Source organism: Pempheris klunzingeri, chromosome 16, assembly GCF_042242105.1.
Source record: "Pempheris klunzingeri isolate RE-2024b chromosome 16, fPemKlu1.hap1, whole genome shotgun sequence".
Lineage (NCBI taxonomy): Eukaryota > Metazoa > Chordata > Actinopteri > Acropomatiformes > Pempheridae > Pempheris > Pempheris klunzingeri.
Genome location: NC_092027.1, coordinates 6,610,297 through 6,898,654, shown reverse-complemented (window position 1 = coordinate 6,898,654; position 288,358 = coordinate 6,610,297). Strand labels below are relative to the sequence as shown.

At 41.4% G+C, this 288,358-nt stretch overlaps 10 protein-coding genes and 1 long non-coding RNA gene across 13 annotated transcripts; 4 read left to right on the top strand and 7 right to left on the bottom strand.

The window, feature by feature from the left end:
• Positions 1–37,705: 37,705 nt before the first annotated feature.
• sdc2 (syndecan 2) lies at positions 37,706–79,594 on the bottom strand. The gene is made up of 5 exons (XM_070847003.1): positions 79,121–79,594; positions 46,110–46,224; positions 45,218–45,390; positions 43,216–43,345; positions 37,706–40,321 (listed from the first exon to the last, which is right to left on the bottom strand). The coding sequence occupies exons 1-5, from the start codon at positions 79,178–79,180 to the stop codon at positions 40,158–40,160; spliced, it is 642 nt and encodes a 213-aa protein (XP_070703104.1). The 5' UTR covers positions 79,181–79,594; the 3' UTR covers positions 37,706–40,157.
• A 3,493-nt stretch (positions 79,595–83,087) lies between these two features.
• On the bottom strand, positions 83,088–87,919 carry LOC139216028 (protein phosphatase 1 regulatory subunit 36). Its single transcript, XM_070847076.1, has 7 exons — positions 87,910–87,919; positions 87,704–87,802; positions 87,292–87,432; positions 86,585–86,627; positions 85,637–85,866; positions 84,109–84,309; positions 83,088–83,629 (listed from the first exon to the last, which is right to left on the bottom strand). The coding sequence occupies exons 2-7, from the start codon at positions 87,706–87,708 to the stop codon at positions 83,359–83,361; spliced, it is 891 nt and encodes a 296-aa protein (XP_070703177.1). The 5' UTR covers positions 87,709–87,802; positions 87,910–87,919; the 3' UTR covers positions 83,088–83,358.
• A 1,991-nt stretch (positions 87,920–89,910) lies between these two features.
• LOC139215607 (probable thiopurine S-methyltransferase) lies at positions 89,911–94,441 on the bottom strand. Its single transcript, XM_070846615.1, has 9 exons — positions 94,232–94,441; positions 93,276–93,401; positions 92,869–92,961; positions 92,594–92,726; positions 91,097–91,149; positions 90,931–91,005; positions 90,595–90,680; positions 90,430–90,474; positions 89,911–90,238 (listed from the first exon to the last, which is right to left on the bottom strand). Exons 2-9 carry the CDS (start codon positions 93,371–93,373, stop codon positions 90,120–90,122), a joined length of 702 nt encoding a protein of 233 aa, XP_070702716.1. The 5' UTR covers positions 93,374–93,401; positions 94,232–94,441; the 3' UTR covers positions 89,911–90,119.
• A 1,916-nt stretch (positions 94,442–96,357) lies between these two features.
• Positions 96,358–172,218, top strand: ext1c (exostoses (multiple) 1c). 2 transcript variants are annotated; one of them, XM_070846093.1, is made up of 12 exons: positions 96,358–96,503; positions 106,429–107,822; positions 159,687–159,780; positions 162,859–162,966; positions 165,134–165,253; positions 167,255–167,387; positions 167,836–167,954; positions 168,203–168,298; positions 168,727–168,813; positions 168,908–169,068; positions 171,193–171,364; positions 171,466–172,218. In XM_070846093.1, the coding sequence occupies exons 2-12, from the start codon at positions 106,876–106,878 to the stop codon at positions 171,649–171,651; spliced, it is 2,223 nt and encodes a 740-aa protein (XP_070702194.1). In that variant the 5' UTR covers positions 96,358–96,503; positions 106,429–106,875; the 3' UTR covers positions 171,652–172,218. The 2 variants fall into 2 exon arrangements, with proteins under 2 accessions (XP_070702194.1, XP_070702196.1); XM_070846095.1 differs by lacking the exon at positions 96,358–96,503 and adding an exon at positions 97,459–97,553.
• A 787-nt stretch (positions 172,219–173,005) lies between these two features.
• On the bottom strand, positions 173,006–177,410 carry LOC139216001 (mediator of RNA polymerase II transcription subunit 30). Its single transcript, XM_070847050.1, has 5 exons — positions 177,247–177,410; positions 176,639–176,875; positions 175,009–175,167; positions 174,696–174,785; positions 173,006–173,931 (listed from the first exon to the last, which is right to left on the bottom strand). The coding sequence occupies exons 2-5, from the start codon at positions 176,861–176,863 to the stop codon at positions 173,836–173,838; spliced, it is 570 nt and encodes a 189-aa protein (XP_070703151.1). The 5' UTR covers positions 176,864–176,875; positions 177,247–177,410; the 3' UTR covers positions 173,006–173,835.
• LOC139216002 (uncharacterized) lies at positions 176,806–185,153 on the top strand. Its single transcript, XR_011585533.1, has 4 exons — positions 176,806–176,970; positions 179,173–179,219; positions 179,372–179,455; positions 184,032–185,153. It is a non-coding gene; the product is annotated as an uncharacterized lncRNA (long non-coding RNA).
• Positions 185,154–189,273: 4,120 nt separating this feature from the next.
• On the top strand, positions 189,274–190,943 carry LOC139215609 (uncharacterized). The gene is made up of 2 exons (XM_070846618.1): positions 189,274–189,547; positions 190,020–190,943. The coding sequence occupies exons 1-2, from the start codon at positions 189,494–189,496 to the stop codon at positions 190,896–190,898; spliced, it is 933 nt and encodes a 310-aa protein (XP_070702719.1). The 5' UTR covers positions 189,274–189,493; the 3' UTR covers positions 190,899–190,943.
• Positions 190,944–192,152: 1,209 nt separating this feature from the next.
• On the bottom strand, positions 192,153–196,562 carry anxa14 (annexin A14). The gene is made up of 13 exons (XM_070846576.1): positions 196,494–196,562; positions 196,148–196,187; positions 195,448–195,544; positions 195,190–195,278; positions 194,441–194,554; positions 194,216–194,306; positions 194,042–194,121; positions 193,847–193,885; positions 193,405–193,495; positions 193,218–193,313; positions 193,073–193,128; positions 192,532–192,639; positions 192,153–192,323 (listed from the first exon to the last, which is right to left on the bottom strand). The coding sequence occupies exons 2-13, from the start codon at positions 196,172–196,174 to the stop codon at positions 192,264–192,266; spliced, it is 948 nt and encodes a 315-aa protein (XP_070702677.1). The 5' UTR covers positions 196,175–196,187; positions 196,494–196,562; the 3' UTR covers positions 192,153–192,263.
• Positions 196,563–198,149: 1,587 nt separating this feature from the next.
• Positions 198,150–240,864, bottom strand: crybg2 (crystallin beta-gamma domain containing 2). The gene is made up of 24 exons (XM_070846847.1): positions 240,665–240,864; positions 234,711–234,816; positions 230,354–230,509; positions 225,630–229,651; positions 217,326–218,466; positions 216,229–217,011; positions 209,954–210,001; positions 208,243–208,361; positions 206,517–206,742; positions 205,593–205,732; positions 205,341–205,467; positions 205,193–205,228; positions 204,933–205,072; positions 204,595–204,721; positions 203,714–203,871; positions 203,500–203,626; positions 203,383–203,415; positions 202,522–202,634; positions 202,160–202,289; positions 201,941–202,080; positions 200,752–200,875; positions 199,934–200,092; positions 199,616–199,775; positions 198,150–199,172 (listed from the first exon to the last, which is right to left on the bottom strand). Exons 1-24 carry the CDS (start codon positions 240,862–240,864, stop codon positions 199,084–199,086), a joined length of 8,604 nt encoding a protein of 2,867 aa, XP_070702948.1. The 3' UTR covers positions 198,150–199,083.
• A 7,844-nt stretch (positions 240,865–248,708) lies between these two features.
• prdm1b (PR domain containing 1b, with ZNF domain) lies at positions 248,709–259,075 on the bottom strand. 2 transcript variants are annotated; one of them, XM_070846931.1, is made up of 6 exons: positions 258,905–259,075; positions 255,008–255,127; positions 253,257–253,497; positions 250,744–251,672; positions 250,476–250,604; positions 248,709–249,982 (listed from the first exon to the last, which is right to left on the bottom strand). In XM_070846931.1, exons 1-6 carry the CDS (start codon positions 259,073–259,075, stop codon positions 249,416–249,418), a joined length of 2,157 nt encoding a protein of 718 aa, XP_070703032.1. In that variant the 3' UTR covers positions 248,709–249,415. The 2 variants fall into 2 exon arrangements, with proteins under 2 accessions (XP_070703032.1, XP_070703033.1); XM_070846932.1 differs by lacking the exons at positions 255,008–255,127; positions 258,905–259,075 and adding an exon at positions 253,821–253,913.
• A 12,851-nt stretch (positions 259,076–271,926) lies between these two features.
• Positions 271,927–283,118, top strand: LOC139215943 (prolyl endopeptidase-like). Its single transcript, XM_070846981.1, has 15 exons — positions 271,927–272,074; positions 274,787–274,861; positions 274,963–275,096; positions 275,182–275,312; positions 275,411–275,620; positions 275,749–275,870; positions 276,214–276,319; positions 277,175–277,366; positions 279,092–279,289; positions 279,778–279,881; positions 280,249–280,385; positions 280,591–280,685; positions 280,835–280,966; positions 281,679–281,835; positions 282,557–283,118. Exons 1-15 carry the CDS (start codon positions 272,033–272,035, stop codon positions 282,849–282,851), a joined length of 2,130 nt encoding a protein of 709 aa, XP_070703082.1. The 5' UTR covers positions 271,927–272,032; the 3' UTR covers positions 282,852–283,118.
• The last annotated feature ends 5,240 nt before the right edge of the window (positions 283,119–288,358 follow it).

Here is a 288,358-nt window from a genome sequence, read left to right as displayed (position 1 = left end):
ACGCCAACCATGTCCAGTATGTATCTTTCTTATGTATCATTTTCAGTTAATATCCCAGAAATCAACACACTGAACTGTTTTATACAAGCAGGAAATGATGAAATACTTGGCCGTCAGTCAAACCTTAGAAGTCAGCTGCCAGTTATCACTCACGAAAAGATAAAATGTTTTTTCAGCTTTGATCATCTGCTCTATTTCCTCTGAGCATTGCATTGTGGGGGGATAATGTACATCAACAGCACACAGCATAAAGAATCTCTGCGTGCACACTGTTTTGAGCATCCTGAATTTTGTCACTTTTCCAGTGGGAAATCAATACAGAATCAAAAGCTGCTTACTATTACTATGTAGTATTGTTTTATGCGCCATTATTATCATCACCATCATATTAACAGCGACCATGTTATTCTTGGTAATCCTCAAAACACATTCATTTTCAGAAGGACTATTTCTTCTGTAGAAAATAGTTAGAAGTAATTTAGGTGGAACAACCCTTTAAATTGACCTGTGTACATACTGTACTAACAAATACACAGACATATGCAGTACATGCGCATTCATACATGTGTGTGGTATTTATTGTACTGCAAAGATATAATCTCAGACATGCAGACATGCAAGTGGAAGCAGAGTCTCCAGTCTTTGCTTACAAAGGCATATTTCTGTAAACCTTGCACAAAAATGATAATGAATTACCTTTCTATCATTGAACAGCACGATACAGTTTCCCTGTAAAATAATGTAAAGCATGCGTGGCCGTTGTGCTCGTAAATGTAGCTTCATGCTCTTGTTTACATAGTTTTAGCTTTGGGATGATAGTAGGCTGCTACACTGTGTACCCACCTGCTGTATGAATTCTATAGCAGAATACTTTGCAGTACCGCTGTGTACAAGCGTTTCTATAGAGATACGCATGCAGCCGTGAGTAATTATCCATTGGAGGAATTATATATGGCCTTAAATGATGTGTGTGTGTGTGTGTGTGTGCAAGCTGTCTCTAGGTACATTCTCTTCAGCTAGAGGTCCCTTGCAGTCTCATTAAATGTGGTCTCTGGCAGGGAGTGTAGTGCTGCACATTCTCAGGGTGTGGTGGTGCTGGCTTATATTTCACATTTCAGCGTGTGTGTGTGTGCATGCGAACATGTGTATATGTGTGTGTGTGCCTGTGTATGTGCATGTGTTTGACTTCTTATTAGCTGTAAATGCCATTCTGCGCTCTGATTGATCCCATAACTGTCCGCTAGTTGGCCTTCCACCAAACACATAGTCTGGTTTTAATAACCTGAACATACACGACCCAGTTTTTTAAACTGCCTGCTTAAGCCTACATGTCCTGCAACGTGTGTGTGTCTTTATGTGTTGCACCACAGGCCTTTAAATAAAAATATACAGCGCACTGTAAAGGAAGTCTGGACTTTAATGTAAAGCAATGCAGCCACTGAAACAAAGAAAGTGGAAAGGCAGCCGAGGTAATTTGAGTCTTGAATCCTGGTGCAATGTTGGCATGGAGGTAATTCTTGAATACAATCCTCTTCCTGCTTGTGCTCCTCTATCCTAATGCTTTCTTCTTGCATTATTTTCCCACTTGTGTCTGTTGAAAACGTTTCCCTTTGTGTTCCCTTCACTTTGCGTGCCATTTCTTTTCACCGCTCCCTCCCTCCATCCTGGCTCCTTTCTTCATCTCATCTTTCCCTGGCTGGTTCACCTCAGTAGAAGTTCATATTTTTCGTATGTCGGTGTGGAGACTGCCACTCTGGCGCTACTTGTTGGGAGCATCTGACAGAATAGAGCCACAGCCGTGGGTGTCAAAGACCTGTGATGTCTGAAGCAGCAGTATAAAGAGTATAAAGCTCTCAGAGAGCAAGAAACTGTTTGGCCTGTGACAGTGACACACTCAGACACACATACACTGTTTAGATAGGACAAAGTGACAATGCTCTTCCTTCTATAGCAGAAATTTTCTGACAATGCTTGGCTGTGAGAAAGTGAAACTCACTTCTTTCGGCTCTGCGCGTCTGCAGAAACTTTGCTGCCACTTTTTCAGGCTCATTAAAGAAGCCGAAAGAAGCTCCATGACTGTTTTTAAGATAAGTGATATAACAGGTAGGGTTTGGCTGTGATTCAGAAGTACTGAACCTCCCTTCTTAAGTACCATTGAGCAAGATGTTGGATCCGTGCCAGCTCCCTGCGCTGCATCCTTTTTTACTCCCTTACTATAAAGTACCACATATTACAAGCATTATGTTACTTTTTGGAAGAGAATACACTTAACATCAACCAATTAAAATCACTGTTCCAAAGCACAAGTCAGAACATGTTACCATACCAGAACATCGAACCAATTACATAACCCCTTTCAAGAGGAAAAATGCTAAATTTAACAAGATGTGTCTTTTAATAAAAGTCTATGTGTGTCTTGCCAAATACCCCATTCATTAAATCTGAACACATTCACCATGATTCTAGCACATGCATAACCGAGATGCCCATATATAGCAGGACATTGCATTGTATGGTGCAGTGATTCTCAACCTCGTAATGAAGCGATGCCCATCTGGAACCCATTGTTATTTGTTTTATATGTCGACAGGTTAAGATCAGGACAACCAGAGTAAGTGTTTTCCCTTTATCCAGTAATCTACAAACTACAGTCCCTAAAAGGATCATGAAATTGAATCAAACCAGAAATTGTTGATTAGTGGACTTAATAAACTGGCAGCTAAATATATGTGTGCATGAGTATAACACTTTTGTGTGTTCCTCTCAGCCCCCACTATCTATGCGCACGTGTGGTGTTATGACATTTAGACAGATAAAGTCTCTGTATGTGGCGGGAGGTGCAACCCAGGTGAGATGAGAGCTGCAGACAAGGTCAGTGTAAGCAACCGGTGAGCAGCTGTGGCAGAAAGCTAACATGACTACGAAGGCGAGGCAGTGATGTGGTGAGGCACCAGCCTGAGTGGCATCACAGCAACCGGGCATACGCACACATATAATTGAACAGTCTAACCCTCACAACCACACGTACGTACTTGCATACCTACTTACGTGCATACTTACACACACACACACACACACACGTACCAGGTGTGCACTTGACACATGGTGTTAATGGCGTGCAGGCATGACTAATACACAGAGCCTTACTGGTGAGAATAGGGGTAAGCCTGGGCATATGGAGATCATCACTCACACCTAGAGAGCAAGCGATAGCGGTGGGAGAAGATCTATGGTTTTCAATGAGGGCCGGGGCTCTGGCCTCTCAGTTCCAGAGCACATTACAGGCAATCACTTACCCCAAATAAGCACACCAAGAGCTGATTAAAGGAGAGAGGTTGAAAGAAAAAACACAGATGGATGCCTGAGAGCGAGAGAGAGAGTTAAACTACATGAATCATTGTGAGGATTGCGGGGAGACAAGCATCACACCTTCGTTATTGGCTGCTCACTGATCTGATCCAGGAATCGAAAATGAAGCCGGTAGCGTCTGATGGGAGCAGAGAGGTGTCGTCCCAATTTATTTGACAGCGCCTCTGAGGCTGAGTCACCGGTATTTTAAACTCGCCTTTTATCTTCAGATCCGTCCTTTCCACAAAGGGGCCCCGTCGCTCAGCGACCCCCCAGAATAAGATAAGCAAGGAAGATCAGAGTCAGATGCGCAGAAGAGAGGATGAAAGGATTAAAGAGAGGAAGAGGAGGGGAAGTGTTGGATCTACCTTTATGAGAAAGGTGCTGTCATTACAAGACGACCCCTGCTAGGAATATTCAGGGTGAAGCAGCTCTCACACAGCAGGGCTGTACAGGTCTGGCTTTGAAGGCATGAGATATAACACATTTTAACAAGCACTCCACATGCAAGACCATTTTTGTATGCTCATGCAGACATTTTCGCCTATGAATTAAGCTCATATGTAAATATTTAGCTTTTGATAAAATGCTTCGGGCGACATATATACGAGGCACGGATGGATTATTGCAGAGGTCTACCAAAGCTTTGGAGTCGCCCTGGCTTGGTAACCAGGACAAACCAGGATCCTGTGCAAATATACACTTATGCACGTACCAGGCGATTTCATCAGGGGCGATTTTCATGGGCGACAATTGTTTCAGAATTTAGCACATCTACTGAGGGCACTTTTAACCACCATTGATGCCATGAAGGCAGCATTTTTATTGCCAGGTACTGTTGGAAGGAGTAAGGGCGCATAGTACTTCTTTTTTGGCAGGAAAGCTCTGGCAGGGCTCTGTGGGACGCTGGGTTGAAGCACTTGTGTGGTCAGAGAAAAAACGCTGCTTTGTTTTGGTTCTATTACAACATATCACCAGTTTGACCACCTATCTAACATTGCTTTTTCGCTATGGGCACCAAACGAATGTTGCTGCTGTCACTGCTCGGTCTTACAGTCCTAGAGTGATGATATACGGTGAATATCAGCGCCTCCTTAGCTCAGTGTCCGGCTGATTAGCAGATTGCTCCCACAATGGGCTTTTCTGTCTCTGTTGTGAGAGTTTCTGTCTGACATGTCATAAAGCTCCAGATAGACAGACACGGCCAGAGCAAGCTCTTCCTCCATTTTCTTGGTAACCGGGGTGACAAGTCACACCACCTAATATGTGATTGGTTGCCTGAAAAGGCACTGGTGATGGAACCAGCACCTTTCTGAAAATAAAAAGTGCAACACTTTTTGTCTGGGCAGCTGCAAGTGGTCTTATATCCGCTCTCCTCATTAGGAATAATTGAAAAAAGACTCTGAAGCTATGTGGACACAGGCTACCTGGATGTCTTTAGAAAAGACTGACTTTCTCTTCATCATAACAGCTAACAGTTACCATACTGACAGGTTCTGTCAGAAAGAGCCGAGCTTGCCCATGACTCATAGGCTATCAACAGCCTTGACAACACAGATGACACATGATGCATTGTTTATGTTTTTATATTGGGTTAGGTAATAATAAGGGGGACAGTCATAAAAGTCTATGTAAACACTGAAAACAAGTATAGTATTATAATTATTATTCTAATTGTGATGAAAACTGTGACTATTTGGTAGTGAATATTGAAAACAGGGACATTTTGAGTGTTTTATAGATATTTTTCAGGACTCCGGACACCCAGCTTGAAATACGGACATTCCCAGACAAACCAGGATGTCTGGTCATCTTATGCCAAGCCCAAGCTGCCAGAGAGGCTCTGATCAACAGCCTCTTTTAGCCTTTGAAGTTACTTTTATAAGCATTTATTTTTGGACAGTCACAGGTCTCAGTCCAAACTAGGAATATCACAATATCACACTAGCAGTGTGGCTTTGTGGATTGCAGCCTGTCTGTCCACCACTTTGGTCCAGTCTGAAATATCTCAACTAGTATTGGATTGATTACCATTAAATTCTGGTCAGACATTCCTTGTCCTCAGAGGATGACGCCTCCTGATTTTGGTGATACCCTGACTTTACTTGAAGGGCCACCATGTGGTTGACATTTGTGGTTTTTAGTAAAATATCTTTACGACTGGTAGATGGATTACTAAATACCTTGGAACAGATATCTATGGTTTCATTCATTCATAGTTATCTCAACAAAGTTTGTACAAACATTTACTTCCCATACGATGAATCACAATGATTTTGGTATGCCACCATGATCCTGAAATGTCTTTACTGCTAGTGAACGAATTGCAATGAAGTTTATGTCATTGACGTTCATGTGCACCCTTGACTTTTCATTTAATACATAAGAACATGCAAAGCCACTGAAAATAATGTGTGAGGGTGAAGTTCTGTGCCAAGGGGTCAAAATAAACCAGAACTATAAGCCAGAACTGCAAAAAGTTCAAAATGGCGTATGTCCTTCACGACCAAGAATACAGTTGCCAAATCTGCCGACTTGAGGCTTGTTTTTCTGTATATTGGCTTACAAATATTGGTTGGCCAATGCCAGGGACTAAGCGGGCGAAATGTGGAAAGATATATCACAGAGTGGGAGAAAGAGAGTGCATAAAAAGACTGGGTTTGATCCACAAGTGATGGACGTTTCAAAGGCAGTGTGCAGATCCTGTAAGTGTGATATACATGCACATCATGCAGATCTTGTTCAACTGTTCAACATGCCGGCAACGACGAGCATCAAAGAAATGCTGCACCGAGAAAAATGTACTTGTTTGTTTCTCTCGCAAGACTGGTCAAGAGCAGAGCATATTTCTACTGCAGCATCCAACATCACATGCCTCTTTACCTTAACTGGTCGAGGCTCTGGGACCAGTCTAAGAACATCTGTCCATCTGGCTGCACAAACCTGTTTCTGCCAACACAACTTGTGGTTTTCACTAAAGCAGCTGTCAGAGGATCCACATCATATCTGACCACACACCATTTTCTAATCAGTCTCTGCTGAATGTCTGCACTGGACTGAGCTGTGGAAGGTGTGCTTGAGGATGCAGTCTCAGTGTAACCCGTTCCCTCCATGTCTGCTGTTTGGAGACTAAAACGTCTGCAAAGATGGGGCTCTGAGCAAAAGCAGCTTAAACCTCGCCAAGAAATCTCTCCTGTACTTGCAAGTACAAGCTAAAGGAGCATGGTGTATTCCAATTACACATCTAGAGATGAAAACCTAAAATAAAAGTGTTTTACACTCGTCAAACCAACTTTGCATAACAAAGCTAATGTGGGTGTGGTGAAAAGCGGCAGAGGCATGTCTCTCGTTTTGCAAACTTGCTGTATGAAACTGTCACCTCAGGATGGTCCACTCTAAACTGCTGGTGTAGTGCTCTCGTTGATTCAACCAGGAAACACTCATGGATTCTTTTCTGCTCTTTTCCTGTTGTTATCCTACTCCAGAATATCATATTTTCCTCCACATTCTCACTCATTTAGTTACATTGAATTTTTGCGGCCCATGTCACATTTAACCCTAATCAGTTTAGGTGAGAACTCAAGCTCCTTTTTAGGAACGCTTCCCAACCACAACTTTGGCAATCACTTGTGTGCATATTTTGATAGATCTCTTTTATCTTTAAAAAAAAAAAAAAAAGTTGTCTTCTGACACAGCAGAGTTCTTCATAAACCCTTTGTTCTTTGCCTCACATGGATGAATGAGAGTGAATTGAACATCTCCCCTTTCTTAAGTCGCATCTTTTCCTGTGTTTCTCAACCATCCTTAGGGCATCTTCAAGCTTTGCATCAGTTGCATAAAGATCTCGGCAGACCTTTGCCTTTGTTTTCCCTCCCTCTTCTTCTTCTTCTTCTTCGTGTACAGTTTTTAAGTGGAGGCAGGTGGTGTGTTTCAGGTGGCTCAGTGGAGCTGGAGTTGTCAGGTGAGACATATTCTGGGTCAACTACAACGTTGTCAGGTGACTGTGATGATGTTGTTCCAGCCATACAACTCTCTACTGCAGCTATTCTTTTCAACTGTCTGCTTCTGTTCTGTTCAGACGTTTGCCATCATCTTCTAATTTTTCTTTGCTCTCCCTCTGACAATTCTGACACAGATTTCATAACAGCTTGTTCCTCTTTTTTCAGATAACTTTCTGCGTCTTTTCTGAGGAGCTGCTTGTATTTACATGGACTTGATTCAATCCTTTCTCTGTATGCTTTTGATCTCTCTGCTGTGGTTTTGCCGTCTTACAGAGCAAGAGAAATATCTACTCTGCTATGGTAGTTGACCAACAGTTTACTGTACTGTTTGCACTGTTTCGAACAGACTGTAAGTGCATTTGTTCGAAACATGATTTAGTGTACACAGTGCACATCGTTATTCCTCGTGTGTGACGCAAAATGACGTTTAGTGCTGTTTAAACAGAGGACAAAAAGATATATTTCGTGTCATAAACAAGATTTTAATTTACACTGTAAACCTGAGGTTGTCATGGGAGCAGCATAACAGGCTCTGAGACGACAGCACTCCTAATAGGAAACATCATTCTTCAACCCCATGTTCAAGGGTATGGCCTTTGTTAGCCAGTTGGGCCTAATGGAGTAATTGCCTTGCACTGATTCTTTCTGCAGTTGACGAGTGAATTGACTGAAAAAACAGCTATATTTAAGCCTACCTGCACAAAACAACCATGTTGTTAGGAGTTATGATCAAATGTTCCATCCTCCTGTGAGTGTAGAGTTTGAAATAAAAAAAAAAAAAAGGTTGTGCACTAAGAGCTGCCGACTCCATCATTTGGTGTGAAGCTTTATTGAGACATCAATTGAACTTATCACAATAAACAGAAATCAGCAGCTTGTTTATGCATTTCCCTCAGCCTCGCACCTAATAAAGAATGTGAAGGTGTTGCATTGTTGCACTGTATGTCTATATCTGCCTAATTTCCTCCCTCTTATGCGAGGATGATGAAAGTGGCACACCTCTTTTTAATTATGTGCCGGGTGATAAGCAGGTTTAAAAAAAAAAAAAAAAAAAAAAAGGTTTGTTTGTCACAGTACACCCACATCCATGCAATATACTGTATGCACATAAATAGATACACGAATGCCTGTCTTACATGTCCATCTACTGCCAGCCTGTCATTCTGGTAGAAACGACATGTAGATGGTTGCTGTAAATCTCTGGAGTGGATCTCCAGGATGATCATTTAAATGCTTATTATGATTAAACAAAAACAAAAAAATTATCATTTGAATGCAAATTTAATTAATCAATATATCCATGCTTTTTGACATACTTTCAGCCACATCCCGTGTCCTTTATCACCAGGTTAAATTTTCATACCTCAGTTATCACTCGATGTAAGTGAAATTTCGGCCATATGTATCTGTTCCTCCTCCTTCCTCCTCTGTGTGAACTTCCACAGCCTGCATCCACTGAAACGCCCTTCAGGATTAAGTGGTTGTTAACCTATTGGCAGGATTATCTATAGGATTATGTCTGTTTCCCTGCTGCATTAATTTCAAATGTTTAATAAGTCAAACATAGTGGAGCGTGTTTCAAGCGAGTTTGTGATCTATACAAAACATCCAAGGAATTAAGTCTAATTTCCAGTTGGCGGCGGGCGGTCTAATAGTTATATCTATTTCTACAGGTTTATCACTGCAAACAGAGAGGGGTGATGGGATAGTGGAGTGGATTAATGTGCTCATTATGGGGAGGATTCGGTTTATTACCATTTTGACGATGATACATGTAATCCAGCAGTCTGGTAATGAAGCTACAACCTCCGTGATTGGCTGTTTTTAATTGCTGTGACAGAACAGAGCAAGTACAATGGTCATGTCCTAAAGCTTGGTGCTGTGTGACAGTCCACATCCATCTGCATCTAAAAACATTTAGCTAGGAATTCAATGTGTGTAATGCTGACAAACAGACGGCAATTAATGGGATTACTTGCTGAAATTTGTGTTACTTTGTTTCACTTGATTTAACCCATGAAGTTACATAATACTGGGAATACTGTCATGGCATGTATTTATTGGTGATAAATACATGCCTCTAAATGTCCTATAGGTGTATGTATTGTGTATTCTGATAGCCCTGAGATAAACCAGCAACTTGTCCACACTAAACCCAGCATCATACCCAGTGTGGGCTGGGTATGACCTCATTGACTCTCCACAGGATAAATGTGTATAGAAAAAAGAATTAATAGTTATAGATTAATGTGAATTTCCATTTTAGTGAAATGGCCTTAGCGTTTTTGTGTCTGTGTTTGGCAGGGTGTGATACCTCTTTACTTCACAGTGTTACCCTTTTAGAAAGCATCAAACCTACCACAAAATCTACCAGGCTTTTATGTTGATATGCCTTGGGTGTTAGCAAATAGTTGCCAATTAGCAGACACATTACAACATTGGCATTCATTTGGTGTCATGTTTCTGTCCACCTGATGAATATTAAGTACTCCTGTTGCTGTTTTTTGGTTTCTGTTTTTGGTACCAACTCTTGAGAGCAGCTAAGTGCTGCACCATGTACCGACTAGTTGCCAACTTTGTCTATCTTTTGTTTGCTGTTTTAAAGTGGGTTTTAGAGCTTTTTTTTTGCAGAAAACAGCTGCCTATTGAGGCCAAAGAACACCATGAAACAGAGGAGAGGTGACAGAAAATAAAAACACTGAGCTGAAAGACACTATAAAGCTCTTTATTGATTACAGCAGGTTTAATGACAATTTTCTCTTATGAGTAAAAAAAAATGGTGAAAAGATAGTCAAGCTACTAAAAAAAAATAAAAAATGCACAGTATCACTTTTATGATGTCCAATCATTTTTTTGTGACTGTTATATTATAAAGCATAATCATCTAAGAAATAAAGACATTACACATTATATTGGCCACACAAAAACTGTGAAGGCATAAAAAAGGAAATGAATGACTGCATTATTGAAGAGAAAGTGCTGCAGCAGCATGTCACATCTGGAAATGCCCTCATGCTGCAGGTTAACAGTGGGGTGATAACGGGGGCGACTGTGGTGAAGGGGAGAGCAGGCAGTGCTTTATCAAGGGTGGTGGGGGAACTGCTGCGGCAATACAGAGGTTGTAATGACATGTGGAGGACAGAGGAAGCAGGAGGAGAAAATGTACTGTAGGAGCATGAAGGCGGAGGAGGAGGAGGTGGTGAGGGAGTGTGTTGAGATAACAGCAGTGATGGTGGTACTCTGGGAGCAGGAGAAGAGTTTATCAGAGCCACTGAATGTCCTCCATTGTTGAGGACCCAGCCTGCTGGCCTCCACGCAGATGTGCTTCAGAGGACGGAGTTGGATAGGGGAGGAATTTGACGATGTGCAATGCTATCTCTCTATCTCCACCCGCAGCTGCTACCAACCGACGTCCCTCCTCCTGCCTTCACTCTCCCTGAGCCTGTGAGTCCATTTGAAGTGTCACTCATTTGACATAGTAAGAACAAAGCACACACAAACATGCAAAGTAAGCACATGGGTGCTCAGAGAGGCTAGGATTTGTATTTTAATATGTATTTCGTACAAGCCGTCTTTGTTAAGTTGTTTATAAGTCATTAATATCATCACATTTCAGTCAGGTTATGAAAAATCTCTCTGACTGGATGTAGGGTAATAATGCAATTATAAATATTGTCATTTCATATTAAACAGCCATCAGTTCTGAAGTTATAAATGCTAGTTGGTCATAAATAAAGGCCATTAAGTGTGTAGTTGTAAATGCTAAGAGGTTGTTAACAAATGGATTATGGTTCAGATAAGTAGTCAAACTGATTTTTTTGATAACCTGATCACCCATAAATAAGTGTTAGTAGGTTATTTAATAAGTTACAAAGTATAAACCCTGTTTAAAGTATGTCCTATTAATAAGAAGCACTGCTTTTTTCATTTGTACTTTTTAGATAACATATGAAGGTGTGTGTAAAAGTAAAAGTCATTGTTCTTCAAGTCACTTATCATGGTAAACAGGTATAACAGCACAATCACAATGCCTGGCTTCTCAATGGCATCATTAAAGGTGTAGTTTTGGAGTTAATGAAAGGTCACAGATATCAGCTAGCAGGCAAGAAAGCCATAAGCATAAAGACGTCAGCCTGTTCCTTTTGAACAAAAACATTTTAAGATGCAAGACAACAAATGTAGAATCGAATTACAGAGGAGTTAACATCTCAGTACAAATGCTTCTAACTGCTGCTTATTCCTCGTGTCGACCCTCATAATGACAAAGAAATTGCTTTGGTTTAGGCTACTGTGCTACTGTACTGTGAAAATACACGGCTATGCTACGACAGTGGGCTCCAGTCGAATCAGTTCATGCTTGCTTATTTTGTGTCTCCTGGGTTTGATTTTTTTCTGACACCACCTGGTAGAAAATGATAGTGTTTGATAGCCACCTGTCATCATACCTCTGATTTTGGACACTCTTGCCAGCACATGAACACACCGTAAGTCAGCAGACATTTCAAAACCCATGTATCAGGACTGATACAAATATGTGGGTGTAAATTAGATAATAACATTGAAACTATTAAGGCAACGTTGAGGATTCGCCACCGGATAAACACAGTAAGCCTCAAATGGAACAAAAGAAAACTCCCACTCTCTAAAACTGACAGTCTCAACCTCTGACTTCCTGTACCTCGTGCGCTGTTGACCTGTTTGGAAGAGGATATAACAAATCTCACTGAAAACCACCTGCCAGCTGAGCCCCTGTCCTATAATAAGTAACTCATTTTGTCCAGTTGCTATGGACACAGATGGTGCAGAACTAGACTGGGGCAGCGGTAATAGACAGAGGAGGTTGGTGGGAATGTGACTCTGTGTGTGAGGATAAAGGGCAGTTACTGTGACAATGCTGTCATTGCTCTGATAATAGGCTGGCTGACAGGTAACAAACAGCAAACACACAAACAGAATGTCAGCTGCAGGGAAGATGCATTGAAAAGGTGAAGCAGAAAAAATAATTTTCCAGCACCATCATTTGAATGTGCTTAAAACTTTATTCAGCAAGTACAGAAAATGAACAGAAACTTAACTTTGAGGCTTGACAGTTTGAAAAGGAGCAAAGGGAAAGAAAAGGAAAGAGAAGATACCACAAAAGAGCAAATTACAGTCTCGTACAACCTGGTTTTGGCTATCATACTTATTGGTGAAAATTAGCTTTTACTAATCAAGTTTTTTGAACAAACCTCAAGGTTCTTATTTGAAAAAGAACCCAAAAGAAATAAGTGATTATCCAAATTATCAACTGTAAATATCCATCGCAGTTTACACACTGACCTCCCTGTTCAACTTTGACCTTTGACCTAATACTTACCATTTTTCTTTATGTATAATCTCATGTAGATTAAATGGAGACTTTTATTTTGAAGGGCACATTGTAACACTTCCCAGTTTTCTGTAAGTGCAGGTCATTTACTTTTACGGGGGTTTCTGTAAGGAAGAAGTGTTTTAAGTGGAAATGGAGATGTTTTCTTTTGCAAACTGTATGTGCTGCACTTTCACTACGTTTACCATTTCTTTTATAGCCTTGTAACAGTCCAGGAAGTCCTTTTTATTATTATGAACAAGTTGGGTGATGGTCTCTTTTGGTTTTGCATACAAATAAACTGGTTCAGATAATCTGCTTGAACTGTTTGATTTGATTTGTTTACAACCTGTCTGATCATCTGCATGTTTTGTGCCTTGTAAGACATTGTTATAAGGGTTGTTGCCATGTTAGCAAATTTTAGCAGCTACTTTGGTGGGTATAATGTTCAAAATCTACAAAATTAGCACCCAAGTAGCAACCAATTTGTCTTGTAATACTATGTCTTGTATTTTGGTCCCTGTCACCCATGCTATCTACTGTCTTTAATTATCACAGGCTAACTCCGTGTGGCAACCCCTTAGAAATAATCAGTTTGGTGCCTATGCTTTGCGCCACGGGGAATCAATATAATGAACGAATGGCACCAAATGTCTCCATGCAGGGAGATTTCATCATGCTGTAACATCTTTTGCATGCATACTAATGATTGCTGATGATTTGCATTGCAAGTTGTGTGTATTTTTATTGTATTATGTCAATAGCTTTTACTTACAGTTTCTACTGTGTTTATTGTCTTAATCTGTGGGACAATAGAAGTCTATTTTAAGCTTTATGTTCACTCACTCTGCACAGGATACAGTGTGGTTACAGCTGTAGAGGAACTACAGTATCATGAGCATCCTGCTCACTGTACCTGATCATAGTTATAAAACTGGATGAAATGCTTGAAACTGAGCATTGCAGAACAATCTAGGTATCACATGGTGTAATACTGAAGGGATGATAGCCCTGAATCTCCTCTCTATTATTAGATATGAAGTGCTGCTGAGGGGATTGGGAGAGATGAACAATGCGAGAGTGTTGTTGTTAAGTATCAACCATCTTGAACAAAGAAAAAAAAAAAAGAGTACATACTGTGCATGCCGTGGCTACATGGTTTTCATTTTTCATTTTGTTTTCTCCTATGTTTTTACAGTTTGCTGCTTGTGCTTCAAATGGGTTAATTGTTCCCAAACTATCCACTGTCATTTAAATGTAAAGCAGAAAGCGTTGGTTTTTCCTTGGTCCTGTGAGTCTGTCACATGGTGAGCACAGTTGTTCCGTTTACACCCTGTGGCCTCCACGGAGGATTAGCTGTACAATAGCAGACCCTGTGTTACACACACACACACACACAGGAATACACATGACATACATGACACAGGCATATCCTATAATGAGAGAAAAGGACAGATGAAGTGTTGCCACCTGTTAAAGATTATTTCCAATCACAGCCTCACTCTCCCATCAGCCCTTCTTCATTCTTCACATGGAGAAAACAACTATTACGAAGCAGCGACAAGTTACTATCAGAACTTAATGAATTACTAGTTACTTTCATTTGAAAGTTAGTTATGGGGTACACTGACACTGACTGTCATTTAACAGCTCATTGTGGGAAATGTGGTGTACAAAGGTCCGTTTGCCGTGAGTCCTTGTGATTAAGGTCTTCTCTGAGTCAGGTTGTTTGGGAATGCAACTCTAGTAAACTCCGTCTAATCGGCCCCAGACCGATATAAAGAGTTATATAAAGAGTATAAAAGGTGTAGTCCACAGAATTCAACTTGGCGTGTTAGGATCGTCCGCTCGCTGTGGGAGGATCACTGTTACTATGTCACCTTGAGCTGTGGCTAAGTCACTGTTACTGAGTCACGGTTGTTAATGTACTAAGTCACCTTGAGCTGTGACACTTTCCTAGACTGCTAACGCTTCTCCTGTAATGTCACCTCTGACCTCCTGACTGCACAACTACTACTGAACTAACCACACAAGCATGTATGCAGTGACACGCAGGACATACGCTGACAATTGGATAACATCACCAGCTGTCCTGTCGCTTTCACCTTCACAGCTGCTAAGCCCGTGTGTGTACATTACACCAGGCTAAGCTATGTCAAGTATTGTGCTTATGTCTGCGTGTGCGCATGAACATATACTCACAACCACGTGTGTGTATTATGCCAGGGGCACATGTTTTTTAGCCTTGTTGCCACAGCTTTCCAAAGCAGATTTAGCAGACTCCTGCGGTCAGGGGAGGCATGTGAGAGATCGTTTGCAGTGTGGACACAGATGCATGCTGACCACACACACTGACAGTTAAAAAGGGAAGAAATTGAGGAAGATATGGAACAAAGAGAGGAGAGGAGAGGAGCAGATTGGGTGCTGGAGCAGAGGGGAAAGGGGCTCGCTAAGCCACGCCGCTCAGCTCTTTAAGGGATGTGGAAATGAATATGAGTCTGCCACGTAATCAGCTTATCCTGGGACCTTGCTCGGTGCCTCGCTTACGCAACGCTCACACCATCTGAGAGCCTTTCATTTAGTTTTCATTTAGCGGGCTGAGAGACTGATATACCACATCCACTGGCTGGCTCACCACAGCTGGGCTCAGCCACATACATCCTGCTCTAATCACGCCTGCTGCTGTATAACTGTGCGTGTGGGTGGAATTGAGCCAGGCAGGGGGGTTATAAGAGGTTGTGTGCGTGTGTGTGAATTTTTCACTCATTGTTCATCTGCATATAGTGTTGTAGATGCTGCATGTGCGCTGGATCAACTCCATCCTGCTGCTTACACCAAGTACATCTTTCTATCTTCTTGTAAAGACTGAAATGCTACATGTTCCTTTGACTCTTTCAATGCATCACTGACTCTGTTTAAATAAGTAACGAATAGGTCATGTTCCCGATGTATCTGCCTCTGCATTAATGCATATTTTACCTTAAACAATGGAATCTTCTACACCAACCTTTGAGTACACAGAAAGTTGATCACAAGCATAAAAAATAATATGTTTATTATACACAGCAGCTGTCCCATTTTCCCAACATTTCAAAATTTCCCAAAATGGTTTTATGATGTATAACTGAAAATCACAGGACATTATGATTGTGGATTCAGCATTTTGTTGCACCGTGATAGGAACTGATTAATACTGACTAATAGTAGTGACTACACACCCACTTCATTTTGACAGCAGCATGGGTAAAGGCTATCCTCTCAGGATTCAACTTATTCTTGGCTCCAGCTGCCTTTTCCACTTTATTTTTTAATGAATTTAACATTGCAGATACACGGTTTGCTCCTTAACCAACTGAGCAACCAGCTGCTTTTATGTAACTACTTAAAAACCCATCTTTTCCAGGAGTCCAGATGAGCTTTTTTTTTTTCTTTTCTATATTTTACAAAAAAACTGCTTTGCAAAGCTTTGCCAATGCCGTCATTTCTATGGCAAACAGCAGAAGTAAATATGCACAGTTACAGTACAGCAGAGCAAACCCACATGTCTGCTAACAGTAAAAAGAAATTAAATTTGGAAGAAAATGCACAACATTTCTAATTATCTCATGCAGAAATGTGCGTGCTAGGCCTCTATGATAATGAAGTAAAACCAAAGCTGTGTCTGCAAAGCGCTGGCCTTAAAACTTGAATGAGAAAGCCACTTTTGTGTTAAATGCTGGAATGGATAGGCAGTATGCTGACAGGGGGGAAAAAGTACCTCTAACCTGTATTTAGCCAGTTAAAATGTCTGAGTACACATGCTTCTTCTTAGCAATTTCAAGCGTCATCCTTCAAGACAAGCATCGTTCAACCACTGTGTTCTGGACGGGAGCAAGTCGTGGTTAGTGTTTTGCTTGGTAGCATTAAATAATTATAATAATAATGATAATAACTTGGATTTATATAGCTCCTTTCAAGAAACCCAAGCAAGCTTTACATAGAGCATACATTAAAGTATGACTGTATTTTTTTTGAAGGAGGTAACAACACAGTTTTTCTCTCCCAAATGAAAAGTTGAATTGAGGAGCAACAAAATGCATCATTGCTTATTAAAATGTGCTCAAAGGTTTTGCTGCTACAGTAATCGTTGGTCTGGTGTGACCACTGGCATATGAAGGCTACTGTTAGCAACCTTTAGACAGATGTTGCTGTGAAACTGACTATATTTAGACCAAATATATCAGTTTGCTGACCTGATGACAATCGTCTACTTGTGCTGCTGTTAAAGAACATTTTAGCATTGAGCATTATCCCTTAATGTTCACTAATGTTCACAGTCTCACTTTAAATATTGGCAACAAAGATGAACTGGCCAGTTCTTTTTTATCAGTGTATTGCGATCCTGTCCCCTACAAATTAAATTCATGTAGTACTACATAAAAAACAAAATAAAAGCATACATTGACTGTTGTTAGAGACACTTTCTATACTTTGCTTCTAGTCATTCCACACCTATTGGCGGACAAAGCAAGCGACAGTTCATTTAATCACTTCAGTAATTTCTATATTCATGTTCACAACAACTTTACTGCCAATAACAATTGGTTGAAATACTTTTTTTTTGGTAATTGTGAATTTCACAGTTTTTATTAATGAATGGATTAACTGTCTGTGGGCGCTCCGATAAAAAGGTGAGCTGTGGGCTCTCACTGCATTTTGTAGTCTAACCTTGTTTTTTGGCTTTGGCTTTGAACTTTTTAATCACTTTCCACAGACAGTGATGACGTTCAGACCTGCATCCTCTTTCAAATCACGTGTCTCTAACAGCTGTGTTAGGCCAAACTCTTGCATGAAAACTCCACTCATTCCAGGGGTGCATTCTAGGAGCTATTTTGGGCCGTGTATGATGGAGTTAATGTTTCTTGGTGCACCCACTTTCCCTCAACCCACATCATCTAATTCTACTTAAAGCTACATTTGGAGACGTTTACTAGAATGACTGATGAGTTCCAAGAGACTTGGGTGTAAACCCGCTGCATTCAACTAAGCGAGGCATAACTATAACCATCTCACTAAGCTCCCTCCTCAGAATACAACAAGTATGTTATGTAGCTGCACTATATTGTGGTCTATTAGAGCTGCTGTCGGCAGTGATTTTGGTCTCCAGTTAGTCTACAGTATGATGCTCTTCCTCTTAGGTAATTGTTAAGAACAAGTGCAGAACTGTGGAGCGTTTGCTCTTTGATTCTGAGGAACTGAAACCAAAACTTGACATTCAGTACTGTAGTATTTAGTTGTACAGTACAGCACAATATTTTGTGCTGCAGTAGCAAGTTCTAATGCAATGAAGAGCAAACTTATTGGCCGAAAACACTCAAATGGACCCATAACTCATTGGCAATAAGGTTAAAAGGACTCAAAGTGCCTCTCTCCTTTGGTAGGGAAGACAAGAACTTAGACAGAAATTCTTACACTACTGGAAAATCAGCAGAAGTTAGTAGACAATGGATATTATGGATAAGGCTGAATAGAGAGGAATTACATTTTAGGGACACCCAGCGCTGTTAACTGTAAAGTACAAAATGACCCCACAGATTTGATTTGACCGATGTCAGAATTCATTAGTCTTGTTTATTTCTGTTTGATCCAAAGTGTGATCACATCCGGCCTCATTAGAAAGCGTCTCTGTGTGACATAACACATGTCATGAATCTGCTGCCCAAGCCCTGTCTGTCACACAGCAGTGATTAAAAAATGTTGCGAGTCCTCAGAGATCTGTGTGTGTGTGTGTGTGTGTGTGTGTGTAAAACCAGCTGTACTTTATGCAGAAGTATACAGCTAGATCACATAAACTGGTGTGCAGTGTGACACCTCTTCTACCACAAACCATTATCACGGTTCTCTTCCAGTAAATGCAGCTATAGCATTTGTCAGAGGAGGTTTTTTTTGCATGTATATAGCTTCCAGCAGATAGTAATCTCACTATGTATGCACGAAGTGCTGACGCAAAACATAGATGAAAGAGGATTAATTTGAATGGAATCTCCCTTTTAAACTAGATACAGAAACCCAGACTCATCCTCTATCCTCTGTTCCACACAAGTGTGTCTGAAGCACACCCTCATGGTATGTTGATTGGGCGTAATTCAAAACCTGAGAGCTTTATTAGGGTCTGTTGGGTGTGCAGCCTAGACAAGGAGTGTTTCAAGTGATGGCGCACCCACGTCTCTTGTCTAGAGGAGAAACAAAGAAGCCTTTCTGCTCCCTGAGCAGTTTTCCCCACTCTGGTAACAATAGAACCACGCTCCTCGTCTGCGTGCGGGTATATATGAGGCTTGACTCTCAGCAGTGAGCCTCAGACAGTTGGTTGAAATGCATGCAGCACTCTGGATTTGAATAAGTAGAGAGCAGGTTCGTCTACCAAAGAAGCAACAAGATAACAAAGGTTGCAGAAGTCAAATTATTCACACTTATATATATGTAGCCCTGTTCTCTTTGGTTTGTTATGAAAAGCAGCATCAAGCGAGCAATATGATCCTGAAGTTTAAAGTGCGTTCTTGTTGCTGTTCTAACACCAGGGATCTCATTGAAATCAAACAGGTTGAAGGTTGTGTTTGTTTTAGAGATCAAAGTACCTGTGATTTTTCTACTCACAGGAGAAGTGAGGGGTAAGAAATATGCAGATTTTTTTTTTCCATTTTGCTTATCCCTAAAAATTACCCATCTTATTGGGCAGAAAATGTTTTGATCCTTGCGATTTTTTGAGGGAAATCAAACCCAGTTTTTGAGCAAAAGCCACTCAGTATGTTTACATCCAGTAATTACCTGTCTATATATTGTAGCAGTTATGACAGTGTAGTTCTAACTTTTAAGTTTTAATTATCTTTCTTTTTTAAAAAGTGAAAAAAATCATTGCAGTAAGATTATTTCAACATTTGAACAATACTTAAATAATAAAAATTAATAAAAATTCGAAATCCCAGTAAAAATATTGTTTAGAGAATGTATTATTGTGACTTCTACTCATCAGTTATTACCCTACACACCTTTCTAAATACAGATAAGGAAAGATCTGTACAAAGCTTTCCAATACAAATCAAGAATTAAACAAGTTGAAGAAATGAGTGATATTAACCAGAAAAAAGAGAATCAGACAAATTACAGAATCCAGCAGGACTTTAAGATCCAAACAGAAAAAAATTACCTGATTTAGATATTTGCAGTGTGGTACAATGGAAATAACAAAACAATAAAAAAAAAACCATTATTTTACTTTTTTTTTTACCTAAATTGACACCTATCTAGAGATTGTTTGTAAGTTGGACGAGACAAAGGCGGGCAAAAGAGGCAGAGCAAGGCCGTAAGAATGAGATGAATATTAATTCATCAAAAACCATGGAGAGGCAGAGAGAGCGGACAGATGAAGGTAAAGAGGGCTGAAAATAAAAAGAGAATAAAATGAAACCAAAAGAAGCTAATTTTAGTACAAACCCCACTATGTTCTCTGACCACCATTTACCTGTCTCTGAACTTCTGCTTGCCATGTTGAATCTAAATGGGTGAGCGGCCTCCCATTTCATAACACTGTGTAAAAGCCTAATTTGGTGCTAATAGGCCACTGTCTGTTTTTATAAGCAGTTGCATGCAACCACTAGAACTTTACAAGGGAGTGGTTTTCTCTAAGTGCCTTTGCAAGAAATGCAATTTTCTCTAAGAAGGGTATAGTTAGATGGGTGTGAGGGCGGTGGGAGCGAGGGGTGGTGGTGGGGGGGTTGACTTGGTGCTATTCAGCGGAGGCTCTGGGTGGAGTCAAGGCCCAAACATAACCACTTTAGCAATTCTGGACTAAAAACAAACTGTAATCTGTGACTAGGCTCAAACATAACATTTGGGAGCATAAACAGAAAAGCGGTGCTCAGAATAGTCATTGTGTGAAGTGACTTCAGCACTACGGCACCATGGGATTCTTCATTTCAGATACATCACTGGAAAACATTGTAGATGTAGCTGGTCCTGTGTGTTACTGCAGAGCACAGAAAGGCTAACAAAGCAAACAGTGACTCAAAAAATTCATCCCTCTTACTTAAACTTTCAATAATAGATTTGTTTGGCCATGGGGCGCAGCAGAAACAAACTACAGAGTAATATTGGCATTCGTTGAGAGTCATCTTGTTGTTCACCTGGCAAAAGTCCAATCTTCTCGCTTCTTCTAGCTGTTTTGTCCTCAGCCAGCTCCTGAGGTACTTAGCTGGCTCTTAAGCAGCGAAATGCTCCACTGTGTTCACCAGCAAGTCTCCAACTGTTTGGTGCTCGACAGTTAACGTACGGCGGGTTTTCCACGGCTGCCTTCTGTGGGCAGAAACAGAAACAGGGCTATGAGAGCGAGAGAGCAAAGCAAAGAGTGAAGCTGTGGGCTGGAAAACCAAAACAGTGAGCCGAAAGATGCTACAAGGGGTGATAGTCAGGTGATACTTATCTGTGGGTTTGTCACCACCAGTGGCACCTTTTGCATTACACTTACATCATTCATCCATTATAAAAGTAAGAAAATATTGATTTTAGCTGCTTTGAAATAAATAAGCAAAGAGCATTGTGTGATGTTGTATGCAGCGTTTCTTGCTTGTCCTTTGGGAGATTTCATAATAGAGTAGCATTGTTGCTGGGGAAGAAACAATCACCAAATTATTAATCACACGGCTGTGATAACATACCAGTAGCTCCTATAACCCTGACAGCTCAAGCAGCAGGGTATCATAACCAACAGAGATGTTTTTTATGTAAAGGCTCAAATTGTCCAGGGACTGCAGATGGAAATTAGCTAGTAGCTAAATCTCATACAATGCATCTCTTCATGGATTTGTGTAATAACTAAATTAAACAGATACATAACACAATGCATCTTTCCTTACCTGTCTGTGGTGGGATTCCTCAGACATTATGAGCTGCTAAAAAATAGCTGTGTGAAGCTGTGTTTTAACTGCTTAGAGGACAATCCATGAATCCTGGATTTGTTTGTCTTTTAGAATCCCAATATAGATTCATGTGGTGAGTACTAGACTCAGTTTTTTCTGCCCTGATCTTACAACTGAGATAGAGAATGAATGGAGGGGAATGCAGGGGAAGAGACAAAGAGGGAGGCAGAGCATTAGAAGATTATCTCATGTTCCTGTGAAATGAAAAAAAATATATATTCATTTTTTCACAGAAGTAGAGGAATAAAAGATTATTCACATTCAAACACCCACTCTTTCCCACATTACAAATGTGATTTACAGTCAGACGTTACCACTGGCTTGGGGTAATAAGAGAACTGGGGAGCTCAGAAATGCATTATCATAAATAGAGGAGCGCTCAGAACCTGAAAACACAGAAAAGTGCCATTAAAGAGCGTGTGAACTCTGTGACATATCAGAATAACTAGCAATAGAGAAGCGAGGAGTGCATTCAACTCTCATTACTTTTCTTTACGAAATGTGTCATTGCGTGCAACAACTGCTGCTCATCAAAGTAATTGTTAGGAAAAACGGAGACAAATACTCCGAAGAGAAGAGAAATGTGCAGAGCCCATCTTCGGCTCTCTGGATTATCAGCAGTCTCACTCTTGCGCAAGAGGTGAGCGTATTTATTTTTCATGATGTTTTGGAGGTGAAAAGTGCATCGCAAAGCAATAAGTCAAAACAGCAGTGCCTGTGCCCGTGAGCGTGCATGGCATGTGTGGATTTGTGTGTGCGTCTCCTCGGATGATGCTGCTCAGCTCCCTCCTTTGCTTCAATAAGTCACTTTTTTCCTCCTTATCTCTGGAATCGGCCCTCATGAATCTCATGAATTAAGCTTAAGAGGTGTTTCACCCCATTTAGCTTAATTTACGATCGCTAAAAACTGTGATTCGAACGCTAAAGATTATACAGTTGAAAACATTTTTCACAGTCTGCACCTTGAATAACTTCACCGTTACGTTTTGGGCCAATTCTGGATGACTTGCTTATTTCCAGTGGTGTGCATTGAATTTGCAACAAATCTGGCTTCTTCTCTGTAGCAAAGGTGACCGAGGCTCATGGGTATTGTAGTATTCAGACCAGTCCACTGTGTCAAACTGATTTCTGATTTCTTAGAATTATTCTTAGAAGTTGAAGAGGTCTAAGTATAAACATATAGGACTGTTATGTTGTCCACTTGAGTCCCAAGTTTCCATGTCAACTAACACTGCAGATGCCATTAAAAGAAGATTTTGAATGGTTATATAGAATAGGGACAACAATTGTGGAACCAGTGGCCTCTCCCAACTCTATTTGGCAGCAGCTAAATCGGTCAATGTTTGCTTTCTTAAACTTCCTTCCACCCAGTAACATTTATCATAAATTCAGCAAGCTGAAAAGCTAAAAGACACGTCTTCTGTTTGGACATGAGAGGTTCCCTGACCCTCCTCTTACACTAATCATCAATCTCTCAGTGCAACATAAAGCCCCTGACATTCAGACCCAGCTGCGAACTCTTTATCTGGCACACAAAAGAGTGTTTCCCAGCTTGGATGTCAAATGTAGCACCTGCCTTTTTTTCAGTCTCTGTGTGAAGCTCCAAACAAGAACCACCTCTCTATCTTCATTATTAATCCTCTTCTTTTTCTCAACCAGACATCCATTCGCCGTAAAATGTGACTGCATGGCTTCCCTTTGTTTTACAGGTCTTCACATGTCTGGAGTGTGTGCATGTGTGTGTGTGTGTGTGTGAGGCAGGTAATTGTGTTGTTCGTCCTGAAAGTCTCCTCCTTGACGTTTGACTCCAGTGTGGTCCATAGTTCTGGTGACAGGTACATTAGCGCCCACATACTGGCTCCACGGTGGGAAACTAAAGAAGGAACAGTTCAATCATTTGGCCCTTTGTGTGGAGCCTTTGGAGAAATTGTGTTTCCCAAGTTGTCTTACTTTTGTAGATTTCTCCTGTAAATCGTCCATTTCTCTGATGAATCTCCAGTCAAAATCAAAGAAGAAAGTTTGTTTGTCGCCACAAAGAAATATGATTTGTAGTGAAAATGTATACAACCAGACATTGACAGATTCGCTGTAACTTCTGTGGTGCACCACAGACTTGAGTATGTCGTACTGTAAAGCATACCAACATTCATTCAAAGCAATTTTTCACCAAGGCCAAATATTGTTGGTTATGTGCCATTAGAGACAGTCTCTGTGCCCTCACAGTAAATAATGTTTTTATTCCACTTGGAAAGTAAGCTAGTATGCTGTGCAAACTTGTTTCAACTGATTGAAGCAAGAACTGATTACTGCATCCCAAAAAAGGAGCCCCATTGAAAAGCTTTTTCATGCTTTGCATTTTAACGTCTGGAGTGACTGAATAACAGGTAGGACCTCACAACAGCCAACATCCAAGCTGGTAAAGTGTCTGTGTGGCAGTTGGAATCAAAGTGATATGAGAAACTATTTTTATTGCCTTCCCACACTAATGAAATTACTAGTACTGACAAGATCATCCATTATCCATATCACTTATCCTTAAGGGTCATGGGGGGGCTGGAGCCAATCCCAGCTGACACAGTGGTTGCCAGTCAGTCACAGGGCCGACACATAGAGAGAGACAACCATTCACGCCTACGGGCACTTTAAAGTCACCGATTAACCTAATGCATTAACCTGCGTGTCTTTGGACTGAGAACCCACTCAAACACGGGGAGAACATGTGGAGAACATCCACAGCTGGCAGATAGGTTAGAACGTGGAACCCTCTTGCCGTGAGTCAGCGGTATTAAGCACCACACTGCCGTGCTGCGCCTGACAAGATCAGTACAAAAAGAAAATGTGTAAAAAAACCCAGTATATTATCATATAAATCCCTTATTTAATATCCCTCCTCTCGCTCTAAAGGATTGGAAATCTACAAAACCAAGCCACTAAATATTTTAAAGTATTTTAAAGCACCCAGAGTTAAAATCTCATTGGCAGATATCTTCATGCCAACTCCAATATGGACACATACCGAACAGCTCACTTTATAAATACATCATTCAAAATGGATACCGCCTAAAAATATGACTCAGTGAATCATTTATGGGTTAACAATCAAAGTTGCAGCACAGCAGGACTCAAAACCTCAGACAGCTGCCTCGGTGAGCAGCTGATAGGGAAGTTAAAAGCATATAAAGAAAAGCATTACAGAAATCTAATTTTTACTGCCTGTCTTGTTGCAATTTAGGTTGTTACTGACCTGAGATCTGAGACATTTGAAGTACTGTTGACACAAATCATTGCTAAAATAACACCTCACATTGATGCCATTTTATGTAATATAACAAGTTCTCAAGTAGAAAGAACTTTGATAGTTCTATGTATTTTCTCTGTAGAAACAAACAGATTTTTTATTGGTTTGATTTAAAAGTAAAATATGTGCAAAATTCCATGTCAAATATCAGGCTTTACGTTAAGTCTCCAGACCTGGAGCGTTTGCGATTAAGACATCCTTCAAACATCTCCTTCCCAGTAAAACACAAGCGTGCGAAGGGTTACTGAACTCTTTGCAAAAGGGAAATTGAGCAAGGGAGGGGAGAAAAGGGCGAGGGCAGCACGCTCAAGCAGGCAGAAGCAGAGAGGTGAGCGTGAACCATAGCGCTGCGCTAATGTTTTCTTTCAACCCATTAATCTCTCACTGGCCACGCCGCAAAAACAGGGCCTGGATGAGAAGGGGGCTGTAATCACACAGACTAAGCTTGCCAGTGGCTGACTGACCGTCCCCGGCCTCCTGTCCGCTCCATGAAATCCAGAGTTAAATTCACGCATGCCAGCCTCGGCCCCGACAAACACAACAGCACATGACTGCATGTCAAATGCTGTCAAGATATAATTAAAGTCATATTCTAAACTAATGGCATGTGGCAGGACTGTGGGTTTCTTTTGAAGTTGTGATGTGAAATATGTCTGAGTTTGAATGTGCTCTGAGGTGTTTTCTTGTAAACAAACAAATGTTCATATTAAGTGTCTCGTTTACTCAAGTGCTGTACTTAGGCACAGTTTTGAGGTACTTTACTTTAATATTTCCATTTGATGCTGCTTTATTCTACATTTCAGAGGGAAATGTATTCTTTACTTAACTAACAACTATAGTTACTACTTACGTTTAAGATGAACATAAACTACAAAGCATGTGGTCAGTTTGTATGATATGATGCATAGTTATAGATTCATCAGCTTAACAGTACAGTATATAAAGTAGGTGAAATTTGACTTCCCACTCTTCCCACTGCAGAAGAGTGACTGCAGAATGACATATACACTACGTGGTCAAATGTATGTGGACATACGAATAAAAATTTTGTGAACCATAGGCATTAAATATACTGTTACTTTCCACTATTCTAGGAGAGCTTTCCATGCTTAGAAAACTGTTACTTTATGGACACGGCCGTATTTACGTGTTGAAACAGGAAAAAACGTTCCCCAAATTGTTGCCACAAGCTTACAAAGACACAGTTGGCTAAAATATAATTGCTTGTTGTGGCATTAAAACCCTTTAATTAAAGCCACGTGACTGAAAGAAAAATGAAATTAAAATGAAAAACAGTGTCTGACAAAAAGTATGAGGACAGGGCTTTGCTAATACTATTGGCCATAAAATTTGTGCTACTTGTATATAGTCCTTGTAGTACATGGGCTGAAACATGCCACACCTCTAGAATGGTCCTCCAAATGGCTGCTATACTCATCACATAATAATAAAAATTTACATCACAATCAAAAAGTATTGCAATCTGAAGTTAACTTCCTCTCGGTTCACATGCAAAGCATGTGCAGCATAGCATATCTTCCTTTTGATAGCACATGGCCTTAATAGAATGCTTCAGGCAGGAGTCTTGGTCTGTATATGGCAACAGCCCACCACAGTGGAGTATAGATTAATTAGTTGGGGGAGGGATAAATGGAGAGCCACTGCAAAGGAGAAAGAAAGCGAGGAGGATGACCTGCAGGAAGAAGAGGAGGAAGAGGAAGCGCGTAGGAGGGTTGGATTGATGGGTGGACAGCAGCGAAATCGCCCACGGAGCCACTTTGTTGAGATAACAGAGTAGTATCAGTGCCGCAGGACGATGGGAGGGGAATCACTATCTCTTCCTAAATGCTGGGGGCATGCATGTGCATTTCAGAATGTCTGTCTTTTGATACATATTGATACGTGCACCTAGGCAACCATGGTGAAACACACATGCAAGCACCACCGATACCACACACACACTCATTCCCTCTCTCCATGCATTCCCCCATCCTGCAGTCATGGGCTTCAAAGTCCTGAAGCTAACGGGATGGGACCAGCACGGTTAGTTAAGTAGAGACATGATCCATGTCCTGATCACAGAGGAGGACAGGAGGTGAAGGGGGTTAGTGGACGGGGAGGCGAGGGGGTTGGTGGTAAAAGGAACCAGTTGCGGGAGAGAGGAGAAAGAGGAGGTGAAGATCTCGCATTGGAATTGACTGAGACAAAAGGAAAGGAAATCAAGAGGGAGAGATGGAAAACGGGAAGGGAGAGGGAACGACGGCGTGTCTTCGGAGAGGTGCTGGTCCCTTTTGAAGAGGACACGGGTGCTGCTCAATCACAGCAAACTTCAAAGCCTCCTTCATTAAAGCCTTGCCCAGAGGTGGGAGCCCTCCCTCCCTTCGCTTCCCTCCAACCTCATCCTCCTCATCCTTCTTTTCTTCACTGTCTGTCTCACTCACTCTCTCTTTCTCCCCTGCCTCCACTCAGCCATTAAAAACAGCAGGTAGAGAAACGAGTGAAAGAGAAGAAGAGCGAGGGGGAGACAAAAGGACACAAAGGGAGAAAGATCAGCCATGCAGGCAACAGAAAGCCTCGTCTGTTGAGTCGAATGGGCAATGTCTTTTCTTAGAATCTATTTTCTTTTGTTGTTGCTCAAGCTCAATCAGCGATGTTGTCTTGCTCTTCTTCTTTACGGCTTGAATGCTTGAGTCAGAGCTGGATGAAAAGGTGTGCACTGGCTTGAGTGAAGAATCAGAATAGAAACAGAGGGGAATGCATCACGGCCTTTGAAGCCCGCCGTGGCAGGGTGATGTGTCACATAACTTATCAGCTGTCACTTGAAAACGCCGTGTTCCCGAAAAAGTCAGTGACGGCAATTAACACTTGTGAAATTTATGAATGCCTTTAATGCAGAACCTCATCCTGAATAGTATTGCATTTAATGTTAATAACCATCATTAAAAGTCTGACTCCTGTTTATCAATATTGATTTAATTAGATTTTTGCATACATGACCAATTTGAAATGCTAACATGACAAGTGTTTGCCACTGCTGATATGTCCGATCGCCGCATTCAGACATGGAGCACATCAGGCCCAATCAGTGTCACGATGAAGTATACAACATGTTGAGGTGGGAGCAGCTCAGCTGATCATTAGCAGGATGAAGACTACATGTGAAAAGAGAAAAGACACTTCAGGCTACAGATAGGGAATCAAAGAAAAAAGAAAGTGTAATTTTGCTCTGATTGGACATGCTAGCGTGGACATCTGTCAGGTGGAATAACAAAAAAAAAAAGTTTTTGCAGACAGATACCCTGTCTGTCACAAAAGATGAAAATGCATCAGTAACCATGACGGAAGCAGTGACAGAAATGAAAAAGCACAGACAAAATCTAATGAGAGAACGATGTAGCTGAATTTGCCAGGAGCCAATTTTTGCATCAGTACTTGAGTGTTTGCTCAGGCTGTCATATCAGTAGGATTTGGGGTGTACGACTCAAGTGCTTGTTGTCAGCTCCACTCAGAGGGACATTAATGCTGCCATCAAAGCTGTTGTCAACTTATATTATTGATGATTCACGTAAGAATTTTGATTCAAATACATTATCAACGTGTGCCAGGAAGGCATGGAAGTTGTTTTATGTTACAATATTTTGTAAATATTTGACCGTCATTCTATCTGCTTATTCTATTGCTGAGCAGTGTATCATTGCTGCTACAGCAGCTACCTCCACTTCACCAGCTATTAGCGTTCAGATTTCTGTAGTTTTAACGGTATAAATAAAGTCAACAATCTATGCATTAAATACTGACTGAACAGGCCCATGCAGGAGCAGATACTTATATATGACTATCCTATATTATTATGCATTCTAAGTGTAACTTCAGCCCCATTTCTGAGTGTAACCCACAGCATAATTGTGAAAAATGCTAAAAAAAAAGGGGCAAGGCGCTGAGGGAGCAAGGGGCACGGCTGTGTGAGGCAGGAGCTGCTCAGTGATATGGTCCTCTGGCTAGAGAAAAATGGAGAGCGATACAGAACCGTGAGGCACGTATGCCACAGAGGCTCTTTTGAGGTGGAGGACTTATCCCCTCCAGCATTCCTTGAAGCGTACATAAATGTGGTGGAGGACCGAGCCGTATCATTTTGCCGTTTCAATCGAGCCGCTGGCTTCAGCCCCAGTAATGGTTGAAGCCAGAGCTCTCAGCTCTCTCACTCTGGAGACGGAGCTCGGCTCTCTGCTGTCTCTCTCTCTCCTTCTCTCTCTCTCTCTCTCTCTCTCTCTCTCTCAACTGGTTGACTCTATCACATCATTGGCCTTGCAAGGTTTGAGCTGATGTGTAATAGTAGATGATGTGATGAGCCATTTTCAACCCATGAAATGCAGATTTTGATATATTTAGTAAGAAATGTCAATTTTCACACTCACATTGATGTGCTTCATTACAGTAAAGTCATATTTGTAATATATTTCCATATTTTGATGCTGGCACTGTGGGACTTGGAGATAAATCAGCAGGCTAGCATGCTCACGCTGACGATGTTAGCATGCTCGTGGTTAGCACAGTGTTGACCGTGTTCATCATTTTAGTTTAGCAGTAGTTCAGTTTCATTAGCTGTGCAGGTATTTAGCCATTAACCGAAGTACTAGGCAAATTGAGAATTTGACCTGATGATAACATTTAGATGAGACGCCAAGGCATCACCAAAGTTTTTCCAATGTATTCCAAGGGGGGATAGAATATTTGGCATATTTTAGTCAAAACCTTAAATGTGATTATGGCAGCGCTAGACAAAAAATCAAGGGAATGCCAATTCATCCTCTAGCCAAAAACGAAATTTCATGGCAGTGAACTATAGAGAAGGATCAGTGGTGAACTGAAGGTGTTTCATCCCCACTAAAGACCACTTCCTGTGCTGGCTGATGGAGAAAAAGATCATGTGTTGTGAAGCAAACGGCTCCACTTCCACAGACTGACCTAAGCCAAAATCTGTCCGATTACGCCACCATGCAGCCGCCACTTCTCTGGTGGTCGTTTCTATCTGAACATGACATCAGGAGTCATGATTTGATTACCTGAGAAATAAAAGGCCTTTGGAGAGCGTAGCATCGCTGAGGCCCAGCAGCTCCACAAGTTCTCTGCAGCTTTTAACCACAGGGAGGGCTGGACAGATCATTATCAGTCAGGGGGAGCCCTGGCTGTTAATGATCTGTCCAGTCTGTCCTCACCAAAAACATCCTTGCCTCACAAAAGTGGCTTGCGGTGTCAGACACACATCAGTGCATCCATTACCATCAGATTAATGTGATAGGACTACTCCTGAGCCCAGCTGCCACCAACTGCTGTCGTCAGGGCTGTTTCTTCACACTACGACAAGTAAGTGATTTACATAGTAATTTAAGCATTAGCAAATATTTAGTCTGGCTACAACACTGGCGTACATCATCCCCAGATATTCTCCATCCTGATTTGACTTCAAAGACACGTCCCCTTCCTTGCCCCCTGGTTTTAACATCGTGGAAAGATGATTTATTTGGAGATATGAGGCTTTCATCATACAGCGCTACAATGATTATGAGAACAAAGGCAGCAGTGCAAAGCCAGGTCTTCAAAAAGGTCTGCTGGAGTTCAGCGGCTGAAAAGTATCCTCTTCCTATGATGAATATATAATCAAACAATAAAAAAGTTGCAGCAGATGGTTACTTTATTGAACGGTCTCATTGAAATGTATACAATGATGACGTTAATCACGCACCCTTTAACTTTTCCTATTCAGCCTTGATGTTTATGGGAGCAGTTTGGATGTGTGTGAAATCGTTCACTCTTCACTGTACTGCTAGTATTTTATGACGCCGAATACTCAGCGTAGGGAAAAGTGAAGGAGTGCAGATGCAGTCTTTGTTACAGGGCCCTAACACTACTAAAAACCATAATTCAAACCATCACCAAAATAAGTGTTTCTGTCCCAGAAAACGGAGCGTTCCCATGGGCTCTGAGCACAAATCCATATGACTTTTCCTCCCTGTAGCGTCAGATCTAATTAGTATATAATGGTTATAAACGCTCCCATCACAGGCACTCTAATCAAAAACAAAACTTCCATTTTCTCTCAATGGACCTCCAATGAGCGGGCCGCATCTAAATGAAATGATGGTAATATCATGTTGCAGGCTATATCCAGGGAAAATGACACGGCTAGCAGTGAGCAGTGTGTGTGTGTGTGTGTGTGTGTGTTTCCATATGAGGGTGCTAGGGGAATGAAATGATTTCAAAATCCTATCAAGAGGAAGCAAGGTGGTACATTGGCATTCATTATCAGACAGCGTTTAATCACGAAACCCGTTGATTAAGTGGTAAAGTGAGAAGCTTGTAATTTCTCTAAATTGAGTTTGTCGTGTGTGTGTGGGAGGTTGTATTAGCCATTTCTATTTTTTTTTTAACGTATTATTTCACCCACAATTCTATACTTTTATAGCAATCACCTTTTGTTCCTGGTTGCTTCTGAGACCATGCTAGCAGTCTGATGGTTGGTCCAGCATGAAGCATCTCAACAACTATTAGATTAATTGCCATGTTATTTGGTACAGACATTCTTGATACCCAAAAAAATCCCACTGACACTGGTGAACCCTCCACTTTTCATCTAGCACGTCCCGCATGTCAATATTTTCACTTATCCAACGACAGATTCAAATATCTATTGGCACAAAATGTGTGCAGCCATTAATGGTAACCTACGTTTTCCTCAAGCACACATTCATGCCCCCTAAAGAACACTTAATAAGTTTGGTGATCCCTAAACCCTTCAGCCAAGAGCCATCATCAGCTGAGAGATGTACTTTATCCATTCTCACCGGTCAGTGCTGTGCTTTGTGTTTGGTGCTGATTAGCAATGGTAGCATGCTTACATGCAAAACTGAAATGGTCAATACTATAAACATCATATTTGCTAAACATCAACACAACAGTTTTGTCGCTGTGAGCATGTCAGCATACTGACATTAGCAAGTAGCTCAAAGTGCTGTGGTGCCTAAATAAATGATTGGTCTTGTTATTTTGTCAAGAAGACACTGAAAAAATTAACAAGTGCAAAAATGTGACACTTAAAATTTTTTGAGATTTAGTATGTCCTCATGTGTAAATAGTGAGTTTTTGGTAAATAGTGAGTGAGCTGGGAGTTTTCCCTCATTTAACAACTGTCTAGTTACACATCTGACTGTATAACTATAAATCATGTCAAAAAGCTGGGACAGCTGGAGCAGGATGTTTAGATTTTATTGGCTCACACTTTGTGTCAGTGTTGAAAATGATACTTTGTTTGAATAACTAAGTGAAAAATGTTTTGTCAGAGGTTGGGAGCGGTTGTCCTTTGGGATGAAACATACTATGATGCTCTCACATAAACTAGATTATGTGTTTATTATGGCTGTACTTATTCTCATGGCATTCTTATGCAAATAGGTTGCTAGCTCAGCCTTGTGGAAGACTCCGGTCATGTGCAAGGAGTGCACTTGAAGAGTGTGTGCAGATCTTGAATAAACTAAATATGAGGTTATTGCTATAAATGAGTGCAATCATGAAATGTGTGTGTCATTGGTGAGAGCAGATTTGTTTTTATTGAACACATTCAAAAAGAGGGCGTGAGATGGATCTTGTGAAGTCAGAACACCATTGTGTTCCTTCAATCCTTCATCCAACTATCCTTTACTAATCCTTTAGTGGTTAAATTACACTGACTCACATGAAAGTGGACTAAAAATTGGATGAAACTGAATCAAGAGGTAATTCTGATCTTTGAAAAGTGTGCTTATTAAACCATATTGAAGCTGTCTGTGTTCTTTTACAAAGAAGGAGAAAAATCTATTATTAGTTGCCTGTATTGTGTCAATAACAGACAAAAAGTCTTCACCACCTATGCAATATGTTTTCATAAATAAAATAAGACTCATGTTTCAGAGAGGGAGGTGTTTTAATCACAGTTGTTTTACGGCTTTTGCTTGATATTTTCATCATGATGAGCGTTTGCTTTTCCGGACTGAGTGCTGGAAAACCTCTTTTCTCATTACCAGAACGTGAATGAATTGCTTTTTGTTCGAAACAAACTCAACAAACAACTTATAATAGCAGCCAGGCACACTCCTAACCTGAACCAACACTGTTTATACTTTCAGCCAAGGAATTAAAATTGTTCAAATTCCCTGGTGGATCATCCCAACTAAGCAAAAATGGTGCATGATTAGTTTATGCTTCCCTGCCTGATGTAAAAAGCATCATTAAGCTTTAAAACCCCAAGACCCAAATTACCTTTTTTATCCATGACTCAGAGCTTTTAAAAAATGGAATGATAATAACATAAATGGAGATTAAGCCCACACAAAATTGATACAATTCAACACATTTCTTAACAACATTTAGACACGATTTGCATCCTAAGCATCTTTGAGCACTAAGACCTCTGATCCTGAAGTACTCAGCTGAGCTCACCTGCCTCAGAAGGGTGAATTACATTAGCTCTGGGACTGCTTTGCTTTCAGGAAAGTTTAGGAAATACTGTTCATGCTGCTATCTGTTCTCTCCCCTTTGACCAGCCAAACCTTAAATCCAGTCGGGCAAAAAAGCAGTTAGTTTGACTCAGGCGGGCCAAAGCCAAGTGTCTATACAGCACAGACAACCAAGTATGAATTAGATTAATAGAATAGATAACCACTATTGTTTTGTCCCACTACTGCCAATGTTTTCCCATCCCAAGCAGATTCCTTCACTTACTTCTAATCTTGTTCCATGCTAAATAGGCAGTGTATACTTTCCATCTTGTGTAAAGATCCATATTTACTCACAGGTTTGGAAATATTAACATGATGACTGGACCTCTCTAATCTGTTCCAATCAAATTCGATTTGTGGAAACTGACCTATCTACTGAAAGTGTTTTGGACCGTGATCAGTTCAGACACTGTGCCAAAATGGCTACACCATATAAAATAACTATCAGATAATGATACAATTTCCTCTTGACCCCATCAGGCTGCGGAGGTTTGGTTTTCTCCACTGCTTCTGGTTCCAGTGACACAATTGTATTTGCACTCCTGCGTCTATATTGTGTCAGTTTATGTTTTTAACATAAGCCAGCATTCATGTGAATTTGTGCTAAAAAGCTAACATTGGTTTTTAGCCATGCTAGCAACATGAGCTCAAACTAAAAACACATTCTTGATTTCAAAGCAGCACCTTTATTGGGTTTTACATTTTCCTCCCCACCATGACACTCAGATTCATGTAACTTACTGTGCCTCATTCAGGAACCTAAAAGTTATGGATTTATTGTTTGTAATTTTAGGTTCTTCCCAGCCTGATGTCTGTTTCGATACCTTTGGATACCTCCAGTTCCAGTTTAATGTACTTCATTTACTGCAGTGAGAGTCAGAACAATGGCTTTGTTTGAAGCTGTGAAGCACTGTGCAGAAGTGTCAGCAGCTGGTAGAGTTGCGGCTGAGGCTTGTGGCAACGGCGACTACAACCAGTGCCAGGCAAGAATATAGACTTGAGCCTCATCATACTATAATTATCACAGCTTTATTTGCTTGGGCTTGTGCATTGGCCTGATGCAATGCAGTGTTGTGTCTGCTTGCTGTGCTGCTGTACTCTGTGTTTGGGTCAGTGAAGTGCTACGTGTCCACCCTAGTCGGGCCCAGGCTTAGTCTCCAGCCATGAGCTCTTATGAGGCCTGACAGCCTGTTTACCTTGGACGCCATTTCCTTGACGTTTCTGCATGGTTTGGCGCTGACTACCAGTTGATGGCTGAAAGCTTTATTGAATTAGCTCTGCAACTAAAAAGGCAGAGAACGAAAAAAGGGACAAAGGAAAAGATAGAAAATGGGCAAAAGAGTGAAAGGTGGCAAAAAAAAAGGTTAGAAAGCAGTCTAAAAGCCATCCACCTTTATCTTTGACTAAGTGTGGTTTACATTCATGCTCTCTCTCCTGACATAAACACATACCGACCCCTTACATTAACCTAAACAAAACACAAACGGCATATAAATCTTGGTTGCACTTTGACACAAACTGGTGACTAAAAGGGCAAACACGTGCAACATAGCTGCACAAAGTGCAACAGACAGATTGGGAAATGTTGGTTACTGCATCAGCTTCAATATAAATGGCTTCTCCTATTGGTTCCCCCACTGCACCACCCCCCTGAATGGGTCCTATCCTGGTGGGATGTCTTGTACAAGCTGCCTCTGGGCAAATATCACATACCTTATTAGAACATACTGACCCGATTCCTTAGAAAAGAGTAGAAAGAGGAGTATTCACTTAAAACAACATATCAGGAACCAAAGGTGGCTTTGTCCTGTCCCCAATGATCCTCCTTCCCTCAGGTTAGATACAAGAGGAGACTAAATGCATGCACGTGGATACAGTCAGTTTGACACACTAACACACTCATGCGGACACACACACACTTTTGGAATATGCACTGATGCATGCACGTCCAGTTCCTCTCCTCTTTTCTCATCTTCATCACAGAACATCACAAGGTGGTTAATGCACACATGACCGTCTTTGAGGGCTTTTTTTCGAGCGTGAATGATTTTGGCGATGAAGCAGCCTGTAAAGTCGTAAGTCAGTGAGAATCCAATTTTTAAAAAAAGAGCAGATACTCTGTAAATGTTACCTTTTCTTAACAAGCAACGGTGTAATTCTTGACGGGGATTAACGCCCTGACTTCATCAGCGCATTAGCATACAAGCCCTGATACGTTTTGTGTGATAACTCTGAATAAGTAAACCTGTTAATGCGAATAAACTTTTTGTCAGAGCTTCATGTCAGCCTTTGTCGTTCCACTGTCACCACTGAAGATGGGCAATCCTGTGTGAGATTAATCCCCACCGTTACTCTAATCTCCCTCTGTAACAGGGTGAGATTAGGGCACTAAAATGATACGGTGGAGCACATTACCACATAAAGATTACTCATCTGCACATTGATAATCCCCTTTGACTTAAAGTAACGTTAAGAGAGCAAATGTGCTCAAGTGAGTGAGTGTCAAAGGCAGACCTACATTTTAAATGTTCTTTGTTCTATTTATAGCCCTTTTTACCCTTTTTGAGGGCAGCTTTGCTGTGGGGTATTTTTGGCTTTAGGGTAACTGTAGTAAGAAAGGCTTACCTTTGACTAATTAGCCAAATGAGCACTTTGTTGGAGACTTTTTTTTGGGTAGTTAATGAGCCATGAAACAAGGCGTCTGCTCTCAACTTTTTAGACAAAAACAGTTGGTAATTGATCCCAGGAGGAATCTTTGCTCAAATGTAATTTTAATAAAATAGAAAATACGAACTTCAAGCCATAAACTCTTCATAATTATAACAGAAAAGCATGACTGACACACTGATTGACTGTTTTTCGTTCTGTTGTCAAGTATTTTGAAGGAAAAGTTCAATGTTTTAGGAACTACGCTCATTCACTTTGTTGCAGATATTTAGATAACAAGAATGATACCGCTCTCATCTCTGTCAGTTAATAATGGAGCTGGAGTCAGGATGCAATTAGCTTAGTTTAGCATACAGCCTGGAAGCAGCAGGGGGGGGGGGGCAGCCAGCTGTTTAAAAAATCTTCCTAGCAGTATCGCTAAGCTTAATTAACAGACTGTATCTTGTTTGTCTGACCTGTACACAAACAGGAGAGAACAAATGAAGTTGTTAATGAGGCAAGGTATCTGCTCTCAACATTTTACTAGAACCAAAACACCCGCTAATAGGTCCCACGAATCTTTTGTCAAAGGTATTCATATAAAAACCAGAAAATGTATAAATAAAGGCAAAGAACATCACTAAACCACGACAGAACGGCAAGACAGATACTGTGTGTTAGACCTATTGAGAAATCTGCTTATGTGCTTATTAGTTTCGATGTGAAGGTTGATACCTCTCTCATGCATGTCTGTTAATAAGTGGATCTGGTTTAGCCAGGCCATAGCTTAGCAACAGGGAAACAGCTTGATGCCTACTTGCACCTCTAAATCTCACAGCAACTTTTGTTAAATTAATGTCTCGATCAAACAAACTGCTCTTTGGACAGAGCCAAGCTAGCTGTTTCACAGTGTTTCCAGCCTTTATGCTAAGATAAGATAATCCTGGCTTCAGCTATCCTTAAGACGAGAGTGATTAACACGATCTTCTCATCCCTCAGCAAGAAAGTGGATGTGCATATTCTCCAAAATGCTGCACTGTTCTTTCAAGTAGTAAGGGTCAAACAATCACATACATGCTTGAAGGGTAAATGTTCTCTGATTCACATCAGTGTAAAACTAGAGAGATTCATTTTTGCTCCCAATAATTCTTTTCAAATCAGATCTATCTGTTGATTTATCATTTAGTAGTTATTTCACTGTAAGAAAATTGTGGGAAAAAAAGCTTATCACAATTTCTCAGAGACCATCGTGACATCTTAAATATGTTTGTTTGTCTGACCAAATCCAACCATATTTAATTTACAACAAACTCTGTGAACCCTCGCATTTGAGAAGCTGCAAGGAATCCATTATGTAAAGTGTATAAACTAATTTTCACCTGTATCCTTAAAGTCACACTGAGGGTTTTCATTCAGCTGTTAACACCATAACACTTGATGAGAGATCCACAACTGGAATCACACCAATATTGCATCCATATCACTCCCGATATTCCATTGATAAAAAATTTTACACAATCTACATATTAGGGAGGAAAAAAAAACAAGTGTGGTTTTAAAACAAGATGGCAGAAGCAGTTGGATATTAGGCCACAATGTTTATTCAGTAGTGTTGTTTCAACTTATAGGTACAATACTGTCAGCTTTTGTAAGACTAAAAAAAAGTTACCATTACAGTCATCCATGCTCACAGAATGCCAGTCAAGTCGTTTACACCCCTCCTTTGTGTACACACCTGCCACATGCTCACCTTGAGCAAGTACATTTCCAAATGGTAGGCACTTTGAAGGTTTAAAACATTTGTGAATATACATTTATATATATTTATATATCTTTTCATATACTAATAAGCAATTGGACTCAGAGGTCAGGTCTCTAATAGAAAGAGAAAAAAACTAAAAGAGAAAAGAAAAAGAGAATGAGGAAACAACATGATGTGGCCATGGTGGAGGGGGTGGGTATGAGAGGATGGGAGGAGTAGAAATACTGTGAGTCTTTGGGTTTTTCAGTATAGTTCAGTACTTTAAGTCCTATGACGAGAACGGACAACAGAGAAGGGGGAGGAGAGGATAGAAGTGTACAACCAAAGGATCACAGACGGACCGAAAGAAGAGAAGGACACGAGGGATGGAGAGGTAGAGGGGTGAACAGCTTCATGTGGGTGGCGTTAGGAGTTTAGACGATGTGACAGCATCTACTGTATCTACTTCACATTGCTGTACAGCTGAAAAAGGCAACTTCACAAACCTGCCAGACAAGACGTGTCTCTTCAGAGCAAGTTAATGTAGATGTAATGTGAAAAAGAAAAGGAGAAGACAATAACCTGTTGTTGTCATGTGATCGTAACCTGTGTTTTCATTCGATGGAGCTACGTGGCTATTTTGCAAAAGCCATTTTTTAGCCTGACCTCATTTGGGGATGCAAAATGGCATCAAAACAAAACCCTTTGTAGGTTTTAAACCTGGTAAACAACCTCCTTTCTCAACAGAAGCTCTTTTTTTCTTGTTAAATGCCTGCGCTGACCACTAAAAATACATGAATAGCCCTCAACGTGAGTGTCTTGTCAAAGACTATTCAGACATAACACTGTAGTCTTATACTTTCTGTGCAGCCTTATTTAATAATCCCTCTAAGAGAAACTTGGTTTTCTAGAGGTGTGGGGGGGGGGGGTCTGGTGTTGTCTGCCGCAAAGGTATGTGCTCTGCATGTGGGGGATTCAGCCGTGGCCTGGTGTGTTTGCGTCCAAGTAGTAGCAGGCCTTCAGTGAGCAGATCTTTGGGCCTAAAGCATCAACACTGGGGTACGGACAATAACACCAGGCCGCCCGGGTGGCTTCATACAGCTGAAAAAGAGAGTGAGTGGGGGTGGGGGTTGACAACTCAACTGGCCGTGCTCCAATCTGATTAAAAAGAAGGTGGGAGTGAGGGAGGTTAGGGTAAACAGAGGGAGGGGGAGGAGATGTAAGGGTGAAAGGGTGCTAAGCAGAGTTTGGGTGCAGTCAGTAAACTCGAGGGACACATCAGGGAGGGAGGTGGCTATGGGCCAAAAACACCACAAGCCACGGAGGAGAAAACTTCACCCTAAAACACTCTACGTACACGCAACGCTGCACAACACCAGTGGGAAGCAAAAGCTGTGAATGTGCAATGTGAACGAGAATGCATTTAAATAGAAAGGAAGTTTAGCGAGACACAAAACAGAAGCGAGGTTTGTGATTTCTCTCGAGCCCTGACGCTTAATTTTTATCTTTTAAAGATCTGGTATGTCAATAAAACGCTGTTGAAATGAAAAAAACAAAACCAAAAAAAAAGGCTACATTGAGAAGAGAACAAACAAATAAACACGACATAATGAAACGCTCACGTTTGACTAAAAAAAATGATGTGAGAGCAAATAATAAACATTGTAACCTGAAGGGAGAACATTTACATTGACCGTTAACAGCGTTAATATGAAGACCAAAGAGCTTCATTAAAACTACAAAGGCATTTTTTTTTTTAACATCAGAGAAAAGATAAATTAATGTTATACACCTTTAGAGATCAACATCAGACATGCTAGGACAAAATAAAAAGAAAAAAAAAGAAAGTAGGATTGATACAGAATAATTATATTCAATTATTTCCACTTTTAAATTGTTTTTTCTTTACAAATAACATACTGCTACAGTTAAAAGTAGTCAGCGACTAAAAACAGCTCCTTTGACAGAAGACAGATGCGATTCGTTTCCTCGCCTTTACAGATCCTGTTTTCATTTTTTTTTTCAGCCTTTTCAAATAATACACAAAATGCTTAAATACACTGAGATTTGCCATAAAATGAGAAATGCTTGTTTTTCATTAAAAAAAGAAGAAAGAAAAGGTCTTAATTACAATACTCTATGCAAAAGCTTTCCTTTATGCTATTTTTCCTTAATCAAGTTGAAAACATTTTGTTGTTTCTTGTTGTTTTTGAACAGGTTTGCTGTTGTCATGGACTGTTTTCTTCACAGTCACTTGCAATTTGTTGTCGTTCTGATGACGTGAGGACTAGGTTTTATGCATAAAACTCCTTGGTTGGCGCCTTCTGATAGGCTGCGCCGGAGGGTTTCCTCTCTCCCAGGTCATAGCTGCCCTCGTCCTTCTTCCTCATGCGGTAGACGAGGAGGAGGATGAGGAAGATGGCAAACAGGAAGCCGATCACGCCACCTGCAATAACAGCTGAGAGAGGCAGAGAAAGAAAGGGCAGGTAACTATCAATGCTCAGAAAGTCAAATCAAGGCCTACTGTGTGCCATAATGGACATGAACTGAGCCTCCTCCTTTTAGTTGTAGTTCAATAGTTTCTTCTATCCTGTGCAATCAATTACAACACAGTTAATTTCGGTAACCGGATCTGTTGCAACAAATTTTAGCACTAATGCAATTCCCCATTTCCCAAATTATCAAAATGAAGGGTTGAGGGTATGTGTGGCGAAACCAGCGCAATTGCTTCATGTCAGTGGGAAAACCCTTAATTTGTCTCCAGAGATACGAAGTCAATCATTTTCTTTGGGTTCATTTCAGCTCGTGTAATGTGTGTCCTGGTGGTGAGTTTAAAGTTAGTGTTCCATGTAGGGGATATTAAGCCTCTGATCCTTGACTGGTACACGGAGCCGTGTTGTCCCAAGAGTGGCCGATTCGACACAGTCTGTATCCCAATCAGTGACTGCTGACTTGGGGCTTGAGAGGAAGAAGCTGATGGTATTGGCTCCATTGCTTAACAGTCAGGCAAATGAATCCAATGGGGACAAACAAACAACAATCAGTTCAGCATGGCTTGAACTAAATCCTATTTCTGTTCCTGAACTTGAAGATAAATGTCATTGCTAGACTGAAACATTGACGGCGACTCGGACAAACACCTGGCTGAAAGGTCTTTGAGTTCGTCTACTTGGATGATTAGAAAAAAATGAGGTGGGTTTTAGGAATGGAATCATTTTTGTAGCTATCTTTTGTTACAAACTCTACAAATAAAGTCTAAGTTAGCATTGTAATGTAATAATGTCAGTTATATTCTTATCTAACATACGTTTCACCACTGCAACAGTATTTTTGGTGCCGCTTGTTATTTGTAGCTGATGCAACAGTCCAAAGTGAACTGATTGATTTGTTGTGTAAGACGTTGGAACTTTGGCCATTCACTATTTGATAAATAAAATAAAACCTAAATAAAAATCTACCTTCTAGCACCTCATTTATTATTAAATAGCAAATGAACACATTATACTTTGTTCGATCTGTGAAAGCATAAAAAATAACTGTGGCACAGTGACTATTTTTTTTACGCTAAGCTAAATTTAGCTCCTCCTTCATATTTAATATACAAACGTGAGAGTGGTATCGATCTCCTCATCTAATTATCAGTTAGAAAGTGAATTACTGTGAACTGCCTACATCAAAAAAAAGTGTGGGCTAGCCAAAGCCTGAAGAGGCCTACCAGGTTGTATGCATTTTAGGAGGCCATGTTTTCATATTTTGTGGCATATTTTGCCACCTAACACCACACCATCTGTCTTCCATGTTCTTTTGTTGGTGTTTGAGTGCTACATATTGCATCAAATGCGTTATCGAGCACACAGTAATGCACAGACCCTAGCCTTGATTCAGGATTATATGCTACATGTGATGGTTCTGCATGAATGTCTCCAGGAACTTGGACTTCTTAGTGAGACGGAGGCAGAAATATTGACGGTTGAACTTTTTAAAAAGGACACATATTAAACCAATAGGCTAAAAGTGGTGTAACATCAAGGGAATTCTGAATAAAATCCGCCCGGGGTTTATTAAAAAACCAACCAACCCCCTCCAGCTTTGACCCCGACTCTCCTCACTAATGCTCCTAACTCGCCACATGGGCTTATTTCACTCTCCCTCACAATTATGCCTGTATGAGGTTCTTTATAGCTTTCTAATCTGTTTAGGGTCTCTCCTGGTGCTACAATCTGCCCTCTGCTCCACTTTAGGTTTCCACATGTTGACTGGCCCCATGGGAAAAGATCCTGGCAAACACCCAGCCGCTGAGCTCCATGACGCAGTAATGCAATGGAGAGTGAATACAGGAAAATTAGATTAGAGGCAATTATTTTTATAGAAGTCATACGGGAGATGAAGAGTAATGCTTATAATCTAGACTAGGGGTAAAGAGAATGAGGTAGAGAGGGCAAGGTGGGAGATGAGTGGACATGATGCATAGCATATATATATGTATTTTTTTTCTTTTTCTTTTTTAGGCCTTATCCAAAGGCCTTTTTTTTCTATCACAGTCCAAGAACAATATGAAAAAGATGATATGAGTCGAGCTCTCATTTAACTGAGGCTGTCCCGATTTGTCCTTGTTGATTTTGTTTCTACATATTGCCAACACCAGATGGATATCACAACAAAGTAAAAGTACAGTGCCAATCAATGTTTGCCTCAGACACGCAGGGAAAGAGGCATGGCATCAGAGCCCACAGTGATTTTTGTGTCCGATAATTTCCTTTCCGCCCTCTTTCATTTATTCAAAGCGAGCGACACACACTTGAAACACCCACAATGCTGTGAACTCTACACGGTTCCACCGAGGGATGCAGATGGAGTTTATTAAAAGTAATTATTTTGAGGAAAGGTTCAGGCGGGACACATTAGGGAAAATATGTCTGAGATTTTCAAGACTTAACTGTTTACCAGAAATATGCTGACATATTGTAATGTATGAGAATTTGAGAAACATTAGACTCACATTAAATTAGAGGTGCAGGTAGGCAGATTTTGTTACTTGTATTTATGCAAACCTAAGCTACCAGGCTGCTGGTGGTAGCTCCATGAGTGCCATACAGACAGAGTGGTATCAGTCCTGTCATCTAACTAACTATTTCTTTAAGATCTCCCTCATCGTATCTGCATTCAGCTTAACAGAAAACTCATCTGTGATGCAAAAGCTGCTGTATCATCCCACCAATGTCGAAAAAAACCCCCAAAAAACTCATTTAGAACACAAACCTGGGACATATTAATAGCACATATATGTTTTCAATGTGTATTTAAGTAATTTTCCAAAATGGTTTGATGGCTGTGGCTTGTAATGACACATACCTGCCAACACCTCTGTCCTCTGGAAGAGGTTTTCAGTGCGGACCTCAATGGCCTCCTGGGGTGAGCCGGGAGCGCTAGTCGTACTAGTCATCTGATTCCTCTGCAGGTCCTCTGTAACTGGCACTGGTGCCTGCGTGAGGAGAAGAAAGACAGGAAGGGGGAAGAGGCAAGAGAGGGGGAAGAGGAGAGATTAGGGTTTCTTTACTGACGGCTGACTTTCACTTACTGTCCTCCAGTATGCCTCGTCTGTGCGTTTGTCGTACTTGGGTTCATTTGGGCAACATGGCTTAATCCCCGGGAAAGTCATGAATGTTAATATTTGAGAAATAACTTGACATTTTGGTAATTATGCTTGGCTGCTTTATCATTAAGAGTTGAATGAGAAGATTGATACCACTCATATGTGTCTGTTTAGTTAATAGGAAATTAAAAATTAAATTATCTTAGCTTGACTAGGCTAGATGTTTCCAATCCTTATGCTAAGCTAAGCTAAGTGGCCTCTGGCTCTAGCGACATATTCATAGACATGTGATGGGTATCGATCTTCTCATCGAACTCTTGGCAAGAAAGAAAATGAGTGTATTCCCAAAAAAAGTTTAACTATTGCTTTAAGGGAAAAGTGAGGATTTTACTGGTCCACTTGGCAAGAAGGTCTAGTCAATGGAGAAGAGAGGGGACCAAAATGGAACCTGGCCAGTGAAACTTGTAAAGACAGGCCAGAAAAGAAAATGGAACAAATCCAGATTGCCCAAAGAGATTAGTGCAAGACTCAAGAAAAGTAGACACTGAAAACAGAGCCACTGACCCAATGGTTTTTCAGGGAGTTTAGGAAAAGAAGTATTTGGAATGGACCCGCGTATCCCATGCTTTTTCCAATAACACTAGAGAAGGGTGCAAAGGAACAAAATGGAACTGAGCCAGTGCATTTGGCTGAGAGAGTTGTGACAGAGGCAAGAGAGAAAAAAAAACGGAACAGGGCCAGGTAGGCTTGGTTTATGGGGTTGAGACCTTGAAGACTAATCCCAAACAGATGCAGTATCCAGTACAGTACAGTAAGAGTGCAACACAGAAGTGAGATCTAGGATGGTTCCAGAATATGTGATTATGTTCGAGAGAGATGTAATCCTCTATGATTTGCAATGGAGCAAAAACACTGAGAATTGACGTGAGCACTTGATCTTTATCCTGAAAGCAACCTCATGGCTCCTGGTATTACAGGGGATTTGACGACATACTGGTTCAGCTAAAGACATACCGAGGTGCTGCGTGGCTCTCTGTGGAGTCAGGATCGTTACGAATGAGCCAACATGATGATAAATGACTTGAACTTGCATACTGTCATAATATGATGATAATATGATACCTGGTCACACTAAAGCAAATGGCAGAGAATGCTTATAGATGTTCTATCTATATGGATACCTGAATCATTTCATATACTTGATACTGATTGTGCACCATATGCTCTATGTGGAGAATAAATACATCAGGGCATTTTGTCTTAGCTTAGCACAAAGACTGAAAACAGGGGGAAGTAGCTAGCCTGGCTCTGTCTAAAATTATAAAAATCTACCTTCTAGCACCTCATTTATTATTAAATAGCAAATGAACACATTATACTTTGTTCGATCTGTGAAAGCATAAAAAATAATTGTGGCACAGTGACTATTTTTTTATGCTAAGCTAAGTTTAGCTCCTCCTTCATATTTAATATACAAACGTGAGAGTGGTATCGATCTCCTCATCTAATTATCAGTTAGAAAGTGAATTACTGTGTTTCCCAAAAAGTTCAAGATAAATATGGATAGAATAAAACCCTTGAGATGCCCTATCTCTTTTTCAAAGGGGTCCTAACATACAATACAAACAAACATGGAAATTAAGAAAAATCATTGTAGTTCTTTTTTTTTTTTTTAGGAATTTCTTACAAAAGCCTGAGCAATATCACTCAAATATCAATATCTGTATCAGCCTCAAACATCGGTTGGGCTATCCTTCTTACCTCTGTTCTGAGTGGTTTCCTGGGTGTGCTGTCCCTGGCCTTTTCTCTGACCGTGGCTGTCTCCACCCTGGGTGTGAAGTCTTTGGTGGAGTCCTGGGTGGGTTCTGCTGCATTGGGCTCGATATAAACCACACTGATCGTCACTGTTTCTTCCACCACTTCTTCAGCTCCACCTGGGAGAAAAGAGGGTGACAGGTAAATAATGTCTTCCCATTAAAGAGCAAAATGTGTATAAAACGCTCGAAATATTTGCTCTGTAAAATACAGGCATGCATGTTATCAATATTTTATGCCCACAGTCATAGTTTGTCTTACTTAACTTCACACTCTATGTTTAATTGCAATGTATTATTTAGAGTTTGAATCTCCTATAGAATACAGAATGTCAGAGCAGAGTAATAGGGCACGTATACAGTATTGGAAGGTCTATTGATCAAAGTCCTGTCTCCTATCACCTAGCGTGACCTTCCCTCACTGCATTTATACAACTCTCTCACAAAGAAGAGTTACTTTTGACAAAGGAATGAGCACTGTAAAGCAGAGCAGAAGAGCTAATAAAAAAGACGTGAAATAAAAGATGGGAAATTTGCACACTTGCCCACGGCGGACCGGTTGACAAGGCAATCTCAATTTAAAATCGAGTGAGAGAAAGAGAGAGGCAGTGGAAGAAAGGATGGGAAAGAGAGAGAGAGAAAGAGAGAGAGGGAGAAAGTGATGGCACAACGTTAGTCTGCCAGTGAAAGACGGAAAAACTTTGTGTTCATAAAACTTACCTGCAGCAGACTTGAAAATTAATGCCATCACGCCTCTGGGTAATTGCTTGCTGAGCATGAAAATGTGTGTGTGTCTTTACCAAAGTCCACGAGCATATGTGTGTGTTAATGTGTCTTACCTGAGCCAGACCCTGAGTTAAAGTCATCATCGTCTTCAGGGTAGTAGCCTCCTGAGCCTGTGTCATCCAGGTACAAGTCATCAGCCTGAGAGGAAGTCTTGGCTGCTTCTGCTATCTGCAAAACAACAAGATAAAAAAAAAGAGGTGTTGGGGTCTCATGTCGGTTTTATTAGACACTGCGATTTATAAAAGGCCCATGTGAAAGTTTTCATTCTGCACCACTTCACAGCAACAAAGACCCGACTGCCTCCACACCACACATTCACTGTTACAACGCTCTGCCATCAACAGCTAAATATGAATTCAGAAAGCAGTGGCTACATTTTTATACTAGCCTTTAAATCATTAAGAACAACCTCTTTGCTTTGAGATCAACACTGCAGCTGGTTATTATTTCTTTAATAATCCTACTGGGTAGTAATTCAGAGCTAATATCATTAGTACATTTTAAAGAGCACCAATCTTTGCTACAATTGTCATTCTGAAACATCTATGCGCAATAAAGACTAAGTAAGTGCAATAAAGTCTAAATAACAATCAGTCTCTTGTGTCTGCTATAAAGGACACAGTCCACAGTGCAGACACATGTGCAGCTAACTGTTTGCCTGAGAGACGGCTGGTGTCAGCACATCATCCTGTGTCGTCCTGAGCCGTGCAAGCTTCCTTTCAAACGAGGCGAAGAGTCGGCAGACAATCATGTTCTCTATAATTTAGCATGTTAGCACAAAAGTACAGGTGAGGCTGAAAGGAATCAGTTTTGCAGGTATTTGATCATTTAATTTTTGACTTTGATGACAAGTTAAGGGACCACCAAGGTTATTACAGTTAATCAGGAAGATGGACATGTATGGCTGTACAAAATGACATGGCAATCCATCTGATAGATATTTCACTTGATAATATTTCATCCTTATGGTGGCACTGCAGGAAAAGTCAGCGGATCAATGAGGACTTATCCTCTGAGGACCAAGAACGGCTGTATGAAATGTCATGGCATCCTCATTTTAAGACTTAAAATGAAGCACAGCCACACAGGTGACTGGCCAATCAGACGACACAGCCCCTCCCATAGCATCGTTGTCAAGACAACAAGCCTGAGTGGTGGGAATGTTTGTGCTCCGGCTTAATGGAGTGATTGGCTGAAAGGACCTCAGTTTAACAGTGCCCGTTTGTTTAAAAAGCCCCCGCTCACATGCCGTGTGAGATGAGATTTTAACGAGAAATAAGATAAGAAAATTGAGCCTTTGCTATAAATGGCTTACGGAGCTGGATGGGTGTTGGACACTTCAATATTACAGCTGTTATTATGACTGTGTGTGTGTGTGTATGTGTGTGTGGTACACCAAACTGTTTAAGTGTTGTATTGAGTGTGTGTGACTGGAATAGCTATAAACGCATCCATGGCAACATCCATTCAACTACTATTCACCAATCTGTGGTCAGCTGTACTGCCCCTTCTTACTGATAGCCCTGCTTTAGAAAAAAAAAAAAAAAAACAGTACAAAAGAGAGATCCCACAATATATCATCCCTCTGTGTGTGTGTGTGTGTGTGTGTGTGTCTATTGCATCCATTAGGCTGGCTGCTACAGTTCCAGGTCTGCTCTGAGGGTGTTCTACTGATAAACCCAAGGCTGAATGAAGTTGAAGTAGAGGAAATAATCAATTGACTTGTCAGGAAATAAGTGTTTTTGTTAACAGCGAAAGAATAGGCATGCTGTGACAAAGCTAAGAAAATGGGAAAGGAGAAATTATCTCAATCCCTCACTAACAATTGTTTTAGACATTCTTTGTGTAGACAAAGGGCTGCAACTAATGGTTGTATTCATTTTGAAGAAGTCTATAAATTCATTTTTTTTCATTCGATAGTCTGTAAATAATGTGAACAGTTTTATGTAGGTTCTAGAATATGTATAATATATTTCCATGGTATGTTTTATGTGTCTTGTGCACAAATGTGTGTATTTTGTGTTTTCACCAGCTGCAATTTCCCCTTGGACCATTGGCCAAAAAGCTGTGTAGAAAAATCCCATCACAATTTCCCAGACATCATGGTAAATTGTTTGTTTTGTCCGTGAACATTTGAGACGCTAAACAAGCAATTTTTTTTTGGCAATTTCACCTGATAAATGACTTGACAATGATGAACTGATTATCCAAATTGTTGCAGATTCATTTTCTTTTCAATTAATCAGTGAACCCAAAAACAATCATTTTAGCGCTAAAGAGCGAAGAGCTGAGAAAATCTTCTTATTTCAGTTACATCATTTCTAATTACACCCAGTTTTCTAATGGGCGTGTTGAGGAGTGCTTTCAAGTCATTGTTTATGCATGTGTGTGTTTGCATGGAGTCGTGAAAGAGACTAGCACTCTCCATAACAAAGAAGCAGGGAGTACACACAGAGACAAAAAAAAAAAAAAGAAAGACAGAAGCGAGATGAAACAGGACAATACGGATCTCCATCTCTCCTCTCTCAACTGGCTCTGACTTCTGGAAGAAAGGCCTTTCACCGCTGAGCCGCCTGATCAAAGAGAGAATTTGTTCAAAGCAACTTTATCTTAACCTTTCTGTCCCTCCTCTCCTCCAAACACAACCCCCCCCCCTCTACGGCAACAGCCTGGCAAACCGATTCATCGGCCCATGCGGCCCACGGGTCTTTATGCATTGGTGATATGAGCACAATGGAAGGCCACAGATCAAATGGTGACAAAGGGCTCTAATGAGATAGAGGCCACAAACACATGCATGCTTGGGTAGACATGTTTTACAAATGTATGCGAGCATTCATTGATTATACATACACGCACATTAGAGCGAGCAATTGAGCATAAAACATGTCACCGTGTGAAGAAATGCATGAAGAGAGTATTAACAATGACTTTAACTCCCATTCGGCTTATTAAACATCGGTTTGAGAGACATTGTAATTGTATAACTTACTGTTAACTGAATAAGTTAAGTGTGTGTAAGATGCATACTGATGCATAAGCAGGTAGCTAATTGTAGTTTTATTTTTTCTTTATTCAACTAGGGAGCCGTTAATACATTATCACAATCTAAGGACTGCAACGAACCATTAATTTCATTATTCTTTAACATGTGATTATTTTCTCAACCACTCTATTAATCATTTGGTGTATGGAATGTTTGATAATAGTTTTTTTCAATCTGTGGCATATTTAGCAGCTAGCCTGGTTGTGTCATAAAGGCAACTAGATCCACCTACCAGCACCTCTAGAGCTCACTTTTCGGTCTTTGTGCTAAGCTAAGCCAACTAGGTCCTTCTATTTACCATAAGCACGACAGCGGCATCAATCTCCTCATCTCACTCTATGCAAGAAAGCGAAAATGTTTAACTTTTCCTTTAACAAAGACGATGAGGCCAACTCCAACCCAGAGCTACGCTACCAGATGAGCACTGAGGTACACGCATGTACAGAGACCCGGTTTATTTCAGACTTGCCAGTACACCAGTGCTCCGACTCCTCTGTAATCTTCACGTTTCGACAGTTCGAACAAAGCGTTTGGATTAGAGAGGTTCAAGCCGCGCTGCAACACCAAATCAGTGAAAATCTGAGAGGAGGAAATGGTCTGTTTGACCTCGATAAACCTCACCAACTTTATCTGACACACAGGGAAACTAACAGGCATGTGTGCTCGCTAGTGTACACAGTATAAACTTGATAAGGCTGACTTTCTCTATCACTAACATGCACACGCGTGTGCACAGTCACAGCAGCCCTGATAAACTTTGCTCTCTTTATCAATCCTGTGACATTTACAGGTAGTCTTTGCTTTCAGCCTTTATCACAGACTCTGAGCTGAACCAGACATCAATTCACCGACAAGTGCAGCAGAGTGGACGCTGAAAGCTAGCTGACAAATGTGGCCTTGTAGAAGTTTATAACGCTGCTCTGGTCTAAGAAGACATTAAAAACCTCCTGCGGTGTTACTTGTAGAATAGATTCAACTCATAAAATCAAACTTTATTAGTGACACAAGCAAACAGATTCACTGGTGGAACCATCAAAACCACACTGCACAGCTGTAGTGGCTCGCAAGACTTGATACTTAAACCTGCATCAAATACATGTTTTTCTGGGAATAACATGCATTACAGAAGCACTCAGTCAAATTCTGTCACCATAAATGAGGCTGAACTTTCCGCTACTCCTGCTTTGACGTGTCAGCTCCAGCTCTTCACCTTGCAGTAGGCTAAAATAAAACCAGTGCTCCAGAAAGAAGAGGCCTTGGAGCAGAGGGAGGCAAACAGCAATGCTCCTGAGTAACCGTGTGCTCAGCACAGTATACAAGCACAAAGGCACACATTCTCCAAGCAACATGTCGCCTTTGTGCGCAGCAACACAGATAGAAATAAGAAAGACGGCTGAGGGTTACACGTAGAGAGAGCACGTATAGAAATCTACGTCATACACACTCACAATCAAACACTTGTGTGCTCTCTTCATCACACGCACAGAACGTCTTTACTCCACTTGGTTTTTGTAGCAGTTTCAGAAAATCATGTTTAATCCAGCTGTACGTTTTCCACAATGTAATGCAGCGTCATCTGTAAAGGCGCTGCTTTGGCCAAACTGGTAGATCCCTTTGTAATAATTAACCTCGCAATCGTCACAACAAAACACAGAGTCATTATCCCCGCGATGACTTTCCATAGTTATAAAATCATATATCTTCATGTTGGTGTCTGATCAACATTCACCCTAAGTGATCTAAGATAAAATAACACAATCTTCCTGTTACAAATGAAAAATAACTCAACATTCACTTCACTCATGAAATTCAGTGGTTTTGCCGTTAAAGCCGTTATTTGCTCTAGTATGACCAGTAGTAACTTATGGCAGTTACTTCTGTTTAACTGATATAACAAAGTCATTTCTCTGACTTTCTTGTGCCACTGTTATGGTGTGTGTTAGCATTCACTATAATTCTGTAATTGTGTCTTGTGGCCACAGATGCAGCTGTTCAGCAAAAGTCACATAGACTTCATACAAAAACAGTTTTGATTGAAACTGCTTCGATTTAACCGACTACATTTTTTTTTTTTTTTACCCCCTTCATCACCAAAACATATTCCAGAGACCAAACCTTGTTTTTCCTGGCTCTTGGATTTATAAATTTGTATTCTAGTTACAGCCAGCTTTGGCAAGTTCTTGTTGGAACTATGCGGCTCTTTTTATCATTAGGGCGAATAACTGGTAAAACCTTCTCATGCAAAGTCACACTCAAGGACACACGGGTATGTGCGCAAACACCCGGAGACACACAAAGACAGCCTCATTTGGACACCTTAACAAGCAAATCCTACATAGTCGGACTAAAAGAGAAAGAGTTGGGACGGACACGGAGAGAGCCAACAAGAATGAGGGTGAGCTGCCATAACGAGCTAGTAGCAAGCAATACATGCCCTCTATTAGCTGTGAGAGGAGCCGCTGATACCGGCATCTCTGCCTGCTAATGAACTAATAAGCCAGCAGGAGGGCAGATTCCACACGGTAGGGTGTCTGTCTGTCTGTCTGTCTGTCTGTCTGTGTCTCCCTGTCACACTCCGCCTGGTTGACCTGTAGACCCGGAGAAGATGTGAAGAGCTGCAGACCAAGATTGGGCAAAACAGAGATGACAGAGAAGATGCAGAGGAGGAGGGATTGAGGAAGAGGAGGGTAGGAGATAAAAGAGAGAGTGGGGGTGGGCAAAAAGCAGGAGAGGAAGAGAAAAGAGAGAGGGAAGGAGGATGAAATAACCCACTGCTGCAGACAATCCTGTAGCCTGGAGGTTGCTCTGCTAAAAGCCTGTTGAAAATCACCATGTCCATGCCTAGTGGGGCTTGAAAGGCACTGAGTCTGTATGTTCTTACAGTATTTGTGTATCAGTGTAATATTTGCATCTCTCCCTACTTTCTATAAGACATGTACAGAGGAAAATGGAGTCATCTGAACTAACCCTGGGCTTCTGACTTCCTACTGTTGACATACCGCTCTCACTTCTAACTCCACAAATATTAGCTCAACTCCAAGTCAGGCCCGGGGAAATAGTGTTCCTCAAAGGAATGCAGACACACACACACACACACACACACACACTTGAACATCTGCATGTCCATGAACGCACCCATGGGATACACATAGAGCATGTGCCAACACAGGCACTCACAAACCCATATCCAGCACTCACATCTCAGAGGCGTGAGATGAATACACAGACACACATCATAACGCCGACTTCAGAGAGAAGGAAAGGGGGGAAAACAAGTGCATGAGGGCCGGCAGACAGACAGCGTCTCAGATCCTCCTTCATTGGTCTGCTGCTGCCTCGGGTTCTTAACAATTTCCTTAAGTCTACCTCAGAAGTGCGAGGAGCTTGGAAAGAAGCACAATAGGGGGGAAAAAAATCCTTCTCTGCTTTCCAAGCACAGTGTATAAAAGGCAGTGTGCTTCACAACAGTCGCTCTCTATGTTTAAGAGGAATGTTTACAGTGAATACGCACATTAGCCATATCACTTGCAAGCATGCCCTCCCTCTTTTCTTATATTTAATTAAAGCTCATAAATTCGCAGCGCTGGAATGGTAGCACTGCTGGAACAAATCGAATTATTCATAAAACAGTAAATCAAAAACAATTGTTATACATGATTCATCATTTGACTCATTTATCAAGCAGAAATGCCAAACATTCTCTGGTTCCACTTCCTTAAAGGGATAGGTCAACATTTTGGGAAATGTGCTCATTCACCTTCATTGAGAGTATCCTATCAGCATATCCTATCAGCACTTCTAAAGGTCATTTATGAACACGATATATCTCGCTTAAGTGAGGTGTAAAAGTGACAAGTTGCAGTTTTGCGGAAGGTTATGTGCCCGACTATTTTTTTGCCCCCTGCTCTCATTATTTATGCTACACTAAGCAAACACCTCTCTCTTCTAATTAAATGTGCAGCTTTTGCTATTTCATATCACTGTAAATTTAATACATTTTGGTTTTGGACTGTTTATCAGAGAAAACAAGTAATTTGAGGATGCTATTTGAACACATTTTTTTTTTTTTTTACTGATAATCAACACGAAAGGCGGTTTTTGGTGGCACACTAGAGGCTGTCTTTGCCTTTCCATTTGCTCAGGTGTATTCGCTTCATCAAGGTATCAAGGTTCTGGATTGCATATACTGTGATTACCCTGTGGAGTGTATCGTCTGCTTTGTTCTGTCCTGTGAAAGAAATCACTTCTTAGCATCACAACCCGGCAAACAAACATCTGCATCTCTGGGAGTGGGATACTCAATAGTGTGTGAAGGGGAGGGTGTGTGTGTGTGACGGAGAGAGAGGAAGTGAGAGAAAGAGCCTGATAATCCCTAATTAACAAAGTAAAAGGCTGCAGATTGGCCTGCTAGCTTTCACTTTATCAGTTCTATTTGGATTTGTTTCACTCTGCTGTCGAGAAACTCAAACTCCATCCACCAGCTAAATGCCTGCTTCCTCCCGCTGTCTCTTTCGTGACCTGGTCTTTATCACTGCACCACAGACAGGACACTAAAAAACAGCGGAAAAAAGGAGGGGATAAGGCCTGAGAGGAGCAGCGGGGGTGTCCTCCTAGTCCACCACCACAAGAAGAACAAAGAGCAGCATAGTGTGGCCAGTTAATGCACTGATCATATACGTTTATCATTACCACCAGTTTTGAATATTTTGCACCTCGGGAGTCTTGGTTTACTCCTCACTGTCTGTTTTTGTTTACACAGGCTTGTCAGACAGCTAGATATTTTCCAGTTGTTGATCTGTTGCGATGATGATTCAGTTTCATGCCCATCCAAGCTGTAGAAGTGCTCCAACTGTGTGTCACAAAACATTGCCTTTGAGAAAAATGAATGGAACCAAAAATAGTAAATCTTGTTCATTTAAAAAAAATAAATAAAAAAAAATATCAGCGTTGCAGTTGGAGGACTTTCAAGGCTATGCAGAAACTGTGTCATTTATTATCAACACGTTAAATTTCAGAGCCCGAATTCATCATTTTGCTCCCAATTGCATTGACAAAGTGTTCTGCACCAGTTCTGATTGTGTACCCCTGTCTGGCTTCTTCAGCATAGCTACACACCGACGGAGGCTCATTAGAATGCCATTTAGAGCAATCTGCCATCTCAAACTGACAAAAACACATTATCTCAGAAACAAAGTTGAAATAATTAAAATTGATGGGCATAATGCAAACATATGGTGCCATTAAATTATACTGCAGACTCCTGGGTTTTTATGTTGAAGATATCATTCAAATGTGATTTTAAAGTGATGAAAAAGAACTCCCTCACACTTTGCAACTCTACTGTGACAGGGAGGAGGAGGGAAGGGGAACATAAGAGGCGCGAGAGGAGTGACAGAGTCAGGAGAGGTTGATGGCTATACAGGGGGACAAATTGGCTTCCCTGAATTCATTCACCATTGGCCATTGACACGGCAGACAGCTGCTGCCTTCATGGAAGAAGTATGAATAACAGCTGGATCTGCAATGGTGTTGTTATTAGAGACAGGAAAAGAACAGGACAGGAGGAACTGGAGATACCTAAACATTAAATTTGTCCCACCAACACCAGCTGATAACTGAACTAACTGCCAGCAAGACAGGCAGCATAAAGGTCTCTGTGAGTCATGTGTGGGTGGTGAGCATTGTTTGGAAAATGTAAATAGGAAGAAGAAGAAGTAACAGCCACCTACAGGACTGTAAGAGAGGATGTCCAAACTGTAACTCTAACAAGCCAAAAAGGTTAGTGTGTGTGTGTGTGCGTGTGTGTGTGTGTGTGTGTGTGTGTGTGTATGTCTGCCTTTGTGCTCTTTGAACCCACTCTAACTTTTATTGCCCTCCCAGGGATCATAATAAGGAACTAATTGATAGTCTTTGAGCCGCGGGCTGAGGAGAGGGGGAGTTCCTGCAGGAAGTCAACACAAATCAAACTCTCTCTGAGCCCTTAAGGTCTGGAGCTACTCCAGCTGAGTTGTGGTGGGTTATAGTCATTGTGTGTGTGTGTGTGTGTGTGTGTGTGTGTGTGTGTGTGTGTGTGTGTGTGTGTGTGTGTGTGTGTGTGTGTGTGTGTGTGTGTGTGTGTGTGTGTGTAGGTGGGTGGGAGAGAAACAGAGGCAGAGAGCAGAGAGAGGAAATGTGAAAGAGAGTGCAACCGAGACAAAAGGAAAGCAACACTCCGGAGTTGACATCTACCATCTACTTCTCTGGATGTCACCTCCTCACTTAACCAACGAGCTTCCGCTTTTGGCCCGACAAGTCAAGAAAGTTCAAATAATGCATTCCAGCTAAATAAGAAGCGAGACATGTCAATATCCCACCCATCTTAGATGTAAATGTATACATAGCTTGCAGTTTTTCCTCTCCGGTTTGTATGAAAAGTTAAATGAACCACAGATTTACAAAAACTAAATCTACGAGAACATATCACAGAGTCAACACAGAGCACGACAGCTTTACATTCATTTGTGACAAGATGAGACACATTCACGTCAGAGGTTCAACACTGTACAGTATCCTATGGAAACTTCATTCCACCCCACAAGACTCTTTGCTTTTTCTCATTTTCCCCCTGCTCCTAAAGGATTAGATCATGTTCCCTCGGTAGGTGAAAGGCCCCCCTTCAAACAACCTGAGCACAAGCTGCGCATGTGGGTGCACTCGGCTCAGATTCATATCGTCTCCTATTCCAAAACAAACGGCCGTCTGACACAGAGAGGCATACGCCGCATTCCACAGGGCTCAAGCCCCTCCATAAGGTGGTTGGGCCGGAGCAGGAGGGGTTTCCAGCACAGGCTTCCAGGGGTTTCTGCGCCATACTCTGCTGCGTGCAGCTTATGGCCTTCGTGAAACTGGACGCTGGACCGTTAGAGATGTGCACGATTAAGAAACACAAGTGATATACTGTGTTCATCTTACTGTCAACAAATCCCACGAAAAGACCACAGCAGGTAATTGATCCCGCTAACTTGTAGCTACTATGCAGCCAAATCCTGATATAGCTTCCTCCTTCCTCTGCACCACAGAGCTCTATTGTTGACCAAAGACCATTACAAACACATCAATGAACACACAGTTCCACTGAACGACAAGTTCCCTCATTATAATATACATGGGCTCTGTAGTTTATTTTGAGTCGATCCCACATACACCATCCTGCTGCTGTAAATACTCACATGCACACCAAATGTGTGTTTATCCGCAGCTGAAAACAGCCCCCCCCCCCCCCCCCCCCCCCCCCCCATAAAACACTCTTTATTCCTGTTTGAGCAGTGTTTGCTAAAAAGTACAGTACACAGCTGTTCAGGAACAGTTTTTTTTTTTATATAAGCATATATTTTTGACCTGTTATTAAGGGATTACTTCCTGAGTACAAATTAATGGACTTGCTGCAGAGAGCTACAGGCAAAGGCAAATCAGAGCGTATTGAAAGGTACATTTTTGATTTAGTTAGAAAAATGTCACAAACAGATCAGTGTATTCATTTGGCTAAACTGTTCCCAAACACTTGCTCTGTGCAGTTAAGGCATCCATTAGAAACAACAATGTAAGCTTCCTGTAAGCTTCCATTTACTTCCTCTCAAATGCAAGTAGCCTTAGTTTGGTCTGCCAACTCCTGAGGAAGTTGGGTCTGTTGATTTGCTAAATCTTCAGCAGCTACTAAATCACTTGAGCTCCCTACTGTTTTGCACTAAGCAGGTGGCATATGGTCAGCTTGCGTACTGGAACCTGTAGTTTTACATCCAGTCGGCCACAGCTGTCGTAAATGCAAATGACCTTAAATTGCTATCAAATGTTTCTCGTAATCCATTAGATTACGTGTAAAAATGGGAACCACAACAACTTTTCAACTTTCCAAATATCAAGATAGCTCTGCACACGTGACTTTTGTGATCTTTGCCAACTCAGGACAAGATGCTGGCAAAATCTTCACATGGGCTGAAAATGCAGGTGACAAGTTACCTTTTCATTGCTCTGGCGTTGCCCTGCCCCCTGCTATTAAAAGGATGACACCAGCCCTTTATGGGTGCATTAGCATGACTTAATGTCCCCATGAAGACTAAGTAAAAGGTCTTAGACTGCAGGACAATCAAATGCAACAGACCTTGTTGGACATGGCGGCTGACTGGCTCAGGCCTGTTACTGCTGAGCAAATGTACCTTCATCTTTCTGAAATAGATGACAGATCAGCTACCTCTGCACTTCACAATGAGAACATTTTCTGCCCACAGAGAGACCATCAAAAACCAAATCTTCCCATGCATCTCTAGTTGTATATTCCGCTAACTCGTACCATGTAAACAGTGCCTTAACATGCTGCTTTTGAACTAGCGCCACATGTGCCTCTGTTTTTTTTTTCCTTCACACAGACAAGCGAGACACAACGTGGAGCAGCTATGATTTCCTTTCTTGCAATATTGCTTCCCATCAGGAAGAAAGTCAATTTCATGGTTTCCAAGAAAAACAGACACATGCTGGCAGACCACTGATAGGCAAGAGGGAACGATGGTGCCCACCTCACTCTACGGCATCCTACGTGTCCAGTTGTATTTAGAGGCTAATGTGCATCACAATGGAATATGCACGCATATAAAGTAAACAAAAAAAACTGTGCAGCTTTGTGTTTATGCTTCACTGTGTGTATGCGAGAGTAAGACTATGGATTTTCTCATATGCTGCAACACATTACAGCTGATTTACTTCATCTCAGACCACTAAATATTTCACTACTCTAATTAAAGGCTGTCTGATTCTGTCAAGTGGCTCTCTCGAGGTGCTGATCAGACTTAATGTAAAGTTAATGTAAACCTTCTCACTGTGAAATTTCTCCCTCGGCGCTGCCAGAGCTCATAAAGAGCGGGAACAATGTGGAGCTCATGTGGCTTCAATGTGGCCCTATTTAGAGAATACCTCAGTGTTGTGGTATCCAGCTTCATGGACCGTAACTGACTTTCTTTCTGCCTTCTGCACAAGAAGGAGCTCTGCAGATTCCCAGGCCTAGCCAGCTCTGCTGCTCCCTGCGCCGAATCCCACCCTCTTCTCCTCCTCCCTCTTGTACGCCTCCCTGCTTGCCTGTCCACCGGTTGGGAATTGGGGAAATTCCTCAGCTCCGTTAAACAGCTTCTGATACGCACGGGAAAGCCTAGATTCTTTGTCAGCTGTGAAACTCTAGACACTGGGAAATGGGCTTCACCTTCCAGTCATCTCTGGTGCTGAGGAGGGGGGAAACAGACAGATTTGCTGCAGCACGACAGCTTTCTTCCCTCCAGACAGGAGGGAAATATGAAGCTTAGGAGAAAAGCTGAGCAATGTAGAGAGAAGCAAGCGCCATACGAGAGATTTAAGTGTGTTATATAAAACAGGTTTCATATTCTGTATCTCAAAGACTCCAATAACCCGAAAGCACTAAGGCGCAGCATGGGAACAATCTAGAGTTTCTCCATTTAGCTGGAAGTGATAGCACGGCCCATATCATGAATACCACATATCAGAGGCTCAAACCACTAGTGGGGACTCAAAATGGAGCTGAGCCATGTACACAGAAACGTGAGACAGCGCTTGTTTAACAAGACGTGATAAATGGAAAGATGCTTTATAAGCAGATCAACCTCCCAGTGGAGGTAGAGAAGATCCCTTCCCAGCCCCAAACTGACCAAACACTGGTTGGATCTTAAACGTGTCTACCTCTGTTACAATCTCTCTGTATATAGTTTGGCGATGAGCAGGTATTGCACAGTGGACTTGTAGAGCTTTTTCACTGAAAACAGCTGACTGCTGCAGCCACAAACGGCGCCACGAGAGCAGTGAGACTGAACCACAACAGTAAAGTTGTGGGTTGGACAGCTGAACGGTGAGCTGAAAGTCAGTATAAAGCTCCATAAAGCTGAGAGGAGCTGCACATTCAGGTGATATTTCTCTGTAGGCTCATCGAAAAGATCCACCCCTTTCACATTCCACACTGTCAGTTTATATATTAAAAACAGAAATGTCTGTAATTGCCGCTTTCACAGGTTTTATCTTTTTCAACCTCTTATTTTGGAATATTCATGCCTAAAAATGCCCATCACGTATACCCAGAGCCCAAGGCGACACCTTCACATGTCTTGCTGGTTCGAAGTCTAAAACCCAAAGATACATCAGAAAAATCAGCAATCAGCTGATCAAGAAAATCAGCAAATACTTGCAAAGTAACTGAAACACATCAAATTAGCTGCAGATTATTTCTCTGTCTCATCTATCATTTCAGATCTAATTCCAATCACTTTGACATAACACAAATAAAAGCTTAATCAGTTTTTGTGTCATCAACTTATTAATTATCTAAAAAAATAGTTTGGGCTCTGACATAAACTCTATGTGATAACAACAAATACGGGTACCCATTTGAGTTTAGTAACAAGGACGTTTGGGGCCCGTTGGAAGCTGTGTTTGTATCACCGTCATTCTTCAAAGCAACTCGCAGACTGAGGGATGAAGCAGAGCAAGCTAACCACAAAAAGAGAGGACGTTCGAAAAGCCCCAGGAAAAGGTGATTACAGCCGGCACAAACAGAAACACATAAACACACTCCGAGACAGAATTTTCATAGACACCACCAGCGTTTTCCTTTAATTAATACCCACCTCTGGCCTCTATTTCTCTCTCTCTCTCTCTCTCTCTCTCTCTCTCACATCCCACCCAATCGTGGCTGAAAATGACTACGCCTGCAGTGCCCACTTAACCTGTGGAGAACATTAGCATTGTGACAAAAGCCTATTCTCTCAAAAAGGTCTCAGTGATCCTCCTCCATTCACTCAATCTCAATATAACATGAAACTAATCAGGCATCTGGCCCTCGATCGGTGCAGCTCTCGTCCTCAAAACCTTTACCTGCATCACATTAATGCTCACTTAGCTTGACGTTTAGCCCACAGGTGCACACTATGCGAGACCCGAGCCTTTCGTCTATGCAAGGGCAGGAAATTAATGGTTATGCTGCAAACTTAGGAGGTTTTCTCCAAGGAGCAGCAGTGTGTATTAGAGAAGGGAGAATAGAGCCTGTATAACATCCTGTACAAGAGTTCTCTTCTTTCAGGCCTGCTATGTAATGCTCGTCTCAGAGGGCAAGAATATGTGCATATACACCCACTTCTATTAAACTGTGTGACTCTCTCTAACTCTCTCTGCGCCAACAGGCTTGTTGCTCCCTTGATGCAGGCGTACGGCTTTTGGTTGAGTAGCATGTGGCCCAAAACTGAAGCTCTGCTGTGTTCAGCTGCTGTCGGCAGCCGACAGACAGACTCTCCTGGTTTAAAAGCTGGGAAGGAGGAATACTTATAGAGGGTGCCAAGACCATCTGTAAGGGAGTGCAGGAGAGAAAACAGGTCTCTCTTTATCTAATGTCCTTGGACCTGCCTGCTAAGAAGACAGGGGGTGGATGGATGGAAAATTCTTTCTACAATTATTTGTAGAAGCTTAACATCAAGCCTACAGTGCAGTTCACTGTACATACAGTTGGGTTATCATTTACGACATTTATTAAGCAAATGCCAAACATTTGCTGGATCCATCCTCTCAAGAGTGAAGATTCGCAGCTGTTCTCAAATTTTCAATTTTGGCGTGTTGGTGAGACAAAAGTAGGGATTTAAAGATATGCTGTAGGAAATGATGATGGACATTTTATTGACTAAACAAGTAGTCAGTTAATCAAAAAATGATCAACGGACTAACCAATAATGAAAATAATAATGAGTTTCAGATGTCATTCATATTGGTGGATTAGCTTAGCAAAGGTTGAGAGTATTCTAATAACTCCTCTCCTATTTGGCTTTGATAAACACACCCTACAACAAGTGTTAGGATGCAGAAAAAGCAGGAGCATCATTCATTGTGATTGTGCTTGGATGAAAAAAGCCATCTCAACCACAAAAACCGTGATGTCTTTGAGCAAAGTTGACGAGTAAATGTGCATCCCCCTACAGTCACTTTGACCCACATATACAAACACTGCAGACACTGTGGGAGATAAATAGAAAAATAAATAAATAAATAGTCTAAAAGTTCTCATACAAATTCCAGTCCATATCAAATTTCACGCTTAGTCTTAAAAACAAATATCCAGGCCTAAACAGAGACTGTAGGTCTCAGACATACTGGTAAATAATCATAAATAGCCAATGAAATGTGTGTTAAAAAATGAAAAAAAATGAAGCAGCGCCTTCATTACTGCAAGATCTGTGACACTTCCCGAAGTCTCCACTTATAGAAGCGAGACGCTCGTGTCCTCAGACACCCACCAGTGTCACCGGCGCGTCTGCACTTCTTGGCATTTGACTTTGATATCCGACCACTTCCTCTTCGTTTCTGGAAATGTTCGGCTCTCCGAGCTGGAAGCATTAACTACTACTGCTGTAACACGCTGCCGAAATGATCCTTTTAATGGTGAAACCAGAACCATGAAGACCAAATATAATGCAGCCTGCCTCCACCTCTGAAAACAACTGTCTTTATTTTACACTCTCTCTTTTTTAAATTAGTGGCCTCCATATAATATTTACAACGGGGGTTTTATTAACCATATCTAGTTTACTGTGGGGAGGTAAAGAGGCTAGAAACCAGGCTCCGCTGCATGTGACAAATTTGATGTTCAGTGTTATTAATATGTGCACAAGATGCTATTATAAATCAGGATATCACATGGTTTGACAGTTGAATGGAATTATATTTCATTAGCGTGAGGAAACACAATCCTAAATAAATGTAGCCACCATTATTCAACAACAGCAAGGACTTCAAAAGCTTCACGGGGCTCCCAGCTGAGATCTATCATGCTGTTTGTTATATAAACCTCTGCTGTGAATACATACACCTGTGCCACAGGCAAACACACATTTTTCAGTACAGTGCCTTGGATACATAAACACACACACACACCTCAGATATGCATATGTTCGGCCACATGTTTGTGAACATACAGACTATAGTATGTGTTGCTTTGACCTGTGTAATGACTTGTCTTTTTACATTGTGCATAGTTATGGTCCACTCCCTTTCTCACACTAACATACACACACACACACACAGTTCCTCCATCAGGTCGTCAGTGTGTCAGTCAGTGCTCTGGAAAGGGATGAATGCACTCTTTCAAGCCGCAGCAGGCCTGCGATATCAACCATTCCTGCACTAACACAGGTGCTGCTGCTGCTGGCCGAGCCAATTGAAATGAATATTTCTGTGCACATGTAAATGTGGCAGATACATGAGTGTGTGTGTGTGTGTGTGAGGTCATCTATCTAGTCTACGCATTATATACACAAACATTGATAGTATAGAAGTATCATAATAACCCAACCTGAGAGACGTATGGGGTCGGTGAGAGGCCCGTGTTCTGCACTGCTGACTGCACTTTGTCTAAAAAGCACACACATTACTGGAATGTGTTTTGTTTGAACCCTATCACTATAATTAGGCTTCGTGCATGAGTGTGTATTTGTTCCATGATGTCTGTGCATGCTTTGTAGTTCCACTCTTTGTTCTCGAGCGGAGCAGTTGTTCAAGTATTGCCAAATGCTGGTCATGTAAATTACATGCTGAAGACTGCATACACCAAATGGCTTTGGCGTTCAATCTGATGAGAGCAGCTACACTGTGGGACTTCAGACTTTCTGTCCTTGTATTAGCTGCTCTACCTCTGTAGCACACATACTGTAATGTCGAACATAAAGGTAGACTGCTAAGTGTTTTAAACTCAGTGCCCTTAGTCTTTGAAATAATGGCACGCACATAGTTTCTGGCTCAAGAGGAGGTCAATGTCATTAATCACTGATCATGTGCTCCAGACTAAGAGCTAAGCTAATCAACTCCTCTTATAACAATCAAGACGCAGGGTCAATTCACTTTCAGCTCAGTCAAATGAGAGTGTAAATTAAAAACGATTCGATCCATATGAGAGGCCAATTAGCCAATCACTTGTCAGGAAACTGAATGTGCAGAGAAGTGGGTTTTTTTTTTCAAATTCAATAACAAAGATTAGATGGAATAAAAACTCTTTTTTGAGTAGATGGATTGTCAGCGGTTTCTGCTCTTATTGGCTCTGCCAGCTACACAATCCTCTAGTGCTTCGTGTCACAAAACACGTCTCTCACACCTCACACAGTCTGGTTTTCTCTGCCACTTTGTCATTGCAAGGGCATGGTTTCCATCAGCTCTGCCTTTTAAAAGCGTGTGTGTTTCGCCGGTGTTATAAAAATCCCCAGGGCGAGGTGTGTGTGATCGTGTGTTTAGCATCTGAGCATGCATGCGTCTGTGCTCGCATACCGTGTGTCATGTACACACAAGAAAGTGTGTGTGCGCATATGTTTGCTTGATGGATGATCTACGTTACCGGTTTTAAATTTAATATACTGCATCTTTTTTTTCAGCATTTTCATGTCTCTTGATCTGCGTATGTGTCTCTAACCAATCTGTTGCCAAAAAAAGAAAAAGAAAAAGAAAAAGCTTGAGCTTTTCATTGCCAGATCATTAACACCACAACATGAAAGCTTTCTCGAGAACTGTAGGGGTCAAAGTTTGCCCCATGTCTTCCTCACCACATAAAACACCGCAGATACAGAGGATGGATTGGAGAAGGAGGAGGAGGGACTGTGGCCCTGAGAGCTCAATGCATTGTACCCGCCAAAGCAGATAAGACAGAAACGTGCCGCTAGTCTCACAGAAGACAACAGAAATGAGGTACCAGGGGACACTAAAAAGCGAAGGTTGTGTTTTCTCACATTGCATGTGAGTTAAATTTGTTCTAGTTTTGCTTATTTCAGTAAAAAACTTGCCTAATGCAATTTAGATGACACCAATGTGTGGCTGGGTTATAAATACGTAAATAGAACGGTGGGAATTCGGTTAACCAACTTTAACAATCAAATACGCCATATTTCCATGCCTGTTAACCCACATGGTCATGTATGCACTTATCAGTGAGCCGAGAAAAAAATGATCATATGCCACATTCCGCCATCCAGGGCGCCAATCTCTCACTGCTGCCAGCTCTGACAAATAGGCCTTTATCACCTGAGATGAAAGCCAGAGGGGAGAGAGAGCGAGAAGCAGATGGGGCAGAGGCATGCGAGGAGGGGGGGGAGAGGGAGGAGAGCAATTTTGCCGCTTTGTTGGCTGATCTGGTTCAATCCTTGTGGTGCAGCGATTCAATTCCCATCCAAGCCTTTTCCTTAAGAGGATTTGGACTCAAGGGAGTCGGCAGGCCACAGGACTACAGTGAGGGGAGGAACCCGTGATGGGAGTGATGGAGGAGAGAGGCATGGGTGAAGGAAGAAAGAAAGAGGAGGATTGGAAAAATGCAAAAAAAAAAAATAAAATAAAAAAGCAACATCTATTGACCAGGGTGGTAAAGAAAGAAAGCAAAGGTCAAGGATAAATTCTGCTCTCAGTAAAGATATTATCACTTGTGTTGGCTATTAAAAGACAGGAGGGAAGCAAAGTTGGTGAGAAAGGTTAATGGACGGAGTGACAGACATTATAATGGTCAGACAGAAGAGATGGGACATGTGAGAGTAGCAGTTTAAGGAGCTGATAAACAGAAGGAACAGAGGGCATAGGGAGGATGAGATGATGGGAGCGGAGCGGCAGGTGGTGATCTCTGATCCCATTAACCAGGGCTAATCCTGACCAGCAGTGAGCGTGTTTGCATGCGGTGGTGTACATGTGAGTGTGCGTGCTTTTGTTGTTGGCGTGACATTCGGCAAAGCATCAGGTCTGTCAGTCAACCTGTAGCCACAACTGAGGAAAGATTGAGGTCAAATAACTAACTAAATAAATAAAAAACGAAATGTGCTAAATAGCACATGTGCAGGAAGCACTGCTGTAAATTCAATTTAGTCTTTGCTATACTGTGAATCTTGCCAAAAATTTGACTATCATGTTTGTACAGCATACATTTTTCTTATGTTTTAACAAGCGATTTCTTCTGTCATTTCTTGCTGCTTTCTTCTCTCGTGTCTGCCTGCTCTCCATCTCACCCTCACTCACAAAGCAACAGACTTCTGACGGCTCGCTGCTTGTCAGATGAAAGAGTGCATGTCTCAGCTTGCATCCACAAAATAAGAAAACTCAGGACTAAACTTTTTCTGAGTTTGAGAAAACAGCAGGTACAGTGTGACTGGGTGTGTCTGGCTCTCAGAGAGTGAGAGTTGGCCGTCACCAACAGTACAGTATGCACTGGGTATATTAATAGTCAGCTAGCCAGTATGTCTGGGGCACAATGTGTTTATGTAACAAAATGTACAGACTGGTTCACAAGACTGGTGAAATTAGAGTTGTTGCATACATATGCTCATATGAACAATAATTACAGTCTGAATCAGTGAATTCTAGATTAAGTTATATAATTCCTGTTATACTGTGATCACAGTAAAGCGCAAGTGACACTTGCCGATTCAGTAACACAGGTAAAAACAATGTGATATCATCGTTTATCCAATTTTTCTGTTTTGTAGCTGACTTTATATACGTAAGCACCAGGCCATCGCAGGTTAAATGTCACCAGACACCAACTGAGTGTTTATAGAAAACAGAGGTCACAGCTGAAAAGTAAAAAAAAAAACGCCATTGGAAGACAGTCTGTGGGTATTATGGATGTGGACAGCAGCAGAAGTATTCATTGTTTCCACATCCAATAGCAGGTGCTGCTGTAGATGGCACTTTGTCTTGGAATACTGAAAGTAAGCTACAGGAAGATTTTTTCAGAAAGACAGATGACTGAACAGCTGAGTAAGAGTTAGTGGAACAGTGGAACAGAGGCTGGTCCAGACGTGACGGGTCTCTGGCCGTCTTTGCAATGAGACCCAAATTAAATGTAACTCCTAGATTAGCTAAGCACCAAAAAGTTAAAGATATGTGTGTATTATTGCTCCAGTGATCAAATGAAAATTCCTGCAATCAGTGCATTGCCAGTTTTTTTTTTTTATCTTCAGGCCCAAATCCGGTCTGGGCCACCATGTCACATGATGATGTCAGATGACTACAGCTGCAGATGCAGATGTGCAGTAATCTTCTTTCATTCAAAACAAACCCCTGACAACTAAAATAGTGTCACATTATCACAAATACTAAAAAAAAAACAAATTTGTTTTCTGTGAATTGCCATTATTAAGCTAGCTTTTGCTAACTTTTAGTTTACACAGCAGACAACTGATTATGAACTCTTCATTTATTCTTTGTTGGAAGCTCGACAGAGGTGTCGAGGTGAAGAAAACAGGCTTGTAGTAATGTCTTGACACATGCTAGAAGTGCTGCAAAACCCAAAATAGCTTGGATATCCTTCAGGGTATCCTTTTCAGCCTTTAGAAAGTTAGCGAGGCCATATAATGGCAGGCCAGCACTCTGCATGAAGGATGGGCAAGTTGAAAAATCACGACAAATAGAAGTGCAGCTCTTGGTGAGCTTAGTGGGCAGAATGCACCGTCAGTAGGTCCAACGTGGGCTAGGCATGACTCATGTAATTGCACATTAATGATACTGTCTAATTGTGGGTGCATGAGCTAAGCTGAACGCCAGACTGTGTAGTGTAGCATCCACAGCCACACACGATTATATAATTGCTTGTCTCCATCAATACAAAACCTTCAAACTAAAATTACCTTTAAATTCCTTTCAATGAAATGTTTTCTTGGCAGTATTAGCAGACTATATGTTTGATTCCTGCACAAAATTTTAAGTAGCGCAAGACCCACCAAAGTAAAACGTATGAGCCAAATACCGAGGATAATGTGCACACACACATTCACGTGTTGAAAATGTTCAATTGGATGAATGGCTGTTGAAAATCAATAGACAGACGCACAGACAAACAGACTCCTTCTGTTCAAGTTAAAAGTGTGTATGCCCTGATGTGCCACTTTGAAGATGAACTTCAGATTTCAGGCATAGAATGAAAAATATGAAGCCACAGACCACTTTTCCACTGTAACCTGTGCGGATTACCAGTCTTGAAAAGTCACCTGAGGTTCAGATGGCAGATGCTGAGGATTAACCTGCTGTGGCTGGAGAGTAATTCAGACCTCTTAGCAGTGTCGAACTTGGCGTGCATATGCCAGAATACTCAGTGCAACACAAGGTCAGTTCATTTAATGGTGTCAATACCAGTTGAACGTGCTTGCGAGTTACAGTGGGAGCAGGCGAGGCTTGGAAGCAAAGCTGAAATGATTAGATGATTAGTCCAACAGAAGCATTTTGACAACTGCTTCAGTCATTTTCCAAGAAAATGTAAATGTAAATTGAATCTTTTTTATCATAAAAAAGTAGCAATCTGAAGAAATGAATCAGAAATCAGGGATTGTGGTTTATACTGGTGTTGGTGAACAAAGGTTCAACTGCACATCCTGCAGCAATCTAAGCAAAACTGTAGCACTTCCTTTGGTTCATAAATCTGACATTTCACCAGCGTTTAAGAACAAATGTGATTTTGTTTGGAGAATACAGGATGCCTTGGGGATCAAACACCAATCACACACAGAGGAAGTCGTTATAATGTGCATCTGTGTGCGTCTCTGGGTATGAATTATGTTAGACAGAAACACCACAGCTCTGTCCGCTCAGTTCCTGTGCTTGTTGAAACAAAGTGCTCCACAACAAAAAGAAAAATGCTTCCATGTTATACACATGGAGGCCAGCTGCTCGATGCTGGGTGCATTCTTCCCTTATCAACCAAACAACAGAGAGCCCACAAGTAAACTCAAAAATAGGAGTAAACAGCTCACATCATTCTGGGCGATATCCTTTTGAGAGCATTACCTGCTGCACTTCAGCTTTGATTAACAACTTGTCTGCTCTGTATATTTTGTTATATTACAGTAAGACCACATTCGCCCACTTTTAAGGATGAGGTGTACGTCCCTGATGTTGCAGCGAATCCATTTCGTCTTGGTTTCTTCGGGATATTTTGTGTGGCTTAAAAAAAAAATCCCCTGGCCTCTGGCTCATATTTGGAAATTATGGGATGAAATTCTCATTCATGCTTCATCCTATGTAAATAATTGAATTCTGGCAACCAAAATAGGCCCAATAGTCGAACCACAGCTAAGCTGCATTTTCAATTTTTAATGACTTTGCGGAGGAATAAGCTGGGACTTTATAAGAGTGCCAATTTATCAAGACACACTTTCAGCTGAGAGAACACACAGTTAGCCCAATCTCTCACATCCTTTGGATGCAGGACAGAGATCAGTAACAAAACTCCTGCAGCTAAAAATGGCTCTTAATGTGTCTGCCAAACCTCTGCTCCCTTACTCACTACATAGCCTTTCCCAATTCTTCCCCTGTGCTGTAATTCTGCAAGAATGTGTGGTTTCAGAGGACTGCAGTCTGGATTTCCTGAAAGGTCCAGAAACAACACAAGATACTGGCCGACTGGCGCTCCACCCTGTGCTCCAGGTTTTACTTTACCACCTCCTTGCTAACAGGCTGAGGTTGCTGGGGTCTCCAGAGAGGCATCGTGAGCGTTGTGTAAGACATCAAAAGACAAGCTCAGAGACAGCATTCCTACAGCTCTTATGGGAATAGGATTAATGGTATGTACATTCAAAAACTTAAAGTAAAAACAGACAGAGATGTGCTGTGAAAGCTGGGGGGCAGAGGTTGCGGTGGTGCATCTCAAACTAAAGAGAAGCCACCATCAAAAACCCACCAGGCAGCACATAGTGTGCCATAAAACCTCCTGTGGTCACCAAGTCACACATAGTGAAGTGCGACCTCACTAAACAAAAGCAGAGGCTGCGACAGTAAGCTATCATCTTCAAAAAGGCATCTTCAATCCACTCTTTAAAGCCGTGTGACGCAGTGAATGTGTAGGCAGCGCCGTCTGCCACACACAGATGTGACACGGTCAGCACAGTTCATGAGATACACATTGTAAAAGCAGCATTGCTCCTCACTGATTATAATTAAGGTGCCTCTAAAGTAGAAGGGAGCTGAAGTAAGTAAGAAAATTCAGCACTTTGGTTATTGCTCTCATTATATGACAAAAGTAGTCATTATGGCTTATCAAGCTTTTTCACATCGACAAGGACACTACAGCGACCAGAACATTCAGAACTTTAGTATTCCAGCAATTCATTATTCCGCTTCCAAAATGTTGGTAGGACCCATAAGACAACGATTTAAACAAGAACGGTCGATTTGAAGCACCTGAGACCAATCATGCAACTAAATAGAATTATTTTGTTAGACTTTTCCTGCCTGATAAACACCAGTTTCTCTTTTTCCATGCCCACTAGTTTATAACGCAGCCTCTCAAAGCCCAAGCTGAGATATTTTCTCAGACGTGACGAAGCTCCTCCAGAGCCTCAGCAGACATTATACAAGCGTTTTCACAGGCTGAGTAGTTCTCCCCGTGACTAATAAAGTGATTGTGATGTGAAAAATCACTGGAATTCCCCTTTAAATTTTTCTGTGACAGAAACTTCACTACAGAAACACATGAAATGATTCCAATCAGTGATTTAATGTTTCAATCATTTCTCAAGCAATAATGCCAGACATTACCAAGTTCCAGCCGCTCAGTCGGGAGACTTTGCTCTCTTCGCTTTACTTTGTTCATCTTGTGGGACAAGTCATTTCTGTGGTAACTGATTTAGGGTTTTGGACTGTAAGTTGGACAGTTTAGTTGGATTAAGATGTCGCCTTGAGCTTTAGGTATTTTTCACTAACTGAGGAAATAATGCATGATGAAAATAATCATTTGCGGCTGCACTAATATTGATGCTACTTTACCACCAACACTGGGGAAATTAATTTTCTTGTAAACAACCAAAAGTCTACATTCACATTCATTCAGGTCTAACAGAGCTGTTGAAAGGATTTCCTACCTCACAAAACATTTAGAAAGCCAATTTAGAAAAAAAAAAATCAATTATGAGTTGTTTACAATTCCATTTATTTTTAGCAGCTGGCAGCTGTCTTCTTCCCTGCCTTTGTTGGTGCATTGCTGCGCTTCTTCGCACATTAACGCCAACTGTTGCTCAGTGAAATAACGTGGAGCTAGCAGCACGACCGTGCATTGCTCCATGGCACTACTGGTGGTTAAAAACTCCACAGTGTACCTATAACTTTGGCTGACTTCAACAAAGACACTGAGCTAATGAAGACAAATGAAGAAAAATTAAGAAACACTTAAATGGGTTAATTGAGCACAGCTGGATGTACGAGGCCATCGCTTTAGTCAGCCAAAATGTTGTGAAGCTATGAGACTTAAAGCTGCTTTAAGCTTCTGAAGATCCCTCATTCTCTATACATACACTATTCAATTATTTGTGGTGAACCTGGAAAGCTGTACAGAAACTGTGATGGAAAGCCAGGAGGCTCCAGCATCTGCTGGATGCCCGGACAGCGAGTATATCCAGCTGAATCTGGAGGGTCGCGGTCATGCAGCCATTCCACTCACCCACCCAGTCACTTGATTAAACAAATAATCATCATCAAAGTAATCGAGCTTTGCACCCTGCCTGCCTGCTTTCATTACACCATGAAAACCGGTTTAAGCATAGAATTGAAACCATACAGATTATAAGTGAAGCTGTGACCTTGGCTGATGTCACTGTCAAATGGGCTTATTTTTTGGGGGGTGGAAGTAAGACAGAAAGAGCCAGAGAGAAAGGGTGAAAGCAAGAGTCAGACCAAGATAGGGAAATCCTAAGAGAGAGAGTGTCAGTGAGGACAGTGTAAAAGCTGCTTTATGTCCTCAAATTTTGGCAACTGTTTTATTTGACGCTAATAACGCGTTTTGGGAATATTCCATTTCAAGTGTCTAAATCTCAACCTAAATCTCACCGTAAAGCCTGCAACCTAAACACACACAAAAATAGGCTTCCAGTAAAGGGGTCAAAGGGTCAACCGTGTACCTGACTGTGGACATGACACATTAAGACTGGCAGCCTCTGTTTGTTTAGAGACCTCTCCCTGAAATTTTCCACCCATCAAGAGGGCTGTGTGGTCGCGCCCGAAAGCAGAGCGCCGGCAATGAGCGTGTCAGCGGTATTTGCATTTAAAATCAAAATGGATTCCATCTGACACGGTTTCTCTGGTCTAAAGCCTCTCTGGGCTGAATAATAAACCCAATCCCTCGGCGTAATGGAGGAGTGACTGCTAGGGCGCTGAATGCAGCACGGTGCTCCTCTGAAAGGGTTTACAGTCGGTGTTGAGATCACAGATGGCTGTTAACAGAATGCATTAGTAAAGATTAACTCGCCTGGTAGAATCGCCACATTAGTGCCTTTGATCATGTTAACAACCACAGCAGAGAGACGGTATGTGGTATGACCTCGGGCTGCACTGTTAATTGTGTGTGGCAAATTTACTTTCAGAAAATGAATTTTGTTTTTTTCAGAATATTGGCAAAACATACAATATAGAACATCCACCAAAGTGGTCAAGATGTTGAAAAGATGCCAACCCTGCAGGCAAGTCACTTTATTCTTATAGGAATATGATAAAATTCACAAAGATGTGCTGCTTTTGTTCATCTCATGTGATAATAAACTGAATGCTTTGGGGTTTTAGACTGTTGGTCAGGCAAACAAAACATTTAAAGATGCTCATTTTGGGAAACTTTGATGTTTTTGACATTTTTTGGTCCAAAACAACCAATTCAATGACCCCGATATTTCCCTTCATCTAACCCTGATGGTGCAGCATTGAAGTCATTATTTAACACAATACATACAATCTACATTGATAAGCATGCTGCATATGAAGCAAAATGAATGCACCATAAGTGAGTTCACCACACTGAGGGGTTTTGCTGCTAGAGCCTAACATGGTCTGGTATGACCACTAGCTCATGGTAGCTTATGCAAGCTAATGTGATCCGACTGTATGATTTTAGAGCATGAAAGTTCACCTTTTATATACAAAAAGGATTCATGCATATACAAATAATGTTTTTCAGATTACAGATCATAAATTAGTTTCAGGCTCAGTGTGAAAAGGCCTTCAGTGTGATCCTCAACGGCACATAGTATAAAGTATATTCTTCTTAATTTTGTGCCCAGCAATGTGCATTTGTATATTTGCCCCCTTTTTCACCACCGTTAGCTCATTCAGTCTTGCAGGGTGAGTCACTGTCTGGACTGGTTTGATGATGTGGTCACAGTTCAGACTTTCAAACATCGAATGTCTGCCACAACAGTACACAAGAACATCTGGACACAGATCTAGGGTCTTGACATCCCGGTTCCTCCCAATCAAAATAAGGAACTGAAGCAAACCAAAGCAAAGTCAGCACTCGCCATAAACTAGGATTAAAAACTAAACTAGGATATGAAAACACTCCTGAAGACTCAAATGTTTGTTTTTGCCAGAAATATGGAGTGTTTGAGACGGATGCACATTTTTTCTAAGCATGGAAAAACTGGCTTATTATTAAATTACAGGTTATGTGCTCATAAGGAAATTATTTAAAGCTGGGAGCATTCGGGAGCCCATTCAGACTACCCACGTGGAGACACTGCAGGAAACACTTCTACTTCCTGTTTCTTTGTGATCCATTTTAATGACAAACACATCTTAATAATGCATATTCAGAACTGCTCAACTGGAGCTTTTAAAGTCACTGCTTTTCACTAAAAAAAAAAACGAGACGGGTTCACACACCAGCATGCATTTAGACGAAGAAGTGCTATGTGGGGAGTTCACTAATGAATTCTCCTCAGCAGCTCATCAGCTTCCCCAAATATCATCTGGAGTCTCAAAGTTCTCTCATGAAAACAACTCTAGACTAGATTAAGTGACTGCATGCAGTATAATTTGCGGTTGGTGATACACCCTGCACAGAAAGCGTGATTTACACGCTTTAGCTCATTCGGTGCTGTTTTGACTCGAGATGTGGGAAATAACGGGAACACCAGACATTAGAAGGACGTTTTTCTGCTTGGAGGAACGCCAGTGCAGATATCAATTTGGCGCCTTTTAGAGACGATAAAGAGCACTCGTAAATATGAGTGAGCACAGATGTGTTAAATGTGCCGTGCCATTTTCCACAGCAATCTTGGGAGTTAGATGGAAAAACCTAGCTGACGTCATGGCTTCAAATATCTGCTGGTTTTTTTTGGGTAGTATACAGATGGAACACATTTGGCCCCGAGATCATTGTCTATTCAGCAGAACAAAGTCGACCAGGACGGTTTTCATGAGCAGCGTTTAATTTCATGGGCAGCGTTTAATTTCACTTCATCCTTTAACAAGCCTTTAAAAAAAAACCTGAGCTGACCACAATCTACGCAATGATGTCTAATATCGTTTTTTTAAAAGAAAATGAGTGATAAGCCAAGATGTCTGTCATCAGAGTTTCAGCTCTGCAGTAAATGCACAAATTTTCTGGTGATTTTTACGTTCTTTGACGTCTCTGGACAGTGTAATCACATGTAAAAAGACAAAATTTCAAAATCCCAACTTGAGCTCTCTGAAATGATGATGTGCTTTTTTAACTGTATTTTTTGACAATATGAATAAAACCATTAGTTTTAGCTCTACTTAACAGAACATGACTGACGAAGGAAAGAAATCCAGATTGTTCACACTCGTGAATTCCTCCAGTGGCATCTTTATAATTAAAAGTGATGCGTGCGTAAATTAGAGCTACTTTTTCCATCAGTGTGGACACTTTTGTATATTTTGCTCATTATACAATAAAAAGAATCCAAATAATATTCATTTTCAGCTCTCTCATCACACTCATACTGGCATTAGTGTATCCTCACAATTGCCAAATAGCAAAAGCGACAGCAAAGCAGACTCTTCACAGTAACTAAAGAATGAACAGTATGGGCCTAAAACTGTGTTACCAGCAGACCAGTCCAGTACCTACATACCAAATACCATTAGCAGCACTCCATTTACCACATGGGTTTGTCTCTGTCATCTCACCCCCTGCTGAGTTAGACACTTTTCACACCTCACACAGTAAGGCTCCAGACAGGTCCTGTCTGGCTTGGTGAAGCCTGAACACCATAAGGGAGGTAGGGTTCACACTATTCCCCCACTCCTTTGCCTTCATCTCCCTCTTCTTTTCCTCTTACTGACTAAACCTGGAAGGCAGCAGGCAGTAAAAAAAAAAAAAAAGAGAAAGAAAGGAAGAAAACAGACGTCCTGACACAGGGTTTTCCCCATTTTTCTTTGTCACAACCACAATCCCCTCCACTGCAGTCCTGCCAGGGAAGTTTCCATTTGCTAAGCTAATTAAATGAAAGGGAGAAATAGAAAGAGAGCGAGGAAAGAGGAAGAGTAATGTTCCAGGTCTACTATATCTAAATATTTTCATCCAGATTGCCACAAGCACATGCAGAGGCTTTTGTTGTCCACAGTTGCAGCTTCTGAAAGTGTGTAAGCTAAAAGGTGGCTGAAGCCCAACATAAACCGGTGCTGCTGTCGCCGGATTTTGCTGTGGCCACATCTCCCTAATGTGTTTTCTCTATGCCTTGGTGGCTGGGATGACGGTATTTTAAACGTGTTGCTATAAACTTGTGCACACGCAAACACACACACACACACACGGGGACATAAAAAAAGATACAGATGCACAAAACCAGCACACACAAACTCATGCACAGTCAACAGAGTTTGACTATTTGTGAGTCTTTACTAGTATGCACAAGCCCCTGCCAAAGTAAGAGCCTCTTCCAACTCGTCAACAAGAGAGAGGAGGAGGTGGAGGAGGAGGAGGAGGAGAGGGGAAAGCAGTGCCTTTCAAACACACATACGTCCTGCAGATGTTAGCAAATTCAATGCAAGCACTCACATCTTAAAGGGAAGGGAACGGAAAAAAAAAGGGGGGGGGGGGGGTGTATTCTGTGTGAAAAAAAAAAAAAAAATTTAAATATATCCTTTCCCTTCATTCCTTCCAGCTGCCTGAGAAGGAAATATAATGCCACTGTTCTCAGCCTAATCCAAGACACTGTGGTAAGGACAGGCAGCATCTTGACCATGCTGGCAGGGAGATGTGGCAAAAGGGGGGGGGGGGGGGGGGGGCAATGTAGAGACAGAAAAACAACACAGGGGAAGCAAGAGACCATGTGTGAGAATGTGTGTTTATCTACTTGTGTGTGTGTGTGTGTGTGTGTGTGTGTGCGTGCGTGCCTGCATGGTGACAAAACAGGAGTTCATGCGTGGACACAGATGGATTCAGGGGGAAAATGGGGGTGGTGGTGGTGGTGGAGGTTGCTGTTGTGCTTTCAGTGGTCCAGCAGCCCCTGCCTCCTGCCTTCTGTAGAGTCCATTAGTGATTGCATAATGCCTGGCAGACAGGGGCTGAGTGAATGCACCCCCTGAAGGGTCGGACACCAGCGAAGAGGTAGGCTGCTCCGCAAGAAACTCGATGTTCCCATGTGTGTCAGTGGCGGATTTATTAGAAAAACAAAAACAAAGTAGTGGCTTTTTTCCTTTTCCTTTTCTTTTTCTTCTTTTAAACAGTCTGACAAAACAGAAGCAGTTGCATGCAGGGGAGCTCCTCGTGTCTTCAGTCTGAGGAATTCTAGGTTAATGCAAAATAAAAGAGCATCATTAAATATACAGCAGGAGAAGCTGCAGTCACAGCACAGCATCTGGTCTCTGCTCATGTGGTGGGCTATTACATCCTTTCATTTCTTTGCTCTCCGCTCTGTCAGTACCCTCGTATCCCTTAACTTTTATTACATTCTTTATTTGGACACATTCATCCTCGCCGCCCTTCTACTTTTACATTCCCTCCTCTGGTGAATGATGAACAAGTGGATAAATATTTTGTCCACCAACTGCAGACAGGCGTTTTTACTTATTCATCACAAAGCACATTGGAAATGAAGTGCGGTAGAGATGAAGCATATTGCTTTTATCACTGAAGAATGAGGAAGAAAATTTCCAACGTACACACGTCATTCAGGCGGTGAAAGCTTTGTGCTGCGGAACAAAACGAGTGAAGCGTTGCGTTCAGTTCAGTAGCCTTGGAGTGGGTATCAGGAGGATTTGAAAAGAAATTAACATACTTTTAGGATTCAAATAACGTTCATATCAATCTACGCAAAAGGAAATAGTAGTGTTGGTGTTCTCGGTGCGTCTGGGGATGAATGATGTGTGCAGATGTGTTTGACTGTGTGTTTTTATTTGTCTGGAAAAATGCCCGAGACAGCCTTCTGTTGAGAGGAAGGTCAGCTTTTGCGTCTGCACTGTTCATTTCCTTACCAGCAAATCAGCACGCACAATCAGCACTCAAGCCAGAAAAAGAAACTTGAATACCACTGTGGGACTTCAATGATACACCCCTCACAATACGCACAGCCTGCACCTTTTCCTTTCCCTCGAAAAAACCATCAAAGGCTTCGATTTTAAGTCTTGCATTTGGTGACTTGGCCTTTTCACCTTTGAAATAATATAGGGGATTTTCTCAGGCTTTGTGCGTCTTTTCTTTTTGTCTGTTTCTTGACTGACTGATGTTAGTTTATCACAGCGGTCCGACCTCACTTGCCTTTTTTACAAAAAAAAGACGTTCCCCTCTCTCTTCCGCCACACTCCAGCTTTCCTTGACCTGTCCTTGGAAGCCTGGCTCGTACCAGATCCAGCCCTCCTCTGACGTGATTCTTCCGAGTCCAGCATCAGAGTGCGAGACAGCACTCAGACCCCCCAGCCCCAGTAAATCACAGATGTAAAAGGAGGTGAACAACACCCACGCTTCCCACCAAAACATGACACAAATTACAGACCACAACATCTGGTGAGTGCCGTGCACCGAAACACAGCGGGGCGGGCTGAGGACACACAGCCTGGCTTAGCCTGGCCAAACTCCTCCACCTCGTCCACAAAGGTTCTCGGAGACTGAGGAGTGGAAAATGTCACAACAACTGTCTGAGAGAGGAGTTGCAGGAGATGGGAGGCCGCTACAGTTCCATAATTCACTCTGTTGATCTCATCCAATGAGAGAAGACCAACCTGGCGCGCCGCTGAGCTTTTTCCTTGAAGCTTCAACATGTGTACGGACCTCACATGCTGCATCGCTGTCAAAACACTTACAAGCTTAACTGTGAGCTTGTAAGCAGGCAAGCCAACCAAAACAGCAAGAGACATGAATGGTTTCTAGACAAAAACACAGCTATTATATATGACCGTATGTTTTTTTGGTTCAGTGATGGAATAATTAGTTTTTCAAAGGCAGGAGCGGTGAGTTCTACCGTACCCCTGTGATGTGATGGGGTAATTAAAGCACAGACAGATGTGCCTAAAGCAGGTTATCAAGCACTTGTCAACACCAGTGCAAATATTGAGAATCAATGTCACGTGTCAAGTTCCAGTGAGGCCTTCAGGGGACACAGATAAAGGGGAGGCAGATATTGATCAGGTTAAAGTGTGTGTGTGTGTGTGTGTGTGTGTAGGATTTGTCTGTGTAAAGTCATGTAGATGATGATGGTCGAGCATGCTGAGTTTTTTTTTAAAGATCGTGGGATACTATACTCTAAGTAAACAGACAAATATCATATAGCCTACTGTCCAATTAAGTATTGTAATAAATGCTACTGTGGTGAAGCTTTTAACTGTTGTGGAAACAGTGTCATAAAGTGCTTTTAAGAGTTTTGAAGCTGTAATTTGTGGTGGTGTTTGTATTGTACTCTTACATGTCCAATTGTACGGTCACTCTGTGTATACTTGGCAGTTATATACACGATCAAATTAAAGTCCAGCGAAGAGCCTGGCTGCTGAGTACAGACACATGGCCCTGGCGTGAAGAAAAGTAATAGATACCATGTAAAAAAAAAAATGTAGTCTGAGGGTGACCTCATGCAAAACAATGAGTCATTAAAACAACAGTGTCTGAATCAGCTAATTGGACGAGCGGCTGTAACAGAGGAGGAGGAGGCACTGCGCCAAGCGACAAGTCACAACCCACAGAGAAACAACAGGAGGGGACAATAATGACAGGGGCTGCACATGAAAGTGCCAAAATCTGTCACTCCTACAACCCGGCCAATTTGCAGCGTGATGCACACTCAGTTGGGAGGCAGGACGCCGACTTGAACCTGAAACTGAATCGAGGAAGCAGCAGCAGCAGCAGCAACACACGGGTTTAAACCCAGGCTGTGACTGATAATAATAAAAAAAGTCGAAGAGTCGAGAATGAAAGTTAGGATATTGCTCTGGTGTGCCCTATTTATTTAAATGTCACAGCCACTCAATGATTGCCACCAAAAGGAGGAAAACAAAGATTTATCTGTCTGGTAAGCTGGAAGGCTCCAATAATGATGACATTTACTCAATAATGCATCAATTTCAGTGAGAATGGACCTGCACAGCTGTCATAGGGGCCAACATCACAACAGATCACTGCAGTACAGCTGAAACACTCTTCTAGAGGCGCTCTCTGGTCCCTGATAGTCAGCATGGTGGCCATATCTTTCACTTTAGCTGTCATGCAGTCTGGAACATGCCCATTTAGACGTGATGTTTCTAAAGCTGGTTGTGCAATTACTCCATAGCTCTGATATAGATACTGAAGCAGCAAAACAGGTATGTTGCATTCATTCTAATCCACTGAGAAACTGAAGCTGAGCACTTGAGGTTCAGCAGTGAGTGAAGCACATTGACATCTGCAGGCTCCGTTTGAGCTCGTCGTGCATATTTCAGTATCTTATATGATAAGAATAAAGACATTTGTTGTAGTTTCGCGCAAAGTGGCAGCAATAGGCCTGCCTGCTTTTGGCTGTCATGCAGAGATTCAATGGGCTTCTTGGTTTAAACCTTTCTTGTTGTTTGGTCCGTCGTGTTAAAGCAGTGTTTTGCATTAAATGAAAACACACACACACACACACACATATACAAATGCGCACACATGGAAACCAGCAAATCGCTCCGAGGATTTTCTCTGACAAACTGCGAGAAAACAAACAGAAAGAAGGAGAGAAAGCAGCGTCTGGTCCGTGCGTGGACCCAAGTTTCTCACCCACGGCGATCATCCCGATTCAAGTTTGCTTTCCAGAAACTTACCCTCTCCCCGGAGAGACAGACGGTGAGCCCGAGGGTCAGTATTATCCAAACGTTCCTCATTATTCCTCTGTGTGAATTAAAGGCGCGTTGTTGCGAGCGAAAAGTCAGATCTTCCCCCTCTGCTTCTTCTTTCTCCCTCTGTCCTTGCACCCTTCGCTCCAACTCCTGCCGCTTCTCTCTCTCTCAGGAGTGGGATCCCACCGGATACGTGTTGCGTTTTGGTTATTCCTCCCCCTCTCTCTCTCTCACTCTCTCTCTCTCTCTCTCTCTCTAGCTCTCTCTGTGTGTGTGTGTGTGTGTGTGTGTGTTCGGCAACTTCTATTTTTCTTCTTTTTCTCTCTCTCCTCTCTCCCCCCTTGTGTGTAAATCTGTGTAAAATGCGCACAAATACGCGCGGTGCAGATTGTGGAGTCCTCCCGTTGCGCCTTGCGTCAGCGGTGAGATCCACGCACGAGTCGGCCGGCTCGCTCGCGCTCCTCTCTCTCCCTCAGCTCTCCCTTGAAATAACGAGGACAAAGTGTTAAGCACGAGCACGACTGACGCTCCCCGCGGGGCTCAGTGCGTGCGCTCCTTTCGGCCATGTCACCGCGAGACGGAGAGAGAACTTGGGAACCAAGTAGCCAAAAAGGAAACTGATAATAACGCAACAATCAAAACCAACAGTTATGTTGACGCCTTGTAGAGGTTACTATTGATTATTGTGTGTTTTCTGCTGGGGAGGTGGGATGACAGACTGAGCCTGAGAGAGAAAAAAAACAAAAAAAAAACCTCCCAGCTAATTGAGCCATTTATCTCCACGTCTAGATGATGATCATTAAATGCGCCTTAATGAGAATTCCGTGATTTCATCCAAATTACAGTCAAGTCTCGTGTTTATTATGCAGCAGTGATATTATGAACACGTCTGATTAGCCGGTCATTACTGCTGGAGTTCGGCAATGCCGTGGAATAAAAGCATTACTCTTTAAATGCAGATAAAAGCGCGCAGCACTCTGTTAGAAAGATTCAACACAATAGAGACGGAATTAAACACTAAAAGGAGTTGGATCAGTTTGGTGACTCTTCCCCGAGTTCAGCCATTTGTGGGCAAAGTCTCCCCCTGCTGGCATGACTGGATAACTCCTCCCATAATTTACAGATTATTACATCATTCATAAACGTATGTCTGGAAATAGAGCTGAATACCTGTAATATTAGTGTTGATTAATCACAAGTTAGATGTCCTAACCTGTGAAGCCTCCTTATTTTGGAAAAATGAAGCTTGCAAACACAGATGTGAATGCACACATTTTTTTTTTGCAGGCACAAGTTAACTAAACTAAGACGGCAGGTACAAAATTCAATTTCCAAGCACACTTTTGAATGACAAAACATTTCACAATGATCACTTTAGTTAAGACAGACCCTGCAGTGCACTTTAATCGGCTCTAAGACGTGCTACTGGTGCATGATTTGAGAGGCAATTGCGTGATTGTTTCATTACATTTAAAAGGTGTGATTGTTTTCTTCCTGGCAGCCTTCAAATTGTCCACAGACGACAAGCTTTCCAGCACAATCTTCCACCACGTAGTCAAATTTCCAGATCAGTAAAATCCCATTCGGAACAGTGGAAAACAGCATTTTTCCCAGAACCTTTTGAAAACCACTAATCCCACCCGATAACAGTCCGCCCTTTGTCCACGGTGAACGCTACAACTCTCCTGATCACAAGTGCTGCCAAACTAAATTCCTTAGGCACCATCTTAGCCACATATATTGCAAGTCAGTTCTGCAGCCACAAGGTGACCACAGGAGTGCAGAGGCAACTGTGCACTGGTGGTGCAATCCCATAAATCTTACATGTGTCCATAGTATTTTGGCTAAACTGTGAATATGCCCTACTTGCATTGGTGCTAGACACAAGCATACATTGTAAAATATGTAAATTCATTCTAACCTGCTGTTAAACCACATGATGTCACACCCTTGATATGGTTTAACCAGTTAACCTTTAACGCTCAGATGGTTGGAGATGTGAGTCGCAGCCAAATTATAAAGCCCTACTAATTAGTGCCACTGCTGGATCTCTCATTTTGAAAAAGAACACTTTCAGGACTTTTGAAAGGCCGCTTAAATCATTGTGACGACTCATTAGCAGGAATATTTCTGTGTGCAATGAATCATTGTTGTGCAGCTTTTCTGTGGAGGCCCCATTGGTATTCACCATTAGTGAAACTTTCATCTGAAACCAAAACAGTTCGAGCTTTTTAAATGGCACTTTCACCAACTCCGGTTCGATTTGTCCTTCGTTGCATTCGGATCAACGCCGGCAGACTTTCCTCTCAGCTCACTGCTGCGGTGTTTTTAAATCCACTACTTAAATTTCAGAGACAAAAGCAAAATCAGGTAGAACAACGGAGAGTCTATTGAAAGCTGTGTGAAGAGGCAGATAACTCTTTACACCATCGATGATTAGAGACAATCCAACAGGAAGTCACACAATTTCAAATCTTAAATCTAATCTCTGTACTGTTAAAGGAATAGTTTTACATTTCGGTAAATACAATGATTCGCTTGCTTAGAGTTAGATAAGAAGATAAACACAGCTCTCATATTTGCTCTGTAGATATGTAGCTCTATAATGTATATGCAGATGTTAGCTCATGTAGCGGTTTTCTTATCTCAGCATAAAGACTAAAAACAGGGTGACACAGCCAGCCTGGCTCTGTCCAAAGGTAAACCTGCCCACTACCTAAAATCTTCTGATCTACCTAACCTGACTCTCTGACTAAAGTTTGCATCATGTGACATTATGTTTGTTAAATATGTGCACGTACAGGGGCTTACATGCAGGACCTTTTCTTGGTTCCAGCCAAGAAGTAATACGGCACAAAGGCTCCTGTAAAATTGTTATTTTTTTACACTTGGGGTTTTGGACGGGTTAAATTAACAAGAGGTGCTGCTTCAGAGCTGGATTTTGTTACCTTTGAACAGAGCCAAGCAAGCTGTTTCCAGCCTTTATGCTGAGCTAAACTCGCCGGCAACCTTCAATTTAGATGCAGTATTTACATTACAGACTTGAGGGTGGCATCAGTCCTCTCACCTGTGTGTTACAACAAAGCAAATAAGTGTATTTTCCTAAACGTTTAGCCATTTCTTTAATGTTAAGATTAGCCAGCCTTTTCTTGTAATTCACACTGATCACAGATTTGGTCCCTGCTCCACAGCTAGCGTAGCACATCTTTGATTATCTAGTTAAGCCAGGGAAAAGAAGGTGGTAACTGATAAGTTAGCTTTCACTCTGCTAAATATTGTGCTGCTTGCCTGGTATTAGCCACACTGTGCTAGAGGAGGAGGACAAGGGAGGAGACAAAGTGGAAGTAGCCATCAAGGTATGAGGACAAGACAGCAGAAGATGGGAGAAAGTAACAGGTCTCATTTGATCTAAGCAATTCTCTTTGTCCTATTTATTTGTATTATCTAAGTTATTTGTAAACTAAACTTAGAATATATCTTGTGGCCCATCCCCCATCCTAATGCACAAGCTTCCCAGGCCTCCTCCAACTCCTCCTCCTCCTCCTCCTCCTCCTCCACAGAGGGCTTAACTCTACTCTTGGTGTCCCAGATTACGCAGCCAATTAGGGCGAAGGCAAAGCCCCTTCTGCTACCAATCCTGGCTAGAGGGTGGTGTGTGTGACTGTGTGTGTGTGTGTGAATGAATGTGGCAGCAGTTCATGTTAATGTCAGCCTGTTGTGAGGCAACGCAAGGACACAGAATGACTCAGTGGTCTAAAGGGAAGCCTTCGATGATCTGAATAAAAAAGGTGAACACTGATCGGGATGACAAACAGTGTGAACACTGTATAATTTGATTCTCAAAATACATATTATCCATTGTGAATTATGCATGCAATGTGCTGGACTTCCTTCATTTTCATATGTGAATTGAAAAGCTTTCAGACTCTATAAAGGTGCAGACCTTCAAAGATGAATTCCATTACATTTTATTCAACAGCACCACCAGCTGGCAAACACGAAACTGATTTGGATTCAGAAGCTAATCCCAACAAATACAATATGTGTGACGACAGACCAGTGAGGTGCCTTTGAAAGTAAACTCAGCTGCTAGATTGAGCCTCTCTCTTTGTTTGTGACCTTGTGGGCTGTGCTGAGGGATGCATTTCTACGTGCAATGTCTGTATTATATTAGTGAATGTGCTGTTGTACTCAAAACTTTCTGCCACTTTCACACATGCAAGTCATTCAGTGTCTGAGGTCACTGCCTCAGTGGTAGATGCAAAGTTTCTAGTGTTTAAGTGGGTGGTGCTGCCATTTCTGGCAAGGCCTGTCAACTTGGGTCCCATTAAGGACGACCTGCTACCCCGAGCACGGATGCCAGGATGGTCCTCGCTGTTGTTATTGACATCACTTCCTGGTTCATGGTCGTTATCCTCATCCCTTTTTTGTTCTCCACAGGGTATCAGGGTACTGTGGCTGAACTCTCTCAATGGCTTGCCAAGAATCCCGAAGCTGATTTAACAAATAAATGAAGAGAGAAAGAGAATAAAGTGGATTCATTTTTGTTTTTTTTATGCTATCTTGGCACAAAAATACACATAAAATGAACACAATGTGGAGAGCATTATTTATATGACTATGGTTAGATGGTGATAAAGATTTCCATTACATATGAAATCTGAGAGTAAAAACCAGAGCGTTCTTTAATACAAACTGAGCACTGGGAAACACTCATAATAGGGTCCTGTAGAGTGAGTATTACTGCACATGATCACAATAGTGTTCAGTTTTTCAGTGTTATAGTGAGTTTGTTTTGGAATATTTCAGCTCCGCTTATGGTCACACGTCACTTCATGTTCAAACTCTTTGTCTGACATCAGCGCACATGTAGCACTTACGTTACGTTACCTTGGGTACGGCAGTAGTGCATCAAAATGATTCACAATCCGCTAAGTGTTATATGTGACATATTCTTTGATGCTTTACACCACCTGACACTGGCCAGCTGCTGGTTGAGCTCCTCCGTCAGGGCCTCAGCGTCACAGTGGTCTGCCTGCAGCGGGGTCTGCCTCCTGGCGCGGCTGCCGAGGAACAGATGAGGAGACCGTTCTTTGGGCGACGGCAGCAGACACACCATCAGTGGAGATCGCTGATTAACTATACTGCCGAGGGCCGGACGCCTCGGAGACTTTCTGGGGGAAAATGTCCGACCAAGGAGCAGATTGTTATGAATTTGTTGTATATAAACACCCTAGGGAAACATGCAAATGTTAAAAAGATATATAAAAACTTATATAGTCTGATGGCAACTAGTGTGTACACATTTCTATACTATAACTTTTACATCCTCAACTGGTAGAAAATCAGACAAATGTATGACCTTTCACTGTAAATCTTTTACACTTAATTAAACTTTGTAATACTTAAGGTCTGTCTATACAGTAGTAGATTCAGGCACAGACAACAGCCGTAAAAGCGTTTCAAAAAGGAGAAACTCCTCACATTTTGCTATGCAAACCTATAGTACTCATGGCGAAAACTTAAATATTCAAAACTAATAGGATGCTGCTGTAGAAATCAAATTTTCAATATCCAGGGTCTATTTCAGAACAAATACAAAAACCTATATAGTCTGATGGATGTTTTATCACTGTCTTTTCAATGTCTGCAAAACAGCTGGAAGCTGCTCTAAAGCTAGTCCAAATCATGTCGCGTACATCCACTGTCAGGAGGAGAGCAAGCTTCAAGCCCAGCTTTTGATTGCTTGGTCTCAACCTGACAGCAGGAAAGAGCGCTGGGCCTCTGACAGCTTACACAACTGCCAATCTTGTGTCAGACACAGCAAAGCAACATAAAACAGGCTGTCGGACAAAGCTATGAATCTGTCTGCATCAATCATATTCCAGTTAAAGGTCTGACATGACATCCATCAAACACGGACAACTTTACTGCCGGCGCTATTAAGTGAGTTACTCTACAATATGTCAAATCAGGGTCGAACTGGTTAAACACATTGATGGTTAGACAAGTCGAGTCTAGTCAATTTTAGTCATCACAGATCACATTTTGCCTTAGGGGCTTTACAATCTGTACAGCATACGACACCCTCTATCCATCTATTCATACACCCACAATTTGGATAAGGAAAAACTCCTCAGGAGTTCACCAGGAACACAAAGCAGAATTTAGCAGCTAAAAAGCTGCTAGCACTGGACATACTGTATGAATTAGGGTGACAGGATGGTGAGTGAATCACAGGAATCAGTATTTCTATCCGCTAAATACTTTGTCAAAGTTCATCAACAGAAAGCAAATGTGTCATTGGGCCAGATATTTAGTTTTTAACTATAGTAAGTCAGAGGCAAAGCAAGTACTCACTGAAGTTGATGGAAATATGACCTGCCTCCAAAAGCTGGCCAACACTCAAACTCTACTCAACTGCAGAGGACCATTATTATGTATACTGCAGTTCCCCTCTCACTGGCACTTCAACACAACCTTTACTTCACTCAGAGGCACCTGTGCTTGAATGTGCTATTACGTCCCATCTCCTTGGGGTCAGCTTCTCCCATCTTCGCTGAACCATCAACAGCACTGAAGATCATTCCCGAGTCCCCGTTAGTCCTGTTCGTCACCGCCGCGTTGAAGGTGTCTGAGTACAAAAGACGCCCCACCTCCTCTTGGATGTCCCTCAGGTCCTTCCTGCCAAACGTCACCCAGGCCACATAACAGAAGAAGCTGTACAAGCACTAGAAACGGAGGGCGAGAGGAAAAATGGGGAAGAAGAGAAGGAAGAGTGTCACCTTCAAATCATTTATTTCCTTAATCAATCTGAAAATAAGACATTCATCCACTTTGTTCATGAATGAACTTTCAGCATCCCCTCTTTTTGACCTAAACTCAGGCGACCACTTATCCTTCTGTGCTTTTAAAAAGGTCACAACAGCAAATTCTCTCCAAAAAGGTCACATAAAAAACAGGCAATAAGCTGCTGCTGTTAGCGTGATATTTCTTTCCCTGTCCACCCACCTGGCTAAATACTGAAGAGAGCCTGTCAAAGCAAAGCACCTGTGTTGAGTCAACATTTCCCACCACCAACTAATTCATTAAGGCCACCAGGCAAAACCAACACTCAATGTCGTTCTGTTCTTCTCACTGCCGTCTGTATTCACAGATGGTGAACTGGCCTTCACTTGGAGGCTGCATTTTTCTCTGTGCAGGTGAAGCAATACAGTTTCGAATGTTTCAACATGCTGGTTTTGTAAGGGGAAAAAATGTATGTCAGTCAGTTACAGAGTGAAAATCATAAGTTTAAAAAAAAAAAAAAAACAGGGGAAGTGTTGGGGATTGGCTAACCAATTCCCATCATTCATAATGACTTTAGAAACATTTTAATTGTAGAGTTTCACTTTCAATTAAGGTGATGAGTACTTTTTTGGCACAGTGTAGGATTGTTATTGCACCTACCGCATGTAGCAGCCATTCTGTACTGTTTGATGACTTCCGGCCCCTGCAAAAACACAGAAGAGCTCGGTATGTTGTGGCAAACTGTGACTGGTTGACTTCTATTCTTGGATGACGTGATAAAATGTCACAACTGTGTTGCACTGCAACATTTGGTTCAGAATATCTGAGTTGTCTGACTAGATTTCTAGCAGGTAGCTGCATTTCACCAGTATGTAACTCAAAACATTTTCAAGAGAACACTGAGGACAAAGAACAACTTTTAAAGTCAGACCTAAGATACAACTACCCAACCAGTGCACAAGACACAATGGAACTAGAGGGCGAAATGTAGAGTATTAGATGGGGCAGATCTTACTTTGGGATTAAATAATCATGGTAATAGCGTTCATGTTTTACCCAATTCCAATTATTGTAACAATTAAAATCATAGATATAATAAAGATTCCAAAATTCTCAATATAACCGAATCCAATTAATATAAATCCTGCCCTTATTTTAGAGTTACTGCATAAATATTAACTCGGCTAAATGTTTTTCAGTTACTTTCTCAGAGCCTCTTGGGAAGACTATTCTTATCCAGTGTGACCCGGGAGGTATTTTGAAAAAGTATGACAAGCAATGCATCCTGGTAATTAGACAAGTGAGTGAAAATGCTGGGGAATCGAGGGAATAGTGCACATCTGTTCTGAATCTGAACAAATACTCACTTGTGATATGACATGTGTTGATGCTGGTTTATCTCCAGGCCCATGATTAGGCTGAAGTAGCACACAGCCAGCTTCTTCTGAGCAATCTCCTTCTTGGCCAAAGCCTCAGCGATCATCTGGTGCTCAGTGATGATGTCTACACTGGCAGGTTTGTTGGGAAGGGAGTGAGGGTGTAAAAAATGAGATCAGAGAGGAGCCAAAGGGGGATTAGAACAAGGAAAAATATATGGGAAACAGACGTCACAGACACTGGTGGATAAAGAAGGAAAAACATCACAAGGCAACTAGATAGTAACTGTGACAAAAAAAAATAAAAATACTAACAATATAGGCTATAATAACCAGCCTGTGTGATAAATGATGGCAGTATATAGTATACTAGACAACACCGCTCCATTCTTAGAATACTTACGCCATTGAAGATTTAGGTTTGTTCTCCAGATACTTGTGTTCAAAGAAACAAGACAGGTAAAGAAGAAGGGCAGTCAGGACTTCATCAAGATCTTTACTCCTGGATGCCGGCAAGGAATTAGTATCAGTGTATGACTTATCCTTTCTTACCATGTACAACAATGAAAACTGTGTGTACGAATAAGATCATATCATTGTATTCCTTACTTCAGCACAGCCAAGAAGCAGAACGGAATAGGAAGCGAATAATTCTCCTGCAGCAAAGTGACAGCCACCTCTGCAACACACGGAGAGCTTCGTCAGAGCAGGTTCAAGGGTCATCAAGCACTCACTGGGGATAGAAACATGTCATTCTCTAACTAAATATTTTAAGTTTGATACGTATTGATATTAGGATTGATCATTCATGGATTGTTCTTAATTTTGGAAAAGCACAATCACAAGTAAATGCTGCATGGGATGACAAATCTAAAAATTAATTAATTTGGTCATATTTTGGTTGCTCTTTTAGGGGGTCACTAGCGATACCAGTGCCAGCTCTCAAGTAATCGGGCAAGAAATTAAAAAAAAACCAAAAACAAATCTGAGCAATTCCTGGTTCTTGCATAGTCACATTTGTTCAGCAATTACTTCTGCTCTTACAGACAGAGAGGAGTGACTTACTTAAGCCATGCAGTATTCATTTTTATGAGTTCAACAACATATTGACACTTGCGTTTAACATCATCCATGGTGATGTGGTCCCCATGCCTTCTTTTCATCACAGAGGACCTGAAAGCGTTCAAGTGAGCAGGGCTCAGGCTCTTTGTAATGCTTTGGCGCCCTCTGTGGTTCAACATACAGACCTCAGCCAACCTGAGGAGACAGCAATGGTGAACATGTGCAGGTTTGTCTCGAATATAAAGAGAAAAACATCATGTAGAGTCGCAGAAATATGTGGTTATAGAGCTACAAATCTTCTGTTATTTGAATAGTCAGTTAAATAATGAACAGATGTTTATATCAGAAGACTTTTGAATGCTGCTTGGTCAGGCCTACCACTCTGAGCGCTGCTGAAGATCATTGAAATTCACATTGGTTTGACTCCTTTTCCTCAAAACACCCTCCTCTGCTGGACTAGAACTGCAAATGAAGGAAGATGTTTATTATTTTACAGTTCTTAGTTAGTTTATAGCACAGTTCATGACTGCTAGCAGGTGCAGGATGCTAACTAGTCATTTGGCCCGGAAGTCCTCACCTGACGAACTCCACCGTCCCAGCTTCGTCACTCCACACCCAGCGGCCTGGAGGCGGCTCACCCACCTGAAAGGTATTCCTTTAACTTTAGCCAAACTTTTAAATGTGTAACTTTAATATGAACTTAAATACTAAGTTACTGATAAGACACTTGGACATTTTTAACTGTTTAACGTTAAGAAATTTAAGTTAAAAGTGCAGCGCAAACACTAAAAGTAACGGTAGTAGGTTAGTAGTAGTAATGGTATTCTTTTTTTTTAGTCACACGACGTCTTCACAACATTTTTGAAAGTCGTCTGTCGCACTGTTTCAGCTCACCTTTCCCGGCTCCTCGGGGTATTTCGGCATTTCTGTGAGCAAAACTTTCTGCAGGTTAGCTAGTTTTCCTTCTTCCTTGCTTTTTGCTAATGTTAGGCACCGCTACCAGGCAACAGCCAATGGGGAAGGAGACAACGCCGTGACGTATTTGTACGTGGTGCTGTTAAAATTCCATCTTAGTGCAGAGTTCTAAAAACCTTTATCCTCTGCAGGTATGTGACCCCAGACCCTCTTTTACCGCTCAAAACACACAATGAACATTGTTTTATCGGCTTGATAATTCCTGACTTTCCCAAAATGTATGAGAGTTATTTATAAAGATAAGTCACAGCTGGAAAACAGTTAAATGCCAAGGCTTTTCATATGCTCTATGCATGTGATTGGTGTTGACAGTACAGATCCCAATGACTATTCATGTTACTGGAGTTAAATAACAGTTGTGTTTAAGACAGGTTAGTATGAAATGCTTTTGTCAAAGTGAAATTTAGTTGTAGGACTGCACCTACGATGAAATATTTTAGACTGTTAACTTTATTCAAAGTATATCTGTATAAGCTGCTTTTGGAGTTTTTGAAAACACACCATATCTATACCAACATATTATCAGAACAAACAAAGTGTAGACATAAAGCCATAGACATCCTGTTACAAAACATGTTTTATTTAGTGATTCATTCAGAACGTTATGTTACAGTTCTTTGAGGGTTTTATTAAAACCGTTTAGAAAATTTCTTGATATTTTATTTCCATCTTCATTCCTCCCCCCAAAAATGGAGCTGTGTCAAAAAGAAAAGCCAAGCCTGTGTTTGCAATAAATACACAAGATCTGCTTCTGTAAGCTCTCTAAACTTGGAAATGAGTTTTTAATTGCTCTTTGGAGTGATGAGGTGTACAGTTTCGGTCAGGTAGTCCAGCCCCCAGGCCTGCTGTCTGTCTGTCAGGGCATCCACTGACTGCAACTGCTCAATATCACAGCTGTTCCCTGTGGAAGAGAAATGCACCATTAAACCGCAAATAAATCTCAGCCTCCATGGTAAATACCTCACATGTATCCAAGTATCATTTCCTACGGTGACATAGTGCTGTTTATGTTGTGGTTAATTTACACAGGCCAAAGTTCTATGATTAACTACAGAAACTCAGTCATCCATGATTGTTGTTAACAACGCTCACCAAACAGGCTGTGAACTTGTTCGTCAGGCACAAAAAATGGAGGACCTAAAAGACAAAATTCAAGTTTCAAATGAACGGCAGGATATTTTCTTTTATTTTAAAACCAGGAGAGTGTGTGCCTCTCTCTACAGTGCCTGATGCTTTAGACACAATACTGGCAGTTACCTTTATATAATTCAGGATTGTACAACAAAGTGTCCAAGAGGTATCTGCAGTCTTTGGTCATGAGAGAAGTTATGAGAGCAGCATACCTGTGGTATTGTGAAAGAGAAGACAAGATGGAGCACATGTAGCATATGGTTTTATTCCAAACTGTGTTGAATCGAATTAATTACCTAACGTTAATTTTCTTAGAACAATTTAAATTATACATTTAAATTCTTTCAAGACACAGGAGACAGATGCTCTATTTTTTCAAATGATGAATCTTATGTTTTAAAATAAAACTCATCTGCTGTGTTGATATATCAAATCTCAGTTGAGGGTTCAGTCTCATCTTACTTTTCTCGATCTCCTGGGTTGATGGCCACTAGAGCGCCCCTGTCCCAAATTGCCCCGAACTGACCCTCAATGGAACTGCGAGATGGAAAAGGTGTCTGTTTGACATTTGTCTGTGCAAGTAATGTAACATCTCCAAAAGGGATGAAAGCATTTACAGTTTACTCACCTAGAGAAGTTGAACAGGTCACATTGATACAGGGAGATATTTTTCTCTGAGCTCTGTGGAACAAAGACAATGCAGATGAACCATTTTGTCCATATGTGTGTAAATATTTTTCCCCTGTGCTTGTGCTTGTGCTTTGGTTACACTGTACCTATGGGGCATGTAGACTAATGACACACAGGGATCCTGTCTAATTCCTGCATTAACTGGACTTATCTAGTGAAACCAACAAACTCTTTAAGTTTGACATCAGTGTTTTTTGGTGCCTTTAAATCAATCAATCAATATACTTTATTAATCCCCAAGGGGAAATTCCGTTTACAGTGGGGGGGAAAGTGGGGAGGAAAACAGGAGGAGAGAGAGGGGAGGAGAAAAAACATGCGACACCAGACTGTACTCATGTGGAGTGCAGTGTGGGACCGGTAAAAAAACCTCAGCACAAATTTTTAGCACATCACATGACAATAACAACATTGCAACAGGGGAGGGGAAGAGGGGAGTAGAGACATCCAGCACCGCAGGCCGCAGGCCGCAGGCTCCAGCCCGGTAGGAGAGCCATTAGACCGCGCCTCTCGTGCTCGAAGGCGTTGGAATTAGGGCAGGAGTAAGTCCTGATGTGTTGCTCATCAGTTCCCCAAAACCCGCCTCAGTTCTTTCGCTTACTACAGATCCCGTACTGTAGTTAACTGTCATTTGCTTTTAAGTTCTAAATATGCAATGATAATGTAACTTTGACAACAATTAAAGAGGACATGACGTACAGGGTGATGACATTTTAAGTCTGCGTAGACAAAGGACTTAATTACACTCACACTGTACAAATAGAAAAATTTGAACCAAAATGATTAATTTAATTTAATTATTCTCTCAAAAATTGGTTTTAACTCATGTAATATATACCGGATTTGTAGATAAATGTGATTTGTAAATAAATTTGTGATGCATAACCTAAGACATGAAAAAAACATTGGTATGATCCTTTATGTTAGCTAGTCAAAGGCACAAAAAAATGTGACCGTGTTGCTTTAATTGCTCAATCGGTGGTTAGCGCTTCTCTGTGACAAATATGTTACTTTTCTTGTGACCGCTTCAAAACATACGCTTCACCATTTGCACGCTCTTAGTCTGAAGCGGCAGTTAGGTTTGCATTATGAGTAATTACAGCTGATATGGCTGCAGGAGGGTTAATGGAACAGGGAGGCTATTAATGAGATAACAGAGACGGTAATACAGGAGTGCATGTTGCATCATTTTGTGCTTGTGAAGGCAATCTGGATCCAGCACAGGAATGGCTCCACCACCAACAATAAATGAACTTTGAGGTATAATAAATATGTGCAATCCATTTATTACATATAAAATATTAGCATAACTTGAGTGTGTTTTCATCTTTTGAATACATCTTCATTATAATTATGGCATTCATCCAGATGTTATGAGCATGGATATGAAAAAGAGTGTTGATCCGTCACTGTTTACATGCATGTGTAGTTCACTGACCTTGTAAACCTTTGCTCCAGGTATGGCAGGGACCGGCTCCTCGCTGTAGGTCATGTTGCTCTCCTCAAAGAACTGTCTTATAGCCTTTTCAGCTATATCCACCCCAACCACTGAATGGCCCATGTCTGCGAGCCTGGGATTCACATAGAAGGAATTTAAAAGCATGAGAAAATGTTTAATTATGGGCTGCCCATAAATTTTTAATTAGGAAGTGGAAGTTTTTCGCATAACCGATAAGTGAGCATCAAATGTGATGTAATACGTCTTTTTCATACCACTTCATATCTACAGCTTTCCCACAGAGAGGGAAGAAGAAGCGAACTCCTGTCCGTCCAGCGAGAACTTTATCAATATTGCTCTCCAGCATCCTGTCGAACCAAAGGAAAAAAAAAAAACACTATTTAACGGCAAAACATCAGAAATTCCTGCTGTATGTATTTTTAATAGTTAGATCATCACTTGCTCTCCCTCTTCACTCTATGGAACACACGGAGGTGGTGATATATGGACTGAATTTGCCTACTTTCGCATCTGTGCCTTGTAAACATGGTTTTCATGAGCTCAACAGATGTTGTAATGCAAATTTACAGGTAATATAATCTTTTTTAAATCACACATATATTTGAAAACCTTTGCTTTCCCTTATCCCACAGATCAGGTAGATAAAAAAATGGGGCCTTACTTGTTCACATGAGCCTGATGGAAGCCAATCCTGTTGTCCTGCCAGCGTTCCTCCCATTCTCCCAGTACCATGACCCGATTTGCCTGCGATGCCAGCATCCTGGTTATATTTGCCTGACCCAAACAACTGGAGGATGACAAAGAGCAGAGAGGAAGCAGAGAACGGTGAGAACGGCATTTAAAGCTGTGTCTGAAGACGGGGGGGGTGAGCGCGCATGATACACAGTCACACACTCCTGCACATGTGAAACAGCTGCGTGGTGAGGGTGTGTGTGATGACTGTGCGGGATGACTTTCAGGTCGTTCATCATGTTTTGTAAAAAGATAGTGTACTTGTACTTTTTTGCACTAAAACAAAGGGAAAAATTTGGAGTTTTCGTTGTTTATAGATTATTATGCTATGATTTTACCGGTCCGGCCCACTTGAGATGAAATCGGGCTGCATGTGGCCCCTGAACTAAAATGAGTTTTGACACCCCTGCATTAGAGAGCACTTAATGGGCTTGTGGGGTTACAAAACCATGATGCTCATTGACCCAAGAGCATTGACTCTACTGGTAGATGATTACAAAAAGAGTCAGCTGTAGCCAGAACACACAGATCTGGGGTCAAAGGTCATGTGAGTTAAGAAGAACAGCTTTTATCCCGCTTTGCTCATCTGTCACTAACAACTGGTCCGGCTCCTTGAAGTCTGACGTCAGAGGTAACTTTCCAAGTTTGCGTAACATGAGAATTTTTTTTTTTAATGCAAATGAATTAGATATAGGCTACTGCTATCAAGGGTAAACTCAATCTAGTAAATCTGATTGTGACATTATAATTATGATACATAATAATTATTCCACTATTGTTAGCAGTCCACGCTTACCTTGCAGCAGCCTGGCAGAAGGCCAACCATAGTAGTTTAAGGAGAAAACCTAAATCACGCATATTTCTGAGTCCAAACCAAAAGCGTACCTTCCCTGGATGAAAACCGCTTGTATTTGTTCAGCAGATCTTTGCCTGCAGCGTCCTATTTGCACCAGCTTCCACCAGCACAGGGCACAAACGGTACCAGCGGCTTCACAGACCTGAGTTCAGTCTGTCAGGTGATCTGTTCCTCTCAGCACCTCTTTAGGAGGCTATGATGCGACCCGACCCTTGGGAAACAGGCAGGAAGTTTAAGAAAGCCTTGCCTAACAGGCTAAACTCGGGGATCTAATTTATGAAATCGCCCGGTTTCACTTCTGGTTTGGGAGGAGCCTGGTGCTGCATTCAGGTACATAGGAAAAATGGGACATACCACTATCCTACTCAACAACGTTACTTCAACTTGTAAATGCTCCCCCTGGGCCTAACTATTACTGTATTTGGGCACTGATCACCTCAGTCTGCAAAGAAAGAAAGCTGTGTAGCTATGTGGTTCTCTGTGGGGGCCAGCAATCATCCTTTAAGAGTTTCCAAGTAAAAATACAGGGCAAATTCAACTTCAGACTAGAATAATGCATAATATTTCCACACAACACTGTTTTAAATGTATTTGCTTAGTTATAGCAACTTACTTAGGTAGCTGTATCGTTTCATATTAAGTGTCTGGTGACACAATTCCTAAATCCGATCATTTTAAGATATAGGCATAGTTTTGCAATAAAAACCGTCAAATCGCTGTAGAATCACCAGCAACTCCATCATCATCATGTCCACATTAAACTGGGCTTCAAAACATAATCATGGTTTTAGTAACCTTGGTAGTGCTGCATTTTTGACCTCTGGAACAGAAATCTTAGCTCAAAATCCACTGACTGGATTTGTGTTGTGGCGTCTGGTGTCTTGTGTTGTGGTGCAGAGTGGTGTAGTGCTGTAATTTGAAGCTGAAATAATGAATCGACTAATAGATTAGTCAACTGACAGAAAGTTAATCAAGTCATCTAATTTGATGATAGATTTATCATTAGGCCTAAGTCGTTTCTTTTTCTTGCATAAATGCCAAATTTCAATTATCAGGGTTTAATACGACTTATTTATGTCATTGTTTTAATCAATTATGGCATATTGATAATGAAATCTTTTTTTCCTGTCCCTTTTCTGTAAAAGCATGATGCCGAAACCACTTTCAGACTGTGACAGCTGTCACTAATCCTCAGAAAGCCTCGGCACTGTTGCTCAGTGATTAGTCTCGCCTGCCCAGCTTGCCTCTCTCCACACTTGATTCAGTTCAGCGCTGCGCTGGAGCCAGAAGACAGATCCAGATGCACGATAGTCTCCCAAAGCCAAGACAATGCTCAACATCACGGGGAAGGAGAGTGGGGGAAGTGACTCTGTCCGGACACAGAGCGGCGCAAGAGTCCCAGAAATGCCGCTTTGAGTGCGGAACGACAACATCACGATCTGTGGCAGCCTCAGTTCGTGATGTTATCATGTAGGACCACGTTAAATGCGCAGGGCCTTGTGATTAGGCAGGCACACAGAAGACACTCGCTACTTGCTGCTACTTGTGGTCTATTTTAAAACAACCTACCATTGATTCCTCACATTTAGTTGACAGTGTGGGTCTCCCCACGCTGATCCTCAATATGGGGAGCGCGTCTGTGTTTGTCCCCAGAATAATGAAGCCCATTAGGTCTACTTAACTGTAATTTAATTTCGACTAATAATGCTTTACACGGTCTATTAACGTCACTAGTGGCCTGTAGCCGACAACTTCATAGACCTCAAGTGCTCAAACTACAAGATCCTCTCAGGTTGGTCATACAAAAGCACGGTATCATCACGGTGGCCTAGTGTGAAAACATACTTTCCGCAAAGGTGATAAGATTGCTATCACGAGACACAATAGACAGTGGACCGCGTGGAGAGAAGCCTCGAGAAACGTGACGCCCCTCCGCGTCGTTTCAACTCCTGCGCGTAATTCGGTGGTTCCAAAGCGCTCCAGTTGCGCGGGGGTCACATCCAGATGTGTGTTTTTCTTTACGGTGCGACGAAGACGTCGAGGAGCCTCTGAACCAATCACTACCGCCCGGGGGCGGGTCGTGTGTGGACTGTTGTGGATATGGAAAATGGACAATTTAACACGCACATTCATCATTCATATCCCGATGGGGGAGACCTGCGCTTACCCGCTGAATTGATTCGCAAATGCCCGGCCGTGGTGTGAAAAGGAAAATTACCAGAGAGGGGAAGAGCGAGGTTCGCCACCCGGTAAGGGCGAGCTCTGTGTCGGGGAGAAGTGTGGAGCGCAGCGGGGACCGTAGTGGGTGATTCCTGCTGTCTGTGTTTAGAAGGCTGAGCTCATTGTTGATGCATCTGAGTAATAACGGATACATTGATGTTTCTCCTGAGACTACAGGCTGCGTTTTCTGTATTCAGAGTTCTAGCTCATCCACCGATTGGCTCATGTGGATCAATCACCAGCACAAGCTCGCGGTCATAGAAATAGCGTGGACCGAAATGCTTAATTGTCCCACGGAATGGTTTCGGCACAGGTTGCTATTGTTAAATGTGTTTCCGTGTCCACCTTCAGACAGCCTGAGCTGAAGCCATCGGCTCCTGCTTTATTGTTTGCGTGGCGCTCAGCGCACCTTTGTCACTCACGCTGCTCAGATGTGGAGATTGGAATTAGCCCTCACGATTTACAACAGCAACAACAAAAAAAAAAACTAAACTAGAAGACCTTTTGTTATATTGCACTGATTGCGTGGAGATGGAATGATGCCAGAAGGTCACAATAACCTAAAGTCACTATAAGTGCAACAGGGACACTAATTCACCACTGGCTTAGACTGCCAGCATTTAGCCTGTGACAGACAGCCTGTTTCAGTAAATCTAGGTGAGTGTTGGAGCAGCAGGGAGCGATGATGTGCGCTCCGTGGTGCTCGGAATGAGAGAGGTGCATGCTGGATAAAAAAAAAAAAAAAAAAAGGAGAGCCCGACGAAACGACTGGTGGGAGATCTGGGAAATTTGGAGGACAGACACGAGGCGGCGGCGGGACACTCACATTATTTTTTATGGACGCGCCCGGACGGTGCGTATGTTTGCGCTATGCCAGCCTCGTAACTTAACCGTATCGCAGGGCTCGTAAATCGAGAGCGGGGAGGAGAAGTTGGTGTTTGGAGCCTCTGCAGCTGGTGTCATCGGCGGACTGAGCTGTGGCAACGCGGCTACAGCAGGACGCTCAACAGTTCAGTGCGCAACTGTAGTGATTGTGCTTGAGGGACACCGGAGAGTCTGAACCTCCCTGCTCAGAGCTGGATGAACCTGCTGCCGCCACCTGCAACGGGTCTCCGTGTCATTCTGTGGCAGGTAGGCTGAATAGGTGCTGGTGAGCAGCGCTGTGGCTTTTCCACAGTCTGATTTAATACATTTCTGGACCTTAATGTTTGTCTGGAGCCTAATTCTAATGCTACTGCATTAATGGTGCTTTCTCTGGGTCCTTTTTGAGACTTAAATCAACTCCGAGCAAAATCCTCAGCACACACTGAGATCTTTTTGGCAGATGATCTGCGTGTGTCCCACTGGACAGATGGGCTGCGGGTTGCACGTTACTCTGCCACCATCCAAGAATATTAAATAATGTTGCCACTAGTTCGGCTGTCACACTGTTTCTGAGTGCAAAATGGTGGGAAGGAACACCAGACTTCAATCCCTAAAGTAAACTGAATGTAAAGTCTTCATGCACATTGCAGACATATTCGCTGATGGAGATTGTGAGCATATGAGGGTGACAGAAAAAGGGAATTAGGGGACACTAGACTAAGTATGTCATACAATGTGATGTGACTTTCCATTAAAGTCCTCAGTCAGGCAGCACTAAATTAGATTAGTTCTGAAAATGAAAATTGAGTATTTCTCTGGAGCTTTTTGGAATTTCCATTTGCTTGGATGTGGTCGTGAAGCCCCCGTCTCACACTCCAGTTGTATACTCTTAATGCCGTCCAAATTAGAAAATGCTTTGTTCTGGCTTTCTGTTTGTCTTGGATGTGTCTGTTGCACTCAAGACATAGTAGTTAATAGCTCAGGAAAGAGTAGAAAATTACCTGCTTTCACATCCTACTAAGGGCTCCATGTGTTTCTGAATCCACAAGAAACAAACAAAGCTGTCTGAGTTCATTGCAGCAATTAATTACAACTCCCTTGTTATTTTTTTTGATGAAAAAATAAAATGCTGTCATTATCACGGGTGCAGAGAAATAGCTCTCTGGGGAAGTCGGATCACGATGGCAAGCTGTACATGGATTTCATCTGATTTATGAAATGACTTTATTGTTATAGCAACCCTCCCATTTTAATGGGATTTTGCATTCCTGATGGTTCTGTAATACCCTCCCCGGTGATTAAGAGAAGCACAAATCTTGTTTTGCCAAACCGTTGGCCAATACAGACAGTATTCATATGTAAGTGGTGGTGGGAATTACCGTAATCATACGTATATAAAGCTGTTTGTTTAAGAGGTTGAGCGTATCACAGTGCAGTCTTTAAAAGCTGATCCTGATGGGTGACTGTGCATAGTGATCATGCATTCTCGTGAACTTGTATGATAATCGAGCCGGAAGGTAAAGGAGTGGCCTTGCAAATAAAAACAATACAGTATTAGTATGTGGTACAGTGTTATACGTACAATTAATGTCATGCATAATTCACTCAGAGCGAGAAAAATCTTGGAATCTATTTATATTCCTCACAAGATCCTTAATCACATCCCATAAAAACCACTGCTTTAATCCCAGATGTCAGGGCATATTCTACTAATTGAACCCCACCTGGAATGCGCCCCTTCTTCTTTATCCCAGGGTCAGATCGTATATCATCCCCGCGTTGTCAAGGTCAGATTGTTTATAGGCTGATCTGATCTGGGCTCTGAGATAGGAATGCCTCCAGGCCAAAGCTGCAGAGATAAGATGAGTTGTAGGTAGGATGCAGTGCGTGCCGGACCGGTTAATAAGGCAGATGGATTTCACTACATGCTGTTTCTGCTGTGTGTGTTGTCAGGTGCACAGCCAAGCACTCTAAACACAGAGCACTGCACTCGCTGTATCGTTGTCCTCACTAGGCTTTTCCACTTTATAAGCTCGGAGCTGTGTGCCAGTGTTAGCTATGATCTTGGTCTCTGTGTGATACCGCCTGAACTGCACGTTTTCGATCTATTTTTTGGGGACTGTAAACGGCTTTTGCGAAACTCAGAGCGTGATCTTGAACCTCCTAATAACTGTTCCTACCCATCGTGTTCATTCTGTTAATTAGCCCTTGTGGCGTTGGAGTGCACCATATTGTTGAGACATAATTAATCAACCCTGCTCGTAATTATGCTGGGTTTGGAATGTGAGCGCGGTTGGGAGTCTGGTTGCGTTGCAGGGCGTTCAGCTTGAGGTAAACATCTTATTAACCGTGTCAGAGTCCGTCAGCAAGGACGGTTTTATTAAGGTGGAAAAAAAAACGGGCTGTTATCCACATTATGAAAACGTCTTCATAAATGGACCAGCACTTGATTAAGTTTGTCACATTATGGTTCAGTGGTGGTGGAGCTTATGGAAGAATCCTCCAGTAGTTGTGCGTAGACAGATAGATTAGTTTTTATTTAGTAAAACACCATTTGTTCTCCATAGACAGGAATGCACATATGGGTGCGTATATGCGTCTACTTATACATGCATATGGTGTGTGGGACTGGAAAGAGCATCTCACATTCAAAGGGCAGCCAGTAGGTGAGGACAGAAAATAGAACATGATTCACATCCTGGTTGTAAGCCTTTAATGCAGGTCTGTCAGGGGAGACAGCCCCTACTTTTTTACTGCAGCAGGGTTTTATTTGGTTCGCCACAGACACATTGATGCGACTTCAGACAAACCTCACACGTTCAGCGACTCCTACTCAGGTTGGATACAGTCAGAAGGAGATAGAAATGCAACCTCACTATTATGCAGCCATGTTGCCTTCACACAAGAAATAATTCAGAATGTAATCCAGCGTAATTTTATCTCATAACAGCTATACAATTTACTGTTGGCTCTCGTCACACCGTGCATTATGTTACTGCTAATGAAAATGCAACATTTCCTACCGCTTCTGCTTCACATCAAAGACCTCAGCCGGCAAAACGTGGAGTGACTTTGATTATGAATCAACAGCTGTCTTTTCTCCTGCATTTGTTGACTGCAGATTAGCTTTAATTTTTGCAAGAAAGTAATGGAGCAAGACGCAACACCCACAGCGAGCTGCTAGGCAGGAATAAGATGTGACAGGCAGCACAGTGACCAACTCCTTTTACTGTGTCCTGCTGATGTTTAGAAAACGATGTGCAGCTCGAAATCAGTTTTCAGTTGTTCGTGCTGTGATGGGAAAATGTGTTTGAGTTTGTTTGGCTGCACTGTTAACAGATAACGCAGTTACATTCCCTCTATTGTATTTCTGGCAAAGTAGCAGCTCAAGGAGTGTTTAGTACTTCCATAATTCTGGGACCTGTGTTAATCAGCCATGCTAGGTGTTACCATGGTAACCATTGGTGTCACCAAATCAACCAGGACTGAAATCTTAAGCATTACAACTTTAAGCCGTTCCAAAATAAAACAGTAACTGAGAAGGAGAATGACTCTCTGGTGTAAGTGGCCTCCAGCACATGCAACGTGCTTTAAGGGGTCAGAAGTTGACACAGCTTCCTTTTTAAGGGGTCACAAGAGAAAAAGATTTGGAACCACTGCAGTAACACAAACAACGCAGTGCGGCTACCTTCTGGTCTCTGCGCACTGTCGCATCTCTCAGGCCCATAATGACAGAGGCAGAGTTTTAATTTTAGCTCAGCTGAGCCTTTCACCTCACCACAAGATTTGTGTTTTCTTCAGAACACTTCATTTTACTGAATTAATACGTCGCCAGCTTTAGGCCAGCAAAAACACACATGCCAGATGTGTGTTTAAGTATAGTTTTAGACACATGCTTGCACACACACACACACACACACACACACACACACACTCTCGGGCACACACAGCCGCAGAAAGTCAGTGAAAGGCCTGCTGCCACTGAACACTGAGCATTTGTACAGAATAATCACACAGGATTTGTGTCAGTGTTTGGTAGGCTTCCGTCTTTCAGGTGGGCTGTCTTTACAAGCTAACCATATCATTTGGGAAGGAATGGAAATCTTATTTCACCAGGCATCCAGTGTCAATTTACAACCTGCTCTATGTCGCTACCCAAATCGTTTCAGACATAATGATGCCACCGCTGCTTCTCTTACAGTGGCAATGACTGCTCTACACGGAGAATGACTGTAATGGTAGTGGATTTCATTTTGAGCATTTACAATGTCAGTTGTGCTCAGCGCTGCCACTGCGGCCAGAAAACAGCAAATTGAACAAATAGGAGAATAGCCCATCTGTCCCTGAAAGGCAGAATTCTCTCTATAAAAAATATCACATTTGGTGGAAGAAATACATAAATTCACAAGTGCTGAATTTCCCGCAGAAGGCCATCATTGGTGACATTCATTTCAGAGCACCTCGGTTTTCATTTTCTATCAAAGCCTGGATAACTTCAGCTGAATAAACTGCTGTGTAAACACGATTGAAGGGAGACATGCGGGATGACAAACTTCAATTCCGTTTTCCTGAATGACTTAATAGTGTGGTTTTGTGCCAAACAGGTAGCAGGTAGAACAAGTTGAGGGAAGCCCTTAGGGCCCTCACGGAGTGAGAAATTGATGCAGGAAGTGTTGGGATTGGGTCCAACTGCCACTCATGAAATATTGATCATTTTGTCCCTCTCCTTGTCATTCTCTCCCTCCATACCACTTATATATCCTTCATCCTCACCTTTTCTTCCCCTTGATTTGTTCCTTTCCTGTCCTTTTAAGTACTAACCTTCCCATGTCCTCCACATTGGACCATATTCAAGTCCAACTGCAGAATTAAATAACATTCAATAAAGAATTTCAGTCATGTACAGTTGTGATCCTGTACATTCAGTCCTGGTTGATTTGGGGACACCCGTGGTTACTGGCAGCAACAGAGAGTGTGATTTAATACCACAGCAACACCTTTTCCTACAACACTTTTAATGTGGAGCATTGGGTTTGTATTAACAGTAAGTTAGTAAGTAGTAACAGCTCTGATGAGGCTGTTGGAGAGTGAAAAACAGCGAGGCTGATGTCCATGAGATAAAATTAAAAACAGTAAATCTGGATTGCTTGCACGCATTGTTTTCCTGCAAATCCCTCGGGCCTGCGAAGGCACTTTTAATCCTTTGCCGAATTGGCGGAGTCTGCAACTAATATGACAGCTACTATATTAAAAGCTAATTACAGCTTGTAATTACATTAATGGCTCCTGCTGACCACAAATAGTATCAAAAATAGGGTTTGATTTCATGAAAAGATTAAGGAGTAGAGCTTTAAATCATGTGTACTGTCCTTGTAGTGATCATATGGAACTGGTCTGTCCTGCTCTAATGGTACATGACCTACCTGCTGCTTTGTATTAGCCGATTTTAATGCAGTGTGCATTATTATACTTTTTCTCTTTGCAGTGTTGACACAATTTCATTGCTTGCTCAGTACACTCTAATTGAACCTTCCTAGAAGTTTCTTTGCTCTCAAGGCAAGCGAATGATCAAAGAATTGTTGGCCTTGCCGGGTGCTCATGTCTGTGATTAAGTGTTTAGTACCCCTTACTTCATCTCACCTCCCCCAGCCCGCATTTGAGAATAAAGTAGGAATAATTGAAAAAGGAAAAACAGCAGAAAAATTGTATTGTTTCTGTGTGAAACCCTTGAGTTAGGTTAGGTAGAGTAGGAAAAGCACAAGAGAAAATAAAAGGAAGGAATGATTGAAGGCAGGACAAGTAGGGAGTGAAGGGCGAAGGTATAGATGGGAGCAAAAATGACGAGGGGTGGAATTGTAGAGCTTTGAATCCCGCTCTCACCTTTCCTTGAACCCTTTCCTTCCACCTTCAGGCCCCACTATTCAATGAGCCTTGTGGCTTTTTCCAGTGCTAGTCACCCAACCATAATGATCCATCATTGATCCATGGCAGAGGGACTTCTCTCACCACTTAAAGCCACTTACGTGTGTGTGTATGTGTGCATCCATACGTGTGCGTCTTCCTGCTCATTTGCAGCTCCAAGGATGTTGTCAGGCCCGGTCAGGTCCAGGCACGTCCAAGAGTTTCACTGGCTTACATGCATTGTTATTGTTCCTGCAATTACAGCCACAAACTGCCATTATGTGGCTGACTCTTGCAGCCAAAAGTAGGATGGTGGGGATCCACGTAAGGTTTTCGCACACCTGGAGCTGTCAGGCAGTAAGATGAGAGAACAGATGTTTTTTTTTTTGTTTTTTTTTAAGTTATAAGTTATTTAAAAATAGGTAGTTTCATGCCCTAATGTCCTGTAATCTTTTCTTTGATGATTATGTTCAGTTCACATACTATCCTCCATCTACCTCTAAATCTTTAATCTGTTGCCTTAGAAATTCCTCCTTGTATTGAAATAATTTGAAATTAAACCTTTGAGCTGCTATTATTTGATGAGTTAAATCAAAGAAAGGGTGTCAAATGAAGTTTTAAAATGGCAGCTTAAGCACGAAAACTCTATTGTTACTCCAACAATAATAGAGACCTCAGTGCATTTAAATCAATGTAAATATCCCCAGTAGACATTTTTTGTAAAGCAATGGCATCCAATGACATTAGATTAGATAAGGCAACGGAATAAATTCTTCATGCCCATCATCATTACCATCATCATAATGATATCCTCCATCACTTTTCTATTACACCTTCTTGCCATCACTATCAATTATCCCCACAACCACAAATCACCAGGACAGAGCTCACACAGATCCCTCAACAGGGTGTATCCTGACGAAGATTGAGGTCTAATTGTGTGCGTTGGTGGCAGGATATAAAGCACGAAAAAAATAAAGGAAAGAAAATCAATGCCTTAACTAAAGGAGCGAGTGAATTATTGATGAGGGGTATGTAATGGGATCCCAAGCGTCTATTTCTTCCCCACTTGGACCGCTTGCTGCTCAGGCTGCTACAGTGGCAGCCGGAGAAGTAGAAACAAGGAAGGTGCCAAAAACCACCCACGAACATCTGCACAGGCAAAATAACTAACACGAATAATCTGGTGAAGTGCGGTTAAGACTGCAGGCTGTGGTGTTTACTCACTGGTACAGTGAGAATTCATTTTCAGAAAGGCTCATATTCTCTGAGCCTTCTACTACAGTCATGCATTATAATCACACACAGGGACTCTAAGTCAGAAATCAAGTTTGAATGAATTTGAACTAACATGTTTAGGAACCCAACCCACATTGTAGCCCAAACTCGATTCATTAGTTAACGATTCATTTGTGGTGCTTTGCACGATTGACGAGCTAACATTTCTGCAAGGCAGTTGCATTATACGAAGTCAGCAAATATTCCATCGATGGTGTGGAATTCAAAATGCCCCCTCGTTTTACGTCTCAGATGATTTGTGTCATGATTATCCGTTTTTTGCTCGTTCGTCCGCTTCGTGACTGTGCATTTTAGAAAAGCCTCCTGTTGCACAGCAAGAGCAAGGTACAGCTTGCTGTGCACTGAGAATGTTAAAATTTGATTGAGTAAATATTGGATTTTTTTTTTTCTCCACTTTCCTCGGTCAATACGCATACAGCCACTGCCATTAAACAAAGCTCTTTGGACACCTATAGTCACACACATTATATAAAGCTTTTTTTTTTTATTGGCCAAGCATGTCAACACATACAAGGAATTTGACTTCGGTTTTTCCACTGCTCTCGCCTACTTACGCATAGACAGAAAAAAAGGGAGACAAGAACAACAAAGTTAACAAAGTAAACACACATTTAACTTAAGCGAAAAGATAAACATTTAAGGTCTATGTACAATGTAAGTATAGATGCAAAATACTATGATAAAGAGTGTGAAGAAGACAGTGGTGCAATGATGCTGGAATAAATATGGAATGACTGTAATTCTATAGGGAGGAGTGTATAGACGTAGATTAGGTACAAATTAGTTGTTGGAGGTGAAAGTGTCATAACTCTGCATTTGATCTTTAGTTGTAGGATTTAATTCTGATTTGTGGATTGAGAAAATTCTAGGGTCCTTTACTTTAGAGCTCCCATTGAAGATCAGTCTTGGTAGATAAACTGAAAAGGCGTGATGGTCAAGCTAAAAACAAACACAGTTTTTCTTCATTTCTCTAAATCTGAGGTTTTCATACATAAATCTCAATTTCCTCTGCTCCTTTCTGGTGAAGAAATCAGAGGATGCATTGTTTACCCACATCACCAGCGCGCTGTTTGTTTTATTGCAAGCAGAGAAGGCAGGCATCACTTCTGCTTGGCTGGAGAAGAGGCAGAAATGGGGAATGTGAATGAGAGGTAGAGAGAGAGCGGCCAGGTGAGACCTGAAAGCTGCCTTTGTGTGGCAGCTGGCAGTATGAACACTGCCCTTCACTGTGAGGTGTTCTCCACACACACACACACAAGTATACAGAGCATGTTGGGGAGTTATGGGGGGATGTTTGGCAGAAAGTATGAGGCTGAAAAACCGTTGCAAGTTTGTAAATGTTAAAAAAAAAAAAAAAAAGTCTTCTCCAAAGCACTCTCTCCAAAGTGAACGGACGTTTCAGAGCCATAAAGTGGCTCTGTTTTCCCACTGCGTCTCCAAATCTCCATTTCAGATGCTAAATGCTCTCTTATTTTCTCCTCCACTTCACCTCAACTGTATCAGTCTCTCAGTTCAACTGGAGCTTGAGGAGCATGATAGTATCTAGTCCTGTCTGCTGCTCCAGCTTTAACACAGTGATCCCAGCACACATGAACCTGTAAATATCCATCTTGTTCAGAGGAATGTGGAATTTTGCGAGTGCACATTTCTCAATTTTCACTGGAGCTGAAGGGGGATTTTGATAGTTTAAAATCCCGTTTTGATTATATCTGTGTTTGTGTGTATTCAATGTGATTGGGGTTGCAGATTACATACTGCAAGTCTGTCAAAAATGAAAAGCAAATAAAAGCTTATACCCATTGGTATATCAAAAGCGTTACTTATGGCACCTCTTGAGAAGGCAGTTTGACTGCTAATCCTATACAATGTCTCTGTGTTGGTTACAGAGCCGCAACTCTGTCTGTGTACTGATCTGTATTCTTGCTTGTTTACTTCTCCCCAGGAGGGGCCCGGCAGACTGCAGTCGCGCCAGGCACCATGAGGAAGCAAGCTTGGCCTTTGAGAGCGGAGAAATCACCCCTCATCACTCTCACCCAGGCTGGGCAGCGGAAGAAATGCACACAGAAGCAGCAGAAGCAGCGCATGCAACAGCAGAGACGGGCTAACACACACATCTGAGAGTACAGTGGAGAGCAAATGGGGAAGGCAGAAAGAGACTGAGAGAGGGGAGTCAGTTACTCAGATTGCGTCATACTAAATGGCAAAGTGGACCGGGCCACACTCCGAGGCAGTGATGTCCTTGTTAACACATTGTCCTCCGTTAGAAGCTCCTTGTTAGAAATCACAAATCAGTGCCACGCCCCTGTGAGGCTACAGAGCTGAGGGGCAGAGGAGAAGAAAAAAAGAGGACGACAGAGTGGGAAAAAAAAAGAGACCGTGACAGGCCCCCATGCAGGCGCGTAAGAAGTATGTTCTGCTGGGCTTATGTGCGTGCTGCTGGCTGGTCCTCTTTTACTGGGGTGGAGGAGTCCAGCTACGTCTGCTCCGGCTGCTGACACGCCAGCGGGGTGAAGTGGTGCGCCCCTGGCCCAACTGGACCGACCGGGCCTTCCTGCCCCGCTATGCCCACCTGGATGAGCTCCAGACGGACCCCGGGATGGCCGAGTCGCCCCGCCAGCGCCGCCAGGCATGGTCCGCCATTTATAAGGACAGTCGTTGCCGCATGGAGACCTGTTTTGACTTCTCCCGGTGTCGACGTAGAGGAAGGGAAGGGTTCAGGGTGTATATATATCCATCAGAGAAAAATGACCGTGTGTCAGAAAGCTACAGGAAGATCCTGACGTCTATAGGTGAGTCTCGCTATTACACATCTGACCCCCGTGAAGCATGTCTGTTCGTGCTCGGGATAGACACCTTAGATCGGGACCAGCTGTCAGGACAATTTGTGCCCAACGTGGATGAACGTATCCGTGGTTACCCGTTGTGGAATGACGGGCGGAACCACCTGATCTTCAACCTGTACTCAGGCACCTGGCCGAACTACACAGAGGACCTGGGCTTCAACATCGGCCAGGCCATCCTAGCCAAAGCCAGCCTCAACACAGAACATTTCAGGCCAGGCTTTGACGTCTCCATCCCGCTGTTCTCAAAGGATCACCCGCAGAAGGGTGGAGAGCGGGGCTGGCTGGTGAGGAACACCATACCGCCACGAAGAAAGTACCTGCTGATGTTCAAAGGGAAGCGTTACCTGACGGGCATCGGCTCAGACACCAGAAACGCACTTCATCACATCCACAATGGAAAGGACATTGTGTCGCTGACGACGTGCCGCCACGGGAAGGACTGGGAGAAGCACAAAGACGCCCGCTGTGACCATGACAACCTGGAATATGAGAGGTAAGAGAGGGGTCACATGGCCAGATGGGAGGGTAGCAATGAGTTGACGTTAAAATGAAAAGCGAGGTGTGAGTCAGTGCGGCGCTACACAGGGATTTATAGGAAACTGTGAGTGTCAAGTATAATCTTTTTTTATTAGGAATTAGACTTTGGTGTTGTTCCGTTTGCCTTCTTATTTGAACTTTACATGCTGTTTTATTGGTCTGGTAGATGTCACTGGTTTTCTACAAGCGGTGTCAGTGACAGCTTTGGGGTCCCACTGGTTATTTTTGTCTCTTATATGGCTGTACAATTTTTGGGTTTATGGTGTTTGGCAGTTGCTTCCAAGATCGGAGATTTTAAACACAGACTCACTCCTTTCTGGAAGCTAAACAGTGGTTGTAATGTGCTCAACTTGCAATAACAATCTTTTGAGTGTAAGTGAATCTTACAGTATAGTAGATGAACAAATGAGACTATTCAAAAAAAAACTGCACATACAGTTGTTTCCATTTTGTGTTTACTACCATAAGGCAAAGAAATAAACACAGCTAGAGCTAATTAATTACAACTGAAACTACACTGTGTAATGAGCCAAAGCAAAGGTCACCACAAAGAATTACTTTGTAAAATCTCTGATTACCTCAGCGAATAATCCGCTGCTGGGTGTAAGGTGTAAATGATAATTATTTTTTTTTTAATCAGCCTGTCCATTTTTTTTTTTTCTTGCTGTTATTGTTGCAGATAAGCTTGCCAGTTCCACTGTAAATTCAATTATATTTTGAAGCACTGATTAGATGGTGGGTGGAGTGGATAAAAGACATTGTGAAATGAGATTCCAGGAACATCTGCAATACTTAGAGCAATGATTTTTTTAATTAAAAAACAATTAATTTCAATATGTGACTTTTGCCACCGCTTGAAAATGGTTTGTACAAAAAAAACGTACTGAATTCTACAATACAATTTATATTTCCACTTCAGCCCTATGTGTTACACAGGCCTTTTCACAGAGGGCTTTTCAAGTGTGTGAGAACCACTGTTGAGTTAATAAAGACGAGCTTTAGGAAACACACCCATCTGCCAACAATACATGTTGAAGTAGCGGCCTGGTAAACATGGCTCATCCTTTGAGTGCTTTTCTCCCACGGGCTTATTAGAGCTCAGACAGTGATTTAAAAACAGATGGAAATAGATGCCAGCACTAAAAACTTACAAGAGGAGCCTTTTGGTTGTAAAACTGTCATTCATATTATCTGGGAATTAACATTAGAGGTCAAAACTGGTAAAAACCTTTTTTATCTTATCGCGATACCGTGTTGATCGTTTTCTTTTTTTTGTGGTGGAAACTTGAACGCTGCCTCAAATGTGTTGGATTTAACGGCCGAGGAGAAGAACTGCTGAAATTGAGTTTCATGCAAAGTCATTATACTCTTTTACTCTACACAGTACGTAGACCGTTGATATGGAGTAACTATATTCTATAACACAGCCCCTCTGTTTCACTCTTACTTGCTTAACTTAAACTTTGCAACAGAAGTCTCTGAACTGCTGACGGAGCTCCTCATTATAAAGTCTGTGCCTGTCCATTCATACACAGATACCAAGAGCTGGATAGTCTGATGATGCAGAACATTCACAGGAAGGAGAAGACAGATTTCAGTCAAAGACACAATAAAGGAAGAATGAGCACAAGAAGTTTGAGCCCCACCAAACTGAAAACTACATTTTACTCCACAGTGTCGCACAGAACAGGACTGTAAGGCAAAAAAATTCTATCAACACTGTTCATCCACACGTCCTTGTGAATAAGGAGGCGCCTAGATAGCATTGTGACTTCTCACTGGGCTAGTGAGTGAACTACTCTAAACATTAACGTGCTAGGCAACAAGAACTACTTAGAAACGGTCCGTCAGCTTACTAGTTGGTTGCTAAAGGGACAAGTTCAGACAGTTCAGTCAAGAGACGTATTTGGGCCATTGTAGCAGTCTGCAGACCTCCAAAAAACTCTTTTGCGGAGTAATTCGCACTTTACATTGGCGGATTTTGCACCTGCTAGCTAACTAAATTATAGATATTTTAATTTAAGTGAACGCTAAGGCAGAAAATAATTTAAAAAATATCCATCCATGACTTTCAGAGCCTGAGGTGACAATTCAAACAGTTAATTCTTTTGTTTTTTCTTCTTTTGGTCTGACCAACTGTCAAAAACCAATAAATATTAGTTTCTTATATTGTACAACTAAGAAAAAGCAATAAATTCTCAGATTTGTGAAGCCAAGCTGAGCCCATCAAATGGCATTTTTGCTTGAAAAGTGATGTAAAGAATTAATGGATTTGATTGACTTTACTTGAAATGTGTAAAACTTTAGTTAGTGAGAAAAGATTACTTCTTTTTCGATATAGTCCTGTACAGTTTACTATTTTTCAAACTGCATCTCCATCACTAAAGTGTCTCTGTCGTGCCGACTGAACTTTTCTGGCATGAGAGAAGCAAACTGCTAAACCCCAACTTAAATCTGAGCCCCTGGGAGGTGGAAGTTGTTTTCAGGTGCCATCGAATGAATGCTCAAAGCAAATTTTTCATACCATACAATGTGACTTTTCAAATATCCCTTACTGGGATCAGCAGTTAGATGGTGGTTCAGATCCGAGCACACTTCAAGCTGCTGCGGCCTATAACAAGCTACCCTAGGCTTGTTTACATTGGGCCGGGCAGCGAAAGGGATGGAGCTGTTCGGCACTGTATGAATGAGCTCATTTATTCCACACAGCCCACTACTCAGACACCCGGGTGGGCAGGGGTTGTGTGGGATGGGGAGGTCCCGTGTAGTATTTTGCGGTAGATTTGGATAGTCCAACGGCTCTGAGGGTGTAAGGGTGTGAATGGGAGAGGCAATGTGAGAGACAGCTGCCGTTTGTAAGAAAAACACAAAAAGCTGGATGATTTTTTTCCCCCCCTCTCTCCTTTTGTATGAAGTGTCTTTCTTTGGAAACTCCAGGCTTTTAGCTGTGGAGAGAGAGGTGTGAAGTAGGTAATTGTGTGTGTGTGTGTGTGTTTTGGGGTGGGTATCCACTTTTTGCATCCTTTGTATCTGCGTTTAGGGAGAGGAGAAGGGGATTTCAGAAGGGGATTTTAGAGGGGAGAGCATAAGAACGTTTGAGACCTAGGATTCCAAATGAATGAAAGAAAAAGAGAAGAGAACAATAAACAAACTGCATGAGCAAGGTTTATGTCTGAAAACCAAGTTCAGGCCAGGTAGAAGCACACCCTGGACTCTCCATCTGTCTGCTGCTCAGGCTTTTTATGATTCTCTTTCACGCTTCTGTCTCCTTTTTTTTTTTTTTTTTTCAAAAAATCCTGCATCTGAAAAGCCAGTCTTCTAACAATGACAGTCCATGCCACCAGACGAGCATGTGTCTTCGAGCGTGTGACCGTCTCTGCTATGTATGCACGAGATTGTTTGTGTGTGTGAGAGACTGTGTCACAGTCACGGAGGCTCTTAGGAGGTGGCATCAGGTTAATGAGCGCATGCATCTGGTACACCAACAGATTAGCCCTGAGGGACCTGGACAAGACGGCAACCAACGGACAAAGGGCAGGACGAGGAACAGGAGGAGGGGGAGGGGGGGTGGGGGGGCTTAGATGGACAGATCAATACACCGTTGTGACATCATTTTTCTGCAGAAATAAAAACCTTAACATCCCACACCCTGCGTTAGACAAATGAGGAAATGAATGGGGCTGTAAAGTGAATATCTCCAAAGATAACAAACGGTTTTTATTGTTTTTTTTACAGTGAACTTTTATTTTTTACTTTTAGATTAAAAAAAATATAGAGAATGGCATAAAATAACAGTAGTGATAATAATTGAGTTTAAGGTTGTACTCTCTGTAAATATATTGTTCTATACCCCATTACAGGAGACACTGTGATACTGCAGCACTGTGTGAAAAAACACAGCTCCTCCAGTCATGTTCCATCTGTAACTAATGGTTATTTTCATTATAAATTAGTCTGTTGATCATTTTTCCTTTTAATCAATAGATCGTTACGGTGATATCAAACCGAGAAAAGCAGCAAATCCTCGCGCTGGAGAAGCAGATTAACCGATAAATGACTCAGACAAATAGTCCATGATCAAAATAGTTTCAGAAGGATTTTCTGTAGATCAACTAATCAATACTCATTCATTTCAATGAGAGTGTAGCAAGAAAAACACCAGCAAAATGTTGAACCTGGCTCAACTTTTGCTGCGACATCATCCAACAAGATGAACCTTTTGCTAATCAAATATGAGCGTGTGCACATTCCTGGTAGATGATGGCGGCTTATTTACTGCTGATTGCCACACTGGAGATTAAAGTGATTGTCGTAGTCGTAACTTTCCAGCGTTATAAAATCCTGTTTACATGCCATTGTGGTACGGTACAACTTCTCATTATAGACCACTGTGAGGTGTTCTGGTGTCTCCAAACTCATGGATCTATTACTCAAGCTGACCTTCCTGGATTGTATTTCACTGTGTGTCTGGTAACTGAAGCGGCCCGTCCATGCCACTGCAGCCCCTTGTGTTTCTTAATGCAGGTCTGGCCGCAGTTTGACTGGACAGTAAGACTAGTGCAGTGTTAAACTGCATCACTCTGCCAGTCACGACTAAAGACAGCAGTGTAAAACATCCTACTCTCCTCAAGTACTTATGTTATATATGTGCTTTCTTTTTACTACACTGCTGAATAGCTGCATAATGAACATTGTGTTGGCCTATGAAACAATGATCATATCTCTATGGTTATTAGCAAAATAGTTTTCAAAAACAGATTAAGTTTAAATACCTTTGCCCCTACCATTTCTATTAACATAATTTTCCTCTTTTAAAGAACAGAATGATTGGTAAATGGTACCCAAAAATCCTATTAAAATCTGCCATGGGGAAAAAAGAAATCTGAATAGGAACAGAAGGTGCCTGGAAATACTTTTCTGGTCTATTGAATCGGTGTGTAAGTTTGCGTGTGTGCATATGTGTGTGTGCGCATGGATTATGGATGATAGGAGAGAAAACATAACGAAGTAGCAAAGAGACAAGTTGGAGGTAGGACACTGTGGTACCCAAGGCAATAAGAGCAGCAAGACAGAAAGGAAGAAAAGGAGAATGTCATGTGATAAAGATTACAAAAAATTGGAAAAAGACTGTGAGATACCTCAGGCGACTCGAGGCGAAAGCGAGAATGAGACGGGGCAGGAGGGAGGGTGACAAAGTGGGAGAGAAAGACAGAGCAGAGGAAGAGGGATTGGAAGAGAGGGGATACTTGAAGCAAGGGAGAAGCTGTGCTGCAGCCTAATGGCCTAGTTTCCCTCACTTTAGAGAATTCTCTAAGAAAGGGAAGAGAAACGTGCATTGTACAGTGAATGTAAATGAGCAAGAGTGTGAAAAACAGAGGGGGGAGGAAGAAAGAGAGGGATGTTTAGGAGATACAAAAGCTACACCAGAAAGCACAAAGTTCACAGGTTGCTTTCACATTAACTAAAACCAAGTGTGTGTGTGTGTGTGTGAGTGTGTGTGTGTCCCTGACGGCGAACCGGGATGGACAGGAACGGCGTGAACGGAGTTTGAAGTGACAGAGAGGATGTATAATGGAGAAACGCCGTACCTCTCTGTTTGTCTTAAATGGCTTTGGTCTCAGTGTGTAAGGGCTGGTGTTGGAAACCGATGGGTCATTATTCATGACCCTCCTTGACGGAACTCAAGGTTGTTGAATGAGAAAGAGCGAGCAATCAGACTTTAAAACCTGGGTAGCAGTTCGGGACGAATGCAGCATACTAATAAAGAAAAAAAAAAACGCAACTGGAGGACTGCAAGAGAGAGCGATTTAGCAGTATATTGGCTACAGTAAAAGTTAGAGGGAAATGCTTCAGCATTGCTCTCATGCATATGTAATTTGAACAGGAATTTTTGCAGAATTTGATGCAGTAAACGCTGTCCTATGAAAGATTTCAATATGGTGCGTGAAACCGAATTAGCATTGGAAAGGAAAACTGTCATTGATATCTTCTGGGAGACATAAAAAGGCCTCCCATTGTTGTGTAGTTATGGCTTCCACACATGCACAATTTAAATTGATATGTGGGTGTGTACGTGCACAGCTGTATCTGTGCACGTCCGGATCTGTAAACGTGAAGAGTGTGCGCGATTTGAGATTTTGGCAAACCAAATAAGCGCCGCCGCAGCGCACTGTAATTAGGGCCTGTGAAATTGTACCTCTGAAGATGCTGTGGTCTGAGCGTGTGTTTGTGTGTGTGTGTGTGTGTTTGTGTGTGTGTGTATGTGTGTGGTTTTGTGTTGCCCGTCTCTGCTGTCTCTGTTTAGAATACTTGGAAATGAGAGGCAGCCTTGTGATTCTCTGGCACTTGCTCATTCCATCCTCCGCTCTTTTCCTCTTCTCCAGCTCCAGCTCATATCTTTCTAATCCCACACATCAGTCTTCAACCGCTACGCTTTTGTGAAGTCTGGTCAAATATATTTATAATATCACATAGTGCCTCGACGGTGCAGCAAAGGTTGCACACAGGGCTCGACATGGACTTGTTTTATCAGTAGCCAATGCAGCTGATTGATTTTGTTGTACTTTAAAGCCGCTATGATCAATATTTTCATATTAACGATGGATCAAATGACAGAATTTAATATGGAGGGAGTCACTCAGTGATGAACCCGCAGAGAATTCTCTTTTTATGGCGCAAAACTTTAATGTCTTGATGCACTCTCCTCATCAACGTCAATTTCAACCACAGCAATTTCAGCCAGCAAGCAAGCTGGCGAACTTAGTCGGTCGACAGCAGACCAGAGCCAACAGCAGAGTAAATATTAGACTTGCATTCTTCAGTTGGCCAGAAACACGACTCTAAATCAATGTTAATGTTGCTCCGCATCCTCTGGATGAATGTTAGACTGCGTGCTAATAAGTTCACCATATCAACTTCATACCCAGGTAACATGTGAGTGTTGTGTTTAGAAAAAGTGGCGAAAAAAAGGTTTAAAAGATGAAAAAGCGTCATGTTGTAAATAAAACTTGTTGATTTTAATCTACTACTCGGTTACTAGTTGAAACTGAAACAGTTTTTATTTAGTAGGGTCACAGGAGTTAAGGGAATATAACTTGATGCATTTTATAATCTTCATTACTGTCGATGATTCATTTTTTATCATTTTAATACATCCAGACCACAGTGTTATGCTGCCGAGCCATTTTATGAGCCATAAGCCATGTCGGACTATCATAACATGCACTGCTATCTGAAATTCCAGTGTTTAGATGATTATAATGTTTTCGCAGGAACTATGAGAGGGGGAGGCACTTGATCTCAATTCCAAAAGGCATGTTTTCAAGGTCACAAAATCAATTTCAGCTTCACTTGCACTGAAGGGAATGGTGTCTTTGGCTGTAACATTTACTTGGATGAGTGCTCAGTGTTGGCGGAGGTTTGCGCTCTCTGAGAGTCCTCTGCTGCAGCTCCCCAGACTGCTCATCTGAAAGGCAGAAAAAAAACCCAGCTTCCATCATTCCTTAGTCTTGTAAAAAAAAAAAAAAAAATGAAATGCTGTGTTCTCGGTCAAACATGAGCCACTCACAACTCGCTTGTCATTTTTCATTTAACGTTTGTGTGCAAATCTTCATCCCCTCATTGTTCTCTTCAGTCACTTGAGTCATATTGGTGGCCTCCCACATCCCAAACGCCGCTATTTCAGTTTGAGTTTTCTGGTCAGGCTCGCAAATCCAGTTTTCAAAATAGGTTATAATTTGCCTGATCTATCTGATCTGAGGGCGTTCAATTCAACAAAAGCTCGTTGCTTACAAGTCACACTGGCGAAACCAGTGGCACCGGAGCCAAACCACGACATGAGGCAATCAAGGTCTCAGCGGCTTTGTGCTGTTCAAGCTCTGGAAAACTTCAGCGATGTTTTTCATACAGAAACTAGATCAGACACACACATCTGCCACACCCAGGCTTCACTCCCATTTAGAAAGTCTAAATTTTAATTCCTGCATTACAAACAACTGCAGATCTAATTGCAGTGTGGGAGCAATGTGGGTGCACGCACACATGCACATATAAGGATTGTGCAGCAGTTACTCTGTCTCTGTCCCACCTTTTTAGTGTGTATCCTCTGCACTACCCCATAACTTTCATCCCCTCCTCTCACTCCTCCTCTCACTTTTCTTCACACACTACTGTACAGAGTCTCCCTACAGTTAACTACAATCCTCCTACCATATATTCTGAGCTCTGGTATTCATAATTTATCAGCAAACCATGCTTCTCCACAAAGGGGAACTTTTTTTGACAGCACAGCTTTGTCTGTAGTGTTGGACACAATTTTCGAACACGCCATTGTCTTCGCTTGGTCCACATGAATGCACACATGCGTGCGCACAAACACTGGCGAACAGTCCCCTCTTTGCTCTTACTTGCTAATCAATGCATTCCAGCTCTGACATCGCGTTTCCCATCCCATCCCCCCGCCGCTCATCCTTCATGCATATCTTGATGAGCCGGACAACATGCGAAAGGTTAGGAGAGGAAAGGTCTCATGCGTGCGTGTCTCACACCAAACTAGGTTTCTTCTAATCCACTCTATAAAAAGTGGCAAATCTTGAGTCTTGACCACTGGCTCAAACATGTTGCCACTATAAGCCGCACAGCTGATCGATTTCTTAAGGGGATTTATCACCATTACACAAACCATTCTAGCTTTATAGCTTTATATTTTTATATTTTTTATTTTATATTTTAGTTGTAAACCATTGATAATAACAACTTTTAGGTGTCGAGTTTGTGAAAAATCCCTTCGACTGATTGGACCATTGGACTACTTACCTTTTGGGGAAGGGCTGCAGTGGATCTGAATGAAAATATGTTTATTAACAGCTTTACAACAATGTGCCGGGACTAGCTGGTTAGCATGCTAACTTCAGTGGATATCTCTTTAACACAACACATAGAAATCTTTGATGTAACGTCAATACTGTTATTTTTTCATGTTCTGTTGACATTTTTAGTACATTTTTTTAATGTTTTAACTGAAAAACCCAACATAGTGGACCTTTTAATGCATGATTTGTTAGTGGAGGCAACATACCTACCTTCATTTGTGGATCTATCCTAAAAATCATAAAACCTAGTCATATTGTGCAGCTAATACAGTCCAGCTGCTGCAGAGGAGATCACCTTACCTGTAATATCCTCTGTCTGGTGGTTGACCTCACAGTCACTTATTACAGACATATGCGAAAACAGTGAACATTTAAAAATACATCTATTTTTGACTGATCGTCTCGGGGGGTTTGGAAGCAATAGTAGCTCACAGGTCACACAGGCACAAACCTTGGCTAGTGAAAAATCCTGACAGGCGTGACCTCAATTTATTTCAAAGGATTTCAAGATCTATTTAATCCAGGTAGACTATATTAGTGGCGCTGTACATTTACAGTAGGGGCTCCGCGCCTCGCGTGATAATGTGAGAGATTTGGCTTAAAGTTATGAAAGTAGTTATGGCTATATGTGCGAGTATTACATCTTCACCAGGAATAATGCAGATTGGAAGGTTAACTAAAGCCAAATGGAATAACATGCAGACAGCATAGCTTGGAGACTTCTGCCTGTTTGCAAATGATATCTGCATTTTTACACAACTCAGTCTCATTTTAGGGATCACATTAGATACAGAAACCATTCAGACACATGTAGAATTTAACTTTCATGTGCTCAGTGTTTGCAGAAAAGAATAACCTACTCTAAAACCCTAGAAGCCCAATTCTCTTCTTTCTCTTTCTAGTGCTTGATTCTGGCTGATAGGTGCATATAGTTGTTGATGGAGAAGTTGCAAGTAGCTCAAATCTGGTCTGTGATGTTATGAGAGTATTAATTCTGAAAATGATGCCTGCAACCTGACCCAGTCTGATGGGCTTGACATATTCAGGTTGGATTTGGACACATTCTCACATGCATACTGTGGGTTTAATGGGGAATATAAAGAAAACACGCAGGGAGTACTTTTAACACTTGCCAGTTTATCAGGGTCTGGATGTTCTGTACTTTCCAGATTTAGGCATATTTTTGTGAAGATTTTGAGAACCTTTTGTCAGGTGCGTTCGTTGCGTTTTTGTCACATCAGTGGAAAGTTATGAGCTAACTTTGATGGATTGTTTTCAGTGAGGCTTTTTTTGACGTTTTACACCAACACTTCTGTAGTGATTCACACTTGATGGACAAAAGAATTAAACATTTTGGTAAGAAGTGCTTAATTATTTCAAAGACCTTACGCTATAAACAGTTGTTCAGGCATTCTGTCACCCTGTACGGGTGTTTGAGGTTTGGATAAGGGTGCGCTGTTCTATTTACAGACTACAAGGGAATATCCAATGCAGAGATAATTTGCCGATTTAGCCACTGCTTGTTAGTGACACAAGTTTCAAGCATTCATTTTTCATTATCGGCTCCTCGTTCCCCAATGACCTCAGCTTTGTTTTCTCTTTTTAAACTCCAGTATACATCGGGTGGGCAGCTCCAGTCTGTCAGGTGCCTATCAGGTTTCTTAACGAAGGCCGTTTGGCCCCGGGGCTCCCTCACTAGTGTGGATGTCCTCTTAATGGGTGCCCATTCAGCCCCGTAATGGGCCCTTTATCAACCCCAGCTAACACCACAGCGATCATAGCAGGAAAAGCCTCCGGCGACCTTGCTTGCTTTTGTCCAGGCCAACTGGAGCGTAAAGGCTTTGACAATGACAATGCAGTTGGGAGAGAGAGAAAGCGAAACATGGAGGGAGACATTTCTCATTCCTTATGCAGTTAAGGAGCCCAACCTCGGCCGAGTGGCCTGGATTTCCCTTGTTTACTGGTTTTTGAAAGCATGTATTTGACCTTTGACCTCTCCGCCACATGCTGCGAGAGGTATTATTATTATTTAGTGATTATGGAGGTGAAGAAGATGAGAGATTAGTAATATCTCTCCGATAAAGAAGTTTTTTCTATATCAAGGGAAAAAGGATAATGACTATAGGAAGGAAAAGTGGAAGGCACATTTGTTTATGGCTAATTAACTTTTTAAAAACGTGCTTTAAAAGACAATCAACCTTACCAGAAAGACAAAAGATATGCTGACACTGTTGGGATTTAGAAGTTCAAACTATTAATTTGAAGAAGAAGCCAGCAGCCAAATCATTACTTACAGACAAACAGCATTCAGACCAGATTCTGCCTCAATTAGGCTGTCCCAAACGCATTCTGAGATTTTTTTTTTCATGCATTTCTTCACAGGACCCTTAAATTGCCTGATATATATGGTGTAAAATTAGGTCAGAAAACATTGTGTAGTGTAAGTTTGCAATAAGATGAAAAGGCTTTTTAATAACGGCTTCTTTTTCTTCCCCCTCTTTGATGTAGAATGAAGCACTCTGATTGGTCGGTCTTGCAGATGAATGACTGATACACACTGATAATCCCGACCACTGGAGGGTTCAAAGGACTCACTAATGTATGCTGCACTATCAGCATTAAAATTACCCATGTACCCCGTGTTTTAATAACACAGTGGGGTATTGGGGTTAAACTGGGATTTGGATGAGAGCGCATCTCAGAAATCTCTAGTATTTTTAATGCAAGCTATTTCATAACCCTTCATGTATATTCCTTAATTATTTCACTCATTTATCATCCATGCATTTATTGAAGTATTTGTAGCAGCGCTTGCGTAATAATTGTGTGTGTCTTCTCATGTGGGAGGCAAAGAACATCAATCTATATTTCATTTCATTTGCCTAAGTATGTGTTTCTCTTCGCAGTTCATGGTGTGCCTCTTCACTATCTGTTTGACCTGGCAGCTCACGTACAGGCTGTCTTCTGCTTTCTCACTCACATTTGAGCAAATAGTTCTGCTCCACTTCCTTGTCACTTCAGGTGTTTGAGAAGGCATTAGTGGAGGATAACAGATTGTTCAGAGACTTTGTTGGAACCTGACCTGTGTTTCATGCAATTATCTGAGGAGGACTTATCGTACTTCTTACTCTCGTATTAAAGGAGTACACCGGGTACTTTTTCAAACGAGTAAGTGAGCAGCTTGGAAAGGGAACTTGTTGTAGCGTCCTGTGCACAAGTGGTGCACACAGTTTCTCTTAATCTCCTGATTTGTGTCATATCAGAGAGGTTTTGTGTATTGTGCTGTTTGTCCACACCTCTTTGTCCAACATCGTTTCTTAGAAAAAAGGGTGAAAACCACTGCCTAGACTGTGCAAAGTAGATATTAAAAATGTTCAAATCTGTCTCATATTTCTTCTCCTTTGTAGTTTTATTAAAGTGCGTGGCAGAGTGAGAGAAGTAATTAAGTTTTTTAGGAGCCTCACCTGTTTTCCTCCTTCTTTTGCAATGTCATCACAAGGTGGAAAGAGCGTGCATGTGTGTGTTTACTGTTGCCAAGCCCAACAGCAGACAATACGGTGTGTGTGCCCCAGATAAGAGCTTTTATTCTGCTACCTAGCAAATGAAGAATGTGTAGAAGATCATGAATTACTCATGAGTTCCGGTGTTGAGCTCTTATTTAATGATAGCCGTGCTGGGACTGCTCTGTACCTCTCGCCTGTCTCCCTCCTCATCACCTTTGATGAATGAGAAACAAGTAGAGAGAGAAAGAGGGAGTCAAAACTTCCCCTTCTTTCCTGCTCTCAAAATGTCTTTTGCGTTGTAGTCTCTCAGAAAGTGCACCATAGACACAAACCCTACAAGCCACAGTCACACTTCAGACTGTATGATGTATGGCCTGCTGCACTTCTTGTCAGATGGCCTACAACACCCAACACTCACCTACAGCACACTACAAAACAGCCTTCTTCCAAATGGCACTGCGCCGAATATACACACACTTTGTCAGGTCTGTGTGTCGTGTGAAAAATGGGCTTTGTGTTGCCTCCGCCTGCTCAACCTAAAAGTCTCTTCTCTAGATTAAAACCTCGGCACACTGAGCTCCTTCACACTACAGCAGGTCCTGACTCCGCCGCTTATTTCAGTCCTCATTTCCTTTACATTATGCACACCATTAAGCATATTAAGTTCAATGGCTGCCATTGTGCTGTCCCATGCTATTAATGATATAGCCATCTGTGTGCATCTCCATTCCTCATCAAGCAGATATGTCAGGGTAAGATAGGGAAAAAACATAGTCAGATGTCTAAAATGTAATACAGTTTAACAGATTCAATTAAAGACGGCAGTCTACAGCCATGCTAACAGCTCTGTGAGGCCCAGCAGTGCTTTGAATTTCATGGCAATCCATCTAATAGTTCACGAGACACTTCACTCAACACCTGCTGTCGACCTGCTGGTGGTGCCAGAGAAAAAGTCAGAGTATCACCAAAGTCACATCACAGTCAAATTCATCTTCTTGGGATCGTGAATGTTGGTACCAAGGTTTGGTGTAATACATCCTCTTCTAAACTATTCAGGAGATATTTTCCCTCTAAGTGATGACTTTGACAATACAGCAGGGCACGATTAAATGTCAAGGGTTTAGCAAGTCACTAGGATTCATCCTGAGGGGACTATGAATGTTTTATAAAATGTCATGGCATAGTTGGTATAGCTGTCTAGATAGTCTTGACTAAAGTGGTAGACCGATCAACCAACTGAAGCCACGTCCCCAGATATTTGTAAACATGCAAATAAAATCCTTTTCACACCACCGGGGCTTCAGAATATCTCTCCATCCACACGACTATGCAAAAAGGTTTTAAAACACTCGCGTAATCTCACCAGGCGAGTAGGAGGCAATGATAAGTTATGTTAAACACCTTAGAAGAACGTTGTGAGCATATGTTGGCGGTTGACTTACAGTGAACTACGAGGGGTGGATTAAAAACTACTGGGTGCGATAGATTGATTCTCCTCTGCGCGGCAGTGTCATGATGAGGCAATATGTAAGTAAACCAGTACCAAACACACATGAACAAACCGGTATTTCGCCATCTTGGGTTCACAGCACATCCTCAATACAAAGAGACAACAACTGTCATGTGCAACTCGATATCATGATGTCAGCCTTTCCCAAAAGCTCAGTTTCACCTGACCCCATGAGTACAGGCAAAACAGACCTTTGAAAGATCTCCGCCCTGAAAGGCGTTTTCCCCGAGGGCTCACTTTTCAGTGGACCAGAACATTTTCCACCATTTTTGTGTGTACGGGAGGCCAAAACATAGAGAAAACACTATGTTTTTCAAAAACATCCATATATGTGTGACAGACCAAATTGCCATAGAGCCACCCAGCTTACAATGATATATGTGTCCCTCCATGCAGCACCTCACACTCCGCCACTTTTCTCGGAGTCGTTCATCTTTAGCCTGGTGTATTTATTGCCTGCTATGATATACTTATACCATTACTACTATTACTGTAGCTTGCTGTTGGCATCTACTATAATGACCTCTAACAGTCCGTTAGTGGCATTCAGTGTCACTCCCAACCTTTCACCCAGTGCCAAGCCCCAGATGACACACATACATAGCCCTCATGTGCCCTTACACGCTTTTTCTCTCTTTCCTGCTGCTCTTTCTTTCACTTGGTTGTTCTCTCAACTCAAGATGCATGCAGTCACACACGCCCCTGCTCATGTTTCTCGCTGTGTGCCCAGCTGGCAGTGCCCTGCTCGCTCAGCCCTGCTTCTGTGTTTCCAGCTGTCCCTTGGTTATCAGTCTCTCTGTCTCTCTCTGTCCACTGGCTTCCAGTAACCAGAGCACTGCGTCTCTGTCTCTGTCTCTGTGTAGTGACCTTCCATCTCTTACTCTAAGATGAGTCTTCACATACTTCCCTCTTTTCCCTCTCTTTGTCATCTCGCCCTCTACTTTCTATTTCTGTTTTATATCCTGTAGGAAAAGGGATTTACTATTTCTGCCTCTTCTGCTTGTATTTCTAGAATTTATTCTTTTGCTTCACTGATGTCTGTCATTCTGCTGCCCCCCCACCCCACCCCACCCCACCCCTTGCCTTTCTGTCCATAAGGATTTAATGTGATCAGGTGCAGGGTGTGCGAACCGTCTTGGTTATATTCGCTTCAGAAAGTAGATTATGTCTATGTCCTCTCCTCCTTGGTACGATTCTCCTTCTTTCCCCTTTTTTCTCTTTTCCTCTTGTAGTTTCCTCTCCTCAATTCTTCCTTTACTTAAGTAAAACTACTAATGCCACAAAGTAAACGTGTTCTTTTGTATTCAAAATCAGCTAAATTTACTGAGTGAAATCACTTGTTTTACAGGAAAAAACACTCGTTGTAACTGATGTATTACTATGTATGACAATATGAGGTTATGAACAATGGTAAAGGTGGAGCAGACAGTTATGTAGTAAAGTATAGTGGCTCCCAACCTAGGGGTGAGGGCCCTTCTGGAGGGGTAATAAATCTGTAGGGTTGCGAGATGATGAATAGGAGAGTAAAGAAGAAAGAAAGAAAGTTCTGCTACACAAATTTGTATTCTGCTACTTTCCTGTAATCTTGGCTTTTTGTGAAACACTTTTTCTACATTTACTCTGCTCTGCCTTGAACGGTTATTTAAATGAAACCATCTGACAACCTTTCACCCTTTGGTGAATCTCAAAAGTACTCTGTGACATCTCACATTGGGTCCCAACTACACACTGCTCGGTGTCAGAGGTTACAAGCCAAATAAGTTGCAAACCATTGGTTTAATCTTTAACAAAGTATCATATATTCATGTCAAATGTTTTCTCATGTAGCCTAAAATCTGCATCTGTAATGCAACTAGACACTGCAGCTGTCAGATAGATGTAGTGGAGTTCAAGGTACAACATTAGTATCATCCACTCTTCTCTTATCATAATCCGAAGGGGGCACATTTATATATAATACCGTATTGATTTCCTAATAACAGTAAGAGGAGAGAAAGTGAAGCATTTTAGACGATTCACATGCACAAAAGCGGTTGCAGCAAGAAGTTGTCTCTAATATTTTACACGTTGAATGCATTACGCTGTCTTAACCGGTACCCACCCTGCATCCGCTCACTTACTATGCACATGCGAGCACTTACGCACACTCTGTCACACTCCATCATGGCCTCTAATAGGGTGTAGGCTGATGGAGCAGCCGGGCCTGCTCAGCAGACAGTGGCGGAGTGAATCTATATTCAGTCTCTGTACTTCTTCCTCCTCCTCTGGAGCCTGATGAACTCAAGGGAATCCATAGAGCCAATAAATGTACTGTGATCTATTGAGGCACCCTCCCTTGAATGCAATCCATTTTCCGCGATGCATGGAGTGTTTTCCGTGTAGGCTTAGTGTCCGTATGTGGTAATTTTTTACTGGTGTGTCCGATGTGAACAAGGTCTAGTGGTTCGGTGGAGGTTTAGTGCATGTGTGCATGCATTAGCAACTCTGTGTGTCGCAGAGAGCCACTACGTGAAAGCAACAGAGTGGTTTCCGGTTTACTATACGGCGACAGCAGCAGATGAGCAAGAGGGAGTAACAATGTTAGTGCCCCATAAAATGCAACTTCCCATGAGCGTGCCCTGGCTGCCACATTGCCTCTTAGGTTAATGCAATGACGATTAAACATGCGAGGCTTTATTGATCTCTGTTGAAACATTCTCTTTACTCCGAGGTCAGCAAGAGCTACAGGATAGGTGTCTTACTCAGTGACACTTCAGCAGGGTGATCACTACCACCGCCCAGAACTTATTGGTTCACAAATAAGTCTTACAAATACAATTTAGCTGTTGCCACTGTTATTGTTCTCAATGGTGTTTTCGCTTTACATTAACATCCACAGTTGGTGGTATAGTATTTCAGCTTTACTGGGAATGTGTTATGTTATATGGTTGCCTGTGACCACTTTTGGCCTGCATTTTAGCAAGTTTTTGACAAGTTTTACAATGTAGGACATAGTGTCACGGACTGGCAGAGATGGAAGACGAAAATGAGAGTTTTGAGAGCTGGAGGTTAAGTGGGATGAGTAAAGCAACAGTCGAGCTGCATAAAGTCAATGAAAGAAACATCATGAAGTGTCTTAGTACAGTGTTGGGCCACAACAGACCATCAGAACAACTTCAACACTCCTTGACATAGATTCACATTCTCCACAGAAACTCCACTGGAGGGATGAAAAGACTTCCTCGAAAACATATTCTCTCTCTTTGATGATCGTGAGAAAGGAGTTTCACAGGTTGTAAAACTGCTCTGTACATTTTTCCGATGGTAGCGTTTGGGAGTTTAATTTTCCCCTGTGGCCGTGACGCGAGTATTGGTTGTAAATATCATTTGCACATCGATATAAAAACTCTCATCCCAAATGCAATGCAATAACAGTTTAAACAGAAACTATAACAAGCTGTGTAGTGGATTATCTTTCTTGGCCAATTTCATTAGCTAATTATACTAGCACTTTATTAAACCATGGGCCAGTACGGTAGTGTGCTTGCAGCTCAGCCAAAAAAACAGCAATATCGTTCTGACAGGCATTCGGTCACAGTTACGACACAAAATGTCCTGATTACATTAGAAATTAGCCTGCGAATGTGGAAAGTCACATTTGATTTTGTGTGCTTGCGGGCTACCTGACTGTGGGGGTACAATAGTACTATTAGCCACTGGTAACCTTTTAATTCATTAAGCCTATAATCAGGCTTTCATTTGTATTGAAGTGGTTTGGCTCAATTATTATTGGCTGGAAACCTGCCGTCGTGGTTCTGTGATCTCCCTATGTGATCGGAGATATCACTGGTGGGATTTGAAAGTGAAAGAGAAAACCAGAGAGAGAGAGAAAGCGTGCTGGAGGCAGAGACAAATTATTAGTTTGTTACTCTCTCTCTCTCTCTTTGTCTTTTCCCTCCCTCCGTTCCACCATACTTCCCTCTTTCCATCTCCCCTTCTTTCTTACGGTAATGCTCCATTGATCTATGCTGGGAAAAGATATTGCTAATTCACTGAACCCTGCTCAGCCTCTGCTCTGCCTTGGGCTGATTGCACTAGTTCATCCCTAATGTTCCCTTTCTCTCTGAGCTCTCTGGCTGCTTCCCTCAGCTCTAACCAGCATCCCAACCGGACACGTTTAACCCTTCAGCCTTCGAGTGCTGCAGGGTGGCTGCCGGCTAATGGCGAGGCAGACTCGTCTCTGCAGCAAGTGGTGCTAATGATGACAGCGCCAGAGTGCGAGTGCCAAGTGAACTGAGTTGGTAAAAGTGATGATTTGATGAGCGGCGCTTTTAGCAGTCTGTGTGTGCACTGTGAAAGTTGTGGAGAAAACTTCTGCAGCATTTTTACTTTCAGAAATGATAAACTACAGACAAATCAAATTTAACGATGACTCCGAACTTCTGCTTTTTTTTTTTCCCCTCCTCATTCTTTGGTGCTTTCATCCAGTGAATCATATAAGTATATAAATATCAAATGAGGTCCGGGTTCAATCATGAGGCTGCTCATTAAGTTATAGGTAGCTCCTGATTAGATTCTGTTGTGATTGATGTAGCGAATCATGAAAATGTACAGAAATAGAGAATTGGGGTTATTATCGCCAAGTTAATTTGAAACCAACTCATAGGCAAATGAAAAAAGAGCCAACTAACTAGAGGTGAGAGGAACCATGACAACAAAACATAATATATTGCATAGATAAAAGAAAGGATATAATGAATGTCCAGGGAGGAAGCTGGGGGGGGACTCATATTAAAGTCAAATATTAGTTTTCTGGTTTGTATGTGTTTGTATTTTTCTGCAATGAGTTCTCTTTATCTCTGTCTCACACACACCAACACACACACAAGCCCTAGGCCACAACGCTCCCTCGCCCTCTCAGATGTCTCGTGTCCCTTGCTCCCTCACTGCAACATAAGGATGCTCGTTCCTACGCTCATTCATCATCTGAATGCCAGGTGGGGCAACCTCTGAAGCCCAGTGGCTGCAATTAAACTAAACCCATTAGAATTGTACCTGTGGTAACTTTTCCAAGGGCAGGGGCTTAAAAAAAGGAGCTTACAACTGAATTTTAGTTTTCAGAGTTTTATTGAAACAGCGCACTCGCAATCATATATTATGTGTAATGGAAGAGGCCCATCTTCTGTGTATCATCATTGTAAATTATGACTGGAGAATATTTCCTCCAGCTGCCATAACGCTTTGTAAAACATCATATTTCATAAACTCCAAAGAGAAACAAACGCTACGTTGACAGTTAAACCATTTTTTATGGAAGATAGTTAAGATATCTTGGGGAAATAAACTTGTTTGCTTTCTTGCCAAGAATGAGATGAGAAGATTGATACCACTTTCATGTGTATGTTTGCGAAATATGAAGCTACAGTCAGGAGTTAGCGTAGCTTAGCACGAAGACAGGAAATAAGGGGAAACAGCTAGCCAAACTCTGTCTTAAGGTAACAAAATCCAAATCTACAGCTCCCCGATTAACATGTTATAACTCGTTTGTTTATTCCGTACAAAAACGTGCAGAAGTGCATCGGCAGATCTTGTTGCTGTTGCTGCTTTGGTGCTCATGCCAAACCGTGCTAACCAGTTATCTTCATATTTACTGTACAGACACGAAAATGTTGTCTATCTCCTCATCTAACGCAAGAAAGATCATAAGCATATTGCTCAAAATGTCCTACTATTCCCAAAACAAAGCCTTTGACTGCACATCAAATGATGAATATTTCATGTTCGTGTTTCTGGAGCACAACATAATTACACCAAACAGAGCAATTGGAAAACAACTTCATGGTCGCGACCTTGCTCTCAACTCGCCAGTGCTTTTGATGTGATTTCCATGACCTGTTTGATGTGATTGAAGGGCTATTTACATGTCTTTTAAAAGCAGGAAGTTCTCTTTGATGGAGCGATCAGAGAGGAAAGCTGTAGTGTTTTTGTGAAATGGCCGGTGCGTGGTTGAACCATGTCTGTCTCTGTCCCACTCCCAAGAAATCCTGAGGTGTGTGTGTGTGTGTGTGTGGGCGAGTGGCGAGGTCAGCAAATGGTCCTGCTGAGGTGTGACATTTCAAAAACACTCTGTGCAAATGTCTTTTCCTCTCTGTCTGTCTGTCTGTCCTTTTCTCTTTCATTCAGTATTCTCAAGTGCCACATACTGTATCTACCTTTCCTTCCCTCTCCTCTCATCCAGGTTTTTTTTTTTTGCATCCTTCTGCACCTGAAAATTTTAATGTAAACGGCTTTAAATATGCACATAGCGAGCTAGGTGTCAATCACCATTTTGTTTTCATTACATGTTCCTTATCTAGGCTCTCCAGATGTGCGAGAGGGATGGGGAGCTGGGGAGTCAGGAAGTATTCGGGCTGCTTTTGGCTACAGTCGAATGTCTTCCAGTGAGCTCTCCCTAAAGGCTGCGGTAGTTCTGCTCTTGTTTTCCGACCAAACGAAAACTCTGATTGGCTCGAGGGCTGTTCTCCGCATGCCAGTCAACTCGCCCGACTTAATTAACCACTAATCTCTCAGCTGTCAGCTTCTGAGGCGGGAGCTGGAGTGACTTCAATCTCCCGCTCTTCTCTGTACTTTTTCCCAAGAGCTTTAGGGTCCCCGTAGAGAGCACCCCAACCCAGTCGGCCGTGTTCAAACCAGACAACGCCGACATCAAATACCCAGCGTCATCCCACTTCGACAGCCAGCAGACGTCAGCCACCCACAGGAAATTGAAAACTGGGTTGGAGACAGTGAAAAGGCACTGTAATTTTTCACTAATGTGAAAAAAAATGCAAGACAAGTCACCCCTGGCGGGATGGATTGGTTGATGGACAGCTGCAGAGTAATGTAATGAATTTTTCTGCAATGGAATGATGTAGGGGGAAGGAGGGATATTGGTGTCAGCATTTGTTGCAGAGGCAGGATGGAGGTTACTCTACACGTCTGAATCCTTGACTTTCCTGTTTCCCAACCTCATGTGGCTTTCAGGCAAATTATGCACAAAATAAGTGCAACTGATATGCTTTCGTCTGTTTTTCAGCTCTCCCACTAACTAAAAGATGAATGATGTTTAGCTAGCTAAATGAGGGCACAGCACTATGTGTACATATTGCTTTCAGATAAAAACAGTGTTGGCCGAGATTCTGTCCCATTGTTCTCTTACGTTTGCCATCAAGGGACGCACTTACATTCTTTGGTTTCCACATTCTTGTAACCAAGTGAAACAAAGAACAAAAACTTAAGATACTGTGCATAAAATACAATAATGTGCATCAAGTGAAAGCCTAATGCAAAACCTTGGGCACACCATCATCATAACTCATAATCTCAAAAATGATCTTAAAATAACTTTCGCCATCACCACCCTCTGATTTTATATGAATGGCTTTTGGTACACTGAGCCTCTGTCTAGAGGTGAAGACCTCAAACTGTCCTTGCACACAATGGAAAGAACCCTTTGTGTTTTCAGACTTCATTGAACTGGATGTTTCCAAATCTGCCTGCCCTCATGTTCATTAAGGAAAGTTTAAGTAAATAGTTTAAGAATAATTCCGTATTTCAATTTGTTTCTTATTTCTGTCATGATTGTCATTTCAATCAGTTGTGACAGAATTGAACTCACCAAGGTAATTGTTGAGATCACCAAGACCCAGGTTGCATAAAGTGGAATTATCCTAGTATGGGGGTATACCCAGTACATGACTTCATTACTGATGGATAAGGACAGTTTTAATACATGAGAAATTTCAGATTAATGAAAGAAGTGTTAATTGTTTGTTTATTTTTCTCTATTTGGAGTCATGCTTCTAGCTACTTGATACACTCCCTCTCCTTTTAGCTCTATTTTTGGTCTCTACCAACCATGAGGGAAATATTTGGCTCTTTAGCTGCTAAATGCTCCATTATGTTCAGCAGCGAGTTACTTTGTCCGTAAACCGCTTAGTGCTGCAGGAAGTGCACAGTGAGCTTATCAAAACATCAACCTGCTGCTGCTGCTTGAAACAACAGTGGTGAGAGCAATGAGAGTAAACCATTTAGCATTAAAGCTGAGAGCTGCAAAACAATGAGCCGAAAGTTGGTGAAATGCACTGTAGTGCTGAGGGAAGCTGTAGGGTTGGGCGATACTTCTTTCTAGATTTGTCATCCCCTTTTTTATATTACACATGTTTATGTAATCCAGTCTTAATATAAAAATATCGACAGCTTTCATTTCAAAATGTCAAGTTTCAGTTACAGTCACAAGCTAGACTGAGAGTGGAATAAGATACATGTGCTGCTGTGTCTCTTTCAGTTAGTACAGTATGTAAACTAATTACTCGCTCGTTTTAAACTGACTGCGCTGTCACTGGGACTCATCGTGCCACACACTCGCAGTCATCAACACTTGCACTGATTTGAAGAGGTCACACAGAGTTACACATTCCCACAAGCTTTATTTACCGTACACAGCAGCGAGTGTCGCCTTGCTTTGTTTCCAGTACAAACTTCATTGCATGTGATTGCTTCTTTTTCAAAATTCCTCAGTTGACATTTTTACTTGTCCATTTCGTCACCGACTTTGATCTTGGCATCCATATCAGTCCTATACCTTTGGGCAAATTCGCTAGCAAAGCTCTGAAACATATTTGCATATTTGTTGGATATGCCCTTTTATGTATCCTTGTACATTACTTCTGCACCTCTATGAGCCCACTAGGCAAGTTCAGTGGGAATGTTGGCTCCAATATGTTTCTCTAATTAGATGCAATGTCTTTCTGAATGTGCTCAGCAGGGAGGAGTATAAGAACTTTTGTAGTACGGCCACACATGCTACACAAGTCTTGTTGTTTAATTACTGGATACCGCTTCCCTGAGGTCCCACTGCCACTCCTTTAATTCCTCACTCTACTTCTTTCATCCCCTCTACTACAGTCCCATCCTTGATATTCTCTCCTCACAGCCAAACACCGTCACTTTGCATCCTCCCTCTTAACTTCCGCTATTCTTTCAAACGCCACCGCTGCTCCCCATCTCTCCTCTGCAGCACCCGAAAGTATATCCTTCCCTCCCCCTCATGCCTGTCTCCTCCTTCCTTTTTGGATAGACTGTTATCTGAGATGGCCGCTGGCTCATCTGTGGCCCAATTAGGCATAAACAAACATTTGGACATTTCCCTCATGAGCCCCTCCCCTGTTGCTCTATTCTTTTCCTTCCATTTTTCTCCTCGCACAAGGACAACACAGGCTTTTTTTTTTTTTCTCCATTATATTCAGCATTCTCAGTGACCCTGAGACAAAGGGAGCGGTATAGAAATAAAATTAGACAGTTGAAAGAGAAAAAAAATAAACAGGTTGAACAAGGGAAAACATGCATTTCAGTATGAGGAGAGTTTTGGCAGAGAAGGAATAAAGTAGGAGACAGAGGGATTAAAGGGGAGGGAGCGATTCATCAGCAGAAACAGTGTCTCAGGAGCAGATGGCAACTGATGCCTCAGAATGTGTTTTTTTTCTACCTTTTTTATTTGTCTGGGGGTTTTCTGTACTGCAATTACACAAACCACTTGTTTTGTTTTCAGTGGGATAGCTTGTGTGTGCTAGATGTGCACACCATTCAACTTTTTGTATGATACTTTTTTTATTTTATGGCAGATGCCTGTGAAATTTAAATGATGAAGACTAGCGTTATTCTATATATTTCTTGTCAGCAAATCCCATAAAAAGACCAACAATGTGTGAGACTTCCCCAAACTGTCTGTGGCGCTCAGCCCAAGGCCCATTCAGTCCCACCGAAGCAAAGATCATGTGAGAAAACGGTCTCAAATATATAGTTTCATAGTTTAAATTCTTTAAAAGCTAATTTGCCTAAACATGGACTATTTTCAGCAGTGGATTAATACACATTTTTAGTTCTAGTGAGTATTTACAGCAGCAGGACGGTGTAGGTGTATGTATGTATCCAGGCTATACATTACATTTACATATTTAAAAAGGCAACAGCAACATCTTCAGAAACATGTCTAGGAATATTTCCAGAATCAACGTTCTAGTTAGTTTGGATTATTCACAAACCTCACATTTAACTTTTTATAAATTTCAAGTAAACAGTGAGCGACTGTTTAGGAACTATTTCTTCGGTACAAAGTATTTCCACTGAAAACTGATTACAGTGGGGGACTGTGGTTATCCGGAGTAACCAGAACACTGTTTCTGGAAAGATATATTACATACAGTTCTGCAATGATTTGTGTAGCTCAAATGAAAGTCAGTTCACTGGCACCATATCGGGGTGGAGGCAGAAATCTCTGAGAAGAACTTCAAACCACCCTTTTCTCTGTCTTACTCTTTGACAATGAGGGTATAGACAGAGGCACATATGCGCACACACACACACACACAAAGGGATTGCAGGGTATGTGGACCAAAAGAAGCCGCTATGAATTCAAAGCATGGCCGAGCTTAGGCTGCACTCAGCTGGGGAGAGCAGGGTAAACAGAGGAAGATCACTGGATAATACTTCTAACGGACTGCGTGTGTACGTGTTCATGCTTCGGTATAAGCAGGAAGTTGTTGGACAAACCTGCTGTGGTCTAACTTCACCTTGATCCAAAGGAAGACATGGCAGGTTGGAGGTAGAGAAAGTGAGGGGAGTTAGTCAGTAGAATATCCTCGCTATAATGTTTACGTATCATCTTAGAGCAGTTTATGGTCTGATAATGACTCAACTCTGTGCTGTAATTTAAGTAGTTTCTCAGGAGTGAACTGAGACCACACAACTGTATTTTTTCCGTGTGTTTGTTTATCTGTCTGAGGGTATCCTGTTTTTTTATTTATTATTTTGCTTCTGCATTCATTTATAGTGTGTTTGATGTATATAAGCTTGCGTGTGGGTGTGTTTGTGTGTATATTAAGGCACAAACACATACATACTCCTAACCCGTCTCTCCCTTAGAGGTGCAGTGTAGATGATTGTGTCACAGCAGGAAGAGGCTCTCTCTCAGCTCCATGTCTAATTAACTTTACGCCTCATTTTGTGTGTGTTTGTGTTGCGCGCGTGTGTGGGCTCCGCAGCGCATTGTGGCTTTTGCCAGTGCTAAAAATGAGAGCGAATTATTTAAAATGAATGTGAAATATTTAAAAGGAGACTGAAATATTGGCCTGGTATTGCCGCAGAAGGTGGGAGGCGGAGGATTCAGCAGAAAAGGAGCGAGAGAGCGGTGTATGATCGCCTGGGTTCAGAGAGAAGAAGAGAGAGATGGGGGGGAGAGAGAGAGCGAGAGAATTGAGGGGTTGTTATATTTGTGGAACGTTGATGTGAATCTCAAAGTGGAGTTGCAGACAATCGCAGATGAAAGCTGTTGTCACTGTGTGTACCGCTTCGTGTTTGGTAGACCAGATGTGTGTGCCTTGCTTTTAAAAAATTCCTCAGGTTTACTAAAACCCTAACCCTAATTTTAGTAACGTAAGCAATCATTCCCATTGATAATAGGAACATTGTATCTAATAACCACAGCCCTCTTCCTCAAATGTTAATTTATCCATTATCACCTCAAAAGGTTATGATCTTAGCCGCATTTACAAACAAATGCTATCACATGAACAAAATCCCGCACTTTGGTCACATGATAAAAACTGTGCCAGTTCTATTAGTTGAGGAAGGCCTTGGGATATAGTCAAAAGCTCAGGAAATAGCTATGTAAGCGAGCCATACGTTCCCATTACTGTATAGTTGGCAGTAAAACCCAAAAGCCAGGACAGAGATCTCAGCAACAGTAGCTCATTGCACAAATACAGTAGTTTGAAGCCTTCTGTTTAGTGATGGCGCCTCCTCTCCAGATCTCAGCAAGTATCTTGGTGAGCCAATGAACAGCCTACAAAAATAAGGTCTGAGCTGTTTTAAACCTGAATTATCCTTTAATACATGTGTGTTCGCATGTCAAGGCTGCGCTAAATGTGGTCTTAGGGTCACAGAGCTAATCTGTCGGCCACTGTGCAGATGTTTGAGGGACGATGGCAATAACGAGAAGGGGGCGTTTATGTGTTAATTGTGGTGAGCAAGGCAGCGTTGTGGACCGGGGCCAGTGGGGCCATTGCTCCAGGGACCCGGACAGCCAGGGGGCCTCCCTCCAAGCCTCGGGCAGTGCACGGCAGGTGGTCTAAGCGTTCCAGAAGAACTTGAATGCCAGAGCCCGAAAACCCACAAGACACATCTGCATGGCATTCCGGCTGTGGTCTGGTTTTGCTCTGTCGGCTTTAAATCCTGACAGCGTTGTCTCAGAAGCATTTCAGAAGCAGAGCATTGGCCTGGCTGATTAGTTGACCTGCTCAGATCTAGTTGATTTAGTCATTAAATTGATTATTATGCTTTTAACATGAGTAAATAGGCAACATTTCCAATTTTTTTCTGGTTTTAATGTGTTTACATTGTTTACACTGTATGTTAAAATTGTCTAATCCTTAAGTATATTCACTTTTATAGATTGATAGAGCACAATGATTAAAGGCTACAGAGGGCACGGTTAATAAATGAAACTCTTGATATGGATTTATTATTGGAGCTGATGTGTAGAATGTGTAAGTCAGGTATAACATTGGGTCTGAAGCCATGCTAAACCATGCTTTTTTGGATCTAAACTCTTTTTCTGTGTGGAGCAGGGGCCTTGTGGGACCATGTTCAGGTCCTGGCAGTGAATGCATGAGCGTTTGTTGTAGTGCAAGTGGGAGGACCGTCAAAAGAGTAATCATGCTGAGTGGGATTATGACCATAATATTACTTACTGAGACGCACATACAGGTTTTATATTAACAGCAGCAAACTCAGTGGGGTTCAATCATTCTGTAGGGCCTCCTGTTGTCACTGGTGTATTTACTCATTAATCACATGTCCATTTTGAATTCACGATGCACCTCAAACCCCGTGTCTGCATCACACTAACACATTGGGGAACACACACACACAGCTTGCTCGTCCTGATAAAACACACACACAAATAGCTAAACATTGGAATACAAATATATTCGCATCTACATTCTTCTAGGAAAACAAAGAAATACTTGCAAGCACTTGTGTATACACACACACACACACACACAGATATATGCACTTATTCAATACATGCAAATACAGAGAAATACACACAACTTTTATAAGAAACACAGAAAGACATAGAATCTGAAAAAACTAGCAAATGTAAACGCACACTGACAAATGTGCACCACATTTGTCAGTGTGCTCAAGGGCTGGTGAATCAAAAGTACGATTCAGTCGCTCTTAACTTCCAGTCGACGTTTAATCTTCCCGTCGTTCCTGCAGCAGAGGTCTGTTGCTGCAGCAGCACATCTCGATGTGGCGGCCGCACGCCGGTGTCGTGTAGCCACGTCTTAGGAAAATACCACACTAAGACACCGTCAGTCTTCTTCACCCATACTGCTTTTTCTGTAGCATCTTTATTAGCTTTGTTTTAAATTCATTAATACCATAAACTGATTAGAAATGATGACACTACTGTCAGCATATCTTAGCATAAAGACTAGAATTAGGGAAGAAGCAGGCTAGATGGAGCGTACTCTGTCAGGGTAACCTTTTCCCCCATGTTTTTTATTGGCCTTTTAAAAAACCCCATTTCCCATAAGGCCTAGACCTGAGGTTTCTGTACAGGTTAAACAAATGAGATATGACATGTTAATTTCCTTAGAGGTGCTAGTAGGCTTCTTTTTCTCTTTTTTTAAACTATTATTTGTAACCTTCTGACAGAGCCGGGCTAACTGTATCACCCTGTTTCTAGTCTTTATGCACAGCTGAGCTGGCTGGCTGCTATCGGTTGCTTCCTACAGATGTGATCGTGGTCTTCAGTCTTCTCATTTAACTCCCAACAAGAAATCAAAAACGTTTTTTCACCCCAAATTCCAAAATACCCCTTTAATAAAGACATCAATTTATAAGTTTGAGAAACCACCAATGACTTGCCATTAACAATACCTACACCTGACCCCATGACTCAACATGAAATAGATTTTTCTGGAACACTTTTGGAAACCAAAGTGTTACTTGCATGCTTGTTTCTTCAGTGTACAGCTGTTTAGCCACATTATTTTTCCAGGTTGAAATGATTGTCGGCACTCTCCACCCACTCTTGGCTGTTTCAGCACATAATGACATGATTGATGTGTGTGTGGACTAGCAGCGGTTGGCATGGAGCTGCAGTCAGTCAGCTGCTGTCAATCGTGCAGAGGTCAGCTCAACTAGGAATTAATGGGCGAGTGTTTGTCTCTTAGGGTCGTCTGGTTTACTGATTAGTCTAATCTGTTGAGAAAATCTGCTGACTACATAGCAATAACAGGCTCTCACTTACATAAAGTTAGTTTTTGAAGTAAACGGATTGTTTGTGTTGTGCTGTTTTGCTCATTAAGCCTCAAGTCTTAATGCTGTGTGAACCTGCATTTGTCACAAAAGCTGTCACTGCTGTCATTATCGCAGACTGCTGTGAGCCCTGCTAAGTCAGAGCCCCCCCACGTGACAAATCCTCATTTAACCCCTGCTGATATATCATCAACTTATCAAACAGAGTTGCAGGAATTGCTCACACTTAATAACATAGACTTACTATTAAAGAAGAAGCCAACCAGAAACAAATCAGATGCTGTCTGGTCGACAGCTGGCGCTTGTGGAAAACACTGATAATTTATTCTGTTAGTTGCTGCGTTTAACAGCCTTTTCTGACAAGAATACAGCTGTATGACAAGTTCTGCATTTCCAAATATCGCGAAATCCAACCTAAAATAGAGGCGTTTTAGCATTAAAACGTGAATAACATTCATTGCAATGATTGTAGTTGGGAACCACAGAATAACTAATTATCCCTGTAAAATCATCCAAAATACTGTTATAGAACCAGCAGAGCAGCTATCCACTGATAACATAATCAACTTTTTTTGTATTCACAAACTGTGGTCGAATCGTCACAGATCACAGGAATAATATGACAGGGGTTAATCCCCTTTCAGAATGGATTTTTTTTTTTTTTTCCTCTGTAGGAATTATGTAGAGCTGGTGTTGTTATTTGTTGTTTGGCTTGTTTACCAGCAGCCATCCCGCCTGCCAGCCAGCGGTCTCTCTATGGAATGTTCTGGAGAGTCTCTGGAGCGAGGCCAGTCTCTCCACACTGCACCCACTGTCTCCTCATCTCACTGCACTGAGAGCTACACAAGGCTGAGGATGGCACGGCCAATAAGGAAGCCCGAGAGTGCGCGTGTGACTGTGTGTGAAAGTGTGTTGGACTCCTGAAGTGTTGTTTGAACGTTGCTCTTACAGAAACCACAGGTCATAAGATTGTGCTTGCTCTCTGCACGTGATCTCAATATTCAGATTCTTTGTAAGTCTTCAGTAAATCCTACACTGAAACTGCTACTTGGGTAAAACTAATCAAGCAACAAAAAGAAGTTAAATCATCTATAATGAATATTTTATTAATAATAATCGAAGGACATTTGTAACACCAAAATGTTAGAGAGGTTGCCTGTAGTGATGAGTCACTTCAATCTGCAGTTTGTCTTGGCTTTATGGCCTTAAATGGAGCTAAAAGAGACTTCAATAATTATATTGAAAGTATTAGACTTCATTTCATCACGTGGTCAGACACGTCTCAAGTGTTTGCTACCAAATTCTTGTTTTTTTTCTCTTATCAACTTTTTTCATTTCTTATATAATGTTATCTAATCTTATATAATATCTTGCGGTATTACTTTGGGTGGTTTAATCTTCAATTCTTCAAATCTTCAATTATGTAGCAGGTAAAACCACTGTTTTTTTTTTTTTAGTATTAAGTATTTTTGTGGCATTAGTATTAAGTACTAGAGTTTTGTGGTAGAGAAATTACAGGAATTGAGGCCAGGCACACTTGAACTGCGGACTTTGTGATTCACGGTCGGTGCTTTAAGCCCCAGATTTCGTGAAATAGGTAATACTTTTGCCTCTTACGACCTCTAAAACTCAGAGAAATCAAACAACCTAAGAAGAAGAAAAATCACTCTTTGGTTTGACTGCTTATAACCCCTGTCTACACTAAAGCTGTAATCTGTAACAGAAGGTCACAGATAGACATCGCTTTGTTTTTAAGGGGTCACATGCTGAAAATGTTGGGAGTAGTTAAAGTGAAGTGCTGAAATATTTCTGAATACCCTGAAGAGAAATGATTTGCTAGATGAGTAGAGAGTGGTGGTTGTTTTTGGCAAAATGAGAATTCCTGAATGTTTAGTGAGGGCTGACCCTGTCTGAGCTTGCAGTTGCAGAGTGTGGATGTTTTGTATGAAGAGAGGCTTTGAGTGCAAATGAAAACGAAGGCCCACAGTTTGGGAACACAAAGAGAGAAGACATGAGAAAGGACAAAATATGGTTTTTTTTTTCCCCCTCAAAACCATCTCTGGTGTATGACCGCCAGTGAAAATTACAATTTATTTTACAGTCACACAGCTATTCAGCAGTCAATCCAAGTCAGGGACGAGCCACAAAAGCCGTCAGCAAGATGATACTCTGAAGTATACAAACATAAAAAGCAGAAGAGGGTTCATTTTCCAAAATGCAATACAGAAACTTAAGATTGATCCAGAACCACTTGCATAATAAGGAGTAAGAACTGCCCCTCGTGTTTTCCCATTCGTTTCGTTTTTTTTCTTAATTTCTATCCTTGGAAAAAAAGGAGAAAAAACAGTTGTAAAAAATAATGTCTTGAACTGTGCTGTTCTGAAAAATAAATAAATACACATTATTAATTTTCTTTTTTTCATTTTCTATGAGTATTATTATGTTTTAATCAAATCTCATTGAAAAACTTTAACATTTTCCAAGTGAACTAATCTTGTTTAGAAAAACTGTTGTGTAAATTTGTATGTGTCATAGTACGCTATGAAAATAATTTTTTGCAGTAGGAACCCATGTCGTTGCTATTCTCAGCGGTGGACATAGGAAGCATGTGGTTGTGTGTTAGCACCAAGCTCAGCGAGCGTCCAGGGAACTGACCTTTTGTTATCCTCCAGGAGACAACATGCTCATACAAAACTTCAACAGCAGAGTGAATGTGTCACACCAGGGAGCTGGTTAACCTTTGGCGTTTCTCCTGGACCAGTGATGCTGACAGTGGTCCTTGAGTTCACCATAAAACAAAAGTTTACATTACTTTACATTGCTCCTGTGATCACAGATGGTTCATTGTAGCTCTGTTTGGGAGAGATTTTGCTCTGTATTATGGGACAGATGCACTCAGAAGGTTGCATCTGGACCCTGCAGCAAACGCTCAGTCAGGTGGCAGAAGGTGACCCCAACTTGAAAGTGATGTGGCTGGAAATAGCGTACATATCAAAGGCTTCCATGCATTATCTGTGTGGACAGTTTAAGGACTGCATGAAATATTTGGGGGGTAGGTGGAAGCAAACAGGGTAGTGGGAGAGAAAGGGTGCTTAGGGCAGTAGTTCCCGACCTTTTTGGCTTATTAAGCCATTGAAAACAATGGGAACTCCCACATACTGTCTCACTTAATTCTTGAATCCTTAATTTTGAATTCCTGAGCCGATGGGTCTCTCTCTTAATTAAAGAGTTCGGTCTAGACCTGCTCTTTATGGAAAGCGTCTTGAGATAACAGTGTTAGGAATTGGCGCTGTATAAATAAAGATTGATTGATTAACTTACTGCTGAAATATTTATATATATTATTTATATTTATAATAATGTCTAATTTGACAAATATTTAAGCAGTAAGCGAAACAGTGTGTGGAAGTTCTGGTTGTTTTCAGTTTGTACCTTCCTCCATAGCACCTGTCACACCCACAGGAGTTAAGAGATTTTTTTTAAGGGTTTTAACTCATTAAAATAAAGTAATTTCTACATGAGACCCTTTATCATTGGCTGTGTTTCTATGGGTTATGAATAAATGAGCTAAATATTGATTATTTGTAATTTTAGAGAACTAAATAAGACAAATTCGACGTAAAGAATTCAGTAATTAACTAGATTAAAGCAAAGAAAGGAATTTAAATGCGTCAATGCCGTTGTATTTAAGTGTAGAAATGACAAATTGGCCTACATTTTGTTTTATATTCATTTATTTTATATTTTTTTAACCTCTGTAAAAACTGCAGCATTGTGGTTTTACCCTTTGACAGCTCCAAGCTAGCTATTTCCCCTACTTCCACCCTTAATGCTAAGCTAAGCTAACGCTCACCTGGCTCCAACTTCAGATTTATTGCACAGACATGAAACACCTTCTCTATCTAACCTTTGGAGAGCAATAAGCATGTTTCCTTAAATGCCACACTGACTATCTGTAGTGGTCATTAGTTTATCTCTCAGTGCAAGAAAAACTTTAACGCAACCTTTATCAACAGAATAGTCTGATTTAAAATCACAGCAGAGGGAAGAGGAGATAATCATGATGAAGGTTAGACGGGCGCCGATTACACAAACACATACGCAGGGAAGACACATGCATCCTCATAGAGATTTGATTGGAATTGCACGGAAATGCGGACTGCAGATAAATGCTCGACATTCCTTAAATTCCTCCCATTGCATTGTGTGTGTGTGTGTGTGTGTGTGTGTGTGTGTGTGTGGAGCAGCTGGTGATATATGATTGGGACATTGCAAAACAAGTGAGCTCACACAGTTGGACTGTGTGTCTAGCTCAACCGAGATCATTATGCTTAGTTCATAACCTCTGTGTGTGTGTGTGTGTGTAATGTGTCGTCACGCTGTTTAGAGCCTGGGCGTGTGTGTGTGTGTGTGTGTGTGTGTGTGTGTGTGTGTGTGTTTATCATTGTGATCTAGATAAGCTGGTGACTCCGTAAGACTCAGTCGTCGATAGTGTTCGTGCCTAGAAGCAGTAAAAGTGTCTGGGAGGACATGAATGCCATTAGACACATGCACATACCTATCACTGTTGCCCTCCAGCACACACACACACACACACACACACACACACACACACAAAATCATAAAATGCAACTGGCTCCATTGACTTGACCTCTTGTGTCTGCTGTTTATCTGAGCAATCTGTGTTTATGCAGGTGTCACATAAGCAGCCACACAGACTCCACACGTCCACGCTCACATGTATACACACACTCATACACACACGAGCACACACACACACACACACACAGCTATTTGCTACTTGCCTGCTCCCTAAGTATGACTAAATTTCATTGAGACAAACATGCATGGAGATAAACTGTAACCTTTCCAGATGAACTCCATCACTGGGCCTAATGCATTAATCGACAGTCATCTACTTAAGTTCCCATCCTGGGGTCGTGACCTCCGCAAGAGATCACAAGATAAGCTAGAGATCATCTTGCGATGCGATCACACCAGCCACCATTCCAAACGGTGCGTGTGGTGCCATGAAAAACATGACATGAGAGAAGTGAGTTTAGAAAAACAGGTGAACCGTGTCAGATTTATTCAACTTGCCAAACCATCACCGCAGGAACAGGGACATCTAAATAAGGGTTTATTGCTCCTTCTACTTAGATATTTTTATTTTTTATGAATGGATTGGTCATTGTTGACAGAAGTTAGCATAAAATACTATGTTAGTATGTAAGATGCATCACGTCAGTTGCTGTTAGTTGTTATGATAAAGGTTGAATGATATTTGGATTGCGCTGGATCAGTGGACAGGAATGACTGATTGAATTTCTACCCCCCTACTTCCAGCGACCTTGCTCTGCCCACAACCATCTCTGAGCGTGGCCTTCATTGTGATCTCTACTTTACACCTGTTATGTTTCATGACTGCATCTTACAAGATTGTGACACTTAGCGTGTTGACAAAATCCACAGACATACAGACACATAAACACTCTCACTCACAAACCCACAAGGTTAAAACAGTCACAGCTGGTAATCAGATGGGTCACAAAACACATATCAGGATAGGAAGTGTAAATCAACATAAATATTCAAACCTTTTCTTTTAACTTTGCCTTTTTTATCTTGTGTGCTGGTTATTCCACCTGTTCTAATATCTATACCAGTAACACACAGGGGGAAATCAGTCTGGGATTAACAAATGCATGCAAAGAACAATATGCACTTTTGGATGGCTTCTACACTGTCACAGCCCACCATACATACCCCAAATCCAAAAATCCACAGTATTTGAAAAGTTGGCTGGTCAATGAGCTTTTATCCCCTCACGCTGAGGCCTTCCTTAAAGGCCATGGCCTCGTTCATCCCCTGAAGACCACAGGTAATCACCTCCTAACCTGCTGTCTGGGTCTGAATACACACGCACCGAACCTTGTTCACGCACACACAAGCTCTTGAATTATTTATTCTTACTCATTTGTGCTCTGCTTAACATTGCAACCGTGTTAATAAATGCAAGGCAGAAACTCGGGCAGAGCAGGTTGAATTCAAAGCTTTAATACTGGAATCTGCAGCTCAATTAGCAGGCTTACAGGCAGTCAGAATTAGGGAAATTATTCCAAAGAGGGAAAGCAAGAAAGTTGGTGATGTTAATACAGAGATTTCAAGATTTAGGAATGAGGGATGGTGACAAAGCAACATAGACGATCTGGCAAGTGGTTGGTATACATTTTTTAAAAATGTTTTGTGGGCAAAATAGGGGAGGACAGTAGAAGTTTTTGTATGTCAACTGCAAAAACAGTATACCGTGGCAAATGTCAAATACATACTGTAAATTATTAGCAGTTAGTCTGAAATTAGGACACATCAGCGATTATCTGGAAAGATGATTAAAACAGGGCTCAGGGGGAAAGATGGAGTCTGGGGTTGAAGAGGAAGAAAGGGGCTTTGTGACAATGGCACTTTGAATGGCAACCTTCATATAAATCGAATTTGTTGTGTTTGTTTCTATGGATTTAGAGCGCATACAGGGGCTTACAGGGGTTAGCCCTTTTTAGATCTATATTTTATGATGCTTCTGCTTCAATCTGCTTGAGAGTTTCTGTACCAATAAGAGAGAGTGGAGCAATGAGATGTTGTTTGTAGTCTTGTTACCAAAACAGGCTGCTGCAATGTGATTACAAGACAAAACATGCATAACGTACATGGAGAATATGAAAAACATTATTTTTCCGCCAACAGGAGTTATCAAAAGTTACAAAGAATTAAAAGTTGACTCAATTTGGTCTTTACACACACATACACACACAATAGAAAGGCTGTAAACTGTAACTCTGCGGTTTTGTAACTGCTGAGCCACCCCCCCCCTCCACATATATTTATGGCCTAAATAAACACCCATGGGAGTTTCTTTGGGAAATATTGCCGCTGTCCTTAGAGCATGAAGAATTAGTGTTTGAAATACAAACCGCTAAGACCTGCAAGGCTTGCACCACAAAGAAAAAAATAAACCGCCACACTAGGGAAGAAAGAAATCCATGGTTGCCTCACACTGAGGTTCTTATGTAGATTACTTGAGTATTTTAAGGATTTAATCAGGGGCCGACAATGCTGCAGTGTCTCTCTTATTTTTTTTTTCCCCTCCATGGTAGCGTCTAGCTCACTAATCTATAAAAATCTCAACACACTCTGCATCGCTTGCTACACAGGGACATACAGGTAGAGACAAACAAGTGTGAGCTCACACTCACACACACACACCCACACACACACACACCCACACCCACTCACAAGCCCAGATATGCAGATGCGCCGATCTCCTCGCCCACACATATGCCTGTTCATGTGCGGCTCCCCAGGGTGGTGTCAGGGCCCTGACTGATGAAAACACAGTGGCGGTGGCAGTGTCAACGCCATAAAACAAAGGCTGCAGTGTAGATGAGCTGCCAGCCGTACCTCCAGTGATGGATTTCACCGCGAGCACATTTGCTGCCGAAAACAGACCATTTAGTCTCCCCACCACTCTTTCTTCTCCCCCCCCCCTGCTCTCTTAATTCTTCCGCTTCCACCTTATTCTCCTGCCTCCTCTATCACATTTTATTTGTCTTTTGCATTCGCCTTCCTCCTGTTGCGGCGCTTTGATTTCTCCTTACACCTCCTGTCTTCACACTTTCCTTTAGAGTCCTCCGTGCCCTTCAGCCATCTTCAAAGTTGAATGACTCATGTTTATGGCCCTTACAAAGGAACACATCTGTTCTCTGCCCATCCCATGCTGTCTGTTTCACTGTTGTTGGTCCTCTCTCCTCTCTGCTCCACTTGTCTGCACACGTCTGCAGGGAACCCACCTCAGACGGTCTTTTGTCCATTCAATATCCTTTACAGGTGAAAGGGTCACCGCAAGCTTCAATATCCTCTAAACCCTCCCTAAAATAAGGGCTGTGCGTTCCTAGCAAATATCTTCCACAGGTGAGAAATTGTCGGATTTATGCTTTATTTCAACAGAAGTATGTTTCTTGTGTGGCTGTCATATCCATTCAGGCTGCGGAAGGTCATTTAAAGTTTCCACCATCCTGGAATAGTTACAAATTATGTTGTTATTTTCTGCTTTTATATCCAAAACTTCACGCTTCTGCATTAGTCAGATAGATTTCTTAATAATAACAGTCCACATCGACAGATCGGTGTTAAGCCAGGCTTGATCATGACTCAGAGTTTTTTCGATGGGTTTCGGTGCTCAATGCAGCTCTCTGAAATATGCAAAACCCTCTAAACCGTGTGACTATTAATAGAAGATGAAATATCACGGAGACAGATTATGTTCACACCAGGGAGTCTCAGCAGAGAATTTTCCTCAACGATCTTTAGTAGTCCCACTCAACAATGCATAACAATCTCCCCCCCAACAACAATCTGGGTTAATATCATGCAATTACAGTGCATATGTTTCATTTTGGTGTTTTGAAAGCAGGCGATCACAAAGAATGAATATGAAAGAGGCGCAAAGTGAGGTTTCCATTTTTGTTAAATCCTCCATGTCTGTACAAACAAACCTTTAACATTCATCCTTTAATGAGGAATGTCTTTACTGTCCCAGAGAGGACCTTCGTTGCAAAGCAAAATACGATGACGATTGTAAAATACAGGAACAAGTTTACCAGCAAGTTTACCATATGCTCAACATTAAAAGTTTATTATTTTGGTAGTTATGCTTCTTTGCTTTCTTGGCGAGTGTCGATGAGCAGATTGTTACCACTGTCGCACCATGTGGTGAATATAAAGCTACAGCTACAACAAGGACTGGAAACAGGAGGCAAAAAGTAGCCTAGCTATGTCCAAATGTTACTAATCCTGCCTACCACAACTCTAAAGTTTTGTTATTAACACGTTACATGGTATGGTGTTTATTTATCAGTAAAAGCTATTATGTTATTTTTATGGAGGGTTATTATTGTAACCTCCAGATGCCAGATGCTAGCTGTAGCTTCTTGTTTATCCTGCAGACGTGAGACGATCTTCTCATCTAACTAAAAAAAAAAAGCTATTCCCAAAATGTCTATTTTTAAAGATTCGTATAAATTAATATAAATATATATAATAAATTCGTATAATGTGCTAGGCTGGTGCAACAGGCTGTAAACACAGCATTGACATTCTGTCACCATATTAAGTTTGTATTGTGAACATTTTATTACACATTTAGTCTTTCTGATAAACAGTATTCACTCTCCTTTTAGCTTTGTTTCGGTCTGCACCAACTCCTGAGAAAAAATATCTAAATCCAGCGTAATGCACCGCTGCACTCACCAGCTATTAACTAGCGTTGCGTGTGCCATTATGTTCTATGCACGTAGCATATTGTTGGTTTATGAGAGCCATAAAATCAAAACAATGAGGCAAACTGGAGAGGTGGTGAGTTGGATAATACTTTTCAGTTGGTTTATCACTATGAGCTCCCCTATCACAGTATGCATAGTAGCTTTTAACATGTTCTTTTGCAGGGTAAGTGCACTGATTGAAATTGAAACCATCCCACATTTTTAGTTTGCAGAGGGAGCTTTCCTGAGCAAAACACACAACCCTCTGCGGAAAAACAACTTCTTTGCAGGACACCTCCCAGCTACAAACATTTAATCATAAGTTCAGTCAAGCCACTTGGAAGAGTCAATCCCTATTATTTGACCGTGAAGGTTTATGATAAATGGGCAGACATTATGAATAGCTGCTCTATTTAGAGATGGCTTCATAAAACAAGCAGCCATCCACTGTTTTATGTTTCGTCATAAAACCTTAAGGTCACCGCCATTTGAAGTCCCAAAATGAGATTCATTCTCTACTCTTGCAGTTTGGCAGTTAATCTTTTGTGACATAATGTTCATTAGGGTAGAAAATAAATAGGGCTAGTGTTTAACTCCAGTCTGGAAACCTTTTTGATTTAGTTCGTTGTTTTAACGTTAGGTATGTACTTCAGGGGCAGAGAACATACAGTGTCGTGACCTTTATGGTAACAGAAGAGCTATTTGAGGCTTTGTGAGGACATGAAAGGAGGGTTTTGTATGACTGATGGCCACACACACACACACACACACACACACACACACACACACGTACACATACATGCACACACAGACACTAATGATCCTATAGTCTCTGCAAACTTTCCCTCTCGTTTGACATCAAAAGGAGCCGCCACATGACAGCCATACCTATTGTAGCCCCACCTGTGTATGGGCGTTTCAACCACTGCTATTAGTACAGCTGCTTGTCTATATGCGGCAGTATTTGTTCGGAGCTAAAATAGCCTTAATGGCGGTGTGTTTGACACTGTGTTCTCAAAAGCAGCCCCATTGTCACTGATGTTATGTCTGTTGTTGCCTGTTTGGCCTAAAGACCCATAGGTGGTACAGCAATGACAGTGGTGCAGTTGATGGGATTTGTCTGCGTCTGTGTGTGTGTGTGTGTGTGTGTGTGTGTGTGTGTTTCAGAGTGTGGGTGTTTTGTTTTTAATAGACTTCCCGGTGAGCTGCCAGTTGGCTTGTCTCATCACGAGGACTAAAATCTGGCAATCCTCTCTTAGCCAGGAAATAAACAAAACATTTGTTGGCACTTTCCTGCGGTTAAACAATTAAAGGCGTACAATGACACATGAACACACACTCTTTTTGTTTCGCTCATACGTACGCGTGCAGGCTCACAGATGCAGCATTTCCGACCGTCGGCGCAAGTTCCCAACGCATTTAAGTTTCAGCAAGCAGCAGAGAAATCACGAGGGGGAGAAAACTGTCATTGATGTGTAAATTCACTATAAATAATTCCTCTCTCGTCTCACCCAAAAGACCGTCCTGATGCGTGTTCGCTGCTCCTGCTTTCAGCTTAGCCTTTCTCTCTTTCCCTCCTTCCCGTATCCATCCCTCCCTGCATCATTACTTATGAAGCACAGTAATGAAAGACTCTCATTTTCAGTGTTTTCTGAGAACCTCCATCATCTGTCCTCCCTTCCTCACCCTGGAATGGGCATATTGGATAAAGTATCCAGCCGTAATGGAAAATGAAAGCAGGGTTGTGGCCTACGCACTCGCGCGGTGTGAAAAACAGGAGAAGTGGAAGAGTCCTCGCCTTGCTTGGCTCTATATTTATAGGCAGAAAACCTGATTTCAGATCAGTCACGCTAGACTTGCAGCAGACACCTACTGCACGCCGGGGGAGGCGGGCAAGCATACAGTGAGCTTTTTCTGGTTCTTTCTTTCTGTCCCCTCTTGCAAAGGCATGCATGCTGTGTTTTATTTTCCTGTATATACCTTTGCTTTCTCTCTCTGCTCCTGTGTGTCCTTATTTACCTCTGTTCCATCAAAAACACAGAGTTCTTTCTTCACACTGGAAAAGTCTTATTGAGTCATTTTGTCTCCTGTCGAACAGCTTTTACTTTCTTGAAACAAATGGCAGCGCGCTTAGATAATTTCGCCCTGAAGAATTTCGTAGAATCAAGTCATTTTATGATTATAGTGCAGCGATTACTCTCATTCTGTCTTACTAATGCGCATATCTACGAAATAGCTTTGTGCGTAATATTGACAAAGTTGACTAACACAACTACAAAAAACAAAAAATAGTGAGCGACATATATGTCCGTTAAATAAGAAGCTACAGGCCGAAGCCTCTTAGCTTCGCGTCGCATCATGACAGGAAACAGCTAGCCTGGCTCTGTCCTCAGGTAACAAATCCTCCTACCAACACCTCTAAAGCTCGATACTTTACGCTTTATACCTTCTGACTTCTCTGCTCAGATCAAAACATCATTTACCAACTTGCCAAAAGACTTGCTGAAGAGTTTAGTTAAATTTCCCTTGTTTTTAATGATTTTTTTAACAGTCACACTCATTTTTATACTTTACATGTTACACACAGTCCCACAGTCCCACAGTCTGCCAAATCAACCCCGCTCTGCTCACTGTCCTTATCTGGCATCTTTACTCTGTCCTCTCCTCCCTTTTCCCGAATCCTTTGCTCTCTCAGCAGCTATGTTAAGGTCTCTTTATCTGTCTTTCTCCTCCTCGCCTTCGTCTTGTCATACAGAGGCAGGCGGGCCACTGACTTCATGGTCGTGTTCCTGTGCCGCTGTGCTTTTAGCCTAATGGACAGACAGCTGTGCTCCCATTTCTATATATAACTAACAACCCCACATGATGAGGTCTGTCACACCCTCTCTCTGGCTACTACATGTAGCTGACCACTGTGTTAATGCCCTTGGAATATTGTAGTAGTGAGTGTGTTTGCTCATATGGGTTAATAGTGAAGGCCTAAATACTCAAATTTAATCTGCAACCGTTTTGTACTCATTTTTCAGAGAAGAAAAAAACGGCACTTTTTTGCTGCTTTTTTAATCGTTTTAGCCGAACATAAAAAAAAAAACAGTTTTATGTACAAATAAAGCTACATTAAATAGATTTAATGAAAAGCACTATGATAAGCCAAGCTGAAACTACTTAAAATACGGTATTTAATGTAGCTTTAATCTGCATAAAACCACAATTTTGTTATTAAATGGATGCACAACACAAAAAAGCCTTTTCAGCCTCTGTGATTTCAGCAGATATTGCACTTGGTAAAGGTAAAGTAGCAGAAAATAGTGACAGTTCTCTTTTCTCTGAAACATTCATAGTATCCTTGGATTCGGGCCTTGAAAATGAAGAAGCACACAATCTGCTCTTCTTGACATGGCACTCTCATTTTGTGTAATGATATGAACTCGATTAAAGATACAAATCCCCCTTTTATTTATTCATTTTTTTATATTGCTCTTTATGTGTGTGTATTTGTGTATTTGCGTGTGTGTGTGTGTGTGTGTGTGTGCCGGACTGAGGTATAAGTAACAGTGTAAAGGGATCAGCTGATGGTGGGGTCGTATCCTTTCAGATTAGAGAGCTTAGTCCTCCTGTCTCTGTAATTAACGAGAAACGAAGGGAAAGAAACAGATAAAGACAAAGAAGCAAAGAGGAGAGTAAGTACGTGTGGAGCGTGGTATTAAAAGAAACCGACACACACACACACACACACAGGAACACACTCAGCAGAGCAGGGATTGTGTGTAATGATAGGGTGCCTGGTGGTCAGTGTATTTGTGTACATGATGAGCGTGTGTGCAGCGGAGCACCGAGTCCAGAACCAACAACAGATATAAGAGAGTTGGACTGGAGTTCAGGACCTCTGTAATGTCAGCAGGGATAATAACAGTGTGAAGCTTTAAATGAACCAGGCACAAATATCTGTGTTCGCAGTAAAAGTACATCAGTGGTGCTGAGACAACAGGCCCAATTAACCCTAACCCTAATATAATATCTGATGCTTGCTCATGTGGGGATTCTTGAATCCTTTATTTTGAATTCCTGAATCGTTGGGTCTCGCTCTTAATTAAAGAGTTTGGTCTAGACCTGCTCTTTATGGAAAGCGTCTTGAGATAACACTGTTGTGAATCGGCGCAATATAGATAAAGATTGATTGAATTAATTTGAATAAGTGTTCTTTAACATTAGTGGTTTCCAATCTTTTTGGCCTTTGAGCCCTAAAACCAAAAAATTACCAGAATTTTGATGCTAAAAACAAGCTTTACTTTTAGCTCCAGAAATATACAACCATCATTCGTTCTGCATTTAGCAAAATGTTGCAAACTTTTCACTTGATAGTTGTTGAGTAATATAGTCACGTATAACTTGGCTAACAACACACAAACGTGTCATGTTATAATGAGGAACATTTTCGGTTTTTAAAACCGATTTTATGCAATAATGAGAATTTTGTGCCAAAGTGATATGAAGTTATAACAAGAAAAGTAATAGAATAAAAAGGTAATGCAAAGTGCACATAAGACATAAAAGGCAATAAAATGAAAACGATATAAAAAGACTTAAATAGGGTTTAAAAGAGTGAGATGGCAGGGGTACGTCAGGTGACTGGTGCTATCTATGCTGTGAAGGGTGTTAATTTGCTTTAATTTAAAAAGTGAAAATATGAGCCGATGCCAGTGCAAACCACGATGTCAACTGATTAGGGAGGGAGGTTGCTGAATTAACATAATCCTGCCTCCTTGTTTATATTTATAAATTAGGTTATACAACCTTTTCAACATGTCTTTAGGACACAGGAGTCAAAAAGTGTTACATCTGGATGCCGTATTTTAAATTAGGTTATAAAAGGAAAATGTTTGCAGATTCATTATTATAACAGGGGAGTCTAATTGTCACTTCCTGAAGAAACTGACTCACTGTAATGCTCTGTCACACAGGGAAAGCAACTGCATCCAAATGCGGAGGGAGAAAAAAAAAATCACTACTTTTTAGCCAGCACTTGAGCCCTCAACGGTAATGACTCTTGTAACTGAGGAAGACAAAGCTGCGTGGCAGAAAATCCATTAGTGAGTCTGCTGCTAGATAGCAAAGAGACACAGAGGAATGGTGGCTTTTGATATTGCGAGGCCGGCTACACTGGAGGCATCAGACATAACTGCCTCGTCTTTTTCTCCGCGAGAGTCGGAGAAGGCTGGCAGAAGTTATCCCCCATGTCTAAACCCCGGTGGATGACTAATATCTGAAACACTCCTGTGGACCGCAGTTTGTGTATGTGTGTATGTGTGTGTGTGTGTGTGTGTGTGTGTGTGTTTGGCTTGGTGAGTGCGAGGGCCAGAGCGAAGAAGGGCGGTGATATTCGGGGATTGAACCGGTACCACCTGTCATGATATCAGAAGGTTGACAGAAATACCAATAAGTTTCTATCTGTGGCTGTTTTTGAACCGCTTCCATTTATCTGCCTCCTTTTAGCTGCAACTATAAATGTATTAAATATTTTTTCAAGATAAGCAGGGCTGTTTGAAAATGAAGAAACATTTGGGATTTCTCTCTATACATATATATATTTGTATATAAAACTAAAATATGTCTCCATAGATTTTTTTTTTAGGTATTTTAGGATCCCATCACTGATACAAGGAGCAGATTGAGTTTGTGAAGTTTTAGGGGCCTTTCAGTGAAATTTGACTCACCTAAAAAAAAAAATGCTGTTAGAATCCACATTTATTCTAATTCTGAGGGTGGAATTAATGAAATCTGCATGGTTTGTAAGTGACACCAACTACTAGATAACACCTGCTGTGCAACATTTAAGTTAAAAAGAAACTAAATAACAACCAAACATGATGCACGCATCTTGCTTCAATGCTCATAGCAGCACACGAGAAAAGGGGGTCACAGCCCTCTCATAAGCAGCAGGACTACTGACATGTGGACTTGCAGTGAGATTCACATATCGGGCTCTGAGTGGGCAGAGCACCACAGTTCTGGTGTGATAGAGTTCAAGGTTTGATGCCATTTCAGTTACACTGCAGGCAACCAAATAGCTGTGGTTGCTCACGTTTCTTCTCCTGACTTGGTCTCTCCGGTCTTCGCTGGAGCCGGAAGCAGAAAAGCTCCTTGTTTCTTTCTAAATATAAAATCCATTTACCAGTTTAGCTGCGCTGGGATTCTATTCAAGATGTGCGTAACTGTTCAATATTTCAGAATTTCATGCCGGATCCTGCGAACACCACCACACTGCAGCTCCGTCCACTTTGACCTTTCCAAGTTTACTTTTAATTTCCTTTTTTATTCATCTGTACATAAGCTTCTCATTAGATGTCATTTCAGCTTTTGCGAAGGGATTTTAGTCTTTGTGGCAGTTACAATAGATTGCCATCAAGGTGCTGAAAGATGAGGAAACGGAGAGGAAGAGAGTGGCAGAATGAAAGATGAATACGAAGGAGTGATTGAAGGAGATGGCTTATCTGTCCATCTGCCATTAAGACGGTGAGATGAGACGAGGAGGTAACTGTGTGTGTGTGTGTGTGTGTGTTAGTGTGTGTTGTGTGAATATGCATGTATGTGCTCTGACATAGGCTACCTCTGGGGACACATTTCAGACTAAAGACTAGTTAATTGGAGAATGACTGTCCTCAAGTGGGGGAAAAATGATTTTTGGGTCAGTGCTTAGGGGTTAGGCTAAGTCTTCAGGAAATAAATGTAAGTCTATGTAATGTCCCCAGAAGGGATCTAAGTAAACGCTTCTGCATTTGTGTGTGTGTGTGTGTGTGTGTGTGTGTGTGTGGGTAGCAGAAACAGAAACAGTTCCTTACATGTACATACAACAGCTGCAGGATAGGATTTAACATCTGGATGCACCTTCTCTTTTCTCGTGTTGACTTGTCTCTCTCACACACTCACACACACACACACACACACACACACACACACACACACACACACACGGATATTAGTGAAATGAGAGGAAGACAGAAGGGATGACGAAGGGGAGAAAGAGGAGAAAAACTGAAGATTATGGGCACTGTGGCGTCCGTGAGGCATCACTGAGACATCCCCCCACACAAACATGAGCATGAGCGCTCGTCTCTCACCCCTCCCTCTTTCGGTTTCTCTCTCTCTCTATGTTTAATGTAAGTGGATACTAGAAGAGCTCATTCCTCTGCACACTGAAATCTGAACTGTCTATTTAGCCTCCTGCCTTTCACTCCATCTCTCTCTCTTTTTTTTTTATTTCTCTGCATCTTTTTTCTTTCTTTCCCATTTCATACCCTCTAGTCTTTACTGTTTGGTGTTCACATTTTTCACTTGCCTCCCTCTCTCTAAATGTGGTGTTCAGATAATGCTTTCCTTACAATAGAATACAATATTAATATGTTTCATAGTGACCCCCCCCTGCCTCTGTCTGATGGCATGTTTAGTGTGGGATGCAGCCCAGCGTCTGACCCATTGCCTGCAGACAGAGCTGTAGTTTTGTGACTTTCTCTCCTCCAACCCTCCCGAGGCAGCAGCAGCAGCTGGCTACATGCATATTTCTCTGTCTTTCTCTGATCCTTTTTCTCCACACATCTTCCACTGTGTCATCCTCATCTGCTCTCAAATAATCTCTTTGTCCTCTCACTCCATGCCACACATCCCCGACACCTTCCCACTGTTTGTCCAGTGAAACACTGTGTTGGCAGCTGCAGTCACATAGTCGGTTCATACACAGCGAAGGTCTTTTATTTTGAAGCTGAGGAAATGATGTGCGTCATGTTACCTCATGTCATACAGTGAATAGTATCATGTTACTAATTTGTTGTAAATTGTTTTGGATAAAAGCATCAGCGAAATACTAGTAATGTAAAAAATAAAAAAGGAAGTAGCACATAGGCTCCATTATTCCATAACTAGCAGTCAGTATCACATGAAGCAGTTAGCTTCAGGATCAATATTCCATTTGTTTCTAATTTAATAAGTTCTAATTTGTACTGCTGAATAATAGGATTCACATCTAGTTATTGAATACAAAAGAACAAAACAATATCTAATAAAATGATAATATTAACAATACATTTTATTCACAAAGTGGTAAAAAGTAAAAAAAAATGAAACTCTTCCAATTTCAGTTTTAAAAAGGTTGAGTTTGAAGAGGCTTTACCAGAACTGGAGCAGCTGTTCTTGGGGGATGGGGGGCTGTGTTACCCCAGGTCTGGTGCTTGGTGGAGGCTGCAGGAGGGACTGTGAAAACAGCAAAGTTCTGGATAAAAAGAGCATTTGGTAGCACGTATACTATTAGTATATAAGTCAGAATGTGACTGAGGCCTGGATCAGAGTCTCAGCAGCAGAGGAGGACACAGGGGGGGGCAGGGACGGGCTGTATTTTTCTAGCAGAACAGTGCAGTTTTTGTCATTTGCATAGTTTTTGAATGAAAGATGGCTTTCTTCCCGCCTGATTTGTTTTTGGTAATTGACAAGGAAGCAGCAACAAGTGTTGACTCTGGTATAGTTTCTGCCAAAAAGGGTCTTCGTGAATTAAATAGTTGTTAAATGAGAAGAAAACAATACAGTATATTTTATGTCTGAGCCAAAGAAAAAGCTCTTTTGAGGTTTCAGATCCCATCCATCTACAGATCAAACTTAAATATTTATTTTTTTCATTGTTATTCTTTTTGTGCTTTTTAAAAGCCAAAAACGAAGCAATTTCATGGCCCAGCACATAATACACAGCAATCAAATTTTATTGTACAGTGTTGGATAAATATTATTGGTGCAGCTTATTGCTTTGGCCATGATTGCTGGGATGTGGATGTGTGTGTGTTGCTTTCATTACCAAGACGGCCACTTCTGTCATTCAGGTCTTGTTGTGTTCGATGAGGTGCACATGAGAATGAAAAGTATTGACAGTGGCCCGTTAGCACTGTGGCGGCTAATCCATAACCCCCGTCAACCACACACTTGTGTTCATGCACAGGGACAAACACCCGCTCACACACACACACACACACATACTGAAGCGCGCACGCTGTATTGACACCTGACCTTTACAGGAAGCAGAGTGGAGATCAACTGACCAGAAGCTGCTGTCAATCAAGGAGCATCCACCCTCCCTCCTCCCTCCTGCCTCCCTCCATCCCTCGCCTCTCCGCTTTCACTCAGTCAATATTCATTAAATTGTCAGTGTTTAGTACACATGAGGAATGAGTGCACATGAGGGGATGAGGCAGAATCAAAAGAGGGAAAGACGGAGTGAGGAGCAGTCTTGTTTGTTGTATAAATAAATAAAAATCACATATACAGACAAAATGGAGGGTGAGAGGAGAAATGAGGGAGGACGAGGCTGATGGGTATATGAGTGGGAGAAATCGACTGGGAGATGATAGGGATGAGATGATAGGGTTATCAGACGGCACAAGCACACACACACACATAAACACACGCAGACACACAGTCAGCGACTCTGAATGGTGCCATCTTAGTAAACACAGCTTTGATGATAATGGTATCACACCGAGTCCAATGCCTTGACATGAAGAGAGAGGGCCTGCTGTGCAGTGTGTGTGTGAGGGTGTGGGAGACACTGGGTGGGTGTGAGAAACTCTGTGGTCTGTATCTCTATTTATGCCTCTGTGTGAGGCTACGACTATCTGAGACAACAATACAAAAAAAGGATAGAAATATGAAGACATCAGGCCTAAATCTGTGTGTGTGTGTGTGTGTGTGTGTGTGTTTGTGTGTCCTGACTACACAATCACCCTCTCTTATCCTTTTACATAGATTGGCTCCATATTGGATGTTTAATATTTAACTATATCTGTCCTCCTGGGAGAGCGAGGGATTGGAAAAAAGGTGGGAGAAAGCAGCGTGTGAATAGACACAAACACACACACACACACAAACACACACACACACACACACATACACAGGCAGAGCATTGCTGACTTTTAAAGCTATAATTGTACACACAATCAGAAGCTTTCCTCAAAACACGGAAACACTCACTGTGCAATCAAAAGAATAAACATGAGGTGAAAATGCATTCAGACAACACCTACTGCAGGTTCTTCACATGTCCTAGAATGACTGTGTTAGTGCTGAAAATCAATCAATAGAATAAGTGATTGATAATCAGTTAATCATTTAATTATTTTCTCATGCAAAAAAAGGTTTAGTCTTCTTGAACCTGCATTAACTCATATTTTGGCCACCTGGAGGCAACAGAAACAAGCTGTGCCATATTTGATGTGGGGAACTTGTTAGCAAACAGTCACTTATTTACACATACAGCCGACACGGAACAACATTATCATTCATTTGGAGTCGTGTTTGTAAGTCCAGTATTCAGTCTTGTTTTAGCTCAGTTTTGGTCTCCTCCAACCCTTGAGAGAAATATCTGGCTCTTTGGCCACTAAATAAGTTTGTTTTTGTATATATCTGTCTGGCGTTTACGGTAAACTTCTTGGCTGAAACCAGCTGCCTGCTGCATCTGGAATCAACGCTGACGAGAGCCATTAGAAAATAAAGTTGTGGGCTGTTAAACAATTAACTGAAAGTTAAAAGTTTGATTATTGATTATAGTAGCTTTAAATGTAAGGATTTGCTGCTTTTCATATCATTTTAGTTGTCTTTTGCTTTGTGTTTTTGTAAGTGTGTTTTGTATTTGCTGCTGCCTATCTTGGCCAGGACTCCCTTGAAACAGTGGTTCTTAATCTCAATGGGATTCTCCTGGTTAAATAAAGGTTAAATAAAAGATAAAATAAACAAATTAATAAAATTGTAGATTGAATATCATTTGAGTGTTGGTGAAAATGCTCCTAATTTTCTAAGAGACAAAAGCAACATTTTAAGATTAGTTTTTTTTTTTCATTAATTTCCTGCTTTTTTGTAGACTAAACAATGAATTAAAAATAATCTAAAGATTAAGCAATAGTGAGCATCATCATTAGTTCCACAGTATACAGTCTATTGTATTCTTAGTTGCATGCTTACAGTATAAAGTCACTGTGTTCATTTAAATATGCACTTCGACACAACCATAATCTACTAGTGTATTTGTTTTGTAATGTAATCTAATGTAATCCACACACAGCAGATCTGAGCACATTCACTATGAGGGCTTTCAGATAACAATCACGCAAACTGCCATCCAGTGCACAAAGCATTTATTTAAACCCCCTTTTATTATTCTGCAAGTGCAGGTCCACACGTGTACATTACAGCACATATACTGTATGTGTGCTTTCCCACATTAACATGCAGGGAGTCTGGTGCGGTGCATTCCTGCCGTGAACAATATGAAATGACATGCACGCAATCACACACACATGAATACACAGTGAGTCATTGTTATTTAGGGTTTACCTACCAGCCAACCCCCAATCACAGGCACGCTGACTCACTTCTTCACTCATACACATGCAAATGCTCGGTTTTCTTTAAGCAGAAGAGGTATTTAAAGAGGTCGTCCGCCCAAATTACTAAGAAACATTTTGTCACATAGCTCTTGTTAGGGGTGGGTCATGACAACATAACTATAAAATTATATAAATGAGTCGACCATCAGAGAATTTGCAGGTTGGACAGGAGCTGCTTTTTAAAAAAAGCCATTCCTGTGTGGTAATTGTATCTATGAACTGTTTCTCAATGGAGTTTTAAACTCTAATATATTTATTTTACAATTATATATAATACCTTGAAAATGAGGGCATTTATTAAATTTGAGTGGCAGGAAGATGTAAAACCTTGGCATTTTCCTTGCTGCTAATGAATTTTCTACTGAATGACTAATCAATTAGTCGCTTAATTCTTAATTCGAAGCTTTTCTGTGGGATCCGCATGACAGAGGGCAGCAACAAACACATGCACACTCAAACCAGGAGAAAAGAAGATAGAGAGGTAGATAGATAGATAGAGAGTGAGGGAGGGAGGGAGGGAGGGAGGGACACAGCAGGCCTGGTGGTTTGTTGCTGGAAACAAAGTGCTGTTAAATGATTTACTTGTTCCCTGCATTTAAGTACATTCCCTCATTAAAGAACAGCAGCAGGCAGACTGGCCGGCTAGACTGCTGGATTGCAGGCAGACCAACTCGTGCACAGACGTACACACACACACACACACCACTCCATGACTCTGAGTTATGCATTGTCAAACACACAGAAATGCACATGCACGAACACGATGAACACACACACACACACACACACAAACACAGCAGGAACAGAGAGAGAAGTGGGTCAGACTAACCAGCTCAGTCTCACTACATTTGCAGCATACAAGGGGTCCCACTGTCTCACATGCAAACACACACACATAAACATATACAGCATTACCACACACACACACACACACACACACACACACACACACACACAACCAGGAACGTATTCATGTATTCTCACACCACAACACAATATTTTACTTTAGGAGATGTAAATATATTTACTTTTGAATGCAACACACACTCTCAGCTACACATTCGTTTACTCTTTTGCTCAGACACATGAATATCTGCACACCCTTCCAGATGCTATCTCCAAAGTCATGTGCTCATGCATAGCTAAATGAATGTGTTTACCTAAATCCCAAGCTTAGAACAAGATTTGGACACAAAATCCCTCAGAAATACATTGTGTAAATCTGTTTAAGCATCGTGACGGATATTTGCTCGGAGATTCGTATTAAATGTACATCAGCGCTCCATGCCGGAGATTTATGATGCTGTGGATGCAGGCAGATCAATCACACACCCACACACCCACACACCCACACGCGTGTGTGTGCAGCAGTGGCGATAGCAAACCTCTATCAACAGGTGAGCACAACCGTAGCCGCAGTCAAACAAGGCTGCCTTTCAGTAAACTGATGCCAGTCTTTATGTATGCATATGTGCATATGTGTCTGTTTGGCATGTTTTGACACATTCATATTGAATACACGCTCACACAGTGACATCCATTCAGATCTTGATGTCCAGGCGCGAGTGTGGCAATGTTAAATGATGCCAACATCAGCAATGAAATCCCAATTTTCTCAACCAGGGAGCAAAAGAGCCCTGCGTCTCGTCACTCACGGAGGGTTATATAAATGACTAAGCGCGCGCGAGAAGATTAATGGGAGACATTTTTTACTCTGACGTTCCTTCTGCAAATAAACAAGCAAAGAGCTGGATACAGGAACAAGGGAGGGCCGAGGAGGGAGCAGGACCCAAAGGAAGGAGGCGTGATGGGGTGACGAGATGAGGAGGAGAAGGGTGAGGGGAAGCTCTGCCATAAGAAGCCTGTTTGTGCCCTCGTCCGTTTACTCCACTGTGCAGTTCTCTACCATGAGACCGCAACACCGCGCGTCCGTTGCTGTTCCACTTAGCGGATGAAGGAAAGCATTGATCCAGAGGTTTCCACTTGGCTTCTTTTTCAAAACGAGTATGAAATATGACCACGCAGTTGTGGAGCTCACCCAGGTGACGTATGGCAGCAGCCAGCAGTTGTAGTGCCCACAAAATTTCTTACTTTGGCACAAGTTCAAGGCCCTCTTGTCTACAACACAAATCAATAGAAAACAGAGATTAAGGCATATTTACTTATGAGCTCAGTGATGGATATGTTTTCCATCATACAGTAGCTATCTGGAGTGACGCCAACATTTCTGTAGAGGGGGAAAAAGATTTATTGCTGCACATAATCTGAGCCATTATGACTAAAGATCAGAAATGAAAAGCCACAAAAATCCTGGTTTATTTTGTGTGTGACAGATGTTAAATATCATATATCAAAAGAGGCGCGTGTCGCCACGCTGTCAGGCTATTTATTAGATTCTTTTGCCATTGTTTAGTTGTTTCAGTTGTCAGGGTTGGTGCTTTTCTGGTGCCATCTTCCACAGTTCAGTATATTGATCTTGACATCAGTAGATATTTATTCATTTTTCTTAAAAGTTTAACAACAACTTTTTCTACAACTGTTTCACTCTGCAGTTTAAAAAATGTTATTTGCATGAGCATTTTCTGACTTTAGTTCCTTATTTTACTATTTTCTTTTTGACTTTTTTAAAACCGTACAGTTTAGGTATCCTTTTTCACTTTGTATTAATCCAACACGTGACAAATAGCCAGAGCCATTGTTCAAGAATTCAACCCAATACCTGCTTCTTCAGAATCAAACTTGTAATAATCTTTCCAGTGTCCTACCACAGACCCCGGAGCTCTCTGTGTTACTTGTCATTTTAAAAAGTGGTCTGTTAATATAGATGAATCCATCGTAAATGTTTTCCTCTCCTCAGGTTTGATTACCAGGAGCTCCTCCACAACTCTACCTTCTGTTTGGTGCCTCGAGGTCGACGCCTGGGCTCCTTCCGCTTCCTAGAATCGCTACAGGTAAATATACCATGTATTATTCAATGCGACATGAGCCATCAATAATATTTATTATGGAAGTCTCCTTCTATATGACCCTACAAATATTACCTGCGTTCCTTAATGTGAAGGCTCTGAAAACCTATTTCCAGTAGTAAGGTTTCTGTGTGTGCTTCTCTCAGTGGTTCAAAGTGGTTGGGCTGAGGTGAAGAAAAAAATATGATGTCCACTTTTACGGTGTCATGTAGGCTACTTTCTGATTACAGTGCAAAGAATCCTGCAGTTTCATGACTTAAATCATAAACATGTTCCAGCTAACGTTACCCCACGCAGTGCTTTCACAGATAGATTATGGAGGACAGAGGTGATACATTTATGATATCTTTTTTTCCCCAAAGCATGTGTCATAACCAATTTCAGACTAGTGCTTTGAGACTGAATAACTTTCACAGTTACACAGACTACCTCAGCATCTGTCCGTGGGGGCGACTGCCTACTGTGATCAACCCAAACATCTCCGCTTCCTCTGACAGCGTAAATGTGTTCAGATTTATCCGTATTTAATGTTATTGAGCAGATCTCAGAAAATGATATCAAGTATCGGGGACTGCGAGTTGCACAACACTGCTTAGACTATCGTATAATATACCGTCCTACTATCATTTACATTATGCAATACTGCATGTGTTAAGGAGTATAAATCATTCACTAATACATAGGCAAAGAGGGTCAACTGTAGTAACATAACACTGACAAGCGAGTACGTTTATATTCTTTGTAAAACTGTGTAAAACGTTCATCCTGCCTGGGTACTTTAGGACTCTCCAGTTGGTCTGAGGCCCACATAAACAAACAACTGAAATCTCTACAGCACAAACTAGGTATACATGCCAACTCAGCAATCATCAAAACAACATTAGCTGCAGCATTAACCGCTGCATAACACTGTTACTGACCAAATTATAATCTTACAGGAAGCAGCTATGATTCAATGAGATCCAGCTCATACACAGTTCAGTCAACAAGGAAGTGCACAGGATGCAGAATGTTTATGTTCCAGTGCCGTGGTTTACATAATCTTTTGGGTATTGACACCTTAATGGTCACATCTGCAAGTGTTTTCCCCAGACCATTGTGCTGTGTTGAGTGCAGATCTAGCCATAAAGGCTTTATTTGCTATTTGCTAAGGCCTTTTAAACTAAAATGGGTCCATTAACACACGGAAACACGCACGCACTTTTGCAAACACGGGTAACGTTCATTTAAGTCCATCAGTGAAATGCGCAAGTACACAAACAATGAGGGAAGAAACCGCAGGTAGTGGAGTGAGAGAACAGTTTAAACCAGCCGGTCTGCTGTACTTCTCTCTCTGCCACCCAAGTCGACAGTCTCACACCAGAGCAGGAAGCAGTAGTGGCTGTTTTTAGATTTGCCAAACACTGAACTCTCTGGCTGCTACAGTGTTCCCTGGCTGCACTGCTCTCCGGGGCTGTGTGTGTGTGTGTGTGTGTGTGTGCGCGCACGCATGAATGGTCCGGAAGCATCCATAGGAGTGGCAGCCTGCCCCACCGCTGATGTCTGCTGAATGGACAATTCCACACACAACCCACTTGGCTTGGCAGCAGGCAGCAGTCATGGTCCCCTTCTCCTCCTGTCTTCTTTCTTTGTCCTCTCTTAGTCTTTCCCTTTCTGTCGTCCTCTCTTTTTTCCATTCCAGGCACTTTTTAAGATTTTTTTTTTCTTTTCGGTTTTGTGTGTTTTTTTTTATTATTATTTTGGTGCCAGCCAACCCACAAAAGAACTGGCAATTACCAGTGTGGTAGGAAAGGTACTGCCAGCTTTCCAATATACACACAGACACACATTTACTCAAAGCCTCCTTCTTCATCTCCCAACGCAAACAAACCAAAAACAACTACACAGCGCATAGGCTTTCATATTACCCTATCTCCAGGCAAGGAGGGCTTGAAATGTTTAAAACTCACCCTGTGAGTGGCTCATCTCTCGGGGAGAAGACTCAGGCGAGCCTTGGGCTACATTTCAAATTTAGAGGCCTTGGATTATCACTCTGGGAGTCTTCGTGTGACCTTGTTGTAACCCGGGGCTGATTCTGACACATACACACAAGCACAAGTCGTCCTATTTGCTCGAGTGTCCTTCAGCAGGTCTATTCTCAGATGAAATGCAGGAAGCCCCGGTGGGTCGGAGAGAGCGTTTGATCTCCGCCATTTCGGCTGCCGCTGCTGCTGCCGCTGCCGTTCTCTGGTGGTTTAATTAGAAAAAGAGGAAAAAAAATAACTCCCAGACCTATCAACACTCCAGACCACAGCGAGTCGAAAGAGGAAGACAGCAGGATGGGATGAGAGTGCAGTGGAGAGAAGTGGGGGGGGGGGGGGACTACAGAGAGAGAAACCGATAGACGCGCGGAGTGACTAAAGGAGGGCTTGGAAAGCAAAAAAAAAAAAAGTGGAACAACATCAAAAACCTGTCAGTGAACGAGGGGATAAGGCAACATCAAAAATCAACTTCAATGAAACATGATGCCTCCATGTATCAACCAATTCTTTCATATTCTCCTCCCATCTCCTCATCCCTCTCTTTTTTCCCCTTCAGTTCCTCCTTCCCTGCATAAGTCCCCTCAGTGTTGTACCTAATTATTAGACAAAGAATCAGCCCTGTCAGCCACATCTGTGTTAGCATGTGTATGAGTGACAGTCTGTAAGAAACCTCCAGGGCTTCCTGGGAAAGGAGAGATAGGAGTATAGTGGTCTCACACACACACACACACACACACACACTCTCAGCTGCACATACATTTACACACAGGAGCATTGATCATATTATCTGCTCAGCCTGGGATATCACAGTGCCAAGCAGCTGGGACTGAACTCATACTGATTGTATTATATTCATGCAGCTGTAGTATGTTATGTTATGTTGTTTACTGCCAAAGAGCAGAAAGGGAGGAACCCAGTCAAACTGCAGCTGACCACAGTTCAAGTGATTGTATATATATGGTGTTTTTCAGTGTGCTCTACCTGATATCAGTTGGTTTATCTGTGTGTGTGTGTGTGTGTGTGTGTGTGTGTGTGTGTCCAGGCGGCGTGCATCCCAGTGCTGCTGAGTAACGGTTGGGAGCTGCCGTTCTCTGATGTCATACAGTGGAACCAGGCGGTCATCGAAGGAGATGAGAGGTTACTACTACAGGTAGCACCCAGGGGCCTTTGCTCACGCTCACTCTGTAATATGTGCACACTTACACACACGACATCCTGACGGTTTACCTTTAGGGTGCCCAGGGCTTCGGCGAGCCAGAGGGCAATCACTGTACTTTCAAAACTAAAACTCAGTCTCATCACCAGCAGGTTTTGGTAGAAGCAGCAATCCAACGGCCCAACACATTGTTGTTTGCATCTGTTTAAAAAAAAAAAGGAAGAAAATTACGACTATTGGTTTATTGGTTGCTTTGGGCCATTGGAGCAGCAGACTCGACATTTATGATTTTTTCGTTGCAGTAATCTGTATAAAACCGATTCCATGATGTATCTCTATTAAAGGGAGAATGAGCCATTTTCAATCAGGTTTTATGTTATGACACGTTTCCAAAAGTGGTTTCAGTTGTGCTACAATAAAAGAAAAAGATCTAAACCTTAGAGGGGGGGCTTCCAGTAATGGAAAAGGAATGGACTGAAAATGCAAATGAGTTGCTGACTCTGCACCAGATTAACTAAAGTAAATTCAAAGAGTCAATGAATAAGGAAGCTACCAGAGGTGGGACAAAGCCACATAAAGGTTTGCTGCACAGGAGGCATTTCTTCCATGTCTGTCAGTCATCTGTCTCACGTGCATCTGACATAACGGATGCGCTTCTATAGAGAGTTATGCACCGCACGCATATAACCACGGCCTGACGCATATTTTTACACCATCAGTTTTACTCGTGTAACTACAGTGATTTAGCAAAAAAATGCAGGTGACCTACGCTCAGTAAAGTTCCTGAGTACTGCTCTGCTAATGCGCTGCTTTCACTACACAGCCTATGTAGACATCGTGTAGGTCTCAAGCACTGGCTATGAAGCGAAGTTCAAAGCCAGGACAAACAAGTCCCCAAGTGAAAGACAAGTCTGTTCGCTTGTCTGCACTGCCAAACACACTATCCTGTTCCATCACCTGTATCAAAAGGTGTGCTTACAGGTCGGGGCCCTTTGAGATTAAACACCCACAGAGGTCTTAAGAGCCTCGGTTCAAAAGCACTCCCTCGCTCATCCTCTGTGTCCCAGTCTCTTCTCATGCAGACACACACATCCAAACAAATAAACACAACGAGCGAGCAAAGTCGGCTCGCTCTCGGCTACGTCCTTTATCTCTCTCTCTCTCTCCTTCACAAACAAATTACAGCATGTCTTCTCTGCATTGATCCGCTTCGATTGCGACCAATAGAGGACATGAATTGGCATTCTGCTAATGAGCGGGAACAAGTCCCTGTGAGCTCAGCGCAGAGACATTTTCAAATTGTGGCAGAATTGGATTGAATGAGCTGACCTCATCGGGGGCATTTCTGCACACCTGCAAAACCCTCACACATACAGTACGCACACACACACACACACACACACACACACACACACAAACTCACTCTATGATCTGAGAAGGAGTGTGAGGCTTTTGCAGAAGAGGCTGAGTAAGGGCACACACTTCAAGCTGAGGATGGGACTATAGTGAAGCCGTCCTTCAGATGTACTGTGGGGAAAGAAAAGGAGAAAGGAAGTAGGATGGGGAGAAAGAGAAAAGGGGGAATAATGTGAAGAAGTGAATTGTAGGGGAAGGGATGTGCGTAAAGATGAATACAAAAATAAAAAAAAAGAGAACAAAAAAGAGATTAAGCGGCCTCCCGGCTTCTTTAAATGGTGCTCATTAGAAAATGCGTTGGCTGTGTGAAGACTAAAGGGTTTAAATGAGTCAAGCTCACACTTTTCTCAGATCGACATGGCTCCCTTCCACTTTGATTGAGCTGCTGAGCTTAACTCTCTAAGTGATTAAATCAATTTTGGTGATTCGCTGGAAACCCCCCAATGTAGTCCTTACTAATTAAGGTCTAATTATCTGAACAACAGACCCCAAATCAGCTCTGCCTCTCTTGTTTTTTAGGAGGCCAAATTAAAGAACCACTTCATTCACTTTACACAGTTTTGATCACTTAAATGGCATTTTCTTCTTTTTCTCCTCTCCAATCTATTTTAAGAGACAGGCCTCGCTTCAGAAAGAAGTAAAACTCTTTGTGGCTTCTTTTCCTCTGTTCTTCTTTTTTTTCATTTTTTCATTTCCGCATTTTACTGCCTGGATCTTTTACACCCTCTCGTCTTCCGTCCTTTAGGTGCCATCCACGGTGCGAGCAGTAGGAAACGAGAGAGTCCTGGCCCTCAGACAGAGGACCCAGATGTTGTGGGAAGCCTACTTTTCCTCTGTGGACAAGATAGTCCTCACCACGCTGGAGGTCAGACTCAACCCACAACACGCTCGGCATAAAGGCCCGGTCACTGGAAGCAGCCACAATAGCTTCCAGAGCTTTCTATAACTGTGCCACACAATAAATTCACACTCTTTATTCAGAGAACATACAAGCACCCGAAAAAAATTCACGTCAGCCTCCTACTTGTAATCCCAAATTGGAGGTATCAGGAATTTCTGACAGCTACAGTATCTCCCATTTGGTGAACAGACAGCAGAAGTCAATCAACCTGTGGCCAAGTGGCTGCAATGTCACCAGTGTTGGAAGCTACAGCTAAAATAAAATCAAGAATCTTAATTCTAACACAACTGCCGTTTTAAAAGTTTGTTTGCATCTGCCTTCACAGGCCAACGAGAAACCACATGCAACAATACAAATATGAACAACTCCCAACTCCCACACTGCTCTCATTTCATTTAACAGAGTTTAACTGAAGAGGTGAAACAAGCCGACTGAAAGTGAGCGAGCTCTTCAGCTTTGTTTCCAATGGGACAATAAGTTCAAATAGTTAATTAAAAAGCCAAGGACTGTCTGTCTCCCGCAAACACTCATGGGCAATGTTGCTCTTGGCTGCTCAGCGTTGACCTAAATGAAATGTTTTATAGCTCTAAATACTCGGCGCTTCTGTTACCATGCAATTCGGTTTAGGAATGTCCAGCAAAAATCAGTGAAAACATCTACAGAAAGAAGCCTCTGCTGTAAAGACAGGTTTCCTGTTGAACACACCGCCTCCTTGCTTCCTCTCTGTGGTTTGCCGCACGTGTGTGTTATCATCAGCCCGCTTTCAAAGAGGCTTTCCAACAGAGTTTTAACATTTGAATCAAACAACTCTTCCATCGTTATGATTATGGGGTTGGATCTCGGCCCGCGCTCAACATTCCTACTGTAGTCTTCCATTATCTCAGCTCTGTTTTCTACTGTTGGTCCAGGAAGCATTTCAAAGAGCGCCACATCCGATCTGCCTGAAGTCTCCGAAAATCCCCTAACGTATAGAAATCATACATCATTTTGTCGTAAATATCAGCCTCAACCTGCTGGTTTCTGCCTCACCGCTCGTAATTATCAGACTGTGAGACGTGTTTCTTTTTCAATGCTGCAGGTCAGGTCTAGAGGGAGTTTCATTTTTAAAAGAGTCAATGCAATACACAGAGGAGACAGATAGCTGCTTGGATTATTTTCCCTGAGTTGTAGCATCGAGTCCTGCGCATACATCAGTCTCCCTGTGTCTGTCTTTTGTTATGCCGCTCTGTCTTTGAACAAGCTAAAAAGAAATGTGCTTCAAAAGGTAGTTGCTCTAGCCAAGAGAATGTCATTTGAAGGTTTAGCCCAAGGTTTAGACGATGCATGAAAAGAAATAACAATCCTTACGTGAGCAGTTTCTGCACACTCCGACATTGCCAATTTTAGCACATTAAAGATGTGGGGAAACAACGGATTTAACCCCTCTGAAATCTGAAGAAATCACGCAGTGAAAGGCAGGCTTTGGACTGGGTGTTTATAAAGGCTAGCCTGGCAGCCCCTAGTGTATTTGCTACCGGGGATTTATGCTAGAGATAATAAAGGAGAGGTTCTGGAGGTTGGTGATAAGCTGCTTACACACATATATTATACATACAGCATGCAGAGGGGAACCTCTCCCCATGGGAGACAGCTGTGCAGTCAGCCTGAGGTCAGTGAGGCAGAGGGCCTAAGAGCTGATGCTGGTGTTTCTGCTGCGTGGACACCTCCTGTTGGTGCAAAATGGGAAGTACACAGCCCTTTAAGGATTGTTGTAATATGCAAACACAAGTGTGTCAGGTCGTGAATAGCAGTGGAGTTTACATTAAGCTCCCAGACTCTTCTTCCCCGGCAGGCTTAGAGGAGAAAACTGAACCTGGTGCAGGCTTTTACTAGCTGAACCACCACTTCACAAGAGAACATGCTCTCCCTGCTGCCGACATTCTGGCAACCCTCCTTCAACCTCATCATCTTTTTTTCCCTCCCCAGATAATAAAGGACCGCGTGTTCTCGCACATATCGAGGAACAAGTACATGTGGAACTCCCTGCCAGGAGGTCTGCTGGTCCTACCAGAGTACTCCACTCATCTCGCACATTTCCCTTTCTACTACCTGGGACTGGGTAAGCACACAAATGAGGCTGCACGACATGCACATGTTGACAGCACATTAAGGAAGGTGATGAGACTATTAAGTCAGAGCTGTGGAGGCAGACGTGCGTAATCAACACTCAACCAGCAAATGATAATCAAATATTTACTAATGTACTCGTCTGTATTGGTTTATGTTTTGCTATCATGTTAAAATCTATATTACAAATACGGTTTGTTATAATTTCACTCTATTTAAAGGCAAGTTTTTGTTTAGAACAATCCTAGTGAGATTTGGTTCAGGCTACATGTTGTTTTCTCAACAATGTCTTTTTTTGACACCACCAGTGGTGTCCGTTTCCGATCCTTGGCAGACTGATACACACACTCTCCTCTAACAACGAGCATCTAATGAATATTCAAACAGGCAATACATTCTCTCTCTCACCCTCATATTGTTTTGTCGTGACCTTGTTCAAGGGGTCAGTCCAGGTCAAGAGTTCACTGCTGTCATCCATGCCGTCTCCCCATTGGTCTCCCAGTCTCAGCCAATCATGAAGCTGCTTCAGGTGGTCTCCAAGTCAAAATACTGCTCGCAGGTAAATAACACAAGCTCTGGGGGGGTTATAATTATAATGTAACCACGTACGGGAAGATTTTTCAACGCACGTGCGCTCTTCTATATATTATACGCTAAAGTTTCAGCAGTGAGTAACCGTGACATTTTAATGAGGAGGCACACTTTTGCCAGCCCTACTGGTTGATTGAATTTAGCAGCTATTTCTGATTGGTCTACTGCATCATTCTGTCTATGTGTGATGTAAATCCCCTTCCCCTGCCGCTCCAGATCGTCATCCTCTGGAACAGTGAGAAGCCGCCGCCCGGCCGGAGCAAATGGCCTCCCATGCCCGTGCCCCTCACTGTGACAGACGGCAGGAGGAAGGTGAGGACCGATGCCACCCACATCTCACACACACCGCTCTGACATCTGAGTGACAGCTTGACAAACTATCAGGCACACACTCCGTTTATGTATCTGCCGTTCTTTCACTCTATCTCACTTGGTCTATTTCTCTGGTCCACGGTGTGTATTTTTCTCTGTCTTTCTTCCTATCCATGTATATCTGACATGTCCGCTGATCCGTGCGGCATTCGCTTTCATAAATGTCACTCATTCTCCGTCTCCCGTCTTTTTTTTTTTTTCTTTTTCCCCCCCAACTCCCAAGTAAAAATCCATCAGACTCACTCAACGTCATTTACTGTAACATGATCATCTCTCTCCGTGGGTCTCATAATCTCACAAAGCACAGGCCAGACAACACAAAGCCTACAGCACCAGGACTATGATTTACTACTGTATTTCTCCCTCAGACCACCAGTCGGTTCCTACCTCATGTTGCCATAGAGACAGAAGCTGTGCTGAGTCTGGACGAGGATACGGTCCTGCTGACCAGTGAGGTGCGTCTACATGTACTAGTAATAAACACATATCGCACATGCAAAAAAAAAAAAATTCCAGAAATATGGAAGTGCTCCGTGTCTGTACTCGCAGGTAAACTTTGCCTTCTTGGTGTGGCGGAGCTTCCCTGAGCGGATCGTGGGCTACCCTCCCAGGAGCCACTTCTGGGATCCCCTGAAGCGGGCCTGGGGCTACACCTCTAAATGGACCAACGACTACTCCATCGTCCTGACTGGAGCTGCCTTCTACCACAGGTACACCAACAGACTGCAAACTAAATTAGAAAAACGCCATTTAGAGCTGCATATACTTAGTTTTTGAATATTTTTCCTCAGTTATCATTATAATCACAACTTAAAACAACCGTGCACACACACACGTGTGTATACACACACCTTACTTTCAACACACTTCTACAGAATTCTTCTTTTTTTACATTGATTATACAGCTAAGATTAAAACAGTTTGCCTCTCAGTGCTAAACAGCTAAAAACAAGGGACAACTTGATGGAATGCAGCAGCAGCAGCAAGCATAATGACACAAACCTCAAGATGAGAGGCAAAAAGGCATAATGGCACAGAAGGAAATAGTATCAAGGATAATGAGGAAAAGTAAAAGGAGAGGATGAGAATTACTTTGGGATTACTTCAAGCAGCAAGTTTGATTAATTCGAAAAGCCTGAACTCAGTGAGTATTTTTAAAACATGAATGTTATTACTCCAGACAGGGAACTTAAGAGCTGTTGAAACTTTGCCACAATTTGAGACAAAGTGGTCATTTTCGTCTGCAGTTTCTACGAAAACACGTTCTTGTCATGCTAATGTTAATCCGTACAGCCCATAGGTTAGGCCCACTGATGTTTCCAAGGCCCATCTGCATTACCTCAAATACCCATTTCACCACTTAAACAGAAAAATAACAGCGAGTAGTCTCTTAAAACTTGCCTCTCTCATTAAGAGAACCCTCCATTTAGTCATTTACATACAAATTATCGAATTACTTACCGTATATCGCAGTGGTGGTGACAGTGCACCAAATGGCTTTTTCACAACAGCGCTTCTTTGCAAAAAATGATAAAATCGGAAGCAACAGCGTCCCCGAATCAGTTGTAACACCTTACAGAAATTCATATGCGGTTCATTTTAGCTCCTAGGCACAATTAAAACGCATTTTAAAGATGACAGGTGCTCGACACGTTCGACAAATCTAATGCTAAATGACAAAAATGACCACATGGATAGCAAAAAAAAAAAAAAAAAAAAAGTCATGAAGGCTGAAGGAATAGAGAACATATGTATTGTACCACAGGGGTTTAGCTTGTTGTGCACTATAAATATCAATTCCCAGTGGCAGTGTAATGGTTAACTTGTCCCAGATACATATCATCAACATACATCACACCATCTACTCTTTCCTGGAAATGTTACCATGCCCTTTACCACACAGGTGCTGGTTATCCGGCCTCCATCTGTGATGCACTGTGTCCAGCTCTCTTCAGTCTGTACGACACATTTCTACATTGTTATTTTAGGAGTTTGGCTGCTGCGTTTGTCTAAAGAGATTCACTGCGCTGTGAGCGCAAGTACAAGAGGCTAATACTGTGCATAAAGACTAACAATGGTGAGACAGAACATCAGGTCTAGTACCCTGGAGACAGATGTGACAAAATATTCCAGCGAGAGGAATAAAAGAGCAACGTGTAACAGAGATGTTGGGTGAGAAAATCACAGCTTTTTTTTTTTTTTTTTTTTTTTTTGCCGCTTCTTTACATGAGGATGCACATGGATGATTTTATACGGCACGTGGCTGTTGGCTGTAGTTAATTAGAAAATAGACACAAAAAAACAAAAACAAGAACGTGTATTGATTTCAGACGTCACAGCACTAACAACACTGTTCGCAGTGGTCAGGAGGTAGAAAACAGTACACTTGCTTTTGATAATATTAACATGACCTATAAGAGAACCCAGCAGCGTCTTTTTCTTTTTTAAAGAAAGCTGGTGAACATTAATGTTGGCACAGCTTTGATGTCCGGGTAGAAGCAGTACTTGTGTTTTCTTTTATCCGTTATTCTCCTTGTCAAACATGAAAGAGACTGGATGGTAAATCTCTGCAGCGAAATTACTCATACTCAGAAACAGAAAAGTCCAATTCTGTATAACATTTTTTACTCATAATTTAGCTTAACTTTTTTAAGTGCTTTAACTCTAGTCTCCTTCTGGCTTCCAGTTTCTAGTTCGTATTTGCTTTGGCAGCTGCGGGAACCGAACCTCACCTTATATATTCAAAATAATTAGCGCCTGCTAAGGCTGATCCTACGTCCTCTTTGTAATAACATTATACTGATGCCTGTGGAACACTTTCACCTGCTCCACAGGTACTACCACTACCTGTTCTCCCACTACCTGCCCCAGTCTTTGCGAACTCTGGTGGATCGCACCTCCAACTGTGAGGACATCCTGATGAACTTCCTGGTCTCTGCTGTAACCCACCTGCCGCCAATCAAAGTGGCTCAAAGGAAGCAGTACAAAGAGTTGCCCAGTCCGCAGGTAGGTAGCCATTTGTTCTCCTTAACGCCGTAGTCTGGGGATGCAGTTGAATCGAGCGCCAGGTGGATAAACGACAGTGTCTTGTTCTGTCCCCCCGCCAGGGTACGAAGAGCGTCCCCTGGGCCAACCCGGAGCACTTCAACCAGCGGCAGGAGTGTGTCAACACCTTCGCCAACTGGTTTGGCTACATGCCTCTGGTCCACTCTCAGTTCCGCCTGGACCCCGTGCTCTTCAAAGATCAAGTGTCTGTCCTCCGCAAGAAGTACAAAGACCTGGAGAGAGCATGAAATTAAAGTGGACATAAAGGCTGGGACCAAGAATTCTGGTCTAGCGGCCTGTCAGACAGACGGACGTACCAATCAGAGGTGGACAGTCGAGACGGGATACTGGCAGTGTGGTCCATTAGTGACATGGACAGCCCGTACAATCAGACAGACCCTGGCGGACTGTTCTGGACTACATACTTATACATATGAAGAAGAACAGGGCCTATAAAAGTTTGAATGGAGCTTCAAATGATTCTCCTACCTCCACGAGTCCGGTGAGACAGTGGAGGAGAAAGTTTAGAGGCCTTGAAAGAGTCCCTGTGATTGGGCCTTTCACTGAGAAAGAAAAATCTCTATTAGACAGGACGTGTGTGTGTGTGCGTGTGTGTGTGTGTGTGTGAACACTTCAGGTGTCAGTGCCATGGTTGTGATAATGAGAAGGGAATGGTCGTCTCATGCCACAGGCACTGAAGGGACTAATGGTGCCATGCACTCCTAGCTGTCAATGTGTGTCTCAGCGTTACTGTGCTGGGCCTGTTGCTGTGGAAACAGATCATGTCACATCAAAATGCTAACCGTAAAAAACAAATAAAATGATTTATAAATGCAAAACCATGCTCTGAGAGTTTGAGTTTTTCCACTACTTGGGACGCACCCTCTGTTGTTAAGTCCGGGACACATCTTTCATCCCACATTATCAATTAAACTAACTTCAATTATTGGTTTGTTGTTTGAAATGTCAGAAAAAAGTTGAATCGTATTTTGTCCGAACAAAGTTTAATTCGCCATCACAGAAAATGGACAAAACCAGGAAACCAATGAATGGTCACATTTGAGAAGATGGCTCCAAGGACAGTTTTGAGATTAACTTTTTTTTGGCTAATTCATTTTCTGTTGATTAATCATAACAATTTTACTCTCAACTAAGCAAACTCCTGCTTCCCATTTCCATAGCTCATGTGGAAACATATGCAGCCCATGCAAACTGAGGCAAGCACATTTTCCTATCCGATGGGTACACTGATAATGTGTGGAGTGCAGCGTGCCCTTGTTGATGCCGATTTTATTTTTCTAACAATCAATTAAATGTAGAAACCCTCTTGGGCAGATTGAATTAGCTGTGAAACGATTCCAAATACAATTACAGCAACTGCTCGATCACGTCCTCTTGTGATTTTGTGACTCTGATGCCGTTTTGCAGTGTTGGAGCACAAACACTGATGCGCTGTCAGGGGTCAGAACGTGCGTTGTTATGTGTTGGCGGATCTACCTTAATATATATATAGATCATCGCTATAGTGGAGGAGATCGTGCATTCCCACATGGGCCCTCAGGGTTGGGAGCTGGATATATTTAGAGGCAGGACTTTCAAGCATATGTTTAAAAAAAGAAAGGTTTATTTTATACAAAACAGAAATTGCCTACCTTTTGTCCCACAGTTTACAAAAATAAATCCACAGGCAAGCAAGTGTCAACACCCTCAGGGTAAACAGGTGTGTTGTCTAGTACTCAGGAACCTAATCTCATTAAGCACATGCCCACACACACACACACACACACACTTATATACAAAGCACCTGAGACACATAGCTGCCAAGGGGCACATTTGAATTCTTAACCTATAGTGTTTTTACAACTGACAGCAAAAGAAGGGCAACTGTTCCTACTGTAAACAGGTCTAAGATTGGCTCTTGTGCTCTCTGGAAGAATCACCTGCACTGAATTCAAGACTGTCAGCACCTGGGGGCAACACAACATGAATACGGTGTTTTAAGACAACTTTTTTTTTTTTTGTTTTTACCTGAGGCATTACAGGCTTCAACTCATTATTTAAACACTATGACAACAGGAGTCCATGACTTATTTGAATAGTGACAGAATAACAGTATTATAATACTTGGCAAACAGAAACTGGTACAAGTGGAGGAGGATTGTTGGAGTTGGAGTGCATCAGGTTAACACAAGCACAACTCCTTCAACAGCCGCAATATAAAAAAAAACAGTGGAAACGCTTGAGTGAACTGTGAGTAAATCGTGTGCTTCGGTGATGAAGTGCCAACACAGAGGAGGTGTGCCTAAGTGGAAGGTCCCATTTTCAAAATCCAACAGAAAATTCACTGATTTCACCACAACGTTGCCAGTAAGCGGTCCTTACGTCTGTGGAGGAATGCATCTCTTAAGAAGAGAGTGGGTGTGGCGGAGCTATCATTTTCTGAGCGTCAGCATGGCGTTGACATCCCACAGCAGGTTCCTCATCTGATCCATCAGAACCTTCATCTCCTGGTTCTTCTGGCGCACCTTCTGCAGGTGAACCGGACACACAACACTCATTAGGAAGCTCCTTAAATCATATCGTTACTGTAGTAAGCAACACAGACAGAACCTGGCTTATTCATTATTAACATTAATCAATAACTGACGATTATACCTGCAGCTGAATTTTAAGAGTGAAAAAAAAGAAGAAGATGCATTTAACTGCTTCACTAACGTCAATAAAACAAACAAGCTTACCAGCCTACGGCAAAGTTTTCCATTTCCACTATTTTGCCACTGGCTGCCTGGTAGCGATTTCTAAACCAACCTGAAATCTCCATCTCACCGGAATATTGGCTCCAACGTTTACAAAAAACAACACTCCGATTTAGAGCATTTACTTAAGGTGCACAGGATGCACGGTTTCTGCATGTCACCCTCACCACCAAGGGCCCCCCCTTGGCCCATGTCAGCACTGCCACCTAGAGGCATTTGCAGGGGCATGTAAAAGCTAAATATTTTGTGTTGCTGAGGCCAGTCAAAGCCCACTGGGAAGCCCATTTTCATTTTAATAGCAAAAAAAAAATTATGGTAATGTCAGGCATACTCCATCAATTTGTAATTACTTCAAAGCATGTATTATATTCATTAGTGCATGGGTTACTGCAGGAAAACTACTAATTGTAGAGCAATCTGACAACAGTATAGGGACATATAACTATGATGGCTTTGCTCGCTGCTCCACTGAAGCAAAGAAGTATCAAATCAGGAGTGTTTTAGAAGCAACTGCCAAACAAAAAATGGGAACACACCTCTAGAACCTCTTTTCTGTCCTGGATGACAGCAGGGCTGCATGGCTCCACTTTGACTGAAACCAGGTCCTCCCCAACATATGGAAGAAGCTGAGGACACAAAAATAAATACATTGAGTGTCACAAAAGGCAATGGATACGCTGACAATTCTGCAAATGCATTCAAGCAACAGAGAGAGTAAACATCCTAATGCTGTTCTAATATATGTGTTTTGAGCAATATTTATCATTTATTTCCTTAAAAAAAAAAGCTGAATATTTGAAACACACGTGTAACTAAAATCTAAGCAGAAATGTAGAGCTCCATCCTGACCTCTGCCGGCCCCTCCTGCAGGTCAGAGGTCATCTCCACACAGCGTTCGTACAGGAGCCGGAGCTTTCTGAACAGCAGGGCGAGCTGCCGTAGGTGTTCCTGGAGCTTCCCAAAGCGGTCCTGGTACATCGCCTGGCTCTGGGTCACGCCATTAGGGAGCTACATCAAAGACACACAGCGTCTCCTATCAGTTTAAGTGCCATTTACATTGTTGGTTGGTTCACATGTGCAGTTATCTGCAGAAGACTGAATTAATATGAAGACAACACACACACTTTTTCCAATTTTTTTTAAATTCCTATTAAGTGAAAGGATGACACTGTAAGGCGACGTCCAGAATTTCCCCCTCTCCTTGGTTTTTATACAGTAATAGATATAAGAGTATGTAGATGGTGATGTGTCAAGCCTTGGTAAAATGCATGACAACACATTTTTTTTCCATAATCCTGATGCAGCTCTTTTGCTCTGAGAGTTTTCAGCACAGTTAAAAAAAAGAGATTCACTCAGTTTAATGGACAAGGACAAGCTGGAAGAGGCGTTTTATACTCTGAGAAACACACTGAGAGACAATTAGAGACACAGATCAGGTGGAGACGGAAGGGTGAGTAAGACAGATGCTGACAAGCACGCCAAGCAGATACGCCAGAGAGGAGGATGGGACAAATCCAGGCTGACAGATGACAGAGGAACCCTGTTGCTAGAAAAACAGCAGTCACTCAGTTAACACCCACACACACCTGACGGGATAGTAGTATACTTAGTGCGGTTTTCTCACAGTAGATATTGCAAGATCTCTTAGAAATCAAATTTAAACATTTAGGAAAGTCAAGGAAAATTGTGATCTATGACAGCAGGAAAGTTCTGAATTGTAATATTGACAAGCCAGTTCATTTTTTGATTTGATTATTCAATCACAGAAAATTAAATCCACAAAAAGCTTCCAGTTTATTCAAGCTTTGCATTTGCTGCGGTTTTATTCCGCAAATTGTTATACAAAACACACGTTACAAAATAAGCAGCTGCAAAACGAAACCACTAGAATTTGCACATTGCAAATGTCCTCCTTTACTTACTATCCCCACACTAAATAATCAATTGACTATTCAAAAACAGTAATTTTGTTACTTTTCAGTCAACATGAAAGAGAAGTCTGAAGGTTTGAACATTTCTATGACTGCAAATCTTATCTGTTGATGAGGATTGCATGCTGCGGTCAAAAGCTCCAGATCAAGCGAGTAAGTGGACCTTCAGTCCTAATCTCTAGATGAATCAACGATGAAAACCAAGATTAATGCAACATATAATTGAATAAAATATGCAGTCCAATACAAAAGCGTGCCTAACTACAGCCTAATACCTTATCATACCAACACCTGTCTGATACTTTGTCAATAAAAACTTAATAGGTTTTGCAAAGGATGGACTTGTCGCAGGGCCTGCAGATGCACCTTATAACCTGGAAATTCTGTGCACTGAATCGAAACACATGATGAGATTTTTCCTCAACCATCTGTGCAGATTCTTCTTCTAAATCAAGACACCTTAACACCATCTAATGGAGAAATGGAGGGCATTCCCTGCCCACATTAAAACAATATCTTGAGCTAAGTGACAGTCTGATGTCCAGTACCTGGGTGGCTCGTGTAATCTGGAAGATCTCCATGGTGCGAGTGACAATGTCCTGGACGGTCTCCTGTCCAATCCGACAGAGGAACACTGGGGAGATTTCTCTCAGGGCTCCCTGGGGGGGCATGGGCTGCTGACCCTGGGCTGAGGCAGCACTGGGGGGCAGGTGGGGCTGCTGCTGAGGGGGCATCCCTGCCATCCCTGGCTTCTGAGGTAACGAGGCTGCCATCACCAAACAAATCTGTGGGAGAGGCGTGAGGCTGAGCTGAGGACGAAAAGGCGATCATGCTAAACACATGCTGCTCTCCGGACTTAACTTGTGCTGGTGACACAAACGTGAGTTTCAAGATGATAATTTTGCATTGAGCCGAATATTTCCTGAAGATGTAACGTTACTTTATTAAACATAAATTGCTACTGACAACAAAACCCGCATTACAAAAACTTATATTCTCGTATGCACTTAAGATACTAAAGCAATACTGTAAAAACTGCTGGACAAAAGCTAATCTTGGTGGCTAAAACAAGCTAGCCCAAACAATGTAATGCAACGCTAGCATAGTTAGCCACTAGCCTGCTAACTAGCTAGCGGGAAGCAGAAAAACCGCTTACCTGAATTAACTTCCTTTGTCCAAATGCTGTCTCGGTGTATCCGGCTTGCTTTAGTATTTACAGAATATGGCATTTACTTCTTTGTTATTTAAAATCAAACATAATGAGATATTTCCCACTGATTTCTTTCCGGAAGCTCCGCACGTTAAAGTTTTCATTGCGTCACTTCCGGGCAGAGGAGGACAGACTTCCCGCCACTAGATGGAGCCAATAGATGATGAGTAGATGTGTTTTAAACATCAGCCTCAATACAACACAACACACCTGGAAGAATACTTAGATATAGTTTTAAAGTAAAAGCAGTGAGACCACAGTATAGACAAATACTTTCCTGTTACAGGTAAAATACCAGAATTCAAGATTTTAAATGTTACAAAAGTATTATCATAAAAAGAGAAGTAACCTACTAGATATTCAGAATCATCACAGAATATTGTATTATTCTATATCCATATCTATCTTTATATATATCTCTCTCTATATATATATATATATACACACACACACACACACACACCATAAAGAACCATAAAGTAGCAGTAAATAGATATGTCAAAACTACAAGTAGCCAACATCAAAACTGCACTTACCTACAGTAGGTACTTAGTTAATTTCCACCACTGGAAGTTTTCAGAGCCTTTATGTAAATAGAAGTTGCACAACCATTGTGTAAAAATACTACAATATTACAAATTGTTAAAGGCATTTCATTTATATACTGGTCTTATATGTCAAATCTTGTTCTGCAAAACAACTAGTTACTAGTAGTGAAGTAGCAGAAAATGGAAACTGTCATGTAAAGTACAACTACCTTAATTCAATTCCCTCTCTGCTTATAACATATTTAAAGATATCATAGCAACAGGATCAAATGCAGGCTTTCTTTAACATATTTTCATTTTATATTCTATGATATATTGTTATATTACAGGTAATACATAATAATGTATAATGTGCAAAATGCTAAGCAAGCTTGCGTGTGTTGTTAAAGACTGTTAAACTGCCATAAAAGTTAACTGTAAAAAGGAGTCACTGAATGTGTTACACAAATCACCCAGGTATTCAGCAGCTTTTTTAGGTTTGTCCCATTAACCAGGACCTACCAAGGTATTTTTACGCTGAGCTAAAACCACTGTTTATAAAAGAATTAAGTGTAGAAGTTGTATAAATCAAGTCTGCACTAATAAGTGACAATAACGGACTGTTACGTGTGAGACTTGAAGCCTGGCCAGCGCAGTGACGTTCAGTAATGGAAAATACGTTGACCTGCTTTCTTTATTAGTTAAATCAATGTGATTTACAGATCAAAGTCGCACTCACAGGACTAGAAGTGTTGAGGAAGTAGATTTGTTTTCCGTGTAGTGCGGTTTATAGTTTGAAAAGACCTTTGTTGACTTTAACAGAGTAAATGACCATGTAGGTACTGTTGATAAAATGAAACTATGCCTACATTATGTGTCATACATATACCATGATATTTTCAATTTCTTGCAAAATGCACAGTGTGTTATATGGACAGAAAGTTTTGACGTTTGTGTTCTCCGGGGGATGAATGCTATTGACTTTGTCGATCCCCTGGGTTTTCCTCTGGCACCAGCATGAAACTGGCATTTGTTCTGAGTGAAATGTCACAACAAATGTATAATGGACAAAAGGGACCGGAGCACACTGATTACAAACAAACTAACATTTTCAGCATGTTCATCACAGTCAAAAAGGGGCGAAGATATGAGGCAGACAACATCAAACTACACCAGGCGCGGCATTGGAAAACTGGTTGAACACAATCCAAGAGTTGGAGCGGACATGAAGTTTGCTGTCCTCAAACTGAGAGGCTCCTGATTCAGCATACTGTTGTAAAATGTGCAGAGAATTGTGTTTCAACTAGATGTCAAAATGAATAACCATAAAATTCTTCATCCCCAGAAGATGAGCAGTTATGATCCCCAGCTTTCATCTCACACCATCAGCAGGTAATGGTGTGTTGTTGGGTGTGTTGTGTTTGAATCTTTGAAGGCCTTTACAGGCTGAGAAAATTCTCCTACTTACCAAAAAGCATCGCCACGAAGCTGAAAACAGAGTACTTGTCTCAGGAAAACTTGACCTTGATTTGTGATTCTCACAGGACAGTGATGCTACAGACATATGATGATCTTCTAGACCATGATGCATTGCTGTGGATCAAACAACCCAACAGCATGCCCACAAAGTAAGAAAAATTAACTCAACCTTAAACATTTGCAGCAATAAAATGCAACATAAATATCAATGCACCAGTAATATTAATCCAGAAACATCAGATATTCCAGTAAAACACTGACTGGGAACTTTTTACTGCACAATGACCACTTTTACTTGACAACATTTTGCTGACGATACTTAGGCCTACATTACCTGAGGTTTACGTGAAGTGGCGTATTCTCCCACTGTGGTATTAGTACGTTTACTTAAGTAAAGGATCTGAATACGTCTGCTTCTACTGGTTTGTGGCATGAACCAAATACCTGCAAAACCAATGAGAATCCCATCAACCTCAGCTGTGCTTTGTGTAGTGCTCATTAACAAATGCTAGCATGCCAACATGCCGAACTAAGACGGTGAATATGGTGAACATTATACCCGATGAACAGCACGGCTATGCCTAAATGCAGCCTAAAGAGGCTGCTGCGCATGTCTTGTTTAGTCATGTTTAGTTTAGGGGATTTTGGCAAGGCTTGCAAGAAGGAACCATCCTTAAGCTATGGTTTTCTCTGCTTTCATTCGTCTCATTCATCCATTGTTTATTGTTGAAGCAATGCACTTCATAGTTTTACAATTTTGAGTTTATATGAATGTGAATGTCTTTCTGAGCATCAAATGAAATGTTAACAAGACCCTTCCTCCTTCTATCTGCATTCTCTCATCTTTATGGCTGATTTCCATCAGCCTACCAAGGCAGTAAAACGTAATGTGATGCAATCAGTAACTCGTCAGGTGAAACATGTCACACAAAACACCCAACGCATATTAGACATCAGAGCAAAACACGGAGAAGTGCAATGTAAAGTGTGATCACTGAGCAGAAAACATTGATTCTGAGCTAATCTCACAAACAGAAATGTAGGAAAGAATTAACGCTGATGACATTTGGCACTGGGTTATCTGGAAGAGACATTAAAATGTTACGTACCAGGAAATGTGCAGCACGGTGATAACGCAGCTGATAAAGCAACACAAAGGTTTGGCTGTGCTCTCCCAGCTGCTGGAACAGCCAGTTATAGCCTGAATAGGACGTTTGTTTCCCTCTCTGTCCTTGAGGTTGTGTGGTGATGATCAGACAACAGAACTGTGTTTTGATTCAGGTGTTTTAGTTTTACACTGGAATTGACTACAGTTGCTTAAATGGCACCAGTTTATCTGATGCACACTTTTCGTTTAATCACCTACATATTTAGACATGTCAAGTGGTGAATTTTTGAGGTTGCATTCATGGACTACAGTGTCTTCTTACTTTCAAATCACTTATAGCTCACACAGTCTGTGGTGAGACTTTTGTAACTTATCACTCAGAGCCTTTCAGTCACACCCCTCCCTCTGTCATCTTTAACCTAATAAAAACAAAACGAGAGGGGTTTGTCTGTTTACTTTTTCTTTAAAAATAGGCAATTTGAAGTTTTATAGGAAGATAAACTGGACTCAACAAAGATATATGAGCTTGTAGAGAATAAATCTCTTTCAAATGGAAGCACCTGTATCCAATGTTATTGCAAAGTTGCAAAATCTTTTGTGATTCTAACACAGAGGCAGTCGAAACAATGCACCAGAAATGAAATATTTCATGCACAAATGCACTGAGGCTGTTACACCATTGCTTTGTTTTTTAGAAAGCGATAAGCGGCTGATTTTACCTCAAGAATTTGTGCAAAGTCAATATATAAAAATACTGATCATCACAGGAGAACATTCCTGTTAGTTATTCCAACAGATCCTCCCCCTGCTGGTCCACAAGCAAGGTGAAATCAAACGTGCCTTATTCCCCAAATTCCCATCAAAATACTGTTCACTGGGGCCGAAAAATGTCAAAGTAAGCAAAAGAGAATTCTTGTGTTATCAGGGTGAGCCTGCCGGTCTTTGGTGATGGGTTTCTGTGGTTACGTTCCATTTTTAGGAGAATTACCTTATCATATCGTATCAGTTTTCCTTATTGGACTTTTCCGTTCTCGAGTTTACCTGAGCTTGGTCGAAAGTGAAAAGTCAAATATGAAGAGCAAACATTAGTTTCTGTTTTCGTCAGTTCATACCGCAACAATGCAAAAAATAAGCATTACAACAATATACGTTAAATTAATTTAACTGCAGCTGCATTAGCAAACCAAGTTTTTCTTTTGAACATAAGTAAATAAGTCCTGATAATTTACCATCTTCATCAAGTGACAAAGTTCTGCTGATCTGTGTTCTTTATGTTATGGAGTCGACCCCATGTATCTATTAACGCAATCCTCTATACTGTAATATAACATACAACATCAAAAATATCATATTGCCTAATCTTTCCTTTAAATGAACCCACTGTATGTAGATCAGTCTTTCACTTTATAATCCCTCTCAGTTCCTGAGTTTTCTCAACTCTATTTATTTTCACCATGTAACATAAGAAATTTTGTTAGTCACTTAAAACCATCCTGAAATGGAACCTTTTGACATGAATTGACATGATCAATCTAGTTAAGCTGGGGTGAAATGTGGTAATATGATATATCCTGTAATATGGCACTACTGTATAATGTGGGACAGTCTGTGGTGTCCAAATCCCCACAGCATTACTTAATCAGTAAGCTTTAATCTCCTGTGTTGAGCTGGGTAATAGTTAAAGCAAAGTGTAACCCTAGCTGTGGAAGAGACATTCAGCACGATCTAATTTTACAAAATACAGTTTAAGGATTTAGTTTTCCAATTGCAGGTCGAGTTGGAAATGCTCCAAAGTACAGTGCAGGGCTGTTGTTTTTTTTAGTTCTGCCAAGCTCCCCCTGACGACTAACAGTTATCAGCATCAGCGTTGTGGAGAGCTGGCAGGTATAAAAGCACAGACAGAGAGGTGGGGATTGCCATAAACTATAAGCTGAAGACCAAGATGGAGAAAACAGGGATGCTTGTCCTCTGTGTCTGTTTGACCTTTAAGTCACTGGGCTACGCTGAGGTAAGGGACACTTTGGATTCCTGGTGCAAAATGTTGTGGGACAAGTGACCTGAGATTGTGTCTTTATTCAGAAGGCTGTGATGGAGCAGTGGTGGCCAAACAGCTCAGTCTCTCTGATTACTGTACACTGGTTGGCCAGCTGATTTATGTGGAACACAGGGCACATCTGACACCTGTTTTTCTGGCTTAAGTATGTCGGCAGTCAAATAAGTCAGAGGTAAATGAAACATTTAAATGTGTCTCAAAGTATAGGAAAATACAGGTAAATAGAAAAAAATGAAATTGTGTACAATTCTAGTAGAAGATGTGCACTTCTGTTTAGATTTTGTTTTTTATGTCATAAACAAAAGATCTCTCTTTCAACTGAAAGACTTACTCAAGAGTAAAATAATATATAAAGATAATAAGTTAATTATCGACCTTGACTTTGGAAACAGTAGTCACTACAGAGGTCCTTTTAACAGAAAAGTTCATTCTTGACCTTGGACACAGTAGTTAAATTTGTTTTTTGTATTGATTTTTGTAGTGTTTTCTTGTCAGTTTATGTTTAGGAAAATACATGGTATGGGGGTTATGAGGGTTAGTCAGTTCATTTAATTAACCTTTTGTAAAATATCCTTTTGAGTGTTACTAAATTTAAATTTAAATTTCAGCTGTCCCACGTCGTTATTATGGCCAGAAAATTCATTTATGCTCCTCCGCTGCTATAATTCTGTGAAAAAGAATATATTAGACCTACTTTACTCTCTCAGCCCTCAGTAATTTATTTTTGCTGGAGGGAGCCACGGAGGGGGTCCTATTTCCAGATATACAAGATGTGTCCCATCAGAAATAACAGAGCATAGTTTTGGACTACAGGGGAGATTAAATACAACAAACAGACAAATGCAGATATGTGTGCAGTCAGGGGACAATTAATGGTGAGAAGATGTGCCTCCGCCAACCACAGACATATGCAAAGTGGGATTATGTGTCATTCGTACCCCATGCATTCAGAAGGAGCAAAAGGTGCTTGGCTTTTGCATATTGTGGCTATGAGTGATTTTATTGCCAACACAGACACACTTGTTATGGAATCAACTGACAGTATAATATGGGCAAGAAATAACAACAGTATAAACTGGTTGAACTTGAGTGAAGGAGAGAATAAAAAGAGCATGGACAGAGAATTTAACCCAGTAATAATGAAGTGCTACAGACGATGATACATTAGGAAAAATATGTTTACAAAAATCAACAGCAGCGCGTATTTCACTGGAATAGTTTAACCTAAGAGTGAAATGTGAAGTTCGAAATCAATCTCAAAATAAAACTCCCACTGAAATCACAAGATGTTGGTTTCACATTTCTGTTCGCGTGCGGGTTAAACACACACTGTGTAGATAAGGCAGCTTTAGAGGTGTTGGTAGGTGGATTTCTTTATATATATAATATAAATAAAACCAAAACTAACTACATGGCTAGATAGCACTAGAAGTAAGTGAGAAAATATATATGTGTATTATTGTATTACTATTGAACTGTCCCTTTGATATGTACTGTACAGATACCACACCGTGTCACTGAAAGTGACTGGACTTGGAATGTAAACTGATGTTTTCTTTTACAGCAAACACTTTGTCCTACCTGCAGCACTGCATCAACTGCAACGGTGACCAGCAGCACCAGCGAACCAGCTGGTGCCACCCGCAGCGGCACACAACAGCCCGACCACTCCACCACAACCACCCAAGCACCTCAATCCTCCTCAATCCCAGCGGTGTTCTCACACTTCACGGCCACCATCACTTCATCAAAGCAGCCATCAACGCCCTCTGGATCAACTCATGAGGCTGACCCCCAAACCGTCAAAGCCACCGTCACTGAGACTACTGGGTCTCCTACTACAGTGACACCTACTACAGTGACACTACCTACTACAGTAATAACTCCAGCCACGACATTAAAAGGAGGGTCTGCCTCATTGTTCTGCAGTCAACTACTGCTGCCTGTGATCTCAGTACTGATGCACAGTGTGTAGGGCTTAAAGCGTAAAACCAAAATCAAATCGCAGATTCAGCTTCTCTCAGTGGAAATATGAGAGTTTTGATTGAAACTCTTATTTAATGGCTCTTACTCCGACTGTCACACATATATCGTATTAATGCTATGAAGTGTATTGCTACATTGAGCGTTTTTTTTCTCTACTTTTGTCAAAGACTGAACCACTATCTCAGTAAATTCTATGTAACCATATGTTTGGGATGTCAAAATTATATTTTAATAACTAAGCAAACATAAACACAGGACAGTTTTCTGGATATTTTGGCAAATAAAATGGTCATTGAATTGCCACTGGAGTGAGAAGTTGTAAATTTAAGAATAAATTCAGAGTCTGATAAAATATATGAGCAACTGGGAGGGGAATGGCGAGAAGCTCTTGGGGAAAATGTTAGTTGAATGGGATTAATCCTACAAGAACCTCGGTTCTACTAAAAGGAATTGGAATGGCAGAGCCCCAGCCCTGTTTGCCTTTTGGGTTTGATATCAAAAGGACACTAAAACAACACCACATTTCAATTCAGGCTGTTTGATTTGAACCACATTTAATGTTCTGTTTTGTTTGTGTCCCACGATTGTGCTTAGTAAACAGCAGCAAAGTATTTCAGTTTGTCTGTATAAGCTGTGCAGAATGATGGCTTTTACAGTTTGTGGAATAAAACAAGCACGTTTTTGGGAAAACATTGTCCTCAGGTTGTCCGGTTGCTTTTTATAATTAGGACACTGAATGGGGAATTCAAAACAAATTTAAATTATAATTGGCGATTGATATATTTTAACATTTAAGGGTGGATGAATTTGTGATTAAAGCATGCCGTGTGGTTTAAACGCAATAACTAATGTATGAATCAGTGGACAGTTAGCAAGCTCTGATATTAGCTCTGTGTTTGTGGGCTGACTGTACTGCCATTGTTAACGTAAAATAATTTAATCCTGATTTCATGCAGTGATCCTCAGATTGAAAATAATAGCTTCACTGGGAAACTCCCCAAGGCTGCCTCAAAGAGGGATATCTCACTATGCAATTTAAATGAGGAGTTCTGCTTTATTCAACAAGGTGGAGCCTTTTAAGATATTACTTATCTTTAAGTATTAATCAGGACGTTTTTCCGCTAGATTCTACTGAAATAAAAGGAGGAAAAAAGTTGCAGCAAAGTGGTTGGCAGCATGTAGCAGAACAAAGCACAGCACAGACAAGGTATCTCTTCCCATCCATATCTGGATTCATTTCACTTGGCTCAGTTTGAGGTTTTGCATTTGTGGTCCATAGCTGGGGAGCAGACTGAGGCCAAGTTTCCTGAATGGAAATAGGTATCAGGTGAATGATCTGAATGCCTCATAAAAGACCAGCCTCTGGAAAGACACATTATACAAAACTAAGACTCTCGGCAAGGATACACAAGTGTACGACTAGGGCAGAGCTTTGACAGAGGAAAAGTACGTGCCTGAAGAACTGTTTAAAACGTGTGAGGTTTTAAAAAAAAAAATCTCCAGCTGTCTTCAAGAGGAAATCATCTCTTGTCCAACATGAAGTGCCTTGTCCTGGGGCTTTTTTCACTGGCTCTACTGGGATTTGTCTCTGCACAGGTAAAAATCTTCTTCACTCGCTCTGAAGTAAGTAGAAAGAGAGATGTACGCTGGAAGAAGAAACTTCAACAGATATTTTTTTATATAGATTCTTCTTAGTTAAATGATAAAAAAAAAAAAAGAAAAAGACAAAATTACTACTCAAAAAGCTCAGAGACTATGAATAAGCCAAAAATGTTATTTGTCACCGTGACATGACAATATCTTTTTATATCCTGCCCTTGTACTTCCCATAATTGATTCATATTTGGCATGCACATATGTATTCATGTTGGATTTTTCATAATATAACACAGGTATACCATATTATACTCAAAGCATCTAATACAATGCTATGTTATGTCATAAATCTGGTTTTATCCAGAATGCATCATCAAGTGATAGCACAACGATGACAAACAACAGCACCTCCAATACATCCAGTCCATCCAGCAACAACAACGACGACGACGACAACAACAGCAACAACAACAGCAACAACAATGACGACAACAACAACAACAACAACAGCAACAACAACGACAACAATGACGACAACAACAACGACAACAACAACAATAACAGCAATAACAACAACCACCTCCCAGGAACTAGTCCCACCAGTGACACCACGGTGACAGTGACCAGTCCCCCAGAGATGACGGGTGCAGACGCCCAGGCCCCCAAGCCTGCACAGAGCGGACAGAGTCACCTCTTCACCTCTGTCAGTCTGCTGTTCGGATCATTTGTCCTTCAAGCACTGTGGCAATGAGCAACCCCCTGAGGCTCAGAGCTGAAGTGAGTCTTCACCTAAAACCTATGAGTTTATGACATGATTAGCGAGTCACAGTGACAGAACCAGCTTAATAGTTAATTAAAAAAACTAAATAAGAAAAAAAAAATGTTTGGCTTATGTGCATGAAAAAAGCAGCTGACTATGAATCATAATGAGTTCAAGCATGTTTGTTTGCATTTCAAGAGATTACTGCTGTCGGATCTGTATTTGAAGTTGTCATATCCTAAATCACGTGTACACACACTGTAGGCGTATTTATTGTCCTGTGTGAGAACATTTATTTAATCAAACATATTTCACATGTATAAATATACTACAAATTAATGAATAAATTGTAATCGTTATGTGTGGACACGTCACACTCTAGTAGTTGACCTTCGGAGCAACTGGTTTTTCTGTGTGTGTGTGTGTGTGTGTGTGTTGTATGATTATTTGTACATTGGTATTTGCTTTTTCTTGGCATGTCCAAAAACCAAACGCTGATTATGGAGGGTGAAAAAAAAAATTACAAATAAAAACATGTCCGTCTTGAAAGGACATATATGAATATGAAAATAAAGATACCACAAATAAATGAACTTAATTTTGTAACTTAGTTTTGAAAGAAAGTTTTTCATAGTGCATATGTTTTGAAAATAAGGTGAAAAACAAGTCTTCAAAATATGATAGACTTGTTCTGTGATGTGTAACAGGTTTTTGATAGCACAACACGCCACAGCAGCAGTCAGCTAAGGTAACGTGTTGTGACAAAAATAATATTTGAGCAGAAGGGAGCGAGAGACACAGCTTATTCAATAGGGAGGCTCCACACAAGCTTTTGTTGTGTGTTATGAGGAAAAGTTGACTGATATTGATCCAACACCCAAATATTAGGCTACAGCCAAAATGTAACATAAAACTCTGGCTTTAAACATTGTTGTTTCCATATCAACTTTTATAACAATTTAAATACCATTAACACACACTGGATGCTAGGATGGCCTATTAAGTCCATGGACGAAGAACAAGATAAAAGAGTGAACTAGCATGAATTACACTTCAGTGAGTCAGCAGGTACAGTGACAAAGATAGTATCACTTAGTCACAAAAGTGGCATTCATGTTTTTGTGCTCCTACCCCCAGTGGACGCCCCGGTTGCTTGTCATACTGTATGTGTTCATTAGCTTTGCAAATACGGAATAAAAGGAATAAAAGACTTTGTCTGAGTTACTTCCCAAAAATGGTGATACGCTGATCTGGGGATTGTTTTTCAAATGACAAATTCAGTTCAATTTGTTTATCCATCCATCCATTGTTTATACGGCTTATCCTTCAGGGTCGCGGGGGGGTTGGAGCCAATCCCAGCTGACATTGGGGCGAGAGGCGGGATACACTCTAGACTGGTTGCCAGTCAATCACAGGGCCGAAAATGAATGGAAATATATGACAGATATATGAATATGAATGATTATATTGCGTGAGGTAGTAGATATTCTAGAGCACTGGGATAGTATTACTGCAAAAGAGAGTCATTAGCAGAGTTCAGGAAGTAACCAGGTTCAGCTTGGAGGAAGAAGCTTTTTCTGAGCCTGGCAGCAGGGCTCTGAGACTCCTGTAGTGCCTCCCAGAGGGCAGAGGGGCTCTGCTGATGCAGATGCCTCTGTGTAGACAGTGTTTGTGGTAAACGTCTTGCATGGGTTGGGGAGCTGGGGAGTGGTGATATGATGGGCTGCCTTGACGACCAGGGATTTCTTGTGTACTGATGTGCAGTTACCATACCACATTGGGAAGCAGCTCTCATTAGAAAGTGGTGAGAATTTTGGCAGGTAAGTGCGTGCTCCTCAGCCTTCTCAGGAAAATATGGCCGATGTGAACTGGCAGGAGGAGGAGGATAAGAGCACAGCCAAGACGGGCATCTGTGCCGAGGGTGAGGGTGGAGGAGGTGTGGTCACCAAACTTAACAGGCTGAGGTCGTTCAGTCAAGTCCAGGGTCCAGTTACAGAGATTAAGACCAAGGGAAAGAAGTTTAGTCATTAGCTTAAAGGAGAAAAAAAGACTGCTATGGGATGGTGAGTGTGACCTTAAAGTCAAATCTGTAACTTCTTGGACACTGTTGTCCTATGCATCCTCAAAATTACTGCAAGGAAGTCAAAGAGCCAAATGGAGGTTAGTCTTGATTTCACAGTGAAAACACAAACAATATGTTGTGTGATATTTAGAAAAGTACTTTTCTATCAGGACAGGTGCAACGCTAACAGTTACAAAATGCTCATTTAAGCGTCTCAGGAGCGCAGTTTGGAGACTGACTCTGGCTAAAAACCATGTGAGCTCAGAGTATTTTTCCGGGAATAACATATTAACAATGACCGTCACCCCACGTCTCAATCCGTCACACATGAGGAAATATTATTATAACATATTCATTTATCACCCTGTCAATCATCCACCACAAGGAAAAGATAGGATGGACAATCCCCCCCCCACCCCCCACCCCCTGAAACATTATATTTTTTGTATAAAAGCAAGAACAAAAAACTTTCCTCTCAGTTTTCCAAGAGAAAGTGGAAGTTGACAAAGTTACCGTGGGAGAACTTTCATTACACCAGGAAACCCATCAGCCTGCCTTCTGTGCAACAGGATATTTTCAGTAACATTTCTGGTGCATCTCTGCCTCCTCTTGGCTCTCCACCATGAAGATATCAGCTCTGGGATTTTGCACAATTGCTCTGCTGACAATAAGAAAGGTAACTACTTTTACGCGTTTTAAAATGCTCTTCGAGGAAATGTGCAAAAATACTTTACTATCCCTGTAGAGGTTTTTTTGCTCACAGCAAAATTTAACCAACAAATAATGACTCATATATAAAGGACAATAACTGCCCTAAAAACGTTGGCAAAGTCAGTGTAGTTGAGTCAGCCTCCTACTTGCCCCATTGTCCCATTGTCCTGAAAAGGTTAGATACTGTTTTCATGTAATTGAATAGGTCTTGTATAGCCATCAGATGTTATTTTTATCATGGTATCACCTGATCATACTTTTGTGATAGTCATAGGAAAATACCTGTGGTAATTCTAATTGTTTGATCATTTTCTGAAATATAACAAATAATCAGGAAGCTTTCATTTTTAACTGCACTGCCAATAGAGCCGATGTATCATTTGACTTGAATTTGTTGAAAATGAGTGATAAGCTAAGTTTTAATGCAATCCCATTAGGCTCAAGGCAGCACTAACCCTTCAGCGAGCATGTCTACACCGAATACCACAACCAACTCTACAACTAGCCCTACGACCACCAATACAACTGTCACCATGACTCTTGCAAAGATCTCTATCACTTCCCAAACTACCACTACAGCCACATCTGTGAAGACCACTACAACCGCTGGCCCAACCGTTAATGCAACTGCTAAGACCACCACTGAACCGACGACTACATCCACTTCCACAGCAGCCACTACAGCCACATCTGTGAAGACCACTACAACCGCTGGCCCAACCGTTAATGCAACTGCTAAGACCACCACCGAACCGACGACTACATCCACTTCCACAGCAGCCACTACAGCCACATCTGTGAAGGCCACTACAACCGCTGGCCCAACCGTTAATGCAACTGCTAAGACCACCACTGAACCGACGACTACATCCACTTCCACAGCAGCCACTACCGCCACATCTGTGAAGGCCACTACAACCGCTGGCCCAACCGTTAATGCAACTGCTAAGACCACCACCGAACCGACGACTACATCCACTTCCACAGCAGCCACTACCGCCACATCTGTGAAGGCCACTACAACCGCTGGCCCAACCGTTAATGCAACTGCTAAGACCACCACCGAACCGACGACTACATCCACTTCCACAGCAGCCACTACAGCCACATCTGTGAAGGCCACTACAACCGCTGGCCCAACCGTTAATGCAACTGCTAAGACCACCCCTAAGCCTTCCACCACCGCAGCCACCTCTCCAACCACCACGACAACAACGATGTCAACCGTCCAAACCACACACAATGGAGGCTCAGAGGTCAAAGCCTCTCTGCTGTTTTCTGTTGGGTCATTGTTGCTCTTTACACTATGCTCCTGAGCAGCATCTGACACAACTTGCCTAAAGGAATAAAAAGCTCTTGTACGTCAATGTCAATGATTCTGCACAGAAATAAAAGTTGAATTTAATGCAAATGCACTCCAAGGAAGGGACTGAAGGATTGAGAAAAAGGTAAATCCTTACCTTTTTATGCACAGCATGTATGACAGATTGTTCGTATATTAACCATGTTTATTAATGAACTTAAGGTATTTATTAAATCTGCAGGTTAACAGCAATATATAATTGAATGGATCTGGCGTGAAGTGCAAAGACTAAAATATATTACATATGTTATATATTTTTTAGTCTTCAAACTTATAAATTTTTGAAGAGAGTTATACTTATTGTTATACTATATGTAGACACACCATTCATTCAGATATCAACACTAAATCTAAAATTATATAACAACATAAAAGGACAAACAACATTGTGAGAAAAATATAATAAAAAAATAATTATTAAGAGAAAGGGTGTCATTGTTCTCTGTTCATAAACACCATTAAGAAACAAAATACTTTATGTATATAGCATCAGGATGAAGAGGAAGTATTGTGACAGATATTGAAAGTAATAAAAACAACACCATGCATATGCAAATCATACAGTTGAATGAGATTCCATAAAATGTGAAAAAGGACAAACAACATTGTAAGAAAAATATAATAAAAACATAATTATTAAGAGAAAGGGTGTCATTGTTCTCTGTTCATAAACACCATTAAGAAACAAAATACTTTAGGTATATAGCAATATATATAGGAAGTATTGTGACAGATATTGAAAGTAATAAAAACAACACCATGCATATGCAAATCATACAGTTAAATGAGATTCTATAAAATATGAAAAATAGCAAAGGCACATAAATTTATTTTTGCAGTGTCATAGATTATACTATATGTATATATATATATATATATATATATATACACACATACATACATGTACACACACACATATATGTATATGTATGTGTGTGTGTGTGTGTGTGTGTGTGTGTGTGTGTGTGTGTGTGTGTATATATATATATATATATATATATATATATACTGTATATACACTGTTGCCCATAAAGTTGGAATAATTGTTCAATACCCCCAGTTTTGTCAAAGCCTGAATACACAGTTTGCAAAGGTTAATTGTGGTTTAAGTTTCACTGTGATATGTTTGGAAGAGTTTGATCAATAAAGTTGAGAAGAGATACACTTTATTTATCAAGAATAAATCACATTGTCACCATCATTTCATGAGAAGAGGTAAAAACCATTTTATTCCAACTTTATGGGCAACAGTGTATATACACACATATATATGTATATATGAATAAAAACATAGCCACTCAACATCTGTAGCTTTTGTTTAATCTTCAGATCGACAGATGGCCAGCAGAGCCTGTAGATGATCTCCTTTGAACTGTTTCTGTTAGAAAAAATTAAGTTCAGCTGTCAGCTTCTTTCCCACCAAAAGAACAAAAACGCGATTTGCATTTTAGAATAAAAATTATCCAATTTAAATGTTGAATTTGGAAAAAAAAAAACATGGTGTCAGTATGCATGATTACATATTAATGGTAATTATTAGTATTTCAGGACGTTGTACTAAGCACAGTGTTATGTGTGCGACCCACCTGTAGAGCAGTGTACAGAGACGTGCCTGTTAATTTCAGGTAAGCAGCTCGGATACACAGCAGATCTTCCTCGCAGTGAGACACCATAATCCCCTGCAGTATTGTTGTCTGAAAGAGAGAAATGTTTTGTGTGTGAACTGTTGCATATTAAACAATTTCAGGATTTTCTAAATCTGCAAAATGTCATTTCAATGTTACATTTCATACGGGTTTTCCTTCAATGCGACAGTTGGTTTAGGCAAATTTATACACAAGGAAGTTTCAAAGTGCTTTACAGACACTTAATGTTTAACTTTAAATACATACAGAGACACACTAGGCAAAAATAACAAAGTAGTTAATATGTATTTTTATGACATATAAACAAGATAAATAACAAACTACAATTTACCTAACTTGCAATATTATAATTGTATCATGAGTAAAAAGCTCACAGTTTCACATGCAATGGTCACTCACTTCATCCATCCATCACTCAGTCTTAACATTTATTAGAATAAATCTCCAGAATAAGAGACCATTGACGATGGCAGCTTCTTACCTTCATGGTAGTTAGTCTTTTGGCGAGGTAGTCAGCGGGGCTTTGAATGCACTGCACTGTAACAACATAGATATCAAGAAATATCAGTGACTAACCATCATGGAAAGTGTATTCACATTCACGTCGAATTTCCACTAATATTTACCTAAAACTTTCAAACCCAGTCTCAGGTCTCCTGTAAAGTGTTTCTCCAAGGTCTGCTCCACCATTTGTCCTCTCTCTAGCTCCAGCCCCAACAGCACTGTCAGTGATATCGTATTTAAAACGCTGAAGACTAACACAGAGAAACAACTAGAAAAGAACAACGTAAGAAAAATGTATCACAGCCTCACCCTTGTTAAGATGGTCTGAGTCTCTTGAGGTCAGTATTTCAATCCATGGTCCTGCATCAGCTTTCTTTCCATTTAGTGATGCTGAGAGAGACTGAGTCAGAAAGGGGTGAAATCCTGGACCCGTCTGGCTTACAATCACTACATGTATTATGTCAGTTTAGACACCACAAATTCACAGGAAGCGACACAGAAGCCAAATACTGGGAGGAAATTACGTCTTCTTTAGTAATGTAGTTTAGTGGTATCCTTGGTTTGATACTGTGCTCTGGCAGACTAAATTTAAATGACACTTTTTCCTGCGTGAGTTATTGTAATATACATTAAGGAATACAATTCAATACACTGGATTTCCTTTATCATATAAAATATAGTAGAGAAAGCTGCCTATTATATTCACCTAGACCACAACATCTGTGTATAAAAGTATCCTAGAAAATATTACCTCAATATCTCTTTGAACCACATCAGCAACATTTCCTTTCTGTTGGCAGAGTGAGAAAACACTTTTAATTACAATTTAAAGGCATAAAAATGAGCAGAGCCTGGCAGAAAAACCTTGTTGCTCCAATGCTATTTCATATCCACGATAAAACATAATGCAAGGAATGGAATGAAAGGAAATGATTATTCAAATTACATTTAACAAAGCCATGACAAGCTTCGCAAAGTCTCCACTGGTTTCTCCTTTCAGTTCCTTCTGCAGGTCCTTCTCATACACTAAATAGTGAGACAAAGAAACAATATGTGATACAGGAGGTTCAAATGTCCACAACAATCAATCAAAGCATTTTTGATTAAAGACTAAACTTACATTGCTTGTATACATCACTTATTTCGCGAAGCTGCTCTCCAGATCGCGTGCACAAGATCTCCAATAGTGTTTCCTCATCTGTGCCTAGACCCTGCACAAGCAAATGCACATACTGTATCCTGGGATATAGCAGACAGGCAGGGTAAAAACCTCTGCCACCCCACACAGGATTCATGCTTACACACATAATAAGTATGCATACAAACACAAAAAAAACCTGCTCACCGCCATGGCCTGTTGGAGGCGATGAGCCTCGTACTGCAGAGGAGGCATCAGCAGTTCCAGCAGCAGCGTCTCCAGGTCACCAGCCAGAGCTTTCTTCAAACCAGCCGCCAGGTCCTGGAACGGAGTCAGAATAAACACTGATGTCAAGTCGTCTCAGGATCAGGATCAGAAAACTCTGGGTTAGATATCATTTAAGGTAGTTTGAAAAAATTCAACCCTAACATGTATGTAACATCTTACTTTTTAATGGACACGAGAAAAGATGCCTCAAACATAACAAACCTGAGAGGTGAAACTCAGTAGGCTGCCACAATGTAAACTAAGTAACTACTTGTATTAAAGAAAATACTTTTAATACAAGGGACAGAAAAATGACCTGGTACCGTGGTATAGTACACATCCCCTCGCACCTAATGTATAAAACTTAAACTGCTTATATTCTAAACAAAGGTGTGTTCAAAAGACCAGTTTGAATAATGCTTGATCAGCAAACACTTGGAAGTTACAGATGAGCAAACACACACTTTTACAACATACAGTATCATCATGTGCATCTGTTGTATTGCATAACATGGATTATTCTAAGGAATACTCTACATGGGGGGGGGGGGGTCTGAACTTTCAAACTGCTATTCTGAATATCATGTTTTAGTTTCTGAATGATTTTTTAAATTCCTTTTCATCTTGCAAATTGTTAAATTCAATTGAAAGTGCTTTTGTTAACATATTCAGATTATTTCTCTTTTTACCTTTTTTGTTATTTCTTCAAAAGTCTTGGAGATCACTTGTCTCTGGGCGTTGTTCCGGTTAGTTAGGATCCTCACCAGAGTCCCTGTATCTGAGCCAGTTACACAATGTTTGGATTTCAATTATGATACAATACTGGGTATTTGACAAGGGGGTGAGGAATGTTAAGAGGCAGGATTGTATGCAGCATTATCCAGCACTGGCAGTCAAAAGCTTCCCACAGGCTTTCCAAACCAGTTTTGATGCACAAGCAGACGTACCTTTGTCCTCCAGCGCTCCCTGGATTGCCACGGCATCCCAATCAGGGTGGAAATTGGAAAAGGGTCGCACTGTTCCAAGGGTACCCCAACACATATCCTGTTTCATAAAAAGGAGAGAGAGGAACAAACATTGTCACAAACCACAAAAAAACAGAAAAACAAATACTGCAGCACTTTAAGGAAGATGAGGAATAAATCCTGATTTTGGACACATATCTTTTCTGTTTCTAACAGAAGTGTGATATCCAGGTTGCGGGGGAACAAGAAGAATGTGCCACAAGAACAGAAGCAAGATGACAGAGGATTTATGCAGACATACCATGAAGACGTTGGCAGAAGATGAGCAAAGATACAAGTCTTTCATCGTGTTTGAATTTAAAGAATGTCAAATATCCTGTTCTGCTACTGTGATGAGTGAGTGAGTGGCAGGAAAAGTATGGGGTTGGTGAAATGCTAGTTTGAAAGCATTAATACTCATTGGTTATTTTATATCATGCATTAGATACTGCAGGAGAGATTGAAATCCATTCATATTGCAGCATTGCAGTGGACTTCGAGGCATTGCATACAGTGATTGTAGATAACACTGGAAGGTGTGCAGATAATCAAAGAACACAAGACAGCAGATTACACATTCTACTAATGTGGTGTCATGGTAACAGTCATAATGCAATAGCAGAGGGAAGAGAAGTCTACTTACATAAGATTTGAAGTACTCAGGGTCCATGGCTTTGTTTTAACTGCAACAATGTGTGACATTTGACATGACAGGCACATGTGCACAGTATAAAAACATAGAATTACATCCAATTTTGTGATGTGAATAGTAGGGAAGGGAGGTTAGCCTCATTCTGACTTTGAATTGTTGTTCAATTAATCACCTAATGGTACTTTATTCATGTATTGTCTCAACAAAACAAACAAAACAGTTATGTTGGGTATTTATCCATAAGGGACAATAGCACTAACAGTGTCAAAACAAATGCCTGACATGACAATACAACCTGTTTTATAACAAAATCTTAAGAAATGATTATTGTTCTTACCTGTAATGGAGGGCTGTGGTAGCTGCAGGAAGGAGTGGAGGTACTGGAGCTTTCTTTTTTTTTTTTTTTTTTTACAACCTCCTCTAATCAGCCCTGTATCTCAGTCCCACCCTTACTGTGCCACACCTGCTGCAGTTCAACCGCCTGACTGTTGCTCAAACAGCTGACCAATCCGTGCTGAGCACCTTCACTGCTTTGTCAACACTATTGGTCTGTAGAATTACTATGACCACCCACTTGTGAAATACTAGGGAGACATTCCTTGCAGAGGAAGAATCCCGACAGTCAGGTTTGTTTACAGGTAACCTTTGTTGTGAAATGACCACTGGCGGTAGAGCTTTTGACTGATTTGGTCAAAAAATAATCATCAGTTAGGAAGTAAAGCTGTGATAATATTGGGGTTTTCAATGTTGTCATTTTCAGCTTGTCACTGAGGTTGGAGTAAATATCTGATAAGCAACATGCATGACATCCCCGTGTAAATGAGGGAACAACACACGGAAAGGAAAAACTTTTCTTCCTAAGAAGGATGTGCTCATGCATAACCTGATGGTCTGCTGGGCCCAAAAGGTCACAGCTAAATTGTGTCACAAGAGCTAACAAAAGGGCTTCTCAGCCCCTGGATTTGTGGCCATCACTGATAACAATCTGATACTCTTATCCGCCCTTCTCCCTTACTCAGAGAGAGACAATCAGAAAGGAATGAGAGAAAGAGAGAGAGAGAGAGAGAGAAAACCTGAGATATCTTCTTCACTTTCAAACTCAGCAGACAGAAATTACAGAAAATACAGTTTTAATCTGTCTACTTCATAGAGCTGCACAGACAACCTATTGTTTACCTGTAGAGCACAAAGAAACATGAGACCTGTGTGGTTATTACAAACACAGATGATCGGTGGCAGGTGTTTTTACCTTTTGTGCTTAACTTAACCTCGCTCCTGAAATGTTGTACTGAATACTGAAAAAAACTTAAAATTGCAGTCAAAACAGAAACACTGAAATGGCAGCTGAAAGGAAAGCGATGAAAGGAATTTAAGTTTCAGTTTAAGTGCAGGAAGTGAAAGAAATTTAATCAGTGCAAGCGCTGAGATGTGAAGAGTAAGAAATGTCAGCTGAAACATCATTTGATGTGTAACCACTAAATACAGCTGAAGTGTTGTTTGAAGAGCGGTAGATTAAAAGTGGCGGATGTGTCACCATCATGAAAGAAACTGTCAGCTAATGTGTAAAGAGGTAAAAAACAGCTGAAAGTTGAAGAATAAAAATGTGTTTGTGTCGAACTGACGTGTGAGAAGTGAAAGAAGTTAATGAAACAGTTGAGTCTCCTGTGAAGCTGCGGAGCTGAACTGCAGTCAGTGTGGTAATGTCACCCACTCCAGGTTTGAACGTAATGTACGATACGCAATAATGGAAACATCTGAGAGGGCCTGAACAGAGCAGAAAACTTAAACTGTGATTACATGAAAAACATGTGATAACACAATGATATGAGCAAAACTTTAAACAAGACTGAGGGAAAATGTGTCACCTGTGTAAAAAAAAAAAAACACCTATGAATGCAAAGAAATCAGGATAAACGTTTGTAGTAAGCGGCTTTTTAGTGAGTTGATATACTGCATTGATTCTTTTGAAATCGATTACTCAGCTTTGTTTTATTTAACACTTTTTTATTCAATATTTTCAAACCACTCCCTCTTACATTACATTATAGTACCAAATATCAACATGCAGCTGATGCAGGTATTACAGATTTTCGTGTAACAATTTGACTTGTAACAAAAATATAACTAGAAATAGAGTAAGTGGACACACACGACCCATTTCATTGGTTTGTGTGTTTTAAATATGAAATCCTGCATAATATATAACTGTGAAAATCCCACACAAGCAATGATACATACAGTACATATAAAAATACCTTTAAAAACCATTACATACATTTTTTTGCACACTATGAACTCGTTTGGCTTTGTTCATCCACTATGTCTACAAAGCATTGGTAGAAATGTGCTTTTTCACTCCAGGATAATAATGTCCAGAGGCCATTAAAACTTGGTTTCCTCCACTTGTAAACAATGTCATGAAAGCATCAACTATTTTTACTTCTACAGTCAGGAAATTTGCATCAACCTGGAATCATACAAACAAGGAGATTCTGGTTTGAATGTGTTAAATGACAACATGAGATAAAAGTCAAAGTCAAAGGAATAGATAAAGGTCAAACCATACCCTCAATAAGTGGATACAAATGAACTTCTGTCCGTGCTGGGTTTGTACACAGTAGTTCAGTACATCCTCAAAAATACATTTATTCTTGCTTTCAAACTCTTACTTGTAAGATATGATGAACCCAGTTGCAGCAGCAGGTCAAGGGACTCAACAGTTTTCTTTTATCTGACTTATTGCAAAGCACTTAACTGTCTAGCGCAGCTTTTCATGGCTTTGTTGTATGAAAAAAAAAAAAGAAAAAAAAAAAGGCACTGTAATAAATTACATCGTAAGGCAGTGGCAGTGTTCCCAAAGCATTCTGCAAAGAGAAGCGCTGTTGGTGCTCTGCTGAGGAGGAGAAACACGAGGTGTCTACAACAGGTTACAGCATCTCTATCTCCCACTGTTGGCTGGACCTCTCCTCGCTCTCCGGCATGATCACCACGTGGTCCTTGTCGTAACTTTTGCCACCTGATGAAAAAGAAAATGACCTTGTTGAGATAGTTAAAATCATCACGGTAACGCTGTAATGATCATCTAGAAAAAGCAAAAACTACCATCTAGTGGCACATAGTGGTGAAATGTAACGAAATAGTCAAGTTCTGTTTTTTTTTTTTTTAATGCGCTACCCGTCAGTGAATAAAGGGGTTCAAATTAGCACTTCTTCCACCGACTCCAATGGTAAAATTCTACATACACATAAATGCATCAGCTATCATAAGAAAATAGTTCATATAACAATATAACACTGTGGAAGGACTGGCTGGAAATATAAATGTTTAAAACCTCACGTGGGTTTCTCAAAGAGATTCTCAAATTTAGCCAGTTAAAGATGATAAAAAGACAATAACAAAGAGAAGGTCTAATAAAGGCGTATAATGAATGTGCCAATGTGCCGTGTTTTCGTCTCACACCTTTGACATCCAGGACCATGCCAGGGAAAGTAAGGCTGGTGATGAGGCCTCTCATCTGGGCTGTCCAGGTCTGGATAGGCTGCCGGGTCTCTGTCCACAAAACCACCTTGGCTGCCGGCTCGATGTTACCCATGACCTGAAGGCTCATGGTTGGGGACAACTACAGACACACACACACACACACACACACAGTACGGGTTCAGACTAGCTTCAAGTGAACATGGTTGGATGACAAAAGAAACAACAACAAAAAAAAAACAGATCAGCTTCTGGTCATCAAGTTGCTGCCAACATTATGACCTTTTAAACATGCATTACCTTGCTCTTGATGAGGCCGTCCTGATAGAACCAGATGTCACTCATGGATTCCACTTCTGGTGTTACCACCACTCGTCCTGACTTCATCTCCGCCACGCCGCCCTGGATGGACATGAAGTGACCGCTCTCTTTGTACTTGATGCGGAAAAAGTGACGCTTCTGCAGGAGTCAAAAATACCAGCTGTGGTTACAGAGGCAGAGGTTCAAGTTTGGCTTTTCACGTTAAATTATGATTGTTTTACATCATTTACATACTTCTAAGGAAAACAAGATTCGTCTAGTCATGGTGTCAGAGATTTTAATTGTGTTATAAAAACATGAAACTGACTCTCCAACACGTTAATGTGGTGACAGATCACTCGCTCGCGGGACTAAAAGCCATCCAAAAGGACATTTGGTTGAATGTCACACTTTAAGCAAATGATCACATTCATCAGGGTCTAAATGACGTTCTTCTACTGTCAGACATAGCTTTGTGCTTTGTGCTTCGTGCTTTGAGCCACGAATTGTGTCAAGGAAAGGTGAGTGTAACTAACCAATCACAGGAGTTTAATCTTAGGCACTTTATTTATTTATTCTTTAATTAAGCCTAGGAAAAGTCCTAACATGTCAGTAAACGATTTACAACATTTGTTCATTTTGATACCGGTCCTAAGTGACGGGAAGAATCTTTAACTCTTCAGAGCCAATTATTGAACTACGCATTGCATCTTACACTGTGTGTGAAGTGATGAAATTCTGCTAGGATGGATATTAAGCTTATCTAAACGTGCACTTCATGGCTACAAAGAGGCTGTGAAGATGATGTGCTAACAAACCTGTCTGACTGGATACAGTGAGCCAATAGTCTGCAGTGAGCTAAATTTCGGCCAGTTGGTGATTTCGATTGGTTCCAGAAGGAACTGGCGCCCCCTGTAGTTGGTGTGTTCACATATCACCCAGCTACGAAGGCAGAGAGACAAAATTAGTTGCCTGCTAACAAACAGCGTACACAGGGACCCAAAACAAACATGCTGGTTTTGTTTAATTTGACATTCCAGTGTAACATGCCGACTGTCAATGTGTCGTGACAGACAATCATCAATTTGCAATCAACAAATCCACCTGGATTATTTTAGCCTCCCAAAAAGACGAGACGTTGCCGCTCCCATGTAAAACCAGGAGGCTACTTCATGGTGTGTGTCAATGCAAATAAACTTGTGCAAATGCAAACATGCAAACATTTGCATGGTCAAGCAGTTTCCCACAAGATGAGCACAAAATTTCTTTATAGAAATTTTGTACACAATACATTCTTGTTAACATTATATTATAGTTTAATTTATCCATATTTAACACACTGTTATATTGTATGGGCATGCAATTTTCCCATGGTATCTCTACAAAATATTGCTGCTGCAGAAACAGTTGCAATTAGATGAGCAACTTTTTCCAAAGTTGTTTTGCCAAGTGCACCACTCTTTTAAATTGCAGTTATTGACTATTTTTGATAGAACCTGTACATTTGTCTTTAAAGTGAGACATAACAATGCAGATTTGCCTCATGGTTTTAGATTTTTTGTTCGTAATACTTCACAATTCCATAATTACCCAACTAGACAGGCTAATAATCTTCACCTTCCTCTGTATAAAACATCCTGTGGTCAGTATTATTCCATGATATGTGGTGCAGTTATCTTGTGGAATGAAAATGCACATTATAAAAACTTAGACTTAGAAATGCTTTGCATTCAGAAACATTTGATTTAGAACAATACTGATCGCTTTTGAATGTGCCGTTCATTGTGTAAATATGCAATTACTACTTGCCTGACTCCCACTTCCCTGTATTTTTTACTGTACCTGTTCAATTTTAAACAGTAGCATTTAAAATATATTTCTGATTTCATGTATTTTTTTTTTTTATATAGCTCTTTGTGTGTGGCTTTTCATATAAGGATTCCACCACACACTCACTCATATTTTTCATATTTCTTTTGTGTGTCGTGCATCTCTCTGTGTGTGTACCTGCCGCTGTTGACTCTGACAGAGAGAATGTGATTATTGAAGCCTTCTTCAACCATGCTGAGGATCTCTGTCTCTGTGGTGATCTCTCTGCCCTCCAGACACTCGAGGCCAAACAGAGAGATGGAGGGAACCGAGAACGTCTGGGCAGGAAGACACGGAGGTTCAGAGCAAGGCAGAGCGGAGAATACAGAGCAGAGTTCTGTCTGAGAGATTTCTCACCATCGGCACAGCCTTGAGAGAACGGATGGCGCTGCCAGGCAGACACCCCATGCTGGTTAAATTGGGGTACTCTCCTTCAGATAATACATACAAGTTCCCAGAGTACTGTTTATTCTCATACAGCGCCCAGCTGAAACACAGAGAAATGAATTACTTATGAATTGTTCACTATTAGCCGTAACATATTCCTCCCCAACCTCACAATTGTCCCACTGAACTTCAAAATCATGCACATTTTGTTGTTCAGCCTTGCATTAGTAGCCTTTTCACACATCATTCTTTACTTTCTACTTCACAGACTTTTCTCCCCATTGTTTCCTTTCTCCTTGGATAATTGCAGGGCTGCTGTAAAGGCTCCTCACCTTCCCTTTGACACTCGGCAGGACTTGGTCAGGAATTTTTCTGGCACGGCTTCCTGGTTGCGGTCAAAGACGTGACACTGGCCCTGGAAGTTTGGCTCAGAGTAAAGTATTACCTGACAGACAAAAGGAAAGGAAAGTGAGAGATCAGACACGTTTATAGCTGGAAGCCTTTTATTCTTTAATTATTTGAATCTTTTTTAAGCACTGAATGTAAAAGTGCTTCTGCTGCGATGCTGCTCTGCCCCTATGAAGGAACTATGTATCTTATTTTCAGCTGCAATAGGTCACGTTTTATGCAGCCAGTCTTTTGATTGACAATTCTTTTCAGAACTCTAAACATACAATCTAATATATCACTTGCAACATTTAAATAAAACATCCAAGAGGAAGGCACAGTTTACAGTGTCCTAGCTAAGGGGCTTTGAAAAAGCTGGAATCAGTAACTCCAACCTGCATGTTGAAGCAGTTTCATGGCACGCTCCACTAAAAAAATAGGGGTTTTCCCTCCATTGAGCAAAGTGCATCTACAAAGTATTAACCAGCTCATGCCAAAAAGCCGAGTTGAATATTTGAACTGTGCTGTGACAGACTCCAGGAAGTGAAAAGAAACTCAAGGAAGATTATTTCCTCCATATTATAATTACAAAACTCCATCTGCAGCCCAGACGTGCGTGCATCTATTTTAAAAAGGATGTGATCTGTATTTTTTCTTAAATCTGAAAATCCGTCTTTGAGTAGCGCACCAAATATCCTATTTAAGTGAGATAAGACTGCAGGTAACATAGACAATTTATTAGACTAATGACTTGATTGAGGTGAATTAAACAGCATAAAACTGAGAGTGAGAGCCGATATAGTCACCTCATTCCTGTTCCTTGAGCTGTCGCTTGGAGCCTGAAAACCCAAAGAAAACAAAAATCTGAGTAAAATTACAACATCAGTTCACTTCAAATCCAGCAGATAGATTTGGATCCTCACCGGTAGGATGGGCTGGACTGAACAGATGCGACTATCCTGAGAGCCCCAGTCAGCACAGTTATTGTAGAAGCCTTTCTCTAAGATGTACTGGTTCCCAGAGAAGTCTACATGGGAGTAGGCTATCCACCTGGAGGGACAAACAAACAGTTAACTAATGATTGTATTACAGTGCCACTTCAATCAGTAGTGGTAAATATAGTGCTCATCAACTCACGCTCCACTGAGTACATGGATGGAGCGCGTTGAGGTTTTGTAGTTTAACAGTTCGACGTCATTGATGGCCTCCGCCACCTCGAAGGTGTTCTCCTCCTGCATTTCCTCCTGCTCTTCTTCTGGGTGCTCAAACATCACCATTAAGGGGTCTGTAAGGTCCTGCAGAAGAAAAAGAAGATGAAGAAAAAGAAGAGGAAGAAGAAAATGGGTTCATTTGACCTACTTCCACAAAAGCCTGGTGTGGATGAAATAAGATTCATATTTATAATAAAGAAACATGTCGACAACCACATTTCCCACATGAATCAGGCGCAGTGTTGAAGAATGAACGATTTGACTTTGTTCAAGTAAATTTATGTTGCAAGTCATTCCTGCCTTGTGCATGCTGTTTTAATCTTGATTATCTCTCATGTCCTATGTTAACGTTGTAAGGTTTCCAGATTTATTAACTCAAGACTGAGTTGTTGTTTAACGAAATTCAACTTGTGGCACCCGGTATCAACATTACAAAGACCATCTATCAGTGTGCTTTTTAGATTACATAAGACTTTAATGAAGAGGATTGTCTTTTGTGCTGCGCTGTGGGTGATGTTATGTGTGAATGAATCACTGATCAACTGGAGGTCTGACTCAAAATTATTGATGTACATGAGCAAATTGGAGTAACCAACCTTCTCAATGTCATTGTTGGTTTAGTCAAGGTTGTCTTATTTCTAATTCAGCCTCCACTCACTCGTTGCAAAAACAACCTCTGGACTATTTAATCCACAGTTTGCACACTGTGGAAGCCACACATTCCCTTTTGCTTGGACTGAGAATTTCAAGACATTTGAATTATTTACTTATTAACAAAACACTAACAGCAGTGTCCTCGCCACTTACAGCTCGTATCACCCTGACGGAGCGCAGCTCAGAATCGCAGCCTCCCCACACCCTCCAGTCATGGTACTCTCCCTCCTCCAGCAGGTACTGGTGGCCTCGGAAGCCCTCCTTCTCGTAGCCCACCCAGCTGCAGCAACAGGGAGAGGCACAAGGTTAAAAAACACACATATCTGATCACACTCCAGTTATTTTAGCCCTGGGGCCGTTTGATATCGGCTTTCTGTCTCCCAACTCCCCTTCTGAATTGTGCAGCAGTGCCTCTTAAGAATATCTATTAATAATCACTAAGATCTCTTTACAAGGCTCAGTGAATACAAACATTGCAAAGCAGCACTCACATTCCTCCCACTACTTTAAGGGAACCGACACTGTACATAAAGGCCGTCTGCTGCATGTCTGTTCTGGTCATGAAGTTTCTCATGCTGGCACTTATGGTCCTCGATTTCCCAGTGAAGTACGGCTTGTCGTAGATCACCATCTACAGACAAAAAGTGTAATTTACAATCAGGACACACTAATGGCTTTTTCAGTCTCAGTAATCACACAGAAGGTGTCATATCATTACTGTTAATAGATACTTATTATAGTACATTCTTACCTTTGGTTCACTCATATTTTCAACTCTTGGTTCACCCTGTGATGAAAAAGAAATACATTTACTTCCTGCAAACAATGAGCCTTTACATACCTTCATACAGAATTAGTAAGGAGCAGAGCTTGTGCATACTTCTGATAGTGCAACTTACTATTTTGAGTGGATGCAATGACCCCACATAGGGATGCTCCACGCCCCAGGCTGCAGGGTTGGTGTAACCCCCAACCTCCAGGACACGTGGTACACCCTGGAAGAAGGGATGTGCGTACACGAGCCATCTGAGCAGGAGAAAAGTTAATATGAGTGAAAACAGTGAAAGCATGTAATCCATGTCAGTTTTTTTTAGTGTATTATAATGTATTCAATATGCATTTTCTGATCAAACTCATAATTCACAACTCACAGGCCAGCATTAATGATGATAGAGTTCGCCTTGATGGGGAAACCAAAAATCCTGGCATCGTCAGATGTATCTCTGAAGATGATCTTCTTTCCCTCTGCATTCTCTTCTGGGAAAAGACTGACTTCTGGGACGCTGTAGTCCTGAGGGAGGACAGAGAGCATCCATTAATGCTGTTTAATGGAGAAAATATCAGGTTGTAATGCTGCAGTCCTGGGGGAACTGAAAAAAAACCCAACATATTCAATAGTGGGAACTACACTGACACATTATAATCCAAACTGGAACAAAAGGGATTTTCTCACCATGTTTTCTGATGATGTTTAAGGTTTGTTCTACTGCCAAACCAAGACCAGCGTTTCTGAGGGGTGTGCCAATATTTCAAAGCCCAATAAATATAATGTACATAAACACATAACGTAAAAAAAACCTTTTTGATAGGGATCTTTATGCTCTTTACAAAACGTACAGTGTTCTCTGGTCGACAAATAATAAACTATATGATCACCATTTCTGAACAAACTCAAATATATCTATTTCTTGTTGCTCATCACCTCACTAATCAGAGATCTGAGCTCAACTACATTATGCATTCACACAGCATTGAATGAATACATAAAAAAACGTCAAATTCTGTAAAATGCTTCAGTTTTTGTTGCGGCATTGAAAAGTTGTGGATCTATAAATACTGTAACTTTAAGCAACTACAATGGTGGATGGCAGAGTACAGCTCAAAAGATGGAAACATATTCAGAGAGGTTATTGAATCGATCACCAACACCGAGTGGATCAACAGGTGCTCGTTCCTACTTTTGACACTAGATGGTGCTACTACTTCAAAAAACTCATGGCTGCAGCATCAGATAACAAGGAGATAAGACTTATTTGAATGTAATAACCAAACACACGAGAGTAGACTTGTCTTACCCTGACAGCTCTTCGCACAGATCCAATAATAAACCTCCTGGTTGGCTTGGTCTCCGTTTCTTCTCCATTTCCTTCTCCGTTCTGCTCTCCGCTCTGCTTTTCACCATCCTTCTGCCCATTCTGCAGCTGCTCCTCTGGGGGGTCGAAGGGATAGGTGAGCTCTATGTCTCCCTCGTCTAGAGCGATCTTCTCCCCTTTGAAGTTAGGTTTCTCATATAGCACCCATCTGGGGGGGAAAAAAGGGCAACAAAAGGGAACAAGTTACAACCTCTAATGTACCTCTAATGTGTATCTGTGTTTTATAATGTGTTTGTATGAAATTGATAGACCCAGCTGATGTATGGTTAAAGGATCTAAGGTGTCAGCAGCAAAAAGGATTGGGAAACACTTTTCTAATCTTTGAAAATGCATTTGATTTTATAACCTTATCCAAGGTTTTGTAAATGAAAAGGTAACCTGTAAAGTAACTTTCTTTAGCTTTAGTAAAGTCACTAAAGCTGTCAAATAAATGCAGATGGAATAAAAAGTATATTCCACTCTGTAAAGTAATGAGAGTAGAAGTAGAAAGTAGCATAAAAAAGAAAACAAGTGAAACAAAAGGGCATTTAAACTACAATAAAGCACAGTGTTGCTTTGCCAAAGTAAATCTCTCAATAAAAGAAACTAGAGCTTAGTCTGGGGTTAATGGAATGCAAACTCTACTTTAAGCTCTTAAATTCCAGCATTGGCTGTGGTTTGGACAGAGGTGGCCTGTGTGATGCCTGGGTTGACAATATAATTACCTCTTTGGAAGAAGCCAAGCAAGTGTTAGCCTAGAGTGCATTACAGGTCAAAGCAGAGCCATCGGTGTTACTGCAACATCACACTGTAGGCTGTTTGAAGAAACATTCCATGTCTGACACTTCAGATTATTTGCGCTTGTGTGTGGGTGTGTTAACTACTGAAAGTATTTGCGTGGAAATGGAACGTCAATGGCTGTTTTGTTTTGATGCTACTTGAACCCATCCGGGGAGAGGGGTTTATTTTGAAAAACCAGTGTTTAATTACACACCTCGCATTTCAAGAAAAACGAGATGTGCAGGTGTCATCTTATCTACCTTTGGCATTCTGAAGCTCTTGGCAGCGGTACCAAATATGTGGCGGACACTGTGGCGGACGTCTATTTACTGCTGGAATTTGTTAGAAAAATTTGCATCTAGTTTCATGTATTGGTGCATGTGGGTCCCTACTTGTAAAGCACAAATAACACAGGCTTATTTAGCTTACAATACTGTAGCTGTGTACTAATTCCATAATATATACTACAGTAGAAGGTACATACTACTACTAAGCAGGTTGTAGAAGAATGTAGTAGAAAAAAAGTATACTCAAAACAGTCTGTATACTATACTACCAAAGGTTGGCTTGATTTTTGATTTTGCTGTTATTGCACAAAATTGTCCCACAATGCAATGCACAAAGAAAATGTAGGAGCTCCTCAGGGCTACAAAAAATTAAACAAAGTAAGACCATTTCAGTTTTTTCCAGCGAGTACGAAGATTTTTTTTGCATACTAAAACGGTATATTATGACAAGTAGTGTAAAGTGGATACATACTGCATGAAATTAGTATGTAGCACTGAGGTGGGACGCTGCTATTGACTCTATACCTTGTTGATTTTCAGGTAATTTTGGCTTAGCAAACATGTGTCAACTTAGCAAATGTGTGTTCAGTTCAACCACTCACCCTCCTCTGATGACCCTGATGGAGATGGTCTCTTGAAGCACCCAGGGAGTTGCATCGATGACATCACTGCGCACCTCAATCCTCTGGCCGCACATCCCTGGCTGGTCAAAGATATACATCTAGAACAAATGTGGACAAATGTAAGAATAGAATAATGATGGACATTCAGTATTTTGCTCATCTCAGCAGGGCAGATGTTTGCAGACACGGGTGGAAGTTTGGATGTGTGACTTGACACACAGTGACACACAAAAGAAATATTTCAAACATGGATCAATACTTAAACCAGTGGATACATAAAAAGGGTAGCTCTCTTCCTCTAGGAGGTTCTTTCCCCTTCAGTACTGACATGTTACGTCCAGTCAGCGTGGAAACTGAATCTAAATGTCAGCTGCACCTAAAGCATTCCAGATTACTTCAATAAGAAAATGCACGCCTTCAACTGCATGCAGGAGCAGGCCTGGCATTTAAATGTTAATAACACGTGTGTTCTGGAGTATGCAAATGTGGCAGATATGTGCTTTAAGAGCATCAATCACAGCCTGAAATTCCATGTTTGGGATGGTTTTGGTCATCTGGTGAAGATCAAAGTGTTTGCAGTCTGCTACTTGAGAAGTGCAGTTATGAGGAAAAAGTAGCTATGTGAGTACACCTGTTCAGTGAAAGAAAAACACAGTGGAGTGTAAGTCTGGAACCAGTTACTTTTTTTCCTCCCTCTGGTAAACCAGATATGTAATTCGTGAATGAATGGGTACCAGCATAACACCAGAGAAAGAAATTCAGCCTAGCTGATATACAACTTTCTTTGCAGTTGACAATTACATTTGGTATAGGCTGATGCAGTTTAAGCAGTAGAGACTGAAAATCCCCACTAATATTCAAGTGCACATTGTTTTGAGGAGGAACTTTACATTATAACACAAGAAGACTGACTCAAGATAAATGTGCATTTTCTTTTAGATCTAAATGTTGCTACACAAAACATTGTATGTGATCACGTTTTAAGAATCTGTATTAAGAAATGCATTTGAACTTAAAACAAGACTCTACTGACACACTAGCGATGCACTTTGGAACATCAGCATGTTAACCTGCTCCCAATGACAAGGCCATCATGCTGATGTTTAGCAGGTACAATGTTTACCACATTCACAGCTTTAGCTTAGTTTGTTAGCATGCTACCATTTTCCTATTAGCACTAAACACAAAGTACAGATGAGGACCTGGACCTGTTTGACCTTGCTGATGACAACAGATTAAAAGTGAGTGAATGATTAAAGTCATTTGGAGTCATCGTGGATATCTGCACCAAATGTGATGGCAATCTGAACCAAAGTGAAGACAACTGAGCAACTGGCCAACCAACATTTCCATCCTTGGAGTCACATTATTAACGTGGCTTACACTTATACATACACTTATAATACACTTTAGGACATCATCAGAGAAAACTAACCTAAAGTAGACACTCTGTATTCTCTATTCTCTCCTGTGCTTTCTCTCCACCCTCTGATCAGTGTTTTCTGTCTGTGCCATTCATCATCACAAGAATATTGTGATATAGAGAATATTGTTTATCAAGCCAACTTCCAGAGAAACAGTGATGGTTCTACTTCCTGATCCCAGGTTGATGTGTATCAGTGACACATATTTGAATGTGAACATGAGCATGAATCTCAGCAACATGTAGTCGTTGTGGCTGCAGACTCACCTTTCCAGGACGAGGGTTGAGCTTTCCATGTTCCTTTGTTTTAGTGCGCTACAGAAGAAAAACAAACACTTTAGCACATTTCCAAATACATAAAATATGAAACAGAGCATTTTATTTTACGTTTTCTTTTTTCTGACGCAATCTATGAAAAGGTCAAGTTAGAAGCAAAGATAAAGCACAATGTATACTAAGCTACTACTACATATTAAAATATAGAATTTAACCATGCAATAATCTCACCAATCATTTAGATTACACCCAACTTCTACATGTGAATTTTCACATGCCAAACAATCCATGCATTAATGTAAATGTCCCCTCGTTCAACAGGTTTTGGGGGCTACAGGGAGGGGAAGCAAAGAAAGGGGACATTCTTCATGACAGAACAAGCACCTCTTTTACAGGTGGCAAAACATTCCTCCCTTGTACCTGTTAAATCAAGTTTTTCAGTACCCACACTGATAACAACAGTACGAGTTCACCTGCGGCTTGTTCTGAAAACAGTACGGTGAACCCAGCAAGTGGTGAATCAACTCACTGTTTCACTTTCATGTGTGCGTGGTGTGCATTTCTGAGTCTGGGGAATCTCGGATGGTATGATGCTAGAATGTTTATTTGTGCAACTTGGAATGTGGTGGCAGGGAAGCAGTGTGGAAATTTACAAATAGATTTCTTAAAGAGATCAGTGTGCGTTTTGTGTGTGTGTGTATTTGGTCTCAGGTATCACTTGGCCTCTACGCTCTGGAAGCTCTGTAGGAACCAGGTTACCATCTGGATCACGTTACCAACCAAAGAGGCCCTGCTACAGAAGCTTCTATTTCAACAGTCCTCATTAGTGTCCCTCCCTGCCCTAATTTAATTTGGAGAGGTTTTTACATTTGACACATTGTGAGAAAAAAGTAAACAATCTCAGCTAAATTGAACCATCCTTACAGGACACAACATCATTTCAACTTTGCTAAACTGCAACACAGCACCTTTTTGCACTTTCAGTGAAAGCAAGCTGAGGGGCTGAATAGCCGCCTGGTGCCTTTTCAGCACTGACCTAGTAAATAAAAGAGTGACTCATTACTGTTCACAGACATTCCACACAACAAAAAACGTCTCCCACCATAGAGCCACATTTAAAAAAAAAATTGACTTTACCTATTATTTTTCTGCAATTTTTCAGTTTTACATGTTTAGTAGTTTTTTTCAAATAAAAATATACTGGCTTCACATTTGTGGTATTTAATCAAAGTAAAGAGAAAAAGGGTCTAATTGGCCAAACAATACCCTGAATATAAAAGGTAGGGCTACAAAATACCTTTGTCCACAAAGAACATACAGTGGGGCAAAAAAGTATTTAGTCAGCCACCAATTGTGCAAGTTCTCCCACTTAAAAAGATGAGAGAGGCCTGTAATTTTCATCATAGGTATACCTCAACTATGAGAGACAGAATGGGGGGAAAGAATCCAGGAAATCACATTGTAGGATTTTGAATGAATGAATTGGTAAATTCCTCTATAAAATAAGTATTTGGTCACCTACAAACAAGCAAGATTTCTGGCTCTCACAGACCTGTAACTTCTTCTTTAAGAGGCTCCTCTGTCCTCCACTCGTTACCTGTATTAATGGCACCTGTTTGAACTCGTTATCAGTATAAAAGACACCTGTCCACAACCTCAAACAGTCACACTCCAAACTCCACTATGGCCAAGACCAAAGAGCTGTCAAAGGACACCAGAAACAAAATTGTAGACCTGCACCAGGCTGGGAAGACTGAATCTGCAATAGGTAAGCAGCTTGGTGTGAAGAAATCAACTGTGGGAGCAATTATTAGAAGATGGAAGACATACAAGACCACTGATAATCTCCCTTGATCTGGGGCTCCACGCAAGATCTCACACCATGGGGTCAAAATGATCACAAGAACGGTGAGCAAAAATCCCAGAACCACACGGGGGGACCTAGTGAATGACCTGCAGAGAGCTGGGACCAAAGTAACAAAGGCTACCATCAGTAACACACTGCGCCGCCAGGGACTCAAATCCTACAGTGCCAGACGTGTCCCCCTGCTGAAGCCAGTACATGTCCAGGCCCGTCTGAAGTTTGCTAGAGAGCATTTGGATGATCCAGAAGAGGATTGGGAGAAGGTCAGATGAAACCAAAATAGAACTTTTTGGTAAAAACTCAACTTGTCGTGTTTGGAGGAGAAAGAATGCTGAGTTGCATCCAAAGAACACCATACCTACTGTGAAGCATGGGGGTGGAAACATCATGCTTTGGGTCTGTTTTTCTGCAAAGGGACCAGGACGACTGATCCGTGTAAAGGAAAGAATGAATGGGGCCATGTATTGTGAGATTTTGAGTGAAAACCTCCTTCCATCAGCAAGGGCATTGAAGATGAAACGTGGCTGGGTCTTTCAGCATGACAATGATCCCAAACACACCGCCCGGGCAACGAAGGAGTGGCTTCGTAAGAAGCATTTCAAGGTCCTGGAGTGGCCTAGCCAGTCTCCAGATCTCAACCCCATAGAAAATCTTTGGAGGGAGTTGAAAGTCTGTGTTGCCCAGCGACAGCCCCAAAACATCACTGCTCTAGAGGAGATCTGCATGGAGGAATGGGCCAAAATACCAGCAACAGTGTGTGAAAATCTTGCAAAGACTTACAGAAAACGTTTGACCTCTGTCATTGCCAACAAAGGGTATATAACAAAGTATTGAGATGAACTTTTGTTATTGACCAAATACTTATTTTCTACCATAATTTGCAAATAAATTCTTTAAAAATCAGACAATGTGATTTTCTGGATTTTTTTTTTTTCTCATTTTGTCTCTCATAGTTGAAGTGTACCTATGATGAAAATTACAGTCCTCTCTCATCTTTTTAAGTGGGAGAACTTGCACAATTGGTGGCTGACTAAATACTTTTTTGCTCCACTGTACATATATGATGCTACTTATTGTATTTTTTTATTCTCAGTATTCATACTGTTAAATGTTGTTGTGCTCTGTGTTTTTAATGAACTGCCAAATGGGCAAAAGACAGTTCCCCAGCTTGCTTGTCAGTAAAGCTGTAGTCTGTTTTGTGTTAGTCAATCTAAATGACCCCATGTACTTCAGCAAAATCACATGTATAGATTGTATTGTATTGTATTGTATTGATTGCTCATATGTATAAATACAGTTGTGTTTGATCTGTCTCTCCACTAAACAATGTTGTCATAGTTGTTGTTTTACATCAACTGAAATTCACATTCCTCCAGCATGTCATAGTAACATCTGCACTTTACTGTATGTTTATGCTTTTGGGCAGAAAAACCTGATCCAAACCAGTGAGTGACAAGTGCATAGTTGAATGGTTATGATGATAATAACAAACTGCTGGTAAGTCACATATGACTATGTTTTGATATCTGCATGGTGACACCTGTCAGCTGTTACATCTCTGCACTAAAACTGTGATTTGAAAGAGTCCAATTTTAAAATAAATTACAATTAATCGTACTATCGCCTAAAGAAAAAATACAGCATTTCCCTCCAAAACATCTAATGCAGCATAGTTAGTTTTTACCTGCTTAAAGTACAAGTCTGCAAATGTTCTTTGCATATATTCCTCCCTAACCTCACTGCTTGTCTTACAGCTCAAACAAGGTCAAACAGCTGCACCAGTGATAATTTACTGCTATATTGGTGCCCAGTTGGAGCATAAACTCCAAGAGGCACTTTTAGAATTTGACCCCCCCCCCCCAGCTACCTGGGCTGATCTGATCAAGACCTGCTCTCCCATAAAATCAGTGACTGCAGATGGAATGTGCAGTCTCAGCAAATTAAATATTCAAAACGACGTGTGAAGATTTGTTGCATATAACTGATAAACAAAGCAAATGGAACCTCGTAGAAGGGAACAGATAATCTCTGTGTCATCTTCTTTCATGCTGTCACCTTCACCAATTTTCTCCTGTCAAGACAACTTCATCAACTTCATCAAATATGAAGCAACACACAGACATGTGAGAATAAGTCCAAGAAGCAAGGTGCGGCTGTGTCTCTGCAGGAACAGACAGATAGCTGGGATGGGTGGGGAGCCCAGTGAAGACTTAAGGAAAAAACAGAGAGGAGCAGACAGTGTTCCACCGGGATTAAGTGATTGTGAAGCCTCACACTCACTGACTGAGAAAGTGTCATTGATGATTTAAATGCATAAAGAAGTTTATATCATTATATCATAACCCCATTAAAGCTTTGACAAACCCAAGTCCTGCAGCGGGTTTAAAATTCCCCCAAAGTCAGTTATTTACTCTCTCCCACGGTGCAGTTCATTGTGGTACAAATCCATTTTTATTCCCGCTTCTTTTTTTTGTCAGTTGACACAATCAAACCAGGACAAAGTTGTAAAATACATCCCTGCTCACACCCATGTCATAATGTTGCATATCGCACACCATGCCAGTTCACTGGCTGGATCCCTTTACACAACTTTGTAGTTAATATAGATATATAATATTATATTATTCTGTCAAAAACAACATCAAACAACCGCAGCCTACACAGCTACGGGGAATTAGCTGCCTCTTTAGAATAACGATTGCAAAGTTATGTATTTGTGACACAAATGGGAAGACCTGTCTGCCTTCTCTTCATATCTTAGTCCTGCTGTGAATTACTGACAGAGAAGACAGCTTAAAACCCCCTGTGGCTGAGCAAGTCTGAAAAGTTTAGTTTCTACTGCAGTAATATGCCCCCTCCAAGAACCATTAGAGGCCCAAACACATCACCTGAAGTTATCATTAGTCTCAGTCACTCAGCCAGTACAATGAGCTGTACCTGGAAAGAGGAGCTGCAGCAGCCATGCTACTGAACGTCACAGAGGCAAACTAAGCGTGAACAAACATCTTGTGCAAACACTGATATTAAAACTATACAGGACAGCTGTAGACTATTGAGTAGTTACACCTCTTGAATCCAGCTGACCTTCCTGTTGTATTTGCATGAACACCCTTCAATGTGTTATGAACTGAAAAAAAAAAGCATCAGCAAATGATATACTGGAGAGAACAGGATCACAGGATAAAAAAGCAGAATGTAATCGTTTTACGGCTTGTCACAACATTCCAGCTTTCCCTCAGGGGTCAGTTATGTTGCTGCGTTTCCCAGCTGTTGGCATGACCGTTTTCACAATAGATAATCATTAAGTATAATAGTTAATGGCTGACAGTGGACTTAACTTTATTTGCTGAGGTGTGAAAGAACAACTGAAAGTGGCAGCGTGGTCCAGAGTTGGTTAGCACGAGTGACAGAAAAGAGACAGAAAGCAGAGAGAGAGAGAGCATTTCACACGCGCACACACGGTGGTGCACACTCTTGTGCCAATAAAAATCATTTTAAGACATGTCCTAATGAGTTAAGCGCGCATGAAGGCTCGCTTCTGAGAACAAGTTCATACATGCGTGAAAACAAGGTTGGATACACACCCTTTTCTGTGTGATTTGTGATTGTGATGCTCAGTGGGAACAGCATGTGTCTGTCAGGTAGGGGTTTGGATGCCATTGACGACACTTAAATTTTTTTTTTTTTGCCATTTTGACCATCAGCAGCCACCTTCACTTTTAATGGCAGTTGGTGCTCTGCAAATATTTAAATTAAGAAGCTCTATAAATGGTATAAGTTACAGTATGTGAAGGTATACGGACACCAACAAAAGCCACACATAGTGGGACTTTTCCTTTGTGCGCAACAAACCACACGTGAAGTCATCTTTCTGACCTATTGTATGCAGAGCTGTTGTTTGTCTTTTTCTGCAACTGTGAGGTGAACGGATCTAAGTGGACGTCTAAGAGCCGCCTACACAAGAAGTAAACATACATATTGGACAAAGACAGAAACAAGATTTTCCTTCTTATGTTGCTGCCTCAGACCATTTCAAGCCTCATACAACTTCCATTGACTGAAAACGTGTCCATATTGTGCACAATGGACTTATCGTTTGTTAAAGTGTGAAAGAAGAAGAATACTTCACTCTCCCACCTACCTGTGTCTTGAAGTGAAGAAAAAAAATGCATTATTGACTGTGTGCACGTCTCTTCCCTGAGGCCTGCTCCTACATAAATTAGTTCTACAGACTATTCACTAAAAGATGGAAATGGCTTATAATTTCTAACATCCATAGTTTTCATTGCAACATCACGCTTGTGCAGCTCATATAACTGATTAAGTCATTTCTCAGTTGAATTGTTGTATATTTAAATATCACCTCAGCAGTAATGATGTGTGCTATATAAGTAATACTCACATAAGCATCAGGGAAGGCTCTGTATTTCGATGCTAAATTCCTCTCAGCCTCAAGATCTTGGCTCTGGAACTGAGACCCTCCATAAACACTGTTGAACAATGAAGTCTGCTGGACCCCTGCGGTGCCCTCACTACTGAAGCTCCTCTGCAGGATGGGAGTGCCCAGTGCCCCGGTGCCTACTCCCATCCCCATCCCCATCCCCATCCCCATCCCCTGGGTCTGACCAAACATAGACAGGGGGGAGTCTATGGTGGTGAACGGCCTGTGGAGGTCTATGGAGCTGGTGGGGCTGAGGAGGCGAGTGGGACTGTTGCTGGAGGGTGGTGAGCTGATGCTGAGCGGGGGAGGCCGACTTATACGAGCGTTGGGGTCTTCAGCCCCGGTCAAGGAGCCCGAGGAAGAGGAGTTCAAAAGGAAGGAGAAGCGCTCGAAGCGGGACCCTGCCTGGTCTGTTCCAACGCCGAGCTCACTTAGCTCCCTCGGTCCCACACTCATGCGATCGTTTGTAGGGCATATTTCTGGTAGTGAGCTGGTATGGAAGAGTGGGCGATGGGCCATTCTGTTTTCAAACGTCTGATCTATGGATGCTGCCCTGTAGCTTCCAAAGATGACACTGTTGTCCAGGCGAGAACCAGAGTTCGGAGACAGAAGTACTCCGTTTTCATTAAACACCGGAGATAGTAAGTCTTCGGGAGAGGAGTCAGACGATTTTCTCATTACAATGCTGTTGAAGGCAGATGCTCTCAGGGGAAAGCTCAGGCCTCTTGTTCCAGGCTGCTGGTCCTGCAATGATTGAGCGCATGCAGAAAGTTAAAGGTGGTTCAGTCAATGTACAATAAAGAAATACAACCTATCAAACAAAAAAACATGTTTTCAGAAAAGTTTCAGTCATGCAGCTTGTTTGGAGTTTATTTGCTGAGATTTCTGAATGGAATATGAATGGATTTGTGACAGCTCTGTACTGTACAAAATGCTATCATCAGAATCAGTAGCTAAGTTTCCCTCCAAGAGTAGTACCTTTGTTTTTTGCAAAACCCTAATCTCTGTGGAAAGTTCATATGAGATGTTCACTGAATTTGTGTGTAAATGTACTATACCTGATGACTCTGCTTCATCAGTTCCATTGGTGAACGAGTGTCTCTTGAGGAGCCCCTCCTCAGTCCCAGGTCAGCAGGCAGAGTGTAAAGTCCATTGAGGGACTCGGCAGCTTTTCCTTTTGCTTCCATCATTTTTGTGGGACTGGTGAGGGAGGTGGGGATGCCAGGGGTGACGGGACTGGCAGCATCCTCAACAATTGGTGGCAGGGAGGAGACGAGGACCGGAGCAGGCGCACGTACACTCGAGTTCCTCGGCCTCAGGGAAGACCCCATGCTCTTCAGGGTGTCCACCAGACTATCCATGTCGAACTGGTGGGGGGATTCTTCTTCAGGAGAGGCAGGGGGAGTGGAGGGGGGGGCTGCGGGGTCGGACACCAGCTCGACGAGCGTCGCCTTGAACACTCCAGTAAAACAGGATGAGTTGTTGTCCTCTTTCAAACTGTCAGTGTTGTCGGACACGGGGAGCTGCTGTGAGTCCCAGTGTGACTTTATCCTCTCTGACTCTCCCTCCGCCTGTCGCTCTCTTACACCTGCAGGTGCAGCAGGCTCCTCCTGCTGCGCTACACTACGCTCATCTTTCCGCTCTCCCGCTTGCTCGCTCTCACGGCTCAGATAAACGCCAGTGCTGTCATTCAGCCTGTTGCCAAGGGTAATATGTTCCTCTGGAAAGGGGGAGGAGGAGGAGGTGGTGGAGGAAAAGGCGTTGCCGAGGCGTCTGTATGCTGAAGCCTCAGGGGGAGCAGAGGAGGAGGAGGAAGACAAGGGGGAGGAACCGGAGTGGGTGTCAGACATTCTGTAACTCAGAGAATCCTCCGCTTTGCACAGCTTATACTGAGTAACCCCCTCAAATCTATTTCTCCATTTGTACTTTGAGTCAGGTTCTGCTCCATTTAATTCAGTCACAGTGGTGCTTGCTTTGCTGAAGTCCTCTGTGTCCTGGCTGCCCTCAGTGCCATCAGCCTCACTGATCAGAGATACTTTATGGAAACGATATATGGAATCATTCTCTTTAGGCGGGGATGAACTCTTTATGGATAGTGTGGTGCTCAGGCTGCTGTAGCCTGAATTCATTTTGTCAGCAGGTTCCTGGTCAGCTTTAGTCAGCTGATCTTCTAAAGCTGCTCCTGAAGCTTTCAGGGACCTGGATAAATAGAGAAAAAGACCACAAAAAAAAAAAAAGAACAGAAAAGACAGAGTGAGAGTGTGATTTAACATTGGTAACTAGTCCAATGTGTATCAAGTGCTGCAGTGTCTTCAGGGTGTGGTTGTCATGTCATACCAACAATGCAAATTAAACAAAGCCAACTTAAGTATCTTGTCTTGCGTGCAATGTCATGTACATTTTACAAAGGTCTCATATTTAACACAGCCGTTTGACTAACTTATTACATGTATTTTCAACAAAGAAAATTAGAAGAGAATTTCTTGTATAAACTGAATAAGTTTAGGACAATACGGTAAGGAATTTGAAAAGAAAAGGTTTCACCTACATTCACTCTATGCAAACACACAAAACCAACAATGTGTGTGTGTGTGTGTGTGCGCGCTAGGAGGATCGTGTGCTGTAAGCAAAATATGTCAGTCAACATTGTTTGTACTTTGTATTTGCAGCATATGAACTGTGCTAAACTCTTCAGCACAATACTGTGTGTTTTTTTTTCTGTGCAAGTGTCAGTCAACACACACACTTGCCCAGACGTCAATGTCGGCTCTGACAGCAGAGTGACATCAGATATGAGCATCCATAAACAGTGCCACTGCGCAGCTGTCTATGTGAGGACACAGATACCAATGATAAGCTACTGTATTTACTTTTATGGTATAATGTTAACAACTTAGTTTTTTATACAATTTTAAATTAATAGCAGAAAGTCTGTGTTTATGGGAAATGGTAGTATCGAGTGTTTTTACAGTTAGACCCCTACTCTGGATTAAAAGATTGGCTATCTTGGTTTCTGCTGCTTTAATTTCTTTAATCTTTTTTTTTTTTTTGTCTCTCAAGGATCCCACACCCTTTATCAAGTGACACACTAAGTCATTGGTACACCACTTTAAGTAACATGATTATGACTTATATGTTAGACTGTGCTTATCTATAAGCAAAATATATTTAGTTTGACCATTTCTTCCTTTAGCTATAAAGGTAGATTATTGAAATTGTGTGAGTTGGAAGAAGTGTCTTGAAATAAGTTTACAAAAAAGCCAAGCTGGAATTTTAATTTCATTACAGACATGAGTGCCTTAAAATCTGAGTGTGTAAGTTATGACATAATTTTGGACTTTTTCAGTATAATTTGAAAATGTATGTGCTGAAATCAGGACCTGGTTTATATTGATTTGTGGTGTGAGCCCATGCAGGGTGGGCATATTTGCGTGAAGACAACAATACTAAAAAGTGTCATCATCACCATCAGTACTGTTCAACGAACCAAAATGAGCCTTGAAATGAATGTCAAGACGCTTTCATGAGTCAGGCACGAATTTGCATTAGTGAATCATTTGACCTTTAATAAAGATCATTGAAACTCTACACTTAAACTTGACAGGTTGAAGCACCGTTTTATTCAAGGTAGCACACATAAGTGCAGTGCCTGGGGTGGATTACTAAAAGGTCATGTGAATATAATAGCTGTTGTAAATGACTTAACCGTGTTTGAAAAGACAAAATAAGAACCCTGAAAGGTCACAGTCACACATGGCGTTTTATTTCCTCTGGCCATGTCATCATTTGAACAAACACAATTAAAATGTTTTTCAAGGAAAGCATTTGATTGGATGTGATGAAGTTAAGATACACTTTTTAATCGTGCATTGGGGAAATTCCCATGTCACAGCAGCTCAATAGTAAGACAAGTACAAGGAAACAGGCTTAAAAATATGAAGGACATAAAATGCAGAAATATCTGCAGGTGTTTTGTTTTTCCAAGTCGCTGTGCATAGACGTGCAAAGCATCATTAAGTGCATGGGTGCAAAACATTTGAATATTCTTGGTGCTAAACAGACTCGTCTCCACACACTGACCACACAGAATCACTCACTCTCAAAGTGCTGGTTCTGCAGATCTACCTGAATACAGTAATGAACACAGACCGTTAACAATTACATTAACACGATAGTTAATTTTCCTTTATATTTCAAAGATAAGAATGTATCTAGGCTACAATGGGGATTAAACCACAAAACAGAGAATAGGTTTGTTGATGTTCACCTAGTGTCTAGTGTCTTTTTTAGGATGATACTAGTTTTAATAAAACAGCAAATCAAAGCTTAATGACCTATTATTCAGTAATGTCTGCAGGTATTTTCATTTCAGGTTGCATACAGCCCCAACAACATTCACCATTAAGGTGGGCCAGCCTGTGCAGTATGTACAGTACTAAAAAAAACATTTGTTTAAAAAGAAATCATCAACTCAGATCATCTCTCATCTGGACAGTAGGACGACGATATTATGTGAGAGATTTCAAGAAAATCTGCCTGAAATATTGAGAGTAAGGGTGGCAAAACTGACATTTTCATCCCCCCATTCCCAGTGGAAATTGGACCCTTGTCCTCCTGGGACATGTTGCCCTATTCACAGATCCACACCTATCAATGCTGAGAGCAAGCATGACCTTCCTCTTAAACAACAGTAACATACAAATGGTGTCTCACCTGACATAATGAGTCTCAAAGAGACAGGTATATGAGAGCACACACAGCACATTAATATATTGTATATTAAGTTACAAGTATTACCACATTCTTTGAACACATACAGACATGCCTAAAAATCAAGATCCATGCACACATGTGTCCTAGAACATGTACCGGCCTCGATACAAAGTCAGAGTGAGTACAAGTCAGAGAGTACACAGAGTGACACTCAGTTTGGGGAATGTGAGCTCATGCACATGAAAGGAAAACATCCCATGCAATTATGTGTGAGCACCGTCTAATTTTTAGACTGCTTTGCCTGGTTATGCAGCTCTGAACATCAAAGAAGAAACATCTGTTTTCATGTAATTTGTTAGTGAATGTTTAACTCTTCTTTACAGCAAATACTCTTCTTTTTGTACTAATTAGCACCTTAAAAATGCTCTTATGTTGACACCCCCACCCCCCAGGTGAAGATTGAACATCTTCAAATGTAGTCACCATACACACTGTGGACATAACCTTGCATGCAATAGAATGGTGAAAAGCATTGCTTTTTGTTTTAAATCAGAGTGAGACAACCACGTGCATGCAAAAAGGTACAGCTGGATTCTTATGATGTTGGGCTCTTTACAAAAAGAAAAAAAAAAAAAAAACACAGGAGCATTGTTGCAAATTCAAAACACGGCCATGTTAACGTGAATCACGCAGACCGCAAAGGGTGGAGCTTTTAATAATATTGATTTTGAATGATTGCCAGTGAGAGCTCAAGTAAGCAGAACGTATGCAAATGACACGAGAGGCCACCGCCAGGCCAAATGTGATTCCTCCTTCATTAAATACAGTATCAAAAAAAAGTACTTTTCACATCTGGTTGAGTGTTTGTCTAAAAATATGTGATTTATATGGAAATCTATGGGTGGGAAAAGAGAGTGTGTGTATCCCACTAGCTTTTTTTTTCATTTCGCCTCCCTTCTGGTACATATCTGTAGGGGATTTCTCAGTGGTTTACCGAGTGCACAGTAGTGTAACTTGTGAGTATTTGGAGTTTTGCAAGAGCTAGCATGTGTCTGGCTGCCAAAAACCAGCAAGCCCTGAAGCTTTACTGGGCTCGAGGTGCAGTTTACATTATCATCACTCACTGAGTTAAAGTTAACTGCAGCCATAAAAACATTTCAACTATCCGATGTGAACAACTGCTTGTTGAACATTGTTTTATACCACTGAATTTCATGTCTAGACAGTTATACAGGTTTAATATTAAAGGGATCAACCACTAATTTGACTGTTAACAAACAGGTGTCACAGAGAGCTGCTGCATTTGTTTAAAAATAAAAAAAAGTATTATAAGAAATGTTTTTGAGGCTTAAGAAGGAGCTGATCTAAATTGGATAAATTACCTTGAGTGACCTCACATGAGTCAGTGGCCTACAAATTTAAGATTTGAAACATAAAAAAATTCTGTGGAGTTACAAAGAAGTGGGCTTACTAGATTTCTGGAGCCCGCTCCCCATCTCTGCTTGAGACTAGCAACTCGAGGTCACATTAGTGAGTGTGAGTGGAAGTGTGAGTGTGTGAAATAAAAAATAGATGACAATTGACAATACTGTCGGAGTGGAATATGATGTAGTTTTTTGTTTTTTTTGTGTTTTTTTTAGAGATATATCATTGTAGGTGTCCACAATCTTTGCCTACAACCTTGGTAGGAGACGGCCAGGTATTAGGAAGCAAGATTTTCCAAAGCTGACATAACCTGTCAGAGGGTAAATTCTCCACATGTTTGTCATTCCAGTTGTGTCTGAAGTGAGGTGACAGACTGTCACACTTGAAAGGGAGACAAAGCACAGAGCTCAGTGGCAGAGTTCAGACTTAAAACAGGACCTTGGAGGTGTGTAGGATCCCATGTCTGAATACATATTATTGTCATGAGGCCATTACAGAAGAAGCCTGTGAGACAGGTGGGGCAGGGTAAATCTCTCATCGTTCAGTGAGCGGAACAGTGTCTATTCACCAGAAATTGTATTGTTGTAAGTGTTGGAGGCCACAACTTGTTTGTTGGCAGGTTATGAAAAAAAACACATCTCTTGGAATGAAAACCCAAACACAGTTGAAAAAAAACCCGCACGAACTCCTCCTTTGTTGATAGTCATCAACATTTTCTATGGTGCAACTGGAATAGTACAGCTCTAGTCTCCACCATCACCCAACCTGTATGCAGTTCCACAAAATTAGTTTTTTAAAAAAATGCTTTTTACCAAAGCATAAAATAAAAAATTAAAAATCAAAGTGTGAATAAAAGCGGCATATAGAGTTGTGTCTTACGAATATATACACTACACTATCTGATTCCCTTTTTATGTGATGTGTCTCCATCCCATCCCACCCTGTTGTTGTTTCTTTGTAATTATTGTATTCTGTGTATATAATGTTTCTTTGTGTATATAAGGTTTTTTCTGTATATATTATGTTTATTTAATTTTCTAATTCTTTAACTTTGTGCTTTGTCTGTCCCCTTGAGCTGCAGTAACGGCAAACTTTCCCCACTGAGGCAGCAATAAAAAGTTTATCTTATCTTCACTCACAAGTAAAACACACCTTTGCTGCCATCTAGTGGTTTTAAAAAGGCAAAACAATATAATGGGATCTGACACTTGGAATAAATGAGGAGTCATACTGAGACCTATTAGCAGTATCTAAATTAAGTGTAAGTGCACCATTACTGTTACACACAAACAGTTACACAGTAGTTTACATCGTACAAAATGGATATTTATGAATTGAATCCTTGTGCTGTATGTTGTGAATACAGTGAGGCAGTTTTAAGCTTTTCCTCACATTGTGAAGATCCTGCTTTGTTTACATGATCATGTAGCCGCCATAGTTAATCTGTACCCGTCATCATGTGCCACTAATTCCCCAGAAAATCTACCTTCTCCAATATCTCGCAGTTAAGACGAAGCCATGCTCTGGTACGGCTGTTGACACTTTTGCCACATAAGGAATAAACCAGGAATAGATCCATTAAGTAAACGTGCCTAAGCACAATGACACATGCTCACATACTGCAGGTCATCCAGCTGTCATGCTGTATGTTACATGGTTACAACCGTAACCGTAAAAGCTACTGTTTTTCCTTTAAACATCATCTTCCTCTTAATTTGCTCCTGTGAATTTCAGGTAAAACTTCAGATAAAACTTGATGCAAATGTGGCAAAACAAGCCGTCTGGCATGACATGCAGTGCTGCAGGTGTCAGGACATGCTGTGGAGCTAAAGCATGCTCTGAAAGTGACCCAGACCTTTTGGAATTCCTGCCTAAGAGCTACCGCAGGGCTACAGAGCTACTTCGTGGCACATTTTCCAAACATCCAAAACCACATCTCAAACACTCTTGCAGCATCAGCATCAATATTGTTTCCCATTTGTGACCATCTGCACGCAGCATGTTGCAAAAACCAATATCACAAAAATACAGCAAAACACACCAGCTGACCATCACAGTTCAACATGGGAGTGGTGTAATTAATAAATAACATAATGCGATTAGAGCTGAAGAAGTTCATTGGTTGACCAACAGACACTTGTTCTGCAAATCAATTACTCATTTAAGTAATTTAAGACAAAAATGGCAAAAAAGCAGGATCCAGCTTCTGAAATCTGAGGATTTACTGTATGTCTCTGTTTTCTATCATTGAATGTAATATGTTTTACTGTTTAACCATTTGCCGGATAGCACAAACAACCTGAAGACATGATCTTGTGCTGAGGGGAGTTTGCCACCAGTTTCTGACATTCATTACCTGACGATTCATCGAAGGCATTATTGCTGGATAAAAGATATTTTTAAAAAAATCATTAGTTGAAGCCGTAATTGTGACAAGATGTTGAGTGTTTGGAGATGATTTTCTTGATTGTTTGTTGATTTATTTATGTTTTTATTTGAAATGTTCTATTCTGGGGGTGGGATGTATAAGGATAAGATTTACCATCACTTTCTTCAAGTTTTGTTATAAAACACTGACTTATTGACATTATTGACATAAGTAAGTAATAAACATCTATACTGTACCTTTACTGAGCTCTGGGTTAAACAAATAGGAAGGACGTGCAAAAATCCATGAATTATTTACTCCTTGGAGAAGTCAATTGGGGCACAAAACTGAAGGTAAGTGACAGAACTGAAAACACACCACTTTACATGTGGTGCATTAAAAGGGTGTGTTCTAAACTACACAGGTATGTAGGCAGCTCTGTTGGTAAACACAGTAGCACAGCTAACGCCGACCTGTCTTCTTCTTATCAGAAGAAATGAGTACGAGTAAAATTTGTTATCCATTTAAAGTCTATTAGCTTGGCTGCACAAGTCTATCACTTTACATGGACAAGAAATCAAAACTCGGTGTTGTTTCATACAAACCCCTGAGGCTGCGTTGCTGTGCATACCAGCACAGTAGCTACAGAGCTGCAGTTTCCTAAATGACACCATTCACTGATTTGTAAAATAACTCTCACTAAGCTTGATCGACAGCAAACTACCAGTTACGCACAGTTCAAAGTGTATTCAATGTACCTGTTACACTATTCAATGTACCTGTTCATCCACATACTCACATACATACATGTAGCAATGGACTCTTTTAAAAAAGGGTGAGAAGATGTTCCACTTACCCCAGACTGAGGTCAGGTTGGGCCTCTGCCGGATGCTCGAGTGTATCTGAAAGCGTGTCTGCAGCTTCGATGTCAGGAAGGCATGTGTCAGCGCTCAGGGCTGACAGCTCGACTGCCACCTGCTCTCGCACCGTCCTGGTGCTGTCTTGGCTCTGAGTAATTGTATCCACCCACTCACTACTCTGTGGAGCCCTATTGTGTTCAATCACTGTGGCATCTGATTGCAGCTCAGCTCTGCGTGTCAAAGTGCCCGTGACAACCTCTTCTCCACCACAAGTATCAGTAGCCGCACTGGTTGTAGCGTAAGTGTTGGTTTCTGCGCTTTCTGTGCTTGCTTCACCTCTCTTGTCACTCACTGAAACTTGCTCTCCTGCCACTCTAAATTGAGGTGTGATCGTGGCTTCCTCTCTTGTGTGACTGGAAGGAGTATGTTTATATACAGAGCGCCTCGTGTCTTCGCAAGCCAGATATTGCATCTCCTGATGTAGGAGTTGCTTCTCTCCAATAGGATGGTCTTGTGTTTCCAATTCCTCGGTCCAGTTTCCCTCTGACCCCTCCCCCCGCTCATGCTGCTCAATGGAAGGAGGAGCAAGATCGCATACCATCAGCCTGTTCACCTGCTGAACCGGTGTGGCCAGTAACTCCTCCTGTCTCTCCTTCCACCCCTCTCCTTTCACTTGTGAAAATGCTGCACTTGCTGCTTCTTTCTCCTGACTCTGTCTGTAATTGCCAACAAGAGACTCTGATGTTTCACTTTCCTGCACTTGAACTTCTGAACTCGGACCACTTAGCTGTTGCTGCACTTCAGTTTGGCTATTGACATCCTCTTTCTTTTCTTCACTGCCCATTGTGCCTCCATCACTCTGCACTTTAACAATTACCACCCTAAATTCTCCCTCATCTCTCTTGCTCACCCCTCTTTCCGCAACCACCCCTCTTTCTGCAATCAGTGAGCTCATCAGCTGAACCGGTGTGGCCACTAACTCCTCCTCTCTCACCTCCTGCCCCTCTTCTCTCATCTGTGGAAATGCTGCAGTTGCTATTTCTTTCTCCTGACTCTTTGCATCATTGCCCTCAAGAAACTCAGACGAGCCAGTTAAACGCACTTGAGCTTCTGAACTCTGACCACTAAGTCGTTCCATTTCAGTGTGGCTAGTGACATCCTCTTTCTTTTCTTCATAGCCCATTATGCCTCCCTCATCCTGCTTTTTAACAATTGCCACCCTAAATTCTCCCCCTTGCCTCTTGCTCACCCCCGTTTCTGCAATCTCCCCCTGTTGTGGAAACTCTTCACGCGGCTTGAAATCTCTCACGGCGTCTACCACGCTATTGTCTTCCCTTTCATCCAATGTGTACATCTCTTCATCCCCGCTGTCCTCTGTGTTGTCCTCTGGAGCACTGTAGTAGATCTCCATGGCACCACCATCATCTGATCCCACGCTCAGATATGCTGGACTTACATACCCATCCATGTGTCCAGGCGGCGCAGAAAAACTCTCTGTTGTTTCAATCTTTATCTGAACACCCTTAGCGGCACTCATCCTTTCAGGACCAGGAGTAGGACAGCCAGGATCAGTGCTCGCCTCATCTGTGACTAACTCTTTGACCAAGATCACTCTCCGTTTGGAGTCAGTAACCTGAGTATCGGTCCCTTGGGATGTAACATAGTCAGAGACGGGAGGGGCAGAGTTTTGAAGCACGGGGCCTGACGTGGCAGTGTCTTGAATGGAGCTGAAACAATCTGATTTCACCTCTGAAAGGGAGCGGGTCAGCTCCGAGTAAGGAATTTTATCAATGTCAACTTGTCCGGAACCTGATTTGAGAGAGGGAGGCAAATATCTGCAGCGGATATCTGCATCTCTATGAAGCTCAGAAGCTGGAGGGGTTTGGTAAGAGGAGCTCTCACTAGAAGCAATCACCCTTGTCTCGCTGAAGGTGGCATTTGTATTAGCATGATCCCCCACAGCATCATCCACTCTCCGAGCAGCAGAGTCAAACTCACGTGAAGTTGACAGGCGAGAGTTGACAGGCGAGAGTACATTAGTTTCTGTGTGACATTCATTAATGGTGTTAACCACGCCTTGAGGTGGAGGATTTGAGGAGGATGACATTACCTCAGAGGTAAAACTCGGGGGGAAAAGTGATTCATACAACTCTTCATAAACTACATCTTGATTGACAGGATGAGGATTCTTTTCACTGCTAACAGCTGAGGTTGTGGTGACACCTGTGGCAGCTTCAGGACTAGATCCCTCAGAGCGAGAAATAGGGACTTCGTCATGTACAGACACAGAATCTGCTTTGAGAGCTGAGTTGTCGGAGTGAGGAACAGGGGTCGACTCTGCAATAGTGACATCAACACTTCCCAAGGAGGGCTTACTGTCAGCGACGTCAGGTTGATGATGTGATAATGTAACTCCGGTGGATTCAGTGAGAATGGTTTCTGTTTTATTGTTGTTGCTGGAGACTGAGTCAACAACTGCTGCTTTGTGATCTAATGTGTCAGGAATGGTTGGAGGCTGTGTATCTGGAGGGATAGGTGCAGCCGGGTCATCAACAGAGGAGGTGGATTCTGTATTAGTTGTGGGGGCAGGTGAATAGGCATCGCTTTTGGATATGTTATCATGAGCGGGGATGTTTTCATTCTCTGGTGAGCCTGGATAGTCCAGCTGCAGTTTAGGAATGGTGGCAATCGGCGCTTTCTGCGGTTCCTTAGGCACCTCAAAAAGACTTGAGCCATCAGTCAGAGGCTCCTGTGTTTCTGGTTGGGTGTTTACAGTGACAGGTGACTGTGATTGGTCAGGGAGAGTGAAATACGATTCTGACTGGTTGGTGGCCACCGGGGGAGGAACAGGGGTCGACTCTGCAATAGTGGCATCAACACTTCCCAAGGAGGGCTTACTGTCAGCGACGTCATAGGCATCAGGTTGATGATGTGATAATGTAACTCCGGTTGATTCAGTGAGAATGGTTTCTGTTTTATTGTTGTTGCTGGAGACTGAGTCAACAACTGCTGCTTTGTGATCTAATGTGTCAGGAATGGTTGGAGGCTGTGTATCTGGAGGGATAGGTGCAGCCGGGTCATCAACAGAGGAGGTGGATTCTGTATTAGTTGTGGGGGCAGGTGAATAGGCATCGCTTTTGGATAAGTTATCATGAGCAGGGATGTTTTCATTCTCTGATGAGCCTGGACAGTTCAGCTGCAGCTCAGGAATGGTGGCAATCGGCGCTTTCTGCGGTTCCTTATGCACCTCAAAAAGACTTGAGCCATCAGTCAGAGGCTCCTCTGTTTCTGGTTGGGTGTTTACAGTGACGGGTGACTGTGATTGGTTAGGGAGAGTGAAATATGATTCTGACTGGTTGGTGGCCACCGGGGGAGGAACAGGGGTCGACTCTGCAATAGTGGCATCAACACTTCCCAAGGAGGGCTTACTGTCAGTGACGTCATAGGCATCAGGTTGATGATGTGATAATGTAACTCCGGTTGATTCAGTGAGAATGATTTCTGTTTTATTGTTGTTGTTGCTGGAGACTGAGTCAACAACTGCTGCTTTGTGATCTGATGTGTCAGGAATGGTTGGAGGCTGTGTATCTGGAGGGATAGGTGCAGCCGGGTCATCAACAGAGAAGGTGGATTCTGTATTAGTTGTGGGGGCAGGTGAATAGGCATCGCTTTTGGATAAGTTATCATGAGCAGGGATGTTTTCATTCTCTGATGAGCCTGGATAGTCCAGCTGCAGCTCAGGAATGGTGGCAATCGGCACTTTCTGCGGTTCCTTATGCACCTCAAAAAGACTTGAGCCATCAGTCAGAGGCTCCTGTGTTTCTGGTTGGGTGTTTACAGTGACAGGTGACTGTGATTGGTCAGGGAGAGTGAAATACGATTCTGACTGGTTGGTGGCCACCGGGGGAGGAGAAGGGATGTCAAACTTTTCGCTGGCGTCAAGCTTTGGTTGAGACCTGCTGCACGTCGTCTGCATATTGGCTTGACCCAACTCCATCTGACTGAGATCCTGAGGAGTCTAGAAGAAGACCATTTATGTCACTTAGTCATATTACATTTTTCACTCATGAGTTAGCCTCAGTTTGTAGCTCTCTTGTGTTATCATTACAATCCAGCCACAAGGCAGAGTCATTCATTCTGAAAAATAAATCCCTGGTGAACATTCGAAAACCCACAAGGTTGTTGAACAACACAAAGTACTTCTTTGACATTCTCTCAGGTATCCTTAAACCAGCAATAACAGCGGCCCTTTTAAGTTGACTAGCAAACTTGCTGCCAAACAGTTTCTTATTTACACATCTGGCACTTATTAAGCAATGTATACAAGTCAAATATTTACTCTTCTTTTAACTCTGTTTTTGGTCTCCACCAACCCCTGAGGGAAATTTCTTGCTCTTTAGCTGCGAAATGCTCCACTATGTTCACCAGCTAGTTTCCAACATGTTTTGCAAATTGGGAAGAGGATCAAACATCTTTTTAATCATTTGATCCAAATGGACACAGAGTCCCTCAAAACTGCAGTGGTCGCTAAACAACCCTCTGGGGTTTTGAAAAATCATCCTGAGTGTATCAGAAATCAAATGTTTTTGAGAGTGGAGTATTACATAAATGATATTAAGTAAACTGAGGATATGGATAAGTTAAACAACATAATACAGTCAGATAGCTATATAGGTATTTCATGTGGCAAAAAAACACAACATCCAGGGTATGGGGTTACCTCCTCTTGCTCTTCAATGCCCAGGCTATGAAGGCCATAAGTGCTCTTAGAGATACTCTCTTCACCATCCTTCTTCTTCTTTCTAAGACCAAAGGAAAAGGTGGCAAACCTTTTGGGCTTATGGAGGTCCAACTCTGAGTAGCTGAGTTCTTTGCTCTGAGTGGAAGAGAGATGGAGGACAGAGAAAAGAGGAAGGATAACATATACATTTTAAAGTTAAAATGTAACTCTCAAAAAAATCACAAGAAGCATCTATTAATCTATTACCGCAAAAAATACTGTATGTTGTGATTAATGATAATGATAATGATTAATTAATTAATTAAATAACTTTTATGGCTTGTTGTACATGAAAATGTCATCTCTCATTATGATTTTTAAAACATATGAGATACTGTAGCTCACACACCCAAGCGTGTATTGAATAGGAAATTAACTGAGACTACATATCAAACACACCTAACTATTCTACAACCTTGCCAAGTGTTAATTAGAAACCTCCAAACGCCGCCACTGTCAGTGAATTGCACGATGAAAAAGTATTTACACGTGTAAACAAGAGAAAGAGCTGACAACCTAACTTCATTCCAAGCGGTACAAGCTGCTCCACCCTGGAAAAAATGAAAGACTAGTTGAACACGGTCTACTAAACCTAATAGCTTCTGACTCAAATACTGCGGTTTGGAGTGCTTGGTAAAAGTAATAAAGTAAGTAATAAAGTTTACATCTCTTTCCACATCTCAAACCATTAAACAACAGATTTCTATAACAATAATGACACGCTACATATTAATCTGGCAAATCAAAAGTTTCTTGGTAAAGCAGTATCTATGTGATTATCTGTGCGTGTTTGGATGGGCCGTGATGACAAAGGACAATGGCACACGATGCTGTCTGTCACTACCATCTGTCAGGTTTTTTAAACTTGGGTGTGCCCGCTTAAATTCTTCCTTCTGAGATGGATAGTTTTGGAAAAAAGCAAAGACAACAATCAAAGGGGTGTCTTAGTTGAGTAATGCAGTCGTGGGTGGACACGGTAGCTCTGCTGTGTTAGAGGCACAGTCAGTGTCAGTGCATGAGCACAATAAACTAAAGCAGGTAAAAAGATAGAGAGCCACACTAATGGATGGCTGATTATAGCAAACTTCAGATAGACGTTTCCGGTCAGGTCACCAACTTTACGACTCATCTCTGCAACTGCCACACAACTTTCTCGTAATTGCCAGTTGCAGCCACAGTGCCTGCTGTTCAGCAAAAGCTATATAGGCTAAATTCAAAGTTAGGCTTGGGGACTACACAACAAGGATTTAGCCTGTGGTGCGCAGGCCCAAGTAAAAATAAATATGCAGCTCCTATAATGATGAAATATCTTATAAAAATCTTGTCACTAACGCCTTAGGCTTCGTGGTTCAACATTCAAAATAAATTATTCAATTACATTATGTGCACTGGCACAACAAATAGGCATCAGTGGATCGTGCAGCCAAACAAAGACCAACGAGACTCTCTTTTCTACTGATGGTGCATTTCATCCCAAAGGTATTCAGTGCTTTGAATGAACGAGTCAGTGACGTATTTCCCCTGAATGATCTTTATTTCCAATCGGAGATGATTCTTTCACAATGACATACTATTCTCAATTAAAAAGTATGCATCTAATGGGGTTTACATGAACAGTGCAGGGGAAAGTGCAGCTAAACATGTGTTCAAAAGAAGATTGTTGTGTCCCACACCTGTGTTAAGATATAAACCTTTTTAATGTGAACAATCACATGAGAATGTGATAAGGTATTTTATTTTTTTAAACGTCTGCTATAGCCTATTCTGCATCCTGCATCTGCATGCGTTTATATGTCCTAAACACATAAACACCATGTACTGAACACACACAGCATTTAACATTCATATGCTGTACAGCATGTAGCTGCTGCCAAATCAGAGGATTACAATTGAAGAAGGAAAACACATGCGTGAGATTACTTTTTTTGTTCTGTGCCATCTGTCGTGCAGGTCTCAGCGACATAGCAGTCAGATCATCAATGATCTTCACTACAATGCTGCTGCTCAGTAAAGCACTGGCACCCTCTTTCTTCGTCTATCTTCATTTTTTAAGATATGGTGCCCTCTAGTGTGAAGTTCTGTATGTTGTATGTCTCTTTTGTAGCGCAACTAAATATAGATTATAAGAGTAATTATCAAGTATTATCAAGTCTGATGTGATTAAACAAGAATAACGGAAAAATATCATCGTGTTTATTTGCATGGTACAAGTTTGCATGAAGTGTAAGGGAGTCACGATTATGCAAGCCAGACCCTGAGGGGGACCAACCATAGGTGGAATGCAATGCTGCTGTGAAATAACGTTATAGCCCCCAAGAATATTCTCGTTCAGACAAGTTTCTGACATAATCTTTAGGGTTCTCACACGCTCACTCGCTATGAGCCTGAAAAATAACAAACCACAATTACTTACATACCACAATAATTATCATCCCAACTGATTTCTGTTGTCCCGTAACAGGGCATGAAACAACTGAGTGACTAAAGCAAATTGAGATTTTAAATTTTAAATTGCTAAATCATGCGCTTGGCATTTGTTGCCACAGGCACTGATAACGAGTTTCACCTGAATATTTCCCAGGTAGCATAGAAACTGATGACAACATTATCAGAGGTTCAGATGCTTCATCTATGTCTACAATGGGAAAGGGTATAGAGTTTAAAACCCAGCCGTTTCGTCTGGATCAGTAATATCAGGCAACCATTTTGTGCTAAAGACACATTTTATTGGAATACAGTGGAGCACTACATGCTCCTTTCTATCTAATATCTATTACAGATATCATCCAAGCTGTGGCAGCAACATGAAGTGAGGAGGAAACTGGTAACATTACCGTTACCAGTCAACTTTTGATTGGCAAGTTGACAGAACAGCTGCTATATTTTCAGTGCTTATAATTGTGGTCATAATGGTGCTGTGTAATTAAGGCTCATATTCATTAATGAATGATGATCCCCAGACATATTTTGTATAACGCAAATTAATTTCTGTCTGCGTGTCACACACAAGCAAAGACAAATGGATTTTACTGCGAACAAAAGGCTCAGCACTACCATCACTTACACTAATAATAACACTGATACTCCAACACTAGCCCACTGCATTTATAGACACGCTGCATTTGTGTTTATGGAGTGACGTGCTTTAAGCCAGATAGTTGGCTCCGTCAAATAAGAGTCCGTCAAGTGTCATGTTGAGAAGCAGTAAAAAAAACATGTTGAGATGTTCTGCCAAGAGTCTGATTTACTGAGGTCATATCTGAATTGGACTAACTGAGCTCATTCACACTGTTTTTTTTAAGCTTCTCTTTCCTGTTTCAGTCACTGTCAGTATTGGTACTATTGTCTAAAGACATTCTCCACAGAGTGTTTGATGGTACAGTTGCATCTGCATGACTGATTTATGTTCATATAAAATTGTTAAACGATTTAAAATTGTTTTCAGTCTTTATTACTGACTTGTCTTACCCATGGCTGCACCCTCAGCAGGGGAACTGTCTCTCCCTTTTTTCCTTTAAGAGATTCTTGTTTATATGTTGGGAATGGTCAGAAATCAACGCTGATGGGGTCCTATAAAGCCTACAGTGACATCATCTGGTCTGGTTTGGTTTAGTTACTAATGCTGCTGATAATGTCTATAAAATGTTGATTTTGACAAAGGAAATGGAGAGAGCAGTGCGTAAAGTGTGCATAGCGAGTTAGTGGTAGAGCAAGGGAAGAGAGGGCGAGCGGCAGAGAAAGTGATGGAGAATACAAGCAGAGCAGTGGGAAAGTTCAAGTACAGTTTGTTAAGAATAAAGGCTGCAACATATTAATAACATAAAGCTGCTGTGTGTTATTTAGATTTATTCAGATTTAGCAGACTTTTTTTTTTTTAAAAAAAAAGAAGATTAAGAAGACCTAAATGAAAACAAGTGCTCCATAAATTTCTCCCATTACATCCATTTTAAATGATAACAGACAGACACTGAGTTCAAACTCAGAGATTACAAAACAGTTCCTTTATCCACATAGAAAATTAATCAAGAATCAGTAGGGGAATCGATGAAGAATCAGACTGATGAGAGCAGAATCAATGATGGTAGTGGTATCGATAAAATCTTATCAATTTACAATTACTCATGTCACGTTCCACTTAGCTAATGCTGCAACATCTTAATACACAAACACGCATCCCTTGACATGATCTAGTCAAAAATGTTCCTGGCTTGAGTGTTTCCAAAGCTGAAAAAAACGGACTCTACTTTTTACTAAGTACCTGTGAAAAGAATTCAACAATGAAAACAGCTTGACTGACCTTTGCCCTGGGCGCTGTGGCATGGAGAGAAGGCCTCTTGCTGTCCACTACGATGTTGTCAACCCAGGTTTCTCCATCCTTGGCAGTGTTACTGGGTTCACCAGCACTGAGGGAAACAGTTGAAAATGTGAAATTAGAGCGAGTTAGAGTTACTCTCAAATGAACCCATAAGACAATATATGAGATATTGTATTTTTGAATATTTCCCACAGCAGAAAAACATCTAAGCAATCTGTGTTTTGAAGGACCTTTTTATGAATTGATATTGATATGATTTGATTAGTTAATAGATAGTACAATAAGACTGATGACAAATGACACATGAATTCAGAGGTTTCTTTTGTATGTGCAGCACAGGGTACTGCTGCATGAAGAAAATTGTATTTCCACGTAATCCTATTTGTGCAGTATAATCAGTGCTTTTAAAAAGAGGCAAAATATGCTGCTTAGCAAAATACAGCAGTGAATCACTGCTTAGGGAATGGTGAGCAGAACCGGCTAAGCAGAGAGCAGAGAGTTTGTGTTTCTTAGAACTGCGTTCCATGTGAGTGGGACTTTTGTATAGGACAAACGCTAGTTATGACATCAGGATAATGTTAATGAACAGAAAAAAACAAAATGTTTGGGAGCAACATTAGACGTCACTTAAAACATGAAACTGATACGAACAATAAATCTAAATTAGAGTCACTGATTGAGATACTTTAATCATTGTCAACTTTGCTGTGAGACAAGAGGCTTTTGGTTTTGGTCAGTCATCAGAATTGTTTCCAACTATCTTGGGTCGCTGGCATCAGTGTGTGGCTGCAGGGGCTTTAAAGTACACAGAGATGCACCATTAATAATCATGAGCTGTCATGACACCAAATAAAGGACGCTTTATACACAAAGGCTGTTTTACTTTGCACAACTGGATGAGACAGGAAGCCAACTGACAAGCAAACAGCTGCGGCGCCACAATTTACAGACCACTGTGACTTCGAAAACAATGCAAATTCGCGAGTGTGCAAACAGCGAACGCACGCACCATTTCATCTGCTGCTGTGCAGGTAGGAGCCTGAACATTTCTTGTTCCCGTGTACTGTTGACAACTTGTTCAGGCTTCTCTATGTTTAAAAGCTTAATGCTGGTTCAGTTGGGAGGACGCTGACGCTGTCATTTAATTTGACAAGCTGATATAAACACACATACATGCAAAAAGACAGGCACACTTGAATGCACACTCTTTTTAGGATTGAACATCTGTGTATTTGCACAACAGCAACTCGCTAATCAGTCATGTAGCTGACCACCGCAGTGTGCTACACAAACAGGCAACTTTACGGTCATAAAAGGTGTGCAGAGATAAGAGGATGAGTCCTATCTTTGTCGCTTGGTGATGTGTGTTTATGTGTTTACTCGCAGGATACCAGGGAACATGACATGACAGGTTGCAACTGAGAGTTGAAAGTGTCACCTGCACTTTCTCTGGTCGTGCAGCAAGTGTGAGAATGTTTGTTTGCACAAGAACAAGACAGCTGAGACAGAGAGACAGGGAGGGAGGGAGGGAGAGAGGGAGCTAAAGTGAGGCATAGAGCAGTTATACTTATACGTATTTGCATCTGTATCTACAAGCACAGACACTTCAGTCAAACCACATGTTTTGTGTATGCAGATGGATTAAAATAGGCACCATCTCCTGTCAGCATACAGGAAGAGTTCAACATTTTTTGACATAAGCACAGACGGCTGTACAGTAAGTATGTAGCTGGGGTGAGCAGTTGGTTAGCTTAGCATAAAGAGCAGAAACATGGGGAAACAGCAAGCCTGGCTCTGTCCGTATGTAACAAAACCAGCCTAACAGCACCTCTAAAACTCACTCATACACACATTATATTATGCTTGTCTAAGCTGGACAAAAACCAAAATGACAAAATCTGTTCAAAGAATGATTTTTATTTTATAGAGAGATAAAAAAATGTTAACAAACACATAAATCTCTTTCCACTAAAATCTAGTTGGATGACTTTTAATATGAAATCATCAAAAATTACTTTTGGAAAGCCAAATTCCGTTGACTCCACAGCATACTTAAACTTTTGGGACATGTATAACCAGAGCCTGGGGGAAGGTGCAGACAGCTATGTAGGTTATTCTGCTATGTTTTGTAGTTACAGCTTGTTTGGAAAAGTCTGGACAAGTCTGGAAAAGTATGTCACTACGACTTTGCCACACAATGGCATTTTCAATGTAACCTATAACCCCAATGAGAGCCTTACTACTGCACTCCCACATCTTACTATCATCGCAATCTCAGGCCACAGCCAGAAAATAATATATCAAAGTTAATGTTCAACCATTTTCATTGTTCAGAGCACACGGCTATCAGGGTTAGGGGTAACAGCTGACTGATGTTGGGACTCATCATGGAACAGATATAAAACTCAACTCAACAGCAGCATCATCCATTAACTACTTGAAACCCAGTATTGATTTTTACTAACAAAGCTATCTTTAAATTCATTATGAATTTCTCAACTGCTATTTGACCTGGCCTGTCAGGTCAAATCGCCAGAAGGAAAAAAGCAAATTTCCACCCAAAGGTGAATTCCAGACAAATGGTTCACATTGTTTATTCGCTTACACTTGTTTATTTCAGTGAACTTTGTAAAGCACTATGAGACACTCTGTTGTGATATTGGGCTATACAAATAAATTGAATTGAATTGAATTGAATAAGACGGCATTAATTAACAATAAAAGATCTGAGGAAATGAAGCAGAGACATAAATGGAGCTCAGTAGAAGTGTAGACATCAGTAAACTTCAAATGTATCAAGATAGAGCTGCTGTTCATTGGCACTGTGTTGTTCACTCAAATACAATATCTGCTCCTTCTACAGCATTAGGACTTAATGATAATCGACTTATGGTGGGCACTGGCAGCACTTGGTTAAGGTTAGGGAAACTCACAGTGACTTAAATCATGAGATACAACGTTACCACAGACTCACAAATCCTTCATCCACCCCGACAACCTCCCTACGACTCCCTAACAACGCATACATTTAATTCACTTATTTCCTAATGATTGTACTCTGTGATAACTCTGTTTTGCACATTTTGAAAAATGTGAATTCAGTTCAGTTTTGTTTCAGCACTCCGTCCCTCAACATGCTGATTTAAGAATAAAAACATACTTTTAAGGAACAGATTCCTGTTTCCACTCACTCCCCAACAATGTTGACTTGGTTACAACAAGTCATTTCAACAAAAATGAAGTTTTCTGTGAGGATAATGGAGTATTTTTACTGAGAGGTTACAGCCAACTCACATTATGTATTCACAACGTGCTTCCACTTCCTGCACAAAGACAACAGGTTCCACAAAACAGTGACTCATTTTGAGCTCGGTTGATCTGAATAATGTCGGATATTTAAAGTTGCGACATCTGAGCTTCAACTGTGACTAAGTTGTCACAATTGTATCCCGTGTGTGTGTGTAATTGATTAGTAGTTTCATGACGATGCAATAGGCATGTGGAGTGGCAGGTTTCTATTAATCCACAACTCCACTTGGGAGTCCAGCAAACCTCACCAGATACTAAGACTGTGGGTGTGTTTGGCTTGAGTGTTTCCTCTGCAATTTCACACAGCAGGGGGTAAGTTTCAAATAAGTCAAATATGACTTTGACATCCCCTTGAACTGTATGAAATGCTATGGAGTCAAAACAAACAAAATAACTTGAGGATGTGTCTCCTAAACCCTAAAATCCTCAAGTCTTTGTCAGATAAAACCTTGGACAAGGATTAAATTAAATCCTTAACTAACAACAAAAACAGATTTAATCTAAGTCTGGATTTACCTCTGATCTAGGACATTCATCTCCACTGTCAACAATTAAAGAATGCATTCACCCATTGCAACTGACTTTGATAGAAAAGCTAATATGATATCTCATTAACGCTGATGAGAGGCTATTAAGACAAATGGCACATTCGTCTCTTCGTCCTGTTTTAATTCACTACACTTATATCGTGAAAATTAATATCAACATGAAACTTGTTGTTGGTAACAGTTTATTTTGCTAACTGGATGTGTTCTTTACCCTTACGTAACCTCCATGTGCTGCTCTTGTGTGCAAAGGCGACTCTACTTGTGTCAGCTCATCATTTATGTTCTTTGCTGCCTGTGCACACACCCCGTCTAGTCTACAACCACACGAACAACATCATTACATTGTCCCAGCATGTGACTTGTGGCTCTGCCACCGCCTCACCTGTGTGTGTATACACACACCTCTTGGCTTCCACATTGTGTGAGGTCTAAAGAGGCCGCTTTGTCTTTGTAAATCTGTCAGGCCAGTGCACTGGAGGTGAAGGAGTTGAATGCTTCCAAAGTGAACATAAAAAGTGTTCTAGATGAATTTCTTATAAGTATGATACTGTTAAATGATTAAGTTTGTGTATCTGCTTCATCAGACTGTTGGAACTTCCCAACTGACAATAACTAATCATAAAAATGGAGAGGTGGTAATTCAGAAACACTGATGCTTGTTTAAGGATCATAATTTCTAGTCAGTCAATCATTATATTGCTTGTCCAGCTCGTCGAGGAGTCTGTATTGTTTACAAATGAGCACATCACAGTTTAGCAGATGGCGTTTTTTCACTCTGTTTAGAGTTATGACTTTATTGCTCAACTGCCTCCAGCACATCACATGACTGAAAGTGCTCCCAACTGTTTGTATTTCATTTTCTATGGTTTTTTTTTTACCTTTCTTGAATATTTTTTGTTTTTTGCACTGTTGACAGATAACAGCATCCGTCCCAAACACCCAGTACCAGACAGGCGTCTTGCTGTTTTGTTTTGTTTAAGTCTATTTAAACAGCCAGTATTAGCACCCACACTAAAAATATTAATTAATTAATTAATATATTAATTAATCTGCCAATTAATCTGAATCAGTTAATCATTAGTTGGGCTCTAAATGTTGTAAAATAGTGAAAAACATCCGACACAGCTTCTCCAAGCCAAAACTGACTTATTTAAGTTGCTTCTTTTGTTGAAGTAAAGTTCTAAAAGCTAGAAATATTTTTTGTTTAATATCACAGAAGACTAAAAAAGCTGAAAATATTTGTATAAAGAAACTCCAACCGGAGAGTCTTGGACATTTCTACCTAGAAAATTACTTAAATGATTAATAGATTATCAAAATATGTGCTGATTAATTTTTGTCATTTCAAATTATGTTCAAATTATGTTCAAATTATGAAAAACACTGGGTGTTCAGTTACGTATTTTGTCTTTGTCTAACAGTTGATGCCTCACGGTGCTGCAGCTGCAACACGTTTGATATAAAAACTAAACTTTCCTTAGACATGCAGTAAAATATCTTATTTCATGTCCCTGAAGGATTCTTTCAGTCGACTGAAGCTTCATTTCTCCATACTCCGTTTGCTCTTTTGCACATTTACATAATGGCTGAGCAAATGGACTGGCAGTCGCCCTTTTATTACTCCTGTCTAGACAGAAATGTCCTCTAGAGCTATCCACTGCACAATCAACCAAATCACATTCAAAGGGAATCTAAGGAAGAGGATTTGGCATGGTGCAGCAAACAGCCCTTTTTCAGCCATCACAACGCTCATTAAACACTTAGTTGCCTGTTAAATGTCTGCACAGCCCACTGTAGGGTGACATCTGAGTTCATTTAGACAGAAGTAGCATGCTGTATGGAAGGGTCAGCTGAGAAAGCATCAATCCATGAACCCTGAACCTCACATAAGATGCATGTGGTCTGTAAACTGTTGGTGTGTGGCAAGAGAAACTACAACAACGTTATGAGTTCATTTAAAACTGACTGATGTGTCTGAACAGCTTGCAGCCCACATTTGGAGGTAGCTCACACTGTGTCTTATCTGTTTTACAGCTCATTAAAGCCTCATAGAGGCCATATGACACCCTGCAGGCTCACCTGAGCAGCTGCTGCTTCTCATTTGCAGGCGGCTTCTCGGAGGCAGAGTCGCTCTTCGGTTTTGTCTTGAACTTCGGGAGCCTGAACTTCCTCTTCTCTCCCTCACTCTTGTCCGCATCCTTCTCCGCCGGAACGTCCAGGGTGGCTTCGCTCCTGGAAAACAAACTTTTCAGGGATCTCCTGGAGGAAGTCTTCGCCATCTCTCCACAGAGGAGGACCGGCGGGTCTTTGCACGAATCACGAGGATGGATTCACCGAGGATGATCCCCCTCATGAAGAGGAGATCACGGGAGAGTGGAAAGAACCGCGCGGATGACACCTGTTGACAGATGTCAGCTGCTCCCGCTGCCTCATGTCTGTGCAGAGAGCAGAGCTCGGGTGTGGCGACACGCCCTCCCCCAGGACCAACACCCACATCCCTGACTGCCTCCCAGCCATGCTGCTTTCAATGACTCCTGGTCAAAACACTCATAGCGCGTTTGAGATGATGTGAGGATTCTCCTGAAATGAAGTTTTCAGGATCAAAACACGACTTTTAGTGGAAGTCTCCTCCTATGGTTTATTTTTCAGTTTCAGTTTTCCTGCTATCAGTATTTCTCAGGTCAGATGTGGAATACCATCTCTCCACAAACACACCAGGGAGGGAGATCTTATCCTGGCATTATGTTTTTATCCCAGGCCAAATCTGGCCGTGACATGTCCTATAAATATATGACTTAGACTTCTTTTTTATTGATCCCCCATAGGGGGAAATTTACATTTTACAGCAGCAACAATAGACAAGAAAGAGTGAATAAAAGCAACATTGGAAAATAAAGCAATAGCAAAATAAAAAAATGAAAAATATGAGCATTTTGCCAATAATATATTTTAACGACCTGTACATGTATATATATATATGCATAGATAGATATTTATTTATTGATCCCTCAGTGGGGAAACTTTGCCGTTACAGCAGCTCAAAGGGACAGATAGAAAAATAAAAGCACACAGTTAAGAATTAGAAAAATTAAATAGCAGAATATAATAGAATTAGAAAAATTAAATAGCAGAATATAATATAATATATACAGTGGTTAAAAACCTATGTACACAAAGAAATGTAATTACAGAGACAAACAACAACAGGGTGAAGTGAAGTGGGGTGAGAATTATTGTACAGTTTATGTTATAGTAAATATTAATATACACGTGGAAGATAATAACAGATGAAAGACTGAGAAAATACACAAATCCTCGCATGATCAAGAGTTTTTTTCTGCCTGTAATCGCCGTCTCCTCCTCATTTTACCTCAATTGTGTGCAGTTTCAACGGCGACATCTCGCGGCCCCTCTGCGGTCTGCAGCCTGATCTCAGATCTGATGGAAGGGATCCACACAGATCTACTTGGGAGAGGCCTGCGCACACGTTCGTACGCATGTGGCTTCATCTGCCTCACGATGGCGCTACAAACCTGCTCGGTTTGAATCAAACACCACAAGCTGCTGTTTATAACAAGTGAAAGTCGGTTCCAATGTGAACTAGACTGTTTGTTAGATAAGATACTGGCTGATGGTCAATTAAATTACAAAACAGGGAGTCCAAACCAAGCTTTTCTCTTTTCCCCCTCTAAGTAAACCATAGGAAAAAACTTTAAACATTAGCTGTATCTTTAAGACAAGAAAAATAATACTTTTTTTTCATAATTCTCAAATGAGGATATTTATTTTAATTCATCCATACTTTCACTTAAAACGCTGGTTACAGTGAAATGTGGTTGTGATCGTGAAAGGTCAAAGTTTCCTTCTATTGCTTCTATGTAACAGTAGCCACCCACTTGGCTGCATTGCTAATGACGAGGCGATGAGGAGATAAGGAGAGATAAGAGAGTGAAAACACAAACCTAGCAAGATCTCATTTTTATGGAGAGGGTAATTAAAGTGAGATCATAGTATTCTTCATCGTGCTGGGATTCCCCTGCTGCAGCCTTCGTGGACGCAGTGTTGCATGTATAGTCAGCAAAATAACCTAAGGACCCAAACCAAAATAAATTGTGTCTCTTTTACCTTTCAGATATGTTCTGTAACTTGGATTTGCTTTACCTTTGAAAGAATTCAGTTTGACAGATCAGGCAGTAAAGTAAAACCCACCATACAATAACAATTTGGGAACACTTAGTTGCTTAGACTTAAAGTTAGAGGTTCGTGAGAAAATTGACACCCCTCCCATATTTGTCTGACAAGTGTAAGACCACAACCAGCAGCCCACTTTGCCTCTCTTTGAGTCTCATTTCACTGACAGAGAAGACTAATGCTACCTGGTATTGTTTTACTGTAACAGCAGCAAAGTTTAGGTGTCAATTTTTTATTTTTTTTTGTTTACCATATCCTTTGAAATACAATTTTTGTAATAAAATATTCTACCAGCTGCTGGGTTACTTTTCAAAACGTTTCACTCTCAATCACTCAATATTGTTTAATGGCTTCTTTACTAAAGTGAACTAACTGAATATGGTGATATAAACCACCGTTTTTTATCTTTATACTTTAAACCTTTAGACCCATTTAGCTGATTGCTACAGCGTCAGAATCTTGTGTTATTACTCAGTGCCCCACACCCATGTATATGACCTTTACTGCTGACTAAAAAAAACAACCGGCGCCAATGATTTAGTGATGAACAGAAGCAATGAGCCCTGATTATGTGAAATTGAAGACATTGACGTCTGAAAAAAACAAAGGTTGATATCTGGGTTTGATCAACAAAATCAAAAGAAGAGGTTTGCTGCCTTGTCAATCAGTTGCTTGAAACTGAAAGGGAGCTCTGGCTTTGCACACAACCCACATAAAACACTCACATGCGCACACACACACGCACACACACACTTGCCATTTAACATTATCATTCTTGGAATCTCTGTCGAAATACACAAGTATGAGCCTCACAAGTCATGTGAGGCTCAGGGGGTCACAATAGTTGTTTCTAAGATGGAACATAGTGAGAATCTTTGGTGATTTTCTAACACAAATCTTTTCCAAGTAAGAGGGCAAAAAGGCTTGGCCACAGGACAAAGCACTGGCATTACACACAGTTTGAAATGGAAATTTTGACATTTGACAAAAATCGTACCTTTTATGAAACATATATTTGACCCAACATCACTCTAAGTGAACTCCATAAGAACCAACTCCAAAAGAACCCAGAACAACATCTAAAGCACTGCAGGCCTCACCTGCCTCAGTTAAGGTCAGTGTTCATGATTCAACAATAAGAAAGACACTGGGCAAAAATGGCCTCCATGGGAGAGTTCCAAGGCGAAAACCACTGCTGACCAAAAAGAACACAAAGGCACATCTCACATTTGCCAAAAAACATCTTGATGATCCCCCACACTTTTGGGGAAAATATTCTGTGGGCTGACGAGACAAAAGTGGAACTTTCTGGAAGGTGTGCGTCCCGTTACATCTGGCGTAAAACTAACACAGCATTTCGGAGAAAGAACGTCATACCGACAGTCAAACATGGTGGTGGTAGTGTGATGGTCTGGGGCTGCTTTGCTGCTTCAGGACCTGGACAACTTGCCGTAATTGATGGAACCATGAATTCTGCTCTCTACCAGAAAATCCTGAAGGAGAATGTCCGGCCATCAGTTCGTGACCTTAAGCTCAAGTGCACTTGGGTTATGCAGCAGGACAATGATCCGAAGCACACCAGCAAGTCCACCTCTGAATAGCTCAAAAAAAACAAAATGAAGGTTTTGGAGTAACCTAGTCAAAGTCCGGACTTAAGATGCTGTGGCATGACCTTAAACAGGCCATTCATGCTCAAAAACCCTCCAATGTGGCTGAATTAAGACAATTCTGCAAAGAAGAGTGGGCCAAAATTCCCCCACAGCGATATGAAAGACTCATTGCCAGTTACTGCAAACGCTTGATTGCAGTTGTTGTCACCAAGGGTGGCACAACCAGTTATTAGGTTTAGGGGGCAATTACTTTTTCACCTAGGGCCAGGTTGGTTTGGATAGCTTTTGTCCCTTAATAAATAAAATCGTCATTTAAAAACTGCTTTTTGTATTTACTCAGGTTATCTGTGTGTGATATTAAAATTTGTTTGATGATCTGAAACATGTAAGTGTGACAAAAAAGCAAAAACAGAAGAAATCTGTAAGGGGGCAAATACTTTTTCACAGCACTGTATAGGTCAGAGTTCACTCTTCATGGTGCACAATGTGCTCTATGAGGTGGTGATTGCTTTTGGAAGAAAAGTAAAAGCACTATAGGTTGGATTGAGGCTACAGAGTTACGACATTTTTAGCCGTTTTTACTTAATGAGAGCAGTCAAGCAGCACTGTGAGTAATGGTTGAGGTTTTCCGTAATAGCATGTTTTGACCCTCAGGCATACACCTCTTTGGAATAGTGAAATCAAAGGAAATGACTCCTGTTGTTATTATTGTCCTAAGAGGCAAGGATTCCTGTAAGTGATTTTCCCCAGAGAAACTGGAAACTTCGTATGCATTTCCCCCCCCGGAAGTCAGATCTATCAAATTTCAAGAGAACAAATGGTGGATGGAGTTTTTTTTAATTTGAGATATTTTACAAGTTAGAGTCATGGTGCAATCTGAGAAAAGATAAGATGTCTGTGGAAATTTTATTGGTACCTTGTAGTGGGCAAACTTCCGTGTGTAAAATACTATATGAGAAAGCTATCTGCCTGCATGATGCATGTAAAAGTTCACATCCTTTTTTCAGTGACCTGATAATGAACTCTTGAAGGGAAAATGTTTGTTCATTCACTTGAACAATGAAATAGAATAAATATTGAGGCATGCTGCACCATCATTTGTGAAGAAAACAAAAAATCTGCTTCATGCCATTGTATTAAGATAAGATAAGATAAGATATTCCTTTATTAGTCCCACGACGGGGAAATTTACTGCCCTCGACAATGATGCTAAATAACTTACAATGTCACTGATTAATTTCTGGTTTTGTTCAATCTGTTACTTTTATAACTGATATCTTAGCCTTTAGTCTAACAATTAATCACTTCACTGATTGTGTTTCCCCGCCAGGTTGTAAAGTACATACTGGGAATACAAAATAACAGAATGAAAACTATTGATGTTATAGTTTACAATTCTTTTATGATTTTCATTCAAATATCCATTGAAATATGATGTTAAATTGATGGAAGAAAATGAATTGTGGTAAGCCATGCTAGGCCCTAAAATCAGGAAATGAGTAATATAGCTGATGCAATCATGCTTCGGTAACTTAGCTTACAGATGACACAGTTGGCAATTTAACTATTTTAGCAAAATATTACATTCTTAATGTTTTTTTAAAAAAAGTCTTTAATGGCATACAGTTAGTAGTGTATATATATTGCTCTGAGGGAATATTTCAACTTAAACCACTTATAGTTTTATTGAGAAGGCACATTACATTCGCACTTTTTACATTAGTGACATTGTATGTTATTTTACGATTTCTCATCTCTCTCTCTCTGTACTGTGCACAGGTATTTTACATGTTTTCTAACTCTACTGTGACTTGTGCTTCTGTTGCTTAATTGTGCAATAGGATAAACGTATAGCTGGCAGACTGCTACGTTAAAAGGATTTCCTGCCACACAGTTTGCCTGTGCACATTGAATGTCTGAGGTGTTTTTATTCTGGTCAGGTGTCGTTTTGAGGGGTTCTCCCCCGCAAGATCACCATAGAAAAAAAAACTATTGAATGAGGAGTCATTGCACAGCATGAAGAAAAAGAAAGTGGTAAAGCGCCGGAGAGAGGCAGACTACGAGAGAATTACTGTAAAAAGCAAACCATGCTTACAGTAAATTTGCTATAGATTTTGTTGATTGAAAGTGTGCTTCACTGCCACGGAAAGACAATGACCAAATTAGAATCAGAATTAGAATTATGGAGTTTCATTTTTGTTCAGGTGTGCCCGCTGTGCCTGGAAATACATCATACTGTTTTTGTTTTGAGAAAAGCAGAGGAAAAGATTCAGGTTTTAAATCTACCTTTGAACGAGTGTTTAAGAACCAAAACACGTGAAACTCAACACCTGCAACTGCATTTACTGTAATGCTTTGGTTATTCATACACCCTTCCTTTTAAATTCTATACAGCTGCTTGACAGTAACAATGACTCCAAAACAGGAGTATCTGTTGTCACACTTAATGATTGGGTACTATAAAAACTGTAATGTACGCAATGCGTTTTCTGAGTTTCACTGGTACCAGGTCTGTGTCATTCACTGCATTTTCTAGGAAAGAGCTTGAAAAGTGAACGGGGGGGTTGGGAGAGTGTGGGACTTCCTAGAGTTTATTATGAGCAAGACAGGGGAGGTCAGCTGAATGTTGCAAGGGTGTGCGCATTTTGTTTCTGTTTAAGATATTCCATGTGACTATTAGTATATTGTGTTCATAGAAGGGAGCACTTTACTAGGATTTCCATTCAGTTCTGGCTACTTTAACATGAAATGTCAGTAATGATCTCATAGTACATAACCAGATAATGAGAATAAAAAAGAAAAAGAAGTGACAGAGCTATTACTCTCTGTATTATAATTCGTTCTAAAATCATGCACAGCTGATAACGGGCAGCAGTGTTTGGAGTAACATGTGCAAGTGGCAAACAAGAAATATTTTTTCTGGTGAGCTCAGGATGAATGGAGATACAATAACCAATCCTGGAGGAAGTAAAAACAGGCCTTACTTTGTTTGCAAGTGAAAGGAAATCTTGGTGAAGGAGCCTCATAGAAAGAGCCTTGAAAATTCGTACTAAATCCGGTAGCCTACAAAGGCCTTTTGTTTGGTCAAGGCATCTTTTTGATTGCAAGACAAAACAAGAAATGGACTGTAACAAAACGAAGATACCTGTCATTTTAATCCTTCCTTTAATCTTAACAAATGCTTGATTTTACCTAAACAGTAATAAAGTCTTTTAAGTCTACACCTAACTGAAGCTTTGTCATCATGTTGTCACATTAAAAGATATTCATTTTACATCAGCAGATTTAACATCTTAGATAAATGATGATGCATTTTGGCTGAAAACTTCAGTATGAAGGTTCCCTCACCATTGTCTTTATGAAGGTGATTAATGATTATACAGACTAAGTTGATTTCTAGCAGATGACTTTTGCCAGACAAAATGCAATGCTTCATTTGTAATGGGATTATTCCTTGTGTCCCTTCAGTCGCTGTGTTGCTCCACTATTCAAATCCATACCAGCACGAAAACACACACAAAACACTAGATGTATAGAAACAATATCTTTAATATGCTACATCATGTGAATATAAAAGTATCATCAAAATAGCCTCTCACATATAAATTCTTAACATCTCATAACCTGGTCCCCATAATAAACTACATAGACAAACATATTGTACAAAAGAAAACTACAAAATGATTAAAGAAATACAATACTGGCTCAGGAGTAAAATTTTCAAGATCATGATTTCCCGCCTTCTGGCTTTGGTTAACACCAAAAGCACACAGATCTAGTTGCACATTTATTACAGTGCTAAGGGTGAAAAATATTAACAATGGCAGAAAATTGTGCTCCTGTGTTTTTGTTGGCCAAAGCTGAATAAGAGGTACTGATGTCTGAATTAAGATTTGGATGAAGCTTGAATTTACAAACGTTTACAGTAAAGCTTTGTAAGTAAGAAATACCCAGAACATTTGAATCCAGTAAAAAACCGTAACTATTCAGCATTAAATTTTGACATAAAAACGTTCAGTTAGAAAGAATAAGAGCCATCCCTCAGATGACCGTGTACATATTTCATTGTGATACTGATCAAATCTGCAGACACAATCTGTAGTATTTTGGTTCATTTGGTTTTGTTAAGTACAATGTGTCTTTGATACTTTGATATCTAAATTAGCTGCGGAGAAGTTGCTGAATAATCAAGAAAATTGGAGAATAATGCTATGTCTGAGTCTCCCCCCTAATGTTAGAATGAGTTGAATAATGGTCCAAAAACAGTGCTACACATTCAAGTCCTTTGATTGTAATTTTGGCAATTGCTTATTAACACACAGTTTCAAGATACCTGATTTTTCCCTTTATTTATCATAAATAAATACAATAGTTGCAAAAAGTTGAGGAGCAGGGAGATGGTTTGTGCGATCACTGTGCCCTGTCATTCATTTGAAAACTTCCACTCATTGTACGCAAACACCCAAAAGCTCAAACACACTGTCACACAAAGTAAAGCAATCAATATAACATATAACAATTTAACAAGTGAAGACTCATCCACAGGTTTATTACCATGTTATTGTTCCTGAGTCCATTTGTGATTTTCCTAAGAGATCAAATCTCCTTGGAAGTGTCACCACATAGGAAAAAAAAACACTAGCAGAAAAAACAAACTATGATACAGCTAAATAAATATAGATGACTCTAAATTTAAAAAAAACGTAATAAGTTAAAGCACAAAAACAAAAAGCAAACACTTCTCTACCTGAGTGAAAAGAGTTTTAAATACTTCACAGTTTAACAACATTCTCCCTCCTTTCATTTTTTGAATTGATGTTTGGGAGGAAGTACAATCAGTGAATACCCTCGCCCAGTCTTTGGAATGCTCTTCTTTTGGTGCTGTGCTCATTGGATTATGGAAGTTTATATTCCCTGTTATGCCCTTCATGGACAATATAGGGAGTTTTATTTGGCGACATCTGTTTTCTTGGTTGATGGCATACTGTATGTCCTTTTTATTCATATTTACCCCTCTTTCAGTCTATTCTCACTGTTCTTCTGTCTTCACTGTTGGCCGTTTGTGGAGATGTACAACGCTGGCCCTCTCCTGATAAGCCAGCGCAGGGCTGTGGTGTGATGTAGTTATAGCTGATTGGGCCATGGGCATTGCTGGTGCGTTGATAGCCGCTGTCAGAGCTTTCAGCAGTATGATGGCCTCCTTCTGGTCCTCCTTACCCTCGCCTTCCAAGGTACGAGCCAACCAGCGCTCTACAGCTTCCTCCACCTGCACTGCTGATGCCGTCTCTGTGAGTGTGTCGGCCTCTTGGCTGGCGTCAAACCGCTCCACCATCTCTTTCATGTTTACGTTGCCAGAGGTAGCCAGGCAGCAGCTGCGCTGGTGGATGCGGAGGGAGAAGCGGTGGAAGAAAGCCTGACTGCAGAGCTGGCAGTGATAAGGGCGGTCGCGGCTACTGTGGAGACGGCGGTGCAGTTTGAGGTGGATGTACTGGGTGAACTTGGTGCTACACAGCTTGCACTGGTAGGGTTTTTCCCCGGAGTGGAGACGAAGGTGTGTTTTCAAATTGCTGGTGCTGCTGAAGCGTTTGTGACACACCTGGAAAGCATGAGATGAGAAGCCTCTGTGAGCAATATTCCCGTGACTGATTACCAACACCTTAAGAAAACTGTATGGATTATGGTTTGGTTAATTCTGGGAAAAATTACCACTACAGTGTGATGTCATTTTGATGTTATTAATAGTAGAGTATCAGGGTTGATCATGTTATTCTAGCTCTCTGTGGTAGTCATACACCCTAGGGACTATTTTTCTTTTTTTGTAAGACCAGTTCTATCCTCACACCCATAGAGTCACACTGGCAAACAAAAGCCTAAAGACGCAATTGCATGGCTAAGTGGGTAGTGGCTCAGTGAAAATGAAAAGACACTGTGTTACCAGAAAGGTATGTGAGTCAGAGTCTTTGTATGCCTCTCACACTCTCGATTTTATATCAGTGTAATGGTGAGAGCTGTTAATAGCTTTTCAGAGGCTTGTAAAGAAAGAAGGAAAAACACAGGTTTTTTCACAGGTTCTGTGGTTTTTGACATACCTGACATTCATGCGGCTTCTCCCCCGTGTGGACCAGGTGATGTTTCTGGAGGTGTGCCAGCTGAGTGAAGCTCTTTTTGCATAGGTTACACTGGAACGGTCTCTCACCACTGTGCACTCGGAGATGGACCTACAATTACACAAATCACGCAAAAAAGTAATGAACAATGGTGTCAAATGGAAAATGAAGAGTAGAATTTGTTGGTGTCTAAAACTGGAATGCATTTAATTAAATTGTAAATACGAGAAAGAGGAATTGATGGTGTTACCTTGAGGTTTGACAGCTGTCCAAATGTTTTCGAGCAGATATTACATTCATACTTGATCTTTCCATTCTGCTTCTTTAGCGGGTAGGGCAGGGATTTGTGGCCAGGGCCGTTGCGTGGTGCTACGTTGCCTTTGGTTGAAGCCAGGCTTAGATTCATGGCTTCCTCACAACCAGAGGGAGTCTGCTCAGGAGACTGCTGGATGCTAGGTTTTGGGAGAGGGGAGAGCTCCGGGGTGGCTGGGGCTCCTCGTGGTGGGGACACATTTGGTGTTAGTTCTTTCAGGCCCCCCTGTGAAGACGGAGGGTAGGGGAGGGACACCGAAAGTAGATTAGGCTGGCCGATGGGTGGATACGGGATTCCGTCTGTGCCCAAGTAGCTGCTGTATCGGAGGGATCCTCTTGAAGGCAGCATCCCAGGAAAGGGAGGGGAGTATGAGGGGAGGAGGAGGCGAGGATAGTGTGGGCCATAGGGAGGAAGGAGCTGGTAAGTGGGCTGAAGGGGTCTGGACTGAGGGTAGAGTGGGTAAGACGAAACAAGACCCTCCCTGTGGCCATAGAGGCCGTGGAGGTGAAGAGGGAGATTTCTGTGCGGAGATGGGATCGCAGGATGGTGATCTGGTAAGAATGCGTGATTTAAGCCCATGCTGGACTCTCTCTGTTCAGGTCGAGGGGAAGGAACGATCCCCCGGTCTTCTGGCTCTCTGTCGCGCTTCTCCTCCTTCTCAACCTTTTTGCTGAAGTCCATGATCTGGTCGTCAGGCGTGTCAGGCGGAGTGTCTCTCTCCAACATCTCCACGTCAATCTTTTCCTCTCCATCTTCGTCCCTCTCTTCTTTCACCTCTTCCTTTGTCTTTTCTTTAAGCCATGCCTGCTGGCGTAGTTGCTGTTTGGTGTGCTCCAGCTCATGGTCATCATCTGAACTCATGTATTCTGTGAAAAAGAAAATCAAGATGCAATGAGGATTTTGACAGAGCTTGACGAAAAAACATTGAACTTCAGAAAAATATGGAAGTCAAATTTTTATATAGAGGTTTCTAATATTTATTTGCTTCCTCAATTCAGTAAGTAAAAAAAAACAAAAAACTCATACGCAGACACACAGACACTCATCCACCCAGGCACTCCCTCTTATGGTAAATGTAGTAGTTTCAGTTTTGACGTGTCATGTAAATCATACGCTACAGGTTTCTGTGTGTCAATCGCAGTAGTGATTTTGGTGTGGGAGAATGTGTTGGTGGTAAAGTGTGTAGGAGTCCATGTGTCATGTCATGTATAAGCAGTTCTGTGGCATGATTCTGAGTTTCATTTGTGCAATCTTTTCTTGGTATAGCTGTCTTACCGTACTGACCACAAGAAAACATGAAACATCTCTTCCGTTTTTCCTTCTCTCTCACCATTACTGCTACTGTTTCATGTCATTATGTGAATGCGTTGATAGTCATTTAAAGGGCTGTACTAGTTTTTGCACGGTTTAGCCCATTTACTACTATTTCTCAGCACTTAAAATTGCAGTTGACGATTTCCCAAACCACACCTATGTGTTTTACGTATCTAAATGCGATCTTAAATGCAGCCACCTCTTTCTTTTCTCCTTTAGCTTAATACAAAAATGAGCTTGCAGAGAATACAACTGTGCACGTTATTTTTATGATTTGTCTGTGTTACATTTCAGATGCACAGTAATGTGTTTGAAAGCCCAAATTAATTCAAAATGTGGGTTTGTGTGTTATACCGATGCTGTCCAAAGGGTCGACAAACAGCTCCTGAGATGTCGAAGTACTAAATGTTACAAAATCAAGTGCAAGCAATGGAAGACAAATAAAGAGCAAACTTTGGAAAAAAGTTAGATGAATGCTTTTAAGATCTTTTAAGTTGACAAAACAACATAATGATACCGCCTTGGCATTAGTCATTCAGATGAATAGCGAAGCATCTGGTGTATCCAGTTGGCGTGAGTCATCAGACTTTGTGACAACAGAATCATTAAGGATGATGAGGGTATGACTTGCCATTCTACAAATAGGTGAAAATAAATGACTCACAAAGGTACTTTGACCAGCCATTATTCCCCTCACACTCTCCTCACAATCGCACGTCATTTACCACATCTCATGATATACTGAGATTTGTTTGGTTCATGTGTACTTGTTCATGTGCACTCCCCATGATCTAAACCTCTAAATCTCTACTATAAGGTAGACAGAAAGGAACAGCATCAAACCAGCTACTGATACTGTTGCCAAAAGACAACAATGGGTCTTAATTGCAGAAAGGCAATAATGTGTCTTCATTGCCTCGCTATCAAAACAGCTGAGTGTCTGTTCTGTCAGTTGTGTGTGACAAGCAAATGTGTTTTAACTGAGCCAAGAAGCCACACTTCTAAACTCATATTAAAACAACCTCTGAGGTTTGTATACACAAGCTCTGTTCCTTCCTGTGCCTCAAGATATTTGTTAGTCAGGCTCTCTGGTGGAAACGACAGTCAAGAAAAGCTTCTGCCCTTGCTGCACTCACTCTGTTTGATGTCGACCTCCTGGCTGCAGAGTCTCTGGGCGAACTCCTGGCTGTACCACACCAGCAGCTCCTGATTGGGCTCCACCGGTCGGATGGTGTAGAAGTAGATGTCTTGGCTGTTCTGGCACGCCACCAGGTTCTGTTCTGCCAGAGAGCGGGCTGGGTTGACATAACGCATCCAGTTGCTCCTGTGGACGTCATGGCCATCAATGAAGTTTTGAAGTTGCCCACCGCTATAAATCTGCAAGAAAAGACAAGAGAGAAGACATTTCCAGATGATTAAAACATTCACACAGAAACTTGAAGCATCTGATTTGCGTTTAGTCAGTTGTATGTTAAATTGTTTGTGGTAAATCATTAATTTATATAGTTCAGTTCCTCATATCATTTGTCTACCTGCTGGCCACATGACATCTGTTGGCAGCATGTGATTCTCAGAGTTTTAAAATTTGAAATAATAGTTGACACTGGTTGAAAGGTAAATTAAAAGCCATCTAAAATCATCAACACAACCTATAGAAAAAAAAAATCAAGATTATGAAGAAAAAGCTTAGAGATAATCACCTCTGCCATGTACAGTTAAATATCCTTTATCCTCCTCAGTTATTAGTTACGGTATATTATGTTCCTTTGCTCTGAGCCCTACAGGTCTACTGTCCTGAGTGTTGCACTCTTGTGTTGTTATGCCTGTGCCGTCACTGTATTTGAGCGTGAGGCATGGAGGCGTGGTCCAGCCACTCACCACAAAGGCTGACTCTCTCACTCTCCCTCTTTCCTTGTCCTTCTCATTTCTCTTTTCTTTATCTTTCTCACTGCATAGTGTTACCGTTGTTGTTGTCTTATCATTTGGTTTATGGTACACCCTACTTTGATTATGATCACCTCTTTCAGAAGGAAAAAGAATGGGCAGACTTATGATTATCAACGAGATGAAAGGGAAATGTAACTGGTGGCTGCCTAACAGATGCTTGCAGGCTGCCAAAAACGCACACACGCACGCATGTCTTTGGCAGCACGTCCTCCCTCACTCTGCACCTTTGTCATGAGACTGATAAGATAATGACTCTTCAAGTCACTGAAGAACGTCAGACTTTCACTATTGCACCTGGACAGGAACACCCCTTGCATAGGCTTACAGGAAATGAAGCCGGAAGGAAAATACGTAGCCTGGCAGCAAAAAGTCCTTATGGGAAAACTAACCTTAAAAAGAAAATTCCCTGAGTGACATAAGCTGTGTCTGGATGAGAGATAGAAAGGAAACATGGGACTTGACTAAAGGGGGTGGAAACACAAGGATTGTTGGAGCGTGTGTGTGTGTGTGTGTGTGTTTGTGTGTAGTGAACAATAGTCCCTTCCTATGTGTGTGTGACACATGTTGCATTGGACCAGAGTGCCGGTAAGGCTGTGATGACTGTGTGAGTGTGAATCCACTGTTACGTGTCACAAGTGTTTACAGCTTCCTCAAAAAAGTTAACCAAAACTCCTGTCCATCAGTGCAATCTGTGTGAAAGCATTTTGGTTTCCTTATTTCATGTATAGACATAGACATGATGTGAAACTTCTGTATTTGGGCAACCTCTTTTTCATAGATAATAGAGGAAGATGAAAACATGTCCCCAGTTGCTCCTTAATCATTAATGTCTTCCATCTAAATTTGAGACTTTCTATGTTTAATGCCTAAATGTGATTATGCATAGAGTATGTGTGTAAAAATGTGTAGATACATGCATGTGTATGTGTGTTTCCCTTACCCTCCAGAAGTATTTCCTGTTGGCCTGTTTGGGTACATTGTCTTTGGTGTAGATGACTCCTTGCAGGGGGCCAAAGCGAGTTCCTTGAGGAATGTATTCTTTGCTGAACACGCCTGTAACCTGGAACACAGACCAAATACATACTTAGATTTAGAGTTCATTTAGGGTCCACATTCAGCTCTCATAGGAAACATAGAAAGTCATCTTTTGGGTCTCAAGAGCACACAAAAGTTGATCACACACGCGCTAATTATGGAATAATCCCTCTGCTACCTCTCTCCTTTTATACTTGTGTATAAAAGCATTGTTTATGTTCGGGACGTTGTTGGCCTGAGTAAGAGTTGTGGTGGCTTCGTCATGTTGACCCAGAAAGCTCTCGAGCCACATTATAAGCCTCAAGGTGACACAGTTTCAGCACTAATGAGTTAAACGAATGAAGAGAATTACACTTTCTCTGACCTACTCCACTGATCTCTGACCCGCTGTCCTCATAAACACCAGAGAGAGAGAGAGAGAGAGAGAGGAAGCAGTATCACCTGTTGTTTATCTCATGAACGTCAAGAATGCTGCACTCTGATCCCTCTCAAATGGTTTGAAATTCATAGAACATGACTTTAAAACTACAAAGACAAAAGCTTAGAAAGTTTTATTTAAATTAAAGAAATTTTAAAAGATAATTCTGATTCTGTTCGCTCTTTAGACTGGTTGCTTCACAACCAAAAAGTCGTGATTACAAAATGTTCTGCAGTACAATGAGTAAAACATTCGAGGTGTTTTACTCAATGCACTCTGTAGGTAAGTGTTTCACAACTTGTCTGTACATATACCCATGCAATATGGGTTTCTTTATACCTTGAGTGAGTACACTGACACAAATCATGTACTGCAGGCTATTGAGTAATTCCTGACATTTGGAAAAAAGCAACAAATCAACAGTAGGGATATCCAGGATCTGTAGATATCATCTTTCTTGTGCTTTGTGATTCACCTTTTCATAGGAATTGCATAGGCTTGGGGTCAACCCTCCTCAAAACACACCCAAACACACACATGCACGCCATCAGGCAGCAGCATCTGTGGCATGCACACAGCCTCGGTGTCTTGAGGAGCTTTGTGTTCAATCCTTAAATTACCCCCACCCCCATCCTCTTTGACCACCCCCCGTACATAAACACACACTCTTTCTTCCTCCCATTGAGGCATTACAATTCAAACTGACCGTCAGAGGGATTTGCGTGGCCTCCTGTGTTAGGATGAAATTTTAAAATGAACAAAAGTAGCAAACACCTTATTTACCACTCCCTGAAGGGTGGAGTTGGCTTTTGTAAATGATGTATAAGTAGTTAATTAGAAGAACAACAGGTCACTGAGGGCGGCAGGAGTGTATGTTTGTGTGTGTGTGTGTGTGTGTCAAGGAGCCGTAGCGGCGAGTGAGGTGATTCCTGGGTGCGATGAACCAGTGTGACAGGGACATTGTGCTTCGCTGGCGTTGCGTGACTAACGAATCGCTGTGGCCGCTGCTCCTGCTTAACCGCTCAGTTCAGCCAGGTTGAGGGGAAGGGGGAGGGATGTGTGGGGGTGAGGGGGTGGTGGGAGGGTTGGGGGCGAAGGGTGTTGAAGAACGGAAGAAAGGACAGTGGGCGTTCTAACGTGGACCCACGCCATCACAATCCCGAACGCCCTCCTTTTCTCCTGCCCTCCCCCAGTTCCTTGTCTTTTCTTAACCTTCTCGAAATAGCTCGTGCGCCCGCCAGGTTGAAGCCTGATGCCTGGCCGGCTGCCTGGCTGGCTGCCTGGCCGGCTGCCTGTCCCCAACGAAAGTTAATCATCTGGTTTTAACCTAAATCCCCCCACATACACACACACACCCCCCCCCCCCCCCCCCCCCCAGCTTCTCTTTCCCCATCCACCCCCTTCGTTACCTCTTTCTCAACTCACTGGCACCCGTTGCTAACGCCCCATCTGCCACGTGCCCCCTCCGCCTTTCTTCGCATTTCGTGGCACGCTTCGCAATAAAAATGCGAAGAGACAGAGGTTTAGAAAAGGCGTAAAGAAGTTGCTAAGAATAGGAAAATAAGTGGACCAACATTCCTCCTGGCAAGTGTGTCGAAGTGCATGATGATCATGACCAATATGTAAAGACCCGTGACTTGACATTCAGTTTTCATCCAAACTCTTTAGATTTGACTCATCAAATTAACCGTACGCTGTGTGAAAAATCCCTTCCCTCGGTGCCTGGTAGCTGGGTGAACTGTGGCTTATATTTGCAAGGTGACACATGTGTGTGCTGTCTCACAAGCGCACACAAAGGAGCGGCTCAAGGAAAAAGATTCACATGACGCTATCTTCAGGAAGGGAAACTACTCAATGGACAAGGGCCAGTTTAGGCAAAGCAGATTACTGCTAAGCATGTGAACATGTGCTCATGCTTGTTTTCACGTCTCATTTCTTATCTGACATCTTTTTGACTTGCTGATCACATGTGCACACATATTCACACCAACTTTATTGTCTGCCAGTGGTTGTTTGTTGCGAATATAAGATGAAATTACATTAAGGTTACATTTTTAGAGGTGTAACTTGGTCAGCTAGCACTTTTGCATTTGAGCAACAAGGAACAAACAAATGGCTAAATCAGGTTGGGCTGCATTAAGAGTGAGTGTGTGAAGTATTCTGAAAGATGTGTTGGCCAGTAAACAAGCGCTGGGGATTTGAAAAAAGGCCCTAAAAGAGATTGTATCACCTTAGTTTGAATGTTTTTATCGTCTCGCAGCAGTAAATTCAGTGTAGACAGGAGGAAGAGATGAGAGTATGATAGTTAAAGAAGAGGAACGATGGCAGAAAGTACTTGGGACAGGACAGAAAGAGGAAGGGGACAGCAAAGTCAACCACAAGCATCAGAGTGTTGAGCGTTAAGAGCAACAACAACGCAACTCGATGACATCTCTCTGTCTCTCTCTCTTCCTTTTAAGATGATGAGTCTCTCTTTAGTTGCAGTTCATATTCCTTTTTAAAACCTTGCTTGGAGACATGATTGCAGTGCTCTGCAGTGGCTAACGTGTCCAGGCAGATTCTTGATTCTTACTGCGCTGCAAGCCAAACAGCCAGCTGACTGAACTACCTTGAGGGTACTTCAAATGCTCCGTCTGACTCACCTGAGTGGGAGGAGGCATAGGAGGTAAACAGGACAGGCAAGGTTGTAAAGGAGGGAAAAAAGAGAGGAGGGAAGGCTTCTTTCGATTAGATCAACTAGTGGAAGCCAAGTTGATCCCTGATATTTTACTCTACTGTGTGTATGTGCTTGTATCTTGAGCAAGAGATTGTCTGCATGTATTCTTATGTGTGTAAGACAGAAGTGTGAAGAAGGCTGAAAACATCAGAGTGACAGATAAGGTGGCCAGAAGACACAAAAAGGCCCCTGACCTCAAGCTGCTAGTGGCCTCATAGCCACTGGCTCACACACACTCATGCACACACACACTGTGCATACTGTACGTGTGAAGAAAGCATTAGTCAGCAGATCTTTTGTTCCCAGTAACCCGATGCAGATGGCCCGACAGAATGTTATGTAACACCGAATTAATCATTTGAATTGTAAACAAAACGAAAGCTTTAATCTGACGAAACTGACCATTCAAAAACAGCATCAGGGATTTCAACTAACTTAAAGTTAGTTCAACTTTAGTTAAACTAAAGTTAAAGCTCCAGCAGTCTTTTTAATGCGCTGTAACACCAGTGGGCTGCTTGGTTGGCAGTACGTAATGTGTTGGATTTGATTTTAAGAATATGAATTACATTTAAAATTTAATTTCAAGAATAAGCAGTAAGTTATATCTTTATATCTTTATCCACATCTTGTAACGAGTGAACAATCTGAAAGAATTAAAGTGCTCCTACCTCATTGTCTGTGCCGTACTCAAGCGTGAGGTTGCGTGGGATGGAAGTCATGGCTTTGGGCAGGCTGAAGCTGGGGTCCGACACTTGGTCAGGCACAATGTAGGTGCAGTTGAGAGCAAAGTCCATCTCCCTCCAGCCGCTCATGTCTCCTGGTGTGCTATCCAGCTTCATCTTGACAATATAGAATATACTGTAGGCGATGAATTCAGGCTTTAGAGCTTTAGTTTGGTTTGGTTCGGTTTGGTTTAGGTTGCTTTGGTGTATAAGTACTTTGGTTTGGTTGGGTAGGTCCCTCGTCTTACATACGCTGGAGATCTGAAAACATCTGAAAAAGGGGGAAAGGAAGAGGGAGAAAAAGGTTTTAATGTCAGTTACTGTATTAACATTGCCGAAAAGTACTTGTTACTGGATAGAAAGAAAATATACTGTACAGAAAGAAATAATCTTCTATAGCCTGATTATCTGACCTGCCCTTCTTTGACATCTTCACCCACTGCAAACTGACAGTATGACATTCAAACATTACCGCAGCTTGCTGATCTAATGTTCAATACAAGTAATCTCAGTATCCAAACTTAGCTAAATCTATGACTGTTCAAAATCCATGAAATCTCTGCACCGTCTCTAATATTTAAAAAGGCATTTTAGCAGTCATTCATTATTTAGGAGGCTGGTTCCATTCATGAAGAACCAAAGTTCATTGACACTGTTCTTGGCCAACTTCCCAGTTGAACCAGTCATGTCTTGTGAGTCCAGTGGGTCAGCTTTTCCTTTTCTGCTTATTCTTTATAATTTATCCATCTTTTATCTATCCAAGGTTATTCTTGTAAACAAAACAGAAACAAGAAATGACTTACATTCACACATTCATTCAGCTGTAGGATCCTCATTTCTTTGGCTATGTCATCCCTTGATTGATTTTTATCTGCGTTCTCCTCTTTAGTCGCTCTCCTCTTTCTCCAGTGTTTCTTCAGGGATTCCTCTCAGTTAGATCCTTTGGGTATCCACTCTTGCTGTGGCCACTCTGTCACCATCACCAGAAACTCATGAGCCTGGATTGCGCCAAGCTTTTTTAGCTCAACGCCCTGGCCAATCACAAGCCGCTGTGGTCATGTGATTGAGCCATCTGACACGCAACTGTTGGTTTTGGACAACAACATCAGTGACGTTGTACACTTGGCCAGCAAGTGGCTGTTGTGATGAATGCTTTTACATATACACACACACACACGTCCACTCACACAAAGAAGACATGTTAATGAATGAATAAAGGAAGAGCAGATGGCTGGCCTGGTGCCACTGAAAAACACACTCATAGACTTTTGCTTGGTTTGGCACTTAATGAGCAATCTGCTGCCACTGTATCTTCTTGACCTACATCTCACTGTAGAACATCTTTAAATAAGACCCCAAAGACCCCTGTCACATACACACACAAACACACCACTATATAAATCCCCAACCCACACAAATGCACACGAGCACATTTTCCTTCTATATTTTAATTTTAGTTCCATCAGGAAAAAGTGAAAAAAATAAAAAAGTTAAAAAAAATAGAACGTCTCGCTTTCTTTCATGCCCTGTGTTCATTGGTGCTCGTCACTCATTCACAGGTAAAGATGTAGGGCAGGTCATCCCAGCATGCAGGAATGAGACTTAGACACCTGTCTGGTGAGCGTCCCCTTTACTTTCAGAAACACACACGCACAGTCTAATAATATAGAGCTCTGGGTCACCTTACTTGGCAGTCTGCCTAAAGATAGCCATCACAAGAGAGAGGAGTTACAACAACATATGGAGGGTAGAAAAGAGAATGTGAGAATGTGAATTTTCTACACCTGGAGATGCAGCCGGTGTAAAAAAAAAGCAAGTGAAATTTGGATGTTCATACATGAAGTGACTTAAAAACACACCTGCCTCTTTGTGAATCTATCAAATGCATCATTTATTGTGGAAATAATCTCAATTTATTCATCACATAAACATTTTTTTTTTACTAGCGATGTCTTACATTTCATAACTGAGACATCTGTCATAGTCACTTTATCATTGCTGTCACACACAATTACACAGATGATGATTAATTCCTCCATTTAGAGTTTATTACTACCAGTTGCAGCATGCATCTTTACCCATTTAGTTACCAGATGTTACCTAACCAGCAGGCGTTATGTTGAAAACATGAAAATTACAGGGGCGATACTGGACTCAATTTGAAAATTTCTATATATACATATATATATATATATATATATATATATATATATATATATATATGTATATATATGTGTGTGTGTGTATTTTCACATTCTGGTATTCTGCAAAATGCACGATGCAATTTTCTTTCTGATTGCTGCAGATTGATATAGCTATATTCTATGTAACATTATAACTATATTTGTCTCTGTACCCGTCCTCCTCTCCCCCTTTCTTTCCTAACTTGGCTGGTGAAATACTAAATTGGCTGCCATATGGCAACACTGCTATTCCAAGAGTAGAGCTTTACTGCCCAGTGTGGCGTGGGGGTTAATGGTGGTGGTAGAAGGAGTGTGTGTGTGCGTTTGTGCGTGTGTGTATGTGCGGTAGGGAGGGAGGGGAGGTGGGGATTTGGGCTCTTTCACTGGCCTGTGCCTGGCTGGGCTAATTTCTCTAATTTGCAGACAGTCTGGGCTCAGGCTCAGGGCTCAGAGGCTAAAGACCCGGCACTCCAGGATAGCAGGCTAGCCGACTCATCTCACTCCTGAACACACATCACATCCGGGACATCAGATTGTACCAGACACACTTTTTCTAGGGAGAGAAACCTCACTCGCAGGGCACGAAGTAGGAGGGAGGGGGAGAGGGAGGAAGATAACGGCACCAGACAACACGAAAAGGATAAGTGGAGGAGAGACCTTAGGTCAGCTATATTGAAGCTGTCTGAGACCTGAAACAGGATCATGCTATGTTGATGGTTTTGTAATAGTCTGGTCTAAACGTACACCTGTGCCCATGCAGAACTCTGTACTACTCTAGTGTCAGTAACAGTGCAGAGAAAGCTGCCACCTGCTGCATCAAATGCTGATTTTACAAGTGAGTTGAATTAGCTGGTGGTAAAAACAATACACAGCGATAGTTGTAAATGTTTTTTAATTGCTGTGGTGGTTCTACTAATGAACTATTACTGAATTTTGCATTGCAACAAAAGGTATCAACCGATAAAAATTAACACTTGCATTTCCTTTAGCATGCTCTGTTTCCACGGTGATGGCCAAACCATATAATACCAGTGAACCTGTATACACAAATATACATGATACACCATGTGACATTATTGAATCATTAAAAAAGGTGATGAAAAACTAATGGTCAAGTTAGAACGCATTACATCTGTGTCCGTATGCTACAAGTAAACAAACAGGGCAATTAGGAGTATAGAGAAAATAATCCTATTGTTTACCCATCAGTAACCACTGATTCCTCCAACTAAGCCACATGTACCCCAGTCAGTGGACAACTATGACATGTACGGCCCAGCTGTAGGTTTGCCTCATTGAATCAAGTGTAATGGTGTAGTTTTACACACAATTTAATATTAAGATGAAGACAATCATTAGCAAAGATTAAATATTCTATCTTTAATCTTTGACAATAAAGAAAAAAACTGGTTAATTGTAGGGTGAGTTACTGATGGAAAATCATTTTGGTGTTTTTTGTGTGTTTTCACACACACACACACACACACACACACACACACACACACACACACACACACACACACACGTGTTCATAGCCTGTTCCTGATGTCTCATATTTCACTTTTAATCGCTTGATTTACTGTATTTATTTTGCCACACAGCACCAAAAAAAAAAAAAAATCAAAAACCAAGAAACTAACTTGAGTTCACTTTTAAGTCTCCTGTGGAGTTCACTGACCATGAAATGCTGTTAGCAGGGCCACAAAAAGCTGGTAAGACAACCTAAGGTGATAAAATGTCATGCTGTGCTGCGTCACATGCTGTAAAGCTAAGGAGTTTCCTGTAATGGTGATGTGTTGTCAGATCCAGGGTCGCTGTTTTTCTTTCAGTGAGAATGAAAGTGGAAACAACCCAGTCATGGAAGAAATGTGACAGGTCACGGCGGTTAATAACTAAGCACCTTGTCCTTCAGTAGTGAGAGCATGCCACTCCCTGAAACACATGAAACTTAGGGATGGGTGATGACAACTGATTCTGTCTTTCTTAGTTTCTGGGTGCCGTCAGTTCTCCTTATTCTGTGCACCCCTCCCTTGGTGTTTTTCCCAGATCCACGGTGGTAAACAGTAAACAGCTGAGCAGCAGATCCTGAGAAACAAAAAGAGGATTATTTGGCTGTTAATGCATTGTTACTGTGGTGCTGCAATGGTTGCCCCTAGTAACAACCACATCGACTATATCAGGAAGTAGATGACCTATAGGAAGTAGCCAGTGAAACATCACTTTTTTTGGTGGGGGGTTGTTGTTTACCGAGGCTGGCCAGCTTAGTTTTGCATCATATCCCTTTAAACAGGGGGATTATCCCTGCTGGCTGAACCTTAAATATGTAAGATTACATTACGGCATTTCATCCCTAACACACATAGGCAGTTGTTTTCCTGGAAGCATCTTTGCTTTATGAGGCTTTTTTTCTTAATGGTCAGAGGCCTTTGGTGGTTAGAAGTCTTGTTGTTGTCAGAAGGTGAGTGGGACATCTTTCAAATCAGAATTTACACCCGGGGATCAATAAAGTATTTCTATCTATCGATCCATCTTAAAGCCAGAGTCTAGTCTATCTATTATGTGACAAGAAGAAGTATTTCTTTTTTTTAAATCTATTTTTTGTATGTCAACAGATAAGTAAGTGAAACCCCCCCCCCTCCTATATTTAAGCTTTTAAAGAAAGTGTATTTCACTTCCTGTTTGTACACATCATGCAGTATGACTTGGCAAACATCTGCAAATAATTCAGAACTTGTTTGACCCGTTTAATTGCTTCAGGTGGATCTGTAACTTCACTAGAAGAGGCCTTTGTGCTGTGAAGACAATTAAATGACAGATAAGAACTGCTTTAAAGCTTATGGAAGCAATCACATTTACATATGGGAGGAAAATCCAATATGTTATCTTGAGGTCAAGGGGTCGATATATACGTAATCCAGGTATAATTCTAATCTTAAATCTTTGTCAATCCATGACCGGAGAAGACTACTGTGTGCTAAGATGTGTTATCAATGTTTACCATGGGAGGTTATAAAAATAACAACAGACCTTCATTTCTCCACCTGTCTCAAGACTGTTGTAATATGCGGGTTATTGTTCTTTTTTCGGTCAAACTCTTTGAGGCTCATCAGATTCTGTGGAAACATGACACAAGAGTGAGTGAAGTATCAGATGGTGACACTCTATGCGGGTACCCGCAGTGTGTGATGTGCATAGCCTCCACATTTAGGAAATAGAAGCAAGTTATTCAGTCTTCATTTAATTAAAGGTTAGAATTTAGTAATATTTGTATGAAGTGGGCTACTGTGAAACTCCAATAATGCACTAACATAATCTGCGCATTTCATTTTTTATTTAAGACCAGAGAAATAAAGAAAAGGACATCAATGAACACAGAAAATGCCAAATCACCTTTGTGAATTATATGACTTGAAGACTTTATCTGATTGCAAGTTTATTAAACTGACTGCCACAATATTGATAGTACAGAGATGAAGGAGTGCAAGGTACAAATGTAAAAGTTACTTTCATCCACAAGCCAAAGCAAGAAGCCACGTGGTGGCTATCTGGGAGTCGTAGGGAGACATCTCGGACTGTTGCCTCATCATTCTGAAATGTGGATGAAAGGGGTGAAAGTTATGAAGTGTGGCTGTCAGCTGAAGACCCTGCAGCTGGTACTCAGACACTGACTGAGGTGGAACAAGGAGAATACCTCACAGGCTTCAACATCAACCTGTTACCAAACTCTGACTGATCTCATGACATTGCTCTGTTGCAGACACATTGCATTGCAGGAGGAGTGGCCCACACTAGATTTATTCAGAGCATGCATTAGTTGTGCCTGGCACTTTGTGTCTTTGCAAAGCACCTCATCAGTGACTCAAAATTTACTATGAAAACTGACACTGCAAAACTACCATTTACTGTAACATGACACGCACAAGTCAGCCAGAGCACAATTCTGTATAAACAGAACTGGCAAAATCAAATTTAAGTGTAATAAAAGTGACAAAGAATCTTTTTCACTTTTTCGGGCTCTAACATGCGTGCTTATCCATATAAGGTCAACATGAGGTGAGAGCTCACACTTTCTCACCAGCATCTGTAGCAATAAGCCCGAGTTTCTCAGAGGCTGACTGTGACAGACCAAAATAAACCATTTCATTTTCACACCTCCTCTGGGTTGCATGCCATCACAGAAGAGGAAGGAAGGAGACCGACGAGCCAGCGGCCTCAACAAACAACATCCTTATCTGCAACATCATCATCAGTCTGTTTAAAAAGGCTGTTTGAGAAACAGTAATGTAACAGTAACCATGTCACGGTTGGTCTTGGGGACTAACCCACTTGGAATTTAACCTGGTGGTTCAGTGTGCTCTGAACTATTTTCTATGTCGTCAGCGACATTTACACAGAATCATTGGCCTCTGCTTAAATGGTGTGTATATTTCGACTACTCAAAGTGCTTTTACATTTTACACAAGTGACTTATAGCCTGGGATCGAATCTCCGACCTTCCGATTGAGGGACGACCCACTCTACCTCTAACTAAAATAGAAAACTAAAACGCGGTTCTACATCATATGTTATCATCCACTCAGCCTTCTAGTCTGTATGCAGTCCGCGCTGCATCTTGTAGTCATTCATGCAATGAGTGAAACACACATCTTGCTGTTGCTGACAGTGCGTGTTCTGCGGTACACACTCTGTGGGAGAGTCTCTTCTTCTTTCTCCAGAGACATGACAAGTACAAACTTTTTGGCTTTTGTACATATCAATAGAGATGTATCTGTAACTTGCCACTTGTGATTCTCTCAGTTTAGACGTGGATGTTCCCACTTCATCACCGCTCACGCATCAACTGGTGAAAGCAGAAGGGGAACACATTGATGGTGCTGCACGGCACCGGTCGGAGATATTTATATACTATTTGCGACAGTTTTTTCTCTCTGAAAACAAATGTATTCACCAGAGACCATAGAGCTGGGTTGTGTGAGTTTTATAACTCAGCTCTACATTCAAAAGATCATCCTTTTAGTAGGTTAGATTTGATTGATTTGTTATGTTCCTCAAAATGTGTCTTGAGTCACACGCTCAAATTATTACAACACAGTACTGCTTGGCTTGACAAGCATTGGACATGCAGGTACACAAAGAGGGCCTACTTGCTCATTTATCACATTTGACAAATTGAGAAATCAACATGTTTAACTTGTAGGACTTGAGCTGTGAGCTGTGAACCAACAGACAGCTGTACATGGAAGGAGTAGAGTTTATCTACTTTATTTTTACAGTAAATTTCTGTTTTGTGTTCTCAGATGTTCTCAGAAGAGATTTTAATCTCAATGAGACAGCCTGACTAAAGATAAAAAAAAAACTACTATGGGCCGTGAGGTCACCATGAGGTCGCAAAAACATAAAACAAAAAGGTTATGTTACACAAACTTGTGTTAGTTTTTGGACTTTTAACTAATTTTTGCTTTTTTGCGTAATAGTGGAGATTTTAACCTCTTTGGGCCTCAAAGATGGATCGACATGAGACCATCTTTCCAGTTTTCAGGGGAGATCGCTCTTGGGTGGGGCTGCTAACACTCACACAAAATGACAGCGGCCCAACCAGGCACTGCATTTTTGTAAAGGGTTACTGCCGAAATGGTTGGATACAACTGTGCAATAATGTGTTGCATTTTATAAAATGTCAAAAGTACACTGTCTCTCTCCGAAATGAGCAAAGTATAAAGTAACAAATGGAAACACTAAAACAAAGTCTAAGTACCTTAAAAAAAAAAAGAGAGAATATCTAACAATCTAATATGTATGATAACCTGTAAATGTGGCTAACAGATTTTGGTTCATTAGTCAGTTCATGGTGGCTAATTTGTGATATATAATGCTCCCATAATCTTACCATGGCACTCAATTATCAGTAGGGTGTTTATCTCAATCCCCTTCTTTCTGAAGTAATGAGGCTCTACTAGCCTAAAACCTAATTATTGCTAACTCTGCCAGGCCCTGCTCCAACAATGGTAGAGTGAGGGGGACACTGGGGTATTGGGGGACTTAAAAGATGGTGTGATGGGGAGAATAGGGATAAGAAAGGGGTGATGTAAGGGTGTAGCAAAGTCTGCACGCTTTTAGCTTGTGGTCAACAGGTGGGCCCACGCACCACCGCCCCCTCCACAATCTCACAGACCACCAGCTAAAGAGAAAGACTTTAGCCAAGATCTGTCTGGCAGACAGGGAAGGGGATTTCAGCACCAAATCCAGTGGATCAATAAAAATGTCTGCTAATTAGGCTTTCCAGAAAAAGAGGGGGGGGAAGGATGAGAGTGAGACAGAGAAGGAGGAGAATACGAAGGACAAGAAAAACATCAGAGTAGCCAATGCTGACTCAGAAGTCTAGACAGATACAGAAAATCCCCAGACAGACTCGTGTCTTCTGTGGAAATCAGGTGAGGCAGTCTACATAAGGTGACACCCCACCTCTTCCTGCAGGTCAATCCCATGTAGTGTTGCCAGGCATCAGGCTTGCCCTCGCTCCCTCGCTCCCTACCTCCCCCCTCCATCACTCTCTTCCCCAGGCTGAGGCAACCTCCCAGGCTACAGCGATCAGTTTCTCTGACCCCAATCCCTCCTCCTCCTCCCACCTTTTCTTTTCCCTCCTCCTTTTCCCTGCCCCTCCTCCTTCCTTCCTCTGGACATCACCACTTTGACCTAAATCTCCTCATTTAATCTTCTTCTTCTTCTCCTCGTCTTTTGGATAACAATCAACCCCCTAATTGTCTTAATCTCACTGGTCTTTTATTGTCCTCGGGGCGTCATGCGTACTGCAGAACAAAAACATTAACCACAGATCAATACTTGGCATCAGGTCGCAACTACCACCATGGTCTTTATCGATTATTTCTAATTTAAGGTTGGGCTGCGCTGCTTATGGGTTTAATTAAAATCTAAAAAGAGGGGCATGACAGTTTCAGAAGACATGCAAATATAATCTCCGTTGTTGTCAAAGAAAGACTTTAAGTGTCTTGTTTCATTGAGAGTGGCTGATATTGTGATTTTGTTTTATTCATAGAGAGCGAAATTTAATTAAGAGATTAATTGCTGCACCACTTGAGATGAAGGATAATATATTTCGCAGCTTGGAAATGCGAGAAAAATATCAACATTTTGTGGATCCATGGATTAAATCTAACTTGAAAGCAGCAGCGCAAGCCAGCAGTTGTAAACATTGTCTTCAAATCTTCCCCAAGCCTCTTGTTATGCTCTCTAAATAAAACAAATCTGTACATCGTCAATTTCTAAAATGAGAAGCTTATGGAATAGCACTCTCAGTTATATTACAATACGGCTTTGGGACCTGAGCCAAAGATATTAGCTTTAGAGCAGCAGTAAGCCCAGGATCAAGCTAAGGTTAGGAGGTGATTTGTGTATGATTTTGAAATGACAACGATAATCAAAATATTCAGAACAATAACGGATTATGTGTTTCAGTAGCTGCACTCTGCACCATCTGCTGAGGAGTGGGGTGGGAGGGGGGAGAGGGGGGGCAGGCAATGTTGTTCACTTGTGTGTGTGTGTGTATGTGTTTATGTGTGTGTTTACACTGAGGCACTTTTTTCATTTGACTGACTCATATTTTGATTGTGCTACAGTATGTCCAGACCACAGAATAAGACTTCCTAATGTGAAATCACCTTCTCTTCTGTATTTTTTTATTATTCCGTCTTTTAAATGTTGCCTGTGATTTACACACCTTTATTCACACAATCACCATCCTTCTTTTCTCCCCCTTTCGCAACATCAACATCCCATCCCCTTACCTCCCTCCCCCTCTCCTCCCCTGTGTCCCCCTCTCTCAGTGGGTGAGTCTGGAGCTGCATCGCAGTCAGATGACACTGTCTGACTCTGCTCTACTGTAATCTGACATGGCTAATCTAATCTCTCTGTCTTTGCAGTTTGGCATACTACCTGGGACTCTCCAGCCAATTAGGGCCCATCTGCACAGCACGCCATGCAGGCCAGGCCGAAGCTAGCCGCCGCGCAGGACCAGCCAGCCGAGCCGTGCCGCTGCAGGGCTCAGCGATGGCTCAGGCTGTCTGGAGCCCCAAATATCTGCTTCCATAACAGCCCATCTGCCTTTGGCTTGGCCTGGTCCACTTTCATCCCCGATGGCCCCAAAGATTATAAATACTTTGCAGACTTTACTGCCAATTAAAGCACTCGTTGTCCATGCTGTTGTTAGGTAATCACCAAAGCTATGATTCATCACCGGGTTAAGTGGGCTACTTTGGCACCAAATGTTGTCTCTTAATCATTATTGCTTCTGCAGTTCAGAGAAGGTTCCTTTTCTACCAAGTAAGACAACATGAACTTTTTTTGCTTTTAGATGTAACACAGAATAAAGATCTGTAGGTTTTCTTTGATTCCAGGAGGTCATAAATAAGTCACAAAGTTTAAACACACAATAGCAGTTTGATCACAACTTATCATTAAATTAATTAGGTGTGGTTTTTATTAGTGCTGCAACAATTCTAAATATATTTTTCAGAATTTGAAACTATACAACCAGACAATGACCCATCTAGCATGTACTGCATCGTTCATCATCTTGTTTTTTATGACACACTGAAGTTTTTTTAAAATAAAGTAGCAATAATGTGGTCTAATCATTATTTGTAGTTTCTACTTATAAAAGACTGACAAAGCCAATACAATTACTGGCTTTGTCAGTGTTGCATCCAGTCTGTAATATTATTATATACATATAAAACAACTGAGACACAGAGGTAAATACACTGAAATAAGGTCAGAGGCCTTCTAACAGCTTATTTTCTCATCAAGCCAGTCTCACATAATCACCTTAGCTAAATTAGTTTGAAATTAGCCCTCTTTCTAACTCCCTGTCTTCCATCTTTCCCCTCCTTTCCTCCCCCTTTTCTTCCCAGTCGTTTTCACAGCTTTGTGGATTAGACAGATTACATGTCTGAAACTCTGTTTTTGTTCTTTCTCTCTATCTCTGTTTCAGTCCCCGTCCCTCCGTCTTGAGGGGCGTTAATCCGGGATGCGCACTGTCTCAACGTGTTGTTTTACCTTCAAACCTGTTGCAGCTTAATTCATAACACAACAAACAGATCCAATTTAAGTGATGGAATGACATATGTTTATGCAAAGCTAACTCTAACTCTAACCATTTACCTCTCGACCAACTTGAAAAATACCCAGGGAAGGCCAAATAAAGAGCCTTTCATTGAGATTGGGAAATATTTTCAGTGGTGTGACATTTGGGTGTGCCCGACTCATATCTGTAAAACGTCTTTTCATCTAATAACATGGAAATGCCTTCAAAAGCACACTTCTTTCCTCTTTTGCTTGGCATTGAACACTGAACACGTTATGCTGGTTTTTTGAACTTCTGTGTGTCCTTTTGTGTTGAACTGCCTGTTTCACAATGCAGGTGTTGTTGCCGACACAAGTGGGGCCTTCACCGTGTTGGCTGCTGGCTGCACTATTAGCAGTGATTTGATTTACAGTCAGACACGCTACCCTCCAGAAAGGTCAAAAGAAAGAATGACAGAGTGGACGATGTGGTTGTCAGCTGCTTATTTTTAATCCTAGCTTGAAATTTAATCAAGAACAAACACTGCTGCTGTGTTGACCGTAGCAAAAGAATAATAAGGAATGGCTTTATATGAGAACAGTGGAGCTTAAGTCATTCATTGGTTAATTAATCAACTGACAATAGTCAAGAGTTTTAATAAACAATTCATCATTTAGGTCAAAATGTTGAGAAACCACTAAACATTTGGTGCCAACTTCTCCAATGTGAGGATTTACTGATTAGTGACTGAACTAACTTTGAATTTTGGACCGATGGTTTGACAAAGCAAAGAATTTAAAGATGACATCTTGGTATCTGGATAAGTATGATGGCTACTCTTCGTATTCTTTTTTCCAACCTTTTTTCTGGCATTTTAGAGACTAAACAATTACTGATTCATTAAAAAAAAACAAGCAAGAGAAAACTGGTTTGGTGCAGCCTAGAAAGCTTGCAGGGGAAAGAACTGTATCGCCATATGGAGCTGTTTTACAATGAGTGGGGTCCAATATATCTCATGTTATTCTGATCTGAGCAGCACTGGCTTTATCAAAGTCGGCGAATAGACCTTATCTCCTCTGGTTTCGGCATCATCTCGCTCGGGCCTAGATTCTTCCTTGCACCGTCAAGTTCAAGGCTCACAAAGGGGGTTTTAGTAACCCACCGTGTTTACTGAGGCACTTTTCTTACATTGTTCTTACTTTGTTCCACTATATTCTTTTTATTTTCTCCCCGCTCTGCGCTCCCATACTGCCTATCATAAAGCAATATATGAGAAAACAATACATAAACAGTAAATAAAGAAGAAGAAAAAAGACATGACAGAAATCCATGTATATATATAGCTACACACCTAAACATATACATACATGATTAATAATTTAATGTCAATGATGGAGGCCATTCCTTATATGAGGATTCTGTATCTCCAAAACTTACATTTTCTACTCAGATGTATTTTTTTCACTGGGGGGATGTTTTTTTTTTTGTTGTTTTTTTTTACAAGTCATTGTAAAACATGATGGATCCTCCAATAATCACGTAGACTACCTCTGCTGTGCGCACGGCAGCACTCTGACACATCATTTCCTGTGTGAGCAACAGGCACGGGCGGTTTGTGCAAATGTGTGTGTGTGTGCGTGTGTATGTGTGAGAGAGAAACTGCTTTCACTTTCACTTCCGTGCTCCTTTTTTTTTCGGCCCAGACGCCGAATTCCGAACAACTGAAAAAGAGCAACAACCAGGAATAAAAGAAAAGAAAGTAGCCACAGAAAGGCGACTCAGGGAAACAGGAAGACTTTAGGAAACCCCGTAATGGCGTTTAAGTATCCGGCTGCGCGGAGAGATGAGAGGAAGGTCAGTGTCAAAGTCCCGCTGAGTGATTTCTGTCTGTGGTTCTGTGTGGAGGTGGTTGGTGCAAGAACACGAGCAGGAAAGACGAGACGAGGAACAGAAAGGCAGGTTTCGTGGGTGGAGGGTGAAGAAAGGCAAATGGCGGCTGAGCCCAGAAACAAAAACAAAACTTTAAACAGCAGTAGAAAGAAGTAGTCACACAAGAGGCGTTCAGGCTCTGTCACACACGTTTAGAAGTGAAGTGTTTTCAGAAATGTGTCCGTAACCTGTCTGTGAAGACACCACTGAGTCACCATTTACCCCCTCCAGTACAACCCCACCTTGTAGAGACACGTTTGATTAGGCAACAAATCTGTTCGTTTCCACTATTCATTCTTTCATTCATTCATTTACTCGGCTGATTAAGTTGCATTTGGCTCTGCCGTCGTGATGCCTTCAAGGCCCTTTCAAAGCCTTCACCACACTGCCAGCAGTGGAATGGTGGTGGAGAATCAATGAGCTCAATCTGTTTTCATTTCAGTGTAGAACTGCGACTGATGCTGACTTTTGTGATGATAATAATATTGTATAAATCTTGTTGTTATTTTCCTGATTAGCGTATGGTGGACTTAAATGATCTATGAAATATTGGAGAGTAGCGGACGTATTTGAATTAGTTGTTTTGTGCAATCGACAGTTCAAAAGTCAAAGATCTAAAATTTGCTATCAAAGAAAACTTGGAAAGTCTTGTAGACAATGTTTGGTGTTTTCTGTTGAACTGATTATTACTATTAATATTATTTGCCTAAAACAGTAAAAGCATCACGATGAGCCTTCAAAAGCAATGCACACATGAGGACGTGACCCTCAGCATCCCCAATGGTATCCGCTGCCCGGGTCAGATGTTTTTATCATCAATCAATCAATCAATCTTTATTTATAGAGCGCCAATTCACAACAGTGTTATCTCAAGACGCTTTATATAAAAAGCAGGTCCAGATCAAACTCTTTAAATTAAGAGAGAGACCCAACGATTCAGGAATTCAAAATTAAGGATTCAAGAATCCCCACATGAGCAAGCATCAGATATTATATTAGGCAATAGTTGCAGGAAAAACTCCCCTTTAACGGGAAGAAACCTCGAACAGAACCAGGCTCAGATGTGGGCGGCTTTCTGTCAGGGTCCGTGTTGGGTGGAGGTTGGACAGAGAGAGAGAGAGAGAGAGAGAGAGAGAGAAAACAGCAACCAGTATACTAACAGCAGTTATAGCACTGACAATAGGAATGTGACAAATAAATAAGCAGTATGGTGGCATTGAAAAACGTGATGACACACACACACACACACACACACACACACACACAGTTCACCAGTGTTTGCAACTGATGTATCAGTATTACCGTTCCAGTGAGTGAGATCTCACAGCGTAACATTTTACTCAGCTGCTGGTGCATCAGTTGCAGTCACCACAAACTTGTGTAACAAAACAAAGGGAAATGTTTTTCAAAAAATTACACGTCTGGTGGAGGAGAGCTGCACTGGCGAAGAGGAACAGAGCCGAAGCTGGTTTTCACCAACACTGGCCCATTGACGTTTTGAACGTGACAAACGTGCGTGCGTCTCAAAGGATGCGTTGACAGAATAAAGGGCAAAAAGTTTTGTTCATATGATAGATAACATAATTTACCAAAAATGAACTGCAAAGCCAAAGACCTATCACAATCATTCTTCAATATCTGGGAATAATAGAAATATACATAACTAATGAGGCACTGTACATAATGACATTCTTACAGTATAAATGTTGAGTTTAGCTAACTTGCACCGATGAGACAATGAGATACCGGCCATTTATTGGTGGAATAGGTCATCTTCCAGTGATGTAGGGTAACTTTGGTTTAGTTAGCAAATTTAGTCAGCTTCAGGCAGAATGGAATAATGTGATCCAGTTGCTGACCCAGAATTTATAGATACAAAATATAGGAGCAAATTTAGAATCTGGATACTCCTAGATTATATGTCAAAGCAATTATCAACATTAGATGGCTTAGACCAGGAAGTTGATACAGATGTTAAAGCCCGACATATCTGGTGACATACAGCATATGTATGAAATATGCACTCAGTTACCAGCTCATTAGGTACTCCTAGCTAAAGTAATTCAGTGTAATGACAGCCCTGCTATAAATCCTACTGTCATTGAGGTTATAATGTTCAGATTTTGTTGAAACTGTATGAGAGGTTCAGACTTAACTGCTTTCATTTTGGAGAATATAGTTTGTGGTGCTGTTGGACTGTACTGTGTTACAATGGAAGATTTTTGTATTATTTTGCTGCCCCATAATTATCAGAAACACCCGTCTGTGTAATGCAATACAGTTGAAAAGCACCACAAGCTGCATCTTTCTTAACAGTGGTTAACTGATTTGCCAATTTGATAGCGATAGTTTGTAGCAGGAAAAAGTGGCTTGCCAAGTTATTGGCAAGTGACACCTCAGTGACATGCTTGCACATATCCACTCTGACTTGAATATAATTTGCTTTTCATTGGTGTGCAGTTAAGGTGAAATTCTCAGGAAGGATGAGGCAGTAGTGTGGGTGGACAGGTGTGTCTGCAACATTGTAAAACTACTAAACAATTCTCGCACGTGTGGCTGAAATCCAAATGCTCTGTAGTTCCACAGAAAATTGTCCTATGTTTGTTTGTCTTTTACTTTACTATATTTCTGCCTTAGGTGGATGACTACAATGGAACTAAGATCTACGATCCCTACTCGTGGCTGGAGGATCCAGACGATGCAGAAACAGTGGTATGTGCTGGTGTCCTGCAGAAAGCTGCGGCCAAAACAAAAACCCTCCAAAGTTCATCCCTCCTTTTTTTTTTTTTCATCCTGCTCCTTTTCTATTTCAGGCCTTTGTTGAAGCGCAGAACAAGCTGACCATGCCGTACCTGGAGCAGTGCGGTGTGAGGGCTCAGTTCCACCAGCGTCTCACTGAGCTCTATGACTATCCCAAATATAGCTGCCCTTACAAAAGAGGGAAGAGGTAGGAAAAGGATGGGCACTGAAAATGTCGACACTCACAACATAAGAGGGACTAACTTTGTGATATTTCCTGTTCTTATTTCCAGGTATTTCTACTTTCACAACAAAGGTCTCCAGAACCAGGATGTTCTGTATGTGCAGGACTCTCTGGACGGAGCTGCCACTGTTTTCTTTGACCCGAATAAACTCTCTGAGGATGGCACTGTGGCACTGAAGAGTAAGCCTAATCACACACACACACGCACAGTCAAGTAGAAACATAAAAGACGATGCACAGTGCCGAATACTTCCTTCTTTGTCCCTCTCTCCATCCAGTGGGCCGTCTGTCAGAGGAGTGTGAATATTTTGCATACGGTTTGAGCAGCAGTGGCTCAGACTGGGTAACGGTGCACTTCATGAAGGCTGATGACCTCACCACACTGCCGGACGTACTGGAGAGGGTTAAATTCAGCTGCTTGGCCTGGACTCACGATGCCAAGGGCGTGTTTTACAACTGCTACCCACCGCAGGAAGGCAAAACTGATGGTTAGGATGGGACGGCATGCAGACAGGCGCACTTGCTCCCTCGAAGAAATAACATGTTTAACCAAAACCCATTCACGGCTCTTTTTACAAATGTATTCAAGCATTAACCACTCTGTATTTCGCTGTAGGCACAGAGACCACCAGCAACATCAATCAGAAGCTCTACTTCCACGTCATCGGCACCAAACAGTCTGAGGACATTCTGGTTGCAGAGTTTCCAGAGCATCCAAAGTGGCACAGCTCAGTTACCGTAAGTCCACAGTTTTCTTGTATCACTTATTATGATTCCTCATGTGTGACACAGTTAAAGTTTCATTACACCTTAATGTAAAATTCTGCCATAGACTTGTATCGACAAAACATGTTGCGACATGCAGGCTGTATAAACTATAGACACTGTGTAGGAAGCACAGATGAGTCCTCCTTTCAGTGTGAATGGAGTCATCACCGTTATATTTTTTTAAGGATCGGCCGGTTGGTTATGACGAGTGTCTGGCTTTCATTAGTGCTGCTGCTGTGAGAAAGTTAGACTTGTTCCAGCTAAACTGACATTTTCTGCCCTCCTACCTGTCGCCATTGCTTCATCTTTCCAGATATCAGACGATGGCAGATATGCTGTTTTGTCCATCACTGAAGGCTGTGAGCCAGTCAACCAGCTGTGGTACTGTGACCTTCAGCAGCTCCCCGACGGCATCACAGGTCCGTCTCTTTGTCACAAACCACCAACTTTAGAGATTTAAGCACTTCATGAAAACGAGAACACAGTAATTGACGTATTTTTTTGAGAAGTAGGACTACAGGTACAGCATGAAGCCTTAGGTCTTCTGATAAATTTAGATTTTTACAGAATACAGCATTTGATGAGAATGAAATGTCTTTATTTTAAGGGGCACTCTTTACTGCTGCAATTATTAATCCACCTAGTTTTTCTGATACATTTGATTAATCGCATGAAATGTCAAAAAACTGTAAAATGTCCACCCCAACTTCCTACATTGCCTTGTTTTGTTTGACCAAAAGTCCAAAACACAAAACTTTTTGAGAATCTTGAACCGGAGAATGTTGAGAAATGAAAAATCAATCATTTGATCAATTGTTGCAGTTTTTTGAATTCTTACTGTTTCAATGGAAGTTATTAGTAACACAAGCGCTGCAGCACTAAAACAAAATGACGTGTCAGGTTAGGGTCTTTCATATTGTTTTCCTTTTTGTATCTACTCTCAATGTTATAAGCACGTCTTTTGTATGACTAAGAGCTGCTTTAACAGCTTTGCCAGCTTTTCTTCTGAATACAGCTTCTTAGCACAAAACAGCAAAGCCAAAGTAGTTGCCGACTCAATGGTTACTTCACCAGATTGCAGCTTATTTTCTGGGTCAAAATCTCCCCCACAAACGGAGGAATGCTCACACTTCATAGTACAAGCCTTTTGTAAAACTGTGCTAGCCTAGCCTTTTTTGCCTGAGCCAGAGATGCACTTAATTGCAACTCTTTATGGTTACAAGGATTTAAAAAAATAAAAAATTCTCTTCTTCTGTTTTCTCTTTTCCCCTCAGGCCTGCTGCCATGGGTCAAACTTGTGGACAACTTTGACGCCCAGTACTCATATGTCACCAATGAGGAAAGTGTATTCACGTTCCACTCCAACTTGGATGCTCCTCGGTACTGTCTCATCAACATAGACATCCAGAAACCAGACAGGCAGCACTGGACTAACCTCATACCACAGCATGACAAGGATGTCCTGGGTGAGACTGAATGGAAATTTCAGCAGAATATACAGTAGAAGACAAAGCCAGCTATGTAGTCCACGCTTGTAGTATCAGTTCTCTACAGACGAAATTTGCTGCGTCTGAAAGTTCTCACAGCAGTTGTGTCAGTGTTTTGTAAAGTGGGCCGTTGTTGGTGCGACAGCAGTGGGATTGTGTTAAGAGTGTGTGAAAACTCCACCAAGCTTTTGAAATACGTAAAGGGCTCATACATATACGTAGTTCCACAATTCAGCTCTAGAAACCTTGCACAATACTTTTTCGCCGAATATCGGTTCTAATGTTTCAATGACAGTCTAACCACTGCAACTGGGAAGTTCTGTGTCTGTGGTCAAAGACTTTCGTCAAAGGGCACTCTGCTAAAAAAAAAGTGAAACTTGGCTCATAAGCACTTGGTCTGGCGGTAACTGATTTGTCTGATCCTTTGATGGTAACTGTATCTAGGCACCACTAATTCATACTGCAGTGAATGCCCAAGCTTCCACTGAGACGTGAGCACGTACACACACACCAGTACAAACTTGAAGGCAAATGACGGAATATTGGCATGAAAAAAATGACAACACTTGATTGCGATTCCCTCTATTTAATATATTTAATTGGTGTATTTAATAGATGGTTTATAACACACTATAATGTAGTTATAAGCATACATTAGCGTTTATTAATGTATTTGTCAACAACTATAACTCCTCCTGTGGGCACCCTGAAGTGGGCTGGTGTATACACAGATTATGACGTAGCTGTAATGATATAAAAGATGTCCATATAGAGTTAAGTTAGACATATTTAATGAGAACTTGTTCTTAACTCCAGATAATCACATTATTTTGTCTTTACTTATCAAATGCTTGTATTCTGCTTATAACTGCTAATTAGCTGGATTTAAAGGAAAATGTTACCAAACAATGATACATTATTTGTGCACGTTAATGACCTTTTGTTTTCTCTTTATATTTTGAAATTTCCTAGATTGCTAATGTTTTTGAAATATTGCTACTAGTTTTGCACTTCCTGATGTTCCTTTGGGACATAGCAACAGCATATACCTGTTGCTATGGTATCAAACATGCGTTCAGTCCACAGTGAGGAGTTGACAGAAAGATCTGATGATATCATATTGTTCAATTCTCTAAATGAAATGCAGGTACATTGACTGTTCTGTCACTGATCCCATTTCTCTGCATTGACTTGGACTTGACTCTCATGACACTTAAAGGCAAAATGCCATTAATAGAATTGTGGTTACTGTGTATAATAAACAGAGTAACCAAGAGAAGGTAGCGTCTGTAGCGCGGCAGACGTCTGCTGAGCAGTGTGTCCTGCTTTGACTACTATTACACTTGTGGTATATTAGACTGCCCCCTGCTGGCTGTAGATGAGGTCTCATCAGTGCCACAGTGAATGGATCCATAGTTCACACCTGTGTTTACTCTTTGCTCCCGCTGTACAGTTGGAGCTCATTAAACTGAGCTCACCAATACGATCATTACCAATCCATAGCCTTTCAATAACAAGATGACTCTGTATTATCAAGATAAATGAGGAGAATTAGCAGAGAGGAAGGTGACATTGGTGATAACACTGAAAGGAAGACAGACAACAAGGATACTGTTTCTCTTGGTTACAGTGTTTTCATGAACACTTGCAGCTACGCATGCAGTCATGTTCACTTTCTATCGCTTCCTTTTTTATGTCCTGCAGGCTTTGTCTCCTGTGTGAACCAGCACCACCTGCTGGTCAACTACGTCCATGACGTGAAGGATACCCTGCAGCTCTTTGAGCTGACTACAGGCAAGCTGGTCCGGGACCTGCCGTTGGATGTTGGCACAGTGAATGGGGTGAGCTGCAAGAAGAAACATTCTGAGTTCTTCTACAAGTTCACCTCCTTCACTACGCCTGGTAAGTCTGTCATTTCATAAATTATTATAATCATATTAGTAAAATAAATGCAACAAAATACTGTAAAATTATGTCACTAATCCCACATAAAGAATAACTACAATGCTATTAAAAACCCTTTAAAGTGCTTTCAAATAATTAGGGTTAACTCGTCGCTCAATTTTCTGTTGACCATTGTGGAAGATACAGTAGTACATCTACATCTAAAATATTCCTCTCACTGTTAGTACTATATTGCCACTGTAATGGCAACTTGTACTGCTTCCAATACCCTGAAACATATAAAATGTCAGAAAAAAATGACAGCTGAAGGTGAAATAGCTTATATTACTGTAACTGCAGGTTATGTCTTTTGAAATGTAGTTATTAAGTGTTACATTATTGAATTCTCTCGCCAAACATGAACAATCAGTTATTAAAGTATCCCCATGCAATTGGTAAAAAACACAGTAACCTCTGACGTGTGAACTCGGTTCTATGGCGCACAGGTATCATTTACCACTGTGATTTGAGCGAGTCGAACCCGGAGCCCATAGTGTTCAGGGAGGTGGAGGTGAAAGGCATCAAGCAAGAGGACTATCAGACCAGCCAGGTAATACTCGCCTTTTTTTATCTCTTTTACCGACCCCCTCTATTTCTGTACATACGTCTCAATGCTCAAACTTCCCCATTATTTTTCTTGGTACTTTTCTTCATGTGTTATCATCTTCATGTTTATTCTTGTTTCTTTTTGTGTTACTGGCTGCATATTCATACCATGATGCAGATTTCACAGAATCTTACTCACTATGGTTGAGGAAGTAGTAAACAGTGTGTGTGAACAGCTCATTTCAGACTTTTAGAAAAACAAAAAACGTTGAAGTGAAAGTTTGAGTGGAAGTTTGATAATGCTGCCGTAAGAGGTGTTTCGTAAAAGATCTCTGATGTCTGTGTTCATCTCTTTTCTCATACATTTACAGGTGTTTTATCCCAGTAAAGATGGAACCATGATCCCCATGTTCGTAGTTCACACCAAGGGCCTAAAGAAAGATGGGACTCATCCTGTCTTCCTTTACGGCTACGGAGGCTTCGAGGCTTCCATACAACCGTACTACAAGTAAGTGCACCTGCTCTGCTTGAAATCTCTCAAACAGTTCAGTCAGTTATAAAATGTCAGAAGTATTAGGGTAACAAAGTGATAGAGTTTCCATGTTTCCTCTGCAAAACCATCCACCCTTAAACTGATTATCATTGCTTATGGTTCATAACATTGTTGGTACTTACAAGGCTTTAAATCCTCTGCCTGTCTTGTTTTTGGTCAGTGTTGCTTACCTGCTGTATGTGAGACACCTGGGAGGGATCCTGGCGGTGGCCAACATCAGAGGAGGAGGAGAATACGGCCTCACCTGGCACAAAGGTACAAAACATCCGAGGAATTCACCTAGAAAGACACGACTGTATGAAAGAGCGTGTCAGAGAGAGAGAGAGAGAAGCCGAACATTGAACATAGGTTCGCTGTGGTCTAATTCTGTGTTCACACTTCTTCTGCTGTGTTGTGTGTTGCAGCTGGGACATTAGGGAACAAGCAGAATTGCTTTGATGACTTCCAGTGTGCAGCAGAGTATCTGATCCAGGAGAAGTACACCACAGCCAGCCGCATCGCTATCAATGGAGCCTCTAATGGTGGGCTGCTAGTGGGTAAGTACGGAGTGTGTGTGTGTGTGTGTGTGTGTGTGTGTTGTGTATGCACTTAGTGTGAAAGCCCAGTGATAGAGAACAAGGTAAAGTGAAAGGGTTTTAAAGGTAAACCTTGGAAACTATTATGTAACAGTCCATTACGTATTATATGAAGGAGTTGAAATTGTCAAGCTGGGGAAATCTTGCTCTTCATTTTTTATAGCTGACAACTGGTAATGGAGCTTAACCTCTACATCCTCCCTGTTTTAACAGCTCAGCTCCCACTTTCTATGCGGTTTAACCCTTGAGACTACTAACCATACACATAGTATACAGGGTGCGGTTTTTCAAAGGCAGCGAACAGCCAGCTAAGATCACTGGTTGATTGCCAGTCTCAGCTGCACTGATCACTGTGCTATGTGTTCTTTTACATTAAATCTTTGGCATAATTGCTGATGTCAAATTCATCTAACTGTAGTTAGCTGCTTAGCTTCAATTAATTTAGCTATTAAACAGCACATTAAACAGTGCTTAGTCACATCATTTACCAAAGGCTGGCTGCCATATGGCATCGCACAACTAAACCCAACTAATGCCTTCTTCCCTGATGTGTAAGTGGCCATTTAGGAGTGATTGTGTCCTGCACTGAACTACAAAGAGTGTGTGTGTGTGTGTGTGTGTTTGTTTGTAAGCAAATGGAATCTCAAACAAATTTTTATATGCACACACACAGCGGCATGTGTGAACCAGCGTCCAGACCTGTTCGGCTGTGCTGTGGCAGAGGTCGGGGTGATGGATATGCTGAAGTTCCACAAATTCACCATCGGCCACGCCTGGACCACCGACTACGGCTGTTCTGATGACCCGGAGCAGTTCAAGTGGCTCATCAAGTATGAAAAGCACAGACACATCAAATCACTAAAATACGTTTGCACAGCACATCCTCGCTTTCGTCACGACTGAGGTCAGTTGATGATAATATCTGCGTGTATTATTATAATAATAATAATAATCTGATCAATTTGCCTCCTGTTGGAGGAGAAACTGCCTAAAAACAGCAAACGGACTGTGAGATCATGCATCGTGCCATAAATGAAATGAAATAAATTACGTTGCAATGCAGTTCTTCCAGATTTCCGTGCAGCGCTACAACTCAACTTAGGTTCACCTTCAGCTCTTTCTGCAGGCTAAAGTCTCAAAGGGAGCATTTCCCACACTTTGCCTTTTCTGCTCAGATTGCAGAATAAATTAGCGAGGCAAACCGGTTTTTAACGGATGTCTGTTTCTATTTTGGTATAGTCACACAAGAATTTGTCCACCTGCTGGATTTTTCAGGGTTGTCGAGCGTTGCATTTCTATTCATAGTCAGTTCAGTATTTTCTGTCTGTCTCTGGAGACAAAGAAAAAATCTGTGCATGTTGGTGTAAATAGTCATTATTTATTGGGTGTTTAATCTTTGGTAGCTTCAATATGGCCATACAATCTGTTCCCAGCTTTACACTCACCCACATATGTCACAAAAAAATCACAGCAGATCGAATCACTCTCGTCTCTCTGGTGAGAGTTTCCCGACATTTTCCTTCTAACTCGTTTGTCTCACCTTCTCTCCAGGTATTCACCTCTCCATAATCTGCCTGCACCACCTTACTCTGGCTCACCATACCCTGCTGTCCTGCTTCTGACAGCAGATCACGACGATCGTGTTGTGCCTCTCCACACACTGAAGTACTGCGCTGCTTTGCAGCACGGTGTGGGCGGAAGCCCTGGGCAGCGTCAGCCCCTGATGGTCAGGGTGGACACCCGTAGTGGGCACGGTGCAGGGAAACCCACCGCCAAGGCCATCTTGGAGGACACGCACATCTTTTCTTTCATCGCTGAGACACTTGGGCTCAGCTGGAAGGACTGAGGAGAAAATGACGGGGAAGGAAGATAAAACATACACGATGAGGGAGGCTTTATAACAGATGATTAGGCTTTTTATCTTTAACAAAACATACTACTAAGAACAATTTGGTGTAAGACAGAAGAATGCACTGGTACAAAGAAAAAGAAGGCAGGTGAAGGAATATCATAATAAAACCCACATCTACAGTGTAAGAAAAATCTGAGATACTCATAATAATTCCTCTTTACTCTGTAACCAGTTTCAATAAAATCTCTTTTTGTACTATGATTTCTGTCTAATGTGTTATAATCCATAGTGTCCTGGATATAAACATGACTTCTACTTAGATCTGAATTGTTCAGCACCACTGGTGGAATACATATTCAACTGAGCAAACGTAGCAATACCTCAGTGTAAAAATAATCTGCTTTATTAAAAGGTTTACCTACAAGAAAGGACAAAAGCCCTTTCATCAAAATTTACTTTAAAGTATCAAAAAAAGATTCCCTGGCTGATCTTTGGGTTTAGGATGCTGTCAAAGTAGCGAAATGTCATGTTTCCTGTTCAGCTATCTAATAAAGATGAAAAACTGCAAAGAAAAAATGCTTAATCAAAAACCATCAAAAGCTAAAAAAAACAAATCTTGAATGAAGCTACAGCCAACGAGTGATTAGATTTGCTAGAATTGGGAAGACACAGCTAGCCTGTGCATGTCCAAAGGTAACAGCATGAGCCCACTAGCGTATGTAAAAGTCACTAACACATTATATCTTGTTCACTCTGTACAAAAACCAACATTAACTGTCAGAATAAATTGACAAAAACAGCCAATAAATTGTTCCACCCCAAAAACCCCTTCAAAGAACACAATTTGTTCAACTATTTCTTATAGTAATATGTTTTGTATGTGAAATATTTATCTGCAAAGTAACTAGTAATTATAGCAGTCAAATAAATTAGGATATTAAGTGTAACATTTCCCTCTGACATGTAATAAGAGTTGAGGTTTAAGTGGCATAAATCTGATTATAAATAAGGAATAATTAAAAGCCCTTAAAAAGTGTAATTTAGTATGTTACTGTAATAAATCCACTAATTGCTTTCCAGTAGTCATTACATTATACTTTACAGTGCAGTTTTCATTCAGTCCACCAAGTGGCAGTATGGGACCACACACCCCCCCCCCTGCAATCTTGACCCTCTGTTTACACCTCAAGGTCAAAGGCTGGGTGTCCGTTTACTGTCATTTTACTTCCCCAAGAGAGATTGTGGAGTTTTAAAAACCTCCCACAAACAGCAGGATGCACTCTACTAAATCCTTTATATCATCTATCAGCTGGTTTATCTGCCTGGCAGGGGGGAAATCAAATCACTGGCAGAGAGGCATGTAGGATACATCTGTATAAAACAGCCGAAGTAGAACACGCAGGAGTGAGGACTTATGTAAGGGGGGGGGATGGAATTGAGCAGTTGTGCGGGAAGATGTGCGAGTGACGGGTGAGGAGAAGATGCGTGGGGGTGTTTAGAGTATGGGCAGAAAAGTGGAGAGATGGGGAGCGATGATAGACGGCAGATGTATAGGCGAGAGGCAGCGAGCGCACAGGTGTAGAGAGACTGAAAGTGCACTTATAGAGAGCCTCTGGAGGAACCCAGACAGGCGGGTGTTTAAACTGTCAAAAGGAGAGACGGAAACTCTCCCGCCAGCCTTCAGTCTGCCAGAGAACCACAGAGAGCCAGAGAAGTTGCCCGTTCGGTCACTCAGAGTTTAATCTCTGCTCAGCGGGAAGTTCTGATTTCGTCAGACTGAACCCAGGGTCTTATCTAAGTACCCTCTCAGTGGAGGGCGAGGATGGGAAAAGGAGAGAGGGGAAAGCAGAGAAGGCTTGCAGGAGGAGGATTTTGCAGACAATGACTCTTTGCCACAGGGGCAAAGTGTTTGAATGAAGCCCGGAAAGACAAAGCCAGTAATAAGCTGGACATATGAGAGACACAGAGAGGGGTTTAAGATCATGCAGCAAAAAGGCTGTGACGCTCTTCTCCAGGAGCATCCCAGAGGACCGGGCAGGCTTTTGCTGCTTCGTTTCCTTCATTCAGCCCCCTTCCCTTCACCTCTTGAGCTCACTCTCCCCTCGTCCCTGTGCGGCGCAAACGCTCGCACAGACACGCAGAGCCTTCACGTCTCTCTTTCTCTGGAGAAACACAAGCTTTTACCTACAAAAGCTTCGCTGTCTTACAGCTCCTCTCCTCCTCCCCACACCCCCTGCCTCAGTCTCACACTCGCAGGTCCCCATCCTGTCCTCCGTTTGTTTACTTTACTCACTCCATAATGCAGGGATTAATTTCTCAAAGCCGATTTGAGCTGCGGCACGCTTTGGCAAAGAGCGGAGAGCAGAACTTTTGTGCTGGGGGAAGTTTCCCCTTCACACTAGCTTAGAGGTGGACTGCTCTCCCCCTTTATGCCGCTTGCTTTAATCTTCACACGGAGCGGAGGGAGCGAGGGATAGAGGGAGGACAAGAAGGAGGAGAGGGCTCTCAACACACAGCTGGGAATCGCTAATGTCTTCACAGAGGTGCCGTCTGCTTCCCCGTGTGCCTTTTCGAAACCTTTTGCTTCTTCCGCCACCTCTCCTGGATGTCGTCCCCTTACATTTCTGAACACGAAAACATGTTTTTGTCTTTTCTTTTCCAACTGCAGGCCTTCTTTTGTTACAAGCTTGTATCTTTCAATACTGTAATGGTTGTATCTTAGTGATAAAGTAGATTAAAACGTCTGGTTTGAGTAAAAAGCTGTGTGAAGCCCAGAGCTCAGTTATTTTCATTATAGGTTCACCAAGCTATTACAATTAGCTGATTTGTCGTTAGATGATAGCTGTGGCTGGAAGGATAGTACATGGTCATTATGCATTTGGGTCGTCCGTCTGTCCGTATGTCTCATTCTCATGAACGCAGTATCTGAAGAACACCTCCAGGGAATTTCTTCAGCTGATTAGATTTCAGTGGTCAAACATCAAGTTCACTGTGACCTCACAAAACTTGTTTTTGGCCATAACTCAAGAATTAAGGAGATCTGAGTGCAGAGAGCTGCCAGGCCATCTCTGTTACGCCTTTCAACTGTTTTTAGTTATTCATTTCTTCATTATAACCTTTGGTCCTCCCGGAATAATTTGTATCTGTAGACTCAAGCTGTGCACACTGTCATGTTTCACGTCATGTAACCTATGCAGACCATAACATCTCAGGTCTGGAATTAATCTCCAGCTTTTATTAGATGTCAGTTTTGGGATTTAGCCTTTAGATCTGGAGGAGATCATTCCAACAATATTTGTCAGAAATGTCTAACAGGATGAAGTGATGGCGCTTTATATCCAAAAGGTCAAAGGTCACCTTCAATTTGACATAATTAAGTCCTGCAAAAACACTTTATCATTCAACGCCACAGCTCAGGAACAGAGGGGGGAGACTGTGACCATGTTTCACATTTGGTTGGATACTGAGTTGGTGACACTGATCTTGGATCTGACAGACATGGATGTAAAACTGCAACTAAGTGGTCGGCAGAAGCTCATAACCACGAGGCTGTGATCCTAGTTTAGTTTACAAAATGTTACAAAATAGTGATAAGTATAGATTCCTTAAACCAAAAATGATGTCATTCAATTATTTTGAAAATGTCTAATTGGAGAAGCTTTATCAACACTGGAACAGATTTTTCTGTCTTTGACTAAACACTTTATCATTAAACTAACTGATTATCAGTGAAGTTATTGATCAATAGATTAATTTTTATTAGTCTCTATTAGTCTTAGTCTTGCATTAAGATTCAGTGTTTCCTTGTGCAGTTTGATTCTAAAGGAAATGTACCACTTGATCATTATGTCCTTACACCTAGCAGCACTGTATCTCATTACCGTCTAAGTTATTTAAAGGCCTTGAACATGTCTTGAGTGTAGTCTTGGTTTTTGCAGAATTGATGGATTTCAGGTACAACAATCTTTATTATGCGTTTTGAAACACGAACTCGTTTAATCTCTTGGACGAATCCCTGCCCGTCTCCCTGTCCCAGTCTCATTTACAGTGAATAAACAGGCAAATCTGATTGAAGATTTACACTCAAACCGTGAGAAGCCTGATAAAATACCAACTAACACAAAACCCCCTTGATATCGAGGAGAGTTACTGTGGGATATGTTGTTTGCATACCAAGATGTCAAATTCAATCTAATAGCATTTATTATATTGCACTGCATGGGAATAGGCGGCAGACTGAGGTTGATTAGACCCACTATTTGGCTCATTTAGCAGTTGTTCAGATGCTGAGATGGCTTATGACCCAGGGCAGGCAGGAGTCAAGTGTCAAGGCTATTAGGATTTCATGATTTATATTATGTAGAGTCAACATATCTCCCAGCCTAGCATGGCTGGTTTCAGCATTGTAATTACGTTTTAAGTAAAAGTAACTTTTTTTTTTTTTTCCATTTGTGCATTTGTCTATCTAATTAAAAAGCAACCAGTTATACTCTGGGCGTCTCAGAATCTTGATGAATCTAACATGTAAATAAGCTGTTTTGTGTTTTTTCGCTTTTTTCATCACATTACATCTTGAATGCAAGCAAGAAATCTACGCAAAGCCTCAGATAATGAATTCTCCACATCCAGAGTTACTGCAGCGGGAGTTCAAATGCTGGGGTCTGCTAAGCAGCATCTGAAGGAGGTGATGTTTGATTGCGTGGGAGGTTTAGAAAGCTGCAGCCAGCGATGGCTCAGAGATGAAACTCATTAAGTCTCAAACTCCAATCCTCAACTCCAATAAGACTGTAATATTAGAAAAAAGTATGGATTGCGGTTGCAACTGTATGAGATAAATAAAAAGATCTCATTCTCAAATGTATGCCCATGGACCGCCGACACACATACTTGTACATTCACACATAAAATACACATATGCGCATATTACACACCCGTTTGAGCAGGCACAAAAGCACGTACTGACACACTCACTTCTGCACACAGTTGCCCACAGCAAGCCCACGCAACAGTTCATTTGCATTTACAATAATTTCTCCCACGCTTAGTGCTAGTTTTAACAGTGGATGCTGTGTAATAAAGCAGTAAGTAATATAACCTCAGTCCCAGAGAGACTTAATAAGTTCACATGGTGGAGAAAGGAGAGAGAACCATGAGCCAAGGAAGTATGCTCAGAGAGGTAACTGAAATATGAATTCTGTTGTAAGTGGATACAGAACATTAAGCTTAAGATAAGTAAGAAGAGGCCCAGGAAGCCTTCAGCTTAGAGGAATAAGTGAGCTCTTGCTTTAATTCCTCACATCAGAAGTGAAGTTACAGGTAGATGGATAGTTGGGAGTTTATTATTTAGACCCTATTCAACTTAACTCTTAAGCTGCTCATTGCAGCAGCCCTGTTCCCTCAGGCAAGACACTGAAATTCTTTTAAAGGCTCGATTCACCCAAATGACAAACATTTCTTTTTATCTGCATGTACTTTTGGTTTTATTTGGCCAATAAAGAACA

Coding starts and splice junctions, on each gene's coding strand:
- sdc2 (XM_070847003.1), bottom strand. CDS start 79,180: ATGAGGAACGTTTGGATAATACTGACCCTCGGGCTCACCGTCTGTCTC. Junction 43,346..45,217: donor GGAAACCACTCAGAACAGAG/GTAAGAAGGATA, acceptor CTCCTCACGCAG/GCACCAGTGCCAGTTACAGA. Junction 40,322..43,215: donor GAGGACAGAGGTGTTGGCAG/GTATGTGTCATT, acceptor TGCCTCTCTCAG/CTGTTATTGCAGGTGGCGTG.
- LOC139216028 (XM_070847076.1), bottom strand. Junction 86,628..87,291: donor CAACACATGTCATATCACAA/GTGAGTATTTGT, acceptor GTGTTTTTGCAG/GGGCCGGAAGTCATCAAACA. Junction 84,310..85,636: donor AATAGCACATTCAAGCACAG/GTGCCTCTGAGT, acceptor ATTTTCCCCCAG/AAAGTCTCCGAGGCGTCCGG.
- LOC139215607 (XM_070846615.1), bottom strand. CDS start 93,373: ATGCTGGCATCGCAGGCAAATCGGGTCATGGTACTGGGAGAATGGGAG. Junction 91,006..91,096: donor GACCTGTTCAACTTCTCTAG/GTGAGTAAACTG, acceptor TCCATCTCGCAG/TTCCATTGAGGGTCAGTTCG. Junction 90,681..90,930: donor AACCCAGGAGATCGAGAAAA/GTAAGATGAGAC, acceptor ACAATACCACAG/GTATGCTGCTCTCATAACTT.
- ext1c (XM_070846093.1), top strand. CDS start 106,876: ATGCAGGCGCGTAAGAAGTATGTTCTGCTGGGCTTATGTGCGTGCTGC. Junction 167,388..167,835: donor TTTCTACTACCTGGGACTGG/GTAAGCACACAA, acceptor ACCTTGTTCAAG/GGGTCAGTCCAGGTCAAGAG. Junction 168,814..168,907: donor CGGTCCTGCTGACCAGTGAG/GTGCGTCTACAT, acceptor CTGTACTCGCAG/GTAAACTTTGCCTTCTTGGT.
- LOC139216001 (XM_070847050.1), bottom strand. CDS start 176,863: ATGGCAGCCTCGTTACCTCAGAAGCCAGGGATGGCAGGGATGCCCCCT. Junction 175,168..176,638: donor AGATTACACGAGCCACCCAG/GTACTGGACATC, acceptor TCTTTGATGTAG/CTCCCTAATGGCGTGACCCA. Junction 174,786..175,008: donor TGCAGGAGGGGCCGGCAGAG/GTCAGGATGGAG, acceptor TTGTGTCCTCAG/CTTCTTCCATATGTTGGGGA.
- LOC139215609 (XM_070846618.1), top strand. CDS start 189,494: ATGAAGATATCAGCTCTGGGATTTTGCACAATTGCTCTGCTGACAATA. Junction 189,548..190,019: donor CTCTGCTGACAATAAGAAAG/GTAACTACTTTT, acceptor CAATCCCATTAG/GCTCAAGGCAGCACTAACCC.
- anxa14 (XM_070846576.1), bottom strand. CDS start 196,174: ATGGACCCTGAGTACTTCAAATCTTAT. Junction 194,307..194,440: donor GCCTCCAACAGGCCATGGCG/GTGAGCAGGTTT, acceptor TTGCTTGTGCAG/GGTCTAGGCACAGATGAGGA. Junction 193,314..193,404: donor CTCAGACCATCTTAACAAGG/GTGAGGCTGTGA, acceptor TATCACTGACAG/TGCTGTTGGGGCTGGAGCTA.
- crybg2 (XM_070846847.1), bottom strand. CDS start 240,864: ATGGCGAAGACTTCCTCCAGGAGATCCCTGAAAAGTTTGTTTTCCAGG. Junction 217,012..217,325: donor TGATGAAGCAGAGTCATCAG/GTATAGTACATT, acceptor CAATCATTGCAG/GACCAGCAGCCTGGAACAAG. Junction 200,093..200,751: donor CACTGTATCCAGTCAGACAG/GTTTGTTAGCAC, acceptor TGACTCCTGCAG/AAGCGTCACTTTTTCCGCAT.
- prdm1b (XM_070846931.1), bottom strand. CDS start 259,075: ATGAAGCTGGATAGCACACCAGGAGACATGAGCGGCTGGAGGGAGATG. Junction 253,498..255,007: donor ACAGGAAATACTTCTGGAGG/GTAAGGGAAACA, acceptor CTTTTCTTGCAG/ATTTATAGCGGTGGGCAACT. Junction 250,605..250,743: donor GACAGCTGTCAAACCTCAAG/GTAACACCATCA, acceptor GTGTAATTGTAG/GTCCATCTCCGAGTGCACAG.
- LOC139215943 (XM_070846981.1), top strand. CDS start 272,033: ATGGCGTTTAAGTATCCGGCTGCGCGGAGAGATGAGAGGAAG. Junction 275,621..275,748: donor GCAGGAAGGCAAAACTGATG/GTTAGGATGGGA, acceptor ATTTCGCTGTAG/GCACAGAGACCACCAGCAAC. Junction 279,882..280,248: donor AGGACTATCAGACCAGCCAG/GTAATACTCGCC, acceptor ATACATTTACAG/GTGTTTTATCCCAGTAAAGA.